At 56.2% G+C, this 272,417-nt stretch overlaps 12 protein-coding genes across 19 annotated transcripts in view; 7 read left to right on the forward strand and 5 right to left on the reverse strand.

Annotated features, from left to right (window-relative positions):
• Positions 1-5,147: 5,147 nt before the first annotated feature.
• Positions 5,148-34,403, forward strand: TET3 (tet methylcytosine dioxygenase 3). 2 transcript variants are annotated; one of them, XM_075444721.1, is made up of 10 exons: positions 5,148-5,337; positions 17,731-19,948; positions 22,456-22,546; positions 23,201-23,294; positions 23,719-23,927; positions 24,055-24,205; positions 24,694-24,783; positions 24,876-25,013; positions 26,077-26,413; positions 26,767-34,403. In XM_075444721.1, exons 2-10 carry the CDS (start codon positions 17,776-17,778, stop codon positions 28,500-28,502), a joined length of 5,019 nt encoding a protein of 1,672 aa, XP_075300836.1. In that variant the 5' UTR covers positions 5,148-5,337; positions 17,731-17,775; the 3' UTR covers positions 28,503-34,403. The 2 variants fall into 2 exon arrangements, with proteins under 2 accessions (XP_075300836.1, XP_075300837.1); XM_075444722.1 differs by lacking the exon at positions 5,148-5,337 and adding an exon at positions 5,937-6,007.
• A 1,221-nt stretch (positions 34,404-35,624) lies between these two features.
• On the forward strand, positions 35,625-39,305 carry BOLA3 (bolA family member 3). Its single transcript, XM_075444680.1, has 4 exons — positions 35,625-35,703; positions 36,112-36,235; positions 36,486-36,574; positions 39,195-39,305. Exons 1-4 carry the CDS (start codon positions 35,668-35,670, stop codon positions 39,261-39,263), a joined length of 318 nt encoding a protein of 105 aa, XP_075300795.1. The 5' UTR covers positions 35,625-35,667; the 3' UTR covers positions 39,264-39,305.
• A 159-nt stretch (positions 39,306-39,464) lies between these two features.
• Positions 39,465-47,156, reverse strand: MOB1A (MOB kinase activator 1A). The gene is made up of 6 exons (XM_075444598.1): positions 47,060-47,156; positions 44,169-44,335; positions 43,042-43,135; positions 41,073-41,206; positions 40,782-40,945; positions 39,465-40,103 (listed from the first exon to the last, which is right to left on the reverse strand). The coding sequence occupies exons 1-6, from the start codon at positions 47,071-47,073 to the stop codon at positions 40,026-40,028; spliced, it is 651 nt and encodes a 216-aa protein (XP_075300713.1). The 5' UTR covers positions 47,074-47,156; the 3' UTR covers positions 39,465-40,025.
• Positions 47,157-51,578: 4,422 nt separating this feature from the next.
• On the forward strand, positions 51,579-60,041 carry MTHFD2 (methylenetetrahydrofolate dehydrogenase (NADP+ dependent) 2, methenyltetrahydrofolate cyclohydrolase). Its single transcript, XM_075444597.1, has 8 exons — positions 51,579-51,697; positions 54,247-54,431; positions 55,831-55,953; positions 56,445-56,597; positions 56,686-56,793; positions 57,169-57,261; positions 58,207-58,332; positions 59,143-60,041. Exons 1-8 carry the CDS (start codon positions 51,612-51,614, stop codon positions 59,280-59,282), a joined length of 1,014 nt encoding a protein of 337 aa, XP_075300712.1. The 5' UTR covers positions 51,579-51,611; the 3' UTR covers positions 59,283-60,041.
• A 2,591-nt stretch (positions 60,042-62,632) lies between these two features.
• On the reverse strand, positions 62,633-89,806 carry SLC4A5 (solute carrier family 4 member 5). The gene is made up of 27 exons (XM_075444542.1): positions 89,739-89,806; positions 87,801-87,894; positions 87,380-87,571; positions 82,334-82,463; positions 79,654-79,814; positions 79,268-79,423; positions 77,576-77,671; positions 77,205-77,260; positions 75,250-75,407; positions 75,066-75,153; positions 74,735-74,889; positions 74,231-74,374; positions 73,895-74,069; positions 73,427-73,560; positions 73,040-73,311; positions 70,382-70,443; positions 69,682-69,882; positions 68,354-68,467; positions 68,006-68,119; positions 67,541-67,702; positions 65,887-66,065; positions 65,708-65,780; positions 65,467-65,535; positions 65,037-65,210; positions 64,727-64,888; positions 63,468-63,535; positions 62,633-62,914 (listed from the first exon to the last, which is right to left on the reverse strand). Exons 2-27 carry the CDS (start codon positions 87,871-87,873, stop codon positions 62,749-62,751), a joined length of 3,534 nt encoding a protein of 1,177 aa, XP_075300657.1. The 5' UTR covers positions 87,874-87,894; positions 89,739-89,806; the 3' UTR covers positions 62,633-62,748.
• Positions 89,807-93,394: 3,588 nt separating this feature from the next.
• Positions 93,395-142,202, reverse strand: LOC104338080 (tetraspanin-15-like). Its single transcript, XM_009944097.2, has 8 exons — positions 142,038-142,202; positions 133,746-133,931; positions 117,061-117,135; positions 114,099-114,194; positions 109,739-109,852; positions 103,814-103,867; positions 103,148-103,264; positions 93,395-93,864 (listed from the first exon to the last, which is right to left on the reverse strand). The coding sequence occupies exons 1-8, from the start codon at positions 142,122-142,124 to the stop codon at positions 93,628-93,630; spliced, it is 966 nt and encodes a 321-aa protein (XP_009942399.2). The 5' UTR covers positions 142,125-142,202; the 3' UTR covers positions 93,395-93,627.
• Positions 142,203-165,592: 23,390 nt separating this feature from the next.
• TACR1 (tachykinin receptor 1) lies at positions 165,593-189,245 on the forward strand. The gene is made up of 5 exons (XM_009944091.2): positions 165,593-167,243; positions 179,329-179,523; positions 183,451-183,601; positions 183,907-184,103; positions 184,502-189,245. The coding sequence occupies exons 1-5, from the start codon at positions 166,843-166,845 to the stop codon at positions 184,791-184,793; spliced, it is 1,236 nt and encodes a 411-aa protein (XP_009942393.2). The 5' UTR covers positions 165,593-166,842; the 3' UTR covers positions 184,794-189,245.
• Positions 189,246-197,760: 8,515 nt separating this feature from the next.
• NCAPH (non-SMC condensin I complex subunit H) lies at positions 197,761-207,253 on the forward strand. 2 transcript variants are annotated; one of them, XM_075444604.1, is made up of 17 exons: positions 197,761-197,955; positions 198,038-198,131; positions 198,472-198,564; positions 199,787-199,925; positions 200,463-200,581; positions 200,906-201,095; positions 201,664-201,755; positions 201,911-202,116; positions 202,580-202,728; positions 203,222-203,328; positions 203,774-203,896; positions 204,222-204,329; positions 205,001-205,168; positions 205,480-205,596; positions 205,831-205,916; positions 206,225-206,300; positions 206,769-207,253. In XM_075444604.1, exons 3-17 carry the CDS (start codon positions 198,517-198,519, stop codon positions 206,826-206,828), a joined length of 1,788 nt encoding a protein of 595 aa, XP_075300719.1. In that variant the 5' UTR covers positions 197,761-197,955; positions 198,038-198,131; positions 198,472-198,516; the 3' UTR covers positions 206,829-207,253. The 2 variants fall into 2 exon arrangements, with proteins under 2 accessions (XP_075300719.1, XP_075300720.1); XM_075444605.1 differs by lacking the exon at positions 197,761-197,955 and having other exon boundaries at positions 198,056-198,131; positions 203,225-203,328.
• A 695-nt stretch (positions 207,254-207,948) lies between these two features.
• Positions 207,949-216,210, reverse strand: LOC104338081 (STE20-like serine/threonine-protein kinase). 3 transcript variants are annotated; one of them, XM_075444522.1, is made up of 18 exons: positions 215,864-216,210; positions 214,868-215,032; positions 214,690-214,738; positions 214,333-214,482; positions 214,149-214,221; positions 213,598-213,792; positions 213,178-213,259; positions 212,981-213,091; positions 211,005-212,885; positions 210,757-210,887; positions 210,039-210,162; positions 209,695-209,874; positions 209,474-209,603; positions 209,242-209,366; positions 208,971-209,156; positions 208,723-208,848; positions 208,526-208,639; positions 207,949-208,426 (listed from the first exon to the last, which is right to left on the reverse strand). In XM_075444522.1, the coding sequence occupies exons 1-18, from the start codon at positions 216,008-216,010 to the stop codon at positions 208,319-208,321; spliced, it is 4,077 nt and encodes a 1,358-aa protein (XP_075300637.1). In that variant the 5' UTR covers positions 216,011-216,210; the 3' UTR covers positions 207,949-208,318. The 3 variants fall into 3 exon arrangements, with proteins under 3 accessions (XP_075300637.1, XP_075300634.1, XP_075300635.1); XM_075444519.1 differs by lacking the exon at positions 215,864-216,210 and having other exon boundaries at positions 214,868-215,788; XM_075444520.1 differs by lacking the exons at positions 207,949-208,426; positions 208,526-208,639; positions 208,723-208,848; ... (3 more) ...; positions 210,039-210,162; positions 215,864-216,210 and having other exon boundaries at positions 209,729-209,874; positions 214,868-215,788.
• A 2,647-nt stretch (positions 216,211-218,857) lies between these two features.
• Positions 218,858-224,621, forward strand: ARID5A (AT-rich interaction domain 5A). The gene is made up of 7 exons (XM_075444527.1): positions 218,858-218,939; positions 220,566-220,643; positions 221,473-221,638; positions 221,722-221,774; positions 222,640-222,737; positions 222,826-222,973; positions 223,170-224,621. The coding sequence occupies exons 2-7, from the start codon at positions 220,593-220,595 to the stop codon at positions 224,370-224,372; spliced, it is 1,719 nt and encodes a 572-aa protein (XP_075300642.1). The 5' UTR covers positions 218,858-218,939; positions 220,566-220,592; the 3' UTR covers positions 224,373-224,621.
• A 2,400-nt stretch (positions 224,622-227,021) lies between these two features.
• KANSL3 (KAT8 regulatory NSL complex subunit 3) lies at positions 227,022-255,921 on the reverse strand. 4 transcript variants are annotated; one of them, XM_075444523.1, is made up of 22 exons: positions 255,686-255,921; positions 253,305-253,475; positions 251,084-251,174; positions 250,590-250,775; positions 250,296-250,427; positions 249,852-249,968; positions 249,166-249,267; positions 248,965-249,036; positions 248,738-248,812; positions 247,431-247,588; positions 246,450-246,513; positions 245,744-245,944; positions 245,306-245,462; positions 243,880-243,957; positions 240,478-240,669; positions 238,447-238,531; positions 237,412-237,566; positions 236,842-236,954; positions 235,597-235,816; positions 234,870-235,003; positions 229,763-229,922; positions 227,022-227,775 (listed from the first exon to the last, which is right to left on the reverse strand). In XM_075444523.1, the coding sequence occupies exons 1-22, from the start codon at positions 255,910-255,912 to the stop codon at positions 227,198-227,200; spliced, it is 3,468 nt and encodes a 1,155-aa protein (XP_075300638.1). In that variant the 5' UTR covers positions 255,913-255,921; the 3' UTR covers positions 227,022-227,197. The 4 variants fall into 4 exon arrangements, with proteins under 4 accessions (XP_075300638.1, XP_075300639.1, XP_075300640.1 ...); XM_075444524.1 differs by lacking the exon at positions 243,880-243,957 and having other exon boundaries at positions 227,023-227,775; XM_075444526.1 differs by lacking the exon at positions 229,763-229,922 and having other exon boundaries at positions 227,693-227,775.
• A 2,022-nt stretch (positions 255,922-257,943) lies between these two features.
• Positions 257,944-272,417, forward strand: part of FER1L5 (fer-1 like family member 5) — a 19,012-nt gene continuing 4,538 nt past the window's right edge. Inside the window, exons 1-39 of the mRNA XM_075444693.1 lie at positions 257,944-258,034; positions 258,263-258,318; positions 258,408-258,499; positions 258,585-258,693; positions 258,777-258,929; positions 259,007-259,135; positions 259,213-259,407; positions 259,483-259,513; positions 259,594-259,709; positions 259,819-259,930; positions 260,030-260,127; positions 260,216-260,284; positions 260,394-260,437; positions 260,582-260,658; positions 260,750-260,838; positions 260,924-261,037; positions 261,143-261,320; positions 261,395-261,519; positions 261,601-261,692; positions 262,502-262,688; positions 262,783-262,938; positions 263,752-263,877; positions 263,941-264,104; positions 264,189-264,487; positions 264,567-264,739; positions 266,672-266,848; positions 267,718-267,832; positions 267,920-267,997; positions 268,072-268,253; positions 268,324-268,482; positions 268,562-268,660; positions 269,388-269,537; positions 269,618-269,816; positions 270,703-270,818; positions 270,927-270,968; positions 271,057-271,221; positions 271,730-271,861; positions 271,940-272,095; positions 272,185-272,276. Of these exons, the coding sequence (XP_075300808.1) occupies positions 257,944-258,034; positions 258,263-258,318; positions 258,408-258,499; positions 258,585-258,693; positions 258,777-258,929; positions 259,007-259,135; positions 259,213-259,407; positions 259,483-259,513; positions 259,594-259,709; positions 259,819-259,930; positions 260,030-260,127; positions 260,216-260,284; positions 260,394-260,437; positions 260,582-260,658; positions 260,750-260,838; positions 260,924-261,037; positions 261,143-261,320; positions 261,395-261,519; positions 261,601-261,692; positions 262,502-262,688; positions 262,783-262,938; positions 263,752-263,877; positions 263,941-264,104; positions 264,189-264,487; positions 264,567-264,739; positions 266,672-266,848; positions 267,718-267,832; positions 267,920-267,997; positions 268,072-268,253; positions 268,324-268,482; positions 268,562-268,660; positions 269,388-269,537; positions 269,618-269,816; positions 270,703-270,818; positions 270,927-270,968; positions 271,057-271,221; positions 271,730-271,861; positions 271,940-272,095; positions 272,185-272,276 (4,937 nt within the window). The remainder of the gene's footprint in view (positions 258,035-258,262; positions 258,319-258,407; positions 258,500-258,584; positions 258,694-258,776; positions 258,930-259,006; positions 259,136-259,212; positions 259,408-259,482; positions 259,514-259,593; positions 259,710-259,818; positions 259,931-260,029; positions 260,128-260,215; positions 260,285-260,393; positions 260,438-260,581; positions 260,659-260,749; positions 260,839-260,923; positions 261,038-261,142; positions 261,321-261,394; positions 261,520-261,600; positions 261,693-262,501; positions 262,689-262,782; positions 262,939-263,751; positions 263,878-263,940; positions 264,105-264,188; positions 264,488-264,566; positions 264,740-266,671; positions 266,849-267,717; positions 267,833-267,919; positions 267,998-268,071; positions 268,254-268,323; positions 268,483-268,561; positions 268,661-269,387; positions 269,538-269,617; positions 269,817-270,702; positions 270,819-270,926; positions 270,969-271,056; positions 271,222-271,729; positions 271,862-271,939; positions 272,096-272,184; positions 272,277-272,417) is intronic.

The following is a 272,417-nucleotide window of genomic DNA, read 5'->3' on the forward strand; positions in this document are numbered from 1 at the left end:
GGATGCCGGAGCTGGGGATGCTCCGTACGGTGGATTTAATGCACTGGTTAAATCCCAGCGGAAAATCATCATCATTAAGTTACCCCAACCCCTATATTTTATTATTTTATATATATATTTTTTCCCTTAAATTAAAAGCAAAGCGACGTCGAGCTCTGCTGTGTCTCCCTGCAGGCCGGGGGAGCAGGGGGGGATCCATGGAGCAGTGGGGTGACCCCATGGAGCAGGGGGGGACAGGGACGGTGCCCCAGGGCCCTCTCGGCTGTGGGTCAGGCTGAGCTGGGTTTTGGGGGAAAACCCCCCGGATCTGGCACTGCTGGGGGGTTGTTGCTGCGGAAGGGGGGGTTGGCTGGTTAGGGGGGTCCCGACGGGGGGGGGATCCCCCCCCAGTGTGGTGGGGGGGCGGGGATAGCAGCCCCCTGCGCCTTTAGGGGAGACTGAGGGGGAGTGTTCGACCCTACATAAACAAGGGCGGGGCGGGGCGGGGCTGGCAGGGGGCGGGGCCAAGCACGTGCAAGGGTCACCTGTCCCGGACGTGGTGGTGGGGGGGTACTGTGGAGCAGGGTTCGGGGCAGAGAGGGGGGGATATGGGGCTGGGGTTGGGGGGGGCTGTGGGCAGGGGGCACAGGAGCCGGGCTCCCCCCCCCCCGGGGTTTTCTCCAGCGACCCTACAATAACAACAGAGCAGGACCCCACTAACGACCCCACAATAACAGCAGAGCGGGGACGCCGGCAGGGACCCGCATCCGACGACCCTACAATAACAACCCGGCACAGCCCCACGGCCGGCGACCCTGCAATAACAACCTGGTACGGACCCACAGCTGGCGACCCTGCAATAACACCCCGGGGCACCCCCCCATCCAGCGACCCTGCAATAACACCCCGGGGTACCCCCCAATCTAGCGACCCTAGGGGCACCCCCCCATCCAGTGACCCTACAATAACACCCCGGGGCATCCCCCCATTCAGCGACCCTACAACACCCCCCCAGCCCCCCTCCCCAACTCACAGGCCCCCCAAACCCCTCCACCACCACCAGCACACCCCCCCCCACCTTCCCCCCCCCCCCATAACCCCAGAAGGTCTGGGTGCCCCCCCCCAACCTCTTGCTTGCTGCAAAGCGCTGTGGGGGGGGGGGTCGCAGGGCACTGGCCCCGAGCCCCCGGCCGGCCGTGGGTCCCCCCGAGCGGGCGCCCGCAGAACAAAGGGAGCAGCAGCATTGGGAGCAGTGGGAGCACTACAAGCAGGAGCAGCACTACAAGCAGGAGCAGCAGCACCCGCGTGCAGCTCCCCTGCAGCACCCACCGGGGTTTGGGGGGGGTGTGTGGGGGGTCTGCGTGGGGGTTTGCAATTTGCAGCCGCGTTTTGACCCCGCTTCGCCTGCCCCCCAACACCCCCCCCCACCGTGCACCCCCAAGTTTCCAAGGGGGTCCCGTACCCCTTTTTTCCGGTAACGATATTTATATCTAAATAAGGGGGGGGGTGTGGAAAGTTGCCGGTGTACGGCTGAAGTCGTGCCAAGCTGCGTGTTTTTAAGGGAAAAAAGATCAAAAAAAACCCAAAGCAAAACGGGGTTGGAAAAAATAAGGGGGTGGGATGGGGGGGGCGGGTGGCAGCACCCATGTTTTGGTGGGAGTTTTGGGGGATGGAGGGGTGGGGAGCCGACGGGGCCGCCCCCGGGGTGGAAACGGCGTGGAAATTAAAAGTTGGGGCGCCTGGCGTCAGCCCGGCTGCTTCACTCGGCTTCGTCTCTGTCCCCAGTGTCCCCACGCCGGGGGGGGGACGGTGACGGCGTGATGTCCCCCTCGCCACGCGCCCGCTTCGTCTGCCAGCCCCGTCCGGCCGCTGCTTCCCCCACGCTGGGGGAGAGCCCCGAAATCTAACGTTTGCCCCCCGGGAGCGAGACGGAGGGGTGCCCGGGGCTTCGCCGGGAGGTGAGTGCTCCCCCAGCCCCCCCCCAACCCTTCCATCCCCCCTCCTTCCCGGAGTGCCTTCGCCTTTTTGGGGTGATTTGTGGCCTCTTTGGGTCGGTTGCGACGTCACCGTGACTCGTCGGGGGTCTCGTCGGGGCGGGCAGGGAAAGCCCCTGCTCGGTTGGTTGATGGTTTGATATTTTTTTTTGAGGGTATTTCCATGGAAAATGGCACTTTCTGCTGCCTTAAAGCTGCTTTGATGCCTTAAACCCCCCCAAAACCTCAGCTCGTCGCTGGGGCGTCCCCAAAAGACCGCCGCAGGGTGGGGGGCAGCGGGACGCACGGCACAAACCCCACCTTTAAACCGAATTTCTTGGAATTTCTTGGTATAAAAGAGCGAAACGCTGGGCAAAACCCACCCGGCTGCTGTTAGGGATGGGGGGGATCCCCAAAAAGAACGGGGTGCCGAGGAAGGGGGAACGCAGGGAGGGCAGAGCCGTGCCCAGGGTGGGGGGGGGAGCATCGCCAAGCAAACAAATCGCAGCGTTTTCTCCACCAAAAAAAATTACAACGCCTTCCTTCGGCGCTTCTGGTTTTACCGGCCGGGGTGGTTGTCGCCGGGGGTTTTAATATCGCGCCCGTCGTGCCCGAGCAGGCAGGGGACGGGGAGGGGGGGGCTGCTCCGGCTGGGGGGGGGTCTCACAGCGGTGGGGAGGGGGAAACGTCTCCTCGGTGTTTATTTTTAGGACTTTGCCGCTTAAAATTTGCCGCCGCTTTGGTTTTTTGGGGGTACTGGGGGTACTGGGGGTACTGGGGGGTGGGTGAGCGGCTGCCTCGTGGCTCTGAGTTGAACCGGGTGGGTTTTGCCCTTGGGCCGGGGCGGTGGGACGATGGCCCGGGGCGGTGGGGACGCGGGGACAAGGCTTGGCGCGTGGCGGGGCGAGGACTTTGCCCTCGGCAAAGCGCCGGTGGAAACGGCTGACGGCGGCGATTTGAACCCCGGGCACTTTTCCGTGTTGGGCATACTCAAAAAAAAACCCCATAAAAAATATGATTTATGAAGATGCTGCCCGGCAGCGGAGGGGTTCCCTGCCCACCCCGGGCTGGCGGCGGCGGCGGCCGAGCGCAGGGCGTGCCGCGGTTCCCACGTCCCGGCGCCTGTCCCGGGGTGGTTTGGCAGGCGAAGCGAGCCGGGGAGCCAGCCCCGTTCCCCGGCACCCGTTCTGCCCGCTCCTCCGGCTCGGCTGGGCTGGGGGAAAGCCGGCGTCTGCCCCTCGCCGGAGCCGCGCCGGTGCCTTCTCCCTCGGGGTCTGGGCTCGGTGTTGGGCGACGCGTCCCCCATCCATGAGGGTTTGGGGAGAGGAGGAGGAGGGAAGACGCCGAAGGTCAAGGTTTCGCTCTGCTCCCCATCCCGCGGCGATGCCGGACCCTCTCCCGCCATCCCCGTGGTGGCTCTCGGTGTCTTTGCCATTTGCATAACTAATCAACGTCTTGGGAACCCGCTCGTTACCGCCCAAACCGCCCGGCGAAGAACTGGGTGGCGGAGGGGACGACGCTCCCACCCATCTCCCCCAGCTTGGGGGGGGACAAACCTGAGCTAAATCCCACGGGAAGCTCCGTCCCCGGCAGGAACGGTCACCCCGGGGAGCCCCGAACCCCTTCGCCGGGTGGCGGCGGGACGCGGCGCCGCTCGAGGGGTCCCCAGCACCCCCGCGGCGTCGGGGAGCGAAACCCTCGAGCTGGGTTCGGCGGGGTGGGTGCCGAGCGCCAGAGATGAGGGATAACCTCATTTAAAGCATTTACTAATAAATTTAAAGCATTTCTAATAAAAATTCACTAAATTTGTCCATCTCGCGGGGTGACGGGTGATGGGGTGAAGGCCCCGCCGGGGTTTGTCGCGTCTTCAGGCGCCGCATCCCGGTGTCACCTGCAGGGCTGGGGGATCCCCCCGGAGCGCTGCTCGCCGTTCCCGTGCCTCCGCTGGAAAGATTTCACGTCCGGCTGGAGGAGGAGGAGGAGGATGGGAGGAAGGAGGCGTCTGCGTTCACGAAGTTCTTTTCGCAGCATCGCATGGCGGTGCCGAGCTCAGGGCAAAGGGGTTTTGCAGCGCCGTCGCGTGAGGGTGGGAATTGGGGGGGGAAACTTGTTTTCCCCCCCAGTTTATCCTGTTTATTCCCACGGGGGGGGACGTTGCTGGGAGCAGAGGGTGGATCCCGGCGGGGTCTGGCTTGGCGTTGCCTCGTGGGGACGAGGTGGGCTCGAGCGAGGGTCAGAGGGACGGGGATGTCGCGTCCGCGGGTGGATTTTCCGCCGGGACTCAGCATCTGGTTTATCCGTCGCTCCGGGTGGGACGCGGGCCCGGGGCTCCTTGGGTCGCTCCTCCTGCTACGAATCCCTTCGGAAAAGAGTTTTCCTCAGGATGCGCCTGGGAAACCTTCGGAAACTTTGGTTTTCTGGAAGTTTTGCCGGCGATTTGGCCGGGAACAGGCTTGGAGAGCTCCGAACCTGGAGCGTCCCAGGAGCATCACCTCCAAGGCTTTGGGGGGGAGTCGCATTTCTGCTCCCCACCCCCCACTTCTTTTTTTTTGGATTTTCACCCCCAAAATAGACGTGGGTGTCGTCACCGAGCCCGACGGGGCTTGGGAAAGCGGGAGCTGATCCCGCCAGGCCTCCAGCCCTGGCTTAACCCTTCCGCCGGCCCCTTCCCACCGCTTTTCCCATGGGGAAAATTCCCCCCCCCCAGCCCCCCCATTTCCTCCCCAGGGCCTGGATTTTGGGGAGAAGGGGGCAGCCGGGTGATACGTGGGTGCTCGCGCGGGATTTGAGGCTCGCCCCGCTCCGCCGTCCCCAAATTAATGACATCCCCGAGTTAACGAGGGGTTTAATATTTAATACTGGGGGGGGGAGCAAAGCGTGGGTTTTGGGGGACCCCCCGGCTGCTGGAGGGGCTCCGGCCCCGGCGTGCTGCTCTTCCCCCTCGCTGCTGCCTCAGTTTCCCTGGGGTGGGGGACAGGCACGGGGGGGGTTTGGGGGTGTTGTTACCCCATTTTGGGGGGGGCAAGGTGCCTCCCCCCGTGTCTGTGTGTTCCCCCCCCCCCTCCCCCTGCGCGGCCCCGGCGGGGGGGGGGGGGGGCGGTGCGTGGGGGGGGGGGCGGGAGTTTGCGCGTGGGGTGCGGGGGGGGGGTGAGAGCTGCGCGGAGGGGGAAGAAGAAGGAGGAGGAGGAAGAGGAGGAGAAGGGGGGGGGGGAAAAGAAGAAGAAGCAGAAGAGATGCGCCGGTCAACCCCCCCCCCCCGGCTGCAGCAGGGCGGCGGTGAGGGAGCGCGGAGGAGAGGGAGACAAGATGGCTTCCTCCTGAGGGCCGGATCCGTGCCGGGGCCCGGCGGGGGCTGCGAGGGGGCAGCGGCGGGGGGAGCGGCGAGGTAAGTACCCCCCCCCCCCCCAAAATACCCCCCTCTGCATCCCCCCCCTGCATCCCCCTCCGTGTAACCCCGTCCATCCTGGACGTGCAGCCCTGGGGGTGGGCTGGGGGGGGGGAAGGGTAAAGCCCCCCCCCCCCCCGCCTGTTTCGTGCCCCCCCCCCCCCCCCCCCGGGTGCGGAGCAGCGGAGGGCGCGGGGGGGCGGCGGGGCCGGGAGGACAAAGCGGAGGGGCCTTGGAGGGGGGGGGGGGGGTGTGGACCCGGGCACGGCCACGACCCCCCCCTCTACCCCCCTTCCCCTTTCCCCTGCTTTTTGCCCATTTTCCCCTCTTTTATCCCTTTTCTTCCTCCCCCACTGCTTGGGGGGGGCGGGTGGGGGTTGGGATAAGCCCTAACATCACACCCCCCCCCCCCCAAATCTTTATTACCCCGTCATTTTTCAACTTTCTTTTAAAAAAATTATGATTTTTATTCATCCTCCGCCTTCCATCCACCGAAATGTGCTGAGTACGGCGGGGTGATGCTAACAAGGGCGACGAGGCTCCCCGGGCGTGACGTCACGCTGACGCAACCCGGCCGCCGGCGGCTGTCATCCCTCGCCGTGACGAGGACGTGGGGTCCGGCGAGGTCGGCCCCCCTCGCTTTCCCGTCACGCCGGGAAGAACGCGGCGGGTAGGATGGAGGTGGGGGGAAAAGGCCGGTTCGCCATCCGAGGCGGCGGTTTGGGTCACCCGCGGTGCCGCGGTTCGGCAGCGGGCAGGATCCGAGCGGCCGCGGGTGCCGGTGGTACCCAGGGGACGTCCCCCGAGGTCAGGGAGAGCTCGGCCGAAACCCGCGGCCACCCCGAAGTTTGGAGTCTGCGGTGAGCGGCGTCGGCACCACGTGTTTTTTCGAGGGATGGGGAAGGGATGCTTCGGATCTCGCACCCGACGCGTGCCGACGCCGGAGCTGGCTCCGGAGCCGCGCAAAATAAGACCCCCTCCATAGGTGATGGGTACGGCGGGGTGCCGGGATGCGGCGAGTGCCGGTGCGGTTCCCGGGGTTGCATCATGCCGGGGAGGGATGGGCAGCGCCGGAGCAGAGTCCTCGCAGGTTGTCACGGTGGCCTCGTAAACGAGTCCCCCTTGCTCGTGGCCTTTGGCACCTAATTAGGTGTGACGAGGTTTGTTTTTCGGATTACCGACCTGGACTCTTTATCGCAGGTAATTAAGGGGAGAAGTGGCTCGGAGGAGGAGCCGACGGGACCTTGGGAAAGCAGAATGTACCCCCCCTTGCTTTGGGCTTTGCTGGTGGGGCTTTGCTGGCCCGGCTGGGGACGGGGACCGTGAAGCGGTGGCACGGTGCCCCTGGGGTGCGTGGTTGTGCTGCTGGTCTGTGTCCCAAAAAGCCTTTTCTGGGGTGTCCCCAGTGCGGGCACACTGGGAGTGAGCTGTCCCCACGGCACTGGGGTCCTCGGTCGCCTGCCTGCATGTGCTGGGGTCCCCAGTCCCTGTCCCCATGGCACTGGGGTCCTTGGTCTTTGCTTGCATGTGCTGGGGTCCCCAGTCCCTGTCCCCATGGCACTGGGGTCCTCAGTCGCCTGCCTGCGTGTGCTGGGGTCTCTGGTCACTGTCCGCATGGTATCGGGGTCCCTGGTCCCCTGCCTGCATGTGCTGGGGTCCCCAGTCCCTGTGCCCATGGTATCAGGGTCCCTGGTCCCCTGCCTGCATGTGCTGGGGTCCCCGGTCCCTGTCCCTAAGGTATTGGTGTCCCTGGTCCCCATCCCTGCAGCATCAGGGTCCCTGGTCCCCTGCCTGTGTGTGCTGGGGCCTCTGGTCCCCATCCACGTGTCATCGGGATCCTCAGTGCCGTGCCTGTGTGTGCCAGGGTCCCCCGTCCCTGTGGTGTTGTGTGTCCCTGTCCCCACAGCATCAGGGTTCTCGACCCCCTGCCGAAGTGTGCCGGAGCTCCCCGGTCCCCATCCCCACTGCATCAGGGTCCTTGGTCCCCTGCCCATGCGCGCCGGTGTCCCCATCCCTGTGGCGGTGGTGTCCCTTGTCCCCTGCCTGTGCTTGCTGGGGTCTCTGCTTCTTGGGTCTGCAGTGCCGGCGTCCCCGCTCCCCTCCCTGCATGTGTGGGGGGTCCCCAGTCCCCATCCCCATGCCATCGGGGTCCCCAGTCCCCTGCCTGTGTGTGCTGGCCTCCCTTGTCCTTGTCCCTGTGACATTGGGGTCCTCGGTCCCCTGCCTGCATGTGCCGCCATCCCCGTTCCCGGTTCCTGTGGCAGTGGGGTCCCCGCTCCCTGCCCGCGTGTGCCGGGGTCCCCGCCGTGTCCCTCGCTCCGCATGCGCACCGGGACCCTTTCGAACGGGACGACAACGAAGGGGCCAGCGCCGAAGCCCCCCCGTCCCCTCGCTGTCCCCGATGGACGCGGGGCTGGGGCGAGAGCGACGCACCCCAAGCCCAGCCCTCCTGGGGACCGGTCCCCCCTCTCCCCTCCACTGCCAGCTCTTTAATCTCGCTGCTGCAAGCTCCGTGCGAGAGGGTGCCAGACCATTTTTGAGGATGAAAGAGCTTTTTTTTTTGTTTTATAATCCCACCCCCCTCCCCGGGCCGGCATCCAAGGGGAGATGAAATGAAACGGGAAGAGGCTGGAGGTGAAACAGCTGCGATCGGCTCTGTCCCCGCTCCACATCTGCCCGCCACGCCGCTGCCAGCCCCGCAAACCCAGCTCAACTCCAATTTTCTCCTCTTTCCCGGGGGGGTCAGAAACCCCCTTTTCCCCCGGGAGCGGGGGTGCTCGGCGGTGGCGGGACGGGGCCGGCAGCGTGCGGGCGGTGGGGGTTTGCAGGCAGGGCTCTGCGGGGCGGTCGGAGGGAGTCGTGTCGCGGGGACAATGCGGCGTGTTTGTTTGCTACAGCTAAAATGGCAGTTCTTAAGGGGAAGGGAAAAGAAGGCAAAAAAAAAAAAGAAAGAGAAGTGCTTCTGCACATCCAGTCGCCGCATCTTTTGATTGAATGAGATTTCGCTGTCGAATGGGGGAGCTGGGGACCGCGAGCTCCCGAGCCGGCGATTTCCACCGCAGCCAAACGAGGGGGAAAAAAAAAAACCAAACCCCAACCCCAAACGACCCCAAATCCTGAAAACACTGTAAAACAAAACAAAAAATTGGATTGGAGCAAGTTGTAATTGCTGCAGTCGTCAGCGTGGAGGCTGGGGGATGCTGCGTGGTGGCTGGAGGGTTTGTCACCGCAGAGCTGGTGGCACGGCCCCCGTCACCGCAGCCTGCTGCCTGGGTGAGAAGGATGGAGCAACATCCCGGGAGCCGTGGCCAACGCTGTGCTGGAAGGCGATGGGGTGCGGAAGGGGGGTGGGCAGCGACAGGGCGAGGGGCTTCAAAGACCCCGAGCCTCTTAGAAGCCCCAGCTGGTGCTGCAATTAAGACCGTCGCACTTAACGCCGTCGCGTCTAACGCCGTTGCGTTTAAAGCCGTCGCACGTAACGCCATTGCACCCAACGCCGTCGCATTTCAAGCCCTTGCACTGAAAGCCGCACCAATTAAAGCCGTTGCAATTAAAGCCCTTGCACGCAAAGCCGCGCCAATTAAAGCCATCGCGACGCGGGCCCTCGCAGCGGGGCCGATTTCTCCCACCCGCGCCGGGCGCCTCGCCGAGCTTTCCCCGGTCGGGTTGCGAGCGCGAAGGCGGCCGCTGCCGCTCGCCTGCCCGTCCCCGAGCTCCTCGCTGGCAGCCGGTGCTGCCGGCCGGAGCACGCTGCCTGCCCGCACATGGCTTTTTTTAGGTTTACAAACACGAGGGCCCCGTGCACGCGCCGCTTCCCCCCCCTCTTCTCCTTCCCCGTGAGTCATCAACCCCGTCACCGGGCCGGGGAAGCCGGAGGCGGCGTCGACGCGTCCCCCACGGCGTCGATGACCCCAGCGGGGGGGAAAGAAAAAAGCAAAATCAGATTTTATTTTTTTATCTCCCCCCCCCCCCCTTATTTTTTTTATCATTCCCATTCCTCTTTCGGCAAGTGTGATGGGGAGGATGCGGATGGCGACCGCGGTGGCCATCCCGGCTCAAGGGTGGTCCGCGATGGGTTGTGTTCGGAGAGGATCGCGGCACCGGTTGGAGGGCGGGAGAGCTGGAACGCTGCCGGCTTCCTCGCCCAGCCGGCGGCTGCGTTTCGGTAGCCTTGGCTTCAAGGCGACGTCGATCGGCGCGGTTTTGGGGATGGGTGAGGTTTTGGAGGAAGGGGGGGGGTGTAGAGCCAGTGAGACCCCCAAATGTAGGCAGAGGGGTTGGCAGAAGCCTCGCCGTGCGGCTCCCCAGGGCTGAGCCGTGCCGTGGGTGCCGGTGAGCGCGGAGGTGCCGAAGCCCCCGCGGCTGAGCTCATCGCCGGAGCCGGTTGGCGTCAGGGCTGAGGTGGCTGCGGTGACTCAGCAGTGCCGGCGCTGACTCAGCAACGCCGGCCCCGGCGAGGCAGCCACGATGAGGGGGGGCTTGAAATTTGGGGAGAGAAGAAGGTGGGTTTTTTTTCCTTCACACAGCGTGCTGCAAAGTGGTTTTGCCAGTGCCGAGCCGGCGGCCGTGCTGCCGGCATGCGTTTGCCACCCCGCGCGTCTTCCTCCGGCCTTCGGAAAAGGGATTTCGTTCGTCGGGGTCGCGTCTCCCACGCGCCGCGCTGCGCTTCTCCCCACGGCGGGCGGGTCGCGGCGGGGAAACCAGCTCCGGGTTTGGCAGCGCCGGCGTTTTCCCCGCTCCCAGACGGAGCAGGGCTGGGCTCCCGCTCGTCTCCCGGCTCCTGCCCGCCGGCCACTGCGCCATCGACTTGTCCGTGCTTGCCGGGCGGGAGGGCGGCGGCGCGTACGGTTCTCCTCCTCCTCCTCCTCTTCCTCCTCCTCTGCCCAAAGGTCGGGCTGCGCGGCGCGGCGGCGGCGTGAGGAGCCCCCACGTCCCGGGGAGGAGGGGGGACACGGCGGCATCCCCCAGGTACAATGGGACGGGGATGGGCTGGAGGGGAGCTGAGCACCCATGGGTGCTGGGTGGCACATCCATCCCTGGCTTGCACCTGCAGGCCAGGAGGGCACAGGGACCCCCACCCTGGCTCCAACGGGGGAGCAAAGCCGTGAAAATTGGGGTGCGGTTTGGTTAGCGCGTGGGTGCGGGGCGGCTTTCCTCCTCGCTCCCCAAAAACCGGCTTTCCCCCCCGATTTGCAAGGCAAAGCGCTTGGCAGGGTGGAAGCGTCCCCTGTGGGGTCGGTGGGGCCGGGGGGGGGACCGAGCCCCATCCCGCGGGGGCTGCGAAATGGGGCCCAGCCCCGCGGGGGCGGCTGGGCCGGGACGGCGAACGCGGCCGGGCGAGAGGCGAGGCGAGGCCCCGGGCCTTTCTCCTGCGGCCTACGTGCTTCCCCCTTCCTTCTGCCTTCCCAGGTGGGTCCTTTTTCTTCCCTGACCCTGTCCCCTTCTTCTCTGACCCTGTCCTCTTCCTCACCACCCCCTTCCCCTTGTTTCCCTTCGTCCCCGTCTTCTTCTTCCCCTCTTTCCCCATCCCCTTTCTCTCCTTCTTCCCCTTTCTCCCCATTGCTCCCTATCCCCTTCTTCCCTTTCTCTTTCCTCTTCCCTTTATCTTTCCCTTTCTCCTTCCCTTTCCCTTTCTCTTTCCTCTTCCCTTTCTCTTTCCCTTTCTCCTTCCCTTTCCCTTTCTCCTTCCCTTTCCCTTTCTCCTTCCCTTTCTCCTTCCCTTTCCCTTTCTCCTTCCCTTTCCCTTTCTTCTACTTCCCTTCTTCCTCTTCCTCTTCCCTTTCCTCTACCTTTTCTTCTTCCCCTGCTCCCCCTTCCACTTCTTCTCCCCCTTCCTCTTCCCTTTCCTCTACCTTTTCATCTTGCCCTTCTTCCTCTTCCCCTTCTTCCCCTTCTGCTTCCTCTTCCCCTTCCGCTTCCTCTTCCCCTTCCTCCCTGTCCCCTCCTTCCTTCCCCTTCCCCACGGACGGAGCAGGCACCGCTGCTCCCTGCCAGCCGGCGATTTGGCTTTGCCCGGCCGGCCCCGGCGCCAATCTGGTAGCCGAGCGCCGGCACGAGAGGAGCCAGCTGTGTTTGAGGAAAAAAACCGCTCCAAGAAACAAAAATAGCGCCGCCGGGTCTTTTTTTTTTTTCCCCTCTCCTTCTTTTTCCTTTCAAGAGCTCAGCTCCCTCCCTGCCCGGCCGGAGCCGGCAGCCTGACGCGGCTCTGCGCCGTGCCAAGCCTTTTCCCCTGCCCGCGCCAACTGGCAGCTGCCGGCTCGGCTCTGCGCCGCGGTGGGAAGGCACGGCGTAGTGGGAACACACGGCGTAGTGGGAAGGCACGCCGTGGCTTGGCTGCGGCAGCTCGCTTCCCAAAAGCTGCTCCGGTGGGAACGTCCGCTGGGGCATCGCTTGTCTGTCCCCGGCGCTGAGCATCCCTGCTCTGAGCGTCCCTGAACATCCCTGCTCCGAGTGTCCCTGGACATCCCTGCTCCGAGTGTCCCTGGACATCTCTGCTCTGAGCATCCCTGCTCCGAGCATCCCTGAACCTCCCTGCTCCGAGCATCCCTGCTCTGAGCATCCCTGGATGTCCCTGCTCCGAGTGTCCGTGAACCTCCCTGCTCTGAGCATCCCTGCTCCGAGCGTCCCTGGATGTCCTTGCTCTGAGTGTCCCTGCTCCGAGCATCCCTGGACATCCCTGCTCTGAGCGTCCCTGGACGTCCCTGCTCCAAGCGTCCCTGCTCCGAGCATCCATGAACCTCCCTGCTCCGAGCATCCCTTCCCTGAGCATCCCGACCCCGAGCATCTTCACCTCAACATCCCCACCCTGAACATCCCTGAGTATCCCTGCTCCGAGCATCCCGATCCCAAGCATCCCTACCCTGAGCATCCCTTTCCCAAGCGTTCCTGCCCCAAGCAACCGGATCCCAAGCATCCTGACCACGAGTATCCCCATTCCAAGCATCCCCACCCAGAGCATCCCTTCCCTGAGCGTTCCTGCCCGGAGCATCCCCGCTGCGGCCCCTCCAAAAGGGAAAACCCTTTTCCTGAAGGAAACGAAGAGGATGGAGATGGGAACCATTTTTTTTCCACCTGGATAAAAAATCCCGCATCTCCCTCGGAAGCTCCCGGTGCTGGCGGGATGCCGGAGCGGGCACCAGGAGTGGGACTGTACCACGTTCAGCTGGCTCGTTGTACCCTGGTGAGAAGGAAAAGGGGGTGAAATAATTCCCCCGGCGCCCGTTACGGCTCCGAGGGTCCCCGAAATTCCTCCTGGGGCTCGCGTAAAGCAGAGCCGGGCTTCCCGCGCGGCGTAAATCAGCTCAGCTCCCTCGGCACCGGCGCTCTCCTGGCTTTTCTCCGGGCTAAATGAGGACAGGAGCGAGCAGCTCAGACCCAGCGCCGGGGTCAGCTGGGGCCATGGAAACAGCTTGGAAAACAAGGCGGGAGAGGCAGCGGCAGCCGCCCACGGCGCCGGGTGGGAGCGGGGCCGTGAGCCGGTGCGGTGGGTACCCCGGCCGGGGGGCAGCCGGGGGCTATGGTGGGTCCGGCTCGGCGCTCAGGCTTCCCAGATTTCCTTTATTTTCCATTTTTGGGGACGTTGAGCGTGGATTTAGGGCATCTGTGCCGTACGGCTCGGCTCCGGCATCCTCCCTGCCGGTACCTGGGGACTGTGGCAGTGGTTTGGGAGCAGGAGGGGTTTTTTTTTTCCCATCTCTCGGGGTCCGTTGAGGCGATGCCCCCCAGGAGCGTCAATCCCCGGGGCGGTGAGGGTGTGTGGTTTCGACAGCGTCTCGTTCCCCGGCAAAGCGCTTCGGTGACACCGGCCCGGCGGTTTGTTATTGTAGGGTCTCCCACCCTCGGGGCTGCTGGGGGCTTCCCCCGGCGGTGCCCCCCAACCCGCCGTCCCGGTGGAGCATCCCCGGGGCCATTGCCAGAAGAGGAAAACCACAAGCCGAGTGCCGGGGCTGGCCGGGCTCCACCGGCGCGGCGCGGGGCCGGCAGCCAAGCTGCCTCCTGCCTCTTGGCCGGCCCGTGCCGCCGGCTGGCAGCGCAGCCCGCTGACCTCCCAAACACCCCGCCGTGCCCTCGCCGCAGCCCCGGCACGCGGCGGGGTGTCGTGTCCCCCCCCCGCCACCCAGATGCCACCGGGAAGGGCTCGGCATCCCCGCCGGCGCGGTCCAGCCTTCCTCCGGCTCCCAAATTCTGCACTTTTAATAAAACGTGAGCGTTCTTTGCGGCAGGATGACACCACGCGGCGTCTTCCGAGCTGCTTTGCCTGCACCGAGTTGCTCCGTTCTCTGCGCCTGGGCCGTTTGGCTCCTGCCAAGGGATTTAACGAGCCCCCCTGATATTTCTATGGGGGCATTTTGGGGGCCCTGGCGGGGGCGAGCGGGTGCTTTTGGAGAGCGAGGGATTGAAAACCTGTTCCCTGGTTGGCTTTGAGTGGGTTTAGTCCATTTTTCTTACAGCCCAGCGCGGAAGTTGAAAAAATGATTTGAAATATAGATATATAGGCTATAGGATGTATAGACTGCTGGCTGGATAAGATTGTTGGATATATAGGTCACTGGATATGTAGGGCTTGGGTATTTAGGATTGCTGGATATGTGGGGCTGCTGGGTATTAGGGATTGTGGAATATAGGAGTTCCTGGATATAATGAATTGCTGGATATATAGGGCTGCGGGATGTATAGGGCTGCGGGATATATGGGGCTGCTGGAGAGACAGGGCTGCTGGAAGTGTAAGGTTGCTGGATATGTAGACTGCTGGCTATATAGGGTTGTTGGATGTATAGGTCACTGGCTATATAGGGTTGCTGGATGTGTAGGTTGCTGGATATATAGGGTTGGTGGATATATAGGGTCACTGGATATATAGCACTTGGGTATTTAGGCTTGCTGAATGTTTAGGGTTGCTGGATATATAGATCTGCTGGATATATAGGACTGCAGAATATATAAGTTGCTGGATATATGGGGTTACTGGCTACGCAGGTTGCTGGTTGTGTAAGAATGCTGATTATATAGGGCTGCTGGATGTATAAGGTTGCTGATTATGTAGGGCTGCTGGATGTATAGGGCTGTGGAATATGCAAGATTGCTGGATATATAGGGTTGCTGGGTATATAGATCTGGATGTATAGGGTTGCTGCTTATATAGAGTTGCTGGGTATATAGATCTGCTGGATATATAGGGTTACTGAATATATAAGATTGCTGGATATAGAGGTTGCTGATTATAGAGAGCTGGTGGATATATAGCGTTGTTAGATGTAGGAGAGTGCTGAATATGCGGGTTGCTGGATATATGGGTCACCGTATCTATAGCTACCCATGTATAGATATTTGCCCATGCAGGGCAGTGGGATCTATAGGGCAGCGGGATCTATAGGGCCACCAGCGGAGCTGCCGCCGTCCCTCCCCGCCACTCGCCGGGCCGGGGTCTCCCCCGAGTCCCCCCGTGGGGTGTCGAGGCGCCTGGCGGGGCCCGGCCAGCGCCGGTGGGCTGCGGGGCTGGCGTGGGCCCCTCGCCGTCCGTCCGTCCGTCCCTACGTGCGCGCAGCGCCGGGGCTAATGGCTCCTCCAGCTGGTTTTGCAGGGGGGCGGGGAGGGCCGGGGCGGCTGAGGCTTGAACAACTCATTTCGCCTTTCCTCCCCGCTCGGTCCCGCCGTCGCCTCCGGCTTCGCCTCCCGCCCCGCACACGTAAGTGCTGCCCGGCCAGAGCCGTACCCGAATCCGGCACCGTGCCCCCGCCGGGGCTCCCCGTCGGCACTCGCCGGGTTATAAACGGCTCCGGACTATTCCCAGGGAGCGCAGCCCAGGCTGGAACCCCTCCAAGCCGGGCTCTGCGTGTGTGTGGTTATTTTTTTTTCCTTCCCTTCCCTCTGTTTGAGGCATTTAAAACATGGGGGGAGGGAGGAAAAAACCCAAAAAGAGGAAAAACAGATTAAAAAAATAAATGTTTTCATCCTCAGGGGGGTTTTGCCCCTTTTATAGCACCGGGAGCGTGCAGGAGGGACCATGCAGGAACCGAGCAGCCGAGCTAACCCGAACCAAAGCGCTTGCTTTTCCCTTTATTTTAATTTATTTCCCTCCCCCCTCCCCAGCTTTTATTCTTTCCGGGGGCGAATGGAAGGAGGTTTTGGGCAGGCAGCGCTTTTTCCGGGGAAAACGGGCCGAGGCACAGAGGAGTAAGTGCCCACAGCGGTGACGGAGGGATTTCTGCGGATACTGCCGGAGCGAGTCGGGGTTGGGGTTTGAGGCGGGGGGGGGGGGGGTCGATTTTTGGGGAGAAACCGCGAGGTCTTTGCGTCTCCCAGCCTGCGGGGCTGGGAACAAAAGGAGCTGGGTGAGAGAGCCAGGGGAAAAATAATTGTGTTTTATATCTGTATAGTTTTTATTTCCCCCCCTCACTGCTTTGGGGAAGGTTGTAGCTTTCGGATTAACCCTTTAGGAGCGGCGAGGGATGCGTTCGCAGGGAGAACTATTTTCCTGCCTCCCCAGCGTGGGTCGGTAACTCGGTTTATGGGATGGAGCAGCCCAAAGTGCCGCCCTGGCCTGGCGGCTGGTTTTTGGGGCTTCCCCTGCCCTTACCCAGCGGGTTTCCCACCCAGCCCCCCCCCCAAGTAAACCCTCGGGGTCGGCGTCCGCTCCCCACCCAGAGCAGAACAGGTTTGGCATCGTTTCTGCGGGCTGGTGTCACCGCTGCGATGCTGGGGATGCTTCGGGGGACGAATGTGTCCCCCCCCCGAGGACTTGGAGGGGGCTCGGGGCGTTTTTCTCCCTGCCGCTGCGCACCGCTTGGGAAAAACCCTTTTGGCTGGGGAGGAGGAAGACGACGGGCGTAGGAAGGTCGGGCGAGGCAGTTTCTTCCTTGGTTTGCAAAGGAGAGCGGAGGCGGCGTGTTGTCCCCACCCTGCCCGGGCTGCCGTTTCGCCGGCGCGCGGCACAAACCGGCGGCGAAGCGCTTTGCTCCCCAGACCTGATGGACCGGTCCCGTCGCTCGTGGCTCCGTCGCTTGGCTCCGGGGATGCTGCGAAGCGACCGAAGCCGGAGCCCCTATAAAGCTGCGGCAGCATCGGGGTGAGCCCTGTGCCGGAGCGGGGCCGCGGTGATTTGCGCCGGCATTGTGCTCCCTAGGGATTTTGGGGATATAGTTGTGCCGGGAGCGGTTCCTCCCCGGTTTCGCCGCAGTCGGCAGCGTGCTTATCTCCGGCGTAGAAACCAACCTGGCTCAAGCGCGTGCGGCTTCGCTCACCCCGAAGGATGCCCGTGCCAAAGCCGAGGGGCTGGTGGCCAAAGGGTTAAAGGCGGCTCCACCACCAACAGCCGCACACTGACAGCTTGCTCGCACACCCAGCCCTAACTCTGGGTCTCCTGGCGAGTCCGGGCTGTGGATCCGTGCCACGAGCCGGTGCCGGCCGTGGCCGGAGGCAGGAAGCTCTGCCCACAGCCTTTGCTTGCTTTGTCATGTATTTTTCCAGTGAACTTCGCTGTATTTTTAGCTTGCAGGAAGCTCCCCCCGGTTATCGGCAAACTGATAAACACGCTGCCAGCACCCAGCACCCCCGGCTGCCGGAGCACGAAAATCCCCACTGCCAAGCGGGGAGAGGGCCAGTGAGCGCAGAAAGACCCCCCCCCAATCCCTGGCAACGCCCCTTGGAGGGTCTTAACCGGGGCGCACGAGCCCAGACGCCGGGGTGACGGGCTCCCTGGGTGCCGCCACCTCGTGCCAGTGTGGACGGCTCTGCTGGTGTTTGGTCTTTTCTTGGCACGAGGCCGGTTTTCTGGACGCCAGTGCTGTAGCTCGGCGTTGCCGGGGGGCCCTGGCCAGCCGTGTTGATACAGACGCCGGGTTATTTGAGGTGAAAGCGTCCCCGCGCCGCCCCTGGCACCGGCGTAGCCAACTCGGCGGCTTCCTGCCGTGCCGCGGCCCCCGGCGAAGGACGGCTGCTCCCGGCCGGGATGTTTGCTTCAGGCACGGGTCCAAAAAAACCCCCCTTTTCTCCCCGTGCTGCTTCCTTTGCCCGTGCAAACTGTGTCGCCGGAGCCGGGGACGCCCTCCCCGTCCCACCCCAGCGCGTCTCGCCCTCGGCGGGCGATGGAAATCCCGAACCGTCCCGTGAGCAATTTCGAAAGCGGGTGGTGGGGTGGGGACGTGGGCGGCGTGGGGCCGGCGCGGTGGAAACCGGCTGCCTCGCGAGCCGAGCTGCTCCTTACGCAGCCGGGCAAAACCCGCCTGGTTTTGCCAGCGGCGATTATTTTTTCACGTGGCTCATCTTTGTCTTCATCACCCGGGTCAGAAAAAGACATGGGGGGGAAAATAAAAGAGGGAGAAAATAGGGTGGGGGCTGACAGCACGTGGGTCATGGTGGGGGATGCTCACGTCTCTCCTCCCTCCTTCCTGGCAGACAGGTTCGGCGGGCGACCCGGTTGATGGACCCAGCAGAAGCCAAATGGAAGACGGGCCAATTAATTATGTCGAAGAAAGGCGGCTGAACGAGGGCAGCGGGCTCAGCCTGGCGAATGGGGGCCGGCCGGAGGCGGGGGGCACCGCGCTGATGGAGCCGAGCGGCTGGTCGCCGGGCCAGCCGCCCGCCGCCGGTAAAGCCCACCTGGAAGACGTCAGGAACCTGGTGGCCTTTTCGGCGGTGGCCGAAGCCGTTTCGTCCTACCGGCTGCCGCCCCCGGGCTCGCCGTCGCTGCTGTACGAGAAGTTCGACTCCGAGATGAGCCAGGGTGGGCTGAGCGCGGCGGACGGCGTGCCGCAGGGGGAGGACCTGCACGCCCTCAAGGCTGCCCTGGCGTTGGCCAAGCACGGCGTGAAGCCCCCCAACTGCAACTGCGACGGCCCCGAGTGCCCCGACTACCTGGAATGGCTGGAGCAGAAGATCAAGACGGCTCTCGGCGAAGAGCCGGCGTCACCACGGCCCCGTGCCGCCGCCGCCAACCCCCCGCCACCCCCCCAGGAAGGTGCTATCGACCCCCAGCCGGTGCCTGAGACCGTCGAGCCGTGCCCGCCTGACGGCCTCCCCTTTTCCCAAAGCGCGTTGACCATCGCCAAGGAGAAGAACATCAGCCTGCAGACCGCCATAGCCATCGAAGCCCTGACGCAGCTCTCGGCCGCTCTCCCCCAGCCCGCCGGTGACAGCCAGCCCCCGCCGCCGCCGCCCCCGCCGCCCCCCGCCACCCCCTTCAGCCCCGAGCCCCTCGCCCCGCCGGGGACCGCATGGCAGCGAGAGGATGAGCCCCGGTATCCGCCGGAGCCAGGAGAAGCACCGGAGCCGTTTTTCGGTGCGGCCCCTCCCCGGGGGGACTTCGCCGCCACGGCGTGGGGGCTGGAGGCCGAGGGGGCGGCGGGGGCCGGAGACCCCATGGCGGAGCTGGAGCAGCTGCTGGGTAACGCCGACGACTACATCAAGGCGGCTTTCAAGAGACCTGAAGTGACGGCCGGCAAAGCGACCGCGCCGAAAACGGAGCCCCCCGAACGAGTGCCCGGCAAGGATGCGCCGGGCGGCCCCCGTTTGCCACCGGCACCGCCGGAGCCCGACCTGCACAAGAAGACGCAGCTGGTCCTGCAGCAACATCTCCACCACAAGCGCAGCCTCTTCCTTGAGCAAAGCCTGGCAGCGGCGGCGACCCCGGATCGGCCGAGCGGCTGGTGGGCTCCCGGCACCCCGGCCGTGCCCCCCAAGCCCTTCGAAAAGCAGGCCAAAGAGAAGAAGAAGAAAACGCCGCCTGAAAAGCCCCCCCCGGCCAAACCGCTCCGTAAGCAGGTCCAGATCAAGAAGGCGAAGCAGAAGGACTCGCAGCCGCTCTTCCTGCCCCTCTGGCAGATCAGCCTGGAGGGGTTTCGGGCGCCCGCCGAACCCCCCGCCGAAGAGATGCAAACCGAACCGCCGCCGCCTGCCTTCCCGCTCCAGCCTCTTGCACTACCCCCGCCCGCCGCTCGCCCCCCGCCGCTGAACCCCCTCGACGGCGACCCCCCGGCTCCCGACTCTCAGGAAAGGGGTGCCCCCGGGGGGGGCCCCCAAATTCACCCGGTGCCGGCGGGCTCGACCGGCTCAGAGGAAGCCCCGGCCGCCCCTCCGCCGGCTGCCGCGAACCCCATTGTGGTGGATGACAAGCTGGAAGAGCTCATCCGGCAATTTGAAGCCGAATTCGGGGAGAATTTCAACCTGCAGCCCCCCGAGACGCCCGCCCCGCTCGCCCCCGGGGCTGCCGAGATGGGGGGGGGCCCGATGCCAGCCCCACAAGTGCCCCCCACCGCCACCGCCGCCCCGGCATCGAGCAGCGCTCCCCAAGCTGGACCCAAAAGCTTCTCGTTCTCGCCGGGGAAGGGGCCACTTTCGGAGCCCCCCTTCACCGCCCGGTCCCCCAAACAGATCAAAATCGAATCTTCTGGTGCTATCACCGTGGTGTCCACCACGTGCTTTTACTCCGAGGAAAGCCAAAACCCGGACGCGGACGACGCTGACGGGACTCCCACCAAGGACGAGGTGCCGCTGACTCCGACCCTGAGCGGCTTTTTGGAATCACCGCTGAAATACCTGGACACGCCGACCAAAAGCCTCCTGGACACGCCGGCCAAGCGGGCGCAAGCCGAGTTCCCCACCTGCGACTGCGTCGGTGAGCGAGCGGCCGTGCCGGGGGAGCCCCGAGGGCGGCGTTTCGAGGAGGTGGCTTTGCAGGGTGGCAAATACCGGGGCGATGCCACGACGCCGGCAAAGCCACGCGGGGATGCGGCGGTCGCACGGCGAAACCCCGATGCTGCGCAACCCTCTTTTTGTTTTCTCTTCTCCTCTCGTATTTTTACGGTCAGGCGGCAAACGCGTGTCACGGCGGGGGTGGCACCGACCTGGCTGTGCCGGCGTGGGGTGGAAGAGCCGCGAAACCAAAGGGGCTGTTGGGATTTGCCTCCGCTGAACCGCTCGGCTAAATCCCAGAGAGCGGCCCGCGGTTGCCCCGACACCGAAACCCACCGAAAAGCCGGCTCGCCTGGTTTATTCCTCCTGTTTTAAGGCAAATTAGCTGGTTTGGGTTACTCAGAGTAACCCAAATTTTGGCTTGGTCTGCGTGCTTATGCCCGGAGCCGTATTTGCTGCGGGGATGCTGGGTTGTTCGGTGGCCGATCCCACTGGGATACATTGAAAAAGCACCAAATTCTTGGATTCGGCGTGCAGGGGGAGTTTGTAGGGGTTTTTTTTTTAGTGTGTGTTGGCATTTGTTAGACTTTGCAGCAAGTGGTAGAGATTTCCCGCCCGGTCCCTGCGGTCCAGCTCCATCCGAGCGCCGGGAGCTGGATCTTCTCTCCCCGAAGCTTAGACCGGAGCTGCGCTCTCCCCTGGGAGGAGCGGGGTGAGGATTTGGGGTATCCAGCCGGAAAAACGAACCCCCACGCTGCCGGGAGAGGTGGCCTCAGGCCAAGCACAAGGCTGCACTTTATTAGTGGGGGCTTATGATTATTTATTTATTTGCTTGTAAATGGCAGCGGTAATTAGCCCGAACGGCACCCGGCAAATGAAAGGCGTTGCTGGAGCCGCTCGAACTGATCTCGGAGTTTCGCCCCGCGGTGCCAGGAAAAGATTCGGGTTGCTTTTTCTTTTGCAGCGTGGTTTAGGGGCTGGGAGAGGGGGGGGGAATTCCCCCTCCTGCCACCTCTCTCCGTTTTCTCAAGGAAAAGCTGTGAGAGAAAGCAATTAAGCAGGAGTCCGGGCTCGGTGCTTTATTAGGTGCCTCTGCTGTTAGACGCCGTAATAAAATCAGCCTTCGCTGCGTGTCCCGTATTGATCTCTGTCTGGACAGCTGCAGCCCAGCTGAGCCGGGCTTTCTCCTCGCCCTGGCACCCAGCCAGTTAGACATGACGGGAATGAAAATCAGGGCCAGGAGAGGAGAGGGATGGGAAGACGGATCAGACCCGGCCCATCGCGCCGGATGCGTCCCACCCGGTGGCGTTCGAGCATCCCCGCACGCCGGGGATCGAGCGCTGAGCTGCTGGGGCTGCCCGGAGCATCCTTTGCTTCCCACGCTGGCACAGTCGTGCCCTGAAAGCCCCGAGGGGTTTGCTGCTTGCAGGGCTGCAGCCCCAGCATCCTCCTCCCGTAGCCCAGCATCTTCCTCCCGTAGCCCAGCATCATTCTCCCATAGCCAGAATCCTGCCGTAGCCCAGCCTCCTTCTTCCATAGCCCAGCATCCTTCTCCCATAGCCAGAATCCTTCTCCTGCAGCCCAGCATCCTCCCATAGCCCAGCATCCTTCTCCCGTAGTCCAGCATCCTCCTCCTGCAGCCCCAGCATCCTCTTCCCGTAGCCCAGCATCATTCTCCTGTAGCCCAGCATCCTCCTGTAGCCCCAGCATCCTTCTCCCGTAGCCCAGCATCCTTTTCCCGTAGCCAGCATCCTCCTGTAGCCCATCATCCTTCTCCCGTAGCCCAGCATCCTCCTGCAGCCCAGCATCCTTCTCCCATAGCCCAGCATCCTTCTCCCGTAGCGCTGGTGTCCTTCAGCCTCTCCCCCCCGCAGCAGTTCCTTGCTTGCTCAGCCGGCTCCGGGCATCCCCTGAGCATTCCCAAATCCTCCAGACAAGCCTCAAAGCAGGCAGCAGTAGTTTTCAGCCCCAAAATGTTCCCCTGGTGGTTTTGGCAGCTCCCAGCCGGGCCAGTGCCAGTGAGTGGGGCCAGACTGGGTGCCCAGGGTGGGAGCTGGCGGGGAGCAGGGGGGTCGGGGAATAAAACCACCCCCACTAAGAGTTTCTGCTCGGCAGAGCTTGGGCGGCCGCCGCAGATGCCCCGTGCCGGGACAGAGCCATGGTTGCTGCTGGGATGCTCGGGGGGGCTGTGGCCCCTCGGGGAGGTTTTTGGGTCCCTGAAGGGTGCGGGTCTGAGCACCCGTCCCCTTGCTCCCCAGTGATGTTTTAGTGCTGGGAGCAGAAAATGCAGAGGAGCCACCAGGCTGTTTAACGAACTTCTAATTGCAGCTTCCCTTCCCCAGTGCTTTCAGGGGGAAACAGCGTCAAGGAACTCTTGATTTTTGGTGCAGAAGTGTTCGGTTTGGGGGAATTTGGGGGTTTGGCATCCTTCAGGGCAGCCGGTGGAGGTGCAAACCCCCAAATCCCTGTCCCCTCCTCTTGCCTCTGCAGAGCAAATCGTGGAGAAGGACGAGGGGCCGTACTACACCCACCTGGGCTCGGGGCCCACCGTGGCGTCCATCAGGGAGCTCATGGAGGAGCGGTAAGGGCCCTGTCCCCAACCCATCCCCTCCTGGGGGGCCCGGAGGGTGAGGAGGGGGCCTGTGGGGTCCCGTGAGGGCAAGTGGAGGCCCTGTGAGGGGTCCCACGAGGGCAAGTGGTGTCCTGTGAGGGTGAGAGGGGGTTTAGGAGGGCGAGTGGGGTCCTGAGAGGGCGAGTGGGGTCCTGTGAAGGTGGACGGGGTCCCATGAGGGTGAGTGGGGCCCGTGAGGTCTTGTGAAGGCGAGTGGGGTCCTGTGAGGGCGAGTAGGGGTTTGTGAGGGTAAGTGGGGTCCTGTGAGGGTGAGTGGGGTCCTGTGAGGGTGGATGGGTTCCCATGAGGATCAGTGGGGGCCTGTGGGGTCTTGTGAAGGTGAGTGGGGTCCTGTGGAGGTGGACAGGGTCCCATGGGGGTGAGTGGGGGCCCGTGGGGTTTTGTGGAGGTGGACAGGGTCCCATGGGGGTGAGTGGGGCCCCGTGGGGTTTTGTGAAGGTGCGTGGGGTCCTATGAAGGTGCGCAGGGTCCCGTGAGGGTGAGTGGGAGCTCCGGAGGGCGAGTGGGGTCCCGTGAGATGAGCTGGGGCTCGCGAGCGTCCCACGAGGGCAAGCGAGGGTCTCGTGGTGGGGGTGAGCATGGCTGACGCCCGTCCCCCGGCAGGTACGGCGAGAAGGGCAAGGCCATCCGCATCGAGAAGGTCATCTACACGGGGAAGGAGGGGAAGAGCTCCCGGGGCTGCCCCATCGCCAAGTGGGTGAGTGCCCGCGCCCCGGTGCTCGTTCCCCCTCGGAGCCCTCCCCGGGGTACCGCTGCTGCCCGTCCCCTCCCTGCGTGGGGACGAGGAGGTCCCTCGCAGCGGTGGCCAGGGGAGGATGCTCCATACGTGGCTGGCAAGGAGGAAGCGACAGCAGCGTCCACGGCCGGGGAAACTCCCCGGGGCTTCCCAACCTCGGTGCATGCCGAGCAGCACGTCCGCGCCTGCAGCCCCTGCACCGGCACGTCGCCCTCCCCAGCGCCCCAAAGCCCACGGGGATGGATGCAACCATGGGAGCCCCCCCCGGTTCTGCCCCCCCAGATCCCCACGGAGAGCTGTGGAAGGCAGCCAGAACCCGCTTCTGGGCTCTTCCCCATCCCGGGAGGGGTTTGGAGTGGTCTGATTTGGCTCCTCCGTTTTCCAGGTGATCCGGAGACACAACCAAGAGGAGAAGCTGCTGTGCCTGGTGCGGCACCGGGCCGGCCACCATTGCCAGAACGCCGTCATCATCATCCTGATCCTGGCCTGGGAGGGCATCCCCCGCACGCTGGGCGACACGCTGTACCAGGAGCTCACCGACACCCTCACCAAGTACGGCAACCCCACCAGCCGCCGCTGCGGCTTGAACGACGAGTAAGTCCCACCGCGCCGCCGGTCCGGTTTTGGGGTGGGAAGGGGATACGGGGGGGTCCCCGCTGTTTTTGGGAGCTGCCGTCACCGTGCCGGCGGCTGACGCTCCTCCGCCGTGTCCCTCCCGCAGCCGGACCTGCGCTTGCCAAGGCAAGGACCCCAACACCTGCGGCGCTTCCTTCTCCTTCGGCTGCTCTTGGAGCATGTATTTTAACGGCTGCAAATACGCCCGGAGCAAAACTCCCCGCAAGTTCAGGCTGGTGGGGGACAATCCCAAAGAGGTGGGTGCCGCGGGCAGAGCCGGGCAGCGCCGGCGGGGCTGTGGGTTCGCACCTCCTTTTACCCCCAGCTCCCAAATTTTGCAGGGGGGAAGCCTGAACGTAGGATTCCTCGCGGGATTTGTGATGAATTAGGGAAATGGGGGAAAGAAAACCAATCTGGTGAAACCAGAGGGCAGGCTCGACTCGGTGTCCCAGAGCCAGGACTGCTGGTGTGACAGCAAGTGCCAGTGGGGGGTGGCACGAGTGGGGTCTCTCTGGAGACCCCAGGGAAGGTGCCGGTGGGCTCGTGGGTCGAGCGAGCCAAAGCACAACAGTCGCTGGGGCTGGAGGCTGAACGACTGAAACCCCGCCAGGAATTTAGGCCACGGTGCGGTGGCGGACGTCGTGGGAAGGGTCGGATGCCGCGTGGCGTGCGGGGGCTCTGCCCCCCGTTGCATCCCCGCTGCCGAAACCCCCGGGGTGACGTCCACCTCTTTTCCTTACCACAGGAAGAACTGCTCCGGAAAAGCTTTCAGGACTTGGCCACCGAGGTTGCTCCGCTCTACAAGAGGCTGGCGCCGCAAGCCTACCAAAACCAGGTACCGGCCACCCGCTCGTCTCCTTCGGAGCGCGCCGGCACGCGGCGCGTAGGAGATTTCGGATAACCGGAGCCCTCTCCTCCTTCCGCCAGGTTACCAACGAGGACGTAGCGATAGACTGCCGGCTGGGCTTGAAGGAGGGGAGGCCGTTCTCGGGAGTGACGGCGTGCATGGACTTCTGCGCTCACGCTCACAAAGATCAGCATAACCTCTACAACGGTTGCACGGTGGTAAGCAGGCAGCCGGCGGGGCTTTCACAGAATCACAGAATCACAGAATAGTAGGGGTTGGAAGGGACCTCTGTGGGTCATCTAGTCCAACCCCCCTGCTGAAGCAGGGTCACCTACAGCAGGCTGCACAGGATCTTGTCCAGGCGGGGCTTGAATATCTCCAGAGAAGGAGACTCCACAGCCTCCCTGGGCAGCCTGTTCCAGTGCTCCGTCACCCTCAGAGGGAAGAAGTTCCTCCTCATGTTCAGACGGAACTTCCTGTGCCTCAGTTTGTGCCCATTGCCCCTTGTCCTGTCACTGGGCACCACTGAAAAGAGCTTGGCCCCATCCTCCTGACCCCCACCCTTCAGATATTTGTAGGCATTTATAAGGTCCCCTCGCAGCCTTCTCTTCTTCAGGCTGAACAAGCCCAGTTCCCTCAACCTCTCCTCGTAGGGGAGATGCTCCAGTCCCCTCACCATCCTCGTAGCCCTCCGCTGGACTCTCTCAAGTAGCTCTTCATCTTTCTTGAACTGGGGAGCCCAGAACTGGACACAGTACTCCAGATGAGGCCTCACCAGGGCAGTGTAGAGGGGAAGGAGAACCTCCCTCCTCCTGCTGGCCACACTCTTCTTGATGCACCCCAGGATCCCATTGGCTTTCTTGGCAGCCAGGGCACACTGCTGGCTCATGGTTAACCTTTGTGGGATGCTCCCTCCCCGTTTTGGGATGCTCCTTTTCGAGCCGCTCGGTCCCCGCTGTCCCCAGCCGTCCGACCTGCATGACTCCAGCGGCTGGTCTTCGGGGTTTGCGCACCTCAAGTGAAACCGTTGAGGTCCGTGGGGTGCTGAAGCCACCCCAGCTAAATGAAAGCACGGTGCTAACGGGGACCGTGCGTTCGCTTTTGTCCGACCCAAACCCGGCAGGAGGTTTCCGAATGCCGGCTGGGGACCGGTGTGGGCTGGGGGGGACGCCAGGCCAGCGTGGCTTCGCATCGGTGGGGGGGGTAAGGAGGAGGTTTCACCCCTGACCTGCACGGGCTGCATCCAGCAGCGTCCGCTGACGACACCCCGCGCTCCCCCAGGTCTGCACGCTGACGAAGGAAGACAATCGCGTGGTGGGGAAGATCCCCGAAGACGAGCAACTGCACGTCCTCCCCCTCTACAAGATGTCCAGCACGGATGAGTTCGGCAGCGAGGAGAACCAAAACGCCAAGGTGGGCAGCGGGGCCATCCAGGTGCTCACGTCCTTCCCCCGCGAGGTCCGCAAGCTGCCCGAGCCCGCCAAGTCCTGCCGGCAGAGGCAGCTGGAAGCGAAGAAAGCCGCCGCTGAGAAGAAGAAGCTGCAGAAAGAGAAGCTGATGACACCGGAGAAGATCAAGCAGGAAGCGCTCGAGCTCCCTGTGCTCCAGCAAAACGCAGGTAACGGGCGCAGAGCCGAGGTCCTGCTGCCCCGAGACGTCCGGAAAGCGTGCGAGGGGACGGGGACGCGGTCGGGGGCTTTCTTGGGCTGGTGGCGTTGAGCGCTCAGCATTTGGGGGTGCAGGATGGCATTTCTGTGATGCCTGGGTTTCTCCCCGTGCCGCGGTGCAGCCCAGAGCGCGGGTGCGAATCGGTGCCAGCGCACCGGGCGACGCTGACCCCTGCGCTCGGCCGGCGAGCCCATCGCCGCGGGATTTTCCGAATCCCGGCGAGTTTTCAGGCTCCTCGCTCCCCACCGTCGGCTTCCTCGGCCGGCGGGTCACGGGGGCTGTGTGTGTGTGCTGTGCCCGCAGGTATGGCGTTGAAAAGCGGGCTGCCCCCGCAGCCGCTGAAACCTTCCATCAAGGTGGAGCCGCAGAGCCATTACAACGCCTTCAAGTACAACGGCAACGCGGTGGTGGAGAGCTACTCGGTGCTGGGCAGCTGCCGGCCCTCCGACCCGTACAGCATGAACAGTGTTTACTCTTACCATTCCTACTATGCACAGCCCAATCTGCCTTCCGTGAACGGGTTTCACTCCAAGTTCGCGCTTCCCTCCTTCGGATATTACGGCTTTTCCAGCAACCACGTGTTCCCCTCGCAGTTTCTGAATTACGGGGCGCCCGAGAGGAGCGGGAGCAGCTGGGTGAGCAACGGCTACGAGAAGAAGCCCGACATCGCGGCGTTGCAGGAGAACCTCAACCACTCCTACGGGAACGCCGATTTCCCCGAGCCCATCCCGCACAGCGTCCGGAGCAAAAACCATCACCAGCGCACGTACGAGCGGGCAAACCGCTACGCCAGCCAGCAGAAAGCAGCGGCGGCGGCGGCGGCAGCCGGGGCGCACAGGACTAGCTCGGGCTCGGAGGAGGCACAGCCGTTTGCACAGAACTGTTTCGGCAGCCGGCCCATCAAGCAGGAGCCCCCGGACCCTCCGCCTGCCATCGAGCCCCTTCCCGGCGCGGCGGCCATGCCCGTCAGCGGCTTAGCCTTGCCGGCCGTCCCGGTGCGCGGCGGGGGACCGGAGCAGCGGTGGAGCCCCTTCAAAGCGTCCCGGGGCATGTCTTCCCCCGAGAGGACTAGCACGGCGGAGGGCTCGTGGAGTGCCCTGGCGCCGGGCTCGGGTGGGCGGGAGAAGCCGAGCGCCTTCGACGCCGCCATGCGCTTGCCGACGCCGGAGAAGCAGTGGCCCAGCGTGCTGGCGGGAGAAGCGGCGGCGCGCGGCTCGGCCTTGCTGCCGAAACCGTGGAGCCCGTGCAAGCTCGGGGAGACGGCGCTGGCCGGCACGGGCACCCCGAGCTTGCTGGGGCCGTTGGGTTTCGGCTCGGCCCTGCCGAGGCTGCCGGGCTTCCCCGAGGAGCCGTGGGGCTCGGTGAAGGCGGAGGAGCGGAGGACGCCGGCGCCCAGCCCTGGGTTGCCGGAGAAGCCGTGGGAGGCGGCGGTGGGCGAGAAGGGGGCGGCGGGGCCCCGCCGGGAGAAGCCGTGGGACCCATTTGGCCTGGAGGAAGATCTGCCGGAGAAGGCGGTGAAGGAGGAGGAGGAGGAGGAGGACGAGGAGGAAGAGGAAGAGGAGGAAGAGTGGTCGGACAGCGAGCACAACTTCCTGGACGAGAACATCGGCGGGGTGGCCGTGGCGCCCGCCCACGGCTCCATCCTCATCGAGTGCGCCCGCCGCGAGCTCCACGCCACCACCCCGCTGAAGAAACCCAACCGGTGCCACCCCACCCGCATCTCCCTGGTCTTCTACCAACACAAGAACTTGAACCAGCCCAACCACGGCCTGGCGCTGTGGGAGGCCAAGATGAAGCAGCTGGCGGAGCGGGCTCGAGCCCGGCAAGAGGAGGCGGCGCGCCTGGGTCTCCCGCCGGACGCCAAAGCCTTCGCCAAGAAACGCAAGTGGGGCGGCGCGTTGGCGACCGAGGCGCCCAGCAAGGAGAGGAGGGACTCGGTCCCCACGCGACAGGCGGTGGCCATCCCCACCAACTCCGCCATCACTGTGTCCTCCTACGCCTACACCAAGGTGACGGGCCCCTACAGCCGCTGGATCTGAGACGGGAGGCGACCGCCGCGGCCCCAGCTTACCTCAACCCTCGGCAGCGCCGGAGCCCGGCGTTGCTTCGTGGTGCTTTCTCCTCGGGCGTGGGGGAGAAGAAAAAAAAAAATAAAAAATACATAGACAAAACCGAAGGAAAACGCAAGAAGAAGAACAACGAAAAAAAGAACCCAAGCCACAGAAAGCGAACCCAACACGCACGCTTGGGAAGAGCGGAGCCGGCGCGGGCGCACGCCGTCGGAGAGCGGCGCTTGGCGAGGAGTTGGCAAACAAAGCGAAACTCGATTGAAAAAAGACACAAAAAAAAAAAAAAGAGGAACGATGCTGTTTTGATGCTTTTCGGTAATCTCATATTTATATCTCCGCGTTTTTTTAATCTAGCCTCGTGCGCCGCACGGACGGAGGGAGGAGTTTCTAGCGTCCTTTCGGAAAGGAGAGGTTTTTAATTCCACTGAAAAATGCCTATTTATTGGATTTTATTTTATTTTATTTTTTACTCCGACGGCAGCGCCGAAGCCGATCTTCGAAAAAGAAGCCAACATCGGAAAAAAACCACCAACCAACCAAACCCTAAACAGAAATAAAAACCAAGGCGAACACCAAACCAGCTTAAAGGCAGGAGGTGACGCCCTCCAGCTCCGGCGTGTGGGCGCTGGCGGGATCGTCGGCTTCGCCGTCAGCCGGACGCGCTCAACAGCCGATTATATTTTTTTTCCCAAGGACCTAAAAATACCTATTTTGCAACTCGAGGAATCCTTTCTTACAGTGACGGGAGACCCGCCGGTGAGCGGGGTGTCCCAGGACGGCGCGTCTTCACTCGGCTCCTCGCCGCCGGCGGGATCGGCTCCGCCAGGACGGAGCGAGCCGGCGTCTTTCCCGGCGCCGGAGACCTCAGGACACGTCCGGGCTGGGGACTGCCGCTGCCGGGGTGCCGCGCTCGGGCTCGGACTTGGGGGCTCCTTTGCCGACGGCCCCGGGGAGCGCGGCGGCGGCAGCTAAAGGAGCCGACAGGACAAAAAAAAACAAAGAAAAAAACATAAAAAAATACGAAAAACGGGAAAACCCCCCCACAAACCAACCCCAAACTGTGAATAGCTAGTGTTGCTCTCTGTACATCACTGTTGCTAAAGTCTGGTGCTTTCCGTCTCTGGGGACTTTTCTCCGTGCGATCGGCTCTGGGAAGAGCGAATCCCAAGACTTGGCTGGCCGAAATCCCCACCGGTCTGCCTTCCCCCGTCGGCGAGCCGGCGTGGCCGCGAGCACCGCCGGGGCTCGGTGCTTTTTCTCTCCCCGGGTGCCATCCCTCCTTCCTTACGGATCGCCGTTCTTCCCACTAAAAAAACAAAAAAACCAACAAACCGCAAACCAACCCAACAAACGACGACGACGACCGCCTGGTGCTTTTCAAACGATCTCAGTCGAGACTTTCCGCCCGTCGCCGATGCCGAAGCCGTGCCGGGGCGGGCGGGCGGGCGGGCGAGCTGCCCCCGCGGCTCGCCGGGAGGGCGGCGTGGCCGAATCCCGGTGCCGGCGTCGCCGGGGTCGTTGCTTTTGCACTTTCAGGTGCCTTTCGGAGAGCCAGCGAGCCGGAGCCGACGCCGTCACCGCGCGGAAGTCACCGTGTGTTTACTGTCACCCTCCTTCCTCGCGCACTGGCACGGATCAGCAGGAGCTCGGTAAAACAGCCTGAACATTTCCGTGGTCTGATTTTAAACCTGTAAATAGGGGAAGAATTTTTTTTAAAAGCACTTTCACCTAGATTTAAAAGCGCAACTTCCAAACCGACTCCCCTCTTTCCTCCCCCGCCCCAACAACTTGAAAGCAGTATGTTTTAACCAAGGTGATTGTGGGAGAACTGTAAATACTGGCAGAATATTTAACACGCTTTGTCCGTCCTTCATAATGAATTTTTCTTTTTTTTTTTTTTTTTTTTTAAATTTTAAAACCGTAATCTGTAAAGTCGCGTAGATTTGACAAGGAAACTCAACGAGCTATTACCGCTTTTCGTATAAATACCCAATAGCATATCAGGATTGTAAGAGTCGATGGCAAGTCAGATTTTAGCGACGCCCGCAGGGCGACGCCGCTTCCAGCGCGGGGACCCGCCGTGTCGATGCTGTTCTTAGGGCGAAAAGGGGGGGACGCGGCTGATCCCCGGCAGCGGCGTCCGGCGGGGCCGGATTCGGGTGCCGGCCCCGGTCGGCGTCGCCCGGGGTCTGGTCTGACTGTCGTGGCAGGGGGTGCCTTGCGAGCTTCGCCTGGGCGGGTTTGGAGTCGGAAGGAGAAGGGGATGCGTTCGGAGAGGGCGAGGGTCCGTCTAACCTGTCTAAGTCCTGCTTCCTCGGAGGGGGTTTTTTCGGTGCAGGGAAGGGGGTTTGGTCCGGGCGCGGCGTTGGCTCCGGCGGGTTCAACCCGGGTCGGCGGGGAGATGCCAGCGCCGCGGGTCGGGGAGCGAGAACTGCTGCAGTCTCACGTTTTTACACTACATAACGTCTAACCTACCTCAAATCTCAGTCATGAAAAATTCGCACGCTTCAGACTTCTTCTACGAAAACTAGAAATCTATGCACAGCTCTTTACCCCTTGCTGCTGAGAGGCTGTTTTCCAAGCAAAATCTTTTCCTTCACCCGTCCTGGCGGCCGCGCTCGTCCCGCCCGTGCCGAAGCCGGGGGAAATCGCGGCGTTCCAGGGGGACTTGCTGGGTGTTTTTAATCGCTTCGGGGTGGGCTGGGGACCGAATTTGGCAGCAGGTCGCGGCCGCAATGGTGCTAGAACAACGCCGGAGGTGGAAACCCTGGGGAGAGCTCGGTGCGGGGAGCCCCGACGGGCTCCTGCCACCCGGCTTCGGTTTTTCCCGGCTGCGATGCTTCGCCTCGGGCGGGGAACGGGGGAGCGCGTTGCGGGGTTCCCCCCTCCCCGTCTCGACGCTCTCGGGACGAGGCACGGGAAGGAGAAGGAAACCAGAATCCCTGAGGTGCCTCAATTGCTGATTTTTCCTTTTAATACTGGAGTATGCTTTGTGGGCTCTATAAGGCATATTTTTATTAAATTAAATCTTCTAATAAAAACGGTGCTATGGTGTTTTAACAAACTGTATCACGCTTCTGCCTGATTCCATCTCGCTGAGGTGCTACTAATGTATATACGAAACTAGGGAACCAAGAAAAAAAAAACCATACAAGCAATGTCGCGGAGAGGGAAAGTTCACTTTTCCGGAGCGACAGCTCGAGGCGTGCCGGGAGCCGGTTGGGTTTACGCAATGTGAAATCGGTGCTGCGTCGGAGGCGTCCCGCCGACCGGGCTCGCGGTGGAGCCGTTCCCCTCCGGCGCGGGGCCGCGTGCGGATGCGGCGCTTGGACAGGGTGCTCAGCTGCGGCGCTCGGCCGTACAGCGTGGACGTGGCGTGCGGACGCGGGGCTCGGCCGGGGTGTGCGAACGTGGTGCTCGACCGCCGTGCGTGGACGTGGTGCTCGGGCTCGGTGCTCGGCCGCGCATCGTGGACGTGGTGCTGGGCTGTGGTGCGTGGACGCGGTGCTCATCCGGGGTGTGTGAACTTGGTACTCAGCCACGGTGCTTGATCGTGGTGCTGGGACGTGGTGCTTGGGCATGGTGCTTGATCGCGGTGCTTGGATGTGGTGTGTGGACATGGTGCTCGGGCACAGTGCTCGGCCACACATCGTGGACGTGGTGCTTAGCAGGGGTGTGTGAACATGGTGCTCGACCATGGTGCTTGATCGCGGTGCTGGGACGTGGTGCGTGGACAAGGTGCTCGGGCACGGTGCTCAGCCACACATCATGGACTTGGTGCTTTGCCACAGTGCTTGACCATGGTGCATGGACGTGGTGCTCGGGCACGGTGCTGGGTCACACATCATGGACATGGCACTCGGGCGCGGTGCTTGGACGTGGAGTGTGAACATGGTGCTTGGCCACGGTGCTTGGCCATGGTGTGTGGATCTGGTGCTCGGCGACGCATCACGGACATGGTGCTCGGACACGGTGCTCGGCCACACATCACGGACATGGTGCTCGGGCACAGTGCTTGACCGCAGTGCTTGGACGTGGTGCGTAGACATGGTGCTTGGGCGCGGTGCTTGGCCACGGGGCTCAGTCACACATCGGGGATGGACGTGGTGATCAGGCACGATGCTTGGCCAAACATCATGGACATGGCGCTGTGGCACGGCGCTCAGCCACACATCGTGGACGTGGTGCTTGGGCACAGCTCTTCGACGTGGTGTGTGGACTTGGCACTCGGGCACGGTGCTGGGTCACGCATCATGGACATGGCACTCGGGCACGGTGCACAGACACGGTGCGTGGACATGGTGCTCGGGCACGGTGCTGGGTCACGCATCATGGACGTTGTGTTTGGGCACAGTGCTTGGACTTGGAGTGTGAACATGGTGCTTGGCCACGGTGCTTGACCGCGGTGCTTGGATGTGGTGGTTGACCACAGGACTCAGTCACACATCATGGATGGACGTGGTGATCGGGCACGGCGCTCATCCACGCATCATGGACATGGTACTCAGGCACGGTGCTTGGACATGGTGTGTGGACGCGGTGCTCGGGCACAGTGCTCGGCCACACATCATGGACGTGGTGCTCAGGCACGGTGCTTGGACATGGTGTGTGGACACGGTGCTTGGGCACGGTGCTCGGCCACACATCATGGACATGGTGCTCGGGCACAGTGCTTGGACATGGTGTGTGGACATGGTGCTCCGGCATGGTGCTCAGCCACACATCATGGACATGGTGCTTAGGCACGGTGCTCGGGCACGGTGCTCGGCCATGCATCATGGACGTGGTGCTTGGGCACAGTGCTTGGACGTGGTGTGTGGACATGGTGCTCAGGCACGGTGCTCAGCCACACATCATGGACACGGTGCTCGGGCACGGTGCCTGGACATGGTGTGTGGACGTGGTGCTTGGGCATGGTGCTCAGCCACACATCATGGACGTGGTGCTCAGGCACGGTGCTCGGGCACGGCGCTCAGCCACGCGTCATGGTCATGGTGCTTGGGCACGGTACCTGGACATGGTGTGTAGACATGGTGCTCAGGCGCGGTGCTCAGCCACACATCATGGACGTGGTGCTCGGGCACGGTGCTTGGACGTGGTGTGTGGACATGGTGCACGGCCACGGCGCTCATCCACCATGCGTGGCCGCGATGCCGTGGCGCTTGAGCGCGGTGCTTCACCGGCGCCCACCGCTGCGGCAGGGTCACGCTCCCGGCACCGGACCCCGCCGCGACGCCCAGGCCGTGTGCCCACCGCGCTCAGCACCGCGCTCCCCACCGGCCCCGGCCCCTCCCCGCGTCACCGGCATCTCCCCCGCCACCCCGCGCCCCGCTTCTGCCCCTCGCTTTCTCTTCCTCTTTTATTTTTCCCCCCTCTTTTCTTTTTATCTTCCATTTTTTGGGGTTTTATTGGTGCTACTTTCCTCCCCTTCGGCTTCCCGTCGGCGCCGGGGCGGCAGCTCCCCCGCGCCCCCCAAACCAAGGCAAAATACCTCAACCCCCCCCCCCGAGCCCCCGCGGCACCGCGGCAGCGAAGGCGAGCGAAACCGGGGTGAAGCTTTCTGAAATCAGGGATCCTTCCGCAGCGGTGTTTCTTCCTTAGGTTCTATTTTTTGTTGGTTTTTTTTTTTAATTATTTTTCTTTTTTCCTCCTCCTTTACCCCTTTCCGCCCGGGGTTCCCCCCCCGCCCCCCCCATTTTTCCGCATCCTTCAGGGATTACAAACCACCGTAATTTCAGCCTCAGTTTTATTCCAGGAGCGATTTAATTAAATTTTTTGGTTGGTGTTGACCGGTGGGTTTTCGCACCGCGGCGCAAAAAAAAAAAAAACCAAACCCCAACAAACCGCGGTAAGAATTCAAAATTGAGAAATTTTGCGCCGTTTCCGCTGGGATCGGGGAGTTCGCTCGGGGGAGGGGGGAGGATTGGGGCGGTTTGGGTTCGGTTTTTGGGGGGCGGATGGAGGAGGGGAGGTGGGACGGCGGCAGGCGGAGGCGGGGGGCACCGCGGGGGTGTCCCGGCGGCTCCGAAAAATTCACACTTGAAGATTTCTTGGTCGGCTCGGGACTGCGGTTACTTGAAATGAAGTTTTTTTCCGGGGCGGATCGAGGGCCGGTAGATTTTTTTCCCCTGTCTCAAGGCAATAGGATTAATGTGTATTAAACTGTAGATACTTCTAGGACAGTAAATTTATGCTGATAATTTTATTTTGTATAATTTTTCCCTTTTTCTTCCCCCCCCTGCTTTGTGTCGCCCCCCTCCCCTTAACACCCCGTTCTTTTTCCCTTCCCCCCCAATGTTTTTTGGTAAATTTATTTTTTAGGATGCCTAAAAATCGCAAGTTTGGATTCTCCCCCCCCCCCTTCCTTCCCCGGTTTTGGTTTTGTTTCTTTTTTGGGTTTTATTTTTGTTGTTGTCGGTCGTTTGTTTTGTTGTTTCTTTTTTTTTTTTTTTAATTTGTATTTTATTCTAAGTTACGCGCGGCCGGCCGGGCCGCGAAATGTATTATTCCTGATATCTTTAAAATATTGTGGGTGTTTTAATAAATTTTATATTTATTTTTTGCACTCAACAAGGCGGCCCCTGGCTTTCTGTGTCCTGCTGGGGGGGGGGTGTCGGGATGGGGCCCTTTGGGGGGGGAGGGTGGGCAGGATGGGGCCCTGGATATGGGTTTGGGGGGGAACAGGGTGGGACCTTGGGTGGGGAGGGGCAGGATGGGGCCCTGGATATGGGTTTGGGGGAGCAGGGTGGGACCCTGCGTGGGGGAGGGACAGGATGGGGCCCTTGGGGGTGGGGGTGGAGCCCTGTCTTAGGGGGGTGGAGGGTGGGGCCCTGTGTTGGATGGGGGTGCAGGGTGGGGACGTTTCGGGGGTGCATCGAGCCCTGCCGGGGGTGGGGTCGGGTCCCCCCGGGGGTGTCAGGTTGTGGTTTCCCCGCCCCCCCACCGCCCCCGGTTCCCACCCCGGGTGAGGGCGTCAGGCCCCCGCCAGGGTCCTCCCCGCCGACAGAGGTCGCTGCGGCGGCGGGTGCCGCTCAGGCCCCGCCCCCAGCCCCGAAGCGCGCCTCCGATTGGCTGAGCGAGGGGTGACCTCGAGGCGCGGCCCCAGCGGCCGGTCAGCGGGCGCGCGCCGCCCAGTATGGCCGCCGCGGCGGGGTTGCTGGGCCGCGGGCCGGTGCGTGTCCCTGTCTGTGTGTCCGTCTGTCCGTCCCTCTGTGTGTGCCCCCCTCCCAGTCCAGGGGTAGGGGGCGGGGGCGCTTTGTCCGTTGTCCGAGACCCCCCCTCCCAATTTTTTTGGGGGGGGGGGTCCGTCTCCCCGCGTCTCCCTCTGTGTTTCCCCCCCCTCCCATAACGGTACCGGTAAGCGCGGCCTGCTCCTCCTCACGGTAAGTGCCCCGGTAGCGGTGCCCTCCGCCGCCTCACGGTAAGTGTGGGCCCCCCCCCGCCACCCGGGTGCCGCTCAAGGCAGCTCCCCCCCCCCCCCCCCCCCCAATCGTGGGGGGTTTCCTGCGTGGAGGGGGGGTCCCTGCGTGGGTACCCGCGGATTTCTGTTTCTCAGAGGTGTTTTTTGCCCTCCCCTCAGCTTTTCCTGCGCCGCGGCACCTGGCGAAGCTTCTCCTCGCAGACGGATGGGGAGGCCCGAGTGACCCGGGTCCTGCGGGAGAAGTTCCCCCGGGCTTCCGCCATCAAGGTCGTGGATATATCAGGTACGGGGCGGCCAAGAAACCCCGACCCTCTTTATTTTCGTGTGTCCCCCCCCCCCGCCCCCCCTGCCTACCCGAGGGAGGAGTCGAGTCTGTCCCCAGCCCCCCTTTCTTCTAGGGATTGTCCCCCCCCTTTCTTCTAGGCATTGCCCCCCCCTTCTTCTAGGGACCCCCCAGAAAGGCTCAGGAACGTGGGGGCATGAAGGGGCCTCGCCTCCACTCAGGCGTTTGCCCCCCCCTTTGGTTTTTCTAGGAGGCTGCGGCGCCATGTACGAGATTCACATCGAGTCGGAGGAGTTCCGAGAGAAGCGGACGGTGCAGCAGCACCAGATGGTGAACGAGGTGAGGGGGGTGCGCAGGGGGCTGCGGTGCGTGCGTGTGTGTGTGCGTGGTGCTGGCAGCTCTGCGTGTGCGAGGTGCTTCATGCCGGCGCTGCGTGTGCAGCTCTCGCAGGCGAGCGCGCTGCCTGCGGAGCTTCACAGCCCGGCACCGCCTGCGCAGCGCTTCGGTCCGGCACGCTGGCCGCGTGTGCGTGCACGGCGCCGGTTGCACACGCGGGCAGCGTGCGAGACCGAAGCGCTGCGCAGGCGGTGTCGGGCTGCGAAGCTCCGCAGGCAGCGCGCTCGGCTGCGAGTGCTGCGCAGGCAGGGCGAGCATTAAGTGCTGCGCAGGCACAGAGTGCGAGTGTCTGAGTAGCGTAGCTCTGTCTTTGTTCCCAGTAAAGAAAACCCCCCCAGCAGAGCCCTTCCTTCCCAGTAAACCCCACCAGCAGAGCCCTTCTTCCCACCTTCCCAATAAAGAAAACCCCACCAGTGTAGCCCTTCCTTCCCAATAAAGAAAACCCCACCAGTGTAGCCCTTCATTTCCTTTCAGAAAAGACCAGTGTGGCCTTTCCTTTCCAGTCAACCCCCCCCAGCACAGCCTGCCCTTCCCAGTAAAAAAAGAACAGTGTATCTCTCCTCAGTAAAAAAAGCTGCAGCAGAGCCTTTCTTTCCCAGTCAAAACCACCCCACAGCAGAGCCCATCTTTCCCAGTTAAAAAAGAAAACCAGCCCAGTGGATCCCTTCCACCCCAGTCAAAAAAGGAACATCGTAGCTCTCCTTCCCTGTCCAAAACCCCCCCTGTGTAGCCCTCCCTTCCCAGTCAAAGCCCCGTGGGCGCTGGGTGGTGCCGGGGGGTGCACACGCGCGCAGGCAGTCGGGGTGCCCCAGGGGTACGTGCCCTGCGCCCGGGCGGGCAGCGAGCTGGCTGACAGCGCTGCGCGCGCGCTCAGCGCCCGACGGCCGGGCTGCAGGCCCAGCGGCCCCTCCATTAAGTGCCAAAGGTGTCAGCATCGCCCTTCCTTCTGCCCCCCAGTAATAAACAGCGTCGCCCTTTCTCTTTCCCCAGTAATAAACAGCAAAAGCCTTCCCTTTTCCCCCAGTAATAAACAGCGTAGCCCTTCTGTTTCCCCCAATGATAAACAGTGTAGCCCTTTCATTTTTTCACCCAAAATAGACAGTGTAGCCCTTATCTTTTTCCCCAGTAATAAACAGGGTAGTCCTTCCTTTCCCCCCCCAAAATAAACAGGGTAGCCCTTCCTTCCCCCCAGTAATAAACAGGGTAACCCTTCCTTTTTGTCTCCCAATAATAAACAGCGAAGCCCTTTCTTTTCCCCAAATAAACAGGATAGCCCTTCCCCCCCAAATAAACAGGGTAGCCCTTCTTTCCCCCCCCAAAATAAACAGTGTAGCCCTTTCTCTCCCCCGCAATAATGAACGGTGTAGCCCTTCCTGTTCCCCCGACTAATAAACATTGAAGCCCTTTCTTTTCCCCAGTAATAAACAGGATAGCCCTTTTCTTCCCCCCCAATAACAAACAGCATAGCCCTTCCTGTTCCCCCCACTAATAAACAGCAAAGCCCATCTCCCCCCCCCAGTAATAAACGGATAGCCCTTTGTTTTTGGACCCAGTAGTAAACAGTGTCACCCTTCTCTTCCCCCCCCATAATAAACAACGTAGCCCTTCCTCTCCCCCCCAATAATAAACAGTGTTGCCCTTCTCTTCCCCCCCCCCCCCAATAAACAGCGTAGTGTAGCCCTTCCCTTTTGTGGATGGGTGAACAGTGAGGCTCTTTGCTTTTTCCCCAAATAAAATAGCATGGCCCTTCCCTTTTTCCCCCAGTAGTAAGCCACCCATCCTGTGTAATAAAAACCCAGTGTAGCTCTTTTTTTCTGAATAATTGGGTAGCTGTGTGTGTGTGTGTGTGTGCAGCACTTGGGCACTCTGGGTGTGTACAGCACGTGTAGCTGGGCATGGTGCAGGATGTGTGCATGCACAGTCATGCTGCACCAGTGTTGTGTGTGTGTGTGCGCGCAGCCACAGAGTGTCTTCATAGTGTAGTGTTCCTGTCCTTCCTAAACAGTGTAGCTGTGTCCCCACTGGGCACTCTGATGGTGCAAACTGAGTGCACAGGCTTAGCACAGCCTCTTCTTCCTTCTCAATATTAAGGGGAGGGAGAAAAACCAACAAAGTCTGCTAAAAAGGTGGTGTAGCTCTGTGTGTGTGCAGTGCTTAAACCTGGGTGCATGCAAAGTGTCTGAGTGCAGTGCACACTTGGGTGAGGGTCTTGATGCTACACAACTCACCATGGGTAGGGGCATGCAGCACTTACACTCTGGTGGGTGGGGTGTGAGTGTGCACACAGCGTAGTCCTTCCCTCCCCACTTTACAAAACATCCAAGCTGGTGTTCTGTGTAGCACTTCACTGTGGGGTGCTGGGTGCAGGCAGTGTTGATAGCTGGGTATTGAAGTGGTGCATGGAGGGTGTGTGACTTTGGCAACAGGTACCACTTGCCACCTACACTGGGTGGGTGTTCCTCTGAGTGTGTGGCAGTGTCCAGCCACCTTACTGTGCACAAGCACCACACAGCCCCCCCATTGTGGCCTTCAACTCCCCAGTGCTGGTGCTTGTCTGTTGCAGGCACTGAGTGAGGAGATCAAGAGCATGCATGGACTGCGCATCTTCACTTCCAGCCCCAAAAAGCCTTGATGGTGCTGGGCCAGTGTAATAAAGCTGCTGGGCTGGGCAGGAGGGTGCTGTGGCTGCTTTTTTGCCTCCCAGACTACCTGCTCCTACTAAAATTTATCCCCAAGTGCTGCGTTTTCAATTAGGCACCAATTTGGCACCTGTGCAGGTGGGGAGGGAGGGGGCTGCAAGGTGGGGGGGAGGAGGAAGAAGAGACCCCTCCTCTGAAACCAGAGCACAAAGGAGAAACTTTATTATTGCCTTGCCACAGTGTATGGGCCCCCACCACCACCCCAGGAACACCAGGGCAGGGCTCTTCAGGCAGGCAGGGGGCAGGCACTTCTCTTCCTGCTGCCAAAGGGGAGCCCAAGGCTCTAAGGGCACCTCCTCCAACAAGAAGCTGAGCCACTCGGCTCCCACCCTGGGCAGGCTGCTCACAGGCCAAGGGCTGTGTCCAGAGGAAAACTTTGCAGCACTTAAACTTCACCCCATGCCTGCAGGAAACATAACTTGCTCTGAGGCCAAGTCCCATCCTCAAGCAGGCTGTGGTTGTGCCAGACTTGAGCACACAGCCTAGAAAACCCAGCAGACTTCCCAGGACAAGGCACTCCACTGCAGCTGACCATGTCTGAAACCACACAGGCTGCGGCTGCTGCACAGGAGAAGCGATGCTTGGGCTCAGACCGATGTCGCTTGCAGCGCTGTCTGGCATCTCGGGGCTCGTGTCGCTGAAGGCAAAGCGCAGAAGTGGCTGGCGTGTAAAGCGGAAAGGAGCAGCCAACAGTTCTATCTGTCCTTGGAGCCCAGCTTCTCGATCAGTTCCTGCAGAGGAGCCAACTCCCGCCGGTCGATCAAGTTGAATTCCTGGCAGGGGAAAAAAGCAACACAAAAACTAAAGGCACCTCTCAAAGAGCTGCTGGAAAACATGTCCGGCCACCGTACACGTCCTGGGCAGTCGCGCCATGGATGCGTGCCTGGTCCCCAGAGAACCACCAAACAGGCATTAATTGCTGCTGCTGCTGCTGCAGCTGCCGCTCCTGGTCCTCTGCAGAGAATTTCCAAGCGTTTCCAGACAACGCAACCTTTTTTGCTGCCTCGAAGTCCCATGCTGCTCCACACGAGTGGCATGTGCAGCCACAGTACAGGCTGTTAAAATACTGACAAGGAAAAAAAAAAAAGTGCTGCTGCTGAGTTGATTCTTGAGCTACAAAACTCCCAAGTTCTCCTCCAAGCCCGGTTTCTTTTGCTGCAGACCGACAGCTAAAACCTGAGAGGGAAATTACAACTTTCACAGCCATCTTGGCCACTCTTCCTGTGAAAAAAACCACACAACCCAACACCACAAAGCCACAGTGCTGCAGCTGCACGGTTTGCATGGTACAGAGAGCAGGAGCCCAGCCTATCTTCCAGCGCACGCCACGGCTGTAGATCTTCAGAGAGCGAGGCGGCGCGTCAAAGCGCTTCAAATCCAACTCCCTTGAAAAGCAAACGGGGAACAAGAAACCCCAGAGGCAGGCGCCCGGCCACCGTTTTGCAACTCACCTGCACGAAGAAGATAAAGTGCTTGAAGGAGGTGTTGAGGTGGGCCTCCTCCTGCAGCCGCATGACGGAATCGAAGTGCTGGTGGTAGATGTGAGCGTACACGCGGAACAGCCGCTTCAAAATCGTCTTGGCCACCGACATGAAGTTCTTGGGAAAAGGGACACCTGAAATGCACCAACGCGCACGGATGAGTCCTTCAGTTCGGTCAGAAGTACCGAAGCGAGACGTTCCGGCAGCGTCTCGGTCCCGTAGGCGAGGCCCTTTGCATCGCGCCGCCGCCGCCGCGCTTACCGATCTTGGAGGGGAAGAGCGTTTCATCGTCCAGCTGGTCCTGCACCCACGTCATCAAGTAATCGATGTACTTTGGAGCCGAGCACTTGATCGGCTTCTTTATGTTGGTGCCGTCCGCCCAGTGGTACTCGTACCTGTGAGGAGAAGGAAGGGAAATAAAATTCTTTGCTCTCCCAGGAAAAATTGCATTTTTAGGCCCTGCAGCTTCCTCCTATCTCAGTAAGGAGTGACGCTGCAACTCTGACTCCTCAGCAGCCATGAGAGCAGAGCTTTCCCTTTCCAGAGTCAGAGTTAATGCCTGCATCCCGACTGCCACAGCGATCCCCCTCAAGGTCTGACCCTCAAAAGCGAGCTCCAGCTTTGTGCTTTCCATCACCCTTTCCTTGAAACAAGACACAAACCGGCCTAAGAGGAAGTGTCAGGGCAGGGCTCACCATCTGAATTAATTCACCTACGGCTTTCAGACACCCTCCAGGGCACTCCCTCTCCCCTCTCACGAGATGGCCAACTTCCCCGAGGCTGCACATTAGCCACAAGCTTTTGAAAGCGCCGGCTCGAATCGACACGCGTGCTTATCGCTCCCACGGCTCCTCTGAACCGCGACAGACAGGGACTGTAACATCACATGACAACACAACCCACTTTCTCTAATCTTCTACAAAATACTTGAAAAGCAGGGGAAAACCCCCCTGTGTTTCAACTGTCGCCTCCTGACCGACAACAAGCGAAAAACAAATGGTGCCATTCAAACAGGAAGTCGCTACAGGAAACGTCTGCAAAAATAGAAACGGGAACTTGCAGTCAAAATACTTCTGGTAGACAAGCGGGGCAGGATGTTACACAGCACCCTACAAACGCTGCCCACCCGCCAGACTCCACGCTGCTCCCCAGCAAACAGCCAGCCTCGAGCAACCTTACAACCAAGACACTCCGCTGCAGCTTCACCTCAACAAAACGCACAAGTGCAGAACCACCACGAAATCATCTCCCTGCAGGTATTCCTGCCTCCTAAGAACACAGCGTCCCAAATGCAGCTTCGCTATCTCTTTTCCACTTTCCACGCTTCCCTTCTCCTACAAAGCAGTTATATTATGTCAGCTAGCGAAATGTGCCTCCTGAAAACCACTGCCTGCACTTCTTACCCCCACGACAGGTGCTGGTGCGAATCGAGGGACGACAGCCCCTAAAACCGCCCTGGGACAACACACGCTTTGTACCCTTTTAGGGCCCACGCCAGGGTAAGCGTATTTCAGGCCAGGCTGATGCAACAGGGCAGGTGATAGCAGCCTCAACACAGCGTAGTGATCGGCGGGAACCAAAAGACACTTGGCCGTTCCCTACTACACGTAGCAAGTCTCTACAAGCACGAGGTTCCCTTCTGAGCTTTAACTCTCCGCAATAACGACAGCGTCGGGCTGCTCCCTTCGCCCGGTGTTGCCATCACGCACACTGCACAGTAAGACAACCCAAGCGTTCGCCTGGCTCGTGTCCCGCCCCGTGCTGGCAGCAGCGACTCTGGAATCGCTCATCCTCAGAAAAATCACGCTACGGCCTCTCAGAGTGCTGGCTGTGCGAGAGGTTACTCTAAGACCTCGACAGCAGACCTTTCCAGTCAAGTTAGCTCTCTCACTTTGCTTAAACCATTTCAACAGCACATCTTATCAGCTTCCAGCCAACACGGGGACCTGATCGACAGCGGGAAGAGAGATCCCCACGCACGCTTTCCCTGGACAGATACTCAACACGCCAGACAAACTGACAGCTACCGACACCACACAGCCTCCCTAACGGACAGCACGGCAGCGCGCGTGGATAAACGACACCAGGAGAGCACGATGCTGCGCCTCGACCCGATCCGGTCACGTCCCATCCTCTTTTTAGCTTCTTGCTATACACGCTCGAGCAACCCCGCGCACCCGCCTACTTCCCCACGTTTAAATTGCGGCTGTAGAACGTATAAACTTCTTACCTTGGTCCGGCGGACATGACGGGACAGCTTGCCTCCGTGCAGAACTCCGTAATGGTCCCGTACAGCATGTTGATTTGGTTGAAGAAATCCACCGCTGGAAAGGAAGCGCATCGAGTTTACTCAAAGTGCAAATACGAAGCGGACCGAAGCACTGGCTCGCTCTCGTTCAGCTGACGCAGCCTCCGAGGATCGCTGTCGCGGGGGTGAACGGGCTGCAAAACTCTCAGCGAAAACAAACATCCCCCTTCCATACGACGTCACGTGGCTGACGACTTCGAGGCATTGCGACCATCTAGGAATTTGAATCGCTTCATCAGCTTTTCACCGTCTGGCTGCCACCCCTAGCCGATTCGTATGGCACGAAGCTCCGCTCAGCCTTCCACACCTTGGAAGTGACTGCTTTATGTTCCTTCCACATCCTTAAAAAAATAGCAGTACCTGAAAAACCTGACTGATTTTGGTAATACAGGAGACCTTCCTCAGGTTGAACGCTTACAGCCCGACTTACTGTTTGCCGTTACTCGGAACTACTTTCTCCTCTAACCTCCAAAGAAACAAAGTTCAAGGCCAGGGAGAACAACTGCTAAATACAAAATAAATCTGTAGTATTTGGCTTTTTAAACTATGCGTGCAGCAATAATAAAATGAAAACAGAAAACAAAAAAGAAACTCCACAAGCGTACAGTTCAGCAGACAGCGCAGTTCCGATTTTTCCCTGGACTATTCGCTGCCACCATTTTCGCAGCCGACAATGCTAACTTTGTAATTCCAAATATCAATGATTGAAGCTCGCTCCCTGGTGCAAAAATAACTATTTGCAAACCTAATTGCTTTTGCAAGTCTGAACTCAAGAAACCCCACCCCGAAACCACAACGGTGCGGGTTTGTTTCTCGCTTTCTGCACGCTTCCGGAGCCCAGCGTCCCTTTGACGCAGGACCCAGCTGCTGTTGGCACATCACGCCCCTCACCTACCTTTTATCCAAACTCTGTTACCTCAACAAAGCAAGCCTGGGATGAGAATTTCATTTGGGGAAGTTCTATGTTCTTCTGAGGATAAAACCCAGAGATTTTTGGTTTTCCCACTCCACCTCCACACAAGGACGGATCCCTCTCTCGTAGGACTTACTGTTAACTGCGATCCACTCGTTAAGGTCCTCTCCCTCCGGCAGCATAACCGCTTGTCTGAGGTTACCGCTCCCCAGGGTCGCTTCCGCATGTTTCAGGAGTTCGTACTGATGGGAGCCTTCGGGAATGTTCTTCTTGGGTTTGAATGTTTTCGAAGATCGACTCCCGCTGACAAGAGAGAAAGCGCTTCCAGTTAGTCCTTCAACAACACTCCCTTGCCAGAAGCATTTCCCATATTACCCCTTGTATTCCAGCACTTTTAACTGGGGTGGCACCACCCCTTCCCCATTTCCCCCACCACCGGGGCAAAGAGATCCTGCATACAGGCCAAAGGGTTTCTGACGGCATCACACAAAAAACACACGCTTCCCTCTTTCACCAACACTTTTCAGAATAACAAGAAACATTCAGTGCGAAGGCCCAAAGACTCATCAAGCAACAGTTCCTCTCCATCACGGAAATCAACGCCCACGTAACTCCGCTCGGGAACGTAACGACCTGCCGACTGCTGCGAGGTCAGTTTGACAGCAGCAAATAGTAGACGCTCAGCCCTTAAGTGCACCGTAGGAAACACCTTGCTAAAAATAGCAACTTAATAGACTCCAGCCCTGAAATGCAAATTGTCATCGTAATCTTCCCTTGCTGTGTCGTACCGACAGCTGAGCTCAGCAGCCGAGCCACCGCACAACTCCTCGCCAGACTCTCCCAATCCCTCCAACCGGGCCGGCAGTCCCGCAGCCCCTCCCCAGACAGCCAGCGCTGCCAAAAACTGGATGAATTTTGATACCTCTCAACCACAAAACATTAACTTCCAGACCCTGCTAGCTCTCTGCTTCTGAGCAAGGGTGACGCAGACAACAGGGTGGCCGGGGCCAAAGCATGGCGCGGGGGAAACGGGCTTCTCCGGCGTGCGCTGCTTGGCATCGCCGGCATCCTGCCCCCGGTGCAGGCAACCAGATGCATTTGACCGGCACGCGTCTCGCGGCAGCTTCCTGGTGCAGCCTTACGGCTTCGCACACTCTGTGTACGAGCTGCGCTCGGTGCGGAAATGAAAGACCTACAGATCTGCCTCGCTCTTAAAGCAAGCCGCTGCCTCCAGCTGCAGCCGAACCGCAGGCCCGGCACGTCGCTGACCCTAGGCAGAGGGTCCCAAAACGCAGACCCAGCGCATCGTCAGCCCTAGGAAGATGCTCCCCAGCTCTTTCTTATGTCTCCAGTTCTCATCCAGAGCACCTACCAGGCCTTAAGAGCCAGAAGCCCTCTCACACTGTACAAACATTCAAATCTACGACACAGGTATGCAGCAGCCCATCTCCTGTAGCTTGTTAGAGATGTTTGGTTTTTTAATTTTACACCACATGCCTATAGGTCTACCAAATTAACAGTGCTCAAATGCACCTGCAGTCAGGCCTGCCCCACCTCACAGGAGGACAGCCCCTCACACAAACATCAGCCAGCACCAAAAGTCAACACCTTTTGCACTGCACCAGCCTTTGCCCACAGATAAGGCCCACCCAAAGCCCACCCAGGTGGAAGTCCCTCACCCATGGGACAACAAGCTCTTCTTTCCCACCCCACGCCCCCAAAGCCCCCTCTCAACTCCCAGGGCTTCCGACTAAGTCAGAGCATCCCTGCAGACACCCACACTCCTTTGGCACCTGCCCCAGTTCCCCTGGAAGACCAAACTCTGAAATTCTCCCCACCCAGGAGGGATTAATCCTCACAAGACAACCCCTTCCCAAAGCCTTCCCTCTAGGGCAGCCCCCCAAAGAGGCCTCCCATTCTCTATACACCCCCAAAGCCACCTCCTCCATGGCACTCACCCAACACAGGCACTCTCTAAGGCACCTGGCCTCCAGGGCCACCCTGCTCCCTCTGCCAGCCCCCCCTCCACATCCCAGCCTGGGACCCTACCCCACAAAGCACCATGTCACCCCACTGCTGACCAGCCCTTCTTCCAAGGCTTCCTCACAGAAAAACCACTGCACCCCAGAGCCTCCTGCCAAAGTGTTCCTCGACACCTCCTTATGCTTCTCCAGAGATTCTTTTCAAAGCCTTCCCCCCCTCCATACATGCCCAGGTCCCCCCTCGAGGCCTGTGCCCAAAGTCACCCAAGGCTTCCCCCTAAAACTTCCTCTGAGGGCCCTCCCGAGCCCCGCCACAAGGCCTTCCTCAACCTCCGGGGCACCGCTGGGGCCTCTGACCCCCAAAAGCCTTCCTTGACAGGACCTCCCTCAGGACCCGGACCCACGATGCCTCCCTCAGCCCCTGGAGCACCCCCCCCCCCCAAGCCTCCCCAAAAGCTTCCCTCCCCTTCAAGTCCCTCATAGCCCTCAAGGCCTCCCCAAACGCTTCCTCCCACCCCCCCCAGTTCCCCTCACAGCCCTCAAGGCCTCTCCAAATGCTTCCTCCCCCCTCAAATCCCCTCAAGGCCCTTAAGGCCTCCCCAAAGGCTTCCTCCCCGCCTCAGATCCCCTCAAGGCCTCCCCAAACGCTCCCTCAATGCCCCCCCCAATTCCCCTCACAGCCCTCAAGGCCTCTCCAAACGCTTCCTCCCCCTCAGATCCCCTCAAAGCCTCCCCAAACGGTTCCTCCCCCCCACCCAGCCCTCAAGGCCCCCCCAAACGCCTCCTCCCCCCCTCAAAGCCCTTCAAGGCCTCCCCAAACGCTTCCCCCCCCAATTCCCCTCACAGACCAAGCCCGACTGCCCCCTCCGCCCCAGACCCTCTCACAACCCTCCCCAAAGACCGAAACCCCTCACAGACCCCCACCCCAGAGGCCTTCCCTACCAAAGCCTCTCACGCAGACCCCTCCCCAGGGGCCTTCCTGCCCCCCTCAAAGCCCCTCGCAGCCACTACCCCGCTCCTTCGGGACCCCCCTCCCAACACTCACAAGAGGAAGCTCATGGCGAGCGGGGCCGAGGCGAAAGCGGCGCCGGCGGCTGCTCGCGCGCGGCCCCAGCTCCTCTGCGGGCAGCGCCCGCCCCGCCGCCAACTCTCGCGAGAACTCGGGCGGGAGGAGGAGGGGCTTCATGCTAGGGAGGCGGGGCCTCGCGGGGAGGGGGCGGGGCCTCGCGGGGCGCTGTCTCCATGGCGACAGCGCCTAGGCCGAGGTCTAAGTGGGCCTGGGGGCCTCCAGAGTCCCCTCCCCATGGGCCTGGGGACCCCCATGAGCCTGGGTAACCCCCAGAGCCTCCTGCTTGTGGACCTAGGGACGCCCCACGGATGTGGGTACCCTCAAAGGCCCCTCCTCATAGGTCTGGGACCCCCCTATGGGCCTGGGGACCCTCAAAGCCCTCTCCTCATGGGCCTGGGGAACACCATAGGGGCCTGAGCACCCTCAAAGCACCCTGGTAGTGGGCCTGGGGACACCCCTATGGACACAGGCACTGTCAAAGGCCCCTCCCCATGGACCTGGGCACCATCAAAACGCCCTCCCCATGGGCCTAGGGACACCCCTATAGGCCTAGGGACCCTCAAAGCGCCCTGCCCATGGACCTGGGGACACCCCTATGGACCTGGTCACCCTCAAAGCCCCCTCGTCGTGGGCCTAGGGACACCCCTATAGGCCTAGGGACCCTCAAAGCACCCTGCCCGTGGTCCTAGGGACACCCCTACGGACCCGGACACCCTCAAAGCACCCTGCCCGTGGCCCTGAGGACCCCCCATGAGCCTAGGGTCCCTCAAAGCCTCCTCCTCCTAGACCTAGGGACCCCTCTATGGGCCTCAGTACCCTCAAAGGCCCCTCCCCATGGGCCTGGGGACCCCCCTATGGGCCTGAGTACCATCAAAACCCCCTCCCTATGGCCCTGGGGAATGTTAAAGCACCTCCCCGTGAGCCTGGGGGACCATCAAACCTCCTCCTCATGGGCCTAGGGACACCCCTACAGACCCAGACACCCTCAAAGTGCCCTGCCTGTGGACCTGGGGACACCCCTAGGGGCTCGGGGACACTCAAAGGTCCCTCCCCATGGGCCGGGGGACACCCCTATAGGCCTGGGGACCCTCAAAGCCCCCTCTTCATAGGCTTGGTGACCACCCTATGGGCCTCGGCAACCTCAAAACCCCCTCCCCATGGCCCTGGGGACATGTAAAGCACCTCCCTGTGAGCCTGGGGACCATCAAAACCTATTCCCCATGGGCCTAGGGACACCCCTGTAGGCCTGGGGACCCTCAAAGTGCCCTGCCCATGGGCCTGGGGACACCCCTGTGGGCCCAGGGACACCCCTGTGGGCCCAGGGACACTCAAAGTCCCCTCCCAGTGGGCTGGGGGACACCCCTATGGGCCTCGGCACCCTTAAAGGCCCCTCTCCATGGGCCTAGGGACTCCGCTATGGGCCTAGGGACCCTCAAAACCCCCTCCCCATGGGCCTGGGGACATTTAAAGCTCCTCCTCATGAGCCTGGGTACCCCGCTATAGGTCTGGGGACCCTCAAAGTTCCCTGTCCATAGGTCTTGGGACCTCCCATAGATCTGGGCACCCTCAAAGCCCCCTCCTCATAGGCCTAGGTACAATCCTATAGGCCTAGGGACCCCCAGTGCGCCCTGCCAGTGGGTCTAGGGACACCCCTATGGACCCAGGCACCCTCAAAGGGCCCTCCTCATGGGCCTGGGGACACCCCTATGGACCCAGGCACCCTCAAAGGGCCCTCCTCATGGGCCTGGGGACCCCTCTATAGGCCTGAGGACTCTCAAAGCCCCTTCCTCCTAGACCTGGGGACACCCCTATAGGTGTCAGCACCCTCAAAGGCCCCTCCCCATGGGCCTGGGGACCCTCAAAGTTCCCTATCCATAGGTCTTAGGACCCCCTCATAGACCTGGACACCCTCAAAGCCCCCTCCTCGTGGGTCGGGGGACACTCCTATAGGCCTGGGGACCCTCTAAGAGCCCTGCCAGTGGGCCTATGGACACCCCTATGGACCTTGACACCCTCAAAGCACCCTGCCCATTGGGCCTGAGAACACCCCTATGGACCCAGGCACCCTCAAAGGCCCCTCCCCATGGACCTGAGGACTCCCCTATAGGCCTGGGGACTCTCAAAGTGCCCTGCCCACGGGCCTAGGGACACCCCTATGGACCTGGGCACCCTCAAAACCCCCTTATCATGGGCCTAGGGACACCCCTATAGGCCTGGGAACCCTCAAAGGCCCCTCATCATGGGCCTGGGGACAATTAAAGCTCCTCCCCATGAACCTGAGGACCCCCCTATGGGCCTGGGGACCGTCAAAACCCCCTCCCCATGGGCCTAGGGACAGTTAAATCTCTACCCCGTGAGCCAGGGACCCTCAAAGTTTCCTCTCTACAGGTCTTGGTACCTCCCATAGACCTGAGCACCTCAAAGCCCCCTCCTCATGGGCCTGGGGACCCCCGATAGACCTGGGCACTCTCAAAGCCTAGTGACCTCCCTATGGGCCTGGGGACCCTTAAAACTGCTCCCCATGGGCCTGGGGACACCTCTGTGGGCCTGAACGCCCCCTGACATGCGCCTGGGGACCCTCAAAGCCCCCTCCCCATGGGCCCAGGCAGCCCCAGAGCCTCCTCCTTATAGGCCTGGGCAGCCCCCCGCCATGGATCTTCCTCCCCCAGGGTCACCCCCAACTCACAGGCAGTTCCGCTCCTCCCCAACCACCACCATCTTATTTCAGCGCCTCGCACCAGGCCGGGCCCGTACACCCCAACCAGTCCCCCCAGACCAACTTCACAGGCTGAAATTCCCCCCAGACATCCGACAGTTTGTCAAGCCCTTTTCCCAGGGCTGATTTCTGCAGGTTTTCACCCTTTTTTGCAGCTACGCGACTCCTCCAGCCCTTGTTGTAGCAAAGAAATACTGTTACTGACCTAAAAAATTACTTTTAAAACCAGGGAGCGACGGTAGCCGCTCCAAAATAAGTTAAAAACTAAAATAAACAGTGTGAGGTTGTTTTAGCTCCCGGCCAGGCTGCCTTCCGGAGCCCTCACAAGCGGCACAGTATGGAGCCGGCTGCGTTGCGTCACGGCACGGGGACGGTGGCCGGTGATTTTTGGTATTTATTGGACACTCAGGGAGGCATAAAAACCTCCCCAGACTTTACAGAGCACCTCAGTGACCTCAGGATAAACCTCCAAGCCGCCTTTCACGGCCCAAGGGATATGTAAGGTAAAGCTAAGGAAAACAAACACACAGGAGATAGCTAAACTGGCTCAGCGCAGGTTCCCAAGGACTCACGGATGCTCCTTTTACCTCTTCTCTGCGCGAATTTGTTGTTTTCTTCTCCGTGACGCTGGGCAGCATCGCTCACACTTGTCTCAACCCGACCCGGTGCCGTAGGCTGGCAGATACCACGCTGCATCTGTTAAAAAAAAAATTAACAGTATTTAGTTTTGCACAAAAGCATTTCATTTTTTCACCTGCGGAGAACACAGCCAGAAACAGCAGAGAAATACAAATGGTGAGGAATGGTTCCCTCTCACCATCGATGGATGCTGATGGATGGCGGCCCCACGCCTGCTGGAGTCTGGGGTCCGGCTTCCCGGCCCGCTGAGCCTGGAGTGCTCGGAGCTGGGAGCACCCAGAGCTGGGATTGCTCGGAGATGGGAGCTGGGATTGTTCAGAACTGGGAGTGCCCAGAGCTGGGAGCTGGGATTGCTGGGAGCTGGGATTGCTCAGAGCTGGGAGTGCCCAGAGCTGGGAGTGCCCAGAACTAAGAGCTAAGATCGCTCAGAGCTGGGAACTGGGATTGCTTGGAGCTGGGAGCACCCGGAGCTGGGACGGCCCAGCTCACCTCGAGGTTTTGCGATGCCCAAGGAGGGCTGGGATGATGCCAGCCACCAGCAGTGAAAATCTCCCCAATTTTTTAGCAGCCGCAGCGCCTGCACCAGCCTGCGCACGCTTCGGCCCAAACCTCACCCCGGTCCAGTTCCAGATGTCCTCGCAGCCCCCAGTTTCATCTCACCCCAGTCCCAGAGGGGGCCTGGCCCCAGTCGCAGCCCTAACCCCAATCTCAGTGCCAAACTCAACCCCACGATCCCCCTCAACCCTAATCCCAGCCCTAATCCCAGCCCTACTCCTGGCCCCGCCCCCTTCCCCGCCCCGCGCCTTACGCAACCCACAGCGCCTCTTGCAGCCCCTCTTGCCCCCCACCCCGGGCCCAGCCAATGAGCGCCGCCGTGCCCAATTAGAGAAGAGAAGCCCCGCCCTTCTCCACCAATGACACTACCTTTCTCCCTCTGGCCCCGCCCACCCCCTCTCCCGAGCGCCTTGCTCCCTCTACCCCAATCGCAGCCGGGGAGCGGCCCCCCCCTCCATTCAACTCTCCCTTCCGCGCCGCTCTCCGCACCGATTGGCTGCCGCCGCCCGCGAGGAGGGGCGGGGCCGGCCCCTCCTCGCTATATAAAGCGGCGAGGGGCGCGGAGGGGTGCACTGCCGCCGCGTGTCCCTCGCCGCCTGCCGTCGCCCCGCAGCTGCCATGGCAACCGCGCTTTGCCCGCTCCGCGCCCTCGGCCGCACCGCGCTGCGGCCCCGCGCCCGCCGCCTCCACCTCAGCGCACCCAGGTACGGCCCGGGCTCCGTCCCCCCGCGCCCCAGGGCGGGGGTTTATATCGGGGGGGAGCCGGGCCCGCCCGCCTCCTCCGCCCAATCGCGGCGCAGGGCGGGCTGAGGAGGGGGAGGCCCGGCCCGCCGCCCCCGCTCACCCACCGGGCCGGGCTAGGCCCGGCTCTCCGCTACCGGTACCGGGAATGAATGAGGCGGGCCCCCAGCGGCCGGCCCGGGCGGTGCAGGCTGATGAAATCCCGCTCCCGCCTTGCATGGCGTGTGCCGGGCTCCCCCCTCTCCCCGGGCAGGGGGGCACCGGTTCCACCAGATCCCCCCCACCCCCTCTCGAGGCCCAAACCCCGCGCTCGGCCCCGGCTTGAAGCGGCGTGAGAGGGCCGGGAGACCCCCGAGCATCCCGCCCGCGCACCCACTGACTCCCCCCCCCCCCTTCCATTTCTGCGTCCCCCTCTGCGGGTTTCGCCCTGATGCCCCGCAACAGCCCTCGAGGGAGCTTCTGGGCCCTGTGCGGTGGCTTCACTGCTGCTTCCTGCTCCAGACAGGGCTCTGAGCTCTTCTTTCGGCTTCCCTTAGCTGACGGCAGAGGCTGGTGTTTCTCCCCAACCCCTGGTACCCCAGGCTGGGCACCCTGGCCTCGCGTGTACATGGGGGGAAGGGGTTCAGGTGGGCTCTTGGCGTGAAGTGGCTCGGATTTAATGAATTTGCCTTTTCCCAGCTTGCCAGGTATGTGTAATCATTCCTTTTGCATCTGAGTGGGTGTGTGGGAGTTCGGCTCCGAAGCGAAAATAAGAATTAGAGTGTCAGTGGGCTGAGCTGGTCTGGGATGGGTTTTTACTGGTGGTTGTCAAATAGGTTTGAGTGGGGCGATTGCTCTTAGGGTTGAAGTAACGCTTAATTCCCAGTAAATCGGCAAAAGTAAGTATTTGAGTAGGGCAGGGATGAAGAAAGCGCAAAAGATCGTCTGCATCCCTGAAGTGTTTAGGCAGAGGGCTTTCCTACCTGGGACGGTTCCCTGGGGCTGTCCCGTGCAGGCGTGGGTCGGGAGCGGCTCTCGCAGTGGCTGTCCCCACAGCTCGGGGATCAGCCTTGTGCCTAGAGAAGGTCAGGAAACGGCAGCGTTGGGCTTAACGTGGGATCCTGGTAGGAGAAGGTCTGCGTGCCAGGCAGCTGATGGATTTTTGAGGAGAAACTGCAGCAATCCGGCTTGCTTCTGTTGGACGGTGCGTGGGGAGGGTGGGACATTGCGCTGGGTGCTGTTGGGCTTTCTCCCAGTCGTCGCCTGGATTCCTGGGGCGAGGCGAGCAGCTTGTGGAGCTGTGAGGCGTATCACTTGGTGACAGCTTCAGAAACGGGCTGGTCCTTGCGATTTGGGAAGGCACCGTAGATGACAGTATCGCTGTGGGGAGCATCTCTGCCTGCTCCGGCGCAGGGGGAGGGATAATTTGGCATGCGAGTAAAGTGTTTGTCGTGAGACCTGGCATCAAGGCAGGACTTCAGTGCTGTAGTGAAGTCTAGAAGTGAAGCTTGTGAAGGTGAATCCTCTCACAGAGGGATTAGTGAAAGAGAATGATGTTCAAATGAGAGTAATAGTGATAACCCGAAGGAAAAAGAGAAGTGTGAGGAGTGTGACCAGCCTGTTGGGAGCGGGGCCTGGCAGCTGTGGCCTCCCAGCTCGCTGTAGATCAAGCCAGCCTTTCTATAGACTGCAGGGTGTCCAGTTGCCTGGAACGTGTTTGGCAGCAGCTGGATATTCCTGTTACCAATTTAGACCACAAATGTGTGCGAGGAGCTGTTTTGACGTGGTTCAAACGGGCAAATGTCCCTGCTAGGCGCTGGAGTCTGTCAGAGAGGGTGAAACCGCGTACCCCAGCCTGGTTTTACCAGCCTGAAGACACGACTGTAGCAGTGGCAGCAGTTACGTGAGCATGAGACTGGCTCATGCGAGGTGTGTGCTGTGCTAGAAGCTCTTGCCGAGGAATCTGTGGGGGACTGGGGTCTCTGGGAACAGCACTTGGTACAGAAGCGTGGCACGCTGTGTCTCCTGCGCTGCGTCCAACGAGCCAGAATTACTCGATAAACCTCTCTGGTGGTGGAAGCTCCATTGTAGTGGAGTGAGTTCTGCTTTGTGTAAGTCTTTGTAGTGAAGCTGCCATGCCTTTGCAAGGAATGGGTGACCGGCTCCCTCAAAAAGGGAGCTAATAATGCTGTAGCTTGAAACACGCAGCAGGTAAAGGCTACACACAGACTCTTGCTCCTGCAGCGAAGAGCAGTGTGTGCGCTTTCTCGGGCTGCACGAATAAATCGGTCGCCCTGGCAGCCTTGTTTGCTGATCCCGGCTTTGGGCAGCAGAGCTGAAACGAAGACTGAAAAATGCCGCTTAACCTGATTTAGCCTAAAGGTTCGCTAGGCTCGTACAGAGCTCGAGTGAAACGGCCATTTCCGCCCTGGCTTGCGGTTGGCATCTGTTTTTCCTGCTCTGTGTTGTGCACAGCTTGGATTTGATGGTCCTAACGATGCTGACTGCTTTGGTACCGCTTCCTCTGTTGCAGCAACGATGCGGTTGTGATATCCGGCAGGAAGCTGGCCCGGCAGATCAGACAAGAAGCCCGTCATGAGGTCGAGCAGTGGGTAGCGGCTGGAAACAAGAGGCCTCACCTCAGCGTTGTTCTCGTTGGTGAAAATCCAGCGAGTCACTCCTACGTGCTCAACAAAACCAAAGCAGCTGCTGATGTCGGTACGTCTTGTGCTCTGTTCCGAAAAAGTGGAGCAAGTGACTGTTTTATCCTGCTGTAGTTGCGAGTCCTCTGCGCTGGAGGCTGGGGGAAGCTTTCTGGGATGCATCCATCCGGCAGCTTTCAACCTCAGTCCACGTTTGCCCCAGCATTTGCTGTGACTCTTGGCTGCCTTCACTGTTGCACTGGGATGCAGTTAAACACGGCTCACGTGTTCCTTGTGCTGTTTGAATCCTTTAGGGCAACCTCAAGCTCTGTAATTCGGATTTGCAGTCTTCCTAGGGCAAAGCACAGACAAGGCTCTGATTTGCTGCCTCTTCTCAACTGCCCGAGGTGCAACCATCCTTCAGCAGCCTTGCTACCCTGTGATTCCTTCCAGTCTTGCAAGCTGAGGTCCTGCTCGGTGTTCAGCCAAGTAGGCTTGTGGAGAAAACGTGCTGAAGGGGGTCAGGGGTAATAAAGGGTTTAATTTCTCCTTGGGTTCTCTGCTGCCAGCCAGAGCTGCCTTTGGAGCTGTGATTTTTTTTTTTTTTTTGTCTATGCCCTTCTCACTGTCAAGAGGGACCACACGATGTGCAGTTGCATCTTCATCGTAGCACACATGGCTAGGTTTCTCCAAGCCCTCCCTGCGTTCGGAGGGTCTCTGCTTTCACATCATTTTTCCCAGGTTGTTACACAGGTGCTAATGGTCCTTAACCGTAACTAGCTAGACTGGTGAAGGTCTCCAGCCTGGAAGGTGCTCGTTGTTCCACAAAGCATACAAGCCTGGGTGTGTGTCTATTGGATTTACAGAATCACAGGATGTTTGGGGTTGGCAGGGCCCTCTGTGGGTCACCCAGCCCAACCCCCTGCCCAAGCAGGGTCACCCAGAGCAGGCTGCACAGCACCGCGTCCAGGCGGGGCTGGAATATCTCCAGAGAAGGAGACTCCACAGCCTCCCTGGGCAGCCTGGGCCAGGGCTCCGTCACCCTCAGAGGGAAGAAGTTCTTCCTCGGGTTCAGCTGGAGCTTCCTCTGCTTCAGTTTGTGCCCGTTGCCCCTTGTCCTGTCGCTGGGCACCACTGGAAAGAGTCTGGCCCTGTCCTCCTGACCCCCACCCTGCAGATATTTAGAGGCATTTCTAAGGTCCCCTCTCAGCCTTCTCTTCTCCAGGCTGAACAAGCCCAGCTCCCTCAGCCTCTCCTCGTAGGAGAGATGCTCCAGTCCCCTCCTCATCCTTGTAGCCCTCTGCTGGACTCTCTCCAGTAGCTCCTCATCTTTCTTGAAGTGGGGAGCCCAGAACTGGGCTCTACTTTAGTAGAGCAATGAAACAGGGCAGCCTAAATCCCTGTGGATTAAGGAAGTTGCTCTCCTGTCTGTGCACGTGTGGCTCTCTAACGAGGCTCTTCCATTGATTGCGCAGGAATCAGCAGTGAAACCATCCTCAGGCCGGCTTCTGTCACTGAAGAGGAGCTACTGGATTTGATCAGCAAACTCAATAACGATGCCAATGTGGATGGCCTGTTAGTACAGCTTCCTCTACCTGGTGAGTAGCTGGATTTCCATCTGTTTTGCTTCTATGCAAAGCTTTTAAGGGTATGTGTGTGCCAAAAGGAGCAGCAGCAGCCTGGGGGCTATCCTGCAACGTGAGAGGCGGCACCCTGCCATGGTGCAGCTTAGACAAGTTGATGCAGCTCCTCCACTGCACAGCTGCCTGTACGAGTGAAGTTGGTGGGGGTGGCAGAAATCTGCTCTCGTGTAGGGAGTATCAGCTTCCAGAGCCAGAAGCTTGAACTCAGTTGTGACACTGAGGCTGCCTAAAAATACCCTCTTGGCGTTTGCAGTGCTGTAGTCCCAAAGTGGTTCCAGTCCCCTTCTGCTGGGAGCTGTTGGCCTTGAGCTCGCTGGAAGTCTCGGGTAGCTTCAAGCTTCCAAACCCCAAAGGGGCTGGTGCAGTGGGTCAGGGCTCTGGCTGACTGCTAAGAGCAGGTTTTTGACTGATTCCTGGGGTTAAAGCTGCTTTTTGTTCTCTTCCAGAACATATTGATGAGCGCAAGATTTGCAATGCTGTGACTCCGGACAAAGACGTTGATGGCTTCCACGTGATAAACGTGGGGCGCATGTGCCTCGACCAGTACTCCATGCTGCCGGCTACCCCGTGGGGGGTCTGGGAGATCATTAAGAGAACTGGTAGGCGGCTGCTGCTGCGGTATTTGGCTGCTGTCTGGCATAACTCCAGCCTGTGTTTGTTTTAAGACTCTTATCTTGTCCTCTGCAGGCATCCCAACGCTGGGGAAGAATGTGGTGGTGGCTGGCAGGTCGAAGAACGTGGGCATGCCCATCGCCATGTTGCTGCATACGGATGGCAGGCACGAGCGCCCGGGAGGTAGGGGCTTAGTGGCCTCGGAGCCTGCGTGCCAGGCAGTGGAAGGAGGCCCTCAGCCTCCTGCCGTGTCCTCTTCAGGCTCCTAAACCAGTCCAGGAGCGCCTCGGGGACTCTGGCCCATCGTGTGGGCTGTGGTCAAGGCTGGGGAGTTAACTCTGCTCATAGTCTTGTAACATTTTGGGGCCTTCTTCAGCGAGTCCCTGTCCTCTTCCACACCAGATCCCTCCCTCTGACTCTGTAGGCTGTTCCCTGGGGTTTGTCATCGCTCTTACGCTCCCAACAAATACATGGGTGGCTTTGAAGGGGATAACTTAGGGAAGTGGCTGGATTTGGGTAGTACATGTGAACTAAAGCTCCATGTAACCGCTCTTGCAGGCGATGCCACGGTCACAATATCCCACCGCTACACTCCCAAGGAGCAGCTGAAGCAGCACACGATCCGCGCTGACATTGTGGTAGCGGCGGCAGGTGAGACCCCGACTCGAACGGCGCAGGCCAGACGCACCGAGGGTGCCGCGCCGCAGCTTGTGTGGTGTTTCTGATGGCAATGCTTGCTTCCAGGAGATGACCCTGTTGGTGCTGAGTGTCCTGGGGCCTCCCTGTCTGTAGGAGAGTCTTGTGCTCTCGTGGCTGTCAGCAGCTGCCCTAGGCCAGGGCTAGAACAGTGAGCGAGGGGCTGTTTGAGCCACCCAGCTTATCCTGTGGTTAAGCCTGGGAGCCACAGACTTCATCTTACTAGCAGGGCTGTTTGTAGCTCTGCCTTTGAAATGTGAAATAAGATCTGGCAGGAGGGCTTGGTATGCCAGCGAGCACCTGATCAGATCTAGAGAACAGCTATAGACAGGCTCTGTCACAGACACAGACAGTTTGGTATTTATGTGGGAAGAAGAAAACAACACCCAGATAGCATCTGCTTACCTAGAGGTGGTCAAAATGCTGAGGGACAGCTGCAGAGCACAAGGAATCGCTCAGAGGTGTGCTCTCCCCCAGGCTGTGCCCTTGGTGTGCGGGTAGTCTGTCAGCAGAGGAGCCGAGCTGATGTGGGGCGTCTGCGGGGAGGGAGGAGAGAAAATGAGGTGGTATCTGGCAGAACCAAACGCACCCCACCCTGAGAAGGTGCCTTAGCCCCAAGCTGCTCCTCCCCACCCTGCCACGCCAGGGGTTTTACAGCCCCTGGGTGAAGCCAGTGCCTCTGCCAAGCTGGGTCGCGGTGGTCTGGGATGCTGCTCCAGCTTGCTGGACTTGCATTTCGGAGGATCTTTTAGGTTGGGAAAGACCCTGAAGGTTGACTCCAACCGTTTTGTGAGGCAGGAAGGCTCAGGTGGGTCAAAACACAAGGTGAAGATGGGGCGAGGGGGAGCAGGGGGCTGCTGAGCACCACCGTGAGCGTGCGGTTCTGTTCTCTTCTGGCAGGCATACCCAACCTGATCACAGCTGACATGATCAAAGAAGGAGCTGCAGTGATTGACGTGGGCATAACGAGAGTGCAGGATCCCGTCACTGCCAAATCACGGCTGGTTGGGGATGTGGATTTTGAAGGTATGGAGAGGCTCTGCGTCTGGTTCCTGGAGCATTAAACATCTAGGGTGCTGAGAAGGGGAGGAGCAGGTCCTGGTTCATGCGACCGAGCAGACGCAGACCAACGCTTGTGTTAGGTGCACCAGGCAAGACAACACAGTACCGTGCGCAAGGGCGCAGCCTTCCTGTGGTGTGCCACAGGAGAGCTATACGCTGCCAGGCACAGGAGACTCATCCTGGACCTAAGTGCTTAGTTAGGTTGCTTTGCTTCTACTCCAACTCATCACTCGTACTCCTGCTTTGAAATGAAAACGTGCAGAACTTACCTTCTGGCTTGCTAGTTGCCAGCCTTGCTCACTGCATAGCTGCCACGGTGTCTGGGTGGGCTGTTGTGATGAGCCCTGCAGCTCCAGGTGCCTGGTGAAAGGTGCTGGAAGCTCCTCCTGCAAGAAAGGGAGAGGGTGAATCTTCAGACTGTCAGTATTTTATTGTGGCCGCCCTCAAGGGCACCTGTGAAGCCCCCATCTATCTTGATCTTGACACTTCTGTGCTGTAAGTCCATCTGTTGGACCTTGCTTTTAGCTTTTCCCCCACCTTGGGCTTTGCAGTTCTGCTTGCTCAGTAGCAGGGATGGCCAGACTGGGGTGTGCACCGTCCTGCCCTGGATGCCAGGGGGCAAAAGTCCACCTTGAGGAAGTACTATTCCTTAGCTGGCAATCTCGAAGGAATTTAAGCGATGTTAGACTGGTGACAGCTTCATTCTGGCCAGGCAGCTTGATAAGCGTTGCTGCTCTTGACTTGCATGCTAAGCTCCGCCTTTCCTTCCCGCAGGGGTGAAGAAGAAAGCCAGCTACATCACGCCGGTCCCCGGCGGAGTTGGGCCCATGACGGTTGCCATGCTGATGAAGAACACCATCATCGCTGCCAAGAAGCTGTGGAAACCCAAAGAGCTGGAAGCATTGACCGCTTAACGTGGGACTCTTTAGCACTGAAAACAACATTCCAAACTGACTCCCAAACAGGCCGATAGAAAAATGCAATATCTTTATTTATTGTATGGGAAGTGGAATTTCCTATGCTGAGGTCACAGATATTTATTGGAAGCTGAAGCATGTGCACGTTAGTCATGCGAAGGTGTAAGTAGCTACACTCCTGGCCTACTCAAGCGAGCAAAGGTGCTTTGTTTAAGCTAGCTCTTCCAGGAAGCGAGCCCTGCTCTTGTGGGGAGTAGGTGGCGGTGGGGATCTGGGCCGTGCAGCTCCCCGGGGAGCTCGGTCTGGCGTTAGCAATCCCGGGGGAGGGAGAGCGCTGCTCCGTGGTGCAAAAGCAGTGGCCTTCGTGGTTCTGTTCTCACCAATGCTCAGTCTGCTCGGACTGCTCGCGTTGGAGTCTTCTACTCATGTTTCGTTTGAGTTAAGCTCTTCTGTAGAAGAAGGTACTTGAAGAAAAAAAGCCTTATGTCTGTTCAGCCTGTGTGGGGCCCTGGACAGTGGCAGATCTGTTGTAACATATTCTTCTAGGGTGCAGCTAAACCTGTGTTTTGGTTTTTGTTTTTTTTTTTTCTTTTTGGATAGTGACTATTTTTAAAAGCCTTTTTTTTTCTAACCAAAGATCAAGGCAGGGGCTGTGCGTGTCCACATGGGGCATGCAGGAGCTTTCCTGGACTGGGTTGTAAAGTGTACAAGTACTTAGTGAATCATGCAGGCTAACTCTAAATAAAGTGTGAGAAGAAAAAAAGAACCCCTGCTTGTGTACTGAATTATTACCAAGCAAGCTTTAAACTTCTCCCAGAAAAGGAGAGCTCCCCCCAGCAATAGTTGATTAAAGCACTCGTGATAGGAGCTCCCTCCTGCTGAGCAGGGCTAGGTCTGGCTTTTCCCCTGAGTTCAGCTAAGGCACAGCTGCCACACGCATCCCCAGCCTCGCTTGGAATGAAGCAGGGCTCTTACTTTTAGGCATGAACAAAACCTGTTCAGCTTCTGGACTCTATTTCCTAACTAAATTGACATGACAGAGTCAACTTAATTCTCCAAGGAGTCTGTTTCCAAGCTCTAATTGTGAACATTATCCTTACCTGGGGTCGTGATGCCTCTGGCAGGGTGGAGAAACTCCCGTGCAGCATCATTTGTGGGCAGCGAGGCAAGTCTTGGACGACTCCTTCCTCTTCGGAGCAAAGCGTGGGGCTGCGTGTTCCCCGGAGAGGCTGATCCTGCCTTCCCGGGAGCAGGAGGGGGTTGCTGCGACGCTGAAGGGCTGCCGGCACCTGGTGAGCTGGCACTCACTAATCCCCCTTCCTGGCCCTCTCCTGGAGGGGAGAGCGCTCAGAAAAACATTAAACACAGGCGAAGGAAAGCTGAGGTTCAAGGACTCCGCACCAGAAACACAAGAAGAGCTGAGATTCATTAAAATGAGGTTTATTGGGTTGTATCACCAATAAATACAAAATGGCTAAAGTGGTACTGCACTGGAGGTGGCGAATGGGAGATGCTCCCCTGTTCTCATATACAAAAAGTAGAAACCACGTCTGAACCTTGCAAAAAGGAGGAATTTGGTCAAAACAAGCGGGAGACTCGAGCTTCAGCTCTGCGCTGTGAAACCTCTACCAGAGTCCACAAAGCCTTGCTGGGGGCGGTGGGTAAGGAGAGCTGACGTAGGGGATGAAGCAAATTAACCTGCTTGATTAAAATCGTCAACCTACCTGTGCCTGTTCAGCTACCGCGCGGGAGAGGGGTACGAAACGCTACGAGCAGACGTGACGCCTTCGAGTTGAAATGGTTCTTCACGTGAACGTCAAGCTACGCCGCTCTCGCTTCGGCAGGGACAGGAGCAACACTTACTTATCTCGCCGTGTTTGCCCAGGAGGTGCAATCAAACCAGAAGAAGAATTGCTAGAAACAGGAAACTGCCTGCAAGTCTTTGTTGGACTCGACTATTTACAAGGAACTGGGATCTGGCCCACGCAAATGTTCAGACCAGTTGCAATATTTAACTGGTGACCCAGAAACCCCTGTAGGGCTGGTATAAATATCAGGTGGGCTGTTTCTGCTCAGGGGAAGGGTTGGGGCTCTGTGAGGCTTGAAATAGAGGGGGAAAAAAAAAAGAATCCAGCAAGAAATGAGTAAAAGAAAGAGATTTGAGAGGGTTGCTTCAGCCCCGTGTTTCTAAACCGCAGCTGGACTTAGACCACGGAAGGAAACAAAACCCTGAAAGCCTCGTCACCGCCCCGGCGCTGCTGGAAAAAAAGGTGGTGAGAGCTGGGCAGAGCCAAACCGAGCTCGGTGCCCGCGCTGGCTCCTAACCTGCTCCCTTCCCTCCCTTTCCTGGAGGACCCGCAGGCAGCGGTGTGTGGGAAGAGCCCTTTGCGGAGCCGACACGCCGACGGAGACCAAGCGGAGAGCCCAGAAGCACGGGTGGCTACGTGGCGGGGGACACGCTCGCTCTCCCCTCGCCTTTCCGAGCCGCTTGCTGTTAAACCACGTGCGAATAACCAGGATCGAGGAGCCGAAGCGGATGCTCCCGTCCGGAGCGAGAGACGGGGCTGTTACCAAGCCGGGGGCCAGGGAGAGACGCAGGTGAGGGCACGGCGACGGGCGACCAAACGCCTCCGCTGGGGCAACCGTTCCCGTTTCCTGGTAGAAACCGTTCCCGATTCCCTGCGGAAACCATTCCCGACTCCCTGCTCTGCTCTCCCGCTGTTGCCCTTAAACCGGAGTCGCTGTTCTCATTCCCTTCCTGGGGCATCGCTCCAGGCCACCGGCTTCTTCGCAGCCCTGCCTTGCCTGGTCCCCTCCGACACCTCCACCCCGGGGCGAGCAGAGCCGGGGTCCTCCCGGGCTGGGGGGTCCCTCCAGCATCCCCGTCGCTGTGCCTGGGATGCCGTGCCGCAAGAAGAGGCTCCTGCTGCCGTGGGCTCGGGCCGGCGTCCTCCCGGCAACGCAAAGCCCGATGCGCCGTCCCCTTCACCAAACAAGACTCCCCGAGAGCCGCGGTGCCGTTTCAGGGGTTGGGGAGCAGGGATGCGCGCTTCTCCATCCTTCTCGACCAGGCAAACCTCCCCAACCCAAAAATCCCCCTCAAAAACATCACCCCAGCGCGGTCTCCTACCCCATCAGCACCCCCGCTGCTCCCGCAGCCCCGGCCACCTTCAGCTTCTCCAGCCCAGCAGCGGCTCCGGGTTGAGCGGAGGCCAAAATCACCAATTCCACCTTTTCAGCCCTGTTTTGCCACCAGCGGTGACGCCTTTTCCCGGCAGAAAAGGAGAAAATTCAACAACGCGTTTAAGTCGTGATGCTAAAGACTACCAGAGCAACGGACCCCTGGGGCCACCGGTTTCCTCCGTCTCGCATAGCAAAATAAGCCCAATTTTCTTTATATATATATATGAATACATAAATATCTATATATATATATAAATCGCTGAGGAAGCGCTGCACGAGACTATAGCGTGGTCTCACTGCCCATGTCCCGAGGTGGCTTTTCGGTGTCGGTGTCCTCGTAGTCCGACTCCATCTCTATCTTCACCTGGGGCACGGCGCAGATGGGGTTTCGGGAGTAGTTAAATGCGGGAGACGACGGGCACGAAATCTTCAGGTGAAGCGTAATACTGAGGAGGAGGAGGAGGAGAGAGGGAAGTGAGGATCCGGGCACAGGTATCCGCATCCCAAAACCACGCCAGCACCCCTAGCAAATGGCGCTGCACGATGCTACCGCCAGCAAAAAATTCATAAAGATATGATATTTTGCCTTTCATACGGACAATCTGCAGCATTCACAGCTGCAGGTTGGGAATATTCCCAAGCTTTCAGGCTTCAGATGTAGATCCCGATCCTAAAAATCCCCGTGGCTGCGACCCGGCGGCGTTTTTACTGCTGTAAACCCTCTCCTGCCGTGCTTGGGATGCGCCATCCCACCCCGCCCCGCTCCCAACAACCCTGATAGCTGGGACCAGCGAACGAAAGCACCCAAAATACCGATGGGATGCTGCGAAAATATACTCTGATATGTCAGAAAAACCCCAGGATGATGGCAACCAGCTCGAGCGAGTCATGCTCAGCCGGAAGCCTCGGCCGGTGACCCCGAAAATGTCTCCCACGGAGGGTGCTGGTGCCCTGGGGATGGGGGGGAGCGGGTGAGGGAGCCCGCTGGGCGCCGTTTACCTGCGATCCAGGTCTGAACCATTCGGGGAGGAATCAGAACGCAAAGCTCCAGGTGGAGGACCTCTTTCCTGGGGGGACACGGAGGTAAAGCACTTCCCAGGTAAGGAAGGAGCCCCCCCCCCCCTCCCCCAAACCCCCTCATCCTCCCCTTCAGCCTGCCATTGGGTCCAGCATCCTCTGGATGGTAGGAGGAGGAGAAAAGCTCCCGAGAAATGCTGATTTTTGGGGTGATTAGAGAAAGAGCGAGGCCCCACCAGCCCCTGCTAGCAGCAGCTTGATGACAGAATCAATGAATTACGGCGTTAGGACTTGCTGGCATCACGACGCAACCTGGTGCCGAGCTGGAATAAACTCACCCAGATTTATTCCGCACCCCCTGCTTTTTGAGGCTCAAAACCTTCCGAAATATCTATATTTTTTTTAAAAATCCCCACCAGCATTGGCTCGGGGGGCGGGGGGGGAAGCCAGGAGAGTCCCGGCTTCCCCGCTACCTGAAATACAAAATTATTATCTGCACTGAGCCTGCTGCGTCCTCTCAAAGCTGCTCTGAACACAGCAAACCCTCCCGCCCGCTACGGCGGGACGGATCCAGGCTGCGTCCTTCAGCGGGGTTAAAGCCATCGGCGGCCGAGCGGATCCCGCCGCGGGGGGGTTAGGAAGCAGTGGGGAAGGCGGCAGAGGCTCCCGAGCTCTTTACTCACGGCTGAGGCAATGGGGACCCCCGTTTCGGGGCTGCGATGGCAGGGGCTCCATGGGGATCTTAATGACTGAGGGAGGTGGAAACTGGGGAAGAAAGTGGGGAAATTCGGTGAAGGCAGCGCCTGGGTGGGCTCCGAGACCGCCCGGAGCACCCAGAGGGACCCAAAACCTCTGGAGGTGGGTGTGGGGGGAGGAGGAGGAGGCTTTGCCTTCCTCTTCTCAGCCTTTCGGCCCGGGGAAGTGTCTGCAGCAGGGAGTTGCGCGGTGGGTGCCGTACCCTCAGCCAGGGCATTTTGGCTCTGTTCCCTTAGGATTTTATTTTTACCACAATTCTGCAGCTTTCTGGATGCTTTGAGCATCTCCTGGAGCCCCAGCCAGCCCCTCAGCATCACTTGCAGCCCCTCAACCAGCCCGTCCTATGTATGTGGTGAAACACCTCCGTGAATCAAAGATCTTCATCCCAAACCCACCGACCTGGGGGTTTCGCTGGGACCTTCCCGTCCCCGGCCGGGCCGGGATGCTCTCGCCAGTCCAGAGGCCCCCACCCATGCCACACCCACCTCCTCGTCGCTGCTGCTATCTCCTTTGTTGCCTTTTTTCTTCTTCTTCTTGTCATCCTCCTTCTTCTTCTCCTTCTCGGGGATGATGTTGTCAATCCAGGCCAGGTCGTGTTGGGAGAAGACAAAATCCAGCAGCCGCCTCACCAGGATCAGGGCTAAAATCTGAGAGGGGGGAGACGCAAGAGCGCAATCTGCAAGAGCATCTCATCCCAAGACCTGGGGACCACCATGGGACCAAGCCAAAATTTCCTCAAATCCCGAAAAACTCTTCTAAATGAGGCTGCGATCGCAGGCCGGGGGAAGGCCTTACCATGACGGGGAAGATGATGGCGGCCACGGTGGATTTGAGGATCCAGAGGACGGCCAGGCAGACGATCTGCACCAGCGTGAAGAGGTGGATGCGACGCAACGGCACGTGCCGGAGGAAGACGTAGTCGGGTTGGTGCTTGGCCGGCATGAGGAAGAGCTTGCAGCGGTCCCAAAACTGCGGGGGGATGAAGGCTGCTGTTGGCCCTCGGCCCCACTCCCCAGGCTCCCAAATAAACCCTCTTTTAGTCCCCCAAAATGGGGAATTGGGGGCTTTTCGATGTTTCTTGAAGGGTTTTGGATATCTGCTGTCCCATGCAGCTGGAAATATTGGATGCATGCAAATTTTGGGGTCAAAATCCCCCCTTTTGCCCCAGCGTAGAACCCTTTCACGGCCATTAAGGAGGAAGAGGAGGAGGAGGAGGAGCACTCACCTGGATGCCGTTCAGCGACGCGACGCCCATGTACAGAAAGACGCCGTAGAGCACCGGCATGGGGATGTACTGGGGACATGGAAAAAACACGGCGCTCACCCCAAGGAAGGCGGCAGCTCCTTCCCAGCGATGGGGACCAGCGATGGGGGCCATGGTCGGGGCTGGAAATCCAGGTTTTTCTCTCCAGGTCCCCAAAAATCTGCAGGGAGGGAGCGGGGATGGGGGAACGGGGTTGTTTTACCTTCAAGATGGGGGCCAGGAAGACGGAAATTCCCGTCAGCACAAAGACGATGATGCCCGTCACTCTCTGCTCCCTGGAACGGCGAGAGAAGCAGGGTGAGGCCGTGCTGGCTGGACCTGCTGCTGCGCCAGGATTATCCCCCTCGACCCGGAGGAAGAGCGTGGCCGAGCCTTCCTCACCTGACGCCCAGGAACTGGGGCTGCTCCCCCGGGGCGCTGGTCTCCGTCTCCATCTTCAAGCTGTCGATGTGGGCGATGGAGATGACGGTGGCCGCCACGTACCAGGGCAGCCCCATGAAGGAGCAGACGGCCATCAGGATGCCCACCCAGAACAGGTCCAGGTGGTAGCCCGCTGCTTTCTGCAACACAGCACCCAGGAGGGTCGGGGGGTGGGGGGGCAACGCAGCGCATGGAGCTGTTCCTCTGTTCGCCCCAGAGCCCAGCAAGGTGGGGGTTCCCCTGGGAAGGACCCTGCCACCCCCTGATGCACCCCGTGAAGCATCTCACACTGCCACGGCACACCCTGCATCACCCTCATGCACCCCACGTCACCACGCTGCACCCTGCATCACCCTGGTACACCCACCATTGCTGCAGGGCACCCCACATTGCACTGCTCCCACCCCTCATTGCCACAGTGCACCCCACATATCCCCAAAGCACCCCGTATTGCTCTCCTACACCCTGCATCACCCTGGTGCTCCCTGTGTCACCCATCATTGCTGCAGGGCACCCCAGATTGTGCTGATGCACCCCGCATTGCCATAGTGCACCCCACATCCCCCTGAAGCACCCTGTATTGCTCTCGTATGCTCTGCATCACCCTGGTGCTCCCTGCATCACCCATCATTGCTGCAGGGCACCCTACATCGTGCTGATGCACCCCACATTGCCACAGTACACCCTGCATCAGCATGGTGCACCCCACATCCCCCCAAAGCACCCTGTATTGCTGCAGAGCACCCTGATGCACCCCACTTTGCCACGGCACACCCTGCATCACCCTGGTGCACCCTGCATCACCCATCATTGCTGTGGGGCACCCTACATCGTGCTGATGCACCCCACGTTGCCCCGGTACACCCTGCATCACCACGGTGCACCCCACATCCCCCCAAAGCACCCTGTATTGCTGCAGAGCACCCTGATGCACCCCATTGCCATAGTGCATCCTACACCCCGCCAAAGCACCCTGTATTGCTGCAGAGCACCCTGCATCACCCTGATGCACCCCACTTTGCCATGGCACATCCTGCACCACCCTGGTGCACCCTATATCACCCATCATTGCTGCAGGGCACCCTACATCATGCTGATGCACCCCACATTGCCACAGTACACCCTGCATCAGCATGGTGCACCCCACATCCCCCCAAAGCACCCTGTATGGCTGCAGAGCACCTTGCCTCAGCCCTATACACCCCACGTTGCCACGGTGCACCTTGCAGCACCCCACATCACCCCGAAGCACCCTGTATTGCTGCAGAGCACCTTGCATCAGCCCGATACACCCCACGTTGCCACGGTGCACCTTGCAGCAACCCCACATCACCCCAAAGCACCCTGCATCACCCTCATGCACCCCGCATCACCCCGCCGCACCACGCTACCTACAGCATCGGTGGATTTAACACCCCGGAGGCTTTGTCACCCCAAAAATACAGCTTGCAGAGGAAAGGGTGAGCCCCTGCCTTGCACAGTGTGCCGAGCCGGGGCGAACCCCCCGTGCCTTGCAGCGGCACCCGGTCTGCCCCCCAAAAGCGGGTGCTCGCAGGGACGCAGGTGGTACCCGATGCGATGCTGTGCCCCCAGCGTGGGGCGAGCCCCGGCTCACCCGCAGCTTGTGCTCCTTCCTGTTGACGATGACGGCCGTGATCTGCTGGTCCATGAAGATGAGGATGGTGACGAGGAGGGCGGGCAGGGCGCTCGCCAGGTAAACCCACCACGGGTTCTTCCCGAAGGGAAACACGAACCACCCTCGGTCCACGCGGGTGGGCTGCGGGAGAAGCCACGGGTCAGAGAGGGGGAAAAACCCAAGCGCTGACATTTCGGGAAGCCCCACGTCACCCCTGAACACCGAGCATCATCCTATCCCGCATCCATCCCTGAATCCCACCACCACGCGCTGCTACCCAAACCACCCCCAGCATCCACACGCCCCAAACCCCAGTACCCCCCAGACGCTCCCTGGGACTCCCCACGTCACCAAGAGCAATACCCTGGCGTGGGGGGAAGAGGAATTTTTGGCAACTCTTCCAGAAAGGGATTTTATTGCCTTTTTTCTTTTTTTTTTTTTTACCTTAAAATCAGTAGGCACTTGGAGCTTTGGGGTGTTGAGTCCGAAAAGCACATCCAGCCCCACAAACATTAGTATGGACATAAAGATAGAGAAATCGCTAATAAGTTTACGCAGCTGCCAAGAGCGAGAGAAAGAGAAAAGAGGGAGAAAAATAAAACAACAACAAAAAAAAAAAAAAAGGAAGGAAAAAAAAGTCACAGAATTAGAATATTCCCCCAGAAAAGACAAAGCGGCTTTTAAGAAGATGCCCGGACACCGCAGGAGCCGCGATTTTCCCCGAAAGCGGGCGAGGAGCTGGAAAGAGAGCGCGGGCAGAGAAGCGTGGGGTCCCCCCCCATGCGGCCGAACCTTGATGATGCTGGGGATATGGAGCTTCGGGGTGTCCAGTCCGAAGCAGGCATCCACGCCGCAGAAGAGGAGGATGGAGAAGACATTGGAAAAATCAGCAATGAAAGCCCTGACCTGGAGGCAAGACGGGGAAACGGGGGTGGGGGTGAATAGTAATTAATGGGATGGAGAGGTTGATTAATGAGATGGAGAGGTTGATTAACGGGGTGGAGAGGTTTGCTCCCACTTCGGCACCGGTCCCTGGGCTTTCCAGCTCAGCTCACCCATGAATAACCAGGGTATAACTCCTAAAATGCAGATTTTTTTTTCCCCTTCATATCACAAGGTGATTCAGCGAGACCTGGACAGGCTGGAGAGTTGGGCAGAGAAGAACCTGATGAAGTTCAACCAGGGCAAGGGCAGGGTCCTGCACCTGGGGAGGAACAACCCCAGGCACCAGTACAGGCTGGGGTGACCTGCTGGAGAGCAGCTCTGCGGAGAGGGACTGGGAGTGCTGGGGGACGACAGGGTGACCATGAGCCAGCAGCGTGCCCTGGGTGCCAAGAAGGCCAATGGGATCCTGGGGTGCTTCAAGAGGAGCATGGCCAGCAGGGCGAGGGAGGTTCTCCTCCCCCTCTGCTCTGCCCTGGGGAGGCCCCATCTGCAGTGCTGGGTCCAGTTCTGGGCTCCCCAGTTCAAGAAAGATGGGGAGCTACTGGAGAGAGTCCAGCGCAGGGCTGCGAGGATGAGGAGGGGACTGGAGCATCTCTCCTATGAGGAGAGGCTGAGGGAGCTGGGCTTGTTCAGCCTGGAGAAGAGAAGGCTGAGAGGGGACCTTCGAAATGCCTCTAAATATCTGCAGGGTGGGGGTCAGGAGGATGGGGCCAGACTCTTTCCAGTGGTGCCCAGCGACAGGACAAGGGGCAACGGGCACAAACTGAAGCTGAGGAAGCTCCAGCTGAACCTGAGGAAGAACTTCTTCCCTCTGAGGGTGATGGAGCCCTGGCCCAGGCTGGCCAGGGAGGTTGTGGAGTCTCCTTCTCTGGAGATATTCCAGCCCCGCCTGGCCGCGGTGCTGTGCCCCCTGCTCTGGGTGACCCTGCTTGGGCAGGGGGTTGGGCTGGGTGACCCACAGAGGGCCCTGCCAACCCCGACCATTCTGTGATTCTGTGGGTTATTCAGCATGCAAGAGCCAAAGCTCGGGGAGGATTCTCCTAAGCGCTACCAACGTCCCCTAGAAATGGAGAGTTCTTCTCCCGGAGCTCTTCACACCCAGCAAAGAGATCGACAGCTCCCATTTTTCCCTACTTTTCGGAAAAGAGGGGGGTAAAACCCGGCGCTTTCCTTACCTTGGTGGGGAAATAGCGGCTGAATTTGAATTTTTTCAAGGTCAAGGTCATGGAGTAGGTCCCGAAGAAGAGGATGAAGGACATCAGGGCCAGGTCGGGCACGAATTTACAGGATTTCCCCACCAAGCTGCCGCCGTATTTGAGACACTCCTTCTTACTCAGCTGAGTCCAGTCCAGAGCTGTCAGGTTAATAGCATTGTACTGGGGAGAAACGCCCCCCAGAAAAGCAAAATTAGCATTTTAAGGAATTGTGGTGTGCAAGGAAAGGGGTAGTTCTCAACCAAATAAAGCAAAATCAGAAATTCTAGCAGTTGGGGCATGCAGGGAAAGGGATATTCCTGGCCAAATCCCCCAAATCAGCATTTGAAGGGATTGCAGTGTGCAAGGGAGGGGGGATTTCCCCGCCAAAAAAATGCAAAATTAGCATTTTAAGGAACTGCAGCATGGAAGAAAAGGGGCATTTCACAGGGCTGCTGCCTCCGGGAGCCCCATAACCACAGAGAAAACTCCAGAGCCGGTATTAATTTGGGCAAAAAAACGGGGGTTTGGTGCCGCTGACCCCAACCGCGAACCCGAATCGATGCGAATCCCGCGTTTCCCTCGCTCCGAGCCGGCGCGCTTTGCTCCCCGGATGCGAAAGTCCCTGGGATTTACCCTCCCTGGTCCCAGATTTCCCACCAGGATGAGCAAACCCGCTTACCAGAGAAACGTTAGTGGTGTTCGGTGCCACTGGAGCTGAAGCATCGAACAAGGTCGCGTTGGCTGCGGGAAAGGAGTTTGTTATTGAGGTTTTTGGCTAATATCGAGGTTTCGGTACTAAAAGCAGCCGGGCTTCACCCGGAGAGGCACGGCTCAGCCCAGCCGGCGCAAAAGCAAACGCAGGGTCGAGCACATCCTCCGAGAGCCACGCGGGGGTCGGCATCCCGAGGGCGGAGCAGGATTTGGGGAGAAAACCCCCCATTTCTAACCCCGCAGCGGCTTCTCCCTGATTAATCCCATGCGCCGGCGGAGAACACGGCTTCTCCTTTGGCGGCTTCTCCCTCTGGGGCTGCCCAGGGCCGGCGTGGGGATGATTTTAAGAGCTTCCCAGCTCCTAAAATTCTTAGGAGCTTCCCGGGGAAGCCGCCGGCAGCAGGGTCGAGCGCCCGTGTCTTCAAACCACAGGGGTAGCAGACTGAAAAAGCAGCCTGTTGGAGAGGCGGCACCCAGTCATGCCCAATTTGGTCTTTTTTTTGGGTTTTTTGGGGGGTTTTTTTTAAATATTTTAGGGGTGTTTTGGTGTCTCACTGCAAAAAAAACAATCCATCCTTTTCTAGCCCTCGGCACCTTCTCCTCCAGCGCAAAAAGCAGCTCCGCTCGGCTCTTCGGGCGACGCAGCTCCGCAGCTTCAGGAGCGCCCACGTTCTTTAGGGGTGCCCCTAAGTGGGGTCTGGGACCGCTCTGCCCCCCCCTCTTCCCTCCGGTCCATCCTCTTCAGCTGCCCCGAGCTGCCGCCTCCATCCCCGGCGCCGAGGGTTAATGAAGGAGAAGCGATTGCTGGGTTAGAAGCAAAGACCCCCGGGCTGCCGAAACCGGGCTCCGGGAAACGGCGCTGGCAAACCCAGCATTAAATACATCATCACCATTATTATTATTTAATTTTTTTTTTTTCCTCCTTCACCTTTCATTTTTCCAGAAACCGGCCTTATTTGTGATTTCTACAACTTACAGGGCAGGATACCACTGGTGGTATCTTAAGACCAGATCCCTAAGGGCTCTACATAAACCCTTTTAGCAGAGCAGAGAGAAAAGTAAAATACATGGGGAAAAAAAATAACAACAAAACCCCCACGGGGGAAGAGTATCAAATATTAAAATAGTTTTAAAATTTAGAAGGCGATACTCACTTGAGATTGAAATCAGCCCAAATTGATGTGTGCAGCAGAGACAAATATGGTACAAATCAGTTATAATAATCAAAAATCAGAACTAATCATAAAAAAAAGATTAAAAAAAAGGATGTAGGAGGGAATAAACAGAATTTCTCAATATCTAGAGGAATGGAAAATCCAACACGGACATCGCTGCTTTGGGCGCCCAGGGCAGCGAGGGCGAGGAATGGGGCTGGGTTGCAAAGAGGCTTCAGGTTTTTGGGGTGCAAATGCCTCTTGGCCGCCTGGATTTTGCTTGGGATGAGGGCTCGGAAAAGGGGGAGACCTCCCTGGAGGCTAAAGTCTTTGCCTCCCTCCTGCGTTAAGCCACGGCGGCGGGGGCTGCTGGGCAGATGCTGGCACACGTGGGTGGGTGGAGGTGGTCACGGCCCCGTTCGGGAGATCTCAGCCCCCCCGGGGATCGTGTCGGGCATCGGACGTCGCTTTCCCACCAGTCAAATTTGGGAGGGTTTTGATTCGGAAAGGATCGCGTCATCTGCAGGTGCTCCCTGCTGCATGCAGGGCCGTCAAAACTCAACGGGATCCGGTCCCTCAGGGGGTGGTTGATAAACAGGATTCGTGAAAAAATACAAAATTAAACCCAAGAAATGTGATTTCCATTGCGGCAGGTGAGATCTCTTCTTGCAACGAGAATTCTTGAGAACACGTTGCGTGGCAGGTCTTGGATGCTTTTACTTCTGGAGAGAGCTTCACCATCACTCCTCTCTGCCTCCCCTGTCTGCAGCTGATACTCCCCAAAATTGTTAGCATCTAGACTTTTTAAATAAATTCAGCTCATCTGAGAGCAGGCAGTCACTGGCATAGCCCAAACCAAAGATCTCCACTCCCTTCCAGGAGGCCACGGGAGCATCTGAGCTGCACCATTCAGACCAGGGATCATCGGGTACGTCCATCCAAGAGCAAAACCAGAGGAGCCATCAAAAAAAAAAATCTGCACAGAGCCTGATGGCCTCTCCTTTTTGAAAAGGAGTAAGAAAGAGGAGAAAAAACAGTCCAAGGAAGTTTCCACACCCCACCGGGACATGCCGGTCTGTCCTGGACACCGGAGAGGACAAAGCCCCTTCAGCGTATTTTCTGGAGAAGAAGTTTCCATTGGCAGCAGGCTGGAATTAATACTCTAAAATGTCTTTTTTTCCCCCCCGTATTTCCTTTTTATCCATCCAGGTCTGGCTGCTCCAGGCTGAGGCCCCAGCTCGCTGGCACCGTTCACCCTGTCCCCAGCAAGCATTGAAACGGTCCTCCATGGGGGAACAAGGCTGTACTTCCATCTTGCCCAAAATCACCCTCAGAGGAGGAGGACGAGGGTCTCTCCACCCCACACTGACCAGATAGCTGCCTCCTTCCATGTCCTCAGCCAACGATCCAGCGGGATCCACCCCCATCCCCTCCATCTTTCCCATCCGGCGCTGAAAAAGACGTGTACTCACCTGGGTCGGGAGCAACGCACTCGCACTTGTACATGGTCACGTAGTCCGGCTTGAAGTCCGAATTGATGGGATAGTACTTGAAGGCTCCGATCATCTTCTTTATGGCATCGTAGATGAAGATGAAGCTGATGAGGGTGGAGAAGCCTTCCTCCGTGAAGCGGGTGATGTATTTTATAATGAAGCTGGCGTCAGTGGCCACCAGGATAAGGCACTGTACGGCAGAGTGCAAGCCGATCCAGAGGCGAAACTCCATGTAGTCGATGCCGTTGCCTCTGAAAGTGGGGACACAACGAGAGTGGCCCCGTGAGAGTCCGCCGTGGGCTGGAGGACAGCTCCCAACCTGGTACAGATGGGTCCCGGTTCCCCCCAGCATCGCCCAACACCTACTTGCTGAAGTCGAAGAGCAGCTTCTCGAAGATGAGGATGGGGCCGGTGCTGCTGAGGATGATGAGTGGCTGCCCGGCGAAGAGGCAAAACATGGAGCCTGCCATCGCCGTGCCAAGGAAGCTCTCCATGACGCCCTGGGGATAGACCAAACCCAGCATTACAGTGACGCTTTACCACGTTACATCCCCACGGACACCTTGGATGGAGATGGGAATGCAGGACCTCTGCTTGGACCCATATAGCATGGTTGGGACCATGTCCCCTTGCTCCTGTTGTTGCCATTGAGATGGGTTTTCCCATTTTGCAGCTGTTTCAGGACTGTCAGTCCCACTTGGCAATGAATTTCCATCCCCAGCACTAAAGCTTGGCCTGGCACAAGGAGGGTAAAACCCATCCCAACCTGTCCTGTCCCGTCCCATCCCTGCTTGTTGTCCCCAAGCCAAAGTGACCCCATTCCTTGGGCTCAACCTGGTAGTTGTCCGTAGCGTCGCCAAGCAAGCCCCCGAACGTGATGGCATTGGTGATGCAGCCCAGGTAGATGAACAAGATGGCAGAGATGGACTGGATATGAAAGCCTTCATAGAAGTCGCTCGGGAACCAGGGCAGCTTCCTCTTGATATCCAGATAGAGGCCACCACAAAACCTGGGGAGACACCACCAAGGACCAGATGCATGTGCCTTCCACCAGAATAGATCCAGTGCTGCACAAAAGGCTGTGCCCGAAAGGACTTCACCCCTCCATGCCCCAGCAGGCCATGCGGTGAACCAGCAGGAGATGTTGATGGGTGCTGGGGTGCTGCTCACCTGCCGGTCCACGCGAGCTCTTCTCCGATTTCGTGAACTTCGGGCATCTCCCCATCGTCGCTGCCTCCTCCACCGCCCCCGGCGCCTGCCCCACCGGCCGTGCCATTCATCTGCCCCACTTCGTTCAGTGAGAAAACCGATTTCCTGTGGGAGAGAGCCACTGGTGTCGGCCACAGCACCTACCCTACCAAGCCGGTCCTGATGCAGGGACCATGACCAAGGCCATGTTGAAGCTCTCCACCTGCACTACAGCTTGGATTTTGGGGCAAATTTGGAAAGATCAAGAGCTGGATTTGCTCAGCCCAGGGGGGTAATGCAGATTTTGCAGAGCAGTAATGGTGCTGAGCTGATCTGGGCACCAAAACCGCTGAAAAATCAGCATTTCTGGAAAATTTCTTTCTAGGGATGAAGGCAAGCAAAGCTGCTGTCCTCCTCCAGCATCTCCAAACCGGGCAAGACAGGGATGGCCACAGGGCTGGCACCAGCCCCGTGTCTCCTACCCACCTCTTCTCAGCTGAGGGCACTTTTTTGGGTGGCTCAATCCTAATGTTGGGGTCCCACTCGCCGGGCGGCAGGACGATGACTTCATCCAGAAACTCATCTATGCCAGCGATCAGGTCTTCTCTGTCCCGGGCTTTATAGGCAACATCGCTAAAGAGCTGGGGGTGGAGAGAGGAGAGGTGTCAGCCCAGAAACAGCATCCAGCACACACACGCCCCACCTTGTTACGGGATTTTAAAGCTCATTAGTTTGGGTGATAGGATAAAAATTGCTTTTTCTTCTTGGCTCTGAGTAAGAGGGTTCCCGGTGAGGGCCGGGTGTTGCATCTACTCACATCATCCACCATGAGAGTCGCAATGGCTCTGCCGATCTCGTTGTAGGATTTGGCTTTTCCCGCGGGACCAAGGAGAATAAAGAGGAACCTGGGAAGGGAAAGGCGCCGTGTTGGTAACCTCGGACCATCGACATCCGTGTCGTGAGACCACTTGGTCCTTTGGACCTGAAGGAACTGCACTCACCTGGTGGGGACGGGCACCTCCGTCACCCCTCCCAGCATCGTCGCCTGAAGGAGCCGCACAAAAGCCACGAAGGGCTTCTCCAGGAACTCCACTTCTCCCACCAGCACGTTGGAGGCCTCCGCGTCCTTGGGGATCTTCTTGATGAACTTGTTCTTCAGCTGTTGGAAAGACGAAGGTGGGGAAGGGAGCAGTTGTCAAAATTTAGCTTTCCCCCATCTTTTCCATACCCCAAACGCAAAAGCTGAAGCCGCAGGCACAAAGCTCTTGATCTCTGATGGTCCCAGGACTCCCGGAGGTTGGGATTCAAGAGTCATATCCAAGAATAAACCAGCGAGAACTCATAAAGCTGAATTTCTCTGGTCTTCAAAACCACCGCTAAGCCCGAGATGAACTTGAAACCGCATGCTTGGGGCTCCCTAACGCCACGTGCATCCGGGCGCTTTGCAAACGGCGCTTTGCTGCGCTGGGGTCCGCGCGAGGAACACCCCCGGCAATCCCCCTGCAGAAGACCTGAGCCAAAAAAGACGGCTCCTGGAGCAAGCCAGCGTACATCTTTGCCAGTCTGTTTGCAGCCCTGGGCTCCCCCACGACCCCGTGTAAAGCCAAAACCCTGCTCAGCGCCGCGTGCAGGGGCTGTTTTTGTCGCTTGTTCCTCCCCGGTCTCATCCTCAGAGCAGGAACAAATAATGGAAGTAGGAAACCTCGTTTCATGGATTTATTCCTCGGGTCTCTTCTCCCCTGCAGCTCTTTCATTATTAGTCTAAAAGGGTTCAATACCAGCCCAGGCGGGGTGTTATTATAATCTATATGCCAGCATGAGGGGAAGCATGTGAGCTGGGCAGCGAGCTCTCCCCTTTCTAATCTTTTAAACCCGAATGGAAAAAAAAAATAATAATAATAATAAAGCAACTCCTCCAGTGCAGCTTGGAATAAGCAAGAGCAGGAGTTAACAGTGACCTCTAAGCTCCATGTAACACTTAAAAAGTCCCTTTGTAGTGGGCCTAATAGGGCGATTAAACCTAAATGCTTTGCATATTTTGGGATTAACCCTCCACACCCCGCCGCTGGGAGCTGATATTCGGGGTTCGTCAGCTGGCTGTCGGCTTGCTTTATTGCGGCTCGAATTTAGGAAGGTGCCCTGGAAAGCTTCTGCCTCCCTGATGTCGCGGCGTCCCCGTCCCGTGGCTCCCAGCAACACAAATATTCCCACCCTTCGCTTCCTCCTAAACCGCCTCACCCCAGGTAAGCCCAGCAAGGACGGCCCTGGGGACAAGCAAGCTGTCGTCCCGTACTGTCCCCCACAAACCCGCGCTGCGCTGAATTTTCCCTTAGGTTTATGCTGAAATCACGCGCAAATAGAAACAGAACAAAGCCCATATAACACATCCACGGTTCCCAGGCTAAATAGCCTTGATACTGGGATGGGGATGGGACACCCAGCAGAAGGATGGCACCAACCCTGCTGATTCCAACAAACCGGGGGCAAAAAGCTCCCCATGGACTCTCAGCTGAGCTTTGCATTAAGAAACCCCCGTCCATCACGCTGCAAACTGAGAGAAAAACAGAATCTGCTTCTGTATTTACCCGTTATCTCGTGAGCTGTATTGACGTTTGCAGACCCCAAGTGCTTGGCTGGGGTTTACCCTGCCCTTACCCAGCCAAGCAAAGGCTCCTTTAGGATCCCTGAACTCTTCCAAGCACTTTTCCTTTCCTACCTCAAGATTTTACGGAATTTTTTTTCTCCAGGTGTTATTTCTGGGACGGCTTCCCCACGAGTCAGCAGGGATCAATACGTGCTTTAATTTCCCTAATTAGGAATTTGCGTGGTTATCGAGCGAGCGAAGCGGCGCAAGGCCCACGTGGACCTTAACAACCCCAGAACAGCTGCGCCGTGGCGGGTCGTGCCGGAGATGCTCCCCACAGCACTGCACTGATGTTTTTTTGGGGGTGATTACCTGGTCGGTGCTCGGCGTGTCCGAGATGTCGTTCATGCTCCGACTCTGCGCGTGCCCTGACGGAGATAAGGAAGAGAAGGTGAGAAAACCGCCCCGTAACGCGCAGGCGAATTTCAGCCCCGCGCACAAGGAGAAAACACAGCGGGAGGACTTCAGTGCAAATTAAAATAACATTATTTATTATAGCTGGGCTTGCAAACCCGGTGCAAGAAGATAAAAACCCAAGAATATGAGTTTTTCTGAGATCAGTCAACCTGTGGTGGGATCCCTTTGTAACCACAATTGCCCACTCTCCTATCGCAACGTGATTTTTCCCTTTTCCTGCTTCTTTTAGGAGCGATTCCGCCTCCCCGCCACGCTCCCCGGCTTACGCAGGCGGCCGTAGCTCGCGCTCTGCCGCATCCGCAGGTCCTCGGTGGAGCGGTGGAAGGCAGCGCCGGCGGCCGGGCTCCGGACGGGGCTGCGGGCTGGGGGAAAGGAGCTGTTAGAGGAGATGTAGGCACCATGGGGAACCATGGGGTGATGCTGAAGGCAAGAGGCTGGGCTGAAAATCAGCTGCCCGCCGCAGATGTGACCCTTCCAGAGCTGATACACCAGCAATTTGCTTTTCCCTCCCACCCTCATTTGCGCTTTTATCCCACCCAGAGCCATTTTCCCGTTAGCAAAGAACAAACCGCCTTCACCCCAGTCTTCCCAGTGCACAGGCTCTGTGCAAGGAGCCTGCACCACCCCATGCCCCACCGATGATCTCTTCAAGGCTATCAATGGGTTCAGAATTGCAGTTTCTGCTACTTAGGAAGACCCAACACTTCATTTGGCTTTTTAATCTCATAGTTCTCCAAAGAAAGCCAGACTTGAGATTTGCCATGAACTTCACGCTTCAAAGTATTTACGTTGACCGCCACTGAATTTCACGTGAACGTTTCTCCTCCCTAAACTGATGACGAGTCCCATTTTTAATCTCAGATCTTTAAACTGAATTGCTTAGCTAGAAAAACTTCCCTTTTCCTCCATACGTTTTCTGTGTTAAGCCCAGCATTTTCTCATTAATTCCCCAAACTGTGTTTTCCTCGTAATAAAACCATCTGGACCAGTTTTACAGAGTTGCTCTGCATCTCGCTGAAACGCCCTCTGCAACCACAGCACCTATCCTCTTTTTTTTGTTTGTTTGTGAAACCCACTAAAAATAATGCTGACATTTCCACTGGGCGTGACCCTATTTTCAAGGTGCCAGCGCTATTTATTCCAACGTCACGGAGTTGCCTTTGGCACAAGGAATGCGAGGGACCCCCCTTCTCCTGCCAACCACCATCTTTTCCTTCGTGTCTCTATTTTCAAACTTGAAGCGATGCCATCGTCTCAGCAAGGAACTGGAAACACGAAAGCTGCCCCTATTTTCACTATCTACAGCCACTAACCACAACATTTCCAAGTCGTGCTCTCTTTTGAGAACTTGTCGGTAAATGTTAGCTCAAATATGTAGTCCTCCAACATGGATGATGGCTGCTTTGAATCCTGGGGATGCCCGTGGGGTAGGAATATTGCTTATTGAAGGCCTTTTCCACGTGCACTTTGAGCTTGGGAGCTGCTGTTCCTCTCTGCCCAGGGAGCAGCCGAAGCCCGGCAAATCCCGGGCTCCACCAAATGACCTCTGTTTAAACCTAAGTAAATAATCTAGCGTGAACAAACAAATCCCCTTTTGTAATGGCTCAAAAATAGGCAGGTTCAACCGCGGAGCAGACTGGATTTGTCTGTACGCTGCTCTGCCAGAAAGCCCCTTGGCCAAGCAACCGCCAACGCTTTTGGCCATCACACAACACTGACGGCCATCACACAACGCCATTGTCCATCTCAGCAGACATCTCCTTGCTCCCAATGACCCCCTCAATTCTTAAAGCCACCAGTGGCAGAGCTTTTGGGGTCTTTCTCAATGTAGTAAACAGTTGGGAGCCCCAAATGTTTGGGTTTCCCCCTTTCCTTCTCCTGAGATCTTCCTCCCCCCAGGCTTGCTCACTGAAGACTCAAGGATGCAACCAGCTGCAGGTTGGACCCCAGGGACTCACTTGTGTTGGTGGAGACGGACTTTCCAATGTCGACCAAGGACCGGTGGATTGGCTTCTTGGTTTGGTGACGGTGCTTCCTGAGGAGCACGTAGCTTATCTTCTCCCGCAGCTCTGGCTTGAGCAGACCGTCCTCGATCTGCTTCTCAATGACATCGTCTGCAAGCACCAAACGAGGGAGGTGCATGGGTTATCCCACTGCAAACCCTCCCAGAAAGCTCAACACAACACTTTTTGAACCAAGCTGATGGCTCCCAACTCCTGTCTTTGCTTATTCCCACGCAAGTTGGTTTATACTTGCACGCAGCAAGTAAATGCATTTAAATCTGTTCCCAGCACCTCAGGACACGAGGAAAAATCCATCTGAAACCACCGACACCCGCTTGTACCTATGATTTGGGGCAAAGAGTAGCCATCTAAGTCCAGGAGCACCGTTCCCGTCTGCAGACACGTCCGTAGCTCAAACAGGCTGTGCAAAGACAACGTGGACACGTGGGGCTTGCTCCACCTCTCCCCGCCTTCCTCCACCTTTTCTTCAAACTTTATCCACCTGAAACGAGAGCGGCAGCTGTGGGGACGGGCACAGAGTGGGGATGGTGTACGAGAAGAGATGAAGAGGACTGCTTTTCCCGCAGCATTTCCCTTCTGCAGGCAGCTTTGCAAGCCTGAATTAATTCATTCTGCAAAGTTTTTCCTTGTTATTTAGGATGAGAATGGAGAAATGAAGTCACATTATTAGACAAAGCGCTGCTTGCATGGTCGCAGAGCGGAGCAAAACCTCTCGGCTCCACCACGGAACTCAACCCCGCGGATGTGACCTTCCTCCAACTGCTTCTGCGAGATTTGGGAGGTTTTCCCATGGAGCCGACCTTGCCTTAGCCAGGAAGGGCACCCACATGGACCAGCCGCGCACGCAGGAAAGCAAAAACCCAGGACATTGCAAACAGGTTTTTAATTCCTTGACAATGCTCAAACTTCATTCCCAAGGTGGGAGACGAGAAGGCCTGCAAGCCCCTGGAATTCAGCCCTTCCACCTCCTTAATTTTCCCTTAATCTTACAAACCAAAGACTTCAGAACAAATTCGGGAATGGTGGCTGATTTCTCCCAGCTCCTCAGGAATGGGGCTTGGGCTCTGGGGAAGGCAGGCAGCTCTCAGCGAGACGTCAATTTGGGGAAGAAAGCTGCTTTTCCTTCTGAGGAGGTTTGAAGGCTCCGTGGATTAGCCTTCCCAGGGTTTAACCTTACAACTTTTAACTGGTACAACTGGGGTTTGGGCTCCTGCCGGCACAGAGGGCGCAGATGGAAAGGATGGAGGAGGAGAAGGGTTTTTGGATAGAGCTGATGGCTCCCAAACGCTGCAGGGGAGAGCAGGGGATTGTATCGGCTGCAGGGGGTTGCATTAAAATGCTGCTGCTGCTAAAGAGAAAATGCTGCATGTCACCACTAAAAAAGCCCCAAAATCTTATCTGGGAGTGCCAGGAATGGCCCGTGCTGAGGACAAAACCCCAGAGCATTCGAAAATAGAAAACTTGGCCCTAGCATCCATCACTCCAAAGCTCCCCACCCCGATTTTTTTTGCAGAAAAGCCTTCTCCAGCCCTTTAAACAACGCTGCTTCTCTTGGGAGGAGATTCAGGCTTCCCGCCGTAGCACCCGCTGAACCCCGGCAGCGCTCGCCCAAAGCCAATCAGGTCACTTTTCGTTTCTTTTTCGCCCCGTTTTCCTGCCGAAAGTGGGTCAGCATGCACACGGGCGGCAGCTTGGGGCGGCGTGCGGGACTCGAGGCACGTTTCCAGCCGCACCTTTGCCCCGGGACCGGCACCCCGTGATGCTTTCGCCAAGGCTACAGCAAAACCCCGTCTCCCTGCTGCGCTTGGCTGCTTTATTTCCATTTATTTCCATTTATTGCGGATTTAGCTGCAGGTAGCGCTGCTCCCACCGAGGAGCTGCTCTCCTAAAGAGGCTGAAGCTCTCCTCACCAGAGAGCGGAAATCGGGACTCCAGAAATCTCCATCCTGCCGGGGGGAATCTGGAAACCTCCTTCTCAAGCCCTCCCTGGTGAAAACCCCCACGCAAGCGCCGGTTTTTTGCCTTCCAAGCTTTTTGGGGAGTGGAGAGGGATGAGTAGACACAGACCTATGCAGAATCGGGGGAGAGGGAGGGGAGAAAATTAAGGATTTTGGCAACAGCATCTCTGCGCTGCTGTGTTTTGAGCAGGGCTGGCAACCGGGAGGATGCTTAAAAGCTTTCCAAATTTTTGGTGATGCTGATAACCAGCCCAAGAGATGGGCTGAGCGTGCTCAGGGCCTGATCCTGCTCTCCTCCTCAGCTGTCAGGTGAAACTCCACGCCCAGACTCACAAATCCCGCGTGTGCTACTGAAAGGAAAGGGCTTGGGATGCCATCAGCATCCCTGACTCCCTTCCCAAAGCCCCCCCAAACCTCCTACTCCTTACACAGCTGTGGCTAGGAAGAGAAAATCCCATGTGGATTTGAGATTTTTCCCTTGGAGAAGCTCCGAATTCAACAAAGCGAATGCCACTGGCAACCCCTCTAATACTTTTATTAAAGATGCAGCAGGTGGGGTTTTATTATTATTGCTTGAGGGGTAGGAAAAGTTGAACTTTTGGCCTGGTCAGTAAAAGTGTGGGGGGAAAAAAAGACTTGGGAAAATGTTCTTTATGTCCCCGATTCCCATTTCCCATCTCTCTGCTCTAATTCTCCAGTTTCCCAGCACGTTACCCTGGATTTTTCACCCCCACAGCACTCTCATTTTGCTCTCCTGCTGCAACTGGGAATGGGAAAAACCCCGGCTCTAGGGTCGATCCAACCTGGAGAGATGTGAGAGAGGATGGGAAATCTTCCTCCCTTCCTCCTCCTCATTAGGCTGCAGCCGCCATGCAAAGCCCCCAAAACACTGTGTTTTCTGCATTTCCCTAATTCAGGCATTGCTTTTTTAACCTCATTAAAAATGATGCTCGTTCCCTGACCCCATTTCCACCCTGGGATATTTAGCAGGGGGATCTTTACCCAACCCATTTGCAATCCAAAGCACCTCCCCCCTCCTCACCTGGCCGACTCTTTCCACTCCATCTCCTCGCCGTCGTGCTGCAGCGTGTCCATCTCCGTGAAAAGCGTGGGGTTGGGAGGCTCATCGTCTTCCCCCAGGATGTAGCGGAGGCGTTCGGCAGCCGGTGACACTGCCGGGGGGTGGAAAAAAGAGATTTACCATCGGCCGGAGACGAGATGATCCCACGCCATTCCCATATGGAAGACCCCAGGGGGTAAAGAGAGATTTGTAGGGCTACTTAGGATTCTGGGGTAAAAAAAAGAGGTTTTGAGGAAAATGTTTAAGGTGAGAGACGTTGAGGAGTGAGGAAACTCTGAGTAATCCTGTCCCAAGATCCCTGTGCAAGGAGGTACGGGATGCTGGTGGAAAGGACGAGCGGAGGCTGCGTAGCAGCCAGGAGGGGAATACAGAGGTCCAAGCCAGGAACTGAGGCGCGCAGCCACCCCTGTATACAATGCAGTCAAATTCCCCTTCCAGGAGCATTATGTACCCCATTTCTGGGGGGGTATCCCACATTTTTCTCTACCACAGAGCCTGCTTTTGCTAGGTTAGAGCTGCCTGCCATCAGCAACCATATCCTTATGGTCTCCAGCACCATGCATCGGGATGCACGAGTGCTCAGCACCCGTTTTCCTGCTGGATCCCCGAGGGGAACGTGTATCGTTTAAGGGGAATAATACAAATTTATCATTTCTGCAGGAAAAATCCAGCTTCTTGCTGCAAATAACCAGCCAGGCTGGGGAGGGCACCTATTGCCTCCCGCTCCCCATGGTCTGTCTTGGGAAGGAGACCGGCGACGTGTTGCCCGTCTGCAAACCTCCTGACTGATGGGAGAAGGGATTTTCCTCTTTGGTGCATTCCCTGTGGCCACGGGAGGGTGACGGGTGACGGACCTGCCTCTCTCCTCCCGAAAAAAAAAGCCAGGCTGGTTTTTCTTTAACCCTCTCCATCTTCATGTGCTTTCCTGGCAAAGCCGCGTAATTTGGGGTGCAGGGAGGAATCAAACGCCTGTGTATGGACCTGGACGTGGCATGGATGAGACTGCTCCCCAGTTGCCCCATTATTCAAACAAGAAGTAAAGATCAGCCCTACGCCAGGCTCCATGGAAATGGTGTGTTTGGAATAAAATCTCGGGACTTCGCCCTCTCCTGACACAGCAGGAGTTCACCCAGCTTGGACAATGCCCGTTCGCAGAATCCTCCTGCTCTCAAACCTGGGAATAAGAAAGGTGGGTAATACGGTACCCAAAAAAGCAGGTAATTAAACTGCTGCGTGCGAGTGGAAATAAAACTGGGAATATTGCCCTGTCCCCCCATCAGAGCAGACGAAACCCAAGTCGTGGCGGCCGTGAAAGAATAGGATGTCCCTTGCGCTCTGGGCTGAGCCTGCTTAACCGCTTCAGCCCTTGAAGTCCCACAGCCAGGACTAAAGCCCTGTTGTCAAGTCCTCCTTCCACTTCCATAAGCTTCATTATGATGATTATTAATATTCCTGTTAATTTTAGAGCTGGGCTACATGCCCAGAAGGGCAGTTCTCCTTCCCCTCTGTTCTGCCCTGGGGAGGCCCCATCTGCAGTGCTGTGTCCAGTGCTGGGCTCCCCAGTTCAAGAAAGGTGAGGAGTTACTGGAGAGAGTGCAGCGCAGGGCTACAAGGATGAGGAGGGGACTGGAGCATCTCTCCTATGAGGAGAGGCTGAGGGAGCTGGGCTTGTTCAGCCTGGGGAAGAGAAGGCTGCGAGGGGACCTTAGAAATGCCTACAAATATCTGCAGGGTGGGGATCAGGAGGACGGGGCCAGACTCTTTCCAGTGGTGCCCAGCGACAGGACAAGGGGCAACGGGCACAAACTGGAGCAGAGGAAGCTCCAGCTGAACCCAAGGAAGAACTTCTTCCCTCTGAGGGTGACGGAGCCCTGGCCCAGGCTGCCCAGGGAGGCTGTGGAGTCTCCTTCTCTGGAGATATTCCAGCCCCGCCTGGACATGGTGCTGTGCAGCCTGCTCTGGGTGACCCTGCTTGGGCAGGGGGTTGGGCTGGGTGACCCCCAGAGGTCCCTTCCAGCCCCGACCATCTGTGATTCTGTGCTGTTCACAGAAGAGGGGATGAAGTCAGTGTGACACCGGCAATCCCCTTGGCCTCATGCTGTCTGCTTTGCTCTGCAGCTCAAACCTGAAATCTCCTGCAATCCCCCAAACTGACACGAAATGCAGTGAGCTGGGTGGTGGCAAAGGGCGTTTGCTGGAAGCACTCATCTTGGGCAGGGTCTCCGGATGCATTTGGGAAAAGGGGGAACCGCAATTCTGCAGGAATGGGGGCGGAAGGGTTAGAGCTTGGCAAATCCGCAACTTGGTGGTTGCTGCTCCCAGCTCTGCCCAAACTCCCCTCCTCCTGTGCTTAAGGACAGGTTCCTCCTGCTTCGACGTGCTGGAGGGTCCCTCCAGCAACTGGTTTTGGGGTGTCGGGGCTGCGACACACTCTAACCACTGGAAACCGCACAAGCTAAAGGAAATCTTGCACATGAAGAGCTTTTTGGGGTGTTTTTAGCTTTTTTCCCCCCCATTCTCCCCCGGTTTAAAGAATAAACCCATCTCTCGACACGCAACGTGTGCTTCCCGGTGACGGCCGCCTCCTCTCCCCGCTGCTCGCTGACCCGAGCAACGAGCCGGTTGCTAAACCAACTGCGCCGGGGCTTTGCTGCACAGCAGAAATTCACGGGGTTGATTCACGTGGAGGACCCTTTCGTGCCCGGGAAAGCACCCAGCCCAGCGTCTGGTTACAACCCGGCTCTCGGTGTTTTGGTTTTTTCTCCTGCAAATTCGATCCAGCACCTAAATTAATCCTGGGAAGCAGCAGGGAGAACACACGGAGCAGCAGCATCCAGGCACCTCCGGGGAACGCAAGAGTAAAACGGCTGCAGTGACCCTGGCCAAAACCCACAAAGCCACCCCAAAATCGTCAGCTGTTTCTTGCAATTCCATGGGTGCCCACGGCAGATCCGCACCTCTCCGATCCAGCTTTAACCACGGGAAAACGCTCACAGCGGCAATTCCTGCTGTACACCCAGCAAACCTCCGGCGTGATTTCGGCCGCACTGGATCCGAATCGAGCCCACAGCCGCAGAACGAGCTCAGCATTAACGCTGGTGATAATAATGGAGTAATTTTACGTACACCAGAGCCTACATTTCCATGGGTAATTGCACAGGACAAGCCGGTCACACTGATTTATACCTCCTTTAATTTGAGGTGCACGGAGCCCTTCACACCCCAACGTTGATCCAGCAGTGAAACCTCACCTAGCGATGCCTTTCCAGACTAAAAATCCCGCTCTGGCTTTAGGCACAATAAAAAAAAAAAGGTGATAAAAGGGGGGACAGGGGAACACGGTGCTGCCTGGGGTTTGCAATCCAGCGGGACTAAGCCTTAAGGCTCTGGCACAGTAACCATCCGCTGTCGTGGTCCTTCTGAACACGCAGCAGCCGTTCCCTGGGGTTTCGTAGCTCAGAAGGGTTCCCTCTCCCCCAAAAAAGAGCAGAGACGGGGTGCATGTCCCATGGGATTAGATGCTTCATTCCTGTTCAAGGAACCCCCCAGGTCCGGGAGACTTTTCTCCTTCCAAACATCATCTGACCTGCTTCCCTGCTGCTGGGAAGCTGGTACAGCTCCCCCTCCCATCATATTTTTGGGGTGAGCTTTGGAGCTCGGTGCCGTGAGCTCAACCCAACCCCGCGCAGGCTCCCAAGCTGCTTTGACAAGGCAAAAGCAAAACCAAAAGAAAAAAAAAGGAGTCTTTCTTCCCCTCCAACTCCCCCGACCGCAGACACCAAAGAGCAATGGAAATAACTCACCTGGAATCGTTTCCATTTTTTCCCCCATTTCTTCTTGGCTAAACCAAACCTTCACTGCACGGTACAAAAAAAAAAACCAACCCAAACCCCAAAACTTCCTCCTTTATCCACTTCGGCTTGTTAAACTCCCAAGGCTTAAGGAGCAGATTATAGGCAATATAAAGCACTTTCCTCTCCCTTCAGCTCTCATGACGGGAAGTTACCAAATCAAACGGGATGCGTGTAGGAGAGGTGAGCGCTTCGGGCGGCAGCGGGACGGAGGGAGTGAGAAAGGGGAGGGGGGAGCGCTGGGAGGGCAGAAATCAGCCCTTTAGGGTTATTTTGTAGAGGGTTTTTGTTTCCCACTTGGAGCAAGGTGAGAAAATCCCCTCCAAGCTCAAAGTAGAGATTTTTTGATTTTTTTTTTGGGGGGGGGGGAACACCCAGATGAGGGAGATTTCCTGGGTGAAAGCAGGGCTGCTGCAGAGTTGAGGCTTTTTGGGGTGCTTTTCCTCCATAAAATGACTTTTCCCCCCGCAAACCAGCCCAGTGTTACATCCCGGTGGCATTTACCGCCTGCGGGAAGGAGGGGACGTGGTCCCGCTCGCGCTGCCACCAAAGGCACGAAGGAGCCGCGAGTGAAGCCCGCCACAAAGATAAAACCTGGAAAACCTTTCCCTCCGGAGGGAAAAGCTCAGCCGAGCCCCTGGCCGCTCTGCTGAGCCGTGACGCCGTCTGCTCGACAAAAACCCAAATGCAAATTTCTGTAGAGGGGGTTGGGAAAAAAAAACCCAACCCAAGAGATCGACAGCTACTTTGCTGTGCAAAATGTTAATCTTCGCTAAGGAGATTTAACGAGACCGGGCAAAGCCCCGGGCAAAAGCCTGTCGGGAACAAGGTGTGATGCCCGGAGCACATCTGCATCCCCAGGACCCCACTGTTCCCGCATTTCTTCGTTAGCAGCATCCCAAGCACTAGGACAACCTCTTTTTAGCCCAACCATCACCTCAGCAGCCTCAAATCCCATTTCACACCCCGTGCCCAGCTCTCAGAGACATCCACGGGGCAAAACAAACCCGAGAAGCGTTGGGAAAAGCAGTGCGAAACGCTAACGCCGGACCAAGCAATGTGGCTGGGCGCACGGGGCGGGGGGCGATTCAATCCTGGATTAAACGATGCCACGAAACCCCTCCGGGCCTTCTCGGGAAGCCCGCGGGCGACTCACTGCTCCTGCTGGCGTTGTCGTTGCCGCTCTCGTAGCAGCCGTGGCCGCCGTCGTCGGTGTCGGAGCGATCCTGGCGCTCGTAGTGCCGCTCGCTCTCGCTCGTCCTGTCCCGGCTCGAGGTTGATCTTCGCCGACGCCGCTTCCTCCGGTAGCCCCGAGGCACCGGCACCCCGATGTAGATGGAGTGGTAATCTAGAGGGGAGGGGGGAAAAAAAAAAGCTTTAGAGAGAAAATCTGTGTGTTTCTCACTTGCAATGAAACAGGGGGATATTTGCCTTCTTCCCACCAGGTTTAAAACACCCACAAGAGCTTTTCCCACGTCGTGCACGGGATGCGCCGAGCCGAGCGTTGGGAGATCCGATGCACCAGCCAGCAGGGAAGACCCCGCTGCCATTCGGGGCATCCCCAGGGTTTCGCTCACCTTCCTCATCGTCGTATCTCCTCCTGGAGCCGCTGAGCCCCCTCTCGCTCATCCCATCCTCATCTTCCAGCATGGTCCTGCCGCTCGGAGAGAGCTGAGCCGCGGAGAGGAAGAAGGAGAGAGATTTTAAAGGGTGCTGGGCAGGGGAACACACCTCTTCGCACACCCGTCGGGTGCTCCCCACTACGGGAATCCTCCACGCGTGGCCCCAGTGAAACCCCAAGGTCCTTCCCGGCCGGGGCGAGGAGGCAGCAGGGAGCCGGGATCTTCCCTGCGGATGCTCCGGGGACCCTCCAGCACCTCCTGCAAAGCACCCGCCTCTCGCTCACCTCGGCGAGCTCTCAGCCCCGCATCGCTCTGCGCCAGCCCTGCCCGCGCTCCACCTCCGCTCTGCCCATATTTAAGAAAATCCGGATAAATTTCACCAGGGTTACGTCTCTGGTCTTTTATTGCTGCTGCTCAAAGGAAGGCGTCAGTGAAACGTGAGAGATTATTACAGAGATTTGCCGGTACGACTACAGACACAAGTTCAGTTAACAGGGGTTGCTTGCTGGCAAGAAGCACCCATTTAATTTTTGGGGGGGACCTGCACAGATAAAAGGGATTTTGCAGAAGCGGAGTTTGTTTTTCCCCATCTCCTAAACGCAGACTTTAAGCCATACGTATGCTGCTGCTTCCAGATGATATTCCTTCAAACCTGCCGTTTTATTCCCCATATGAGTTTCTTTGGATTTTGCCATGGATGCTAATTAATCTCCTAATTATCTGACCTCCAGTGATTGCCTTTCACACTTGACTTGGATGGGAGAACGGTTACTACTCATGGCAGCCCGGTCGATGCCTCCCAAAGTCACTTTGAGAGCGGTCAGAGCGCCAGCCTCTCCGCATGCCCCGTTCCGGCTGCTCCCATCCATGGCAAAACCATAGCATTATCCCTCTATTTCAGGGAAGGAAAATCTCAATTCAAGCCAAATAGATTAAAAATATAAAGTGAATGGGGTGTACACCTAAAGAGCTGGCAGGGTCCAGCACTGGCCAGGGCGGCTCTGCTTGGCTTGCCGAATTACTGACCCATTTTGCCCCAAGGCAAAGACCGATAACGGGCTCCAGCCTAAACCCAGTTGCTATTTGAAAACATCTCTTGATTTAACAGATTTGAGATTTTTTTGGACCATGTTAATCTAACACTTTTTGCACAGATGCGGGAACCAATTTATTTTAGGGGCAAGCACCTCCGGATGGACAACTGCGCCCAGAGCTCCATGTATTAAGGGAGAATATCGGTCCCCAGCCTTTGCTTCCTGGGAATAACATTATGGGGCTAATTCTGAGGATTTTAGGAAGTTGGTGCTGGCAGAAGCAGCAGCAAAATACCCACCCAGCTGCAGGCATAAGTATTTTTGCTCTAAAAATGAGCCGGTACCTTCTAACAGATGAAGGGAAGAAACCCCCCAAGAGATTTCCCCACGAGCTTCAGCACTAGGTCAGGGTCCCCAGCTGATGGATGGGGATACACAGCCCTTCGGCTGGGTCTATACTGGGAAGAAATATAACTATTTTTCCAATATAGCTTGGCTGGCAAGAGCTTTACCACAGCTCTGTTGGGCAGCAAAAATAACCCATCTTCTGATAAACCCACGCTTTGTTAGATCTATTGATAAAGGAGAGGTCTTGATTAATTATGGCTGATTTATGAGAGTTTTTTCTCTAATTTCTCTAATCTGAGATTTTTTCCGCCAATTTTACATATACAGCTCCCCCCCCCCCAATCCTCGCATACAAGCACGACACAGACTAGAACTGCTTGAAAACACGGCTGTAAGCGCGCTAGAAACAAGGGGACAAAAGGGAGAGCGCTGTTATCCTTGCCAATGAAACCCCACCACCCCCACCAGCTCCCAGTTCAACAAAACCAAGTTTTACCATCAAAAAACTCACCTTGAGCTCCCCTAAAATGCTCAGAAATCGGAGGACGGGGCCGCAGAGTAAAGTCACGGGTGCTGGTGGCTGTGGGAGCCCAGATTGCCTTGAGATAAAGCCGCTCTTGCAACCATCGTATCGACGCCTACTGCCAACGGCTCTGTAGCTCCCAGGTTAAAATGTATTTTGGGCGACGCTGATTGACTTTGGGAGCAGAAAGGCATCATGGGATGCAATTAGACCTCCAGAGAGGCTGGGACATTGAAGCCAGCAGAGGTCTGGTCTTGCGCATCGATGGTCTCTAGGTATCGGGCCACCGGGACGTAGGAAAAGTCGAGCTGCCCACCCCCAACTTGCAGGATCTGCGTCTTCTGAAGCTGTTGGTAGGGTTTTTTGCCTGGATCGCTAGGGATTTGGGAGAGCAATTCCTTTTATTTTTTTGCTCTGTGCAATATCACTTACATCTGACCTTAAGGAATGGAAAGAAATTCCTCGGGGAGGTGCAGAGAAGCATCACCACGAGTGAGAAAGCTCCTAAAACCCCCAGGGACGACAGGATCAGCCCCTGGGCCATCAAACAGAGTTTGGGGGTGGGGTGAGGATGATGACTGCACATCAAATTATTTTGCAGTTTCCACATTTTGCTTTTAAGGTGTTGAACACGCGTAAACTCGATTTCACGAAAAGCCAGCTCTCCGTCACACGAGTGCGCCCGCTTCGCTTCCCGAGCTGTCGGCTGCTATTTACCGCCCGGCTTGCTCGCCCCCGCTTCGCCTTTTAACGGGGGTATCAATAAATCCGCATCAAAGCGGCGCCCGGCACTTCGTCACAACCGGCCTCATCGTTAAGCAGAGAAAAATGAGGACTGGGAGATCAGACTTTGCGCGTTGAGGTCATCCGATATCGGGGCTTTTCTCTCACCTCGGGGGAGATTATTCGACGGCACGACCCGCAGTCTCGGCAGAAGCAAAGCAAAACCTGTCTGATGCTTCATCCCCGCTCCTGTTTTACTGCGTTTTCTCTTCCGTGTGTAGCAGGGTCAGGGCTGGAGCAAGGCAGCAGTGATTTCAAGATGCAAAATTTAGGGTGAACTAGGGAATATTATTGGCATCCCCTTTCTTTAGTTACGAGGCATGTCTGCAAGTGGGGAGAAAAGCTTTTGCGAAGCGCACTTAGGATTTCACGCTCCTGCTTAAATCTACTTTTCCCGTTTTCCAGGCGTTTACAGACCAACTGTCCATAGGAACAGGGCAGCCGGGTGCCCAAGCTGACGCGTGAATCCACTTCTCCCCATCTCCCATCGCTCACCGCCTGCCAAAAACCCGGCATTAATCCAGGCGTGGAACCCTGCTGGCGTCCGACCCGCTCAGTGCCGCCCGTGCTGGGGTCCGGCCTCAGCGGGCTCTGCCCAGCCGGGAAAATGGTACAAAGCTGTTGGTCTCACAGTGTAAAGACTTGTCCTGTAATAAAGAGAAAAATAAATGAACGTTCTTTCTCCAAATACATGGAAATACAAAGAGCAGGATGAATTTACAAGCCTGTATTTCTTCAGGTTTTACTAAACAGCTCCTGCAGAGCGGGGGAAGAAGGAGGGAAAGCAAAATCCCCGGAGCCTGCGAGCTGCCCGGGTAAAGGCAGCCACCCTGTTCTCCCTGAAATGATCGTGCTCACCCCATTTCCCTGGGCTGCAGGTTTTACCTTCTCCACTTGCCAAAAAACCCAAACAACCCAATTTTGGCCGTACTGTTTTAAAAAAAATTCAATAATCCCACTGCTCAGCTCTTGTGGTCCACAGCTCCATTTTCAATGTGATTTGTGGCAAAAAAACCATTTTTTTCAAGCCTGTGCTGGGGATTTGGTTATCAAATAGAGCCTGGAAACAGTCAGAAGAGGGAGACAGAGCCCGGCAGTCGCACACCAGCGCTCACCCACCTTTCCCTGCTTGGGCATTCATAAATGCAGCCAGCCTCTGGCTTCCAAAATAGCCTCATTAATAAAAAGCTCTACTAATAAAGGCAGCGTTTCCTTCGCCGAGCGGCGCTGCAGACACATTGCTCTTTCGAAAAACAGACTTTTTTCTCTTCGCATTTTGCTTTTGCGATGATTCCTCTCGCTTGGTAGATGCAGAGGCTACAGCCGCCCCGGGGTACCCGCGGGATTCGGGTTCATTCCGAGAGAAAACGGGTCCCTGCTCTATGCTCCCTCCTCTGCGTTTGGCTCGCGGCTGCCGGGGGAAGCTTTGCCATCAGCAAGGTGTTGCTGAGCCCGCACCAGAGCAGCCCAGGGAGCTTTGCAGAGGGTTTCACTGCAGTTTGGTTTTTTTTTTTATTAATACACTCGTATTTTTGCAATTTCACAGAATCACAGAATCACAGAATAGTAGGGGTTGGCAGGGCCCTCTGTGGGTCACCCAGCCCAACCCCCTGCCCAAGCAGGGTCACCCACAGCAGGCCGCACAGGACCCCGTCCAGGCGGGGCTGGAATATCTCCAGAGAAGGAGACTCCACAGCCTCCCTGGGCAGCCTGGGCCAGGGCTCCGTCACCCTCAGAGGGAAGAAGTTCCTCCTCATGTTCAGACGGAACTTCCTGTGCCTCAGTTTGTGCCCATTGCCCCTTGTCCTGTCACTGGGCACCACTGAAAAGAGCTTGTCCCCATCCTCCTGACACCCACCCTTCAGATATTTGTAGGCATTTATAAGGTCCCCTCGCAGCCTTCTCTTCTCCAGGCTGAACAAGCCCAGCTCCCTCAACCTCTCCTCGTAGGGGAGACGCTCCAGTCCCCTCACCATCCTTGTAGCCCTCCGCTGGACTCTCTCCAGTAGCTCTTCATCTTTCTTGAACTGGGGAGCCCAGAACTGGACACAGTACTCCAGATGAGGCCTCACCAGGGCAGTGTAGAGGGGAAGGAGAACCTCCCTCCTCCTGCTAGCCACATTCTTCTTGATGCAAGAAGAACTTTGTCTTGCTGGAGGTTTCCCTCTGTGAGCCCATTTCCCAACATAGCTCAACTTACCAGTCCAGGGGTGGATGCGACACCCAGCAGCTGTTTGATTCCTATATCCCGAGTGATGCCGGAGAGAATTGTCGCCTTGATCACCAAGCTGTTGCACTAGAAAAGAAATATTATAAAAGGTAATTCCTTACCTGGTCGTTCGAGGTTGGTCTCCAGCAGCACGGAGTTACCACCGTTCCCAGGGACAGCGCGCTGCTGCAGTAAAGCTGTCTCCGTTTTTAAAATTGCCGTGCTCTCCTTTTCCTTGCCCAGGGATAAAAACTGAAGCCGCAGGTCACGGGGAAGAGCTGGACACCTTCAGAAATGGGTGTTTTCCACCTGTGTGAGCCTTGACTGAACATCCATCCTGCTCCAGGAGGTGCATATTTAGTCTCCCTGGGGATGTGATTCCTGGAAAAGCCCTTTGGAAGGGCTCTGCGGGGCAAGCTGCTCCATTTTTGCCTTTAGGCTCGTCTTTGTGGGGCCAGGGCACACCTGGGGAATCTACCATAAAGCCACCATTTTTCAGGAGATCAGGCTAAATATTAGTATAAAGGTACCCCAAAATGCAATGACCATGGTGCCATGTCCCTCCCTGACAGCTGGACTGGCACGCAGCGAGCGGAAGCGACTTTGCAAAACCAAACAGAAGTCACATTTATTGTGTAAAAAAAACCCAGAAAACCCAATAAGGAGATGTACAAATGCTTCAAAAGGCCAAGGGAGCAAAAGGACCCCGGGGAGCTCACGTGCCCGCACAGTGCACTGTGTATTTTATAACCTTCCAGTGTTACTTCACAGTTTCCCCCAAAGTATCTCCTGAACCTGAGAAGATAAATTGCATTATTTCCACATTCAACATCCGCCGATTCCCTAAGAGCTTTGCTCCAAGCCGCCTTTCAGTCCTTCAGCTTCTCACACTTTGCTGTGGCAGATGGCACCTTCCTCCTCCCCGTCTTCCTCCTCCTCAGCATTGACGGGGATGTAGCCGCCTTCCTTGGGCAAGCACCAGCACCAGCCCGCGCCGCTCAGGTCCACCGCCCCAAAGCTGAAATCCCGCATCTTCAGCATCTTGAAGTCAACAGTGTCCAGCTTGGAGTAGATCTCGTTGAGCTTTTGCCAATACAGCCAAGCCATCACGAGGCCGATCACCTGCAAAATAGGAGTATTAAACCCACTACAGTCATGCCAACCCTTCCTGAAGGTCTTCTCCTGCAAGGGATGATGTCATCTGAACTTCCAAACCTGGTCATGAGACAACAGAAGATCCAGAAAAATCTTCTGGCAAAGCAAGAGGCCCATCGCTAAACTGCTAATGGCCACGTCCACGTCGCGACTTCCCACATCAGCCCTGACAGAGGGACATGGAGTAGCTGGACGTCACCGCCAGCATTGCAAAGAGAGAGGCAGAGGGCTGGGCTCTTGCTAAAATGAAGGTATGGCTGCAAGCATGGTGTCACCCAGGTGACTTCCCATTTCCCTGCTGGCTGTCAGGGAATTAAAAAATACACTTCAAATCTTTAGGAGAAGGGGGAATAAAAAGCATTTTCATCAGCACAAGATTTCAAGCCCGTTGCTCTGCTTTCACCTGATGTTTCCTTTTCAGTGCACGAGAGGGAATGGAGAAGGATGAGCCCATCTCGAGCCTCAGGGCTTTTCCTCTCGTTTTTGAGGCCAGCAGTTCACACGTTTTTCGGCATAACTATTCCTTGCAACAAAGAGTCAATAAATCGCCCGGCCGCACCCGTACCATCCTTCAGCTGGAACCTCCTGCACTGCTTTGGTTTTGGAGCTGAAAAATGTTATTCATCATTTCTTTGCGTCCTAATTGATCCATTAAATAGTCTGGAAAGTGGGAACATCAAGAGAAAGATGAATGAGGATGACACATCTTAAATTAGGGACCATTTTATCCCATTGGGGAAAGCGTTTATCTAGAGGAGGCTGCAGAAAATGGAGGCAAAAATTCCACAGGGAAAAAGCAAATCAGATAAGCGTCACCCAGTGAGCTGAAAGCAAACAGGCAAACACAAACATCACCGGGGTTTATTAATTTGCCTTTCAGAGACGGAGCAATATCCCGCCATCCGCATGAGCAGCTCATGCCTTGCACAGAAGCTGCCCTAAAACAGCTCAGTATTTACTTTTCCCTCCCAAATTCACCTGGAGGTGGATCCTGAGGGGACTCCCGGGATTGAAAGCTCTTCCTTCAACAAGTCAGAAGAAGCAGAAGACCACGTCCCTTGAGATGCTCTCCCAACACAGGGAGTCCTTCCCTGAAGTCCTCGGTTGGAACGTGCCCCTTTCCCGCTTTCCTAATTGCACTCACCAATCTCCAGAGAGCATCCTACTTATTTGACATTCCACCTAATTACTGATAATAGGATTAATCACCAAAAGACCAGATGAGGTGCCGGAGGCTGCTGCATGGTTACGGCTAGCAGGGCTTTCCTAGTCATGGGAACTGCAGAAATGCTGGATCTGTGTCATGAGGGTTCTTTGCTGGGAAAGACGACTGCAGACACTGAAAGGAAAACTGAAGTCTGGAAACATCTCAGCATCTCCTTTTGTTATCCAGATGGCCCGAAATCAGGTTATCTTACAGCCCCAGCAACTTCTGTGTGTGTATCTGCGTAGCTCCGCGCTGCCCTCAACACAGCCACCGCTGTGCTGCGGGTTACACGTCCGTCTCAGCAGGCAACTCCTTCCCAAATACGCTCCAAAATGATTTCAGCCTGCGCACGGACCCAGTGTTCATCTCCGGCTCCAGCTGTGCGAGACGCACTCACTTCCCAAGAACGTGTGCAGGACCACAACTGGGCTGTGCGACCTCACGGTCACCTGGGATGGGGCTTGCTTTCAGCAAAGAAGCAAAAATCACGAAACCAAAGACTTTGTCATGGAAATGCCTGCTCTCCTTTCCCATATCCGTCCCCTCTTTTGTCCCCATAAGCTGCAGAAACCTCCAGGCAGGGATGCAGGAGGCCAAGGCTGATTGGACGATGCTTGGAGATGGCTCCGTCTCTCCATGAACTGCAGGGAGAGCCCAGAGCAACCTCTCCCATGCGGATCCAGACAATAGGATTGTGCTAATCCATATTCAACGGCAGAGTCTTTAAGGATTTAAAAAGTTTTAAAATAATACTTATGTCAAGCTTTAGCATTATTTAGTTCTATTAGCATGTCATCACTGGGCGGATTAAAATCCCACTGCTGACACAGTGAAAGGACCAAGCAACCAAAACCCTTAGAAATGACAAATTTTAAGGCAAGCATGTAATTTCTTTTCCTCCCTAAACCAAACGGTAATTCAGAAAAGATTTGTGTTTCCAATAAATTTGATGTAAATGAATCCAATTCTGCAAAACCAGCCAGGTTTAGGGACATCAACCCTCCCGCCGGCGATGCCACGTCCCAGGTACCGCAGCCAACCCTGCTTAAACTGGGGACTTCTTAAATGGAATAAAAGTACCCCAAGTCCTCAGTCGGCAGCCTGCGTCCCACAGCCTTCGCTCTCCTCCGAGTTCTGAACCGGCTTCCATTCCAGCTCGCCTCTAAATATCCTCTTTCACTTAATGAAAGCAGAAAAAGCTGTCAGGAATACAGATGCGTTCAATATCCCCGGCACCAAGGGCATCGTGTTTTCCAGAAGCAAAGAGACTCCCAATGCGAGTGCTGATTTTATGGCACTGCAATATGAAGGAAGGCGTTCTCGTAGAGGAGCATGTTAACAAAACGTCTCAAATATGAGGCTAAAAAAATTAAAAAGCTGCTTTTCTCCCTGCCTTCCCTCCCTCATGATGGTAATCACCGAGCGAAGGGAGAGCTGCCTGGGAGCTACGGCGTGCGGGTCATTTCAGGTTGGGAATTGCCTCTTCTTTCTGGCTGGCGTTCAGCTCAGTTCAGAAGCCACCGCTGCCTCGGGAGGTCTCCAGTCTGCCACCGCCTGAGCCTTCGGCTGGGGGATTTCAACACACAGGGTTTGCACGGGGGTGCAATCATCTAGTAGCCACTCTTACAGGATGCACAAGCACAGTTACACGCATAAAATAAATCCAAAGACCTTCGCATATCAAGGGAATCAATAAAGCATGCAGACGAACTGGGAAGCCACAATATGATATAAATATAATTATTGCAATGATATTGCACTAGTAATTGCACTCTATAGATTGCAATTTGCATTAATAATGCTATTTGTAATTCGGTGGCATCCAAAGTCGGGGATCCCCTGCGGTGACAGCTCTGGAGAACCCCCCCCTGCAGACGACGTTATCGGAGAATTGCTGCCTGGCTCCCCAGCCGGCCGCGGCAGGAGGGAGCGCGCAGAGGCTCGCACAGGCTCATCCTCCCCGCGTCCACCCCTTTGCACGCACCGCTGCCCGCCTCGCCCTCTGCTCCCTGCTCACCTCCAGCACCAATCAAGAAGAAAAACTTTGCAAAACCAAAGCACAACCATTAGAAGCAACAATAATCACTATGGCCACGCAGATACCTGGATTATTATATTTTAACCCACTAAGCACACAATGTTGCACCAGCAAAGAGATATCTTGCTGCTTTGTTGTTTTGATTTTGGTTTTTTTCTTGAAGAAAAGTTAAATATCTGAATGTACCACAAACCAGAAAGGGTGACAGATGTCTGCTGCCATTTCCCACCTCTCCAGTTCCTCCCAGTAGCAGCTTGACGGCCTTGAGCCGATCCCAACTGGCATTTTGCAGCTGAAGACCTTGATCTCCACCTCTCGGCAGCACTTTGGGACTCCCCTGGAAAGCCATGTCTGAAGTCTGCCCAGACCCACCCAATTTAGGGTGAGGAACTTCTGCGTCTTCATTTTCAGCCAGAAAAAGGGTGAGCAGGACGTCTGCGGTCAACGAGGGCCAGCCATAAACTCTCCCATCCAACTCATCCAAGCAATTAAAGGAAATTTATGTCCATCAGAGAGGAAAAAAGCTCTCCAAAGCACAAATCCTCAGGGATTTTGCCTGGAATTCCCAGGGGCTGTACGATGCTGACGAGCCACCTGGGAGGACGGGGAAATAAAACCCAGTCATCACTTGCAGCTTTTCACATCCTCCCGCGCCGCTTAACCAAACCCCTCATTTGTGTTTTCTCCTGTCCTCATTGAGTCCCCGGGAGAGGGACCTCCCCGCCCCAGCAAAACTACGCAGGGACACGCAGCCAGGCAATGATGATTCTTCTGTTTTAAGCCCCAATTACAAATGCTCATTTAATCCCAGAAGGTTCCCATGGACGTCTGCAAGTCCCTGCTGCTGGAAGACCCTTGAGTTTTCTCTGTGCAAAACAGCAAAAGCTCAAAAAAGCAAATTAAATCCCCCGTTGTTTTGTTAATATTGCAGTTATTTCTAGCCGACTTCGAACAGTGACACTGATTATAACTGGGTGCTGTATCGTGGTTAAGCTATGGGTGTTGGCCTTCCCGACTGAGCAAGGACACTGTCCTGCTGCTGTTCCCAAATCATAGCTCCAGAAATTAAACAGTTATTGCCCCTGACACAGCAAACATCTCACTTCATCCCCTGGTATTACTCCAAGGCATGAAGAGTCATCTTTATATCACGAGAGATATCCAGAAGAGACTGGAAATACGCGGGCCGGTGGTTTCAGCGCCCGTTCTCCACGCTTTTTTGTGGTGGTAGCGAAGCAGCCTGGTTCTCCAGCGCGATCCGGCTCAGACAAACCCTAATATTGCACTTCTTGGGATCAAAGCTTCTCCCTCCTTCCAAGCCCAAAGCCCTCTCCTCGCTGGGAGCTGACAGCAGCCAACAGAGACTTTTCTCAACCATTTCAAACAAGGCAGCATCGATCCTAATGACCGATTTCCTACCGACATCACAAGATCAAAATTAGATTAACATGGAAGTTCAGGAAACTTTAACACAACTAATGGTTATTCCCTCTCTTCCAGCACTTGTGGAAGTTCAATATACACAAGGATTTCAGGCTACGCTCCAATTTCTGTGATTCTGGTGCAGCTCAGAGCCTTCTGCTAGACATAAGCCATGCATGTCTGTCTCCCACGTAGGTGCTGTAAGATTTATTCTGAGGATTTTGGGTGCTCAGCTCCAGGTTTGCCAAGCCCCAGCTTTGCTCTGTCCCGTAGCGGCTCCGCTTGTCCTTTCAGATTAAATAGTTTTGCATTAGGAATAGGTCTTGACGGGGCTGATATGGCCGAGATCCGATGGCAATATCCTCCTCACCGGGAAATGCTCACTGATGGATGGCTTGGCTCTTCCACATCTGGCTATAGGAAGAACCTAAGGACCTTTTTTGGAAGCAAAGAAGGAAAGGGCTCAAATGCTCTTTTTCAAATTATGATACAAGAAGAAAATGGCCTGGGAAACCACAGCTGTTTTCCTTTAGGGGTGTGTGTATACACGTGTGCATGTGCATGAGATCGGTGGCTTGATTCGGGGTGGAAAGTTTGCATTTTGGGCCCTTGCAGAGCACTCAACAGGAGCTCAGCTCCTCCAGTCGCATTTTCCTAGGCAATCAAACAAACAAAGCTTAATTTGGCTTTTGCTTAACAAGGGCAAAAATTAAGAATGGAAAATAGCAACAAAATGATGCTCAAGAGCCCTTGCAGGGCAACAGCATGACTAACCGCATCCCGCTGCATCGCGGTCCCGACAAAACCAACTCTGGCCATGCAGCAAATAACCCATCAGCCCAGCGAGGGTCTTCCACAAGCAAAACTTGCTGCAAGAAAACCTTTTTCCCGTGCAAACGTCACCAGCTGCTGTGCAGGCGCGCGCCCGGCTCCGGAGGTCCTTGCCCGTTTGGGCGGGTGTAAAGCTGGATCCTGCTAAAGGGCAGAGCTGAATCATCTCAAGCTTTCCCAGAGCTAATGAAGTAAAAGGCAAGCATTTATCTTTTATTGGCTTTTCCTGCCATAAATTGATATTTATAGGCCAGGCTGTCATAGAGGTCATGGTCTGCAGATGGAAAAATCCTTTTTATTCCCCTTTTCTGCTACATTAAGCACGCTTCAGCCACTTGAGAATATACCGCCTTCCAGCCACTGGAGCAACTAACAAATCAGAAAGCAAAGAAAATACAAACTAATCTTGCAAAGAAAAGGGGAATTTTGGCAACACAAAGCCCTTTACCCAAGGAAACATTTAACATTACTGTCACCAAGAGATGAAGATGCCAACCTGCAGAGCTCCCGTTGCAAGTCTAATGCTGCATTTTTGAGGACTGAAATCGTTAATCTTCTGGATTTATACACTTAGGAGGGCACACCTACATCTACCCTGATGCCCTGTTATTCTGTTGCTGCTCCCAGCGCAGAACTTTGGAGATTGATGAAACAACAAATCGAAACGGAGGTAGCAACAACTTACTGCGAGCTGGCTGTGCCACGGAGTCGATAAATATTAACCCTTGGCAGTGACCTTTCAGAGATTTGTTTCCTCTTTAATTGGACTTGTGCCACTTTCTGCTTCTTTAGGATGGAGAAAAAAGTGGGTGAAGGGCTTTTTTTATGCACTTGTTTCTACCTTATGACGGCGGCTACGTCTTCACCTTGCTAAGGAGGATGAAACACCGTCAGAACACATTCCCTGCCAAGACACAGGAGTGGAAGAGTTGGAGGTGCTTCTCCCGAGGTCATAAAAGCTACAGAAAGAGCAGCTGGGCATGGCAAAAGGGAAAGAGCAATGCACCAGGTTATTTGGCTTATTTTAGCTACAAACACGTTTTACACATGCTGTAAACTCCTTGGATAATCCTGCTGGAGGCAGGGAAGGTAGGGGTGCAGCCAGTACAAAACAGATTCATGTGCTTTGCCGCACCTCCAGAAAGATCTGGGGCTGCTTCATAATTAAACACGACGAGTACAAGGCCACAATGTGAATTTACCATTGACTGCCAGCGACTAAATTAAAACGTCTTTTTGAGAGTGACGTGAAATGCATCACGGTTTGGCCTCGGTCTGCAGCTTGGCTGAGAAGAAGGGCGATGAGACGGAATCATTACTGGAGAAATACAGGGAGGGAAAAAAAGAGAATTAAAGGTACTCTGCAATAGCAGAAAAATAAGTGAGTTTGTGCCTTCATGCTTCATTCTGAGTGAAGTAAGACAAATGAACACAACCACTTCCTCACTCCTAAAATGGGATTTTTTCCCCCATTGCTTGATGGCTTACTTACAAACGGCAGCAGCATTCATGATTTAAGAATGCTCGTAAAATTACAAACTCCCTCTGCCTTGCACCAGCCAGGAGAAAGGTTGGCTGCCACGCGGTGACGTACTCGGGCAGGATGTTTCCCTGTCTCCTCACACATTCAACACCCAACAGGACCCAAATTTATGGCTTTCCCTGAACCCAATGAGTCAGACGCCCGCACGTGTGAAAAAGCAAAGCCAAGCAGTCTGCCCTGTGCCCTTGGCCTCTTGCACAGATATTTAAGGAAAAGCAGAGAAAAAGAATGATGGAAAGACAAAATTTGGTGGTTTCCCACATTTGAACACGATGGAAAGACACCACTGAGAGCAATAATTGCTCACTCTCCGTGGGGGCCCTACATCAGCCAACAATTTTCTCAGGTCCTTCTTTCTGCATAAGAGTCCGTTGTTTACCCCAAATCCAAGCACAAAGCTCATGCACTCAGATGAAGAACATCAGCTGAGCTCCAGCCCCCAGCCTTCGAGCTCTTGAGCTGCTCACTGTCATGGACAAGGCTGAGGTTTGATCCTAAGGAAGAGCAATGCTTTGAGGAAAATTGGGCAAAACCCAAAGCTGGACTTGGGACGTGGATCGTAGTCCCAACCTTCTCCCTGGCATCCTGCAAGTTTTCCACCAAGGTGGTTTGCAGCTTCACAGAGAGGCACATGTCCTGTGTGGGGCATAACAAATACCCAAAAGCCAAAGATGGGAGAAGTCAATACATTCAGTCTTCCCAAAGTTCAAGGCACTGTCACCTCCCCACATAAACGGTGCCAACGCTTTCCCCCTCGGATCAGCAATTCAAGGACAATATTCTCACCCCAGCTTTCTGCTGGCAGATGCTGGGGATGGAGCTGTTTCTGGGCTGACAGCTCCTGGCAACACAGATGGCCATTTATAACTTAAATCCCTCCAAAACTTGACAGAATCAAATCCGATTTATATTTAAAACCTGGAAATCGTGAGCAGATGGGAAGGACGAGGTTCTTCATCTGAAGAGCATTTAACGGCATGCCAGAAAAATCACAACGCTTGCTCAAAAGCACTTGATATTCATCAAGGCTCAGCAATCCTTATTGCCATCTCTGGTTTTTCTCCCCATCCTTCCCAATTAAGAGCATCATGTTGGCATGTTAATGGGTAACGCAACAGGCAGCTCCTGTAATGGGCTCTTGACATCCTGCGAGGCAGATGGAAGCGGTCGCCTCTATCACGGCACTTTCTCACCCCATTTCTGTGCCTGGTACACTTCCTGGTGGTAGCACAGCAGAAGTCCATTGCTCATCTGCGTGCTTGGGAGAAAGCACTTTAGAAGCATGGAGCATCACAGCTAGGACTGGGCACAAACTGCTCCCCTGTCTTGGTTTTTCATTTGGAACATCTGAGAGCTCAAGAGGCAAGTCCATCCTTTGAAAAATTAGCTCAACACGCCACATGCTTCCCCAACAGCTTCTGCTTTTTTCAACCACTATTCTACCTTTCACTGCAAGCAGAAACACATTAAAAAATTAAACAATTTCATTCCCATCTAGATAAAACCCCCTATCTGGAAAGCATGACCAAAAATCTCCAGTGGCAAACCCACCGTTACATCCAATGAGATGAAAAGAAAGCTTGTGAGCCTCGAAAGGAATCAAAAAATAAAAAAAAAAGGATCAAATCAACACGAATTCTCAAAGTTTCGTCAAAAATAGTTCTGCAAAGATCTAAGAGAGAGATTCACCTCCTTGCTAGCACAGTGCCAACAGTGTGGCAAAGGGGCAGCCTCAGCTGCCAATTCAGAATTTCTCTCCACGTCGAGCATTTGTGATGGAGAGCTTAATTACCTGTGCCGGAAAGTTGCTTGGATCCTTGGGCTTTGTTAATGGGAATCAGATTTCATGAGGCATGGCAAATCCTGCTAAATTTACGATTATGGTTTATTTTGGTTAATATTTATGCTCTATTTGAAGAGAGCTGTAAAAACAAAAGGATTTGCTGTGCAAACATTGGCATGCCTTGCTTTTAGGTGCTCTTACTTGATCAATAATTAGATTTCAGGAGCGTGTTACAAGACAGCCAGCACAGTAGTCGTAAACTGTTAATTTTGCTAAGGATGCTCTAGAAAGCGCTACGATGTTTGCTGCCCAAGACACAACTCTCAGATGTAAACGGAGGGGAAAAAAACAACTAAAAATGAATTATTTTCCTCCTCCAGCACAGCGAAAGATGTCGAGAGGACGCCGACCGGATCCGCCACTGACCTGCGGAAGCAGCAGGGAGCAAACGATGCCGAAAGTGGCCTCGAAGTTGTCTTTGAGCCAGAGCCCGACGGCGTGGATGCAGCCTCGCACGTGGATGACGTTGAGCAGCTCCAGGCGCTAGAAGAAGAGTGAAAAGAAACATCAGGGTTTTCACTGAGATGTTGGGTTTGGGGGGAGATGTTATTCCTCACGTTTGCTCCTTCTCACAAGCCAAAGGAGTGGCATGACAAGTGTTTGGGAATTAATTTCTTGGATTGGACCTTCTCCTGCTTTTTCTTGCCAAAAAAACGTCCCTGGGAGCTACAGACCATATGCACGGAGATACTGAAGCTCTCTGCTGCGACACAGCCCTGCCGTCACCCCCCGAAGGCCTCAGAATCATCTTCTCTCCTACCACCAAGCCTCAAAACACAACTGAGGAGCAGCATTTCCTGGGGCTGATCCAGAAAGGCCACGCCAAAGCCTGCAGGGACTACCCAAGCATGTCACGAGCCTGAGCAACACTCCGAGATGCCAGGGAAAAGCAATAAAAATGAATTTATACACAGCTGCAGTAACAGCCGTCCTTGGTGGGGAAGAGCTCACCTGCAGATCACTGTTTTGTTTTAGGGTGCTTGGGTAAGGAGAAGCAAATCTCGTACATATGAAGGAAAAAGCCAATGTTACCTCTTTATCGAGTGTCCTGTATCCACACAGGGTGTTGATGACTTCTCCAGGGATCTGCAAACAGAGAATCGGTGAACAGGCTTAGCTCGGAGAAAACCAAAGGGGAAATATAAGAAATAAGAATAAAACCCAAAGAAATAGAAGAGCTCGCCCTGTTGCCTGGACCATTCAGCGTAGCAGCTGCCCTCAAACCTCACTTTGCTACTGGGGGCTTCCTTTTGTCCAAACGCAGTGCTGAAACCATTCATGTCAGCAATAAGTTGTTGGATTTTTTAAATTTTTTCTGTTTTAAACCACTTATCTCTCTGGTTTCTGCTGTTTCAGAGGACGCTCAGGTCCTCCCAGTGCTGCTCCCGTCATTTGAGCCAGGACTTCCTCCATGTCATGCGAGCATTCAGCAATGCAGCTCTTCCAAAACATTCCTTTGATTTTCTTCTTGTTTAACTCTGGCCACTTTTTCTAACACCTTCAGTCATGTCTCTCCTTCGTAACAAAAGGAATTTCACGGGGATTAAATGTATTGGGCTCTCCAGAAATCGCGGGGGAATTTTCCCCAAGTCTTCCACTGCTTTGGGGTGAAACAACAATTTCAGACAACCCCAAGGCTTAGACCTTTGCTGGCCAACAAAAATATTTCATGAGCTACAGCTAATGAGAGGAATCTCAGCCAAACACTGCTATTCAGCATCTTTATAAAATAAAATCTAATTCCTCTGCTTCTGTCAGGATGGAAAAGCGTTACATTTTGGGTTACAAAACTGATTCTTAGTCATCCTAAAAAAAGCAAAGCCAGAGAGTAGCGCCGGCACATCTTGAGCTAGTTGGGTACTTTGCACCTCACGGGATTGATCTTCTGATGCGTTTTTTTGGGTTTGTTTCACGGATCAAACAGCAGCTTCCATAACACCATGTATTTCTAAAGGGGCCTTGTGCCCATAAAATAATAACGTGCTGAAATTATTATGCTTTCAGAAAGATGGCTTTGACAACCAGTAAAGGCTCCTGGACAACAAAACAAAAACATCTCGTGCTTCGGAGGCACAGAGATGAAAAAGAGAAATGTGCACATTTAGGTGTAAATTATGTTTTCCTGCAAGACACAGCGTAAAAGAAATGGGCACCTCCGGACGGGCTCCAGCCATAAAGCTGCAGCTTCCTCCTCCTGTAATTGGGAGGGAAATTATTCCAGCACTACCCTACCAAGAGCGTCGGTACCTACCACATTACTCACAGTGCTATCACAAATCCCATCTCTCACCGCTTCAAGACGCTATTTACAAACTGGGCATAGTTAAGGAGACTAATTAGTCCCTGCGCATACGAAAGACTTGCAGGGAAATCTGGAGATCAGCAGCATAACACCCATCAGCACCGCCGAGAGGGATCTCACCCAGCGTTGGGACCATGAAATGGGAAGCCTTCAGCTTCAGCCATGGGGAATTTGCAATTAATGCCGTCGCCTACAGTGGTGTATAAGGAACCTGTATGTGACCAAGGATCCACCTACTGGGTTTACATTAAAAAATTAAACCATTTTTCTTGACAGTTTTCAGTTGTCCTTGTTTTTCAGACCGCTTTTGCGGACATCACAGGACTCTTGCCGGCGAAGCACCATTGCCTTCTATCAGGCTCATTTTGAACGCATCTGGCTACGGCACAAATTCATCACTACTTTTCTTCCTTCTTTCGTTAACAGCCAAGGGTTTCTCAATTGTCTCCAGTCCTGTCCATCTCTCTGAATAATTCCCTCAACACCTTCTATGTGGGAGAAGTGTGGAAGGCAGAAAAGTGAGGCTTTAGCCTTGATTGACTTCTGTCAAGGTCTTGCATGGAAGAGAAGGTCAGAGCTGAACTGAAATTTCTAACATAAAGCCAGGCAGAAGCCTTTCTCCTTCCAGAATGCGTTTTGATGCCTTCAGGGATCACAAAAGAGCAACACACCCAAACGTTTAAAACCCACAAAAGATTGCAATCCTTGCACTTTTTAATTCACCAATTGCTTTTCTCCCCAGAATCAGGGCCAAATGCCAGCAGTGACACTTCACAAGGAGTTTGGAGACACTGCACTTGGCAGAGGCACAGCTACACTGTGGCTTCCCAGGAGAAGGCACAAGTGCCTTGACAAACCATTTAGAAAAGCACTTAGAGACAAGGATCCAGTCTTACACCCTCAAGGAGGTGCATATTTGCCCGTTCTTCTACCTGGAAAGACTTTAAGGTCTACAACCTCGGAGGTGAGACTCTTCAAAATAGCCAGAGCATCTCTGGAGGATGTCTGCTCTCATTAATGCAACTCAGCCTGCCCTGGAAGGTGCCACAGGGGATGCAACACAAAGCTCTTGGAGGGTTTTGTAATGGAAGAAGTCTTCTGCTGGAAAACAGAATGGTTTTACGGCTGTATTTAATGACAAGTTGAAAACATATTGCAGCCAACCTCCGAATCCGTGTTTCATGCTCCTTCCTTCAGGAAAGCCCACTGGAGCACCAAGCAACCACCCAGACAAGTAAATGATTCATGTGAGCAGCGTGCCAGGCCCACCAAAAGCTCTGGAGTTGGACCTGCCAGTCAAAGTCTCTCTTGCTCAGAAGCAGCGTGCACAGGGGAACATGCCCTACGTGGGATATTGCCTTGTGTTGCCCTGGCTTGGAGGGGTGGATTGAGATGCCCCAGAGCAAGAGGAACAATGAAAACATCGCTTCACCAGTAGCCACCTAAACCCCGCACAGATGGCTTGCTCCTATCGGCATCGTTTGTTCTTTCCACAGTATTACGTTTCCAAATGACATCTTCTGGTGCCCCTCTGCTTACGTCTCAAAGGGCCTCCAAGACAAAAGGATGCTTCACTCTCCATCTTTCATTCACGAAGCCACAAACAGAGAAGGAGGACAAAAGAAGTGAAGGGTTTCTGCCCTACAAACCAGCAGATTTATAACCGGTTGCTGAAAAGGTTATTCACAGTGGAGAGACCATCGTACTCATCTCTACCCAATGCAGAAGAATTCATACACATGCCTGGGTGGTGCCTGGTTATCCCTCCAGCTGCAGGGCCAGCACAAGATCTTCTCTTCAGCCCTCAAGTTCTATATTATGGTGGAAAGGGTTTTCTGTGGGGCTTGCACGTTGCTAAGACCCAACCAGGTATGTCCAGACTATCACACACAGGTACCTTCTTCATGCAGAGGTGCTTCTCCCGCCTTCTCAGCCTGCAAGGAAACCCTCCACAACAACTTTGCCATTTCAGCAAATAGCTATGAAGAGAGACATGCTGGAGCTCAGGGTAAATGCAATTACAGGGGCTTTGACTCTGTTGTTTAAACTAATTTTTTATTAGCTTGTATGTCGCAGACAGCAGAAAACTCCCAGGGGAGCTGGCTCTCTTAACCCATTTCTTGTGCTACTGATACTGCGTCAAGCTGATTTCTTAACCAAAAGTGCCCTGCGGTGCCAAAAACCAAACCTCTGAAGAACGAGGCTACATCTATCTACCTGGTTGCTCTTCTCTCCAAGAACAGGTTTCATTTCTCATGGAGATTTAGATGCGTTTGGTGAGGTCTCGCTTCCCATAAAACCGCTCTGGTTGTCAGAACCAGATTCACGGGCTTTAATTCTTGAAGAAAATGTAGAGGATTTACTGTGGACTTTCCCTTCCAGGGGCTGGCTGCTCCAGTTCTTCGCTAGAGCATCCTCCAGACCCAGCTCATTGCAACGGGAAGCCAAAAAGTTGCCTTATTTCTTACCCTACTATATTAATCATTCTTGTATCTCCACTACTGCCTGCTGCGCTGAACATCCTCTCTCGTAGCACAAAAGGACAACACATGAATTTCTAATTCCTTCTTTAGAAGCTTGAAGATTCCCAATCAATGCCCTGATTAGAGATGACAATTATTTTTGCAGCTGATTTGCATGTCAGACTTCCACTGATAATTAAGACACCTCAGATTTCCCTCTTTCTCCATTAAAACTCCAACAACAATACTAGACTGATGATCTACTTTCCTTGTGCAATTCATAAAGCCTGGGGCGCGGCCACGTTTCAGAGGCAACGCTGATACTCCTGATGCTCTGAATCCCAAGGAGGTTTTGCTATCAGGATTATGCTTAGCAAACCCTTTTCAGCAGCGTTCATAGCATTTCTGGCCACAGCAGACAGGGATATTTGCACTCTTTTTTCCCCAGCTCCTGGCATTTTATCCGCAGCATGTGTTAGATTGATTGCAACGAGGTGGATGGTTGTGTTAAACAAGACAGTGTCAGAGCACTTAGCTTGGTCTCGGTGGAAAAGCACTGCTTGGGGGGGGTGTTTTGATTTTCAACTCTGAAAATCAGCACAGGAGACCCTAATGGCTCTGCAAATCAAGTCCCCCCCTCCTTCCACCTCCGTTCGACCCAGCTCGCAGCACGTCGGAACTGCAGCCTTGCAAGGGCTGTTGCTCTCAAGACTTCCCCTATTCCATTGCACAAGGGTGGCTCTTTATCCAAACACCTCTCCTGGCCCCATTTGCAGCAAGACCCTCAAAAACCTGCTCGTTAGGAGCAAACACAATCCCCATACACCACTAAACCCCGCAACGGCCGGCTGAGACCCGTGTCCTCTTGAACAGGATAACAGAGGACAACAGCTCATTTGGATCCATGCCGAGATGCAGCCAAGTCATTTTCAGATGCTGCCATTTCTTTGCAAAACGAACCTCCCAAGCATTTTGTATTACACATCAGGTTGAAAAAACAGGAATTTGGCATTTCTAACAACTCTTCAACATGATACAAACGCAATTAATAGCCCAGTGCTTTGGTATTTATTCTGCGTTAGAACTACTAAACCACAGTGTAGCCCATGTATCACAGAATCCCAGGATGGTCAGGGTTGGCAGGGCCCTCTGTGGGTCACCCAGCCCAACCCCCTGCCCAAGCAGGGTCACCCAGAGCAGGCTGCACAGCACCGCGGCCAGGCGGGGCTGGAATATCTCCAGAGAAGGAGACTCCACAGCCTCCCTGGGCAGCCTGGGCCAGGGCTCCGTCACCCTCAGAGGGAAGAAGTTCTTCCTCGGGTTCAGCTGGAACTTCCTGTGCTTCAGTTTGTGCCCGTTGCCCCTTGTCCTGTCGCTGGGCACCACTGGAAAGAGTCTGGCCCCGTCCTCCTGACCCCCACCCTGCAGATATTTATGGGCATTTCGAAGGTCCCCTCTCAGCCTTCTCTTCTCCAGGCTGAACAAGCCCAGCTCCCTCAGCCTTTCCTCGTAGGAGAGATGCTCCAGTCCCCTCCTCATTGCTCTGCGCTGGACTCTCTCCAGCAGCTCCTCATCTTTCTTGAACTGGGGAGCCCAGAACTGGACACAGCACTGCAGATGGGGCCTCCCCAGGGCAGAGCAGAGAGGGAGGAGAACCTCCCTCGTCCTGCTGCCCACACTCCCCTTGATGCACCCCAGGATCCCATCTGCCTTCTTGGCAGCCAGGGACGCTGCTGGCTCATGGTCTCCCTGTCGTCCCCCAGCACTCCCAGTCCCTCTCCGCAGAGCTGCTCTCCAGCAGGTCAGCCCCAGCCTGTACTGGTGCCTGGGGTTGTTCCTCCCCAGGTGCAGGACCCTGCCCTTTCCCTTGCTGAACTTCATCAGGTTCCTTTCTGCCCAACTTTCCACCCTGTCCAGGTCTCACTGGATGGCAGCACAGCCTGCTGGTGCATCCACCACTCCTCCCAGTTTTGTGTCATCAGCAAACTCGCTGAGTTTATATATAAATTTATATATTTATTAGTTTCTTTAGTGTTTCATGCTAACGCTGTCTCAAACCACTTTGCAGGATGGCAATGCAGTTTACAAGAAACCCTACAGCGCAGAACTATGCAGTAATAATCAGCTGGAAGAGGGTGTTTTGCTGAAATATTGACTGAAATAAAGGCACTTTCCGTGCCTCGGCTGCCTTACCTTCCGGATACAGCACGTGTAGGGCACCCCGCATGCCAGCGGCCCGCTGCCGTTGCAGGAGTGGTACTGGTTAACCTCCCAGTCTCGGTACTCATCGCCACCGCAGCAAGAAAACTGCAAAAAGAAGACAAAGAGAGGATGAGACGTGCAGCTGAACGGACCTCAACATCTCCAGCCACCAACCCATCTCCCCTCCAACCTTGCCCTGCATCTCCAACGCCGCTTTGCAGCGCCAGCATTGAGAGCCCCAATTATTTTCTGATTTCCTAAATACGAAGTGGAAGACAGTGCATAAAAAAAGAAAAGTGGGTGTTTAGCCCCATTTAGCCCCATTTCAGAGGCGTGCGGCAGTTACAGATGCGTACACGGATGTGTTGGAGGCATTCTTGCTTTCACAAGCCCGGGAAAGATCAGGCTCATTCATGCTTCACTGATTTAATTACAGGTGACTAATCCATCCTATTCCTGGGCACGGAGGAGAGATGGTTCTTTCAGCGCCTTGAATGAAGGTATTTCTTTCTTGAAGGCAGCAGCTCGGCTAGTTGGTGCCATTCGACAAAATGCTAATAAGGCTCCGCAGTCTAAAAGGGATTTCTTTTCCCGTCAAGTTAAATTAGAGATCAAATGCTACAGCTACAAAAGAAAAAAGCTGCTTTTTTCTTCTGTTCGCACAATGAAAAAAAAAAAAGTTTAATGAAAGTCATTTTCTGTTCTCCGCAGAATAAAAGTGGGCTTATTACATAGCGAGTCATCCCTTCTCTTGGTAAACAAGCTTGAATCTTTACATTTTTCCCCCAGAAAGAAAAGCCTGAAGTGAGCAGGAGAGGTGTCTGTGCTTGAGAAGACAGAAAAACCCCCAGGTTTTCCCCATTTTTTTAAGCACCCCGCTCTTTAAGGAGCAGTTTTGGGGAGAGGTTTAACCCTGCGAGCATCTGCTCCCCCTCCTGCGGATGGGTTGGTGGCCATACTTGGCCAAAGAGTGTAGGAAAAGCCACCATCTCCTGAGGTCCTCCTGGCCTCCTCCCATGCCAAAATTCGGTAGATACACCCAGGAGCAGCCAACCCACAGATTTACAACTATTTCCTAACTTCCTGCCGTTAATTCCTCCATTGCTTTTAATCATACCCATACCAGCGAGGGCGACCAGCTTGCAAAAGTTTCCTAGAAAGAAGGGAATAAAAACACCTAAAGGGATACTGGTGGTTGCTACCCATTTAATATCCTCATGCTGCAAAGAAGTTTTTTTCCATTTGCTTTTATAACCGTGCAAAAATTGGTACAAAATCCTTCTAACAAGGCTTACTAGCTGCTGGGAAACCTCATCGGGGTGTTTTCTTCTCTGCAAAGAGAAGTTTACGCCAAACTACTGTTGTGCCTGGATTTATTTCTCATAAGCTGAGGCAGACTTTGGTGCAGGTTTTACCTTCATGCTCCCGGAGCTCAGAGAAGCATAACAACCAGAAGAACTGAAGTGAGCCCATGGAAAGAGCCTCACAGGTTGCATCCAAGGATGCATGTCGAGGACCGCTGCCACCACCCACGAGCCGCGGGCTCGTTATATGGCTAAAACCATCGTCCTCGAAGCAATATGCTCGAACGAGCCACGCTGGTGAAAGCCGCCTTTCATCTTCCCCAAGAAGAAAGGAGGAGGTTTGCAAGCTCAACACCCTCATCCCTCCGAGCCTTACTTTGAGTTTGGAGCCGCTCGGGTTTGAGCAAGAACCGCAGCCCCGGCAGCTCTTTGAAATTCAAATCCTGCGCTCAGCAAAGCGGTTTGAACTGTCCTCTTCCACCTGTACTCAGCAAACCATCAAAAGAAAGATAAAGCGAGGAACGGCAGACAGCTGCCGTGAGTTACTTGCGGCAAACTCGGGCTTTTGAGTCATCGTTGTCTCCAGCCTCGTGTCCGAGGGCTGCAAAGGGCAGTAGTTCAGCAAAAATGAGTGATAAAAACATACAGGTATTATTTTCTTTAGGGCAATTTCTTTCAATAGCTACTCGCTCACAGGCAGCTGGACCGAGCAGGTGTCGACAGGTAAAACCGCATGAATTAGACCATGATCCTGGTAAAGTAAAATATCGATGTCTGGCACTTTGGACCATAATTACTTGTTGTTTTTGCTATAGAATACTGGCTTAAGGGTGTGAAGGCAGTCGGCTCTACTTTAGAGCATCAATGGACAGAAGATTTAAGCAAAATTTAAATCCTAAGGAGCGCAGTGTGGTTTTGCCTGATCTGAATAAGCCATATATGCCAGCTAACCTATGCTTACACAAGGTTTCAATAGGGAAAATGGCATGAATAACCACCAAATGATGATAACAGCCGGCTCCGAGCTTGTGTTTTACCAAAAAAAGCAGGTCTGGGTGCAGTCCTTCCACGCTGACTGCAGGTGTTCATCCTCCCAAAGTAAACCGGGCTGCTCCGGTCCCGTAAAACCAATTTCCCTTCCCTTTGAAGCAGTTCTTCCCCTGCATTTCTTCTCCCCGGTCCTGCCCTCAAGACGAAGCAACTCTGCGTTTCAATCGCTGACGTTGCTGCTGTTCCTGGGTTGGAAATCCTACGCTAACATAAAAGCTCACAGCAATTTGCTGCACGTTCTTGCAAAGCTCCGTCTCTAGCTACAGGATAAAATGTGCAGACGTGAAAGACTTCTCAGCAACACAATAAGTGGCCACAACTTCTTTTAGTCGAGAGAGAGACTTTGAGCTGAAGATCTCCCCCTGCAAACTTCTAATAAAAAGTCAAGTGAAGAAGTAGATGGGAGAAATGCTGTAAAAATGGGGTGAGATGACGTGATAAGTGCCTGATCCCCGCTTGTTTGGAGAGACAGAAACCTTCCCGTAAATACATCTGCTTTATCTGGAGGTTTGTGGTCTAACCTCCTTGCCAAGCCTCATTAAGGATGGCTCCAACATGGACTTTCCGACCGCTCGCGGCAGCATCCATTTATCATTCATACAGCGAGGTCTCAGCTACATCACCCTCTTAGCGAGGTCAGAGAAAAACTTGGAAAAGATTCAGATCTTTCTCAGAGTCAGTCGTGTTTTGAGACCTTCTGAGGGCTCCCAGTCTCATTAATGTGCTCAGCTCAGTAATGAGGACTCCAAGAGTCAAAAGCAGGTATTTAAGCCAAGAGAGGGGTGCATGGAGGGCACCACCGGTCTTAAATTCCAGCTACATCAAAGAAGAAGGAGCTTCACAGCCTCCTTCAAAGCGAGAGAGAAGATTCACACCTTTATGATGCTCCAACTCAGAATGAAAAGAGAGAATCAGGCCAAGGTGAGAACAGTCCACATTCATCTGAGAGCAGCTTTGCTGGCAAAGCCTGGCTCTGCTCTCCAAAATCAACCCAGGAGATGTAACATCACTATAATTTCTGTCCTAGATCTCAAGTTTTTGTTTTTTTCCCATATTTTTTTCATTCACCAAATGCTGCGAGCCAAGTACTTCCCTCCCACAATAGCACAAATAACAAACAGGTAAACCAAATATCCTCACGAGCAAACCTACATCCCCCAAATTCCCAGGAATTCCCAGCTTCTCATCAGCGCTGGAAAACCTAATGCCACGTTAGAGCCAACCAAGCTTGTCTGGACCGGCCACTTGCTTAAAGGCATGGAAAATAACTTCAAATCCTGACTTTACTCGGCTTTTCGAAGCACTTAGGGGGATGCATCATTGCTTTGCTGAACTGTGGCTACGTTGGGTCTGGAGAGACAAAAGGGAAGCACATCTAGCCAGGGCTCAATGGCAGGAATTAGGAAAGTATTTTAAGTTAATAATTTAATATTTAGTACCTCAAACAAACTGCATGGTGCATAAAATACAGGGCAACAGCAGCAGCTTATGAAGAGTTTGGTTAAAAATGAGATCTGGGGGGATGGCTTTACTGACCTGCAGGTTGGCTCAAGGAGAGGGGATGGATCCTGCCAGCTCCTGGCAGGCTCTGAGCATTAGACAGGGGACAGAATGGGCAACACACACCTGAAAAAACTAAAGCAGACTATGTCAAGCCCCAGGATTGGGAAATATAGATATCCTGCTGTGGTCCAAACCATGGTGTGGAGCAGAAGATGGGTTTTGCAGGAGACGCAGACGGCAGAAGAACTCACCAAAACCCCCTGCGGGGTGGGCTTGGAGAGCGACACAACACAAAACTGTGCAAAAAGAGCAGCGCAAACCAAGACAGATCAAGATATTCAAGACAGACCAAGCAAGGCACTCCAGGGATGGGAATAAACTCTAAAAACACAGAGAAAACGAATGCTTCTGCCTCAGTGAGGCACAGAGCTCACCACCCCTTGAAAAACTTCCCAACCAGACCTCCCCGATGCCACCCCCCTCCAAACCCGAACCTTTTCTTGTACAAAATCCAAGATGTTCTTGAAGTCGAGGTCGTCGTAATAGTGTCTGATGCCCTCTTGGATGTTGGAGTGGAAAACTGCGTTCATCTGGCGACAGAAAAGAACAAAAATGCGGCTCACGTGTGGAAAAGGCACTGGGAAAACATCGCAAAACATGACAATTTTTTCATAGCAAGCGTTGCCAGCTGTTATTGGAATAAGAATTTAACCTGCATGCTGGCACAAGCCTGTTTCTTGCGGCAAAATTCATCATTTTTGAGCTCTCAGGGTTAGCAGCATTATTTTTGAGCTGTCAGGGTTAGCAGCATCCCATAGCACCTCTGCGCTTCCCGCACATGCAAGCAGACCCACCGCACCTTCACCCACTCGATTTTTCCTCTTACATTTAATTATCAAGGCGACTTCTTCAAAAGCTCCCTCAAGCTCTCCGGTCCCATTGATTATCAGGAGTTTAACCACTGGCAGGGGGGTTTCTGCCGCATTAGGAGGGGCTGGAGGACGTGAAATAGGCTGTGACAGCGAACGCCGGTGATTTACCCGTAGGATGAGCTACGCGCAGGAGCAGAGACCTCATCAGAGCCCTCAATCACTCCTAATCCCAACAAATCATCCAGCGATTCAGCTGTGCCCTGCAAGGGAAGGGTGCAGCTGGGCTGGGGCTCTCCCCGCTGCTCCTTCGGCCGTGTCTCCGAGCACGCTTGGACACATCAGGCACTTCACATTAAATGCTAATTGAATCGAAAAATGTATTTTACAGATGCCTGGGAAGCTTATTAGCGAGCTGGGAGCGGAGGCTCGAAATGTCCTATGCAAAGCCCGGCGCAGCTTTGTCGCTTGACTCCTGACAAACCACTCGACAGAAATATTAATGAAGGGAAGAGGAACTTTTTTTCTGAGTTAGAAGCAGTGGAAAGGCAGGGGGAAGAAAATGTTGTTTTTCATAACTCACTCTGACATGAAAATTAGAGGTTGGGCAAACCGGGAACAGGGAGAAGAACGTGAAAAAAGAGAGAAATGAAGGCACGTCAGAGCGGCAAACAAAGCCTGCCGACAGCGAGGGATCAGGCAAGGGGATTGGAAAAAACCTTTAAGAAATTGCTCATCTGGAAGTTTATTAAAACGTTAATTCCCAGTTTGCTCACCGCGAAGATCAACACAATGGGCAACACCCGGGTTTTCTCCTTTTCTGCTGGTTTTCCCCCAGATAGGCTCACCCCCCGATCCTATCGCCCTCTGAGAAGATGCCAGCCCAGAGGCAGCCCCTGTAATTAAATCTTGATTTTAAGGTGGGAGATAAATTTCGCAGGGTTAAATCATTAAGTTCTGGTTATGAGACCTCTCCATTCGCCTCCCTTCAAGGACGCCAAACCCGTTATCTCCGATAATCTCCAAAACCTCATTTCCATATCAACAGAACCCACTTCTATGTTCAGTAGCTTCGAGGCCACTAAATTTGTTCCTCATCCCTGCTTATTTAATACAAAATCCAATTAAATATGTTTTTAATGAGTTTAATAAACAACCATTGTTCCAAATGCAGATATGTGCCTCCAAACAATTTTAGGTCAAGTGGATTCGTCGCTTGATGGATCTCTCTTTTCTCTCTCCCTCATTGTTTGATTTTTAATTAGGTTTTGATATTGCCCGTTAAATTTAAATTAAGGGACAATTTAGGCGCTAATGGTTTCTACTCAATCCATGAGTTTAATCACGAGGCTGCAATCCCCTCTCTCCTGATGGTACCAGTGTTTCCCCACTGCACCCCTGCAGTGCAGGATGGTGCTGAGCACCATCACTGAGGCTCAAAAGTGGAGCAAATCAGGGGATTTCATGCTGAATTTCACAAAAATACAGCATCTACGTGGCACCACGTATTGATTTTCTATACGTGGGAAGGACTCCAGCAACCTGATTCCTTGGAGAAGCACGTATCTCCACCAGTGCATCATGTTTTTTGGGGATCAGAGGGTTTCAGAGAACTCTGGGGAGCTGCTGAATGGAGTTGGCTGCAGCATCTAAAAGGCAATGTCCTCCCCCATTGCCTTCCTTCAACTTTGCGGCTCACCAAGCACACAACTCCCAACCCCAACTGCTCTTTGGGGCTCACCAAGCACACAACTCCCAACCCCAACTGCTCTTTGGGACTCACCAAGCACACAACTCCCAATCCCAGCTGCTCTTTGGGGCTCACCAAGCACACAACTCCCAATCCCAACTGCTCTTTGGGGCTCACCAAGCACACAACTCCCAACCCCAACTGCTCTTTGGGACTCACCAAGCACACAGCTCCTAATCCCAACTGCTCTTTGGGGCTCATCAAGCACACAACTCCCAACCCCGACCTGTCTTTGGGGCTCACCAAGCACTCAACTGCCAACCCCATCCTTGATGGGTTTGAAAGCATCAAGCTGTTTTTGCAAAGGGAAATAGATTTTTAGAGCCCATAAGTAGGTATTTCAGATGTTTTTCTCCTGCCTCGTGCATTCATTGAGCCAGCAGAGACTGAGATAAGCTATTTAATCGTTTGATCGATTGCAAGGGTAAGATTAAATTGAAAATGGCAGGGTTTCTTCAGCAGAAGGCAGGCAGCCAGAAAGGACATCCGTTAGAAGCATTTACCATCTCGCCGGCTCAGCTATAACTCAAATCCGTCCTTGCAAATGCAAGCCAGCAGTTAACGTAATTGAGGCGAGGAGCTTAATGAGTCCTCTAGAAAAAAAAATACCAACAGGTTTTTGGTGGAGAGTCTGCATGGGGAGCTGTGGCTGGGGCTCTGGGTGGTGCTGGAGATCCATCACAGCTCTGGAGGCATGATGGGCAGCCCCAGAAGAGCAAGAGCAATGAAAACCTTACATTTTCAGGACGGACGCTAACAGATACTTGAGGATTTTCCCCCTTGATGACACACAGTTTGTCGCCATGCAGCACCCAAAGACCCCTCAATTGCACCCACCTTGTTTTCAAAGATGATCTCGATGAATATCAGCAGCAGCTCCGTAAGGAAGATCACCAGAAGGACCCAGAAGAACTGAAAAGAGAAAGGGAAGGATTAACCCTGCTCCAAGCCAAGCTGTGTCGTCTGCCAGTGGTGAACGGCCACGAGCGAGACCTGGAAACCAAGAGCTGCTTTATCATTTTTATGAGCTCCCCAGGGAGCTGCAAATCTCTTCCAAAGATCTTGGTCCTAACAGGGAAAGCAGTTTGCTCCCTTGTAGAAACTGTGGCAGAAAGGAAGGAGGGATGGATAGATTGAACAAAGCAACCAGATGCAATTTGAATGGCCAAATTCTGCATGGGGAAACGGGTAAAATGGAGGCAACATGAGCAAAAGTTATCTCTGGGTGGATGTAGGTGTGCAGCATCCCTCTGTGATGGGATGCTGGAGCTTGGTTGAACACCAATGATTCCAAGTGGGGCATCCAATGGAGGATCATCCACCCTGCAGAGCACGGGCAAGAACTCATGTCTCTGCCAGAACTGATTGTGGCAACAAATTTAGGCTGGAAATCCACGTCCCAGTGGAGCAGATGACTTAAACTAGAAGTTCTTGCAGCACACACCCATCAGTCTGCTAAAGCTTTGGTCCCCATCCGAGAGGTCCCATTGTGCATCTGACTTTGCAGAGGATGGAGAGCAAAGCTCTGCTCAGCTCACACTTGTCTCCCCAAGGCCACCTCCATCAGCCACTTTGGAGACTCGCCAGAAACAGGAAGGTGGAAAGTTACCATAGCAACTAGCTAAAAATCCAAAAGCAAGTTAAAAAAAAAAGGTGTGGGGAGAGATAATTTATTACCACAATATTCACTTTGACCATTGGTGTATTGGAACAACCTGTTTACAGCGGCAGGTAGCGCAGGGACCTGCGTGCCCAGAAATTATTTTCCCAAGCTTGGCAAAACCAAAGCGCCATTGCAGCAAAACACAACTTCATGCCCCAAACTCTTGAGTTTTTTAATTAGCCGCTCACCAATGGGTTTTGCACCGTGCTTATCTGCTAAGAGCCAGCTAGCGTGGTCCCACTGGAGGCGCAGCATCGCTTTCATCACCAGCTAAATCAGCTTGTAACGGGCCAGGTATAATTAGGCAGGGAATCCCATAATTAAGGAATCAAATTAACCAAGCACCTGTTCTCTCGTAGGCAGAGACGATATGCAAAACGCTGCACGCATCTAAACTGATATAAACCAGGGCTGCTTCGTGAGGAAGCCCAAGGTGGAGCAGTTCATGGTTTTACCAAGCAGGGAATGTCTAGATCTTGCAATGCTGTAGCAAGAAGCAAGAACGAGAAATTCAATTTTGGAAATCTTTTTGTTCTTCAAGCTTAGTTAAAAAAAGCTAAAAAAAAAGAGAGCACTTTGTCCTCTGTTTACAGGGAAAAACTACCAACTCTTACCAGTCCTACTGGGAGCAGGGACAAAAGAGCGTGGCTTCAGAGTCCAAGGGAGCATCACGGCTGCATTCACGGTCAGACCAGCGCACCAAGAAATGCCTAAAAATCAGCAGGACGCGGCGCGCCGAGCCTTTCTTCTTGCCAAACCGAGGGGAGGCTCCTCGGAAAGCACCAACCCCGCAGCTCTTCCCAGAAACCAAGAATCTTAACCCAAGACATCCCTCGTGCAGGTTGCTAGAAGGTTTTCCTGCTCTTTTTAGTGCGTTGGCCATTGCACACCACGCACCAATTTTATCCCCCACTCTGTTTCCTTCTTTTGATCTCAATTTCTGCCATGCAGCTTGTCAAGTCAAGATATAAAAGGCAAGGGTGATGCAATACAACTCAGCTTGCTCCGTGCGTATTGAAATCAACGCTAATATTTAATATCCAGGTTTGAGATCGGATTCACAAACAAACATGGGCGTGTTGTGCTGAAGTCCTTGGGGTGCCGGCTCTACCTGGTGATTAGAAAAACGATGGCTGAATGGGGCTTTCTAAAGCTCCACCAGATTAGGTTCACAGGTGGCAAACCTCACTGTCTCCAAGAGAGCAAGCCCAAAAAAGAGCTTGGCTTACGGTCTTTATAAATGGGAGCAAAGTGGCAGCATTAACAGAGAAGAAAGTCATGGCAGATGCTGATTCCTCGCAAGAGGAAAACTGCAGACGTGGGAAGTCACACAGGCGATGCCCAGCTCCCCTTGGACACACCACAATACGTAACCTCGCCTTCAGAAAGCTCACAAATTCCCTTATCATTTATAGAAGATGTGCAAGAAAAGCAACCACAAACCCAGTCTCCAGCACAAGCCTTGCAAATGTGCACAGCCTGAGCGAAAACCAGTTCTGTTCCCCCAAATAATCACAGAATCACAGGATGGTGGGGGTTGGCAGGGCCCTCTGAGGGTCCCCCAGCCCAACCCCCTGCCCAAGCAGGGTCACCCAGAGCAGGGGGCACAGCACCGCGGCCAGGCGGGGCTGGAATATCTCCAGAGAAGGAGACTCCACAGCCTCCCTGGGCAGCCTGGGCCAGGGCTCCGTCACCCTCAGAGGGAAGAAGTTCTTCCTCGGGTTCAGCTGGAGCTTCCTCTGCTTCAGTTTGTGCCCGTTGCCCCTTGTCCTGTCGCTGGGCACCACTGGAAAGAGTCTGAACGGAGCATGCAGACCCTTGCCAGCTGCACGCACGTAGCAGAAAGTGGCACTTTTTTTGCATTCACAAGGATTTCAGCAACCACTGGTAACTGTAATGCACATTTAAGGGGCAAAACCGCTGGTTACATCCACGATCATCCATTTTAAGTAATGCATTGCAGCCCTTGCTGTCTGCCAGACTGAACAGATCGGCATTTTGTTCCTTAAAAAGACTCCAGCAGCAAAAGAAAGAGCAAAAATCTCCATTAAACAGAATTTAATCCTGCCTTGAGCTGACATAAGTTTGCAGCAAGTTCAAAAGCATCCCAAAGAGGAGGCGAACGCCGTGGAGGAGAGACCGGGAAGGTGCCCGAGGATCCCACCCATCAGAGAGCACAAAGCAAAGCCCGGCTTTCGCGGAGAGAAACTCCCCAATAAAACCTTCATCTTGCTCAGGACAGCTGGAGCGGGGAAAAGTTGCTCAGTCCTTACTAAATGAATGCTCGCCGAGGCCAGCTCTCTTTACAGAGCTCATCAATCCAAAAGCTCACAATAAATTATACTGCTTAATTCCCTCGAATACCTCGACAAAAAGATTAATCACCTCCGTTCTGATGATCAGCAGAGCTCCAAGCTGCTTCTTCCCTCCTCTAACAAGCCTCCAGTGCTGGCTTCTTCATCGTTCATCTCTCCCGAAGCCAAAACGAGCGCAGGAGGGGATCGCCCAGGGACCACGCTCTGCCTCGGGTTTGACCACAGGTCCCCTTCCAGTTTGGGGACTAACCCCCTTGGTTTGGGTCATTTTACAGAAGCGATAGGTAGGTTGCCCAGAGCAATCCCTTCCCACACGTCCTCTGTTTTCTGCCACCTCCGTGTGCCGGATAGGACGTCTCACCATCAAGTTTAATCTCCCAGAAGCTTAAAAAACACCTGAAATACTGAGCTGGTCCAGAGCAAATGCTCCCAGCCCGGGGTCTGGCTGACGGAGAGGTGCAAACCAGCCGCTGCTTCGTTTCCACACCACGAACAGCGTGCAGCCGCCTCCGACCTGTCCTCACGCAGCAGAAAGGACGAACGCGGGTCAGGGATGGGTTGAGGCACTGAGGCTGAGGGCTGAACAACCCATGCAGGGATTTATTCGGGAGTCAGCCCAGGGAAGGAGCCTTGAGCCACGGATAGAGGCTGAGCATCACTCCTGAGCTCAGACGCACTCGAGACACCTACGGCCACGGGAGGTTCAGACACGCCAAGCCCGAGCGCGAGTCCAACGGGATTTTGGATGGGAGAGGGGGGCTCTGTTTGCCAATGGCATTCTGGGGTGCATCAAGAGGAGCATGGCCAGCAGGGCGAGGGAGGTTCTCCTTCCCCTCTACTCTGCCCTGGTGAGGCCTCATCTGGAGTACTCTGTCCAGTTCTGGGCTCCCCAGTTCAAGAAAGGTGAGGAGCTGCTGGAGAAAGTCCAGCGGAGGGCTACGAGGATGAGGAGGGGACTGGAGCATCTCTCCTACGAGGAGAGGCTGAGGGAGCTGGGCTTGTTCAGCCTGGAGAAGAGAAGGCTGAGAGGGGACCTAATACATACTTACAAATATCTGCAGCGTGGGTGTCAGGAGGATGGGGCCAAGATCTTTTCAGTGGTGCCCAGCGACAGGACAAGGGGCAATGGGCACAAACTGAGGCACAGGAAGTTCCGTCTGAACATGAGGAAGAACAACTTCCCTCTGAGGGTGACGGAGCACTGGCCCAGGCTGCCCAGGGAGGTTGTGGAGTCTCCTTCTCTGGAGATATTCCAGACCCGGCTGGACAAGGTCCTCTACAGTCTACTGTAGGTGACCCTGCTTCGGCAGGAGGGTTGGACTAGATGACCCACAGAGGTCCCTTCCAACCCTGACCATCCTGTGATTCTGTGATTCTGTGGATGAGCCAGGGAGAGGACGAGAGGCAGCCGGGAGGATGGAAGAGCTCCCGGAGCAATGCGAAAGCACCAGAGAAACGTGTGATGTTTATTTAATATGAGCAACCTCCGTCTGCGAAACGCTGCTGCGATCTCACAGCACGGCCAGGGAGAGCGACCAGCTGCCTCAACTGCAGGGGGAAAAAAGTTTAAAAAAAGAAAATCTCCAAAAATCCTTCCTTTCTACCTGGCACCAGGAGTTTCCCACGAGGCACCCGGGGGCTGATAAGGGAAAATATTTGCTTCTTGGTGATCCATTTCCTACTGCAGCTCAGTCCCAGGAAAGGACGAGATAATAAGAGTGATAACGAGGATGATCACATCTAGAGAGCCCATGATACAAGCCAAAAAGCAAAGAGACAAAACTATAAATAGATTTCTGAGTACTTTGCAGCGGGACACTGCGAAAGCTGAGGCTGAAGATGCTGCTCTAGAATCCTTCTGCCCTCTTCATGAACTTCACGTTGAAGTAGTACAGACAGATCATAAACAGCTGCCTAATTTAAGAAATCGAGTGGGGTTTTTTCTGAGAAAACATTACTGGTCACGCTTAAAAGAAAAGACTCTACAAGCCCCATAGAATGAGACCCTACAGAAGCAAACAGAGGAGGAATAGAGGGGTCTGAACCCCCCCTGCGAAGGGTGGAGATAATTTTATCCCCGTTCCAGGCTCCACAGTCACCATTAAACCCCCATGGGAACAGGTACTTTCTGCATTCATGCAAATAACCCCCCCAACATTTTTCTTTTCATCCATTGCTACAGCTGCTTCTCCAGCGAAGGAGCAAACCCAGCCCCACTGAAGACACTGCAAGATAAAGGGTTTGGACCTATTAATACATAATAGCTGCAACAGATCATCAAGGGAGGGAAAGTCTGAATTTCCCCTCCCCAAGATGAAAAGAAACTTGTGCAATTTAATTTCTCTTCCTACAAAGCACGAGTCCCCCCCATTTTACGTGCACAGCAGTTTGCAGGATGGCAGTCCCCAGGTTTTGCCGTATTTTTACGCATCCAGACAGGGAACCGGTCGTTCCCGCTTGATAAAAAGGAACAGATGAAACGAGCAGCCACGTGAAACGCACCCAGCGCGGAGACGTGCGATGGATAAATCCTTCACTCTGCCCGGGAGGCCACTGCGTCATCCCCTTCGCAAGCGCCGGCCGCCTCCTCCGCCGTCCTCGAGACCAGCCACGGAGGAGCCCACGCCAGCACCGAAACATGAATCTGGTTCTTTTGTCCCCAGACTGAAACTTGAAATAATGCTTTTCAAGAAGTGTCTTTTCCTAACGACATGTTAGAGCTGTCTCCCACGCCGAGTGGCCCTTTCTAAGGGTTTGCTTTTCTCCTGCAAGACACGTGCATGCAGCCCTTCCTCCGAAACCCCAAAGAATCCTTTATTCCCACACAGAAACAGCTTTCACTGTTGCTCTGAATAAAAAAAAAAAAAAGCCCCAAAAATCTGTCAGAAACGTCTCCTACACAGATAAAGCGAGGACAACAAAGCCCAGATGAAGAGGTTTTGCAGAGCATCTTCTGGTTTAGCAATACAGCAACAACCCTCTCTTCCCAGGACACTATTTTATTCATGCAAACCACGTTATTTTATTGAGGAGGCATCAGAAATGCCCCTCCTGCCCATCCACCCAGGCTGGGGCCCAGAACTACAGAATCACAGAATCACAGGATGGTCAGGGTTGGAAGGGCCCTCTGTGGGTCACCCACCCCAGCCCCCTGCCCAAGCAGGGTCACCCAGAGCAGGCTGCACAGCACCGTGTCCAGGCGGGGCTGGAATATCTCCATAGAAGGAGACTCCACAGCCTCCCTGGGCAGCCTGGGCCAGGGCTCCGTCACCCTCAGAGGGAAGAAGTTCTTCCTCGGGTTCAGCTGGAGCTTCCTCTGCTCCAGTTTGTGCCCGCTGCCCCTTGTCCTGTCGCTGGGCACCACTGGAAAGAGTCTGGCCCCGTCCTCCTGACCCCCACCCTGCAGATATTTAGAGGCATTTCTAAGGTCCCCTCGCAGCCTTCTCTTCTCCAGGCTGAACAAGCCCAGCTCCCTCAGCCTCTCCTCGTAGCAGAGATGCTCCAGTCCCCTCCTCATCCTCGTAGCCCTGCGCTGGACTCTCTCCAGTAGCTCCTCATCTTTCTTGAGCTGGGGAGCCCAGAACTGGAACTACCCCTTATCTGAGTTTCACACAAGCATTTGCCAAGCCTTCAAGTCAAAACACACATTTCCTTTATGCTTCAGAAGCTGAATAACCAAGAAGCTTGGTTTTAATCCCCAAAGAGCCAGCAGCCTTGCAAATACTCGACCGGGACTCCCTGAGAGCCCCGGGCATGCACTGTGGTCCATCCTCCACACCCCAAGCACCAGCCCTATGTCCGCCACATCCCACAGATGCCTGCTCTGCCCCTTTGAAGACCAAATCTGCTCCCCAGACCTGCAGAAACACGCCCTTTTTTTTTTCCATTTGGGCTTTTATAGCCTGCAGCTGGGTCTATTTTTGGCTGCTGTTAACCCGTCCTTGGCTATAGCCCTGCTACCCACCACTCCCATCTCAAGACTGGGATGGATGCTGCAGCTACAACATGCTCATGTTCCCAAAAAAACAAAGAAAAGGAGGTTTTTATGAACAGGGATAGACGTCGCTTCTTAGACACCCCCCCCATCCAGTTCCATGAGCAATGGCTCCTTTCAGATCTCATTTATCTCAGAGTTTGAGGGCCAAGCAATCAAATTCCACCTCTTTCCGAAGATCTCTGTACCTGTTGCTTTCCCCCCAGTCAGGAAAAATATTTCAGCGGCGCAATCGGCTCAATCCTTTAATGAGCACCAGGCAATTCACTGGAAACTTAACGCAGATTAAACCACTTGGATGCGATTAACACCGTCTCAGCTTTGCAAAAACCTCTCCTCGGCCTTATTTGGGTGCTCACCAGCATCCTTTCATCGTCCGATGGGTACCATCGACTTTGAGGGATGCTGGGGAACCGCCAGCCGTTCTCTTTAGGGAGTAAATGAGATTTAGCTATTATTTATTAAAAATTCATATTGAGAAGGTAAGTAAATCCAGAAATATCCACCAATAAACCACACTCGGAGGATTTTTGGAAGGATTTTTTTATCATCAGCCCTTTACCAGGCTTTCCAGAAGCCGTGAAGCCCCACTAATTCACTGCGAGGATGGCTGTTCTTATTGCCAAGGCTAATTTAGTGACGAGATTCAAAAAGAAGGGTGAGCACCTGGGAAAGAAATGCAGCATGCTGGCAGTTTGCTGGTGATGCCCAGCGTCTGAGGCTTGGGAAGAATAAAGTCTGCTTTGTGCTGCTCGCAAAACCTTCCCAAACCGCTCCTAGAAAGACGGTGAATGGGGACACGGCAAGAAATTCAACGTTAAAGTGCCAATAATCAGCACGGCAAACGAATCATTAACTCCCGCAGGGCTCCAGCCCCCTCTTCTCCCTCAGAGCCAAGCCTGGGCCAAGCAAATCCCCATTTAAAGCACACTGCAGCAATTAAAAAGCCCCAGCCAAGAGGTAAGCAACGCTTTATGGACGAGATCAGCTACAATTTCTTGCGTAAAGCTCCTCCTGCTGCCCTGGGGTTTCCTATTTTGTCTCAAGCAAATGAAATAATAATAATTAAAAAGGGTTGAAACCCACAGATTTAATGGAGAACAAATTAGATGAAGAGAGCTGGGTAAAAAATCGCTGGAGGGGCCCTGCAAGGCTTTTCTCACTGTACTTTGGGGGGGATTTGGGTGTTAGAGGGTTTTTGTGGGTCTCTCCCACCCAGGAGAAGGCTGCGGATGCTCGTTAGGCAAATAGGGAGCATGAAATGCATCGCTCCCTGCCTGCTCCAAAGCCCTTTCGTACCGGACTCGGTCCCTAGCACGACGCTGGGACTCCCCTCAAAGCCTTCGCTCCCCGGTCCGGGATGTTTTCAGCTCCCCAGGCAATCCTGAATGCTCGCTGCCGTGCAAATGTCAGCCCCCTCCTCATTTATCCACCCCGCCGAGCAGATAAGCAGAAAAAAAATCCAAAAAGTGGTGTTTTTGTTCAGAGAGCCTGTAATCAGCGCGCTGTGTAATCAGCGTGCTTGGGCAGAGAAAAGGAATCTCTGCAGATCCCCAGGCAAACCTCTACAGGAAGGAGTTTCTTTTTTCCAACAGGGTCTATTTGTGTGTTAATTATCAGGAATTTTTGCTTTTTTGAAGAGTTCCAGCAGCGCCATTGAAACCTGCTGATATCAGAATATCCAGAGCAAACTCCTCATTGCGGAGCCCCCCGTTCCAGGGCAGCAGACCCCGGACCTCAAGAAGCATCAAGAGAAACGAGGTTTTTGCAGTGCTGCTGTGGGCAAAGCGTCCTCTAATTAACCTAAAATTTCCCCGCAAGCAGACCAAAGCCAGTGGAAAAACGCCTGGTGACCTCCCTCGCAGCAGCGGTTCTAACCCCGGGTGAGTCCAAACACGGAAACGCAGCTTTATTCCTCGTGCAAGCCTGTAACGAGGAGAAGCTCGTTATCGCTCGAGCTTTCCGCCGCGCTCGACGTGGGATATCCGTCACCCCACGCGGCCGGAGCCACCGCGGGCTGCAGCCCCAGCCACCGCCGCTGCCCCGGTTTGGAAGACGCCGCGCTTTGGAGGAGGTGGGATGCGCCCAACCTCCCACACCCGCACCTTTTGCAACCGAAACCCGCAACCGCTGCTCCGAAAGCTGCATCTCGCCCACGGGAAAAACCACGCGGCGGGTTCTGCTGCCGTGGCTAGAGCAGAAGGGGCAACTCTTTCCCCTTCTTCATCATCTAAGAGGGCCCAAACAGCCCAAAACCCAGCCTAAAGGAGATGCTGGCCAAATCCCATTTCATCTGGGAATTGTTTTATTATTTTTTCTGGAAGGGAGTCTCCATATTACACATAAACACCTCCTTTTTTTTACTGCCTCCTAAACCGCTCGGTTCTCCCTCATTCATTCTGCGGGGACAGAAAAACCCACCTCCAGCCATCAGCTGCAAGCTTTGCCAACCCAAGCCAGCCCAAATTCACCCCAGACTCCTCCAGCCGCCGAAGTCACCATGCCCAGGGGATCAAGCCGAGGCTTTCGGTTCATCCCAAAGCCTTTGCCAAGCCCTCTGGTCTTGTCAATTTGCCTCTTTACTGCAAATATTCCGGGGTCTGTTTCTTTTTGCTGGCCTGGAGGCGAGGACCCTGGAGTAAACGGGTGAGCTGGATACCCCGTGGAAATCCTCTGCTCTCAACCAAGAGGTTCTCCAGCACCGTGAAACCACGAGGAATTTGCCCGAGTCAAATATCCAAGTGGTTGAAGTGCAAGCAATGCACCCACAAAACATTAACTCTTTTGGAAACTATTTCACCCAATTCTTCCAAACACAGGAGGAAAATAAGGGGAAGGTGCTCCTTACTGGTATTTTCACCTCCTCTGACTTAAAACTGATTTTAAGTGGCTGCTCTAGGGTAATGAATGAGCGTGGGTGATGCGGCAGAAGGATGCTTTCTACGCCACCACTATAACAGAGCTTTTCCGCATTCATTTTTGCCCCTTTCTCCGCACAATCGGAAAAAAACCCAGCTGCTTGGACCAGCTCAGACCTCAAAGTGCTCCTTCACACGTGCGTTATTCTGATTGCTTTTATTCAGGGCCCCCAAGCTTCAAATCACTGTAGTAGCTGACTCTCTTCGAGGGGGAATTTATCTTCCCAGGAGAAGGACAATTCTCCATCCACACAATAGCTCTGTGATTGCCAACCATTTCCCCGCAGCCGTACTCGCTCCCCTCTTCAAACCTGACATATCTGCCATTTTCCAGCGTTTAATCTCTCTATTTACGCATGCAATCATGGGTTGGAGAGGAGGGGGAAGGCACATCTCAAGCCCAGCTCGAGAAGTCACATCGTGGGTCGACCTTGAGAGTAAAAATACAAAATTGCAAATAAAATATGTGGCAAAGCGGGTGGCGGTCACCAGAGTTTGCTTTTCACGTCTTGTTGTTGCTGAGATTTGGAAATCACAGCATAGATATAAATATGCACTTACATAGAAACATATAACCAACATAAATATATATATATATCTCAATAATTATAAATATATAACACCTGCAAAAGGCCAAAAGAGCTGCCGCAGCAGCTCAGCTCTCGCTGCCGCAAAGCCAAGGTCAAATCCTGCCTTGGGTGACAAATTTGGGCAAACCCAAGGCCGGAAGGGCAGAACCTGAAAAGCTCACTGAACAGATAAGAAAAATGGGAAAGCTGGATGCCTTCGCCTACCTGGATCCTCATCTCTCTCTCATTCCGCATAAAACAAACACAACTCTTATCGAAACGGCCTCTCAAAATTCAGGGCTGTACTGACTTTTTGGAAGCTAAAATACGCCCGAGATGCAAACACAGGTCCTGAGCCCCCAGGCAGGAGGTGCTGAGTAAGATATGATACATTTCTACCAAAAACAGCTCTAAAAAAGCCACCAACAGGAGCCAATTTGGGCATATTCGAGAGCAAAACCCAACTGCCAGTGCAGTTCCAGTGCAACTCCAGATCTTCAGCCACACCTCCCCAGCTCCCCTCCAGCTGTCTAACTGCACAAGAAAAATATGGATTTTTAGAGTCTATTCACTAAATCACTCTGAACTGCCTAAAAGCAAAGGCAAGCCATCTTCATCAGATAATTTGCAGTTCTTCAAGCCTTGCAAATGTTCACAGTGACAGAAAAAACTTGATTTCCAAGCACAACCTCTTAAACCATGTATTAAATACAAGTCTTCATAACACCGATTACACACGCCGGCAGCTGAAATCCCCAGGTCTTGCTTGTAATTTTTCTAATAAACTTGAGAATTACAGGCAGCAGCTTTATTGAACAGACTTTGCTTGGGTTATTAGAAAAGTCATTAAAGACTCGATAATCCGGCTTGCACGTGGGTAACAGTTGTGTGGTTGTGCACGGCAATCACAGGTAACGACCGCAGAGCAGAAGATTGATAAGGAAAAGATTAAAACAAAAATATAATTTGTGGTACCTTGCAGGGGGGGACACCAGAATGATAAATCAAGCAGCAGAATTAGGAGCGGGGTGGCTTTCGTAACTGTTTTACTTGAGAGAAATGTTGGTCGATTTTTGGCCAAGGGGAGAAGGAAAATAAAAATCTGTCTGCAGCAAGCGGCCGAGATGAATGAGGATTTAACAAGCAGGCACACACCCGTACCCACACCCGCCACACTCCGTGTAAGAAAAAAAAAAAGGTTATTAATGTCAAGTGCTAGCTGATGAATTCTTGCAGGGCACTGAAATATTTTCTCCCAAATAGAGAGGAATTTACTGCCTGCTCTTCAGATTAACAAGACATATTTTTAGATGAAAAGACAATTCAATTTTTTTTAATGATTTGAAGCTCGGGGTGGTTCTGTGCTCATTGTCAGCTTGGGTTCCCTGAAAACGCGTGTGCAGGCATCTGAGTGGCTGCAGGACATCTGCACACACGAGCTCCTGCGAGCCCAAAGGGATTCACCCATCGATTTCACATCAGCATCAACATATGCATTTTTATGGTGTCTCATGACACAACCTCCAGGTTGTGTCAAGGCAGGGCTCTGTCCTGAGTCTGGTCTTGGGGCTCACAAAACAGAGCTTCCTCCTCCGTTGGCCCTGCACCATCAGATTCCCCCTCAGGGTGAACAGATTACAAAACCCACTAACAAATAATGTCCTTTCAAGAGAAAAATTCAGTGGAAAAATGGTGTGAAACACCTTCGACAAATTAAAGCAACTCCCGGTCTCCCACGTCTCAAGGGGCTGCTGCACAAGAGAAGACGTCCCGCAGTGAAACCCCCTATGAATTCATAGAATCATAGTTTCATAGAATGGTTTGGGTTGGAAGGAATCTTGAAGATCATCTGGTTCCAACCCCCCTGCCATGAGCAGGGACATCTTCCACCAGCCCAGGGTGCTCAGAGCTCCATCCAACCTGGCCTTGAACCCTGCCAGGGAGGGGGCAGCCACAGCTTCTCTGGGCAACTTGGGCCAGTGCCTCACCACCCTCATGGGGAAGAATTTCTTCCTAATATCTAACCTAAATCTGCCCTCTTTTAGTTTAGAGCCATTCCCCCTTGTGCTATCACTACACACCCTTGTGAAAAGTCCCTCTCCATCCTTCCTGTCGGCCTCTTCAGGTACTGGCAGGTTCCTGGCACGAGCACCCACTTTTGGGGGGGTGGATGGAAATGCTAATGCATTTCACAGGCAATTCCAGCATAACCACAACAGAGAAGTCCAGGCTTGGCCGCACAGTTTTGCCAGTACGACCATGAGCAGGTAAAAGCACAAGAAAGCAGTGTGTAATTGAGCGCCATAAAACCATGCCAGCAGCAACGGTCTTTCCAGTACAGCCCAGTCTCACTGGGGAACTGTTTTAAGATAGAAGGATAAAGCACTTCTGCTGGGATAAGCTGCACCTCCACCAGGAAAACACTGATCCAAGGTTGCTCCCATACAGACCCCCAATCCCTTTGAATGGACAAGTCCTTGATGGCTCATCCAAGGTGGCAGAGCAAGCCGAAGGTGGACAAGCAAACCTATGCTCGTGGCCCAGGCCCTTAGAGATGCTCTTTCAGCACCTTTTTTGTCTGTTACGAGCTTGCAATGCTGTGTTTCCTACAAGAAGAGGCAGCATTACAATTTTCTCCTCTCTGAAGGACATAAATATCTCTCGTATTTGTGCGACTGTGCAATGCCTGCGCAAGAAACACCCCTATTTATCTCGGCATTGAGAGCATTTCCAAAATTCTTCACTGCTGTCGTGCTCTCCTCCTCGTGCTGAAGCCCATCAAGCTGAGTATATCCCTGACGAAAATGGCATTTCAGCTGCAGGTTTGCTGATGACACCTAACTGGGAGGAGTGGTGGATACACCAGCAGGCTGTGCTGCCATCCAGCGAGACCTGGACCGGCTGGAGAGTTGGGCAGAGAGGAACCGGATGGAGTTCAACAAGGACAAGGGCAGGGTCCTGCACCTGGGGAGGAACAACTCCAGGCTTGGGGCGGACCTGCTGGAGAGCAGCTCTGCGGAGAGGGACCTGGGCACGCTGCTGGACCCTGGTTGCCAAGAAAGCCAATGGGATCCTGGGGTGCATCAAGAGGAGTGTGGGCAGCAGGGCGAGGGAGGTTCTCCTCCCCCTCTGCTCTGCCCTGGGGAGGCCCCATCTGCAGTGCTGGGTCCAGTGCTGGGCTCCCCAGTTCAAGAAAGATAAGGAGCTACTGGAGAGAGTCCAGCGGAGGGCTACAAGGATGAGGAGGGGACTGGAGCATCTCTCCTACGAGGAGAGGCTGAGGGAGCTGGGCTTGTTCAGCCTGGAGAAGAGAAGGCTGAGAGGGGACCTTCGAAATGCCTCTAAATATCTGCAGGGTGGGGGTCAGGAGGATGGGGCCAGACTCTTTCCAGTGGTGCCCAGCGACAGGACAAGGGGCAACGGGCACAAACTGGAGCAGAGGAAGCTCCAGCTGAACCCGAGGAAGAACTTCTTCCCTCTGAGGGTGACGGAGCCCTGGCCCAGGCTGCCCAGGGAAGCTGTGGAGTCTCCTTCTCTGGAGATATTCCAGCCCCGCCTGGCCGCGGTGCTGTGCAGCCTGCTCTGGGTGACCCTGCTTGGGCAGTGGTTGGGCTGGGTGACCCACAGAGGGCCCTGCCAACCCCGACCATCCTGTGATTCTGTGATGTCTCTTCTCACATCCTAGCCAAGAGGGATGGAAGTGTTATTGTGTGCGATGAGTTGCACGGGTATTGCTTGCTTTATTCCACATGGCAGGCGTGAAGTTGCTCGTATCCACGGGGAGAAAAAGCCAGCCCAAACGGGCAGGATTATTTCTTTTTCTCAGCTGTGCCCATTGCAGAATTGATTCGGCAGACAACCTGTGAAATACCGTTAATGAGCTTGGGTTTCTGTCGCCCTGGGTCGCTCCAAGGATGAGATTTCCTACTCTCTGATGTGTCAGTTTTCCACTTCCAAATTCAGTCTGAGTTGTGGAAACAGAATATTAGCTGTGATTCACGAGTATTAGCACAGAAAGAAAAATATTATCAGATATTTGAAGTACTTATCCTTCTTTGGAATAAGCCTAGATAGAACGAACACAACACTGCGCAGCTTTCAAAGCAGACAAGCGAAAAAGAAGATGAAATGTTCTCCGCAAGCAACGTAACTTCAGCTTTGGCAGAAAAATGTTTTCTAGGCTTAGACTGCAAAGCAACGCAGAGCTTTCCCAGTCGCTTTGACAGACAGGGAAAAGAGGGTTTTATGTTAGAGGTATAACTGAGTCCAGGCAAATGCCCACTGTTATAACTTAGCATCTAAACAGAAAGAAATACGTCAGTTGACAGGGAATTAATGAAAAATTAATTTTTAAGCAAGCAATCTATTAATTTTTAAACACAGCAAGCATCACCTGGATGAGATGTCTCTGGGCACGCGCTCGGACACTCCCCCAGGCAGCTGGGGTCGGGGGCAGCTCTCGAGCGGAGCAGACGGCGTCTGACTGCACAGAGATCTGATGGGAAACCTCCTCTTCTCTCGCTCTCTGCCCAGCTGGGATCCCAGCAACCTTCTCAAGCGCGCTGCAAACCACCACCTATGGCAGGTGGCACAAAACCAGGCGCATCGAAAAGCAACGGTAGTTTCATCTGCTCACGCAGAAGCAAAGACAATATTGGTTTTCCAGTCTGGGCTCCCATTTGTATTAATTGGAAATGCAAATTCTGAGCAATTTTTAAAGACAATATTGCAAGCCAGTACAAGTGAGCGCTAGCTACTGAGAATGTTTGATTTTAATAAACCAATCAACCCAAACCAGTGGGAGATGGAGGTGCTACGCAGACCGTTAGCATGCAAGGCACACATGCGCCGGCACGAAGGCTCCGTGGACCAGCACGGATTATTCATCCAAAAGCAGCTTCTTCACCGAGGGAGCGTCGGACGCAGCCAAAGAGCCAACAGAGCTGTCATAGAGCTCATCAATGGACACTGGCCCTGGCCAAGCATGACGGAAGAGCTTCGCCCCCATCTGAACAGAGGGAATGGCTTATAATTCAGATTATAAACTGCTGCAGCCTCCTGCTCCTCGCTGGAGGCAGAGGCGTTACCCCAGAGCAAGGGCAGGCGATGAGCGGTGGTCGGATGCTCAACGCACCAGCAAAGGCCTGGAAAGCAGGTTAGGAGTGAACAGCTTTGCCCTAGTGTCCTGGATCTCTTCCAATTTGGACTTCACAAGTAATTTTTCCCTCTGCTAAGAACTCCCTTGCAAAAGGAAACAAAGCTCTTTTCTACTGGCATCATCACAGCTAAAATAAACTTGACGGTGGAGAATTTGCTCCACCAGAGATAGGATCTCAGCCCCAAAAATCACTCCCGTGTTACCCCAGGAGGCAAGCAGCAGCGCTTCCCACGGATGTTGGGAGGCATTCAGCCGTGGACAAGGGAAATTAGGGTGCCAGCTGGAGTACCTCTCCTACAAGGACAGGCTAAGAGAGTTGGGGCTGTTCAGCCTGGAGAAGAGAAGGCTCCAGGGATGACCTTAGAGCAGCTGCCAGTGCCTGAAGGGGTCGACAGGAAGGATGGAGAGGGGCTTTTCACAAGGGAGTGTAGTGACAGGACAAGGGGGAAAGGCTCTAAACTAAAAGAGGGGAGATTTAGATTAGATATTAGGAAGAAATTCTTCACCATGTGGGTGGCGAGGCCCCGGCCCAGGTTGCCCAGAGAAGCTGTGGCTGCCCCCTCCCTGGCAGGGTTCAAGGCCAGGTTGGATGGAGCTCTGAGCACCCTGGGCTGGTAGAAGATGTCCCTGCCCATGGCAGGGGGGTTGGACCCAGATGATCTTTAAGGTCCCTTCCAACCCAAACCATTCTATGATTCTATGATCCTTTCCCTGTTACCCCTCTGCTGGCTTCACGACAGAGCTGAAAACACTGAGCAGTCACATCATGCAAGCATTTAAATCCAGGAAGGGGCGCACAGTTGCCGTAAGTTGCAGTGGTGACTCATTAAGATACATTAATTTTCCTCCTTGTGATCACCCAGCCCATCCCAAGGGCTGCATGGAGAACGCAGCAACAGCCTTACCGTCTTCAGCAGCGTCCGGTTGTCCCTGAGGCTGCCCACCATGCCGACAAAGGAGACACCAAACATGGTGAAGCCCAGCAGGAGAAGGATGACAGCCGGAGCCAGGAAGATCCCTTCCAAGGTTTTGTGCTTTTGCCTCTCCACTTCAGCGTAAATCCCAACGCACAGGATCACGAGGCCGAGGATCTGCAAGGGAAGCACAGGATGGGATTCAGACACCAACAGGGAAAAAGGAGAGGCTTCGAGGGAGAGGTGGAAGATGGCCAAGGAGAACCCACTCATCTCGGGGACTCGACGAGCACTCCCCTTTGCTTGAGGCTGGGCTGCTCTTCCCCTGCCTGGGAACGCGACATGTGATCGCAGCGTTATCAATCTAGCCGGACAGCTTCAAGCTCGGTTTGGCTAGTTTTTTCCTCTCCCCTCCATGGCCGTATTTTTGCCATCTGTCTGGATGCTCAGCTTGGCCCTTGCCTTGGGTTTGGTAGACCCAGAGGCTGACAGTCAGCAACACCAACAGCCCACCCTCCCACACTCCACCCTTAGAGAGCATCATCCCCCAAAATTTAACTCCAGCATTTTGACGCCTGGCTCGAGCACCAGCTTGTACCCAAAGCCACGGCGAGCCGCTCGCCCTCTCCTCCCGTGCCAGCACCAACAATTAGCAGCAAAGCTCACCGCGCCGTTACAAAGCACTTCTGATCCCTGGATGAAAAGTGCCATAAAGAAAAGCAACGGTTGTATTTATGACAACTTTCCTCCCCTCTCTCCCCCTTCAATGAAACAGCTCAAATTGAAAAAGAGAGCCTAACGATGCCAGGATAAAGCAGGGCTCCAAAAAAGGGCTGTTTGCCTCCCTTCAGCTCCTTCAACATCAAAGTCAGCGACGCGATCCCAAGCGTTTCGTGCTGTCAGGAGCCGTTCGCATCGCGCCCATCAGCCCCGCAGCGCAGCCGGCGGCGAGCGGCTGCTCAGCCGGCACCGAGCTGACATCCGAAAAGGTCAGCGAGGAAACCGAGGAGCACCCGGAGCCCTTTTCACGCTGCTTTTTGCAGCCCTCCCCTCCCCAAATCACAGCGGGAGGCTCCTGGGGGAAAGCCCCCAGCCACAGACACCCGCACTCGGAAACCTACTTCTCCAAAGAGGAGAAAAAAAACCTCATTTTCCTGCTCCTTTTCCATCATTTTCACCTTTCCCAAAGATTTCATCGCTCCTAAAGAGTTTGCTCAAGCACCTCCTGCTAATTCACGCGACAATTCAATCCTTCCTTTTCAGGCACAACCTTTGCGCTTTTGGGGAGCTGATTTTTTCCTTCTCTCCTCTGCCTGGACACTATTTCTGGTGCGTTTTTGTAGCTACTTTATGTTTATCAACCGCTGCCCGCTTCCAGGCTCCATCTCATCTACACAGGAACTGAAATCTCTCGGAAAGTGAAATGTAGACTTGTGTTGTTTTACAGGCGCGTTAGTTATTTGCAACAAAACAGGCAGGCCTATTTCTGAGAACAGGCTTTTAATCACCGTTTCATCTTTACACTCTATTTTAAGCATCAGGTTGGTGCGTTGGGATTAGGTTTGATTTAATGTTTATCTATTATATCGCGTCCCAGGAAATACATTTGGATTTGAAGGCAGGGGGTAGACATTAATGCACCCCACGAATCCCCCGCTAATCCCCACCGTTCCTCCCGCGTGCCAATCAGAGCCACTTTCTCTTTATTAATTAATCCATCTGCGATGCGAGTGAGGGAAGAGATCATGGAAAGCGCACGGAGCAAACCCGGGAGGGGGTTCAAGGGCTGGATGCTCAGGGGCTGAGGAAGCAGCGTGCACAGGATGGGCTTCACCTGCTAGCGAGGGAGAGAATCCCAGAATCCCAGGATGGTGGGGGTTGGCAGGGCCCTCTGTGGTCACCCAGCCCAACCCCCTGCCCAAGCAGGGTCACCCACAGCAGGCTGCACAGCACCGCGTCCAGGCGGGGCTGGAATATCTCCAGAGAAGGAGACTCCACAGCCTCCCTGGGCAGCCTGGGCCAGGGCTCCGTCACCCTCAGAGGGAAGAAGTTCTTCCTCGGGTTCAGCTGGAGCTTCCTCGGCTTCAGTTTGTGCCCGGTGCCCCTTGTCCTGTCGCTGGGCACCACTGGAAAGAGTCTGGCCCCGTCCTCCTGACCCCCACCCTGCAGATATTTATTGGCATTTATCCTTCAGCTGAGGGACTAGCTATCCCAAAGACTTTCAGCTGAAATGTAACACAGACTGAGAAACCGAGGAGGGTTTGCAGGATGGACGCGTGCGTTGCTTAAAAATAGCTCTTCCAGGGCCGAAAGTATCCTTGCAAAGTTTAAAGCACGTGGTACTCATGAGGCTGCTGCAGAGCAGCGCTGGGCCTTCCTCCCAGCATCACCACGGCCATCCCTTTGGAAGGAAAACCCCGACCGGTCCCGTGCAGAACTCCCCTCTGTTTTGGAGGGGACGACGCAGCAATCATTTGCCATGCAAATATCACGGGGAAATACTTGTGCCATGGGGAAAAGGCGCTGCCTGGCACGGGCAGGTACCGCCGGCAGCCCGAGCCACGCCGCGCGGCTGTTTTCGAGTTTCATGGCTTAGAAAAGGCCATGAGATTTGTATGCCCAAGCGACTCAAACTAGTCCCTGGGACTAGGAAGCCAATATCGAGCGGATCCACCTGAATTTTGTGGTGCTGTCCTTGCTTAGCTCCCAGTTTAAAAGATCACCCAGCCCCTTGCAACCTGCTTTGCTAAGGATTAGTGCCACAGGCTGGACCCCAGCCCACCTCCACACCCCGCCGGCTAAAAATCATCCTCCAATTAAAAAAAATACGGAGTTGCTTCTACTCAAAGCAGCTTAAAGCACAAGAAAGCATCTCCCAAACGACGCACACCTCGAGGCAGGGAATGGGCTGACTGGCACGTCTCCCAGCAAAGGCAGATGGCAAAGGAAGGCTCGCTGGGATACAGCGAGTTTTGGAACGGCAAGCAGGGAGCGATGCTGTTCAGAGACAGGTGGCAGAGGGATTTGGATGGAAAATAGACGGGGAAAATGACCAGCATTCCCTGAAAAGCGGCGTTTCTGTGAAAAAATGGTGGATTTGGAGCAAACCGTCAACGCCAAAGTATTTATCAGGACCTATGCAGCACCCTGAAAAACTGCAAGACGAGTAACCACGTATCTCATCAAAACCCCGATCATCCCGTCCTCCTTCTGCCGGAGATGAGCATCAAAAGCAGCAGGCAAAGTTTGGTCACCCCTCGCAAAGCCTGGCTGCCCTGCTTTCCATCACTGGGTTTCTCAGGGGGGTTGGTTTTGCCCTATGAATTCAATCAGCACGGTTATTTTTGATTCCTGGCGTCACAGCCCTTTTCTACCACCCACACTTGATGACATGGGAAGGCACATAATGAAGTTTGCTGGTAAACCCTCTGCAGTTACGTATTAATTGCCCCGTGATCACCTTCACAGAATCCCATGATGGTCGGGGTTGGCAGGGCCCTCTGGGGGTCACCCAGCCCAACCCCCTGCCCAAGCAGGGTCACCCAGAGCAGGCTGCACAGCACCGCGGCCAGGCGGGGCTGGAATTTCTCCAGAGAAGGAGACTCCACAGCCTCCCTGGCCAGCCTGGGCCAGGGCTCCGTCACCCTCAGAGGGAAGAAGTTCTTCCTCGGGTTCAGCTGGAGCTTCCTCTGCTTCAGTTTGTGCCCGTTGCCCCCTATCCTGTCGCTGGGCACCACTGGAAAGAGTCTGGCCCCGTCCTCCTGACCCCCACCCTGCAGATATTTAGAGGCATTTCTAAGGTCCCCTCTCAGCCTTCTCTTCTCCAGGCTGAACAAGCCCAGCTCCCTCAGCCTCTCCTCGTAGGAGAGATGCTCCAGTCCCCTCCTCATCCTCGCAGCCCTGCGCTGGACTCTCTCCAGTAGCTCCTCACCTTTCTTGAACTGGGGAGCCCAGCACTGGACCCAGCACTGCAGATGGGGCCTCCCAAGGGCAGAGCAGAGGGGGAGGAGACCCTCCTTTGACCTACTGCCCACACTCCTCTTGAAGCACCCCAGGATCCCATTGGCCTTCTTGGCAGCCAGGGCATGCTGCTGGCTCATGGTCAACCTGTTGTCCACCAGCACTCCCGGTCCCTCTCCGCAGAGCTGCAACACCTTAACACAGTGCAAACACCAGGATAGACAGCACCGGGTAATTACAACTGCTCTGCAATGCATGGAAGAGAAAAAGCAAATCTGGACTTGTTCTCTAACGAGCAGATCATTACCCCATTTCTATATGATAATAACCACGCGATCCAACCATCACCACGGGGAAAGCCGAGGGGATGGCTGCAACTCCACCAGACCTTGCAGTGAAGGTATCAGTTCTCCTCGTATAAGCTGGGAAAAAAATCACCTTCAGGTTTTAATTTCAGCCCTGCTTGATGTTGGTGCCTCTCAGGGGTTTGTAGGAGCTGAGCGGGCAGGGGATGGAGGGCAGCGAGGAGCCGCCCCAGCATGTCCAACCTCCATTCGCACTCCAAAAAGGACCCCCGTGACGTGCTCTCCTCCCTCCCATACTCCTGGATAGACAAAATTGCAAACTTGAAAGTCTCAGCCCGATACAAATTGCTACGACCAACCTTTCCCCCAGGTCAGGACTCCAGCAGCCTCCAAACATGCAGTTAAACGCGGGGCTGTTTCCCAACGGAAAACACGTCGCACCACGCTGTGATGAGGCTTTTGTGCAGCCCCCTCAGATCAGCTCTGACATCAAGAAGCAAAACAACTCGCGAAAGCCCAAACCAGGGAAGTTCAGTCCTTGGGGAGACGCTACAAAACCCGGCAATTTAAAGAGCGCTTTTCTCTGGGTGGTGAGGAGCTGCAGCTCTGCCCGAGTCCCTGCTCCACCTTTGCAGCCCATTTCCAAAGCTGTTTTGCTCCAACCTTGTCTCTCCTTAAGTGGGATAACAGAGATGTTGGTTTTCCTCTCCAGGCATTTCTCCATCTAACGGGAAAGGAAAGAGATGTGGAGGGGGGCTGGAGACCTGGGAAGAAGAACTAAAGGTGGGAATCCCTGGCGGAAAGCACTGTCCCACTGATCGCAGAGTCATTTGGAGACCTGGAGGTCGAGAAGTGGGATGAAAGGCAATTGATGAACAGAAAATAACGTAACACGCAGCTCTGCTGACGCTGGCAGGGTTTGGGGGTTGCCAGACGGGTGGCTTGAGCTTGCCATAACCCGCAGGTGAGACGGGGAGCTTGCAAAGCTCTCTGCAAGCCATGGCCATGGGCTCTCTGGTGCTCACCATTGCTTCTCCATCCTCGCATGACTTGGCTTTGGCCAAGAGGCAGCTACCCAATGCCAACAAGAGATGTGCATGGTCCTACCAGTGCTAGCAAGAGTCACACACGGTCCTACCCTGTCCCCAGATTCCCACTCAATACCTAAGACATGCCACATTCCCCTTGTTCAAGACCCAAAAGACCCCAGTAACAGGAGTTGCTCCTGCAGAGCAACCAGGTACGAAGAATCCAAGGGGACGGATGAGTTAACGCCGTGCTAACGCGAGGCAGTAATTTCTCCTTACTCAGGAACACCAAAAAGTCACGATGACGGCGGCTTCCAGCCCACGCAGACCCCGGCAGCCAGATAACGTGAGTCAGAGCACTGGTCCGGGGAGGAGCACAGGGAAGGGGGCATCTCTTCATTCTCCACCCAAGATGACCAGAGGTGCAAAGCTAAAGGCAAAACACCAAACCGTGTTTTCCAAATCCTCAGCTCACAGCAGAATCCCAGCTTTTGAAGACCCGTCTGCTTTCAAATTAGCAGACAGGGCACTCCTGTTCCTTCTCAGAAGGTTTTATTGTAACGTACAGGCGAGAAACCGCGATATAGAAAGTGCTGAATGCTTCTAGTCATTAAAAGATAGAATCATGGGATTAATAATACCGCGATTAAATACTTCATATCATGTTTAACTGCTGACGGTATGTCGGAATGTAAAAAAAATATGCTTTTATAAGGGTCAATTAAAACAGCAGTTTTCAATTTTATGGGAAAAGTAAGAAAAGGAAAGAAGCATTTCCTTTAGAAAAGAAAACTTCAAATCTATGCTCCGCTGAGTCCTCAACAACAAGGATTAAATCTACCTGTACAAAACCAGCTGGTCCAACCCACGATGCTCGAACCTCTCTGCCCTTTGCTCCCGTGTTTGGTTTTAAAGCCACTCTCTGGCTTATCCCATGCTCCTCTGCTGATTTTCCCACCTATAAATAAAAGCCTTCATTACAGGAAAGCACCAGAAAGGATCTAGCGGCACTAGATCCAGTTTTCTGCAGGCTGGGACAACCCTACTGTAGAAAACCATGACGCATCTCATCCCAAACCTCCTTGATCCTTCATGGTGAAGAAACTCAAGCCTTATTGCACTGAATTTTTACTCAGGGGGCTTAAATTTTCAAAGAGCACAAGCGAGACGTTCCTACACAATCATTTTTTCTCGAGTGCATTTGGTCAGACAGAAACCCGGCCCCACTCGCGTCCGGTTAACGAGGCTTTGAAGGGTTCGGCAGCGCTGTTGAATTAATACGGCGGCGACATCTGCAAATGAGGCCAGAAGTAGGTCAGGCGGCTGAAAAGCTCGCAGGAGCCGTGCGATCCGTATGGATTCGATGGGGCAACCTCCCCACGTGAGGACGACCCCGGGGCTGAAGGCAGGCTAGGTGGGAGCAATTCAAAGTAGCTTTATTTTTGCAGCTATTTTCCAGTCGTCAACAAATTCTTGAGTCTCTTCTTGCTGGCGGACTCGCCAGGATGCCCCGCTGAGCCCCCCAGAATGCTCCAGCCATTAATAAGCATCTGGCATCGAGATTGTGCTGGTTCATCCCATCGTTCATCTACATTTGCAACGCACAGCCCTGACCTGGGTTCAGATTAGCCGGGAGAAAAACTCCTGCATCTCCTCCCCATCCCCACAGCTGCGTAGAGGCACGTGGGGAAACCTCAAACCGGGCAAAGCTCAGCTCTTCTGCGAAACCAAACCCACAGTGACAGGTTTTCCCGTGGATTAATTTTGCAAGCAAAACTACCACACTATCCTTACCCAAAAACTCAAACTGCAGCCACAAATGGTTTAAGAAATCTGGATTTTTTTTTTTTGGTCTTGCTGGGTGCAGCGGGAGTTTCAAGAGGGTCCCGGCCACCCCGCGGGAGATACTCGGGTCTCCTCTCTCGGGACCCTTCCTACCCAGCAGGCCACGAGGAAATCAGTGAGATATTCTACAAAAAACCCACCCTTTTTTCTTATTCATGCCCTGGCGTCGGCAGAAGTCATTCTGCACAGCGAGACAAAGGGCTGCGCCGGCCCCAGCTAGCGAGGGTGAGCGCTGGCCTCCCAATGAGCTCATTCATTTATTTAAAAAAAAAAAAAAAAGAGGAGGAAATAAAAAGCATTTTCAAACTCTGCTTGTGACCCCATTCACCACTCAGAGCCTGCCTGGGAACTCGTGCAGAGATTTCTGCAATTACACCTATAAAATTAAACACGCATACCTCTATACATGCCCAGCAGGCAGCCGTGCACCGGGCAAAGAGGATTAATTACACCTGAGGAGGAAATATCTGTAAATACAGACTTGATTATGCAAGATTAACCCTAGGAAGGTGCTAACTTCATATGTCACATGTTAACTGAGGATGCACAAACCTTCAAGGGATGGGGAATCTCTTGCTTCCCCCCTCCCCTGCTCTGACACGTGCTTGCACCTCCCAGGTGCCGGGGAAGGCTCGCCCCGCCTGTAAGCTCAATGATTCAAAATGGCTTAAAACCAAGATTTTTTACTCTAAAAATAACCAGCCTGGCTAAAATACCCGCCACTCCATGTCTGCTTTCATGCCTTGTCCCTGTTGAATTATGCAAAGGCAATGGCCGAGACGGGTGGGGGGATCCAGCTGGCAACGCCGCCCACCCGGTGCTTTTGCGATGAAAACATGAAATTCCCGTGTTTACGCTCAAAATGCGACTCTCTGCCACGAGGGATTTGCAAGAGCAGCTCTGGGGATGGGCAGTCCCAGGGAGGTGCTCTCAAACCCACCAAACCCCGCCGTTTCACCCAAGATTACCCACTTTGGACCCAGCTAGCTCCAAGCACCAGGGGCTTCGGGGCACCAGGTTTTACCGCAAGGATTGGATGCCTTGAAAGGGGAAATTTTGACACTGAAAAGTAAAATCCAACCCACGGGGGTGGTACGGTGAGGGGGGGACGCTAAGAAGGACAGAAAAGCGACCGGAGCACCTACCGAGAAGAGGGTGGCATAGGTGGACAGAGCAAATTTGATGCTGTAGTAATAGAGGTGGGAATTTCGGCACTCAGAGGCTCGAGCCATCCTCGTAGCTCCGGCGAGAGGGGTTTGCTCGCTGCCCGCCGGACCCTCCCTTCTCCGGCCGGCTCCTGCCCTCCGCCGCCGAGCCGAAAAAGCGCACACATGCACACAGGCAAGGCTTGAACTTGAACTGCTCGCTCCAACTTCCGCCTGGCAAGAGCAGAGAGCAATCAGAGGGAAGGCGGCAGCGGCACCAGCGGCCGGCGTTAACCCTTTGCTGCGCTGGTTGCTCGGTTTTGCTGCCGAGAGCAACGGCAAAGCTCTGTTGAAGTGGGGTTTACTCCAACAATTATCCCAAAAATTGGCACGTGGGTGGATCTCTAGCAAACTTTTAACAGCAAACGTGTTGTAATCGGGGCCGTCTGCCCTTGCCGGCGCGCTGAAAGAGCCCGTCGCAGTCCCGCAGCCGTCCCAGGAGCTCTCCTGCAGCAGCAAAGGGTGAAGTACCAGCCCAAAACCTAGCGAGAACAGGGACTGATGCCCCCCAGGCAGTCGCTCGGAGCCCAGGACCGGAGAGCGATGTCCAGATGTACCTGTTGTAGCTTGCTACTGCGAGGAACACCTCCCTCTCAACACCACCTTGAGCTGCCCGGCGCTTGCGTGAATAGGAAGGAGAAATTATTACATCCCAGCTCGGGGAGGTTAAACGCTTGAAAGAAAAGGTGTGGGGAGCAAGAAACCGGCACCGGGAGACAGCACGGCTCCAGGAAGGGTTTGTAAGGTCATACAAACATAATACTAGAGAGCATAAAACTCATGTTTAATCAAAAGAGCAAAAAGAGGAGCTTGGAAAAGCTGCGTCTGCAGTCAGTCTCCAGCGATAGAGAGAAGAACCCAGCAGAGGGGAGCACCCAGCAGAGGGGAGCACCCAGCAGAGGGGAGCACCCAGCAGAGGGGAGCACCCTTCGTTTCTGCAGCTTGGCTCGCTGCTGATCAGAGATGGGAAGAAAAAGGGGCATCGTCTGCGATGCGGCTCCTGGCCTGGGAAAGGTTTAAAAATCCCAGCTCTAGGGAGGAAGCTGCTGCTTCTCTCTGGGGGAGCCAAATAGAGAACTTAAAGCAAAGCTGGAAGAAATAACAGCGACGCAGGGCTGCACCCAAAGACGCGGGAGCCGTATTTACGCAGCTCTCAGCAGACGTAGAGTAATTCAGCGCAGCAGAAGAGCTCGTATCCCTTTCCTTTTATGAGTATCTAAGCTTGCAAGGGTGACAGCAGAGATGGAAGGAGAGTTACACAATTATCAACGGCCAGCAGGTCCCAGACGCTGAGGATAAAACACTTCAGGGTATGATAACGGGGTGAAACGCATCCCAAAAATGACAATTCTGGACATGATTTAGCTACAGCTGGCTGCGATCGGGCTGAATGAGCAAAGAGAGCAGTCAAGTTTTCTCCCCGTTTTTTAAAAACTTCTCTAGAATGAACTTCTAAGGTGCTGGAGCCTGGTTTACACCCGTGCTTTCCATTTTGCTAACAGCCAAGGAAGCTGGCGCTGGGAATTTCTTATTCTTGGAATAAGAGACCTCAACACCCAGCGCTGAGCAAGAGACATTCGGGGAGATGTACGATGTATTTCTTCCACTCTCTCTTTCCTTTTTGAAGGATGCTGCAGCCAGGAGCACAGTCAATTAAAAAACAAAAATACCCACTTCCCCCAGGACATTGCTCTTGGTTTCTGACCTCTTTCCAGTGGGGCTGGCTGTGCAGCGGCACAGGGATCGCAGGGTTTATTTTCAACTCATTGCACAGACAGATCTCAGCTTTCGGTGACTAACCCTCTGTTTATATAACATTCTTTCTCCACTTGAATTCTGAAGTCAACTTAGTGGGGAAAAGAACAAGCGAGAAAAAGTACGTCCCTACCAAACCAGGTTGTGGCCCAGCTAAGGGCTGTCCCACTCAGCAGATTTAAACCAGACTTCAACCATCAGGTCCACAGATAATGCTCCGCGCTGCCTACAATTTCCACGTTAATTTGAAACCACGTTTAAGACAACGATTTGCTGTAAAACTTTGGTTCGTCCCAGGTTTTAGCAGTGATTTCAGGCTCTCTCCCCTTCTCCACTGAATCGTGGGCAAATCCCAAAGCTCCAGCAGCACAAATCAGGCCAGCACACCACGAGCACACCGCACGCTCTTCCCCAGCACCGCTTCCCCATCAGCCAGTAATTAACACCCGATATTCCACAAGTGGTTAATTATGTCATACAACTTCTTCCTAAAAAAAGCAGATTTATGCCTGCAGGGATGGGAAGAGCAATAAAACTCTCCAGCTGCTTCTATATGACACGATTAATGCACTTAAGGATGGAGAGATCTGCTCTCCACGGCACTGATGTTTGCTGTCACTCGGACCTCGGGCTGGGAGGATTGCCAGTGCGGGGACATAGTCCCACATGTGAATGGGGAACGATTTTTATTCCCCTTAAATATTCCCTAATTTAAATGAAAGCACATCTTTGGAAGCAGCAGCAAGTCCTTCTCCCAGCTCCACCCTTGCGTGCGCCAGCAGGAGGTCACCATTTTCCCTAGCAAGGGAAAATCCCCTTCGCTAGGCATCCAGAGACCTTCAAATTTTACTTTTTTTTTTTTTCCCCCAAGCGAATTAAATTTTATACCATGGTTTTCTTTCTACAAAAGAGCTGATAAGGAATAAACGCTCTTCCGGCGATGCAAACGCATACGGACGCTTTGCTGCTTGCATCTGTAGAGACGCACTCAGACGAGAGCCGACCTTAAATCACCCATTTATTTAAACCAATATTCCCATAATGGACAGATAATGCACAAGCCCTGCTGGACACGAGGGAGAGGCAGGCACAGCTTTTAGAAAGCTTAACATCAAGCGGTATAAATACTGCGGTCCAAATTTAAGCAAGGCTTGAAACTTTGCTCTATGGAACATCGCTCCGGCGCGATGCTCTCGGGGCGCGGAGGGAGCGGGGCAGGGCGATGAGAACAGGGTGGGTTTTATTCCAGAATATTTTTTCCCCTCTGGCAATGCTGTGGGAAGGTCGTAGGGTGGCTTCGCACATGGGGAACGAGCAAGCCCTTATTTATGGGTCTTAATCATTAACATGACACCGCATCCTGCAGCGCCAGGGCCAGGCAATCATTAACTACAGGAAAAAATGACTCTGCCAGTCTTCAATGCTCAGGACCAACAGGGACCGTTCAAAGTGCTGGATGTCAACCAGCAGCCAAAATCTGGGGGTCTGCAGCCATTTGAGGGGGTGACGCTGCTGCTGGAGGGAGATTGTCCACTGGCAGAGCCCTGAGGATGGGGATTCCCTTCCCACACCCCAAATCACTCCAGACTTTACAGGCAGAAAGTTTCCCATAATAATCCAGCAAAAACAAAACCTGTGGCTGCAGGAAAACCCACTAAACCCTCCGAGGGGCCAAGCCATGCTATTAATGTTCCCTCGGTGGTGCTTCGGTCGGCTCTGCATGCAGCCGGCATACCAAGCGCCTTCAATAAAGCCGCTACTTCTTCCCCCGGAATATTAATTGCAAATCACTGGCACGGCCAGCTCGACGAGCCCAGGCACCCGACTGCCACTCAGCTCTGCCAGCTTTACCTTTGCAAATGAAATTTTGTGTGTCCCCCCCCCCCAAAAACGGAGAGGACCTTAAGCAGGAGTTGCTGAGGCTTTGGGATAAGGAGAGGACGCAGCTGCCCCCGTGCAAGGGGAGTCCTGTGCACAAGCAGAGACCATAGTGGGGAAAAAAAGGGGCTTGGGGGGCTTTTTGGGATAGATTTCATGGTCAAAAAAACTAGATCTGGGGCCTGGTGGAGATCTATGCAATGACTTTGCTAAGCTGCTAGCTAGCAGTAGCTCGTGCTCGCTGCCTGCTCCCCACTGAGCCCCGGCTCCAACCCTTGGCCCACGCTGGGCAGCCTGGGGTCCCTCAGCTACACGCAGGACCACGCCAGCCAAAACAACTCCTTAGCAGCTCCCAGAGTCATTTAAATGGGATAGGAATGGCCAGCTTGCAGCTGGAAGCGCTCAGGGAACAGCCAGTGTTTGCGGCTTTGGTGCTTGGGTTCACTGCTTAATGATGCCCCTTGCATAAATTAATTAGCGAGGCTTTTCACAGGAGCCTGCTGCAATTCCCCAGAGCCAAGTGAGGACTGGAAAGTGCTCATTTAAGGCTCAACCCTTCGGCCCAGGGCTGCCCCGGTGGGCACGCTGCAGGGATGGAATCCGTTCCATCCTCTCCGAGCCAGGGAAACGGCCGCACACCACAGCCTCGCTCCATCCTTCTCCAGACAGACACGAGAGCACCCACATTACAGTACCTGCCACCTAATTTAACATTTAATTGCGTGAAAAGCAGCTCTGCTGCTGCTCTCATCTGCGCTTCTTTTGCGAGCAAGCCCCGCTGGATATCCTACATGGGACAAAGTTTTGCATAAGAAGCCTAAGATGGGTTTAAACAGCAAACTCCCTCCGCGTCTGCCCTGGGCTTCGGGCTGTCAAACCACAGCACAGCCCCATTGCTGCTGCAGAGTTTGGTTTTGCTCCCTGTCAGACCAGAAGCACGGAAAGCAGAAGTTTTACTCATCCCTGCGACTTCATTTGCAAAAGTTTGTGCTAATCTCAGCCCCATGTGCAAGCTTTGATGGGGGATTTCTGAGGCTTTAGTTGTCCACTTCCACCTGTGCCTTCAAGGCTGACATTTCTGTTGTCACGCAGCTCCACACTAGAACAAATTCCTTATTTAAAAGCACGGGAGCTCATCTTCTCATGATCTTTCTCCCCAGATATACTCTCAGGGCCAGTTTTTCCATCTTCACGGGCAACAGCAAGCCCCAGCCCCTCCTTGCCCCAGGTGTCTCCAACTCCCCATCTGTCCTGCTGGAAAAAAATTCGCCGAACACTTTTTACACCCCGTGCCCGAGCCACGCGCAGGAGTCGTTTCTCTTTATTGAGCCACGAACAAAGCAAGTCGCTGGTTTCCACATGAAGTCCTCTGCGTCGCACTCCAAGGCCAAGCCACATTCAAGCACCAGATCCCACGTTACGCGCTCCCCTCGGCTTCGTTACCCGCTCCCGCAGCGGCTGAAAGCCCCAACCTGTTTCATAAACACAGCCGCAAATGAAAAGCCTGTCTGCAGTGCAATCGCATTACTTGAATGGCAACTTGGCCTCTATTTTTTTTTTTTTCCCCTGGCAGGCAGCTATTAAAGTGGAAAATGTTCATCTGCAGCACTGCAAACCACGGCGCAGCTGGTTTCCCGCAACCACGAGCACGGCAGCTATAAAGAACAAAGTGAGCAGCAGTGGGGTGGGAGGAGAAATTGCTCCGAGGAGTTAAGATAATAAGCAAGCAATGCTGGAAGATGATGAGCAGGAATAAAACCAAAGCATTAACATGCAATTTTCTGATTTGTAAAATGCTCTGATTACATGAGGAGGATAGAGAGCGGGGCTTGGAGGTGCCAAGCTTGGCATCACGCTGCAACCGCCATGCCCACGCCAGTGGGAAAAGTAATGGGGAGATGAGAGGGTGCTCACGCCTGCGGTTCGACCGCACTCAAGCATCTTCCTGGGTCAGCATCGGTCTGCAGAGCATCCCTTTTAACAGCGTGGGACAGAGCGGTCCTTCACAAACCTGCATCATTGTCCCCTTGGGAAGCGACCAACACCTCCACAGCCTCCCTGGGCAGCCTGGGCCAGGGCTCCGTCACCCTCAGAGGGAAGAAGTTCTTCCTCGGGTTCAGCTGGAGCTTCCTCGGCTTCAGTTTGTGCCCGGTGCCCCTTGTCCTGTCGCTGGGCACCACTGGAAAGAGCCTGGCCCCGTCCTGCTGACCCCCACCCTGCAGATATTTAGAGGCATTTCTAAGGTCCCCTCACAGCCTTCTCTTCTCCAGGCTGAACAAGCCCAGATGCTCCAGTCCCTTCATCTCCCAACCTTGGCAGCTCCAAGCCCTGCAATTTAATTAGAGAAGGCGGGACAGCATTACCTGCCGCCAGGTATTTGCCAGGGTTCATATGTGCCCAGAGTTCCTGCCTCCTTCCTTGCAGCTCCTGAAGGTCCCATTCTCTGGGGTCGCCTCTTTCCGTGTGTATGTGTCCCGTCCGTGTGTGTCCCCCCCCCCCCCATTTCCCCACTTTTTAACTTCGTGTCTCTTCTGGCCACTTGCTCTGCTGAGCCTCAGTGCTGGAGCCGTGCAGGTGGATGCAAACGCACAAAGCTCAGTTGGGTAAAAAAGAACAAACCATTACAGACAGGGTAGGACACCTGACCAACACTGCTTCAGGAAAGTACCGCTTGTAATTTGGGCTAGTACACACCAAAGGGTACAGAGACTGCTGGGCTTGTAGCCCCAAGAGATCAGGTTTTGCCAGCAGAGAAGTTATAACTGCAAAATAAAGATGAAGTTGTAGCTCATAGTTGGCAGCTTTGCCTTTTCCCAGCTTTTTTTTTTCCCCTTAAGGCTCACTTATTAGTTCATAAAACTCAGAAAATGGAATCAAATTCCTGTTTTCTACACACGCTACGCTCCCTGCGGCGCTGGGTAAAACCCACTGGGAAACCACAGCCCCAAAGACTTTCCAAAACACTGAGTCACCGCAGCGCTCGCCATTAAAAACCCTTGCTAACTAACCCACAGCAGATAAACTCATTACATGCATTCCCACCCCTAAAACCAACTAAAAACTAAAATTAACCCCTCTGTACCTCAACCCTGCGGGGCCCAGACCTCTGTCTCTGCCTTGGGAATGCGGATGGAGGTGCTGCAATTTTCCCGCTGTGCCCATTTCTCACTCCCGTACTAAGACATAGCCTCTGCCGTGGATATTTCATCCGTTGCCGTGAGACACCTGGCTAAATAGACTGAATAATAAAGCCATAGGGCTGCAGAAATTATCCAGCACCTTGGGCAAAAAACAACCTTCCCTTTCCATTCTCAATAGGAGTCAGATGGGTTTAATTATCCACGATTTACTCTGAGCATCCATTTACATTTTCTGTTCCCCTCCCAAGTTGTGCATATTTTCTTTTTTAAAATCAAAAGCTTCTTGGAAGTCCCCAAGCTTGTTATGATTTGCCCAGAATGAGAGCCACCACAATCACCCTGCTGTAATTTCATCCCCAGCAAGCATTCCTTGTGCTATTTGCTCGGCTTTTTCCAGCCAGAACTCTGCGACGGGATCAACCGTGCCGTCACGACGGGTAGGAGAGATCCGATGTCGACCGGCGTCGCAGAGGGAGCTGCCTCTTTCTGCAGTAAGTCACAGCAGATATCGCAGAGATATTTTGCGACCCAGATGCCTGATGCACAGTTGAACTGCTAATACATTGCCTGGGAACTGGAGAAAATTCATCGAGGCCACGGCTTGTAGGGAGAACAGGGGCTCTTTCCATGCTCCTTCCCACCAACAACCAACCAACCCCGGACCAACACTCTCCATCCTGTGGCAACAGAGAAAGCCAAAGCCCCTGATGCAATAAAACCCCTCGATTTTGAGGCTCTGGCTCAAACGCCAGAGCAGCTTCTGGTTATTCCCCCAAACCGCACAAGCCCAATTCACAGCCCTGATAATAAATTGCTCAGCCCAGCCATGCAACCCCGCTCTCATTCCCAGGCCATCAAGTAGTTAGGGACTTGAAAAATCATAGAGTGATGATTCAGAATTCTGGAAAACACCCTCCTGAGTACATCAGGGTGCAGCTAGCTCGGTGTTACTGCCCAGTGCTAGCAATAAGGACTTGCTGCCCAAAGCCACCACTGACAGCAGAGGATGCTACCTAGGGAGAGCAAGAACCTAGAGGAGAAATTTTAAAATCACTACCTGTGCACATGCAGAAAAGCTCATCCTCACTTGCCAAAGACCTTGAATAAAAAAGCGTAAAGGTCTGCTTTTTCTTCCTTGAAAAAACACTCACTGGCGCAGGAGGTTGGGCTGAGCAGAGCCCACTGATTTGCCCATTTAATGGTCTTCAGCATGTTCAGGGCTGGGTTTCCATCTACAGTGTCTCAAGGAAGCACTATGTTTCACGGAGGTGATGCACAGCCCTGTGGGCTGTAGCCACAGAATAAATTCATTTACATCCCTGTAATAACACAGCTCTGCTGTAATCGCTCCCTCTACCCAAAAGAGTCTCCCAGGCACTTCAGACCTAGAAGCAAAAACGCCACTTTGACAGCTTAAAATAAGTCTTTTTAGGCCTTTTCCACATGCTGGAGCTGAGCCTCATGTCTTGGATGCAATGGTGGTGATGTTTATACAGCCATAAGGATGGAGAACAGGGGAAAACAGACCTGAACCAGATATTAATCATTACGGAGCTCCAGGAAAAGAGTAGAACCATGCAGTGGCTGGAATAAACCCGTCAATGACTTTTCTTACACAAAAATGCGCTCCTTCGGTGTTTTTAAGAGCTTTTGTAACTCAGGCCATCACAAGACCAAAGCGTAAAAACAGCCCATCGCTTCCCACTACAGAATCCTCCCAGCTTCAGCTCCCACTCGTAGCCACACCAGACTCTCTACCACACCTTGGAGGAGCCTCTGAAGGCACCACAAGCAAATCCAACCGCTAGGGAAAAACCCTAAGTTGTCCTAAAAAGCAAAAAACCAAAATTCGGAAAGAGCAGCACAAAAAGAAACCTTAACCCTCTGCAAGCGCAGAATTTAACACCCTGTTCAACCGCACCAGGGAGAGAAAAGCTGTCATCTCGTGGTAGAAAACCATCCCGGCCACGAGTGGGACATATCTTTGGGTACAAGTTGCATAAGTAAAATGCTTATAAATCAAATAAGCCACACTTCACCCACAGACCCAAAATCTCTGCATGCCACGGACCTATCGGTGTTACTGGCCACCACCGCGACTCACAGAATCACAGCATGGTCGGGGCTGGAAGGGCCCTCTGTGGGTCACCCAGCCCAACCCCCTGCCCAAGCAGGGTCACCCACAGCAGGCTGCACAGCACCGCGGCCAGGCGGGGCTGGAATATCTCCAGAGAAGGAGACTCCACAGCCTCCCTGGGCAGCCTGGGCCAGGGCCCCGTCACCCTCAGAGGGAAGAAGTTCTTCCTCGGGTTCAGCTGGAGCTTCCTCTGCTTCAGTTTGTGCCCGGTGCCCCTTGTCCTGTCGCTGGGCACCACTGGAAAGAGTCTGGCCCCGTCCCCCTGACCCCCACCCTGCAGATATTTGTAGGCATTTCTAAGGTCCCCTCACAGCCTTCTCTTTCTTCAGGCTGAACAAGCCCAGCTAAACAAGCCAGGATCGTAATCTTGGTGTGCTGCTGTTCTGCAAAAGTTGCTGTTTCTGTCCACACACATTGGTAAGAGCCAGCACAGAGCCAGGTGACAGCAGCTCCCAACAGTTCCGCTTTGCACCAAGTAGTAGCAGGATCCACTCATTTGATATCCTGGCAAGAGAAAGGACTTGCAGCCAGAAATGTGTCCTAACATCTGTGCGTAGGAGCGGAAAGAAAAATAAATCAAGGGAGATAAGAAAATTTCTGTTGGCCACATACATCGGATAAGATTTATTCCACCTCCAAAATGTTGTTTTTGACCAAAATCTGCTCAGAGACAGCAGAGTTTTAGAAAAAAAAAAAAAGCATAATAAAGATCATCTCTCTTTTCAGTGCCTTTCAGCTCCTGTTTAGTGCTGCGCTCACGAGATTTGGAGCTCCAAAAATAAGTGGGAAGCTCTGAGGGGGCACCAAAAGGCACATTTGTGTGTACCCAAGCCCCAGACAAACAGCTACGCGGTGTTACCACCACACACGCCCTCGGGAGAGCAGAAAGCACACAAATCCAGAGACGCCCAGCACCGAGCGTAGCTTCACAGCCAACTCCAATTTCTCTACAGCAAATGCATCAAGTTTTTTTAATCCCTTGGTTGCTGCTTCCTTAGATGTGTCAGTCACGCTACAAAATATTTTCAGGCCAAGCGTGAGGAAATTCGGACTGAACAGCTTATTGCTAAAAATAGCCATGCTCCCTTCAACGCCACCTTCCTGCACCGGCTCCAAGGAGGGAAAAGCCCCCAGATTGCACTGATTTGCTATTTTAAAACCATTTTTCTGTGCAGCATCAAGCAGTTAAATTCAGCTGCTTGCTCGCAGCAGGTCTCCAAAGGTCCCTACTGCAGACTGAAGCTCAAGCAGGAGAGAAGCTCTCGGTCTCCGTTCCCCTCCTGCAGAGGTGGCTGGGTGGGCTCCGGCAGGCTGCGGAGAGTCTGGGCCGGAGGATAACGCACAAGCATTGAAGTCAGACCAAAAAGAAAAGCATTATTTGTGCTATTGACAACAGCCCTGCTGCCCCCAAACCCCACCTAAAGGGCAGGGAGCTGGTAGGACTGCAAGAGCTGGAGCCACCTTCCAGCCTTACACACTTGAATATCACCCAGACCTGAATTTCAGCCTCAAAATATTAAACCGCATTTCTTTAAGACTTTTTTTTTCCCCCCCCTCTTAGACCCCAAAACAACTGCACCAGCTGCTTTAGCTATAGCATTCCCCACTGCCACCCAGTACGGATGGGTAGCAGCCATACCAAGAGCCACCACCTCTGTTTGGGCAGAGAGGAACCTGATGGGGTTCAGCAAGGGCAGGGTCCTGCACCTGGGGAGGAACAACCCCAGGCACCAGGACAGGCTGGGGTGACCTGCTGGAGAGCAGCTCTGCTGAGAGGGACTGGGAGTGCTGGGGGACGACAGGGTGACCATGAGCCAGCAGCGTGCCCTGGGTGCCAAGAAGGCCAGTGGGATCCTGGGGTGCATCCAGAGGAGTGTGGGCAGCAGGGTGAGGGAGGTTCTCCTCCCCCTCTGCTCTGCCCTGGGGAGGCCCCATCTGCAGTGCTGGGTCCAGTGCTGGGCTCCCCAGTTCAAGAAAGATGAGGAGCTGCTGGAGAGAGTCCAGCGCAAGGCTACGAGGATGAGGAGGGGACTGGAGCATCTCTCCTACGAGGAGAGGCTGAGGGAGCTGGGCTTGTTCAGCCTGGAGAAGAGAAGGCTGAGAGGGGACCTTAGAAATGCTGATAAATATCTGCAGCGTGGGGGTCAGGAGGATGGGGCCAGACTCTTTCCAGTGGTGCCCAGCGACAGGACAAGGGGCAACAGGCACAAACTGGAGCAGAGGAAGCTCCAGCTGAACCCGAGGAAGAACTTCTTCCCTCTGAGGGTGACGGAGCCCTGGCCCAGGCTGCCCAGGGAGGCTGTGGAGTCTCCTTCTCTGGAGATATTCCAGCCCCGCCTGGCCGCGGTGCTGTGCAGCCTGCTCTGGGTGACCCTGCTTGGGCAGGGGGTTGGGCTGGGTGACCCACAGAGGGCCCTGCCAACCCCAACCATGCTGTGATTCTGAATAACAAGAACACCGAAGGCTTTATAAATCCCCAGTTCTTGCACAAGCCAAGCGACATCAAATCCTGCTGAGCCTCTGGACAAGCACACTGAGCATATGTTTAACTATGTTGCCAGAGATGAAATCCCCAATAAGCAGAAAAGTGGGTTCTAGATAGAAAAATACTGTTTAGCATTAAATAGAAGTTTATCTGTGGGGCAATGCCATCAAAGGTACCCAGGGCAAGTATTAATTGCCATTAATGAGCAGCCAGACAAGATCTCCAGCTACTAAGATAAATTAGAGCTGCAACTCATCTGTGTCAGCGCTAATCAAACCTTGCCGGATAACGCACAGCCGCCGAGCTCAGCACTGTGCAGGTGCGAGGGTCCCTCTGTGTACGAGGTGCCTGGCCATGACAAAAACCTCCTTTCCAAAAGAAAAATACAGATTGGTATTATTTCTAGCATCCCTGCTTCATCATGAGTGCTGGATCAGGTGGTCCAGCGGTCATTTCCATTTACAATGATATTTTACCCCAAATACATTTTTTCCAGCACTGGTCTCAGCTTGAACTCATCACACAAATGACTCATTTGTTGCAGGAAAGCCAGCAGGCACAGGGAAGAACCCAATTAAAAAAAAAAAAAAAAATCACAAACAAAAGAAATAAAAGGCAGTTTTGGCCAAGGACAGAGCAGCTCCGCCTGCCCAAAACCTGAGCGCGGCACCAAGGGATCCGAATATCAATGCAACATCTGCCACCTGCACTTCCTCAGAAGTCAAAATTTAAGTGGAAAACATAAAAAGATGACTCCGTCCACCCACAAATCAAGCCCTAGCCCCCCCGCTGGCCATTTCCGCCTCCCCTTCGATCCTCACCCATCCCAGCAGCCTTTCCTAGGTTCAAAGACCATGGAAATAATGAAGGTCTTTTCTATCTCTTGCCTTCAGGAGCTTTATCCGTCCTGACAGTTGTTGTAGCTGCTCATGATACAATTATCTAATCCATCTCTTCCTCCAGCAGCATGCACCGAGGAAGAGGAGGCAAAGCCTATGCCTGCAGGTCCCCTTTGCCATCATCCTGCCCAATACACAAGGGTTTGTTTTTGGTTTTGTGTTTTTTTGTTTTGGGGGTTTTGGGGGGGGGGGGGGGGTTGTTTTTGTTTGGTTTTTTGTTTGTTTGTTTTTTACACCTTTTTTCTCCCCCAGTAAAGCAAATTCAAGGCTTAAAGTCATTTTTTCTTCCATCCATGCTGGCCACGACCTTCTACCCAAGACACAATCTCATTTCTTGGACACAATACAACCCTAAAAGAAACCAGGTGGAAAATGCAAACTCACCTACGGATATCCCTGCTGTCGCCCACCCCGCAGCCAGGCTCTCCAAGGACAACATCCCAGCACCGCTTCCCTTTGGAAAAAAACCAAGCCCCTTTTCTTTGAAGAGCAAAGCACATTAAAGCGCAACCCGCCCGGAAATCACAGCGCTCGTCTGACAACACCCAGCACGTTTACAACTTGGCAATTTCTCAGATTCCCTTAGGAAAGGCTTTTAAGGAGGGAATCCCAGGCTTTAGTTGCACCAGTCAACTATTTATAACCCTAGGGGTTTTTTTTTGGCATACCCAAGAAAAACCCAATCACGCCGCAGGAAGCTGTAACTGAGGCAGGAGTTTTCTATGGGAGTTCAGGGCCGGCACGCTCCGGGAGGATGCCGGCCAGCAGCGAGCAAACCCCGGCCAGCTCAACGCCCAAAACATTTCTCCTCATCTCAAGCAGTCTCAAACCAGGCGGTGCAATTTCTGGATTTCTAGGAACTGAGCTGAAAACTGTTCAGGGAAGATGAGTGTGGAGCTGGAGATTTGTACAGAGCCCAGATGCCAAGATCTCCCTCCAAATTATCCCTAAATTTCCCCTGCAGTAAGGCCAGAAGACTCCGCATCCTCCCACCAGCTCCGTGCTGTTTCCTCTCCACCACCACCACTATAAGCCGAGGTGAAGCACATCCCCTAACGAGCTTTTAATTACTTGGAAACAAATATCATCTTAGGGCACAGGCTTGCAACCACACAACTCCATGCCCAAAAAAAGAGGAAAGAAGAGCGGCAATCCCAGCAAGATGTATTGGGGTTTAAATTGCTTGGAGCAATCATCCAATTTAGCCAGCTTCATTTCATTTGCGCCCAGCCTAGCGCGGGGCTGTTTGCGTTATGGATAATCTCCGCTCTTCATTTAGAGCGCTTTTGGCAGACGTCGCCGGGTCGAAATAAAGCCATCATTTAATAAATAAAAGGCCAACATTCAGCAACGCACGGCGCCGTAACGCAGAGTTATAGCGAGCGGAAGAGCAGCGGAGGCGGGCGGCCGTTTCTTTGCAGGCTGCAAGTCAGCCGCCGAAGGGGCTGAAGCCAAACCAGAGAGGTTTCTCCTTCCGTCAGCGCCGAAGGCAGGAGTCTGCGAGACAAAGTGACATCCCAGTAACAAAGCCATCGTTAGAGAGGATGAGCTTGCACCGCATCCTGCTTTTACAGCTGTTAAGTTTTCCTCCCTGGGTCTTGTCCAGGCCTGTTTCTCCTCCTCTGTCCCAGTAGTGGGTTAAAACAGCTGCTCAGCTACCTCAGAACAACTTTTCCTAGAAATTCAGAGCAGTTTTGCTAAAGCTGCAGCAACCCCCCAAAATTCCACAGCTGACCTTCCCCACCACACACTCTCCGGCATGCCCTGGGCATTCGGTACATGGCAAACACCAACAAACCCATCGTCAGCCCGGGATTGCATGGCCATGGTTCTCGCTGCCGAGACCACAGGACCCGAGATTTCTTTTTAAGTAGAAAAACAGAGAAATTTTCATCTTCTCTTTGGTCTCCGGTGCTGCCGCACACCGGCATGAAGGTTGTGGCCGGCAACGCTTTGAGCTTTTCTAAAGGACCTGACACCTTCCTATCAGAAGAACTCTCATGAGGGAAAAAAAAAAAGGGGATTAAAAGCTTCTCCAAAGCAGAGATTTAACAGCTGCAACCACCGCCAGTGAGAGCACCTGAACCTTCGGGCTCCTGCGTCTCGCAGCTTAGGCTGAGAGGCTGCTTCCAGGAATAAGGGCGCTTTTTATCCCCCCTCCCCAACCCTCTACAAGCTATCGAATTCATCAAGATGATACCAGCCAAGATCAGGTCCCAAAAGTTCCCATCTCAAAGATGGCCCCAGCTTGCAAGAGGGGAGCCAGGGGGGACATAAAAAGGATTTTGCAGAGATGTCTCTCCTTTACCGAGAAGCCGGAAGAGGGGCCAGCAAATAAATGAGAATTATCATGTCATCCATTTCTTCTTCTTTCCTTAATTCTACCAGCTCTTTCCTACAAGGAGGCTGGCTAACTTGCCAAAAAAAAAAAAAAACTTACCCCAGCAGTCTGACATACCCAAACGAACCCCATTTTAACTGGATTTGTTCCTTCAGGAGGCTGAGTGCCAACAGGGTCAGGTCAGCCTTGCCTTACACCCAGCCCGGGATCGCTCAGGTTAAGCGCAGCTTCACCGGATGCCAAACGCAACAAAAGCCATCGGGCTGCTTGGTATGCTTTAAATCCCCCAAACGCCACGAGTTTGGCACTCAGAGCACGCTATATTGCAACCTCCAAAAATATAAAAAGCCTTTCCTGGCAGGCAACGGCAGTAACAGCAAAGCCTGCGCGAACGTGCTAACAGCAGCGTCCCGTGCCCCGCGCCATCCTCAGCCCTTTTCACCCCAAACCCCCCACGTCCGTGATATCGTGCACTTCTTTGGCCGTCGCGTGAAACTTGGTGCTCCAAAAGCGTTTCCTCCTGGCTCTCGGCACAAAACACAGTCAGTAACCGAGGCAGGCGGCACGGAGACAGCAGCACGCTTGGCTCTCGATGCCAGAAACAAGCAGCTGGGGAGTGTCAGGAGCAGACCCACCCCCCCCAGCTACTGAGCACTGCTTCGTACCTTTAATTAAATAACTGTGAACGTCAGTATGAGCCGCATACCTTTCTCCTTAATTAATTCATTTACTACGCCAGACCCTTCTGCCTTCAGAGCATCACCTCAATTCCCTTCTGTCTTCCAAGAAGTGATTACAAGAAGAAAAAAAAAGCAGAAAGAAAAACCCCACAATTCAATTTCCAGTAGCAGAAATCCACCTGATTTTCCAACTCCAGACACATTTCTGCCCTGCAGTGGCTCCTCACCTTTTCATATTGCCAATTCAAGTGCTAATTCCTCCCTCCCCATCAGTCGCTGTCAAGAATTATTCCTTCTTCCCCTCTTTTATTGACTGTGGAGCTGTAACACAGGAGTTTTCGTACTCAAACTGATTGCTCACCTCTCATTCCATCTGGCCAACACGTCCCTAGCTGTGCTTATACAATCTCAGCCAAATTTCAGGCCGGAGTTATTCATGGCCATCAGCTCAAATTGCATTTTGGGATGGGGGAAAAAGAAAGGAACAACGGCAGCTAAAATAGATTAGCCACTTTTTTTGAAAGGAGCTAGAGAGCCAGAAGCAGTTTAGCTCATGCTAAAACACTTTGGCCAAGTTTTCTTTACGATTTATCCACTTAAGGCTCAGCTGGAGAGAAGAGCTTTCCAATCCATGTCTACCTTTTGCTACTAATCCACACCAAATTCATGATAGCACAGGGCTACACCTCCAGCCCCACTGCCTTTGCAGTTAGAGGCTCCCTAACACAAACCCACCCAAAGCTCTGGTCCTCCTCGAGCTCCGGCATCTCTTTTGATGATGTTTAGCCTTAACTTCAGGACAGTGTCCTTCCCACACACACCCCCAGATCCCCTATTGCCTCCGAACTGAGGACGTACACAGCAAACATCCCTTTCAGCATCCCCCAGCTCAGCATAAAAACCCCACTTTATCTCCTGGAAGCTTGTTTCCCAGCAGCTTCACTATTTCCACCATGAAATAACAATGAGAAATCCCAGCCAGGCAAGCGGGTTGAAGACAAAATCCACGTGGGCAATGCATCTGCCATGGAAGAAGGGGTTTTTGCAGTTATTTTTGGGATAGAACATTACCAGCCAATTAAACCACACACAAAAAAAAGCTATTAAAACAAGAGTCAGTGGCTTGCATACAAAGAGGCCACAAGAAAGAGTTGTATTCCTTAGCTAAAAGCATTTCTTGCTGCTTTTATTTGCACAGCTCGCTCTCTCCGGCCCCTGGGGTCAGAAGGTTGACATTTCATATGGAAACAGCCTTCTGTGAGGAAGCATCTCTCTCTCTAGAGTCCTCTGGCAAACGCCGATCTGAATCTCACTTAATACTGCATCTTTGCAGAGACGATGAATTAAGAGGTTCTGGGAATTGAAAACAGTTTAATTAGCTGCTGCTCGGTCTAGGGCCCAGCTCATTAATTCATTTACAGCTAAGCAAGAGCTAGCAAAGAGGATTTCACTGGAGGAGATGATCATTTGTAGACACAAAGATCGTCAAGATAGCATCACCGACGTCTTTTCTCCTTACACGGCATGCAATAACGGGAGCTGTAAGAAATGCTTGCACAACAAATCCCTCCGCAACCGTCATCGGGATCGAGTTTGCCAGGGCTCACTAGCCCCAGGCATCAAGTGTTAACAAACTTTACAACCCCTCTGCTAAATTCACCCAATTTACAAGAGTTCTCAGAGCCAAGCTACTCGTGAGCCACGAGACTCACACTGAACTATTTTCATTCAGTATTTGCGAGCGTTTGCTCTCTGCTGACCTTGTGCCAGCCCAGCTCCACGGCATTGGGCTAGGCGCTGCCGTTAGTACTTTCAGCTAGGAAAAAAAAACCTTTTTCTCCCCAGTTTTCCTCTCCCCATGCAAACTGCCAGTCTCTGGCTGAGCCCTTCACCCCTGTGACCTGCTTCAAAGCTTTGCAGGCAGGTTTCCTGCTAAGACACAGAGCTTTGGGCCGGCAATGAGCTGCTGCATGAATTTCCCGGCCCAGAAGCAGCCCTTGGGTGAGCTAGCAGGCAGCTCTGTTGCAAAGATGGGAAGTCCACCGGGATACTGTCAATTTTGCCAGCTCAAATAGCATGAGGGTGCTCAAACAGGGACTCAGAGAGGTGAGGAACTGCCACTCTCGGAGACGCTCAATGCCACCGAGACATGGACCTGAGGAAGCTCATCCAACCAGCCCAGTTTTGGGACCTCCAGAGCCTTTCCCACCCAAATGGTTTGCAATCCTCACAAGAAAAAGCTGGAAACAACATCCTTGGAGCTGGACACCATCAATTACATCATCATTCAGCCCATCCATCCAATGATGGGCATCAGAATGGGTCCTTCAAAGCCCCTTAGGCTGTTGTCCCCTGGAAAAGGCAACGCATACTTCTGGAGCAGCAAACCTGGGGGAGCTAACCCTGTGCTGCATTTGAGGTTGGCCTCAGCATGGAAACCCAGGTGAGAAAACACCAGTCTTTTAAGTCATCCAGAAAGCCTGCAGTTCTCAGCTTCTGGATGCAAAAGAGAGTAAACAGGATCCAGCACTGTGGGAAAACATCTAAGAGGAAGACAACCACAAAGAGCCCAGAGACAGCACGGTCAGAAGACACCAGGTCTGATTTCATCTACTGCATTGGTCACTCAAGGCTCCTCACCTCTCCATGTCACAGCTGCAATGGCTGGTCACTCCTGTGACATATTTTGGGGGAGAAAGAGGAGGCGATGCACCTCCCCTAGGGTTGAAACACACCTCCAGACCAGGTCTGCCCCAGGGTGCCCAGAGCCAGGCTTTGCACGCTTTGCTTTACCACCAGCCACCCCTTGCAGGGCTGGGAGTGTTGCTAGGACACCTGCACCAGACTTCAGCAATTTCAGGCTGAAAAGGTGTCAAAGAGCAGCAGGAGGCTTGGAAAAAGGAAGGAGAAATTAAGGAGCAAGCGGCCAGGGAGGAGTATGAGCTGTCGGGAGGAGCCCAGCGCTCAGAGCAATGCAAACACCGACTCCGCTTCGCCCTTCCATGGGGAATTGCTCTTTGCATTTGGGGCAAGAGACCTGGGAGGAGGCTGGCCAGTCCCTGCGTGCTTGGGCATCTGCCAAAGCAGCACCAGCTCCACTTCTTCACCCCTTCAACCTGCACACAGGCTGGTTTTGATCCCATGAACTATTTCCCCTTCACACCCTCGTTAAGCAGTGTCACCAGCTAACAGAGAGAGACAAGGGGCAACCCTTCCCCCTCCTGGTCCTTTGGATTCCTCCCTGGGGCTCACCAGTAAGAGACAAAGCTTCCGTTGCCACAGAAAATTGCCCATCCATCAGCTCTTCTTGCAAGAGGTCATGGCTGGACCCGGCTCATCCCCATCCTAGTCATGGCTGTCAGGATGTTGGGCTTAAAACATGAGCCAGGACCTTTGAGGCAGGGCAGGTAGCTGCTACCCCGGGGTAGGGGCTAAATGCTTCACGCCCCAAGTCCTGCCCGCAGTCAAACCCCTGCAGACCCCCAAACCGCTGCACTGCCAGCTCCGAAGTCCAAAGCAGAGACATTTTGCCTGAAGTAGGGGAAAAGTCTTTTGAAAAGTGAAAAAGACGGGTTACTTGCCCACACATCCAAAGTGTTTGCTTGGGGTTGGGCATGCCAAGCCTAAAATAATAGTTCAAGCTAAGCCTAGGTTTGAGCCTTCTTCCACGTGACACAGAGAATAATGAAAGGAAATGAGGGGATGGAGGGGAACCAAGGCTGCCATGAACTCCCCCGGAGGCATCTTTCAGCGAGGTGGGAAGCTGAATTGAAAAGAAATTTCAGCAGGAAACTCTTTGGGCCAAGTCAAGCATTGCTGGTGAGAACCTGCCTTTAAAGTCTACAGCAAAACTAACACAAGCGGGATTAAATCAGCACATAATTGCCTACAGCGAGGAGAGAGCTGCTCAGGAGCCCCTGCTTAGGCAGAGCATATTTCAGCATTCACAGCCAGGTGCTAAACCAAACCCATCACCAGAAGCCTGGGATGGCTCCTTCAGGACCTGCTACCAGTCCCTCCTGGATAGGATTTTCCTTCCCCTGCTTACCCTGGTGTCACAGCAGCAAAAAAACCCCTGCATTTTATTTTGCTAGTGTGGGGTTTGCTTTTTTTCTCCCCCCCCCCTATAATCCTGATTGTTTTCTCCTCTCACACTCCAAAATCGAGGACATCTCCAGCAGCACCATGTGGCTCATTGCCACTGCAGGCAGCTTCGGAGTATCAGTGGGTTGACTTCATTATAAGGCAGGATTTTAAAACCCCACCCCAAGCCACTTCACCTGGGGCAGATTTCAGGCTCCCCAGTATGCTTTCTTACCAAACCACATCTCCCCAGATTCACAACTCTCTCTGCTGGCCATTCCCCCATTACTACATCTATTAAGGCTCTAATTTCAGTGGCTATACAAATCTCTACCACAATCCATGGGCTTTTGCCCATCGCTACCTACAACCTCAGGGCTCCACAGTGACACAGAGCTGCAAGGAAACCCCAGGTTATCCTCCCTCCTGTCTTGCTTCCACAGCCCAGAGCTGCTGCAGTCACACAAGGACGCTGTTGCAGTAGGGACACTGCAACACAACAGTTTTTAGCACTTTTTAAGCTCACATATGGGCTTAAATTCATACTTAAGAGCTCCCTTGGTCTAGGAAGGCCAGCACTAGCACACAGCAAACACACAGCACTTGCTTATTCACCAGCTTAAGATTCACATTGCTGATCAGCACCCCATAACACAGCTCTTGCTGGGGCAGGAGGTGACTTACAGGGCAAACAATCAACCAAAACACCCTCAGAAACCAGCTTTCTAAGGAAAGCTTTTAACTTGCTCCTTCTACAAGGTCAGGAAGTTTTAAAATAACCACTCAGAAGGGCTTTGCAAAGATTTCATACCACCGCAGCGCTGCCCTAAGCGGAGAGCCTTCAACACCCAGGGTTCCTCCCTAGGGGAAAAAAACCTCACCTCAGGCCACTCCAGCAAGGGACCTTCACCCACGTCCTGCTAAAAAACATAAAGCAAACTTACATTTAGCAAAGACACCACAGTTTGGAGCCAGGAAACCTCCATCCACCCTGCTTTTGACTCTCCAGAGCAGAAGGACCTACAGCGCAGAGGTACCTGGGAGCAGGAAGAGCACTCCTTAATTACCAAACCACCCCAACCTGGGAAACACCAACCACCTGTGAAACACAACCCCCAAAGCAGCGCTCAGCTGCGCTCAATTTAAAGCCAAGGCAACAGGGAGGGAAGGTGGGGGGGCTTGGAGAAGCGTACATTGACACGCAGGTTTGTGCAACCTGTTTTGCAGGAGGCAGCTCGTTTCTGGAGCTTTTAGACTACATGGTTTCCAAATTAATCACGAGGAGCAGCTTGGCAAAGTGATTTATTCCTGCTGATGGATAGCTAAGCATCCAAGCGCCGCTCGGTGCCGCGGAAAACGGCTTGCGCAGCCCCTCGCTGCCTCTTCTGCGTGCTCAGGGGTGCAAGGCCAAGCTGCTTCCCTACCCCGCACCAGGGCAGATGTTCCCGTCTGGATCCAGCTGGTTTAGGCAAAGACCTCATTGCCTTGCTGAGTGCAAGCTGCTGTCCCCCGCTGATGCCACATCCCAGATTTAAAGCCCAGCTTGATCCGCCTGCACTTCTTTTGCTGAAGCAAGAAGCCACGCGAACACCTCCGCTGGCAGCTTGCAAGGGATGGTTGTTGTTGAGGACCTGCAGCCACCTTTTGGGGTGGTGGCAAATCTTGGACCTGTCCCTGGCACTGCTTTACGTGACGGGGAGACAGGGTCCAACCCCCTGGCCAGGGTGGATGGAGGAGCTGAAACCTCAGAAGCTGGCAAAACACCATTCCTGCTGGTTCCCTGAAGGATGAGGCCAGTTCTTCCCTTCCCAGACAACCAGGCTTGGTACGCGCTTGATGTTGTGCCGGCCCGGGGGGATTCTGCTGGGAAACCCACAGCGTAAGAGGTTCCTGTCCTTCTGGAAAACACAACAGGAAAAGGCAAGGTTTGCTCCAGCTGCCAGTTACAAAGCCGTTCTCCACGCTCTGAAAGGGCTGAGGATATAGTGAGGGTACACGGGCGTCCCCGGGGAAGGGAAGGAGGGGGCTTGCTGGAACAGCCCGGTGCATTCCGGCCCAGAATAGCGCTGGCATCTTCACCGGGACCCGCAAGCATTAATTAGTTGTCAAAAGCTCGCAGTAATCTATTTGTTTTTGCCGAGCAATAAATACATCTGCTCTCCCTCACGCAGGTTTCCATCCTAGGATTGGTATTTGGGTTTGTTTTTTTTTTCCTTTTAATGCAATCTCTTCCAAAAGAAAGAAAACGTATCCTTCGGGTGAAATCCCCCCTGCCGACCCGATGCTCCGTGGCCTGAACGTGCCGATACACACGTGCCCCTTCCAGAGCCTGCTCTGGTCGAGACCTCAGGCTGCGTTTCAATTCCTTGCACGGCAGCAGCACAGCAGGGAAAAAAAAAGAGCTGGTTCTTTTCAAGGGGAGCGTGCAAAGGCATCGCCGCCTTTTTCCTAACGGGGAAACTGAGGCAGGAGGCAGGGATGTGCGCGCTCTCCGCCCCGCAGCGATCCTTGGGGTGATGCTACCAGCTTGGAGCAATTCGGGGACGGAGGGAGCGGGAAAGGGGTTGCTGAGGTGGGAAAGGGGTTGCTAGGGTGGGCTGGGCTGGCGGCTAAGGCTGTCCCCAACTGCCAGGGTGTCCCCTCCTGCCCCGAAGCAGCCCTGCGAGGCAGGGGGAATTGGAAATGCCATGGCCCAGAAGCCATCCCCAGCCCCGGCAGGCGGCTCGCCCATTCCTCCTCCCGCGTTTTTAAGCAATGCTGCCATCGAGTGGTCCAGGAGCATCCAGATGCGGGAAGAAGAGCGTTGGGCCACCAGCCCGGACACCTCTGCGGTCCCCCCGGGGACCCCCTGCTCCCAGGGCTGCTGGAGATGCGGGGGTCCTGCGTGAAATAGCTCTCCTCCTTCATCCAGCCCAGCGTTAAACAGCTCAGTCTCACTTTAACAAGTGTTGGGGACCAAAGGTTTGCAGTCCCTCGGGCTGCTCCGGCGGGGGAGCCGAGCATCCTCCCTCCACGACGCTCCGCTGTGCGCTTCGAACCCGAATTTCTCCCAGTTTTCGGGGAGCCGTAGCTTTACCTGGGAGTGGTTCCTCCAGCTCAGAGCTCCTCTTCCAGCCATCTGGCAGGCTACATCCCAAGGATTAGGAGCATCCTTTAGCGAACTGGAGGGACGCGCTCAGCTTTCCGAGGCGATTCTCCTCCTCGCTGGGGCATCCCGAGGGAAAACCAGCTCTCCTGGCCGGCAGCAACACAGTTGTTATTTTTTTGCCTACGCTTGGCAATAACACAACACTGGAGGAGTGAGATAAAATCGCCCTTGTCTGGTGGATTTTATGAACCCAGACTGTAGGAAGGTGCGAATCTCTGTTTGCAGTTTAATTAGATTCCGACAGCTTCTTCACAGGAGAAAAGACTCTTTTGGCAGAGAAGGTTTCGCCAGCCTGACAGGAGCTGCGCTCGCTTCACGAGCGAAGCGGCACCAAGATGAAAACGTCCTGTTTGCAGTGGTAGGAAGCCGGTTGTGCCGGAGGGGGAAGACCTTTTCCTTCTTCCAGAAGCCAAACACTTGCTTTGTTCGTCGGGGATGCAGAGCACTCGCCGACCCCAGCGTCAAGCTGGTTGGAGAATTCCCATGGCTGTTATATCGGAAAGCTTTGTAATATATAAATATCATATATTAAATAAATACGCTTTACAATTAAGAGCGTGTTTTGAACTCCCCGTGACATTTTAGAGCACATTTTGCCCAGACGCCCGCCAGCCCCCCGGGAGGATGCAAAGCGCAGGAAGGTTTTGGGGGTGAAGGGGTTGCAGAGGGGACGAGGAGACGTGAAAACGGGGTGCGAGGGGGCACAGGGAAAGCCGGGGGCTCCTGCCTGGGGCTGGGAAGGGCAGCTCTGCGCTGCGGGGAGCGGCACGGGGAGGGGGGGGGATGCAGCTCCGGGCCCCGGCAGAGCCCCCCCTCGGCAGAGCCCCCCCGGGCAGGGTGGGGGGGACTGGGGGGGGCCGGGGGAGGGCTCTCCGTGCCGGCTCTGCCCATCGCTCGCTGGCACCGCCCGCGCCGCTTAGAAAAGCCCCGGTCGGGTCTCGCCCGCCGCAGCCGGCTCCGCGGCACCGGCTGCACCCCGAGACCCGCTGCGGGAAGGACCCGCAACTGCTCCGGTCCTGAACGGCGAGGGACACGCATCCCCCTCCGGGCCCGAGCCGGCAAGGACCCGCACCCTCCTCCGGTCCTGAACCGACAGATACCCGCATCCCGAGCCGGGAGGGACCCGCATCCCGCTCCGGTCCTGAACCGGCAGGGACCCGCATGCTGAACTGTGAGGGACCTGCATCCCGCTCCGGTCCCGAACCGGGAGGGACCCGCATCGCGAACCGGGAGGGACCTGCATCCCGCTCCGGTCCTTAACTGGGAGGCACCCGCATCCTGCTCCGGTCTCGAGCCGGCAGAGACCCGCATCCCGAACCAGGAGGGACCCGCATCCTGCTCCAGTCCTGAACCAGGAGGGACCCGCATCCCGAACCGGCAGGTACCTGCATCCCGAACCGGGAGGGATCCGCATCCTGCTCCGGTCCTGAACCAGGAGGGACCGGCATCTCGAACGGGAGGGATCCGCACCCTCCTCCGGTCCTGAACCGGGAAGGACCCGCACCCTCTGGTCCTAAACCTGGAGGTACCTGCATCCCAAACGCGGAGGCACCCACATCCTGCGCCGGTCCTGAACCAGGAGGGACCCGCACCCCAAACCGGCTGTGCCCAGACGGGGAGGGACCCGCATCCTGCTCCGGTCCTGAGTTGGGAAGGACCCGCATCCTCCTCCGGTCCTGAATGGAGAGGGACCTGCACCCTGAACCGGCTGCGCCCTGAATCAGGAAGAATCTGCGCCCTGGTGCAGCTGCAGCCAAGCCCAGAGGGACCCGTGTCCCAAACCAGCTGTGCATCCCAGTCCAGCTGTGCCCGAACCCAGAGGGACCCGCGCCCCGAACCAGCAGAGTGCCTTGACATGGCCAGGCACCCTGCTCCAGCTGCACCCAGAGACGGGAGGGACCTGCACCCTGACCCAGCAGTGCACCCCGAACCGACTGCACCCTGAACCAGAAGGGTGCAATACCCCAAACCATCTGCACCCCGAACCAGGAGAGACCCATGCCCTGAACCAGCTGTGCACCCCAAATCAGCTCTCCCCTGAACTGGGAGGCACCCACGCCCCGAACCAGCGATGCACCCCAAAATAGCCGCACTCTAAACCAGGAGGGACCTGCACCCCAAAGAACCCGTGTACCTTAAACCAGGAGGGACCTGCACCCCAAAGCCTCCGCGTGCCTGGTCCAGCTGCATCGTGGCGCGATGGATAACGCTCTGCCGCTGGAAGCGGAGCTGGAGCACCAGTGGCTGCTCAACACCTCCCTGAACGAGTCCTTTGCAAACCAGTTCGTGCAGCCCCCGTGGCAAGTGGCCCTGTGGGCTGTCGCCTACGCCCTCATCGTGGTGGTGTCGGTGGTGGGGAACGTGGTGGTGATGTGGATCATCCTGGCTCACAAGAGGATGCGCACCGTCACCAACTATTTCTTGGTCAACCTGGCTTTCGCCGAAGCCTCCATGTCCGCCTTCAACACGGTGGTGAACTTCACCTACGCCATCCACAACGAGTGGTACTACGGGCTGCTCTACTGCAAGTTTCACAACTTCTTCCCCATCGCCGCCGTCTTCGCCAGCATCTACTCCATGACAGCCATCGCCCTGGACAGGTGAGCTCTGAGCGTCCAACCCCAAACCCTCGCCAGCACCCAGGTCTGCCTCCGCCTGGGTGCTGTGCTCTGCCCTGTCTGATCTCCAGTCATGGGAGAACATCGCAACTAAAATCAAGCTCTTCTTGGTAAAAGAGAGCTAGAAATAATCCCTCTCCCTGCCCCGGTCGCAGGTGGCTTTGGGAATCCTTTGTCAGCTCTGCGGAAGGAGCTCGAGATTTGTAACCCCCCTGCATGTCGGTAGCGTTTGCAGCGTCGCTGTCCTCTCCCTTCCCAGCTCCTCCGCAGAGCCGTCCCTTCCTTCCCCAACCTCCTCACTTAAAAGCAAACTCGGTATTTAGCACAAAATGGCATCACCTCATGACATAAAATACGTGCCTGTGCCGGATGTGCCTCCGCTGCGCTGCAGGAGCTGGTTCGCGTTGCTCGATCCAGGCTGGGAACTGTTTAAGGAGCCTCGGAGAGAAGCTCGGGCTCGGGAAAGGCATCATGACTTGGCGAGCGTGGCGTCGCGTTGCGTGCCGGCGTGTCTCGGCGAGCAAACCCGCCTTATTTTCTTAGTGAGGGCCAAGGGGGAGAGGTGGGTGCCAGGGATTTCTCTCGTTTGGCTGCAGCCAGCACAGCTTCGCTGGTTTTTTCTCACTGCCTGGTCTCTGCCGGCGCTGGGGATTGCCAGCAGAGCGAGAGCCCGCTTGCGTTTCGCCACGATCAAAAGTTCCGCGAGCGCTTGGCGGGGTGCGACGGCACGGGGGACGCTGCCTTTTTCACCGCAGAGGGATGAGCCACGGGTCGAGGGACGCAAAAATGCCGTGCACCACACACCTCCAGTGCGCAGCTCCCCTCTCCTCTCCCCCCCTCCAAGAAATGTTTTATTTGATGGCATTTTCACATCAGCGCCAGAGAGAAATCTCGGCTCTGTAACAGCTTTGCTATATTCTCTCGAGTACCGGCGTTTCGAGGGTAACAGATTTTTCCAACACAACATATTTCCTGAAGACAGCTCGGCTCTGCAACGCCTCTTTTCGGTCCTTCGTCCACGGAGTAAAAGACGTTTTGGCTGGGGATACGTGCAAGGGGGGGGAAGGAGATTTGCATTGCCTTATGCCGGCACATTTTGAGCTGATGCCTAAGCGCTGCACAGACTGGCACGGGTCTTTGCCTACGAGAAATTACAGTGCTGCCACAGCTCCCGCACTGACAGCTTGGGAAACAGAGCCTGAGGTGGATGGTGCTCTCTAGGCGTTAGCAACAAGCTCAGGTTTTGCTTCACGCTGGAGCGGTTACAAGACCCTCTCCCCAAAATAAATTGGACAGAGCCAAGCTCTCAGACCGGAGATGTGAGAAGAATTAAGGCAATAATAAATAAAAAGAGGAATACTACTAGCATGGCTCTGCTCCTACCCGATGGTGTTGCTGGCTCTGTTTCAGGACCATCTGTGTTTCGAGGCTGTAGGAGATCAGCCGGCAAAGCCCCTTTCAGGTCAGGATGAATTAGAGAGATTATTTTTATTTTTTTTAAATAGTTTGGGTTTCAGCCTTTGGACCACACCCTGGAATAACCAGAAAAGCGAATCTGCCAGGGGAAGCTGGAAAAGCATGTGTAAAATGCGGAGTAAAGGCAGGTCTGGGAGCCTGGGGCTGAATTCTGGGGGGGGAATTGGCATTTCCAGCTTTCTTCTTGCATCTGCAAACCCTTTACAAAGGCTTTTCCCATGGCTGGGCTGCAAAACCCGTGCACACATGCTTGGCTCGCCCACCAAGAAGGACCCAAAAGAAGCTGCAGCCTCAGTGTGCAAACACCTCCCGCACTGAGCTGCCCGCTGCATTTCTTGCCTCCAAATTTCCAGCGAGGTGGGAAATTGGGAAGGTGAAGGCAGCAAAGCCCATTCCTGCCCCTCCAGGCAAGCACCACACAACAACATCTCCAAGCGCTGGAAAACGGCGTGTTATCCTGTGTCTGAGACCTGACGATAGTAACTTAAACGCATGAAATGCAGGAACTTGCTGCAGGAACCTAAAAGGGAAGAATTTGTCCTGGCAAGCAGCAAAAAGCTGCACGGGAACAAGGAAAGCAAGGACCTGAATTTGGAGCAGCAGAGCCAGGTAGGCTCAGCAAAATGGGTTATATTCACGGCCAGGACATCTCTGAAATCAAACGTGACTGCAGCTTTGATTTTCATCAAAAACTAAGAAAGCAGAATTGATTGTACCTCCTGTTCCCTTAAGCCAAGTACCAGAGCGGTTGGATACGGAGGCTGAAGGCTCGGAGGAGCGTCAGCCTGCAGATCGCTCCCCTAAATCATCTCCGCTTGTGCTTTCTGCAAGCAATTTCCAGAACGTCCTCGCCGGCGGACACGAAACCTCCTCGGAAATACTCGGCACAGCCGTAACAGAGTCGTTGAGAGGAGTGGGGAAGTGGGTTTGATTCGCCTGACGGCTTTTTTGCAGGATCTGCCGTGGGTTTACACAACAAAAAAAAGCATTTGCTTGAAGCTAGACCATCCGCTCCTTCGCCAGGACCTCTTTCAGCCTGGGCACAACTGCTCGGAGGGGAAAAAAAAAGCAGTTAATCCTACAGCGAGTGTTCTTCTGAACCCTGCAACAATAGCAGGAAATCCAGGAGCCAAGGCTGGCAGCTGGTAAAGTCTGCTCAGGAAAAGCCGTGATGCTGTCTCACGGCATCGTGCAGGAGCGGGGGGCAAACAGCTCACCTTGGCACTATGAAAATTGCCACCTCCTTTGTTTTCGGGCGTATCGGTGCCAGAGAACACCAAACATCCCTTTCCGGCTCCAAACTCTCCTAGTCAATGATTTCACTTGAAAGACAGAGACAGAAAATCCTGGGTTTTTTCCAATCTTCCAGGAAAAGTGAGAGCCCAGCAGTACCCACGGTGAGTCCAGGCTAATTTGCAGCCACACTTACAGAACAAAACCACCTCTGGCCATCCCCAAGGTGCAACATCTATGGCACGTGGGATGGAGCATGGTTAAGCCAACTGTTGACATTTGCTCTCTCCTTTTGGGACCTGGGCTCATTTCTGAGCACCACCGCTCACCCACATCGCAAACTTCGGACGGAGGAATGAGCTCACGACAGACAACCGGGAATGCAGCCGAAGGTGAAGATCCCGGATTGCTTGTGGAATCAGGAAAAAAAAAAAATCTCTGAGCTCAAAACTCCCAGTGAGCTAAGCCAAATCCACCGCAGACTGAACAAGTCCCAGTGAGAAGGGCCAGAGCCCTGCCACGAACTCGGGGTGAAGGCAGACTGCGCAGCACTTGGGCTATTTCATAGAAAAATGGAGGCCAGTAACTAGTGGTGTCCCCCAGGGATCAGTACTGGGCCCAGTCTTATTCAACTTCTCCATCGATGACCTGGATGAAGAGTTAGAGCGTATCCCCAGCAAGTCTGCTGATGACACCAAACTGGGAGGAGCGGTGGATACACCAGCAGGCTGTGCTGCCATCCAGCGAGACCTGGACAGGGTGGAGAGCTGGGCAGAGAGGAACCTGATGAGGTTCAACAAGGGCAAGGGCAGGGTCCTGCACCTGGGGAGGAACAACCCCAGGCACCAGGACAGGCTGGGGTGACCTGCTGGAGAGCAGCTCTGCTGAGAGGGACTGGGAGTGCTGGGGGACGACAGGGTGACCATGAGCCAGCAGCGTGCCCTGGGTGCCAAGAAGGCCAATGGGATCCTGGGGTGCATTAGGAGGAGTGTGGCCAGCAGGGCAAGGGAGGTTCTCCTCCCCCTCTGCTCTGCCCTGGGGAGGCCCCATCTGCAGTGCTGTGCCCAGTGCTGGACTCCCCACTTCAAGAAAGATGAGGAGCTACTGGAGAGAGTCCAGCAGAGGGCTACGAGGATGAGGAGGGGACTGGAGCATCTCTCCTACGAGGAGAGGCTGAGGGAGCTGGGCTTGTTCAGCCTGGAGAAGAGAAGGCTGAGAGGGGACCTTAGAAATGCCTCTAAATATCTGCAGGGTGGGGGTTAGGAGGACGGGGCCAGACTCTTTCCAGTGGTGCCCAGCGACAGGACAAGGGGCAACGGGCACAAACTGAAGCCGAGGAAGCTCCAGCTGAACCCGAGGAAGAACTTCTTCACTCTGAGGGTGACGGAGCCCTGGCCCAGGCTGCCCAGGGAGGCTGTGGAGTCTCCTTCTCTGGAGATGTTCCAGCCCCGCCTGGCCGCGGTGCTGTGCCCCCTGCTCTGGGTGACCCTGCTTGGGCAGGGGTTGGGCTGGGTGACCCACAGAGGGCCCTGCCGACCCTGACCATTCTGCGATTCTGTGAAAAACCATCTCCCTTTTTCTGCAAAGGGTCCTCCTCTCTAAAGCAGCCATAAAAATGACATATGGTGGGATTAATCTCCTGCAACTCCTACCCCAATGTGCTGCTTTCGCTCATTAAAAGAACCTCTTCCCCATCCTCCACCAGCATCAACGCTGCCAGACCAGCACGCAGGGCTGGGCAATCAAACTGGGATCTTCTCCATAGTCCCTTTTTTATTTCCAAATGGGTTAACAAATTCTATTAGGTGTCTGAAAATCCATCAATTTGCCAGCAGGAGCTGCGGAAGAAACGTCAAACCTGCGAAGCTTCATTCACCACCGCGGCTCCTCAAATTGCTAGTCTGCAGCCGAGACCTGGTAGTATCTCCCCAACCCCTCCATTATTTGCGGCAGAAAAAATAGCTCGGAAAATTATTTACTGCTTGCAAGCCTGAACTCCCAGGTTGGACAAACCAGCTGAATATCAGGAAGATATTCACCAGCTCAGCGACCCCATGCCTTCCCCAAGAGCTGATTACTGCAGAAAGAAACCCTCCGGAGAGGACAAATTACATCAGTGCACAGACAGATTAATTAGTTATTTACACCCTTATATAGCACTACTTTGGTTATTTTTTTTTTAATCTTGACTTAATGGACTTCTGGGGTTTGCAGAGCAGGACTCTGATGCGGCGCTGTCTGATCTTGCTCTGCTGGGATGTAATTTGGAAGATGGAAGAGCAAAAGGGGGAGTGAAAGGAGCCTGAATTTCGGCTCGGCAGCTCCTGCCCCAGCCTACACACCAGCTAGCGATACCCAAAGCAGCCTTTTGCATTCCTGAAGAATCAAGCGTCACTGAACACAGCAAAAACTCCAGAAAGCTGCTGGATACCCAGCAGGGAGCTGGCTCGAAGCATCGATTTCCCAGCTGTGGTTAGAAAGCAGGAGGTCAGGGATGGACGAGGGAACACCTGAGCAAGGGGTCACTCCTCAGGGCTGGGTTATGCCCCTGCTCCCAGCAGCAGTCTCTGCCCTGATGGGCATCAACTGGAATCAATCCCCCCCCAATACCCACTAGATATGAATTCAGCCTGTCAGAAAGTAAATTACATCTTTTTGCCCCCTCTTTCCTTTGGAAAGAAGAGGGGGCCTGGCACTCCTGCGGCCATAAACACAGAACTAAGACGAATTCACGACAGTTTGGTGGCCGGGAGGTGCAGGAGACTCACGTTTTAGACAAGCATTTGGGGTGACCGTGGGGCTTATCTGCGAGCTGGGCTCTGCCACAAGCCACCACAGGGGTTCAAGGGCCTCTGGGGAGATATCTGGCTTATCTGATGGCTTTCCTCATGTATTCCTTAATTTATTCTTCATTCATTTCTTAATTTATTCTTAATTGCTCAATGGCCCAGTGGGGACCACCCACGCACTAAAAGCGCCAGGTCTCATGGGTAACCAGCCCTGCATTTCATCTGGTTTTTGTTCTCCCCCTTCACTCTCCAGCTACAAACCAGTGCCAGGACCAACTGGGTTAACAAATTATATTAGGTGTCTGAAAATCCATCAGTAAGGTCGATAACGTCATAGAGTAACAGCATCTGCAGAGTCTCTCGACAAGGCTGGGTTGCGCTTCGGGTCCTCTTCTCCCATCCCACCCCGGCGCTGTTGGCAGACGCGATGGATGCAGGAGGGAGCTCTGTGCCTCCTCTACAGCCTGCTGCAACTAACTGGGGTCTGATCCTGTTTCACCCGCATTTGGCTTTTAAAACTGAGCATGCCCGTGGGGTTTGCAATGCAAGAAGCACTGTGCAGGAAGGCAGGGGAGTTTGCAAAGCTGCCAGCGTAACTCAGGTCGCTGCTTGGTGGTGGGGAACACGTCCTTTTCCATTGTGCTCAAAGGAAATGCCAGATTGCTGCCAAAAAGGAAAGGTATCGGTGCTGCGGGGAAATGCCAGTGAGAAACCCGCAGCCTGCTGCTTGACGAAGAGGCTTTGCCGAGCGCTGAGCATCGCTCGGGTCTCGGGGCAGGAGCACGCTGTGCGTCCCCTGGTTTGCACAGATGCTGGTTTATGTCAAAGCAATAAACAGGAGGAAGCAGCTGCTTGCTGGGCCTTTGTCCCCAGCGTCGTGTTTCACGCACGCAGGGCTCGGCGAGCCCACCCGGCCGTCATCCCGACACGAGGTATTTGGGGCCAGCGTGCCAAGGCCAAGCTTCACTATGCAAACCTGTTTGAGGGATGGTATTTTCACAGCAATCATAGAATCATCGAATGGTTTGGGTTGGAAGGGACCTTAAAGATCATCTGGTTCCAACCCCCCTGCTATGAGCAGGGACATCTTCCACCAGCCCAGGTTGCTCAGAGCTCCATCCAACCTGGCCTTGAACCCTGCCAGGGAGGGGGCAGCCACAGCTTCTCTGGGCAAACTGGGCCAGTGTTTCACCACCCTCATGGTAAAGAATTTCTTCCCAATATCTCATCTTAATCTCCCCTCTTTTAGTTTAGAGCTGTTCCCCCTTGTCCTATCACTACACACCCTTGTGAAAAGACACATCCTTATGAAAATCCTCACAGAAAGCAAAAGGGCAGGTGTTTCTCTACGGAGAAGCTCTTCTTTTCACGAGCAGGAAGGACCCAGAGCCATGCTGGAGGTATTTGAGCCACCCCAACCTAGAGCATCTGCTCTGGCTTGGCTGCAGACTCCCCCTGGACTGACTCCACGCTAAACCCCTCTTTGCTGAAGATGGGAAATCGCGGCGCAGTAAAACGCGCAGCACAAACTCTGCCTCCTCTTGGTTGCCCATCTCTTATCTGTCGTATCCTTATCACTTCATGAAGCAGGTAAGGAAACTCTGGAATGAAAGGCGCTTCATAAATTTTTGCTATTATTTTAATCTCCTCTCTGTGAGGGTGGGAACAATCGTGTAACGTTAGTTATCCAGACAGACTCCAGATTTCCAGATGCAATTAATAGATGGCTAGACAGCCTCAAATGCAGTATCTGTTTAATAACTGATATGCTCGGAGCTACCCTGGTACAACGTCGCACTCAAATGCTATTGTATTGTCATGGTAACACCCTCCCAAAACGCAATAAAATATTTAAGCAATAGCAAATGGCCTTACCAACGTCATCGAATGGCACCTGGCGTAAAGTTGCGTGATTCGCTGCCAAGCCCATGAAAAATGGTGGATTTAAAACGTTAAACACGGCGGGAAAGGTGCAAGGAAAGCGAGGGCATTGGGTTTCTCCTGCAAAGAGCGGAGCAACCCCGAGCTTGCAAAACTTAGCGAAGAGAAGGCTGCGAGGGGACCTAATATACACTTACAAATATCTGCAGGGTGGGTGTCAGGAGGATGGGGCCAGACTCTTTCCAGTGGTGCCCAGCGACAGGACAAGGGGCAACGGGCACAAACTGGAGCAGAGGAAGCTCCAGCTGAACCCGAGGAAGAACTTCTTCCCTCTGAGGGTGACGGAGCCCTGGCCCAGGCTGCCCGGGGAGGCTGTGGAGTCTCCTTCTCTGGAGATATTCCAGCCCCGCCTGGCCGCGGTGCTGTGCAGCCTGCTCTGGGTGACCCTGCTTGGGCAGGGGGTTGGGCTGGGTGACCCACAGAGGGCCCTGCCAACCCCTGCCATGCTGGGATTCTGTTTGCACTCGAACATAGAGCTGCCATCCAAAAGGAGAGCAGCTGCAGCACAGGTATCATTAGGTCCTCCCAACCCAACATCTTCTGCAGGCAAACGGCCCCGTTCCCAGTGCTACGCCCATGCACCGCCCGCACAGGGAACAAAACCTGTCCCTAATGCAGGAAATCTGCCCTAAAATCCTCAGCCAAGAGCAAATCCCCTATAAAAATTTGGATTTGAAGACCCTGTGGTGGTTTGTCACCTGCCACAGTGGTCAGGGAAGGACGCCCACATGGCGACACGCTCCTCTTCCTCACCTCCCACGAACAACTGTCCCCAGCGAACCAAAACACCCAGTTTTTTGATGGATGGGAAAACCACCCTCTCGAACGGCAGAGAATAAAAATAAATCTCTCTAATAGGATACAGCATCTCAGGGAGATGGGCAGAGCGGGGCCACAGAGACACTTTCCAAGGAGAAACATGAGCTAATAAACTCATTAGCCTTGCTTTCGAGAGCTCGCTTCTGGCCGGCGCGGCCGGGACCTGCGTGGCCGAGCCAAGGAGGGCAGCGGCTTCCCGGCATTTAAGCTCTGACCGTTGCCTTTGGTGCCCAGCGCTGCAAAACCACGCACGGGGCCAAACGCCCGCCAGCACCTTGCAGACACCCCAGGCATTGCAGCTCCGTCCCGTGCCTGCGCGCTACATTTCCCTTTGAATGCAAAAGTGTTGGTATTCATAAAAAATAAATAGATTGGCAAGCTTTTTTTGCTGAAAGACAAAGTCATGATTGACATAGCATTTTTCTTCCCCAGCTAAGAAGTGACTGATGGAGATTTGGCTGCAGGACCTACCGCAGCCTCGCCTGGGAGATCGGACCTACGTAGAGAGGAGAAGGCAATCTGGAGGTGCCCGTGGCACGAGGCTGCTTTTCTGCTTTGCATTTGCTCTTGTGGAAGGAAGGTTTTATTTTAGGTTACCCAAAACCCCGCCGTAGAAACACACCACGGGGGAGGGTTTGACTCAAAATGGAGCAGGACTGCAAGAAAGCAAACTGGCTTACTGGGACCTGCATTCTGAATGCAAAAAAAAACCCAGCAGTGTCCAAAAAAAACCCCAAAATGCAAAATGCAAAGACAGGAACACACACAAACCTACTGGGCAGAGAAACACGGAAAGTCCAACCAGTCTGCAAGGAAACGAGAGTTATTTAAACACGATGGACCCAGCAAAAGCAGCTCGTTTGCTCCCTGTACTGGCACTTTTCCACCCCAATACGAGCAAGACAGCCGCTGTCATCTGAGCTAAGGTGGCCACGAAACTGTATTCTCTTCCCCCCCCCCCGCTGTGGTTTGATTTTGCCTTAGATGCTCTTGCCAAGCAAAGAGAAGGAAAAAAAGGGGGGGAGGAAGGAAGCAGTTATTAAAACATTCGGACAATTTTCTGCTCAGTGATATAATTATTATATAATTATATGATATTTTAATATTAAATAACTGTCTAATTCTTTTCAGGATGTTTGTACATTTCCATCTATCATCTCCAGCACTTTTATGCTCTGTAATACCAGCTCCAAGCAGCCCAGACCCTTTTTATCTTTTTTTTTTTTTTCCCCCGTCAGAGCCTGTGTCTGGGAGACCTGTTCTTAGTCCCATTTTTAATCCTGCTGGGTGGCTGAACCCAGAGCACCCCCAAGGGAATATTTCAGTAGTCACTCGGGACCGAAGGATTGGGAATCACTGCTGAAAAACAGGATTTGCAGCCAGTTTTCCCCAAAGCGCTGTTAGCTTGCTCCCTCCTGCCTCCCTGACCCCGTCCTTGCCACGCCAGCGTGGCTGGGTGGATTTTGTCACCTCCTTTCCACCACGAGACAGCTTTGCAGTCAAGTCAATGGTGGTTGGAAAGGTCTCTAGGCAATGTGGTTGGGGTTTAGTTCATTGTTACGGTGATTATTCGGATATTTTATCGACCACGAGGGCTTCTGCAGCTGCAAAGTGCTTTAAAGCGATGAGGAAAGTCATCTGAAATGCACCGACAGAAACAAAGTCAGAGATGTAAAAGCATTTCTGGCTGGTTGCAATCAAGCGCTGCCTTTGCTTTCCAGAGGTCTTGGCCTCAGGTGTTTCCCCAAGCAAGTACTTCAGCAGAAGTGGCCCAGCTTCTATGGAAATCCCTCATTTTCCACCATTTGTTTGCTTCAGCTTGAACCATCGGGTCAAGCATCATCCGCAAACTTGGGCACATTGACTGCTTGTTGGTTGGAGCATAAACCCAGGGTAACCTGCTCTGAACTCCATGATAAAGCCCACCCAAACCTCATCCAGCTCAGCAAACCCGCTACCAAGGGGCACAGCCAACACCAGACACTGGAAGGACGAGGAAGAGGAAGGAGACGAGACCTCATGGGGTCCTGGGAATCCAATCGCAAGTACAACAAGGCGAAAATGAGAAAGGTGGATGCAGAAACCAGGAGACCTCAATGCATCGCGAGCCACCGTGCCAGAGCATCACCAACACCCACTGCCTTGGCTCCTTCTAAGCAGCTTCATTGTCAGGTACCAACCAGCCAGGGGAGATTTTCGAGGAATAATTATCAGGTGGATTTTCAGCTGCACGAAGGTGATAAGGTTTGGCACCCTGGGGCAGAGGAAGAGCTGACAGCGGTACCTCCTGTGCATTTATATATTAATCTCTACGTCTTTGCCCCTGCAAGTGGCCACTCAAAATGCAACACATGGAGTGTTTTCCATCTAGGAAAAAATTCAAAGGAAAAAAGAGTTCATTCTCTGAAAGGAGAAGAAGGGATGAAGGGAGAAACAGAGGCTGCAAATGCTTCAGGCAATGCAATGTTTCTTCCCTTCCTGAAGCCCGATGTGGAGCGAGGGGGAAATAAAATAAAAAATTTGCCATGTTCTCACTTAATCCTTCCAGCGCTGCTGACTGCTGCCAGCTTTGCGAAACCAGATTTGCAGAGGGATAAACTCAATCCGCCTCATCGCCACTGGAGCTCTCCTCGTGTATGCTGAGTGACGTTCAGGGGAAAGAGCCTACAAGCTGGGCAGATATCGGTGCCATCTCACATCACCCACCCCATGCCGGTCCAGCACTCTCATTTTTGCTTCTCCTCCTGTAACACTTGGCACGGTGACCTACCACAGAGTTCGGATTTTGTGCGGGTGCAACACTACCGGGCGCTGCCAAAGCGGCTGCGCCAGACGGCAGCATCAGAGCTTTCACAGAATGACAGAATGGTAGGGGTTGGAAGGGACCTCTGTGGGTCACCCAGCCCAACCCTCCTGCCGAAGCAGGGTCACCTACAGTAGGCTGTAGAGGACCTTGTCCAGGCGGGGCTGGAATATCTCCAGAGAAGGAGACTCCACAGCCTCCCTGGGCAGCCTGGGCCAGGGCTCCGTCACCCTCAGAGGGAAGAAGTTCTTCCTCGGGTTCAGCTGGAGCTTCCTCTGCTTCAGTTTGTGCCCGTTGCCCCTTGTCCTGTCGCTGGGCACCACTGGAAAGAGTCTGGCCCCGTCCTCCTGACACCCACCCTGCAGATATTTAGAGGCATTTCAAAGGTCCCCTCTCAGCCTTCTCTTCTCCAGGCTGAACAAGCCCAGCTCCCTCAGCCTCTCCTCGTAGGAGAGATGCTCCAGTCCCCTCCTCATCCTCGTAGCCCTGCACTGGACTCTCTCCAGTAGCTCCTCATCTTTCTTGAATTGGGGAGCCCAGAACTGGACAGAGTACTCCAGATGAGGCCTCGCTATGGCAGTGTAGAGGGGAAGGAGAACCCCCCTCGCCCTGCTGCCCACACTCCTCTTGATGCATCCCAGAATGCCATTGGCCTTCTTGGCACCCAGGGCACACTGCTGGCTCATGGTCACCCTGTCGTCCACTTGCACAAACTGGTTTTTGCAGAAGCAAGCCGCTCGCCGGTTGCGTTAGCGAAGCTGGTTTTCTGATAAAAGCCGAAGAGTGTCTCCAAGAGGACTCACATCTCGAGGGTGAGATGTTGCGAGAGAATTAGAGCATTGGCTGGGGAATCCGCTGTGAAGGCATTGTGCAGAGCGAGGGGCTGCTGGGATGCATTAAGGGGGTGCCAAAAGTACCACCCCCATGCAAGGGAGACCTAAGCCAGCCCCAAAAGTTGCACCGCTGGGGCTTTCCAGCCTTGATTTCTCCTTTTCCTACCTCGCAGGTACATGGCCATCATCCACCCGCTGCAACCCCGACTCTCAGCCACCGCCACCAAGGTGGTCATCGGCGTCATCTGGCTCCTGGCTTTCCTGCTGGCTTTCCCCCAGGGTTACTACTCGGTGATGGAGGAGCTGCCGGGCCGGCTGGTGTGTCTGGTGGAGTGGCCGGAGCACAGCACCAACGTGTACGGAAAAACGTGAGTTGAACTTTTCCGGCAGCGGGGACAAGTCACCGGTACAGAAAAAAAACAGGAAAAAAGTATAAAAAAAGGAAGCAGGGAAAGATGGGAAAGGCTCAAAGCTCCCTGAGATGGGAAAATCCTCCCCCTACCCCAGCGAGGGCCAGTGCCATGGAGCTGACAGCAGCAAAATCTCCATCCTTATCATTTTGGGGCACATAAAGGTTAATTAAGGGGAGTTTAGTGCTGCTCGTGGTCCAGACGTTGCCCCGTGCTGTGCCACGCTCCCTGCCCTTCTTGGATGCTCATCCTGGAGGGAAACTCATGTAAAACTGCTAAGACACAATATTTTGGCTGTGGGGATGGGGTCTGCATTGCCCCCGGGGGCTCATTCGGGCTATGGCTCTGGTTTTTGAAGAGCCTTTCCTGCAATCTGTATCTCTAAAGGCTTCCTGGGGTGACAGTTATTCCTGCAAGGGGTAAATAAGGTTTTACTGGGAACACCTTGGCCAGGCAATAACAGAAAAAAATCTGGTTTGGGATTTACTGAGTTCAGATGCCCCAAAATTCACTCGACTGCTTAAAAACCAAGCTACAAAAAGAGGCTCTGTGGCATCAGCTCAGGCTGGGAGGCAAACGCTGGGCTAGGAGGGCTCAGCAGCAATCTGTTTCCTTCCCGTTAAGGTACTGGCTAATTAAATCTGGCATTTCCAAAGGGTCCGGGCAACCCCGCTGCCAGCACAGCGGTGCTCCGTGGTTTGCTCTTTGAAGTCCACGAGTCATGCAGCGAGTTGAATGTCAGGTGTTAAGGAAAAAAGAGGGGGGGGGGGGGGGGTGTGGAAAAGGTATTTGTGATCTGAAGTCCCATGGAGCAATGAATTTGGGCTGTGAAATTGTGCTGGAGCCCAAGCAGGGGACACACACACACGGAGAGGTGTTTAAAGCCAGCCTGAGCTGGGTAAAGGTCTCTCTGCAAGAGAAATGAGATGAGTTTGCCAGTCAGCAGCGAGCAGCGGGCTGCAGGGAGCTGGACAACATCATTTATTATCTTGTTTATTTGCATTGCAAGGCAGGTATAGCAAGAACTAAGCTGGGGTTGGCCCAGCTGATCTCCAGAGGTGTTTTCCAACCTTAATTATTCTGGGCCACCGTGATAAATACAACCAGCACAAAGAAACCTCGCTGGCTTAGACAGCCCCCGCCGATGGGATGGGGCTGAGCCCCCCCGGACCGACGCAGCAACCGGCACGAGCTCAGGGCCTGGCGTTGACAGATCATTCGCCGTTCGGTGTACGCTGGGGCCGTCGCTTTTTCAAATAGCATAGAGAAAAATGCCACCATTAACCTATCCACGATTTGCTGCTGGAAGCCGGGCGCTGCTTCAAAGTGAGCATCCCACGTCCTTCGGCGAGCCAGGGGCTCTGCAGACAGATGACAGCAGGAAAGCAGATGCTAACCAGAAGCTTTTAAGCAGCCAAACCCCAAATATTTGGTGGGGATTGAAAATAGCTCGCAGCTCAGCGGCGTCTCTCCAAACGGCGCAAACTCCCTTGCAGGGCGCAGGGCCCGAGATGTTATTTTACTGCCCCAAAATAACTTTGCAGGAACAGGTGGTTGGGCCACTGTCAAACACCCTCCCCTGCTTGCACGGCCTTGGTGCAGTTATTTAAGGAAGGTGCCAGCGGCAGCCGGCTTGTTTGCAGTGCCGTAATGAAAAATAATGTTAGTTTTTTGGTTCATAGTGAAGATAGGGGCCTTCTGCCAGCACCGGGGACTCCTTTCTCTTGGCAAATGGAGCCTCGAAAGCACAGCATCAACATGAAGCAGGTACCAGAGACTGGGATGGACACATAAGGGGTTTTTTTTACTGAGAAAATATCCTCGTTCTCAGCCCGCTCGTATGGGGGGAAGTGGACAAAGACCTCGGCGCAGGCAAGATGCTGCTCCTGCAACAGGAGCCGGCGATTCAGCTCGGTTCGATTCAGCGGCTGCTCGCTGCCGCTTACCGCCAATTCCCTCTCCTGCTTTTGGTTTCGAAATAGATGTCTGATCTACTCCAATTTCGTTAGCTGCCATTTTGGTTTGTTAAGGGAAAGGGAAAAGCCGCTCCGCTCGATGGCTTCTCTGGGAGGTAACAGCCCGCGGCAACCATCTGGGGTTTGCAAGGCAAAAGGAGACGGCAGCCCCCGCCACCAACATCGCTGTCCCATAACTCCTACGGGCTCCTCCATCCTGTACAAGACCCTAAATCCCCACACCGAAGACCTTTAAATTACAACACCCAGGTTCCTCTAAGTGCTCTGATCCTGCAGTTCTTGTAGACAGAAGAACATACGGATGGTTTCACATGCGGTTGTCAGCACCCAGGATCCAAAAAGCAAATGTCCCAGGGCTCTTTGGCAATTCCTGTCCCGACAACGCCCAGGCGACTCTGAAAATAAGGGACTGTCTTGCTTAGGATATCTAGCAGCTCCTCTGGGGCATTTCTGCGCCCCTCTCAGCTGTTTGCAGCTGGTGTAAGACCCTGCATTTCATGGGCACCACAACGAATCTTCATCACAGAGCCACAGAGACGCCTCTTTAATTAGCAAAATAGAAAACAGCCCTGCAAAACCCAGCTCAAATGCGATTAGCGCTGGGCCAAGAGGAGGCCAAATGAGATTGCAGGTACTAAACGAGGAGGAGATGGCGTGGCAGCACGGGTCCAGGGCCAGCCCCGCTCCCTGCGGGACCTGCACCAGGCACGAGCCTGACCCATTCGTTACACTTTGGAGAGATTATTCAATCAAAGCTCCCGGGAGGACGAGCGAGTGCAAAAGCAGAGTGTGGCTACACGGCCCGAACGCCTTGAACAGACGCAGCACCTCGCGTCTGAGCCAGGCACGCACCCCGAAAATGCACGCAAAGACCCAAAAGCTGCTGGAAGAAAATCAGCTCTGGACCCGGCGGCACGCGGGATGCTTCACAAGCCAGCGGCGTTTCTGCCCCGCCATTGCTCCTCTGTCTGCAGGGGAGAGAGGTTTTTGCAAGATCTGATGGTAGGGAGGAACCTGCAAGGTCAAACTGCCCGTCCCCATCCTGTTTCTTCAAAACAGCATTTTATTTTTTCTCCTCCTTTTTTAAACCAGCTACTATTTAACACAAATCCTTCACTGAACCCACCGCAATCCCAGGGGCTATTGCAACCTGCCACGGCTCCACCGACTTCACAGCAAAGCAGTCTCAAGCCCGTGCTAACAGCTTAACCCAGACTCTCTCGTTCCATTTTAGATTTATTTAGACCTGTTATAAACAGACACAAAGATCCCGCCCTTTCCACAAGCCTGGAGAACTGACCCAGCCACCGAATTCGCAGAAAAGCTTTAGTAAACCTCCACAACAAGGGTTTAAGATGTGTTTTTGGGGGGCTGGGGTTATGCCTTGTGCCACCTGAGCCCAGCCAAACCGATGGTGGACCAGAATTTAGGCGAGCTGCATCCAAAACCCAGTGTTTGCCCCACAGGGAAAGGTTTTATTTCTTCAGCTTAATATTCCCATCTTTTATATGTCAAAAAACCCACATTTGCTCCTGCAGGACTGCCAGATAAAAGGTGTGATAAGAGCAAGCATTCACCTCTAGGATAATTTGGGGTGTAAACAGAGTAGAAGTGAGAGCAGAGCCACTTCAGCTAAAACATCCTTGCCTCATGAGGGTAACACCAGTTCTTCACCAGCCTCTACATCCCACCCCAGGAGGGTGCCAGGATGCCAAAGCCTGGCAGCAGAGGCTTGGCAAAGACTGGGGGGAGCAGGGAGTCCTTCCCAGCCCGAGCTCTGCAGGCAACGTGTCTGCAGGAATTGTGCCAAACTCTCTCTGCCCCGTGAAGCACTTTGCCTTCAAGCTCGCTTGGCAAGGAAAAGACGGAATAGGTAGAGGACGCACTCAACAGCCATCGCTTTTTCTAGGTATCACTTCTGCATGACCATCCTGATCTACTTCTTGCCGCTCCTGGTGATAGGATGTGCCTACACCGTGGTCGGCATCACCCTCTGGGCAAGCGAAATACCTGGGGACAACTCAGACCGCTACCACGAGCAAGTGTCGGCTAAGCGGAAGGTAAGGAGCTCCAAGCATGGTAGGACCCATCATTCATGGCCAATCCCTACTACCACAGCCAAAAATACTTCATTAGGGGTGGAAACAGGTCAGGACTTGTTGCATGGTTGTTGCTGATGGAGCAGAGAGTGTCCTCCAGATGGATGTCCTCCATGAACGTGCATGGTTTAACCAAGATGTCAGCCATGTGCTCCCAGTTGGAAAAGTCTCCAAGGCAAAAAGAGGTGGCCTCTTCTGGACGGTGACCTCCCACCTGTGGGGTGTCCGACATATCTTTGCTTCCTTGCCTTCTCTTTTCCTCACAGGTAGTGAAGATGATGATCATCGTGGTATGCACCTTTGCCCTGTGCTGGCTGCCCTACCACATCTACTTCACCCTGCAGTATTTCAGCCCTGAGTGGTACCTGCAGAAGTTCATCCAGCAGGTCTACCTGGCTATCATGTGGCTGGCCATGAGCTCCACCATGTACAACCCCATCATCTACTGCTGCCTCAACGACAGGTGGGTTTCGAGTGACTTTCAGCATCTTCTTGATGCAACAGGGAGGAGAGGAGGAGGAGATACGGAGGGGTCCGATGGAGGAGAGTATGGATGGAGAGTTTTTCCAGAATGGTTCTGTCCCATCCTCCACCAGGGGCTGCTTCCAGCAGATGCAGCAATGATACAACACTCACCTAAATAAGTCTTTCCAAAAGCCACTGCCGGATTTGAGGGCAGGTATTAAAACAGTTCCAACTCCTAATTGGGATTTGTCACTGTTTTTTTCCCCCTCTTGGTGAAAAGTAGCAATTTTTTGTTGTTTAGCAGTGCTTAGCTCTGTCTTTCCACTCCTAGCGAGGTCCTTTTCCCATCTCCACATCCCTCATCCCACCCTTTCCCCATTTCTTCTGTCTCCCCAGGTTTCGCGTGGGGTTCAAACACGCATTTCGGTGGTGCCCGTTCGTCAGCGCCGGTGAGTACGAGGGCCTGGAAATGAAGTCAGCCAGGTACCTGCAGACACAGAGCAGCATGTACAAGGTCAGCCGGATAGAGACCACCGTGTCCTCGGCGATTGGCGTGGCTGAGGAGGAGCTGGAGGAGAGCAGCAAGGCCAAGCGTCTCTCTGTAGACATGACCTCCAACGGCTCCTCCCGCAGCGACTCCAAAACAGTCTCTGAAAGCTTGAGCTTCTACTCCAACACGCTCAGCTAATGGGCTCTCCGGCTCTGTCGGCTGCTCACAAGGGTGCCACCATCCCCTTTCCCTCACCAGGATGCTCCAGCACTCAGTTCACCCAGCGTCATCACCCTGGTCTGTCATGTGCCGGCTTTTTTGTGTGCTCTTTTACCATCTCTTGCTGTCGCTATCGCTGGGCAAGCTCGAGAGCAAAAGCTTTGGATTAGTTTCGTGCGCTCCACCGTGGCTCATGTCTGAACACAAGGGAGCTGTGGCTGGCCTCTGCCTTGCTCGCTGCCTGTCCAACCCACCACGTGCCGGGCAGGTGGACAGGATGCAGAAATGGGATTTTCTCCTAAACCATAAGTACAACATTGCCAGGCACTTCCCTGCTCTCCGCAAGGCCACAGGGATCTCCCAGTGCATCCCACCACAATGGAAAATGAACCAGTCTTGCACCTTCCTTCTCCCACTTTTACCTTCGTTCTCCCTGCCACTCTCAATTGAATATCCAGAGGAGTATTCAATTCAAAAATCCAGAAAAAAAAAATGTTGTTTTCAACTTCAGAAGCCTGTACATCCATGGGACACCACCGGCCACTCGGCGCTTCAACTCAGATCCAGGCATTTCCACGGTCTCAACTCACCCCCAGCACCCGCATCCCTCTGCACAATGGTCTTCTGTTGCCACTCCACAACACAGCTCATCGAAACAGGGCTCTCAAAAGGATTTCTGAGCTGAGCCAGACTTTGGTTGCTGTTAATCAACCGTATGTGCCAAAAGCAGTCACTGTGATTTCCTAGAAGGCCCAAGGTGATGTTTCTCGGATAGATTTTGGAAGCCTGAGGAGGTCTGGAGCAGAGGAGACTCACCGTACCGAAATGTTTTTCACAACCTGGAAATGTCTCGAGCCGCACAGTGAGGGGCATAGTAGGCTTCTGTCAGAAAAACAAAGTTTTGCCAGCATACAAGATTTGAAGGGAGACAAGAATTTTGCAGACATTTTTTTAGACAGAGGAAGGTTGAAGTGATTCACTTCCACTTTCTGGATTTTGTTTTATTCAGGGAAACTTTTTTCCTTTCCATTCTCCTGTCTTTTACATAAAACATTAAGTCTGTGATGTGTACATAGATTCATCTAATATCTTAAGTCCTGGTGTGATGGATAATTTCCACGGGCGCTGTTCATACCAAGGGCTCCTTTGGTCAGCAAACGTATGAACATAGGGAAAAATTAAACACATCAAGAAGTGGGGAAACTTGGTTTGTTGGGAACAAACCTACAGGTTTGGGGGGCAATTTGGGGCCAGTTGTACCAACTGCTCCTTGCTGCTGGTCCAATCTCTCACTTTTGGTGTAGAAATCAGACTCCTAAAATGGATTTACTAAAAGATAGAAATGCTGGATTGACACAAAACAGATTTGCACAGGGCAAGGAAACGGCTCATTCATTATAAAGCAGCCGAACACCAGACCCTGCTGAGCGCACAGCGACGTCTGGAAGCAAAGCGGAGATGACTGCTGGAGCTTTTCAGCCTCCAAGCTTGCTACTGGAAGATGCAGATCATTAATAAATGCCCAGCCATGATGGGTCTCGGAGATAAAAATACACATATTTAAGCAATGACTCCAACAGAAATGAAATGAATGGGGAAATAGATGAATTAAAGTGCAGCAAAACGGCTGCAAAACTGGACTGACAAGAATGATCGTTTTCATTTTTACCCAGAACTCTGCCAAGTGCCATCAGTGAGGAGCAGCTCTTGCAGCCACTTCCACGCTCTTCTCGACTGCCATGACTACGCAACGTTACAAACTGCCGCGTGCTTCACGCACACACTGGAACATGCTGGGTTTTTCCTGCTTAAACATCCACTTCTCACCGTTCCTGTCGCCTTAAGAGACGTTCCCTTGCCGCTGCCTCCTGCAGCCCTGCGGTGTGGAGAAGGGGGAATGGCACGAGCCTGCCTGGGGATTTGGTTTTGTGAAAAACCACCAGCCTCAGGCAGCAGCGATCGAAAGGATGGGCGATGCCAAGGGTTTTAACAGAAGGGTTGGACTAGGAAGCTTCTCCCACCAACTCCACAGGAGCTGTGCTGCCAATACACGAGAAGGTGCTACAAACCAGAGCCAAATTCCCATTTACTCCCAGCTGCCAACCCAAATTCAAAATTAAAAAGAAACCAAATATCTCAAAATAGTCTAGAGCGCCTAATAAGGCAAGCAGAGATCTGCTCCACACACCCCACGCACAAGAGTTTGTGTCAGGTTATGAGCCTACAGAAATCAGCATTTAGGGAGAAAAAAAAAAAAAAAAGAAAGAAAATATATGTGTTTGTGTGTATATATATAAGCACGCTGCCCTTTTGTCCTCCATGTTTTATGCCCCAAGGATGCCACGATCATGCGATGTGCAGAGAAACGACAACTGTCTTCTCCCAAGCAATGCTCAGCTTGAAACGTGGGCTAACCCCAAGGGCGTGCATGGAGACTTCAATTCAAGCTGGCAGTTTACAGCCTGAAATGCTGCTTGTGCATCCTGTAAAAAACTATCTCTTGAAATAAAGTCGGAAAAATTCCCACCTGCTATAAATGGTGCCAACCATCCCAGCGGAGCCGGCCTGGGATGCCCCAGCTGATGGGAACGTGTCAAAGAGTCATTCAATAGATGGAGACCAATGCTGGAAGATCAAAATGTTCTGTGTAAATGGGTACTACACGCCCAAACCCGAGTTTTCCTTTCCCCCCTCCAAGTGCCAAGGTATTTTATCGGCGGAGGCAGGAACAGGGACGAGATTCTTTTCACAGTTAAGATCTAGGCCAACACGCAAGGTGTGGGGTGTTTGGGTCAGCTCCGCGTCCACGCACCTGACAGGCATCAGGCAACATTAGCTGGTTTCACCAACCTTGGGATGCTCCATGCATGCAAAAGCCACAGAGAAGTCTTCTTCTGAAGACTGCAAAGTCTGAAACAAGACAGCCCTGCCCAGGCTTAGGGACGGGACGTTGACTCCCATGGCGAGGCCAGTCTCTGCACTATTTCCAGCTCTCCTTTCAAACAGGTCAGCTGTAATACAGAGGCTTTTTCTGGTTTATTAAGCCTGTTTCCCTGGTTTGCTTCCAGATCTCTGATTAGAAATTCAATTGCGAAGCGAGACAGTTTCTTTGTCTCTTTCCTGGCTCTCCGAAACGCAAAATAATAGCATCTGGAGAGAATCACTCAGCAGGTCTGCACGCATCCCTTTGCCATCTCCTCGGAGGCATACAGATAGCTCCCTCCATCATTAAGGGGAGCTGCCCAAGCCCAATTACAAAGCACTCCAAGCCAAAACCATCGCAGAAGGGAGCTCTGAAACCCGAATCCCAGCCTGAAACCATCTCCTTACCTCCGAGGGATTGATATTAACTCAGGTTTGCTTCCTGGCGTTCAGAAATTGCTCTTCCCACCTAGGTCCCAGCAGGAGCAAGGAGCAGCAAATCCCTATCTCCACACATACCTTGAGGTCTGCTCAGTTGCTCCAAAATACAACTTTTACACCCCGTTTCATGCGGAAACATTTACCTCCCACCAGCTCAAAACAAAAAACAGCAAAAGCCAAGCTAGATCCTGCTGGCCAGAAAAACGAGGCAGCTTTGCAGACGTGGAAGTCAAAGCAAAGCAGCTGGTACCGACCCCCGTTGTTTGTAGTGCTTGTAACAGGGTCGCCAGCAGACATGCAAAAGGCTGCTCCCCCCACACACACACACACTTATCTGTATTATTATTTTTATCTTGCTGTCCCTCAAGTGATGCAGTCGCTGCTTGGCCCAGCCAAGCACACTGCATCTGCCCACGGGCAGTGACCCAGGATGGAAGCAGAGTATCTGCTACTTGCTGCATTTTTCCGCAGGGCTGATGGGGTTTTTTTAAGCTTGTTGTGTCTTAGCCAGAGCCCTCCTGCGAGATCACACAGCCAAAGCACCCAGCCCAAGAGCTCCTAGCCTTTGCTTACCATTGAAATAACAATAATTAACAAAAAGCCCACCTCTCAGGGTTCCGGAATCTGTTAATAATCAATACCATCCCACCCAAAAAAACCTGTCTCCAACTGAATAATTAATACAGCAGTTACAAAGTAAAGTTTAACATGCAAATAGCCCCTTTTCCTGTGGTATATCCACCCAAAATACCACCTCTGCCAGAAGCTAAATCACACTCATCAGTTAAACGTGGCAATCATGGCACCCCGGAGAAGGGACAGTGAGTCCCACGAGCAGCTGAGGATGAGAGATGACTCTCAGGTGTCTCTGCCCTGAAACTTTCCATCCCAGACAAAAAGGCTCCAGATTCTGTGCAATACGATACAGTGGGGGCCAGGAGGGGAGCGAGGGGACGGGAAGGGCTGCAGCGTACGCCTGGGGTTTGGTATTCGGTGTGTGGGGCAGCTGACAGGAGCTTTGATGAAGTTCTTCCCATTGTAGCATCTCTACAGAGAAAAAGTCCGACCCTCCTCTCCTGATTGTTGGGTTTGTCCAAATGGATTTTCATAAATAAATGTTTCTTTTGTGAGACTGTGTTGCAACTGGTTAATTAGCCTGCAATGATGAGAGGTGGCAACTGGTGGCTTGGTGGGAGCGGGAGGAGAAGGGGTGAAACAGGGCAAAGCCAAAACTAGGTGAAAAGCGGGGTGAAAGGCAGCCAGTGGGTTTGGGGGGGACCTTCGGTGCGAGGGGTGAGCTCTGAAACTTCACCACTACAGCAAGAAAAAGCATAACCCTCAAAACTCAGCCACCCGCAAAGCCAGGACCAGCCACGCGTCACCAACTCTCAAAGCTCAAACCGCTCCTCGAACACGGGCAGGACTTACCGGCCGCTCGCTTCTCCGCGCGGGGTCGAAGCAGATGTGTGACACGAGGATCGCGCGTCAGCGCTGGCATTTCCACCTATTCAGCTGGCTGCGAGGCAGAGCAATTCCCTCAACGAAGCAGCTAACGCGCTTGGCTCCGCTTTCCGGGTTGGATTTCCCAAACCCTGCTGCTCTGCTGGAGCAGTCATCGACATAGCACAGTCCTTGGCTTTCCAAGGGCTCACCACCCTGATGGGAGAGAAAACGTGAGTGCGAGGAGCAACCAGCCACACTCCACCTCCCAGAGCAAAGCCCCCAACCCAGCCAGACCTTGCAATCAGCTCCAGCCAACTATAATTTGCAGTTTTTAATTAGAGGATGTTGCCAAGGCACAGCTGATCGGCATTGCTGCCAAAGGCCCTGTCCCATGTGCCTGCTAAGCTCTTGTTATTTATTTCATGGGTTATTTTATCATGCAAAAGGGAGAGGAGGAATAAACAGTCATGCACTGCTGCCATGCCCTGCTTCGTGCGGGCACCTCCTTCCTGCCAAGCTTCCCTGCAGCGGGAATCCAAGAGCAGATCCCACTTTTCAGCAGGATTCAGCAAGTCAGATCCAAACGAGGGGTCATTTTATTTATCAGCATCAATCCACCTCCTTTCCCAGAAGGGTTCAGACCTGTTCCTAAATGCCCCTGCACACACACACTAGATAGAAGCCATGACAATGTGCTTATAGAATCATCGAATGGTTTGGGTTGGAAGGGACCTTAAAGATCATCTGGTTCCACCCCCCCTGTCATGAGCAGGGACCTCTTCCCCCAGCCCAGGTTGCTCGGAGCTCCATCCAGCCTGGCCTTGAACCCTGCCAGGGAGGGGGCAGCCACAGCTTCTCTGGGCACCCTGGGCCAGTGTTTCACCACCCTCATGGGGAAGAATTTCTTCCTAAATTGGTTACAAATTATATTGGTTACATCAGTATAAACTATATTATTGGTTATAAAAAATACTCATCAGCCACAGGAACCCGCTGCAGAAATGGTACGGGGCGATCCAAACTCCTCGTGCCCCCGGTCATCCCTGTTTGCACATTTCCTCCATCCGCTATGGAAACCCCAAAACCAAGAGCTACCCGGTGGGTCTGGGTCAGGGCTGAGGCTCTGGGGAGAATTTAAGGCAGTTGGTTTACAAAGGAGGGGAGGGACAGACGAAGGGATTATTCCCTGCCTTTGCTGCCTGCAGTTCTCTTCTCCTCGATCTATCAGCGTCCTCCCTGCCTAGCTGAGGCCTCCGCCGCTCGTTGCGTGCCACAGCACCCCCACACAGCAAGCAAGGCGCGTTCGCAGAGTCGACACCGGGCCTCGCAAAACCCACCGGTGTCACTCGCAGGGCGAAACCTGGGTCCGCAGCTGGTCAAGCACGCTGAAGGTGACACCAAGGAGCAAAGCCTTGCTGTCACCTGCGCGGCGGTGGCTTTTTACAGCTGCTCTCAGCCATGGCGGCGAGTTCTGCAGACTTCAGTGAACCCATCAATCTGATTATCTGCGATGGCAGAGACACAAGTTCAACTTAATTAACATTTATGGATTCCACAGTGTTTTGCATAAATGTTTGCTTAATACACAAGTCAAAAATATCCCCAGAAAATGAAAATTAAAGGTAGTTAATCACTCGCAGCTATGCACCAGTGTGTAAACTGGGGTTTCCATAGCACCAAGTGGTCTGCTAGATTGTTATGACAAAGTTAAAGCTTAAAGAGAAACAACCTGAGTTTAAAACATATAGAGGAAAGGGGATTCTTCATATTCTTCCTTCGACTTCATGAGCCTCCCACTTCAATTTCTCTGCAGGCTGCAGCAGACTTCGGTTTCCCCGCCACAAGCAGGGCTACTTGGTAGAGAATTACAGGCCACGGAGAAGCCGTGTCTGGTTGCTCAGATGAGCAATTAGTTTTTATTACTGAACTAAACGAATCAAGCATTAGCTAATGAAAGATTTGAGAACCCGCAGCGGCGATTCTGGAATCAACCCAATCTGGTTGCAGGCGTGAAATGAGGATTAACTGCAGTTTCCATATTCTTGGTGCCAAGTAACCACGACGAAAGGACCTGGCCTCGCATCGGCGAGATGCAGATACCTGAGAAGCTCCCGAGGAAAGGCAGGGAGTGGGTGAGAGCGATGATTGCTTAAATAGGATGCTCAAGTGTGGCGATGACTGTAAATGGGCTTGATTAAAAGTCAAATATTATTAATTAGAGCAATCTGATGGGCAGGGAAGTGCGTCGCAGAAGCATCTAGGAAATCCCGGTGTGATCCGTGCTCTGAGTCCACAAGCTCGAGGCTTTGTCCTGGGAGACATCCCAGATCCCAACCAGGACAAGCTTCAACCAACGCACCCACTCGTGTGCCGCGCTGATCCTGCTTTCCCCCTTCCCTTTTCCTATAAGGAAGTTATAAGTAAGGCAACTATAAGCCTCCCCACAAAAAATATTCTGGTGACAGAAGACCAGGGTGTCAAGAAGAAATACAAGCCCTTCCTGAGGCCGCAGTCAGTCTGAATAGCAGCATTTCAGGCTCAGAAGAACATTACCATGCAAAACACCTCCAAAACCATTATTCCTGTTATTGCAAAGCAGACTGTGCCATCCAGGTTGATTAAAAAGATTTCAGGGAGGTAACGAGAGCAATTTCCAACAGAGGTGAAAGCAGGAGGAGAGAAAAGGAGGGTTGTTCTGAGCCACGCTGCTTTCTGCAGAGGCACGCAGCCGTGATATAGCAACTATAGATAATATCTATATTGAGGGATGCGTAGCTGATTATTACAAGCTGTTCATCCTCCAAAAGCTTCTCTGATGCACAGCATAATCAAACGGCTGCAAATTTGCATTTAAATTGAGGGATTTAGGAATCCATACCCCAAAGAGCAACGGGCCTGCTTGGGTGACATGTCTGGTATCTCACAGCCTTCACAGAGGACAAAAACAGTGCGTGACTTCAAGCCACCCCCCAAAGCCTGTCCTGCTGCCCTTCACCAAGACGTGCGTCTCTGAAAGAAGGGATTGATATCCATGTCCGAACCGCGCCGGAGCACAGTCGCTATCAGATGGGTTTGGGTTTCGGTTTTTGTCTCGCAGCACTAACGTTGTCACCACCTCTCCCCCTCCAAATCCCCCGGTATTCGACACCCCGATAGCAGGGGCAGACATTACCCTCTCCAGGATTTGATCAGCAGCACCAAAAAAAGGGCCACAAAACTGGTGGCAGAGACACACTGGGCACATCTCCAGGGACTTCTGAGTCACTCGGCATGCCCAAGGGTTGGAGACAACGTCCTCCAGAGCAGCTCTGGTCCGAGATGCGCTCTCCAGATCTGTCAACTAAATCCTCCCCGAGGACGTCACCCATGCTCTGCGCAAGCAGAGGAGCGTGGTGAAGCAAGCTGTCCTGCTTCGGGAACCGTCTGCCTTCCCTCTCCGCACAGGGCACCCACAGCACCCTCAAAGGCTTTAGCACCTCTGAAAACACTGGTCCAGCTGGCAGCTCAGCGTCCCACCGGTTTCCCCTGGGACGCAGGGCATCGCTGAGGGTGCCCTCTTAGATTCAGGTCCCGTGGGCACAGCTGTCCCGCTCTCCTCTCCCCGACGGAGAGAAAGCTGCAGGAGCTTGGCTCTGCTGTAAGCCCCTCACTTGAAACCACCGGCCTAGCTTGAAATGATCGTTTCAAACTGCTAAGAGTCCTAAATTACAAAGTGAATTGAACTGAATTAACAAGCCGCTGACCCAGCCAGCCCATCTAGCATCTCTGTGGCAGGTTCCTGCGGTCAGAAACGACTGCTGGTGCGATTCGCAGGGGCTGCAGCCCGGCGGTTGCGTCCGGACCAGCTTGCCCATTTCTCTTCCCTTCGCTTGTAAGGGAAAGGTGCCAAGAACAACGCGAGACGTTGCGTGGGCACGGCCAGACTGAAACTGGGGAGAGGCACGGCCTCATCTTGCTGCTGCCGGCCCCAGCAGTTCCAGAGGATTTACAGCTCGTCACATCCCTCTTCTGCTTTCAATCCTGCAATCTTGTCTTGATTGCTCTGTCGGGACCTTGAGGACTTTTCCTCAGCTGGAAGCATGAGCCCAGGCTGTGACCGTGCTACTGATGATTTATACATCACTGCACTTGAGGAGTTATTTTTATATTTGATTTTGCAGCCACTAGTGGGTCTGTGAAATCCTGGTTTTTATAGTGCGAGTGCTTTACCTGGCAATAAAACACAAGAAATGAGAGCACAAAAGGTCAGCTCATCACCGCTCATCACAAACAAGCCAGGTGCCTGCAAAGGGAGAAGTCAGCGGGGTCACCCTGAGCTCTGAAACCCTGCGGGATGGTCCTTCGCATGCCAGCCTCCTCCAGGCCCTTCCTGCTCAGAGCCACGCTCACTAAGGGGAAAAACAAATCCAAGCTGCGTTAGTGCAAGCAGTGCTATAGCCTTATGAGATGTAGTGCCAAGCCAGGGCGCAGGAAGGCTGCTCAGGAACTAATAAGACCTCAGAGAAATCAAACCATTTACCTCTTCTGAGGTTTCAACCTCTTCCTTGCGCCCCGAGGTAGGAGCACGACCACAAGTAGCTCTGCAGCAATAACAAGCGAGGCTGAAAGCAGACAGCACGCTCTGGAAGAGAAAATCAGACATAGAGGCTGACCCTAGGGTGTCTGTCTGCAAAAAGGATCTGCACTGAAAACCAAAACCAAGCACCTCCCCAGTCACTGTCAGCCCTGAGCAGGTATTAAATCGCCTTGGATTACTGAGATGAGCTACAGCTGTCTGCATAAGAATAGTACCAGTGGGTTAATAAATGCTCCTGCAGCATCTGCTGTAGCCCACGGAAATTACCAGCTAATCTTCAGTTAACAGGTCATTTACAGAGGGGTGCGCCAGTTCAACAAGAGGAGACCCCGTGCTTGTGGCATCAGCAGTCGCAGCCACTGCAGCAGTGTCCCCGGACACTTGGGGACACAGGGGCATGCAGAAACATCCCCGGACCCACACAGAAACCAGACCTCCAGCAGCCCCATCGCCACGGGCGAGCGCCCACCGGGCCAAGGTCCGCTGCTCACGGGGGGCAGAGGTCCCAGTAACCCCAGCAGGCTGCGAGCTGGACACTCCCTGGCTCTATTTTTAAGCCTTGCAGCTGGGGAAGATCCCCGTTGCTACGCTACCGGTGTTGTGGGTCCCGAGCGGTCAGCATCCCACCCCTGGGACCCACCGAGCAGCTCAGCAGTCCCGACAAGGTTTCAAGTCCATCACGGCAGCTGCAGCAGTCACACAGGACCGCTTACCAGCTTCCTACCCTTCTCTTAAACCTCCCACCCCCCTCCAGCGCTCGCCTGCAGCTAGGAGACATCCCCCGTGTTGGGTGTCACCCCAAAGCTTCCCACAGCCCTGGCACAGTGCAGGGAGGCAGGTGGAAAAGTACTGGCAGCACAGCAGGCAGCAGTTGCTGCCTGGTGGGCGGACAGCCGGCTTTCCCTCATAAGTCATTCTCCCCAGCTCCCAAAGCAAACCTTAAAAAAGCCTCCAGCATTCCCTTCAAGAGCGGGAGCATCCCAGCACACCTCCAGCTACCAGGGGATTTTCAGGAACTCATCCTCTGACAAACACTCACCGGCAGGTCTGAGCTGTAAATCAAGTTTCCCAAAGTCCTGCCAGTGATTTCTCAGCTGGGGAGCTGATCAAAGGGGGAAGCAGGCATTCGTAAACCTTCTTGTCACCAAATGATACATTCTCTTAATTTCCAGTTAAATACAGAGCATGAATATTTCTGTCCTCGCCAGCATCACTAATGGTTGGGTCTAATCAAATGCTCCACACATTGCTATTGCCACAGCAGGAGTAATAATTTATTTGGACATTAAAAACCTCCATAGTTGCTTCAGCCTCTTTCATTTTGGATGTATAGCTGGAGATATTGATTTGTTTACAACAGCCATTAAAAGCTTCGTTACTAGGCTTTTGCTAATAGGAAGATGCACCACAAAGCATGGGTTTTACAGCCTCCCTTTTTTAGTCTGGCCCAACTGGAACAGCCAAGGGAAGGGGCCAGACCCCTTCGCTCAAACCTTGAGTTATTTGGGGACAAAAAAATAAAACCCTACTGGGTTTCCACACACACCCCCTCCCCCCCCCAACAAGTCACTTGGTCCCTTGCGGCTTTTAGAAGAGCCCTGGGCTCCGAGGGTGCTTGAGCTGTGCTTACGAGTAGACGCCAGTCTCCACAAGTTTATTCTTTTGCCATTTTTGGGGTGGCTGGGGTCAGTGCAGAAGCTAGCTGATGGCACAGCGATCCCTTGATCGCTCTGTGTGGGAAGCGGGGGGACTGCTGCCAGGATTGGCTCCACAGAGAACGCAGCGTCTTTCCCGATTGCTGCTCCCGAGGCATGTAGTTGAGATCAAACCACAGCTTTTCCTCCCGCCCCATCCAGTGGCTCAGGCTGGAAGAGCACTTTGCAGTCCGGAAGAACTCGGACGTCAAACTGCAGCAATGTCGCGGTCCCCAGTACCCAAATTCCCCAAGAATGATCCCCAAGAGGGTGACGGCTGCGAATGCTGGCCTGGCAGGGCTGGAAAAGCTTCTCGTCCGGGCAGTGGCACTGGAGAAGCAGCTGCTCTTCCCACCAGCTATGGGGCCAGGATAATGTCGGAGGCAGGCGCAGGTCCAGACCATTTAACTTTCTGCTAACACTCCTACAGCACAGGACACGATACAAAAATAAAACATGCAGCTTTATTTCCCCAATCACGTTTCCTTGCCTGAGACACACAGCTCAGCCCTCAGTCCAGACCAGTTTCCATACTACAGCCAGCAGCACGTCTCCTCTGCCCGCAGCCCGGGCACTGTGCCATAGGAAGGACTGCTGGAATCAGACGCACAAGGCTACAGCTCTGCTGGGAAAAGGAGATTTAAGGAGCAACAGCTTTCCCCAGCAAATCTTCCCTGCTAGTAAGCACAGGGAAACTAAAGCAGTACAGATCACCTGGCCTCATCTGCTGAAAACTGGGGGAAGGTAGGTAAAAAGCTGAGATGGAGACACGGGGGGAACCTTCCTGCCTTCACAGGGTCCTGCACACAAACACAGGCTGCCTTTAGTCAGACCAAAGCAGCAGGGACGGGGTTTAGGAAGAACTGTTAGCTCCTCAGCTACCAGTCTCTCTGCCGCCAGCACTGCAGTGAAAGGAGCTGCAACCTCCTGCCGCTGAGCATCCTTCCTGGGCCAGACTGGGAGAAAAAGTGCTGTGCTGGGAAAGATGGAGGGCTCCAGGGCTGGAGCTAGCGGGGATGCCCTGAGACTTCTGCTAGCCCACTGCTGGGTGCTGCCCAGCCTGAGACTGTAAAGCACAAACCTCCTCTGCCAGCCCTGCGGTGGGCACAGACACCCACAAAGTGCTTCATTAGAGGGCTTCAGGGCACACCGAGGGCTTACAGGACACAGAACAAAACACCGGGAGGGCCACGGGGTGCACGGAAGCGAACGCGGCTGGCTCTGGGGAACACCAAACAGCGCAGGGAGCGGTTCAGGGCCCGCCAGGACGTACCTGGAGCGCTCCGAGGGGCCTGCAGAGCAAACTGGGGGGTCTGGGAGGCGGCCCTGGGGGCGCTTCCACACAGACGGGGGCTCCGGGGGACAACGAGAGGCAAACGGAGGCCTCCGGGGGGGAGCTGGGACCACCGAAGGGCACACGGTGGCTGGAGAGAGGCGGGCAGTACCTAAGCAGGCCGGCTCTGGCGGTTTTTCCTCAGGCGAGGCGGGTTTTGCCGGAGGCTCCAAGAGGGGCCCGGATGCCACCGACAGCGCTCAAGGCACAACCCCGGGCCAGCGAGGCGGGATAGGCGGCCGGCGGGAAGGCGGCCGGACCCTGACAGGAGCCGCGGGCAGCGCGTCCTCCCCGACTGCCGCCCCCCGGCAGACTGAGGGCGCTCGCCCCGCCCCCGGCACAGCCGTTGCGCCCGGCGCATGCGCGCTGCGGCGCGCGCCGCGATTCAAACCCGACCGGGCGGGGGGCGGAGCGCTGCGCGTCCGATTGGCCCCCGGCCGCGCGGGCGGCTCGCCGATTGGCCCCGTAGGAGAGGAGTGGGCGGGGCGGCGGGCCTGAGGCGGCGAGGCCCGGCCCCGGCCCCACGGTGAGGATGAGCGCGGCGACTCCCCGGCGGGCCCCGGCCGCCTCCCCCGCCCCGCGGTCCCTGGGCAGCGCCGGCACCCCGGTGTTGGCCGAGTGCCCCGGCAACGACGATGAGCGGGAGAGGCGGCAGCGCCGGCGCTCCAGGGCCACCGACCTCCAGCTCGGCAGCACCGACTCGTCGCTGGGCCTCGCCTCACCCGCGCCCAGGTACGCCGGGCCCGGTCTGAGGGGGGAAGCGGGGTGCGGGGAGGAGGAGGAGGGGTCCCCCAACCCACCGCGTCTCCCCCAGGCAGGCGGAGGCATGGCAGCCGGCCCTCCCGCAGTGGACCAACGCCGAGATCTCGGATCACTACAGCACCTGCATCAAGCTCTCCACCGAGAACGTGAGTCGGCCGGCCCCGCATCCCGGCCCTGCTCCCGCCGCCTCTGCCTGGCAGCGGCTGTGAGCCCCAGAGGGGTTTTAAACTCCTTGAGCCTGGGCTACACTGTGGTTCTTCTCCCAAGCCCTCTAAGCCACGTCCCTGGCCCGAGCCCCATCCCTGGCCTGAGCCACGGCCAGCTCTAGGCTCCTGTTGCTGCCTTCCCAGCAGTAACATGGCATTACACAGCGCAGACCGTAGCCCCTTCATCCCACCATAAATACCCCCGCGGGATGAGGGTCCGGGGCAGTTTTGACAGGCATCATGCGCCAGGGGATCGGTTCCGAGCTCTGCTTTGTTGCAGAAAATCACCACGAAGAACGCCTTCGGCTTGCACCTGATCGACTACATGACCGAGATCCTGAAGCAGAAGGACTCCGAGCTGACCAACTTCAAGGTGAGAGGAATCGCTGCCTGGTCACAGCGGTGCTTTGTCCCCAACTGGCGTTTCTAGAATCACCAAATGGTTTGGATTGGAAGGGACCTTAAAGATCATCTGGTTCCAAGCCCCCTGCCATGAGCAGGGACATCTTCCACCAGCCCAGGTTGCTCAGAGCTCCATCCAACCTGGCCTTGAACCCTGCCAGGGAGGGGGCAGCCACAGCTTCTCTGGGCAACCTGTTCCAGTACCTCACCGTCCTCGTGGTGAAGAGGTTGAGCCTAAGGTTTAGTCGGTAACAAATCTCAAATAATGCTGAAGGTCACCGAGCTGGTTCCGGCCACTAAAAATATCTGGTCAGGCAGCACAGTCACTTTTTGCAGAAGGTCACGGTGTTGAATCCTTTTGTACCACAGAAATGAAAGGCTGAATTCTTTCAGTTATGGTCCTTCGAAAGTGTTTAAAAGTAAGACTTGTGAGGCTTCTAAGGTAAAAACTGGGTGTTACAACCAGTAACAAAACGAGGCTGTAAAAGAAAGGAAGTCCATGTGGCTACCTCCCAGGCTAACTTCGATCTGGGATGGACCAGAGTGAAAACTTACCAGGGCAAAGACTTACTCGCTATAATAGTTTGCTGATGCTGGGAGGGAGAACTGAATTCTTAGATGAATGAACAAATGATCGTGGCCTCGAGGAACCCGAGCTAGCTGTCTAATGGTTGATGAAACCGAGGAAGGGAGAGGAAGCAGTGCACAGGTTTTCAGTGGGTGCTCCTTCGCCTTCGGTAGGGGGGGTCTGTGATCAAAAAGGGCACCCAGCCTCTCCCGCGCTTCACCTCTTTTGCCTGCCTAATTTGGGAAAATAGAACAATACCGAGAGGATGAACCCAAAAGAAGGCAGGGAAGAGAGAGGTCTCTTGGCAGATGCAAGCCTGCACCTTTCTGCTTCTCCCCACTGTTTAATTTTGGCCACTTTTTAAAAGTTTGTCTGTGCGATCCTTTCCTAAAGGACTGATAAAGCAAACTGTGGGCTCTGCTGGGGAAGACACATCACGACCTCTGCTGTGCGCTTCGGTCTCCAGCAGGTTTCAGACTAAACCCTTTTCCAGTTGTTCACAATTTTGCTTGTAATACAGAGCATTCAGAAATTCAGGTCTGCAGCTTGTCTTCTGCGTTCACATCTGCTAGATGGGACTTCTTCCTTTCTAACTAACAATGGCACCCTTTGTTCCTCCCATCAGATGGCAGCTGGCACGCTTGATGCCAGCGCGAAGATTTACGCCGTGCGCGTCGATGCGGTCCACGCGGATACCTACAAAGTTCTGGGAGGCTTGGGCAGGGACTCGGCCCCTACGAAAAACGCGGACAGCCCAGAAGGAGGTGCGCCATTCGCTCCTTTTCTGTTAAGCTGTTCCCATTCCTCCTGCGCTAAGAGTAATTTCAGTGTACTTCATGGCATCGAAAAGCACTTTGTACTTCTGGGAGAGTACCACGAGCTTCCTTCTTCAGGGGCTGGGAAATCCCCACTTAGTTTGTCCGGGTGCTGGAGCAGGGAGGGTTGAGATGAGAACCTGAACCTGTTGCTCAATCCTGTATTCAGCAATTTGGCCCATCAGATTTGTACATAAACTAAAGTTAGCCTAATCTGAAACATGAAAAATGAAGTGCCCCACACGTTACTGTCATTTGCTTTGAAACAAAAACGTGCTGTTAAGATAAAATAGAGTCTATAAAAAGAAATGCAGCATCCAAGCAGTAAAGCATGGGTGGTTTGTGCTAATAGATGCCCAGCTGGGTAACTTCATGCTCACTGGGGTTTTGTGTACTGCTTGTAAAAGTTTGTGTAAAAGTAAAATACCCTCTGCAGGGTATTTTAGCAAATTTTCTAAGTGTAATTTGTTCTTCTTTTCCTTTTAGAAGACAGTCCAGCTCCCGAGGCTGTCAAGAGAGTTCAGACAAAGAAAAAGCACTCCTTCAAAACCATCGAGCAGAACTTGAACAACATCAACGTGTCGGAGGCTAATCGCAGATGTGAGGTGGGTGGAGGGGGGCTGCTGGAGCAGCTGCGTTCTGGTGGAGGAAGGGAGACGTGGCCTCATCTTTCTCGTTTCTATTGTTTTCCTTCTTGCTCATTCCTCTCTTGGGCTCTAACATCACATGCACGTCTGTGAAGTCTGCTGTTATAGCAAGACTCTCCCCAGTCACTTATATTCTTCCTGTGTGAGGCAGCTGTGAGAGCTCTCCTTGCTGAAAAAGATGCGCGGGTCATTCTCTCTTCGAATCGGTACCTAGAAGTCTCCTGCAGAGACCTGCTTCACCCCCTCCACACCTTGATTCTCTGCTTCATTCCGTACCTGTAGGTTGATCCCATGTTCCAGAGAACAGCCGCGTCTTTTGACGAATGCAGCACTGCTGGCATTTTCCTCCGCAGGCTGCGTACCCAAAACTGCCACAGTGAGCTCCTCTTTGACTCAAAGATCGTGCCTCTCCCTTCTTCAGAGACGCTCGCGCTGCCGAACTCTGATCCTGTGAAGGTGGTGGATTTAAAGCGTGAGTGCCAGTAACCACTAAGCAAAGGGGCCCATCCAGACTGTTGGATCTTTTTCATCTCACAGCTGCGCTCGCTGTAGTCTCAGCCGGCTCGACTTGTGCTTTTGTTCACTGCTTGGCTGCCCTGTGGCACTGTTGCTCCCGATAAAGTTGAGATGGTTGCTGGAAAAACAGGGCCTTTGCAGGTTTTAGATCACTACGTGTAGCTTAACCTCTGGCAGACCCATCACACAGCACGTACACACGGTCTGAGCTGTACAGCAGCTGAGATTAGTGTGCTCCAGGTTAAGAACTGACCTTCTTAGGGTGTTTTGAGCCTGTACACACTACCAAACCTCGCTGCTCCGATAAGATTCCCAGCGTTATGCCCACCCTTGAGGTAGGGCAGCAATCCATCTCTCCCTTTCTGCTGAGAAATGAGCCTGACTGCTTTTGCAGTGAGCCCTACGTGCAAGAAGGGCTGCCTACATAGGTGGCTTTAAGAATGATTTAATGCCTGGCACTTGTTTTAGCTGCTGGTTGCTTCATCCTATGTCTAATCTCTTCCCCTTGCTCTCTTTGTCTTTAGCCCTGTTAGCGCAGTGCATTGAAAAACGCCCCATCTGCTCTTCGCTGGCTGGTTTCCAGTTTACAAAGTGGGATGCTGAATCCCATGATGAGGTAAGTTTATTAGCGCTGTGCCAGGCGGGGTGCTCGAGCTGTGTTCTGTGCTCACCTCCAAAGGGATCTCCGAGAGGCACAGGGCAGCGGGATGTTGTGCTGCAGGGCCACTGGTACCCTGCAGTTTTTCTCCTGAGCACTTTCTTCTCCTACAGTCAGTGTCAGCCCTGTTGGATAAATTTAAGAAGAGCGATCAAGTGTTCGATATCAACGCAGAGGTAGACAGCGATGTGGAAGACTGTGTTCCTGCCCTGCCAGATGACAACTTCAGTTCTGACTCCCTCAGGAGTACAGTAGCAGACAAGATTGGGGAATTCACAGAAAAACTCAGCTCCTTTGGAACAGCCCGCCAGAGCAAGAGGTGAGCAGTCACTGAAAATCTATAACTTGGCTTTGATAGCAAGCGACAATTTCTGGCTGCTCTCGGGGGGATCTTTAATTTACTCTGTACATGGTTTCCCATCTGGGTATAGCTTGCTTTCTGCTCAAGTCTCGAGTACATCCAGGAATGCATGACAGTCATAATTCTGCCCTCCCAGAGGACCTTTTTGTAGTCGCATTTCCCCAGAGCGATCGCATGACCGCTCGCTCTGCTGCCCAGTTTCCAGCCTGCTCTTTGGCAACCCCAGCTCTGGTTTTGCAGCAGCCTCTCAGGGCAACACGGCCGGTACCGTTCACAGATTGAAGGGCAGGAGTCCTGCGCACACGCCGGCAGAGGGAGCGGGCGATGTCTGTGCAGAGCTCTTCTGGATATTAAATGCAGGCTCAGGCCCGGTGCGTGCCAAGGGAATGGTGTCGCTGAGCGGCACGTGTGCTTTTTCCAGATTTGATGCGGCTCCTTTTGGAGAGGGCGACATCGGGACCATGTGCCTTCACCTCTCCATGAAACCAGGGGAATACTCCTACTTCAGTCCCCGAACGCTGTCCATGTGGGCTGGCCCGGAGCACTGGCGTTTCAAACCTCCACACAAATGTACGTATTCAGAGACGGCTGCCAGGTCCTGCTTACCTTTGGGGATGGGTGGCATCTGAGTCGTAAGGAAGGGGATATGCCTGCTTGGCTCTTTTCCAGCCAGTAGTGAGTTCAGACACCAGGAAGGCTCTCAGTCACATGCAGATTGCTTGGTGTCTGACGTATCCTCAATCATTTGGGTTTGTTAATGATGCTCAGAGTTGAGAGGGTGTCTCTTGCTGCAGCAATAAGAGATACTAGCACTAGTACAGCTCCTGCTGTTGTTTTCCACCTTCTGCGTAAAAACTGAAGATTAAACTACACTTTCTGCTTCTGTAAAAAGATCCTGATCCCCTTAAAACATGAAGCTGAGAATGACACCTTTTGCTTTGCTGTAACAAAGGGAAAAGTCCTTGTAGGTGACCTTTCTGTGTGGAGCAGATGCTCAAGTTAGGAGTGAGCTGCTTGTCCTTACTCTGTCACAAAGCACTGACGGTTTCCTTCCTTTCTGCAGCAGATGCTGACTCTGAAAAAGAGACCAGGAAAAGGTGTGCCAAGAAAGCATTCGAAATTAACTTTGATGAGGATATTGACTTTAAAGCACATTTCCGTAAGACCAAGGTATGTGCTGGGTTTCTGCCTCTTCCTGCTTTCTCTTTTGCTGGATCAGTGTGTCTTGGAACTGTCATCTGCAAACAGCTCGCCTCATGCTCCTGTGAAACTGGCTCTGTAAACCCAACATTGCGTATGTTCCTTGGTGCGGGGTCTTCTGACTCCATGTCACATTATAAGTAGAGAGTTTTACCAACCTTGGGGTGGAGAATCAGGCTGGCTTCTTCCTGGCTCATACCCTGTCCATCAAAGGGACCCTGCAGGTCCAGCTCTGCGGCCCAGGATGCTGCGCAGAGGCTGCTGTGTGCACTGGACCAGTGTGGAACTCCTCTTTGGAGGCATCTCAGAACTTAGCCCCTTTCAGACGAAGGCCTGTGTTCAAAGCACTTACTTGTGCTTTAATCTTCCAAGAAGTGGATAACTCATGGATAACAGTACTTATTACCTTCCACAGGCATCTGTTACTCTAGCCAAATCCATTCTGGAAAGCCAGAATGTGAAGAGAACCACGCTTCCCACCGACTTCAACTATGACCCTGACAACATTCTCCAGCTCTTCCTCAAACCAGCTGTTAAGGTAAGAGTCTTCACTGAAAGCCTGTTGGCAATTATTGCGTGCACGAAACAACTTTTCACCAAGGGGCTGAAGTGCTCTGGGGGCTGGAGACGAGCCAGCAGCGTGCCTGTCACTGAACTGACCCGCTGGTGGACGCCGAAGCGGCTGTGCTTAGCTGTTGTGCTTCACAAGGGGCTTGCTAGGGAGCTGATATGCGAGGAGGAGGAGGAGGAGGAAGAGCCAGCAGGCTGGGAAGAGGGGAGGTGATGAAGGAACAAGATGCAGTCGTTGCTTTGGGAAGTATTTAGAGTTTTTCCTTTCCTGACCCCTGGTCTTGTCTCTGTAGCTCTGCAGGATGGCCGAGCGGGACAGCGCGTTGGATCACGAGGACGAGATCGGCGAGTACGATTACAACAACCCCAACGACACCTCCAATTTCTGCCCCGCGTTGCAGGTTACTGGCACAAGATTTCTTACTGTTGCTTATATTTGAAATGTGATGGGAAATATGTAGGAAGAATCTGCGTCTGGAATTAATTACTAGTGAAGAAGAATTGGAGCTGCAGATGTCTCTGGCGCACCCCTGTCCCCTCACTCCAACGAGATCAACTGAACTCTCTGCCTTTGGTGTTTGCCAGTCAGTTTGCTGCAGAAGCTCCATCCCAGCCTTTTCTGTACACCTCTGCCCTAAAGCAGGAGTAAATGCCATTGCTCACGTCCGCAGTCACCTCTGCCCAGCGAGGTTTGCTCCTAGCTGTTGCAAGCTCCCATTCCAGTAGATTTCCTCTAAAGCTTCAGCCTTCTGCCAGGCCAGCGCTGCCTCCCCAGCGTGTTTCGGACAAGTCTTGGCTGGTCCCACACTGGTCAGAGAGCCCTCATCTCCGTTATCTTTCTGTGTAGAACAGTCTTTTGATATTCTGCGCTCTGCATCTCCCCTTGGGTTTAGCCTTAGCCCGGCCTAAGCGCCATGGGGAGAAGCTTTAGAAGAGCATGTTCCATGGGGAAGGTGGGCAGGTATCTCCACCCTCCTCAGATGTGGGTGCTCTTGTTATCTCAGTGCAGGACAGCTCTGGCTACTCAAAGATGTCGGTGGGTGGCCTCACTGGTGCATCTCTTCTCGATCAGGCTGGAGACAGCGATGACGACAACGAGCCCATTCAATTCATGAGCCAGATGGGGGAGTTCAACCTTACTGCCCATCCTGAGGGTGAAGACGCTGAGCTGAACAGGGTTGTCGGCGATGTTGATGTCACAACGTACGGAGAGCTGAACCTCATTGCTGAGCCCCAGAAGGTAAGGACTTGTCACCGAGCTGTGACCTGCTCGCTGGGCAGGCCTGGAGCAAAGCTCCTCGGCACCTTCGTGGTTAGAAGTCCTGAGGCAGCAGTTTCCCTGGTGCAGGAGCTCCTGGGTTTGCTACTAGATGCTTTATTTCCAGATGAGCCCTTGTGTAAGGGAAAGGAATTAAGAAATCAAAGGTTTAGTAGTAAGATAGCATTCACCGTTGTTCCCAGAGACCTGCGTTCTGATTGTCCCTCTGGTCCTGACAGTGCTGCTGCCTCTGCTCAGTTGCTCTCAGCTAACCCTGGACTTCATTTCCCCAGGTCAATAAGATAGCAATTCAGTACGCAAAGACAGCCAAGAAAATGGACATGAAGAGGTTGAAGAACAACATGTGGGACCTCTTGACTGATGGACAGAGGAAACAAATAGTGACAGAGGTGAGTGTGGGGGGCGAACCAGATTCCCCAGCAGGCCCGAGGATAAGAGAACCCCCTGTGGGTAACTGCTTAACTCCTACAGAGACAGTCTTGGGCAGGCTTAGCAGCAAATCCTTTCTAGCAGCCTTGCTCCTATGGATGGATGCGTAGCTTGCAGTGGTTTTTGTCTGAGCGCAAGGCTGAGTAGGGGGGAGTGAAGTCCCTCTCAGCAGCGTCTGTCTTTTTGCTAAATAGATGGAAGATGCAGAGAGAGAGAAGGACACGTCAGTGGTAGCAGGAGAGAAGGTCTTCAGCAGCATCACAAAGGAACTGCTTCACAGGTAGAGGGGCCCTAAAAAAAGGTTGGACTGAAGATGGGGGACAGCCTTCAGCTGAGCTTGGGCAAACGCAGCCCCCTCTGTGGCTGTGAGGTCCTGCTACCTGAAACGCGATGGGGAAAAACCTGCTCTGGCTCCCTGGGTTTGCCTGGGGGAGCTAGGGGTTGCGTTCAGCTTGGCAAATCCTTCGCTAGTGGGGAAGGGTAGAGAGCAGCACATCCCTGGGGAGGAGCTGGTCCTCGCGGGCACGCTCCATCCATCGGGTTTCAGTAGGCTCTGGCCGTCCTCACCTCCTCCCTTCTCTTTTGTAGGCTGCCTTCCGCGATGGCTAACAACCTGTCCATCCCCTTGGCCTTCGCCTGCCTCTTGCATTTGGCAAACGAGAAGGTAAGCGCAGCGTGCCCGGAGGAGACGTGGTAGGAGCAGCGGGTGAAGCGTGCAGTGAAAAGCGCTGGGAGCAGGGCCGGTTTCTCACCGCATCCGGACTTCCCAACTTCAGTCCCCGTTTCGTGCTTAGAGTGAACAGAAATCAGCCCGATGCGCTGGGACCGACAGCCCGTGGTTACGCACTCGCAGCACGTCCAGCCCGACTGCTGTCGGTCCTCTCTTGTCCTTGGGTCTGGCCGCAGAGAGGTGAGCACGTGGTTGCTCAGTGTTGTTCTAAGCTTTGTGAGCATCTCAGAACCCGAAGCTCCAGCCGAGGGGAAGCCTTGGTCTTGTGTGCACTGATGGCGACAGAAGGGGCTGGGGTTGTTCTGAGCCTTCATCATGTGGGGGGTTTTTGTGCTGGGCCTTCAGACTCAGAGGGGAAAGAGTCTGGCTGTTTCAAATTTAGCTTTTCTTTTATATTCCCAGAATCTGAAGCTGGAGGGCACAGAGGACCTTTCTGATGTCCTGGTGAAACAAGGCAACTGAGCCCTGTGTGGAGCAGACCCGCAGGACAGAGCTTGGCTTCCCAGCTGACCGGTGCTCACCCTGGACTCTCACCAGTAGCAGATTTTTCTCCTCCCAGCGCCGTTGCAGAGAAATCCCACTGGTCTCTGCACCTCAGGAAGACTTTCAAATCAAGGATGTCCCACCTAAACATAGAACTCGTGCAGATGGACGGTTGCAGCTCAGCCTGCCTGGCTCCTGCCATCCTCAATCCATCAGCTCTTCCCTGGGTCCGGGTAGCGGAGCTCCTCCGGCTCACTGTGAGCCGCCAGTGCCTGCTAGCGAAAGGCTCCTCCGTGCGTCACTCGCTGGCTGTCTGCGATTCCCAGGACGTGGACTGACTGTTACTCATGTCTCCAGTTCCACCTGTAGTCCTGTTCATCCCCCAAAACTATTTACCTTTTATACTGAGCTTAAAGATAATAAATTGCTATAGACTTTGTAGTTAGGCCTCCAAGATGGGGAAGAGTCTCCAAAACAGGAGAGAGGTTAAACTAACACGAGTGCCGAGGAGCAGCAAGGGCAGGGCTGCTCCCTAAAGAAAGGCGAGCAGAGAGCCATGGGGGATCGCCCAGCCAGACCAGCACCAGTTCTCCAGTAACTGAATGACGCGAGCAGGACCAACCCGGAGATGGTGGCCAGGTTCAACCAAGAGCCGAAATCACCAGGCAAGTTCATGATGCTGAAGCAGGTCCAAGCTCAAGCCGGGAAGTTGCTCTGCGGGTCAGGATGGGCGATGAGGCAGGGAGACTGCCGCTCCCAGTGCGGCTCAGGCAGGGACTGAGGCCCTGGAACTGAGCTTCAGTAGAGCTCCTGGGCCATGGGTGAGGGCCAAGGCCATCAGGGCATTACTGGTGCCCTCGGGGCCCTGACGAGGTGGGTGGGCATCAGCTCTGTGGAGGTTGGTGGAGCTTAGACCTGGCTCCAGTGCTGCCAGCTCTGGCCCCATGGGCATCGTCCCTCGGGCAGAGGCTGGGCACAGGACCCCCTCCCCCAGAGCTGGCCACAGGACCCGCTGGTGGGGCGCGAGATGAGCATTATTAAGTAAAATAGTCACAAACAGGGACTTTCTTTACAAAGAAAGTATCTATTTCCTTTTACAATTCAGTGGAGGGGAGATCCGCACGGGAAGTGCCAGCAACCCCCTGGTATCCACAGCTTGGAGACCAGTGGGAGACTGGTCCCAGTGGAGACTTTCTCAAGGGGCTACTGGGGCGATTTGGGGGGGCAGCACCCGCTTCACCACAGCCCCTCCAGCACAGCAAGGGTGGGCTTGGACGAGCCCATGCCTGCCACCCCCGGGATCCGTACCACATCCTGCTCGGCCGCTCAGCCCCGTGGCTCAGCACCCCCGGGGCAGCCACCGCTCGCGTTGCCTTTGAGATCCTCCAGTCCCATGTCCCAGAAGAGCCGTGGGACCAGTCCCGGGGCAGCTGCCTGCCCCTCGCTCCCCGGTAATCCGTGGCATAGTGTCAGGAGGGGAGGTGGAAGAAGCGGCTGATCCTGTTGCTGCTGTTGGGGCCGTGCAGCCTTTCTCGCTGCCGCACCGGCAGCGAGTTCCCCAGCTCCTCCTCCAACATCTGGAGAAGATAAGCAGCACTGCCACATCCCGTGGGCTGGCAGCAGGGAGAACAGCCCTCCACAGCCCGCGAGGTGCTTCGGGCTGCGGGACCACTCACCTCCTTGCGCACAGCCAGCCGTTGCTTCCACTCGCTGAGCTCCATGGTGTGCTCCTGGTCCAACCGCCCCAGCTGCCTCCTCTCCTGCTCTGCCAAGAGGTCCATCTTCTCGCTCTGGCAGAGGAGAGGTGGAAATGGGAAGGAAGGTGCTCCAGGAGAGGTAGCAGGGGTGCGGGCAGTTTTATGGTCCCCGGTACCTGCATCTGCTCCAGCTCTGCCAGGTTCTCAGCCTGCTGCCGCTGCAGCTCCTGCAGCTGCTGCGTCTGCTGCTCCTGCTGCTGCTGCGCCTCAGCTCGCTGCCGCTTCTCCTCCTGCTGCAGGAACTGCCGCGGGGGACAGCCCCCGTCACCCTCCCCTTCCCCTCAAAGCCATCGCTTACAGCTTTTCGGGTACTTGCCCCAAACTCTGCTGGGGAACCTCGTTGGCCCCGGAGAGGTCCCTGTACCTGCTTGGCCCTCTCCCTCTGCTTGGCCCCGTCAGCCTCCTGGACCTTCAGGTTCTCCTTGAAGACGGCCAGGCGGATTTTGGCATCGCAGCGCTGGCTTTTCAGCAGCTGAGCCCGCTCCTGCACCTGCTGGCTCCTCAGATCCTCCAGCAAGAGCTGGTGGAAGCGGTTCATCCTCTCCATCTCCTGGGAGAGGGGCAGGGGGGTGAGCCAGCAGAGGGGTCGGGAGCCCGCAGGGCTGGGGGAGCGTTGCCAGCCGTTCCCACCTCACCTTCTCGTGGCGCTTGCGGAGCTGCTGCCTCTGCAGAGCATGCTGGTCCTTCACCTGCTGCCTGAAGAGCTGGTACTTCTCCTGCAGGTGCCCCTGCTCCATGCTCCACACCACCGATTCACGGGCTGCCAGGCAAGACCACAGCACCATGACCACCTCCAAAAACCCCCAGCCAGATGCCCTGCTCCCCTCCCCAGGAACCCTCTACCCTCCTCCTCCCAGCCCAGTGCACCTCTCCTGAGGCTATGGATCTTGCTGATGCACTCCCAGTTGATGGATGTCATCTTCTTCTTGTGCTCCTGGACCACCTTCTGCAGGGCTGCATTGAGTTCCTCCTGTTGCTGCTGCAGGAACCGCTGCTCCTGGGGCAAGCAACAGAGGGGCTTGGTCCCAGCACCCAGGGCAGATGATCCCCAGGCTCCCGATGGCACAGGACCTGCCCCAGACCCTCACCTCTCTCCCATCGCCCTTGAGCTCTTGCATCCTCCTCCCAGAATCCTTCTCCTGGAGGGACTTGAGGCGCTTGGCCTCATCTCGCAGCCTCACGGTGTACTCAAGCTCCTGGCGCTCCTTCAGCTGCTGGTAGCGCCGCTCCAAGCTCTCCACCTCCCGGTCATAAAACTCCTTCTTGCTCTGCCAGCAGATATGGGTTAACCAGGCTGCAGGGACCAGAAGTGGCCACCAAAGCAACCAAACCCCCCCAGACCCTGGCATCTCCCACGGCAGGACCCCAGCACCCCTTCGCACACGTCCTTCTCTGACCATAGTATGGTACCGAGGGAAGATGGCTCAGTTACCATCATCTCCTGCTCAATGTGACGAAACATTTGCTCCCGCTGCTGGTGGAGCTTCTGCTCCAGCTGGCTCTGAGCTCGCTGTTCTTCCTTCTGTAGCACTCGCAGCTCACGGAGCTCCTGGCGCCTAAAGGTTTGGGGAATCGGGGTGAGAGGGGCTCAAAGGTGGCCCTGGAGGCACCTCTCTCTCTCAAGATGGCTGACTTGTAGGTGGCTAAAGGAAGCGAGCAGCTCAGCCCTGGTGCAACGTCATGGTGAAGACTTTTCTCCAGCAAGAATCAAGATTGGATGCTTGTTAGGTCCGTGGTGGCCATGCTCCCAAGCTCAGCTGATGTTGCTGCCCCTCCATCTCCCCCTTTATCCTTTCCTACTCTCCTTGGGGGACATGAGACCTTGAGGAAAGAAGAGGGGAAGATCTTCTCCCATAAGCTGGCTGCTGGACACACCAGATACAGGGCTGAGCAACCTTTTGGCTCCTCACACGTCCCTGCTGCACAGCGCTGAGGATGCAGGGAAGGGCTTGCTCATGGTCTCCTGCCAGAGTAGACCCTGGCCAGGGAGGCAAAGGGGTTTTCCAAGCCCGGAGGTCAAGCACTTGTGTTTTGCAGAGCCCCACAGACCCATTCTCCCTCCTGCACCCTCTCTCCTTTACCCGTGGTCCTCCTCAGCCAGCAATGGGTGGAAGATGCCCAGTGGCCCCTCCACTACCAGCATCACTCACCGAGCCGAGCGTACCATCTCATCCCTTGCCGCAGCCTTGCCGACAGTCCTGGCGGTCGTCACGCTCACCTCCTCCCCATCCACCACAAACCTCCGGGTTTTCTTGACCATCCTTTGGAATGAGGCATGTTCCTGCAACCGGGAACAACAGTTCGAGCTCAGATGGCCCAAAACTACGTAAACCCAACATGGGAGCCCATGCAAGGTGGGGGCAACTTCACATGGCCACGTTACCCACAAGCTTCTCACCTGCTGGTCTTCCCTAGCAGAGGAGAAAGGCTGCGCTGCTGCAGGGAGAGCTCTCGGACCTTGTACGTCTGCAGGGTTTTCCACAGGGGATGGCTCCTCTCCTTGCTTTGACGTGATGGATGGATCAGGTGTGTTCCCTACTTCCCACACTGCCCGCGCCTGGGAAGAGGTGCGGACAAGAGCAGCGTCAAAGCTCACGGTCTTTGTGGCTTTTGGATGTCCACCAAGGACCTCCTGGGGCTCTGGCACTGCTTCATGACCCTCTAAGCCACCCATCTCCTCTCCAGGTCCATCTCTTGATGGCCCTTCAGAAGCTGGAGCAACCTGCACCCCTTCTTCTCCAAGCTCTCCATCATTTCCATCTTGTCCTTTCCAGCCGTTCCCATGAGCAGCTCCTGGCTGGTCGTCTCTGGGGCTGTTTTCCATTTTCTCTTCTGTTTCATCTTCAACAGGCCCCGGGATCTCCACAGGAGACATATCCTCTGCTGAACTTTGGGCCTCTTCACTTGCAGGTCCCTCTCCTGCACATACTGCAGAGGCTGCCTGCAGTTCTTCTCCTGCCAGCATCGGTTCCCCCAGGCTGGCTGCATCTCCCGCCAGTTGACAGTTTCCAATCAAACACTCTTTGACAGCATCCTCTTCCAATTTCATTTCTGCTGGCACCAGGGCTTCCTCAGGAGATGCTTCCACCCCAGCAGTTTCAGCCTTGTCTGTGGCTTCCTCCTCACTCCTCCCCACCTCCCGCTTGACCACGTCCAGGGGGCCAGCAATGGACTCGCACCCGGCTGAGTTTCTCTCTCTGTTGTTCCTCTCTCCGGCCTCTCCCAGACCAGCCAGAGGCACCTGCCACCCCTTGAGAACGTCTGACCCCACCACTACCTCCTCCATCACACTGGGTGTCAGCGATTCTTCAGCCTGTGGCACCCTCTCTTCCACCAGCTCAGTGTCCCCAGGCTCTCCAGCACCCTCAGGTCCCATGGGTGCCCTCCCTGCTCCACTGCCATCCTTCCCAAGGCCATCTTCAGCCTTGGTGGAGCCAACATCAACCTTCAGGTCTAGCAACGATTGAGTAACCTGGTGCTGATGCTTTGCCAGTGACTTGAAGCTCTGGGGTTTGGTCCCCGTGGTCCACAGGTCCAGGGCTGCCACCAGCTGCCCCACAGCCGAGCCTCTGAGCCAGGCCCCATCCGTGGGTAGAGGCAGGGCCAGTGAGTTCCAAGTAGGCTCTCTACTTGACTCCTTTTTTGTGTCACTTTTGAGGGTCAAAATGGGGCTTGGTTGGGCTGCAAGCTGTCCCTCCATGGGTGTTTTGGCCACCAGTGATGTGTCAGCACGTTGGCTTTCCTCCTGGGGCTCTTCCTTGGGTCCAACCCGCTCTGCCTTCAGCTCTCGCAGTTCAGCAAGGTCTCCTGCCTGCTGTGGCCCCGAGGGGAGCTCAGCCACATTGCAGGGGGTCCCCAGAGGGCTGGTCTCCTCCTCTCGACACCCGTGAGCTTCTCCTCCTGCCTCTGCTGCAACTGATGTCCTTTGAGGAGCATCCAGCACCATGATCTCCAACGCACTTGGCGCTGCCTGACGCTGCTCCTTCGCTGTTTCTTGGGACTTCATCCCTCCAAAAAACGACCTGCGCCGCATCAGCTTCAGAAACTCAGACGGCCTCTTCGCAGGGAGCCTGACGGAGCCCACGGGGTCAGGTGAGGACCTCCTCCTCATTTGCTTCAAGAAGTCAGACGCTCTCTTGGTCTTGGGCTCTGCCACTGCCTGGACATCAGATAGGGTGCCCAGCTCCTCGCGGACGCTCCCCACGGCGTCTGGGGGGTGATGCTCCAGGGGAGCCCCTGGCGTCGGGGGGCAGGGGGACTCTCCATGCTCCTGCCCAGGCTGTGGGGTGGACAACAGGAGAAGAGGTGAGGCTCAAAGAGCTCGTGGAAAGGGTTAGAGGGATCTTGCACCCCAGCCAGCTGCTACTCACGCACCAAGGGGACCGGGCCTTCCTGCTCATCCTCTTCCTCCAGCACATCAGCCCGGGCTTCGGCCACCAGCTCCCGGAGCGGCCGCTTGTCGGAGATGCCCGCCACGAAGGGGTGCTGGGGTTGGAGCATGGGAGGTAAGCGGGGCCAGCACCACCCATGGGCCCCACCACCCTGGGCGGGTGGCGATGGGTGCTACTCACCTGCAGGAGCTGGCTGGCCGACCACCGCGCCTCAGGGCTCTTCTCCAAGGATTTCCTCAGGAAGTCCTTGAAGTCTTCAGACCTGTGGGATGGTCCCCGTGAGCACAGGGCAGAAGCTCCCTGTCACCCCCACTGTGGGCCCCACAGAGCTTGGGGTGATGCTAGGGACATCTAAGCTCTGCTAGCACCTTGGCAGGAGGTCCCCACCCCACTGCTGTCACCTCCTGCGAGCAAAAGCGGTGTGATGGGAAACCCGTGGTGCCACCTCTGGAGCTGGGCTTGGAGGAATCAACCAGCATCACTTACGATCCAAGAGCCCATCCCAGCTGCCTGGACGTGGCTTCGAGCAGGAGCTGCCCCACGGGACCACCTCTCCCACTATCACCAGTGTTGGAGTGACACCTCTGCACGGAGACTCACCACCTCTTGGTGTGACGCAGGGTGGGCGGCTGGGACTTGGCGATCTTCAGCAGCACCCGGAGGGGGTTCAGCTCATGGTAGGGGGGCTCCATCTCGGCCATCTCGATCAGCGTGATGCCCAGTGACCAGATGTCAGCCTTGTAGCCATAGGGGCTCTCCTTGGACGTCTCACACTGCACCACCTCCGGGGCCATCCTGCACGTGGGAGAGAAGGGAAGAGGTCCAGCAGCTGGTATCTCCCCCTGAAACCAAACCCAGGTGCCACTCCCTCCGGAGACAACCCTACAGGCAGAAGTGAGATTCAACCCCAACTCCTCCAACGCGCTCCCAGGAGGGCTTGCACCCACCAGCACCCCACATGTCCTCTCCATACATAGCCTCATGCTGCCAAGAAGCCCACTCTGGAGCCGGCGTTGGCTGGAGGAGGAACGATCTGGTTTCTTGAGGTGCTCCTGGTGTCGAGGAGCTGGTTACAAGCACCCAGGACACCCAGCCCACCTGCCTGCGTTCCCAAATCCCACCATCCCCAAGGATTTCTGCCCCACACCCACCAGTACGGGGTGCCGATGAAGGACACTCGGCGCTGGACGGTGCTGGAGTTTTTGGCCGAGACACCAAAATCAGCTGCAGAGCAGAAAACGGCGGTTGGAGAAGATCCTTGGGGCAAAGCATCTCCCAGGGGTTCACTCCCGGCCTCCCTCCGCCCCGCAGGGCCCCGACTCCCCCGGGGCTCACCCAGCTTGACGTCCCCATCGAGGGTGAGCAGGACGTTGCCAGCCTTCACGTCCCGGTGGATGATCTTGCAGCCGTGCAGGTACTGCAGCGCCAGCAGCAGCTGCTTGCAAGCCGCTCGGATCTGCTCCTCCGTCAACCCCTTCTCCAGCTCTGCCGGCACCGCAAACGAACCCCGCCGCTAACGATGCCTCCCGCCCAGCACCCCCAAAAAGCCAGGGGGTACCCGGGGGAAGGTGTACCCCAACCCATCCTCCCTCCTGGCGATGCAGCGCAAGCCCAGAACGCCCTTCCACGACGTGAAATTTGGGGAACCCAACCCAAACCCTCTGATGGCCAGCTGGAAAAACATTTATTTACCCAAAATCACCGCATCCACGGCCCCTCCAGGACAAAACTCCACCAGGATCTGCAGGGAGACATTGCCCACCCTGGTCTGCAAACATGTCCCCTCCAGACCGAGTCCCCCAGCCCTGAGATGCCACTGGGACCCCAGTTCGTGCCCGGGGTGGGGGGACCAGCACCCTCCGCAGCTCACCCAGAGCCGCCCGTCCCAGTAGAGCGCATCCAGCAGCTTGGTGATGTTGGGGTGGTCGCAGCAAGCCAAGATCTCGATCTCCACCACGTAGTCCTCCAGCTCCTCCTCGCTCGGGGTCTCGATCACCTTGGCGGCCGCCAAAGCCCCCGTCGCCTTGTTCTGCGCCTGGGGGGGGAGAGGTTTCACGGGAGCTCGCGGGGGGACGAAAGCAGCAGCCCCGGGATTTTCAGCGAGGGGGAAGCTTGGACCTGTTGAACCACTCCCTGGGGGCTTGGTGCCACCGAGCCAAATGCCAAGGACAGATGTGGGGACATCGCTGTCCCCAGAGCTGGGAAGTAGAAGGGAACCGGGCTGAGGGGCAGGTGGCCCCGGTGTGGCCGTGCCATCCTGCTCCATCCCAGAACGCTCCAGCACGCTACATCCCCCCACGGATGCAACACAGCCCCGTGGGGGCTCAGCAAACCCCCCCCAAGGACCTTTGGGTGGTTCCACAGCAAAACCCCATCCTGCGAGTGACGCCGAGGCATTTGGCTGCCCCAAAACAGCCGGAGAGGGAATGGGTTTGGCCAGGGCAAGCCCAGCCGGGACGGGAACCATCACTGCCACGCGCCACCAGCCCCGACCCGGAAGGCGGCTGCTGCCCCGGCTCCGCTGAGCGGCGAGTTTGGGTTTCCTGTCGCGCTCGGGCTCCGCACCGCGGTTTCAGAGAAAAACATCCCCGTCTCGACCCCCTCGCTCTAACCAAGGGGGCAAAACGCCCGCCGGCAAACGGGTCAGCGCCGGGAGCCGGGGGCTCTCCCCGTGCCAAGGGCTGGGGATGGGCTGAGCCAGCACCGGGCAAGGACCCCACCATCCTCTGCCAAAAATTTGGGGCTGTTTAGAGGATTTTTGGCTTCTTGCACGCCGGAAGCTGCCCAACATGAGGCAGCAGCGGGGACAAAAGAGAGCTTTGTAGAAACCTCGGGGCACCGGCGGTGTTTTGGGGTGCTCTCCTACCTTAAAGACCTTGCTGAAGGCGCCGTCGCCCAGCTCGCCCAGCACCAGCCAGGCCTCCTCGGGGTCGACGTCGCGCCTGACGCGCTCGCACCGCCTCGGCGGCTTCTTCTTCTCCGAAAAGCCAAAAAGCCGTCGGAGAAAAGCCATGGGGCCACCTCCATGCAGAGAAAACCGGGGCAGCTGGGCTGGAGCTCCTCCACCAAGCGCCTTCGCAGCCTTCCCAGCCCTCGCTCTTCCTCCTCCGCGGGCAGGAAGGGGCTGAGCACAGCCCCGGACCACGCAGGATGTGCTGAAATGGAGATGCTGTGCTCCATGCCGGTTGCATCCTGCCTCTGAGGGCTTCTTGGGGTGGGAGAAGGGGTCGGTGCTCACCCAAAGGTGCTGCCTGCACCCCTTGCACCCCTGCCAAAGCCACATGTGGGGGCACATGGGGGTTCCCAGGCACCCCCCTGCAGATATAAGGTCCTTTGTGGATGCTCATAGACACCCCCACAAATCCCTACACAGCCCCAGTTGGGCTCAGCACCCACAGCCTCCATCCCTGGGCTGGGCTTAAATAGGTCCCGTTGGGTGCTGGGAGGCCCCAGGTGAGGTCATTAAGCCTGATTAGTGCCCCCACTAATTAACACTAATTAAACCCTCCTGGGCAGGCTGGGGTTCAGCTGTGCCACCACGCTGGCAAAGCGTTGGGGTCCCTCTCTGATGGGGGACACCTGGTGCCGGCCCCAGCACCCAGGGTGCTGCAGCAGCACCCACAAGCATCTGGCTGCTCCCCAAAATCAGGGTGGTTTTACCTCCGAAATCCTACCCCCTGTGCCGGTGTGGGTGCAGCATCTCCCCGATGCTGGGGGGCTCGGTTCACGTGTGCTCCCCCCGAGGAGGCCGTTTTCCCGGTGATGACTTGGGTTAATCATGGGGTAATTAAATCCAGGGAGCTATTTTATGGCTTTATATTCATCATTTGTCGTGTCAGGCTTCGGAACAGAGCCGCCTTTCTGTACCAGCACCCGATGGGCTTCACCCACGGGAGGAGGGGGCTGGCGGGTCCTGCACCCCCAGAGCCCCCCAGACCCCCGTGAGATCACCAACACCAAAGGGACGCGGGTGCTGCCGAACCTGCACCCCACCGCAGCCCAGCTTCGGGTTTCGGCTCTCCTTTTCCTTCTCCTTTTCCTTCTCCATTTCCTCCTTCTCCTTTTCCTTCTTCATTTCCTTCTCCATTTCCTCCTTCTCCTTTTCGTTCTCCTTTTCGTTCTCCTTTTCCTTCTCCTTTTCCTTCTCCATTTCCTTCTCCATTTCCTCCTTCTTCTCCTTTTCCTTCTCCATTTCCTCCTTCTTCTCCTTTTCCGTCTTCCACTTCTGCTTTTCCTCCTTGTCCTTTTGCTTCTTCCGCTTCTTTTGCTCTTCCTCCTTTTCCTTCTCTTTCTCCATTTCCTCCTTCTTCTTCTCATCTTCCTTCTCCTTTTCCTTTACCTCCTTCTTCTCCCTCTCCTTCTCCTTTTCCTTCTGCTGCTGCTGCTTCTGCTTTTCCTCCTTCTCCTTTTCCTTCTCCTTTTCTATTTCTTCCTTCTTCTTCATTTTCCTTCTCCTTCTCCTTTTTCTTCTCCTTTTCCTTCTTCTTCTGCTTTTCCTTCTTCTCCTTTTCCTCCTCCTTCTCCTTCCCCTTTTCCTTCTCATTCCTTCTCCTCTTCCTTCTCCTTTTCCTTCTGCTTTCCCATTTCCTTTCCCATCTCCTTCTCCATCTCATTCCCCTTTTCTTCCTTCTTCTTTTCCTTTTTGTCCTTCTCCTCCTCCTCTCCCTCCTGTTCCTCCTCCTCTCCCTCCCCTGGCAGCAGCCGGCCCCGGGCTTTGCCGGCTGGCTGAGCCCCGACACCTTTCAGCGCCCCGATGGCCGCTGTCACCCCAGCCGCGTCCTTCAGCCTCAATAATTCCCCGTTTCCTCCAGCAGCTCTTCCAGGGGGTTGAAAAATACCCCCCACCCCCCCGGGGAGCAGCTTCTCCCGGCTCTGCTGCTGGAGCGGAGCCCGTGGGGGGCGGATCCCACCCCGGGGGGCTCAGCTCCCCCCGGAGCCTGAAATCAAACATATTCCCAGCCAGGCGAGCAGAGCTGGGCCGTGGGCAAGGGGAAACTGAGGCAGGACCCAGCACCCCCCCAACCCCTCCCCCCAGCTCCAGGCCCCCCCATTCTGCTCGAACGGAGCCCGGAGCTGGGAACAGAAACCAAAGCGGGGTTTTTCTGTTGTTTTTTCACCCTTTTTCATTAAATTACGTTTTTCTGAAGCAGAGAGCGGGCGCGTTCCTGGAACGAAAGGGTTAATCTCACCCTCGGGTTCCTTCGCCCCCTTTTCTAGCCCGGGGGGGGGGGGGGGGGGGGGGGACAGGAGCCAGATGCCCCCTCTGACCCACCCCCTTCACCCCCCCCCCAGCTTCTGCTTTCGCCAGCTTTTGGCCCAAAATGAGTCACCGGGGGATTTTTCTTTCTTTTTTTTTCACAAGCTGGCAGTGGGGTTGGGGGGGGGGGGATTCTCGGGGGGGTGCTACGGGGTTGAGCACCCATGGGTGCTCTCCAGCAACCTCCCACCTCCAATCGCCCCCCACTTACAGGTGGCATCACCGTGCCCACGCTGGGGACAAGGGACGGCGTCCCGGGAAGCGGCACCCAGCGCCCGAGCGACGCCGGGCAGGATCGGTGCCCGCCGAAGCCACCCAGGGAGAGGGACTGGGACCAGACCCCCACGGCGACGGCGGTCACCGGGCCCCTGGCCATGTCCCCCGGACCCCCCCATGGCACCGCGGCCGCCTCGCCGCGCTGGGGGTTGGAAAGTCCGGCGGAGTCATTCAGCGCGACGCTGGGCGAGAACCCCCCAACAAGCCGGCTCGTTCCGGTAACGAACGAGTCAACGGCGCACGCAAAGGCGTCCACTCAGCCCCCCCCAGCCCCCCCCCGCACACGCACACGCCACTTCCCCGAGTGGGAGATGACTCACGCCCCAACGCGGCACCGGCGCGCGGCAAAACCGCAGAGCTCTTCCTCCGGCCGCGCCGATGAGCCGCTCGCCCTTCGCCTCCTGAGCCCGTGAGTACCGGGGGTCCCAGGGGGTCCCGGGATTGGCGGGGTGCAGAAAAAGGGGGTCCCCATCACCCCGCCTCGCCACCCCGCCAAGCCGAGACCGGCGCGACTCAACGCATGCCAAGGCCTGGGAAAGCGACCCCACGCCCAAAACGCCGGCGGGATGGCGAGACCCACGCCAAGGCGGCGGTGACCCTCGGCGTGCCCACCCGGCGCGGCGCGGCGCGGCGGGGGCCCTGGCGCGACGCCGGGTGATGTCAGGGGTTGTTTTCACCCGGGGAAGGGATGACTTCAGCCCGTTACTCACCCGCCGTCACGGCCTGGCGCCGTTCCCGTGCCGGCAACGCTCGGCCCGCGCTCCGCCGCCCGCCGCGCCACTTTGGGCCTAAACAGCCAAAGTTTGGGGTCGCCGGGGGGACGTCGGTGGCGAGTACGGGCGAGGGGGTCGCATGGGGGGTGCGATGAGTTTGGCCGGGCTCAGCGTTCGCCACGGTTTCTTGACGGCACCGGTAATTAATTAGCATCGCCGTAAACGAGGAATTACGGTCCGGGTGTCACCGGCGCCCCGGCGCGCAGCTCGCCCCGCGCGTGAGCGCCAACCGGAGCTGCTGACCCCCAAACCGGCCGCTTTTCACCCCAAAACCCCCCGTGCGCGTGTGTTCCCCCCCCCCCCCGCGCCCCGGTTTCCTGCGTTCTCACGGCGATGCCGGAAAGGGAGGAAATCGCGTCAGCGCCTCGGCGGTGCCGGGAACCGAACCGGAGCCGTGAAATCACGGCCGGGCACGCGTGGAGGGGCCGCACACGCACGGCCATGCGTGTGCTTTGCATGTACTGGCTGCACACACGTGTACCGGCAGGCACACGGGGTACGCATGTGTGCCCAGCAGCACCCACGTGCACTGGTGACGCGGAGGCGCGTACGCACACGCATGTTGCTGTGCACGCGTGTAGCACACACGTGTCGGCGCGTGGATGCCCACCCGTGAACACGCCCTGGCCACGCGTGACCGCCCCAACACACGCATTGACTCACGCATGTGCCCCCCCCCGCACCCACTCCCCCCCACCCCACGCAGCACGTGCACCCCCGTAGAGCTCCACGTCCACGCGTGGCAGCGCCGGCTGCCGGGGGGCGTGGCCGCGCCGCCCAATAGGCGGGGAGGGGGGCGTGGCCTCACCGGCGGTCACATGGCGCGGCGGCGGCGGGTGAGCGGGACCGGGATCGGCGTGGGGGGGGGAGGAAGGAAGGGTCTCGCGTGGGGTTGGGGGGGCACGGAAGGGAGCGGGGACCCCCCCCACCCCGTTCCTCAGTTTCCCCAGGTGGCACTCCCTCTTTTTTCCTCCACTTTTTCTGGTTTTTTCCCTTTTTTTCCAGTTTTTTCCCCAAAAAAAGTGGTGGGGGGGATTTGGGGTGCCCACGTAGGGGTGACCACTAAATTCGGGGAAGGGGGGGGGAAGCACCCAGGGAGCTTTGGGCCGCGGCGTCGCCCACCAGGCACCGAAATCGTCTGGCCGATTTCGGTGCCTGGCGGGCGACGCCGCGGCCCAAATCACCCTATTTTCCCCTTAATTTTGGGGAGAAAAGCAACAATTTAGGGTTTCTCACTCTCCCCCCCCCATTTTTCCTTGCAGCACCCCTCGACGACGACCCCCCTCCCCATGGAAGACAACCCAGCGCAGCAACAAACCCCCCAAGACCCCAAACCAGCGGTGAGTGCCGCGCTCCAGCTTTTATTCTGCGGGGGGGGGTGAGGACACTGAACACCCCCCCCCCCATATTTTTTTCTGGGGGGGACACCCACAAAGTCCTTTCGCTGCTGAGGGTGAGGAAGAGGAGGGTGAATTTCCCAGCATCGGGGGCGGGGAACGCCCCCTTTTTTTAGGGGAGAGAGATGAGCCCCCCGCTATCATGGATTTTTCTAATTATTTTAGGAAAAAACAGGGGAAAAAATAAAAATCGGGGGAAGATTTAGGAAAAAAAAAAATCAGTTTGGCCACGCTCGACCGCCCCTCCAGCGGCTTTTTATTTCAGAAAAGGTAAAAATCCCCCCCCAAAAAACCCCCACCAAGAGCTTAGAAAGAGTTCGGCCGTTAAAACACGGCCCTGGAAAGAAGAGAAAGAAGAATTCAAAAAGGAGAAAAAAAAAAAAAAGAATAAAAATAATAATACAAGGACTTGGGAGCGGAGCAGCTGCTTTGCCCAAAAATAGCAACAAGTTTTATAACTCCGGAAAATGTCGAACAAACAAACGAGAAACGTTTTTAGCTGAGAAAGGCGGCGGCGGCGGGGGGGAGGTGGGGGATGAATTTCTGCCCGTCTGTTTTCCTGGAAGCCGTTTCCTCGCCTTCTCGCCCTGTTCCAGCGCTCCGACCAACTTGGCCGGCGGCCCAGGCTTGCCGGCTAACGAACCGAGCGCTCGTTAAGTGCCGCTGGGTTGCAGAGCGGCAGCGGGGATGGTGAAGGGGAGGGGGTTTAGTGGGGTTTGCGCTGCCTCAGTTTCCCCTTCGGCTCCCTCTCACCCCGGCGTCCCCCCTGCAGGAGGCTCCCGGCCCGGAGGATGGCTCCGAGCGGGAGAAGCCGGTGGAAGAAGCCCCAGCCGGCGGTGAGAAAGAGGAGGAGGAAGCCTTCCTCGTCAGCCTCTACCAGTTCATGAAGGAGCGACGCACGCCCATCGAGAGGATCCCCCACCTCGGCTTCAAGCAGAGTACGTCCGCGCCGGGGCCGGGAGCAGCGGCCGGGGCCAGCGCCGCGGCCCCCTGAGCCTCGGCGTCTCCTCTGTCTTTCCAGTTAACCTCTGGAAGATCTACAAGGCTGTGGAGAAGCTGGGAGCCTACGAGCTGGTGAGCAGCGTCCCCAGGGTGCTGGGATGACATCCCGGGGGTGCTGGGATGTCCTGTGGGTGCCGGGATGTCCCCTGGGCATCAGGATGTCCGATGGGTGCTGGGATGACGTCCCCGGGATGCCAGGATGTCCCATGGGTGCTGGTATGTCCCCCTGAGCACCAGCATGGTGTCCCTGGGGTGCCAGGATGATGTCCTCTGAGTGCCACGATGTCCCATGGGTGCCAGGAAGATGTCCTTGGAGTGCTGGGACATCCCATGGGTGCCGGGATGACGTCCCTGGGGTGCCAGGATGTGCCCTGCTCGCCAGGATGGTGTCCCTGGGGTGCTGGGATGTCCCTAGGGTGCTGGGATGGTTTCCCTGGGGTGCTGGGATGTCCTCTGGGCGCCAGGATATACCCAGGGTGCCACGATGATGTCCTCAGAGTGCCGGCATGTCTCATGGGTGCCAGGATGACATCCCTAGGATGTCCCGTGGGTGCCAGGATGATGTTCCCGAGGTGCTGGGATGTCCCATGAGTGCAAGAATGACATCCTTGGAGTGCCAGGATGATGTTCTCGGGGTGCTGGGATGGTGCCTGGGTGCCAGGATGATGGCTCCTGGGTGCCAGGATGTGCTATGGGTGCCAGGATGATATCTCCGGGGTGCTGGGACGTCCCATGGGTGCTGGGATGATGTCCCTGAGATGTCAGAATGTCCCGTGGGCACCAGGATGGTGTCCCTGGGATGCTGGGATGATGTCCTCAGAGTAGCAGGTTGTCCCCTGGGTGCCAGGATGACGTCCCTGGGGTGCTGGGATGTCTCATGGGTGCCGGGATGACATCCCCGGGGTGCCGGGGGTCTGACCCGTCCCTCCCGCCGCAGGTGACGGGGCGCCGGCTCTGGAAGAACGTCTACGACGAGCTCGGGGGCAGCCCCGGCAGCACCAGCGCAGCCACCTGCACCCGGCGGCACTACGAGAGGTAGGGGACGAGGCCGGGGGGCGCCTGCGCCGTGCCTCAGTTTCCCTCCCCACGGCACCGGTTCTCACTGCCGCTCCCCTCCCCGCAGGCTGGTCCTCCCGTACGTGCGGCATCTCAAGGGGGAGGACGACAAGCCGCTGCCCCCCAGCAAGCCCCGCAAGCAGTACAAGGTCTCCAAGGGCGGCGAGCCGGGCGAGAAGAGCAGGAGGGCCAAGAAGGAGAAGGGCCGGGAGCAGGTACGAGACTCCCCCCGGGTGCTGTGGCTCCGGTTTGGGAGCAGCCCCGGAACCCCGCAGCGGGTGGGGGTACTGGGGGAGAGCCAGGAGGGCAGGGGGTGGCTGGGAGCAGCCGAAGATGGGGAGGGGGCTGAGACCCCAGCACGGGGCTGCAGCAGAGCTTGACCCCCCCACCCCAAATCCGCTCTGCTCGCAGATTCCTCCGGAGAAGGCGAAGCCGGAGGTGGCAGCCGGCACCGAGGAGGCGAGGGACGGCCCGGAGCAGGGCCAGGCAGTGGACAGATGCTCCAGCACGGCTGTCCCCACACCGAGCCCCTCAGGGCGGGGTCCCAGCCCCTGCCGGACCCACACCGAACCCTACAAGCGCCTTTTCTCCAGCTTCTGCCCCAAAGGCAACCACGCCATCATGTCTCCGCTGGCCAAGAAGAAGCTGCTGGCTCAGGTGAGCAAGGCCGAGTCCTTGCCCTGCCACAAACGCCCCGGCGCTGAGCCCCCACGGCCGGCCACCGGCCCCCACCCTGCTGAGCGGAGGAGCCCGGAGCTGTCAGGAACTCAGGATCCAGCTCCGAGCATCGGGAGCGAGGTGGGACCCGTGCCCAGCGCATCCCCCGGCCGGAGGGACAGCCAGCCCTGCCCGCGGGACGGGGCTCCGGTGCCCGCCGTCTTCACCGGCTACTTCCACGCCTACCGCAGCGAGGGGCTGAAGCCCTCCTGCCATCCCCTCTGGGGGTACTTCTCCAGCTTGAGGGATTTTTTGGAGCCACCTTCCACCTTCCCGTCGCGGCCCGAGGAGCCGGAGCAGCCCCAAGACCTGCGGAGCAAAGCGGGGCGGCCGTGGAGCGGGGAGAGCCGGCGAGCGGCCGTCAAAGGCTGCTGGGTGCCACCCGGCGCCGGCTTCACCCCCGCCGTGCCGAGGGGCAAGCGCAGCCAGGAGGAGGAGGAAGAGGGGGCTTTCGGCCCCAGCGCCAAGCTGCGTGCCGTCTCCCCCTTCATCACAGAGGCTGGGGGCAGGGACACGGGCACCCGCTCGCCAAGGTTGGCCAAACCCAAGGCGGTGGTGGCCAGCCCCGGCTACGCCCCGGACGTTTACAAGGGAGCGATGCTGCATTTCCCCGCCAGCTTCGGCAACCCGTTGGAGCACCTCAAAACCCACGGGGTGCCAGCGGCACCGTCCCTCGCCGTCAGCCCCTTCGTCATCCCCGCTTTCCCCAGACCCTTGGTAGCCGCCTCCACGCAGCCCTCCGACCTGTGCCGGCCGCTGGCCACCGGCCCCGGGCACTACCCGGCCTCCTACGAGAGCTCGCTGCGGCACCGGCTCTACCCGGCAGCGACGTGGCACAGCCAACCGCCCTACGCCTCCGCGCACGAGCCTGCCTTTCACCGTCACGCCAAGCTGTAGCGCTCCCAGCCTCGCCCTGCGGAGAAGGGAGCCGGCCGGGACACCGCCGGAGCCGGTCACCGCGTCCCAGCCTGCGGCGAGGGGACCGAGAGGAGACAAATGTGGACCGCGTGATTTTTACTCTTGATTTTAGAGCTGTTTGTATCTGACATCGTTACACCGGTGACTTTACTACCAATAGCACAAGGTTTTATATATATATATATATATAAAAAAATATATATTATATATATACACACATAAATAGGAGCGAAACGCGTTGCAGAGGTTTCTGTTTTGCTAGGGACGCCGTGCCCCAGCGCGGTTTCGCGTGATGCGGCGAGCAAGGCCGAGCCGGGCGATGGCTGTTGCCATCCCGCCGTGCCGGGGAGCTCGGCTGGCTCACACCCCGTGACACCATTCTGGTTTTTAATTAGGTCACCTCCGTCCGGGGCTCTGGGGGTTTTTTAGGTGGTTGGGGCTGCGGCGAGGGGCCCCGGATGCTCCGCTCGCGGCTGAGCTGGCTGCAGAGGCAGCGCCTGACATGAAACTGGCCGGACGGTCCCGACCCGGCGGCGTTTTGAGTTCTGGGATCGGGGCAGGGTTGAAGGGGATCCTCACCCGGAGCACGGAGCCCCAGCGGCATTCCGTGATGCCACGGGGGTGGGCTGACACCTACCTCCAGAGCCGCCCTGGGGAAGGACGTGCTTTTCTGCCTCAGTTTTGGGGGGAAATCGCAGCCGTTCCGTGGAGCAGCCGCGTGTCCGAGCGCCAGCCAGCCCAGCAGCGTCTCCAGGAGCTCCCGTCAAGCCGCGGCGAACGACCCGAAGGCTTCGGCGCTTCGCTCGTGGTGGCTGCTCCCCGCAGCGCACCTGCTCGCTGCCGTCCCACGCCCCTCACGGCAGAAAGGGCAGGGGGACCATGGCACCAGTGCGTCCCAGAGATGCTTACGGCTTCAGGTGGAGCAGGAGCACTAAGTCAGCTTTGAAGGACCGCTTTGGCTGGATCCACGGAAAGGAAAAGCTTTGGGATAGAAATTGGAAAAGGAGAATGAGCCCCAGGCAGCATCGGTCACTCGGTGACGCTTTTCGCATTAGACTTGTTGGGAAAAGCGGCGTCATGGACCCAGCTGCTGGCGGATCCTCCAGCCTGGGCATCGGGAAGGGATTCCACACGCTGCAGCCCGCCCCGGCTGTACCCCGAGGGCTTTGCTGCCGCAACACGCACCATGAACCGGCGGTGGTGAGCGAGGACCTGGCTACGGAGCTCGAGTCTTCCCCCGAGGAGCTGCCCCCGCCCCTGGGAGCGAGGTGCCGCATCCCTAAGGGCGTCTCGGCCTTCTTGGACTCACCGCAGCGGAGAAACTGGGACTCCAAGCCTGGAAAAGAAAGTGGAGCTGCTTAAAACCAGTGCAGGTTGACAGCAGCCCCTCGCTTCTACGAGCCAAGCTTGGGCCCGTGGGTGCCGCAGATGCTAGAGAGGAGCCTAAGTCCATCCCGGCTGTTTTCCCGACGCGGTCGGCTCGGGGAGGAGGTGCCGCGTTCAGTGGGATCCCAGCAGCAAACCCCCAAGGCCAGGGGTCAGCTCAGCCCGGGGGCTCAGGGTCACCTCGCGCCCACGACCTCCCCTACAGGAAGCCGTGCCTGGGCTGAACCCAGATTGCCAGCAAAGTAAAACCTCGCCACAATTTTCCCCAAAACCCCAGGGAAAAGGGAAAGAAAGGGGTTTGGGGTGCTGGCAAAGCTCAGCAGCCTCAAGACCGCTACTCACCATCGCGGGGGTGCAAAGGCCGGCGTGCGAGAGGCTGCGTGGGTGAAGCAGGACAGGCCCCTCCAGCATCTCCCTCCTCTCACGACGAGCAAACGCAGCCGTCGAAGGGGAAAACAGTTATTCTCCCGCTCCCTTTTCGGGCTTCTGCCGTCCCGGCCAAGCCAAAACCGGGAGCTTCTCACGAGGTGGCAGGATGAGGAAGTGAGCGGGGGTTTTGGAAACGTGCCTGCCCTCAGGGGAGCACGGGGCCACCCCAGCACCGCGGGTCCCCGTCTGCCAGGAATCGCGCTCCCCGAAAGCGCCTCAGCCGGCAGAACTTGGGTCGAGGGCTCAGCAGCGCAGCGCGGAGACACGCAGAGCGTCAGGGCGATCCCCGATGACCACAAAAAGCCCCACCAACTCACAGCCCTAAGGTCTGTCCTGGCAAAACGAGCCCCCGAGCCCAGCAGCAGCCCCAGGGCGGGCAACGCGTGCCCCGAGCCCTGGCAACCCCCCCTCGGCGGCACCGAACTCGGCATCGCCTCGCCATCTCGCTGCCCGGTTTGGGGCTCAGCACCTTTGTGGCACCCGTTCTGCTGTTTCCCTCCCCGCCGACGCAAACACAACGGGGAAGGTTAAGTCAAGGCTCAGGGCTGATTAAACCCGAGCCTTTTTTCTGCACGTATAAATACTCCCAAGAGGAGGAGGAATTGGGTGAAACTACTACCTGGAGGAGGGAGGTACAGGCAGACGGTGCAGGCAGGAGGAGCTGCCCCAGCCCCTGGCCAGCCCGCTCCCACGACCCACAGCACAGCTCCTTCCCTGCCGGCACACGGCCACCTTGACCCTCCACACCTGGAGAAACCGGCCCGCGAGGGCTGGGCTGGTCCCTTTCGGAAGGGACACATGCCACAAAGTCAGTAAAGCATAAAAAAAAAAAAAAACCCCAAAGTTTTATTAAACAGCAACAAAACCAGAAAACCATCCCCGCAGTTTGCTCCAGCCCCCCATGCCCGCTCCCCTCCCGCCCCGCAGCCGCGCTGAGTCTTCCCGCAGTGCCCCGGCTGCAGGGGAGGGGTCCCGGGGCGGGGGGGTCCCTACGGCTTCTGGCCGAGCGCGGACCCGGCCGTGGCGATGATGGAGGAGCCGGCGAGGCTGCTGCCCAGCGTTATCAGCGTGGCACCGGCCCCTCCGGGCAGCACGCCTTGGGGCAGCAAGTGTCTGTTGGGCAGAGCCTCCCGGGCGTGGATGATGGTGCTCCCATCGTCCACCACCGAGGGAACCCTCCCCAGGGTCTCCACCGTCCCCAGAGCGTGGCCGAGGGCCGCGGCGCTCTTGGTCAGGCTGACCTTCTCCCCGAGGGGTCCCAGGGGTCCGTCGCCCTTCACCGCGGCCAGCGTCGAGGTCAGGATGACGGTCTTGGAAGCCGTTTGCAGGACGGGGCACACCTTTGAGTGGACCAGGCTGCCGGGAGAGCTGGGGGTGCTGGTGAGCGGGGAGGCGGCGAAGGTGACTGCGCCAGTGGGAGAGCTGGCGGAGGAAGAGGAGGAGGAAGGCTGGATGCCCGGCAGTTTGAGGGGGACGGAGGTAGCCTCAGCCATCATGGATTTGGTAAGCGCAGACAGCTTGGCGTCCGACATGACGTAGAGCGTCTTCATGGGGCTGGTGGCGGTCACTGCGGAGCAGGGGAGAGCGTGGTCAGCGGCCGCGGGGACGCGGAGCCCACCCCGGGCTGCAGCCCCCCGCCACAGGCTGAACAGAAAGGCCCGGCCTTGTCTGCTCTCCAGAGCAAGACCCCAGACCAAACCCCCACCTGGGCAAGGGAAACACAACAGCCAAACCCGGGCACCACCAGCACCGCTCAGATCCCCCAAGGAAGCCCCTCTCATCCTCCAGTGCCTCATCATCTCCCCCAGAAAGTCCCCTCCTGTTGGGACAGAACACCATGGTTCTTCCTTTTAGCCAAACATGCTCCATCTCGCCCCATCCGACCTGCCACAGAGCACGCCGAGCCCCCCCTGCTCTCGGCAGCCCAGCTCAAGGCAAGCTCTTGGCTTATCTCTGGCATCTCCAGCTCCATCCCACCGGCAGTGCGCTGCTCGGACCCTCACCACGCTCCACCCCAGGAGGCGGCTAGCAGACGCTAGGCTTCGTGAAACGAAGCCCTCAGCTCCACGGCAACGGCAGAGGTTGCATCGCGGTGGTCTCCCTGACCGAGTCAGCTCCCCAGCTGCACCTACAGCGGCCACAGCCCAGAGAGACTTCGCTGCAATCTACTCACCGGGTTTAGACACGCTCAAGGGACAGCAAAAAGCCTGGAGACCCGCGGCCGGCTAAAGCCAGCGCTGGCCAGGAAGACCCCAACCTGGAGCAGGGCCACGGTTTTGCTCTGTGGTTGCCCCGGGCTGCGAAGGAGCCCACGCCCAGGAGGGCTGCGGGTCAGCCGGCACCGCATCTCGCCGACGCCGTGGCACCGCAGACGCACCGCGGCGTGCCGCACGCTCATCAGCGGTGACGGCGTGCCATGGACACCACCGGCGCCGCGCGCAACGCTCCAGAATGAAGTGCCTCAAGCAGGGAGGGCACGGAGTGAAGGCTGGCGACCGACCGCCTAACCGGGACCACCGAGCCCAGCACCCTGGAAGGTCGGCAGGGCAGGAGGCCAGCAGAAACAAGCGGCCCCAGCCGCGGCACAGACACAGGCCGTGACGCTGTCAAGACACCAGCAACCACCTCTCCGCGAAACAAAGTCTGGAAAGATTTCTGAGCTGACACCCCGGTGCCTCCCTGCAAACTGCTCCTCCCCGCTGGGTGCACGGCCAGCCCGAAGCTCCAAGCAGAGCAGGTAAAACTCTCCACGGAGCCGACTCATCCCCTAGCTACCACAAATAACAAAAGGAACAAGAACACACACACAGAAGATGACTTAAGCCCAGTGGTTCTGCACCTCCCCGTTGAGTCCTGGGGAGAAGAGCAGAGCTGGAGGGTCTGCAGGGGTCGGTGAGCGGGGTTTAACGCCTGCGAGCGGAGCACACGCGCCGCGGAGCTGCCTCGTTCGCCCTTTGGGAAACCTTTCCCCTTCGTCCGGCAGACCTGGCCCGGGCGCTGCCTGCCTGCTCACCCGGCCACCGGCTCGGAAACCGGCGGGCCCGAGGAAAACGCAGCCCCTGGCCCTTGGGTACAGAAACCTCTGAGGATGCCACGGACCACATCGCCGGTTTGTGTGGATTTTGCTTTTTCCTTTCAGCCTGAGGCTGCTGGCTCTGCAGTATTTGTTTAGCTGCAGCTGGACAGGTCTGCGCTCCCCAGGCAAGGTAAATCAACAGAGGGAACAGGGAGAGCGCTGCGTGCTCCGAGCGCAGGACCGGGGCCCTGAACCCAAACTGCAGATAACATCTTTGGGCTCAAGTGTAACACCCCGCTCTTCATCGACAGCATCAAGCCAAAACTCCTTGTGCAAAGAAACCACGGGGGATCCTAACTTAAAGGAGGGGGGGACAAAAAATTAAAAAAAAGAGTGAAGGGCTTAAAAATTAGCAGCATTCAGGCAGCTGTTCCCCAAAGTGACGCCGCACACGTCACCCGGCGGCATGGCTCCAACCCGGCCTCCGCTCCGGTCCCCAGGCCGGCTGCCCGCGCCCCACGACTGCCATGCGCCTCACCTACGGGTGCCGCCGCGGCGGCGGCGAGGTGTGCCGCGGGGTCGGGAGCCATCTCTGCGCCAGCCTGGGCTTTGCTGAGATCCATCTGAGACAGCAGCTTGCCAGGAGCGGCGGCGCTGGTAGCTGGGGCGGCCAGGTTCCCAACAGCACCGTCCGGAGCCTGGAAGGGTTAAAGTAACGGAGAGCTACTGGAGGGGCCCTGCTGCCGAGGACACGCCGGCTGCGGGACCTGCAAACCACTCCTCGCCGAAAAACAAAAAATATCAGAGCGCGTCGTCACCCTGCTTCTTCTAGCCTTGCCCTCACGCTGAGCAGACATTGCCACGCTCGAGGAAAAACGTTTAAGGACAGAAAAACTGCAGAGATCTGTATTTTAAAAGTGTGATGGTGTCCCTGGTGGCACCGACACCACTGTGGGTGCTTGGGCCGAGACTGGCACAAACTCGTTGCCTTTTTTCCCCAAGCAGGATGGGACCGCTCAACTCCCATCCCTGGCTGTCAGGGAAATCAGTTCTGCTCTGGCTTCCTCTGCGGCAGAAGTGATGCAACAGCCAGGAGCTCAAGAACGCTTCCTGCATCGTGCAGACCCACTGGCAACAATGATGTGCTACTACCAGCGGCACCAGTGAAAAACCAGCAAAAACTGGGAACAGCACGCACCATCCCCTGCATCAGAAGAGCTTCCTTCGCTTGACGACGACGTACAAGCCCCTCTGACAACAACCAGCTGGTTACACAGCACCAGTGTCCACCAGATGTCCAAGACCGCAACGACTGGGGAGTCCGGGTTTGTATCCTAAGGCAGACAGCAGCACGCCCTGGAGAGCACAGACCAGCTTCACCTGGAAGAACACCTGGAGATTCCCCAGTTCCAGGGGTTCCTCAAACACCTCCGAGTCAGCTTCCCTTGTCTGAACACTGTGTCCAGGCACATCTGCAACCTGGCCCTGCAGAGAGCCAGCTGCCCGTGCTCCTGCACTCTCCCCGGGAGCCAGCACAGCCCTGCGCTGCCATCAGTCAAGCTCCAGGGCAGCTTTTCCAGCTACCAAGGCAGACACCCACCTCCTCGGTCAGACCTCGCTCAGCCAACGGGCTCGCTTTCCTCCACCACCGACAAGCGCCGCTTCAACTCAAGGCTGAGCTCTTCCTACCTGACATCCACACAGGTCACAGCCTGCTTTTCCCTGCTTTGTGCAGCAATTTAGTGGTGCTCCGTCAGTTATAAGTAATATTTCAGTCCCTGGGCGTTGAAAGGGTCAGACTTCGGTTACACCAGTACAGGCTGGGGTGACCTGCTGGAGAGCAGCTCTGTGGAGAGGGACCTGGGACTGCTGGGGGACCACAAGTTGACCATGAGCCAGCAGCGTGCCCTGGGTGCCAAGAAGGCCAACAGCATCCTGGGGTGCATTAGGAGGAGTGTGGGCAGCAGGGCGAGGGAGGGTCTCCTCCCCCTCTGCTCTGCCCTGGGGAGGCCCCATCTGCAGTGCTGGGTCCAGTGCTGGGCTCCCCAGGTCAAGAAAGATGAGGAGCTACTGGAGAGAGTCCAGCGCAGGGCTACGAGGATGAGGAGGGGACTGGAGCATCTCTCCTATGAGGAGAGGCTGAGGGAGCTGGGCTTGTTCAGCCTGGAGAAGAGAAGGCTGAGAGGGGACCTTAGAAATGCCTCTAAATATCTGCAGGGTGGGGGTCAGGAGGACGGGGCCAGACTCTTTCCAGTGGTGCCCAGCGACAGGACAAGGGGCACCGGGCACAAACTGAAGCAGAGGAAGCTCCAGCTGAACCCCAGGAAGAACTTCTTCCCTCTGAGGGTGACGGAGCCCTGGCCCAGGCTGCCCAGGGAGGCTGTGGAGTCTCCTTCTCTGGAGATATTCCAGCCCCGCCTGGACGCGGTGCTGTGCAGCTGCTCTGGGTGACCCTGCTTGGGCAGGGGGTTGGACTGGGTGACCCACAGAGGGCCCTGCCAACCCCAAACATTCTGTGATTCAGGAAAAGAAAGGTGTTTACTGCCTGCTCATAGCACATCCACCAGCAGCAGCAAGGGCTGGAGTCAGGGCTCTCCTTGTGCCATCCGAGGGAAACCCTTGCGCAGCCCTCAAACCAGGACACCTCAGCTTGCAGCTCCGGTCACCGCAGCTTAAATCTTCGTGACACAGAGCAGAAAACAAGCGTGTGATCCACCATCAGGATCACTCCACACTTTATGGAGCTGCTATTGGGATACAACCACGCTGCAGGGGGAGACCCACACCAAAAGCAACATTCAAACCACCACGGAGCAGCTGCTTGGCAAGAGAAGCTGCACCCTGCTCGTATTTTCACATTAAAGCCACCCAAACACTCTTGCTTTTTCTTACTCTGCTACTCGCAGAAAGCATTTGCGCCAAACTCCCCAGGGAGATTCCTCAGTCTTCCCCTTCCCATTTCATGCCCACTCAGGAAGGAAAAGAGTTACCCCCTCAAACTGCATCTCAGCTGCTACAGGCATCGCCCCAGCCCCCAGAGTTTGAAAATCACAGCGCACAGCCGAGGCGTGGGCTTCACGCTTCCCGCGCGGGCACAGCGGAGCCGCCAGCTGGGATTTCAAAGGGAACCCAACCACGACAGCTTTGGCTAACGCTGAAAATGCAAGAGCTGAAGCTCTCAGCGTCATCCCCCTCAAAGCCCTTGGTAAATTTGCTCTTTTACAGGAAGCCCTGCTAGATCACGTAATCTGCCATGCTGAAGGTACACACGGCTGATGTCAGGGGCTATAATTAGTCACAAAAGCACACAGCTCATTCCCTTTCCTGTAAAAGCCAGCTTTCAGTTTGCTTTCGAAGCGACTCTCGCAGCCGGCCGCACAATTAAGCCCTGCCTCGAACAGCCAAGCTCCGCACTGTAGGTAAAAGCCACGGCGCACATTCCAACAGCCGGTTCAAGCATTCACCCGCGCGTGAACCCGCTAACCCCGGCGCCGATCGCTGCCAAGTTTCACTCCGCGGCGGAGTTCCTGTTCTGCTGGGCGTTCAGGGTCTCACAGAGGTAACAAAGGACCTCAAGGGAAGCACGCCAGTTCCGAGGGTTTATTGCAAGGCCTCTGAAGAGCACAAAATCGGCTCTCGCACAGCCTGGAGGAAGGGTTTCAGCCCTACGAGCGAGCTCAGGTGGGATCTGCACTGAGTGTCACCAGCTCTGCGTTCCCCAGCTCTGCCTTAGCCTGCTCTAAGCTCGGCTCTGCCAACGCTCGCAGGCTCTGTCGCGCTAGCGGAGTCACTGAAAGAAACACAGCAAAGGCAAGCGAGGAAGGACGTGGATGCTCCCAACTCTGAGCTTCAACCAGCAGCAAGCCGGGACTCTACGTGGCAACTACCAGCAACAGTGGATGCGATGGCAGCTCTAGGGCAGCGCAGGACAAACTCCGGATTTATGGCTGCCGCCATTAACACTTACCCAACATCCACCCAAAAGCTTCACCCACAGGATAACACCTCCCTAAATACATCTCAAGCAGCCTCAGACAGCCTCTGCAGACAGCAGCAAGGAGCACAAGTGCTCTCCCTGCCTCCACAGTGCTGCCCACAGCTTGAGCCACCCCAGCAACAGGGACCAGAACTACAGAGCTTTATCTACAACGCGAAGATTGCTCTGCCTCTCCTGCACCAGCTCAGGTGCCCGGGACCTGCATCAGCGCGATCAGAAGTAGGAAAATCGTGTGCAAGAGGAAAAAGAAACAACAGACCAACCCTGCCAATCTGGAGCGATCCTGGCACCCTCGGCCCACGGCGCCAGCTTGTTAATCCCTGTCGGGAACGGGAGCTTCATCCCCACCGGACACTCCGCGCTTGTCCGACTGCCCAAGCTGCAGCTCTTCTCATTGTGGGAGCTTGTCGACTTGCTCCCTGAACTACTTTCTCCCTGCAAATGCCCGTCTCAGATCACTACAGGCAGCATCTGTTGGACAGTCAGCTAAACCCTTCAGCATACAGTCAGGCAACCAGCAGCCCTCTTCCTGCAACGCCTCCTGCGGTCCCGTGAGGCAGGTCACAGGCCTGGGCTGCCCCTTTTCTTCTACGAAAAGCATCTACGGGACCCCAGTGTTGTACAGCGCCAGAGCTACGACCACGGAGAAGCCATCTGAGCTTCGGTCAGCCTGGCTGACGGCACGTCACAGCCACCGCTGACCAACCGTCCCGTGCAGGGAGTCAGAGCCGGCCTTTCCACCCTCATGTTTATGGATCCAGCTCAAAATTGATAGCGGATTAGGAGAGAGCCCAAGGATACACCTGCAGCAAACTCACCCTGCTGCCAAGACTTGGGGTTGGGAGGTCCGCGTTGCAGTACCCAACACCAGTACGATCACAACAACAAAAAAAACCCTCTCTGACTTGGCACCTTGTGCTTCCAACTCAACTGCACCAAGCCTTAACGTAGGAAGCACACAGGCAGCCAGGATCCTTGAGACAGTGCCTGGCACGTGTGGAGAGTCCAGACAGTTGGAGCTTTTCCTGCTGTCAGTGATCCACCTCCAAAAGGAGATCTGTACGGAACAGATACAACCTCGGAGCACACGCTCAGCCCTCCATGTATTGGTGTCAACAGCACGGCAGCGAGAAAGAGCGGGAGCTGGGGAGCTGCAGGAGGAAATACACCAGTAACCCCAACGCCTGCGGTGCCCAGCCTCACACCAAGGCATCCAACAGTCAGAAGCAGCATTTTCCAGAGGAATACGGCTCCAGACAGCACGGCCAAGCCATTCTCCTGCCTGACCAGGCAAGGGATAGACACTCCACAAGCAGCTTTCCTCCTCCCGCCCAAACCGGTCACTGCCAAGAGACTGGAGCTCCAGTAACAATTTCCACGCTGATGTCAGCCTTTGACACCTGGCCAGAGCTTTCCTCGGCACGGTATCCGCGTGATACTGAGCACAATCGACCCTGCCACTAACAGACAGGCAGATGACCTCTTAAACCACCACCTTGCGAGGCCACTTTCCGCGCTGCCGCAGCAAAACACAGCTCATCACACCCAAGAGATGTGACCAAGAAGACCTTCCCCAGGACAATAGCCAGACGAAGCTCAGAAGAGCAGCAGCGGGCACTTTCTCAACAGAGAAGATGCCAAAAATTACCTGAGGCGCCTGCGTCTGCATCGGCTGTTCCTCGAGCTGGGGCTGGACGGTGCCCATCGCTGCCTGGCTAAGCGTGGTGATGCGGCTGGGCTGCCCGCGCAGCGTCACAGTGATGGTCGTCGGGGTCTTCAAGCCTAGAAAACACGCGAGCGAGATGTCCCTGAGACACAGCGACCACGGAGGCCACGTTCCCCACCCAGAGGCTGCATCAGAAGCCTCACAGAATCACAGAATAGTAGGGTTTGGAAGGGACCTCTGTGGGTCATCTAGTCCAACCCTCCTGCTGAAGCAGGGTCACCTACAGCAGGCTGCACAGGACCTTGTCCAGGCGGGTCTTGAATATCTCCAGAGAAGGAGACTCCACAACCTCCCTGGGCAGCCTGGGCCAGGGCTCCGTCACCCTCAGAGGGAAGAAGTTCTTCCTCATGTTCAGACGGAACTTCCTGTGCCTCAGTTTGTGCCCACTGCCCCTTGTCCTGTCACTGGGCACCACTGTAAAGAGCTTGGCCCCATCCTCCTGACACCCACCCTTCAGATATTTATAAGCATTTCTAAGGTCCCCTCGCAGCCTTCTCTTCTTCAGGCTGAAGCCTCCTCCCATTAGAGGCGGCTGCTCAGAAATCGCCAGCGCAGACTCAGAGGCAAAGTACGCTTTGGAAACACCCTTCTCAGGGTGATGGGGTGCTCCAGGCGCCTGTACCACACATCTGTCCCCCTTCTCCCTCACCTGCTGCCTGGCTAGAGATCTGAGCCAAGCCAGGCAGACTGCTGGCCAGCTTCGCCAGCCCCCCGTTTGTCAGCAGCTGGTGAATGGCCGTGGGCTTCCCGCTCGCTGAGGCTCCCAGAGACAGAGAGGTGGCAACCGGGATGGTACGGACAATGGTGCCAGCGCCCGTGGTTATGGCACTCAGGTTCTGGATAGGTGTGGGTGTCTTCACAGCTGAGGTCTGGAAGGAGAAGCAGAAGCACTGAATACCTGGAAGGAATGGGGATACTGGGATGGCACAGCCTCTCCCTCCCACAGAAGCTAGAAGTCTTTAGAGGTCAGAGTTTCCACACTTCATTCTGGTGGCCAAAAGCAGGTCTAGATGCAAGTAGACTTGTCCCTTCCAGTCTGCACATACTCATTTCAACTTGAAAACATGAGTGGGAGAAACTGTGGCTCGGCTTCTAATGAAGCCACCCATTCTGAACCAGGCCGCCTAAGACTGCAGGGGTGGGGAGCATTGCCGTGGGGTCACGGGCGCCAGAACAAGGAGGAGAAAGGTCACTAATCCCCCCCCCCAGTCCATTCTCCAACTCCTTCTCGGCATTTTCTAGGTGGCCGCCTAGAAACAACTACCCCCAAGCCCTGTTTCCTCAGCCTCCCCCAAACCTATGGGAACCCTTAGCCCCCGGCACACAACCAAGGCTTCATAGAATGGTTTGGGTTGGAAGGGACCTTAAAGATCATCTCGTTCCAACCCCCTGGCTTGGGCAGGGACCCCTTCCATCAGCCCAGGCTGCTCGGAGCCCTGTCCAACCTGGCCTTGAGCACTGCCAGGGAGGGGGCAGGCACAGCTTCTCTGTACGACCTGGGCCAGGGCCTCACCACCCTCAGAGTGCAGATTATCTTCCTCATATCTAATATAAATCTCCCCTCTTTCAGCTTCAAGCCATCACCCCTTGTCCTGTCGCTCCATGCCCTTGTAAAAAGCCCCTCTCCAGCTTTCTTGCAGGCCCCTTCAAGTACTGGAAGGCTGCAATAAAGTCTCCCCGGAGCCTTCTCTTCTCCAGGCTCAACAACCCCAACTCTCTCAGCCTTTCGGTGATGCTTGGATGCATCATTTCAGCTGAAGTTCACACCTAGCATCCCTCATCTCTTCTGGTCCTGCAGAAAACGTGGCCTGCATATGTTCCCTCCGACTCCTAGCGCTTTAACCTCCGTTCAGCTTCCCCAGAGAGGGATCTCCGGTGTTCGCAGCCTGCGTACCTGTACAGGCTGCCCGGCAGCAGCCACGCTGGCAGGAAGGGCTGATGACTTGGTCCCGACGTCCTGCAGGCTGAAGCTCAGCCCTTGAAGCAGGCTGCTGGCAGACGCTGCTCCTAAAAAAAGTAAAGAATAAACAATTCAGGTTGGGAGAGTTCCCCACCATGAAATTCCAGGTCTGTCATATGGCAGGTGCCTGCAAGACTGTTCTGTAAAGAGCAGCACCCCACCAGCCCACCTCGGGGCCAGCGGGGATCCTCCTAGCCGCTCTACACACACAGCCCAACACATTTCATTGCTGCAGCTACAGACGAGGCCGGCTGTGAAACCCAGGAGGTGGGTTTGGCATCTCAAGGCATCGTTACATACAAGTGACACAATTCTCAGGTCACCTACTGCGCCTTCAGCCTCACTTGACCGCTACCCACTGGATCTCTGCAATAGCAAAGCACTGCAAACGCCGCTACAGCCAAACCCAAAGCAACCAGGGAACGCAAGAAAGAGGATCCACAAAGTGACTGAACGTGGTGTACCTTTCACATTCACAAGAGAGCCACGGGGAGAGGCAGGTACCTTGCAGGGTGCTGGCCGGCTGGGCCTGCAGGCAGTGGGTGCTGCTGGCCACCAGCCTGCTCTGCAGGGCATGGAAGGCGCTGGGCGCAGTGCTGCTGGGGATCACGGCGGACGGAGCGGGGCTGGCGGAGGAGGTTTCTGCTGCCACACTCAGCCTAAGAAACAAGAGAAGAGAAAGACTCCAGTTAACAATAAATGTCACAGGGCAAGGCAAGATGGTTTGGACAACAGGCTGTCACTGGCCTAACGCAACCCAGAAGGACTTCTGGAAGTGTATGGCAGGGAGCTGATGAGCTACAAAAACTCACAGCAAGAGAAGCTTCCCTGTGCCCACCGTGGCAGCTAGAACAAGGAGCACCTGGTGTTTCCAAACTGGAAGTGAGCTTGTTATCATGTGTGTGTGCCTACCGGGGCGCTGCAGGGGCTGCATCACCCTGCACAAATGCAATCTACCTTGCAGCGACATAATTCCCATTTAAAATCTACTTTCTGACTGAGAATAGCTCTTCTTCCTCTCCCCTCCCAGATCAGCCAGAGCCTGGATCTCCAGAGCTTGGTTTGAATTAAAAGGGAAAACAGTGATGCAAGATGTCAGCCCCAGGCTCATTCCCCAACAGAAATCCCTGTGGCCAGTTGATCAACTTCGTGAACCAATACCGAGGCTTCTTCATTCTATCTTCGGAAAAAAATGCTTGACTGTCAGAGGGAATGATGACAGTTCCAGGACAACACGCCGGCAAAGACACCACAGTCATTCAAAAGCCAGAGATAAACAAACTTTGGTTTGGGAAACCAGATGGAAATACGGCCCAACAGCCACAATACCTTCTACCTCTGCCCTTTTCTGCCGTTCTCGGACTCGACTGCCGGCTGACAAAGTTTTCAGGACCCTAAGAGACTCCTGCACTTCAGAAAATTCCAGTCGTAAGCAAGATATCAGAAAGCTCCCCATGCAGAAGCCACCCCGCTGCCGTGCTTCCCATCAGCAGCCTGTCAAACAGACCCACCGCTCACAAACACCAAGGTCTCTCTCACCTGGGGGTGGTGAGCAGTCCCGACAGCTCCTTTGCGCCCGACACAGACTGGCTGACAGCCATGGGGATCGGCTTCCCAGCGACAACTGCAAAAGAGAGAGAAAAAACCTCACTCACTCTCTCCTCGGCGAGACTTCAGGGGTTCCCCCTCTCTCACACGCCTGCCCACAGACACAGTGCTGCAGGCGACGGGCTCGTCCCGCTCCCAAAGCGTCTTCGCAAGGACACCTCCACTGCAGCCACCAACACACGCTCCTGCCACCGCGCTACGGGACACCGGGAGCATCAAACAGAGCAGATTTGTGAAGGAAAACCAGAAAGCTGACGTTGTGGAAGCGTTACGATCGACGGGATCGAAGGGACCAGCTTCCAACTCTGCAAGCAGCGAAACCTCAGGCCCTCACCACCAAAGGCAACTCTCTCTCCTAGACGTTATCTCCACTAATCGCCTCCTAGTCCATCACGGCACGGGGCTACCGCCTCAGCCGAGCAGTTCGGATCTGGCCGCTCGCTAGCGATCCGTTTGGTAAGCGTTCTTTAGAGTCATTTTACAAAATACACAGGGCTGCGACGAGTCTCATTATTTGTTTATTGCGGCGCTTTGGGATACAACGGCGTTTGTCTTGTGCACTCCTCCTGCTCACACGCGGTAAGAAGGAATTCTTGTTTTGGTTCATGTTTACTTCTGCAATTCATTTCCTTTCTGTGAAAAGAAGTTGGGAACATTACAAAAAAAAAAAAAAAAAGATTGTGGAAACCAGAGATTTTCAAAGCTGCCAGAAGATCAACTGGCAATGGGCACAAACTGAGGCACAGGAAGTTCCGTCTGAACATGAGGAAGAACTTCTTCCCTCTGAGGGTGACGGAGCCCTGGCCCAGGCTGCCCAGGGAGGCTGTGGAGTCTCCTTCTCTGGAGATATTCAAGACCCGCCTGGACAAGATCCTGTGCAGCCTGCTCTGGGTGACCCTGCTTCGGCAGGAGGGTTGGACTAGATGACCCACAGAGGTCCCTTCCAACCCCTACTATTCTGTGATTCTGTGAAAGGATGGGTATTTATTAGCTCATTTTCACAGCACAAGACAACTGTTAACTTAACCAAGAGATGCTTCCAAGGGAGGAGAATTATTTCTCAGCTTTGAAAACCTCTGATTTCCTATCGGAACGGAGACCCTGACCTTCAGCCCTGCACTGCATCGAGCCAACGCCAATAACAAGCTTCACATAGCTGGGGCTCTGCACTCTGACGTGAGGAAGTCGTACACACCGGCACAGCCAGGGACAAGGCAGCAAGGGCGACAGCAGCCAAAGCTTCTGGCCTTCTCGCTCAAGGGGAAGCCTCCTTGCAAAGGCTCCAGGGGAAGAAGGCCGAGCACATCACCTCTTCTTGTACTGCAGGGACCTCTGCAACACTCGCCGCAGTGGTTTTCCAGCCCCTGAGGCAGGAGAGGAGCTGCAGTTTATTTGCACGTGTATCAAGTGCATATTGCGCCAGACTGCAGGGCCAAAGGGGAAGGCAGAGCAGGGCGCTCGGCTGATTCGTGAAGTCTGACCGCATGAAGGTCTTCCAGAGGGAGGAACGTCGCCGTCATCCCTACAGCAGGAGCACGTTCCAGGCGAGAGCTTCGCGGAGGAGCGGGCAGCAGAACCGGAGACGCACACGACCGATGTGGAGCAAGGGGTCCGCGGGGACCAGCATCCTGCTTCCAGCAGCGGCTCGATGCCTCAGAGGAAGGCGTAAAATGCACCTCGCAGCTCACAGGGCTGCGGCCGAGTGTTTCACTGGAGCCTGCAATCCCAACTGCTACGGAAAACAGAGGCTCCTGCCAAGCTCCTACGTGCTGTCAGCCCCCACGCTTCCCCAAGTCACTCACACCTCGAGCCTCTGTCTGTTTTCTGCAGCTAACTCCTCCAAAACTCAAACCAAAGCCACAGCTCCCGTCCCCTCCCCACGCCGTGCCCCAGAGGAGCGGGTCTGGGCGCAGCCACAACCCCGCTTTCTGGTTAAGAAGCGGCTATGCAATCACAACTCACTTTCTGCCTGGGTGGTGAGGGGTGCTCCGGTCCCCACGCCAGCGGCATCTCCGTGGGAGACAATGGTCACCTTGATTTTGGCTCGTTTGGAGGGTTTGGCGCACTGGGTCGGGCTGGGGGTCTGATGCCTCTTCAGCTGCATACGCACATCATCTTTCTCAGCCCCTTCCGAGTGCTCTGAGGAGACTGGAACTAGGGGACACAGAAGTAGCTTTTTGAAAACTGGTGGCCGATCCCTCAAGGTCAGCGCTGCTCCACTGTGTGCACCGGGGTGCGGAGAAGGGACGCATGCCCATGCACATTTCCACAGCTCCCTCCATGCCAGCGTTGCCCATCTCCTAAGCACCAGGAACCCACTCTTCTCCTTTTCACCATCTACACTGACTTCTACATGCCCTAAGCTGCTGTCTTCGGGCCAGGATTTAGCTTTAGCTACTCGCAGGCTAAGGCAGGACAGCACATAAAGTCTGTCTTCCTCTGCAGCGAAGAAAAAGGGATATTTACAGTCATATGACATCTCCACACAAATGCTTTTCATTTCAAAGCACGGCATAATCAATCCTGGCATCAGGCCCCTCCAACACCCCTAAATTCCAGGTGAAGGGACAAGGGTGCAGAGGCTTGCAGAGCTGGTGCAGGCACGCTGCCAACGCTGGGATTAGAGCTCAGCCCGCCTGCTCCTCCACACACCAGCAGCAGTATTTGCACGCCTGCCCTTCGGCACATCCCTCCCAGCGCTCCTAACCGGCCCTCCAGGAGCGGGGCTGAAGCGTAGAGGTTGGTTAGCGGCGCTAAGCGAAGCAGCCATGAGCACAAAAGGTGCTGCAGCAAAGCCAAGCCCTCACATGCCCTACGCTGCTTGGTCCTAGGGGAGAAAAACCACGAGCTGAGAGCTCTCTTCCACACCAAGGGCTTGTTTTGCTGTCATGTCCTTGACCCTTCACATCCATTTTGTCCTGCCTAGAGCACAAGCTTGCCGGGACCAGGGTTATCCAAAAAAAGCACAGAGGACCCACGGCAAGCGCCTCTGGGCAGCCCCGGAACAGAACGCGGCCACGAGCTGCCACACACTGCCCATTCGCTCTCCACGCGTCTCCCACCGCTGGCGTACAACCGTCCGGCCTCAGCCTGCAACGCTGGGGGACTGGGTCGAAATGCTTCCTGCCGTGGTGTTCGCAGCCTGGCGGTGCTCAGCAATGCAGCCGCCGCTACGCCCGAGTGCCGCAGCAAGGGGGAAAGGCCTTCACTCCAAGATATGGAGAGCCCTCTCCAGCGAGAGCTTCTGCAGACCGCTGCGGAGCCAGCTAACTCCCTCTTCACAGATGGCCCTGGGCATCCAAGCCATGTATTCAACAGCCTGGAGACCAAGACGTACATACCTTTCTATTTAAATATATATATATAGACATGAGTATATTATATAAAATTGCTATATAGTTACAGATGTGCATATGTGTGTCTATATACATGTACGTATACGCTCCCTGCATCTCCAAACTGTGGGTGTAGGACAAGACTGCAGCCAAATCCCTAAACATCAGGCGACTCCAAGGTTTTGGGGCCACTCAGGTCCCCAAGACAAGCGCCAGCCTTGCTGCGCTGCTATCGACAGCCGGACTTGAGGCTCGAGCGTGTTAAACCGGTGACACTCGTGCAACGCTCCCATGCCTCCCACCCCCCTGCAGACATGCGTGGTCCAAATCACCGTCCAGAGGCTTCACCAGGCGTGCACAGACCGCAGGCACCACAGCCCCCTCCCCAAGTGCCACCAGCCAAGCAGGACAGTGAACCGGCACATGCACAGGCAGTGGCATTAGGTGCCCCTCAGAGCGTCGGCGAGCAGTGACCCAACGTCCCTCCGTGTCCCCACCGCATGAGAGCGGAGCCTGCTTCTGCTCGCCCGGGGGCATGCAGACCCCCACCACGAAGGGCCAGCAGCATGTTTGGGGGGAGCACCCCGCTCCCAAAACAACAGTGAACGCTCCCAACACTCACATCGTGCATGCCTCAGCGTCCTACCTCACGGCTCAGGCAGCTGAGCCAACACAGTAACGAGCCCAGAGATCTTAATCGGCTTTTGAACTCCTCGGAAGGAAGCCCAGGCTGCTGCCAGCCTCTCCATATCTCCCCACCAGCAGTGAAGCATCCACCGCGGTTTCTCTTCCCAGCAGACGCTGGGTGGGAGGACTCCAGGTAAGCTCAGGGCTTCATGGGTGCTCCCAGGCTAACCTCATCGCACGGGGGAGAGCTCAAAACAAGGCTCCAGCGAGAAAGAAACCTTTAAGCAAGGCTCCAGAAACCTTTAGAACCACCAGCTCAGGCCAATACTTGCCTCAGAATTTGTTAGCACGGTCGTACAGGTACAGTCCAAACTGCATCTCATATACGTTCAGGGCAAGCAGGGAGCCTGGATCTAAAGAGCCTCTACACACCTTGCCAAACCACCACAACCACCTCTGCACCCAGCACCTGCCTCGTCGAGTTACCAGCACCGGCATTCGGGCGTTGCAGAGGCAGGTCTCACCCACGTCAACGTTCCCAGCACCCTGGGGTCACCCGAACAGAGAACTGACACCAACAGCTCATGTAACAACACCGCAGCCTCCCGAACCCTTAGATTTCAGCCTCTCTCCTGATGCCAGATCCACAGAGTCGCTGCCACTCCAGACGTTGAAAAGCGTCTTTAGATACGGTGTGGAACTCGCCCCTCGACCCCTCACCCTCAGAGCACCGCACACACCGAGGTCCACCCCTCTGCGTGCTCCAGCACCCAACGTGAGAGACCACAAGACTAAAGACCCTCACCTCCACGTGTCTCCTGGTCTAGACAGCATCCCTCTCCCACCACACCACCATCTTCCCGAAGCCATCCCTCTCCCCGACCTCTCTGTTCTTCTCTAACTCTCCCTGGCCGAGAAACACCGCTCCACACGTCCGCCTCTGCCCCTTCCACATCACGTGGCAGTCCCTCGTGTCTGCTCCCACGGGTCTGGGACGCTCCACCACACGCAGGCTCTCAGGCTGGCGTCCCCATCCCCTTCCAGGCCCCGGCACAGGCAAGGGTTAAATTCACCGTCACCAAACGTCACTGCACCGCCCACAAAGTTTTAGTCCATCAGAGCAAACCGGCTGTCAGACTACGCAGCTCGAGGAGCAGCATCTACCCACTGGAGCAGGGCAAGGGGAAGAGCTCAGGAACAGTTAACGCTCTCAGCTAGCAAGTGGGCTTCAGCTTCAAAAACAGCAATGAGAAAGCAAAGAAGCAGGGGGACAAGGGGACACGCTGGGCCACATCCCCAAACCAATGCAAGGGAAGAGGAAGATGACGGAAGAAGGCAGCAGAGACAGAGAGGAGAAGGGAGACAGAGAGAGAGAGACAGTGAGAAGTGAGAAGATACTCACCAAAGAGACATGAAGAGGTGCCAGGAGGAAGAGCTTTCCTCACCAGCATGTTTTGTTTCAGAAAAGCAGCGAACTGAGCTGAAATGAATCAGAGAGAATTACAGTATCACAGCCCGGCTCGGGAGGGGGACGGGGAACTGCAGGGACACCGCTGCGACCCACAGAGACCTCGGAGCAGGCAGAGAGCGCTGGATGCGACCCATCCAGCCACGGGGCACAACGGAGACACACCAACCTCCTCTCCGGACAGCAGCATAACACATCTGACACTACAAGGGCCATCATCCCAGCTTTCCCAGAAACCACGTCCAGGCACGAGCCCCCTCCAGCCCCACAGCCATCGGGAAAAGATCCAGCGCCCAGGGAACAAGAGCCGGCTGGGCTGCGAGGGGCACGGCTAGGCGGACCAAGCAGTTGCACCGAGAAGCCGAGAGCCGCCGGGAGATGTCAGCCAGCACATCCCCGCCCAGCGACGGCCACAAAGCGCAGGCCAGAAGCCACGCTGCAGCCGTGTTCCTCACAAAACGCGGCGGCCGCAACAGACACCACGCCACCGACCCTCCTCCTGCCTCCCGCCTGCTAGCTGGAAACTTCCTCCCTCAACTACAAGAAAGGAATGGATTTGTTTACTCCGTGGTCTGAGGAATTAAGGGAGATCCAAGCTTCAGCTTCCCCCTGGAGCCTAGCTTCAAGTTAGAGAGAGGCTTCAGAGAACTCAAAGGGTCACACTGTCACAGGAGACAACCAGCAGCCTGTTCAGGTCAGTCTTAAGCACAGAAATGAGGAGGAAAGGGAGGATGGAGGACTATTCCCCAGGCGCCGCTGATATTTGCCAGAAGGGATCACCATCAACAAAACCATTGCCTGCATTCACAATCAGACTGAGCTGGAGCAGGTTTTTAATCAGCATATAACACGACAAAAAAAAAAAAAACCCACAGCTCAAGCCGATTTCTTATTCGGAGCAGGCTTTCCACTGCCATTTGATGCAAGATGACTCTGCAATTACCCAAGCCCCGCTGCTTCGGTCGCAACTCAACAGCCTCAATCATCTCCTGGGTGCCTTTAGTCTCCTTCCCAAGCAGCCTCCGAAGACAGGAGACACCAGACAAGGGGCTCACGCTTGAAAAAGAATTAGAGTATAGCTACACAGTGATTTGGTCAGCTAGCACAAGTGAAAATCCTTCCCACCCGGAACAGCAGCAAGGCTCTGCAGAAACACCATTTCCAACTTAATTTCAACTCTCCACAGGCTGCTGCCTTCGGATGACAGTGATGGGGGACCGAGGTGTAGAGAAAGCTGCCAAGGGGGGCTTGGAATGCAAGACAGGACTCAGAAGACAAAATCCTAAATATGTCAGGACAGATAAAGACCAAAAATCCGGATGCCAAGAGGGAAGAGAGCGGGCGAGCTGCAGGGCATTACCTTGTGCCTGCTTGTGGGTCAGGACAGCATCCGTCCTCTGCACCTGCCTCTTCAGGAGCTGCGTGGTGCCCATCTGGCTGGGCTTCTGGAGGGAGGACACAGCAGCCATTTTCGTCTTGGGGCTTGACGTGGGGCTGCTGGAGACGCTGGATAAGTCCTGCTCGAGGAGACAAACACCTCTTACCCCCACGTTTCCCTACGAGGCAGCCGTAACCCTGAGCGCAGCAGCACACAGGCAGGAACGTGCACCCCTTTGCTGCAGCAGATCCATTTCTGGAGGTTTGTTCACCCCGCCACGAGCCATGAGTCCCTCCGCATCCTCTCACCTCCCTCTTCCAACACTAACCACGTCTCTCACCACGTTTTTCAGCCATACGAAAGCATCTCTCTACACACCCTCAGCTTTCCCCAGCTCAAATTATCTCGGAGAGCCCTCACCTCCGAGCCCGAAGGCGAGGCGGGCACTTTGGCTGCCGGCGAGGCGGGCCTGCTGGTTCTTTCCGGCAAGTCAAACGACAGATCCCTCCTGGTCGAGTCGCGTGGCTTCTTCTTCTTCTCAGCATCCAGGTCACGCGGATCGGAGCCCGAGTGGCTCTCCACTCGGGTGAGGACTCCGGTCAAAAAGTCAGCTATTTCATCCTAGGAAGGATGAAACACACAGATGGACTAAGCAGCGTGCAGGTCTCTGGACAACTGATCTTCACAGCCAGAAACACGAGAAGAACGAAAGATTCCCAAAGGGACAAACCGGTAAGGCTCTCTAGGTTTAATATTTCGCAAAAAGAAACCCTGAAACCTTACAGATAGACCTTGGCTTTCCCATTAAAGCTCACACTCCACTGATTTCTGACACACGGGAGAGAAACACGACGGTTTCTCCACTGCTCCCAAAAGCACTGCTTGCTTCCCCAGGCAGACGTACTGGCGGACTCAGGAAACTGCTTTTTACGGTACACTACCAGCAAGCTCACGTCTCTGCTCCCGAAAGGGGACAGCCACTCCAAAACCCCACTCAGGAGACAGACTCCCTTCACCCACACAACCCTGGCAGTCAGGGTGTAACTTGTGGTCACATTTCAGCACAGATTTTATTTTTTTTTTTTCTAACAGATGTGAGGTGCCAAAGGAAGATTTCTGTTGTTACCTGGATGCACCTGTCCACCATACTCTGGGTCAGGCCTTCCGACTTCTTTTTGGCTTTGCTTATCCTGTTAAAAAAAACCAAACATACCAAAGTCACCACGTTTTGTGTTTCACTTTCACCCTCACAACGTCGTTCTTCACCTGAGCATAAGCTCCAAGCGGCAGCAGGCTCGCTCCCTGACCCAGCGAGACACCAAGCAAGGCAAGAGCCAGCTCCGTCAGCGCTCGACTCGAGAGCACCGTCTGTCGGAAAGACAAGACTCATCCCTCAGCAGCGCCGAGGCAAACTTCGATGACGAGGAAAACGGTCCAACGTCCCAAAGCAGTTGGCAAAGCCAACACGACATTTCCTTCCCTGCAGAGCTCCATCTCCAGACCCAGTATGGGAGTTGCAAGTTTCTTCCTTTCCCAAGTTTCTTCCTTTCCTCCCCTTTACTGATGACCCCTACTATAGATTTCTGACTTACATGATGCTCCAAAACCTCGTCTGCGCTGCTCGGCCCAGCTCCAGCACCAGGCCAACCCTATTCTCCCACAGGACTTGCTCAGGTTCTTTGCTCCAAACGCGCACAAGCATGACAGGAGAACAAGCTCCAAAGTTTACCGCAACCTTAGGAGCTCCTCGCCTCCTGCAAGGCTGTTGCAGCCTCCCTTACCCCAACTCTGCACACAGCCCCCAAAAGCTACACATTCCAGAGCCAGGGGCCACATGACAAAGCAAATACTTGCTCTAGTGTCATACCCTGCTGCTGTACCCCGGATCTTTACCTCACCCCTGGGAGAAACGATGCCGATTTAGCACAGAAAACCAACCCTCTATCCCACAGATTGGGTTTTGAGTAACAAAGCTTGTTGATGATCTTGATGGAGCGTTTTCATGCAGTTCTTATCTAGCACATTTGGGGGTCTTTTCCTGTACGCAACACGCTCAGATCTTGCCCAGTGTTCCTGGGAAGAAAGTGTCCGTCTTGCAGACCGTTACCTGAGATTGTCATCTGCTCCTCCCACCACCACCATGCTGTTATCGGCTCGTATTTTCTCCCGGAAATCTTCCATGGCTTCAACATTGCACTGCAGGGAATTCTGACCGATCACAAAGAGGACAGGGGTCTTCATCTCCAGGAGGGGGTCGTCAACATCCTGCAAGAGCAAGGGGAACTGTCATCCAGGACTGACCCAGGACACGGAGCCTTTGGAGCCAAACACCTTTCTGAATTAGACCAGGATTTCCAGAAAGGGCAGGCACGTGCAACCCCAGTACATACCAACTGCATCCGCAAAGGAGAGGAACATAAATTGCTTGGTTCATTTTAAAAATCTCGTGAAAAAGACTGACTCAAAAGCTGAATGAGTACACAGAGACTGATGCCCTCCCTCTCAGAAACCCTGTTTCACTGCGTTTTCCTCCTTCCGAGCTTTGGCCACACAAACCCAGAATAAGCCTGAAGCACCACCAACAGCAAAGCTTCCTGGGGTGAGCCCCTGATGGGATTTACACAGCCGTACCGAGCCCTGAAGAAAGCCCTGCTCGAAAGCTGCACCAGAAAACGCCTCTTATTTGGATTTCCACTAGCCTCAGAATTAGCCATTTCATTCGCACAATCTTAATCGCTCCCAGCCCTCACACCGGTCAACTAATAAGGAGCAATTTGGGCTCCATATAAATCAACCCAAGTTGTCCTCTCTGGTACCAAATGGCACGGTCAACAAGTGACCCACACAAGATCCCAGGAAGGAGCTGCAAAAACACATCACAGCGAGACAAGCAAAAGCAGGACTTCTCACACCTGCTACTGCACCACGAATCCTACTAGCAATGTAACCCTCCCATCTGCAGAGCACACCTCCAAATAAAAATCACACAGACATTCCTCAAAAAAAGTCTGCCAGTTACCACTGGATTTCCAAGCTTCATTTTGTGAAACCATCTAAGGAGATGGGACTTTTCACAAGGGTGTGTAGTGATAGGACAAGGGGGAATGGCTCTAAACTAAAAAGAGGGCAGATTTAGACGAGACATTCGGAAGAAATTCTTCCCCATGAGGGTGGTGAAACACTGGCCCAGGTTGCCCAGAGCAGCTGTGGCTGCCCCCTCCCTGGCAGGGTTCAAAGCCAGGTTGGATGGAGCTCTGAGCAACCTGGGCTGGTGGAAGATGTCCCTGCTCATAGCAGGGGGGTTGGCATCAGATGATCTTCAAGGTCCCTTCCAACCCAAACCATTCTATGATCAAAAAAGAAAAAAAACAAAGAGCAGTTCTTTAAACAGCTCCATCGGCCTTTGGTCCTTACCCCTCTGGGGCCATCAACGGTCAGCAGCGGGAATCCAAGGCACACAACTGCAGTGACATACTCCATCACCGAAACCTGGGTTGGAAAAGCAACAGTCAGGCCTTGGAAAGAGAAAAGGGACAAGAAAAACCCCAACAGAGCTTTAAACGCAACAGTAACTCAACTCTAACTCTGAGCTGAAGCTGCCAAGTGGGCTCTGAGGGGATGCAAAGGCATCGGGTACTTACGTGACAGGCCACCAAGGCACCCGTGTTCCACCCGATCAGGATGATCGGCTTGTGAGAGAAGTGGCTGTGAATCTACGGAAGAAAATAAAAGTCATGGATGGAGAAGAGGGACAGACAACGGGACGATGCACTGGGGTGGCAAGGTGAATAGCGTGAAGGGAGCAGCAAAGGCTCCCCGCTACGCTCGTCGCTCTTCCTTACCTCTGCCACTTTGCTCCTCACCGCCCCGATCATGTGTTCGAGACACTGCAGCACTCCCACCCCGCTGCCGTTGTTCAGCAGGTGGGTGGCGATGGGGATCACCTGCGGTTTGAAATGGAAGCTGGATAACCAACAGAGGCATTGCTGGGGACAACAGGTACCGACAACGATTCGCACCGACTGGGACCCGGTTTGGGCAGGACCTTGTGCTTTCTCTTTCCCCTGGGATTCACTTCTAGCTACTAAAAACAGAGAAACTAGAGAATTTCCCACTGAGGCAACCTCTGCTGCTCACCTCATTCCTACTACATCTACCACGTTAATGAGGAGGTGCGCGAGCAGCTCCGCATCCAGGCAGAGGACTAAGGTGACCTATAGTCTCTCTCCTCCAACCTCTTCCCACTAGAAGACTCGTTAATCCTTTAGCACCATCACGATACCATCTAAACTGCTGAATACGGATGGCTTTGGTTGGCAAGAGACCCCAAACACATCGGGTTTGGGAAACTTCATCGCGTGCGCAGTCTCGCAAATGGTAAACGCTGCGGGTGGCAGATGCCGGCCTCTGCTTTCAGCAGAGCCAAGCCTTCCGGTGCACTGAAGGCTTAGAAAAGCAAGCTCAGGAGCTGCAGGCTAGCACAGCTGCGAGTATGAACTTCCCTCCTTTCCAAACCAACGGTACGAACCTTTCCCAAGCAGGAAAGCTGCGACTGCCAGAACCGGTGCCGTCGAGAAGTGGGGAACATGGAGTTGGAGGGGCCAGAGGAAGCAATCAGGATGAGGGGGGAGCCAGGCAATTTGCTCTGCAGAGTTCAACAAAGAGCTGTGTCAGGGAAAGCCACTTCTCCCCCCGAGACCTTGCTGCCCACCCTGGCCCACACAACAAAGCGGGAGGTATCTTGCAAAGCTCATTAACTGATCACATTCTCCCCAGCCAAAGCTACCACAGGACAGTACAGCGGCAATGCCTCCAACAGAAGGAGTCCCCCACACTGAGCAAGCCTAAATCAGGAGGAAAACGAGCCCAGGAAGCAGGAGAGGTGGATGGAAGAGGACAGCAGAAGGATGGGAAGAAGAAAGCTGATGTGAGACCAGCTTCTCGCTGCCTGCAAGCCCCAGGAGGTCCTCACCGGTTTATTGTGCGACAAGACACCCACTGCTGGGTCCCAAGGTCTCTTCAGCAGCAGAGACAGAGCCTCGGCACCGGCTGCCCCTGTCTTGGTGGTAGAGGAGAGCAGCATCCTGTCAATCAGGGTGGGGATCTGAAACCAGAGGCCAGAAAGGACTGAGAAAACGCACGCAGCTTTAATATCACCCATGCCACTCCAAAGAACGAGGATAAAGACTCCATCAGCTTCCTTTAACGAGCTTTATAACGAGAGAACATTTTAAGTGACAGCACAGTCTTCCACTGCTTTCATCACCTTTCCTTTCAGCGTTTGCAGAGCATCCAAGTAAGCAGCCAGCACTGGCAAACTGAGGGTTTCCACCAACGTCGTGTGAAGCCACTGGATCAGTTTTGTGTCCCAGTTCACGCTAGCCAGAGCTTGGCGGACCCTCCGAGCGCATTTGTCCACAGCTATCCTCCTCAGGACCGGCTCGTTACAAGCCTAAAAACGGGAAATTTAAGATAAACACAATTACGGGAAAAATCAAGCATGCCACGCGCATCCCAAGCCACTGGCAAGTATTGGCTTGGGCATCCCAACGTCCTGCGGCAGCGGGCAAAAACCAACACCCTCGCAGCGAGGACAAAACCACGCCCCAAACAAGCCCAGGGCTGCCTGGTTTTAAGACTACGCAACCCAAAGGCCAAGACTTTCATCTCGATTCTGTCAGGCTTTTCCAGGAAGAACAGATAAAAACCACACAGACAGCGAGTCCCCCGGGAAGTGAAATCAGGAGGAAAAGGCCTTACCCCCTCGTTCGCCAAGCGAGCCAGCCTGTCCGACTGCAGCGCTTTGTGAATCTTATTGAACAGCTTGTTCTGCGCCATCGTCCAACCCGTCCTGTCGGGAAAACCCGAGAGGTAACGCAGGTCCCCGCCACGCAGGCACCCAGGTCCCGCGAGCCGCTGCCCAGTCCCAGAGGCAGCCTCAAGGACTGACTTAGTGCTACGGACAAAGCAGGTTTTGCTACTGAGGATTTATGTGCCAGGACAGTCCAGTAAAAACCACCAGGTTTTAAATGTCACTAAGGTGTGTCAGCGAACACATAAGCATCATAAAGCTCAGCATGAGCCAGCAATGTGTGCTCGCAGCCCAGAAAGCCAACTGTACCCTGGGCTACATCAAGAGAAGCGTGGCCAGCAGGGCGAGGGAGGGGATTCTGCCCCTTTGCTCCGCTCTTGTGAGACCCCACCTGGAGTCCTGCGTCCAGCTCTGGAGCCCCCTACATGACAAGGACATGGAGGTGTTGGAGTGGGTCCAGAGGAGGGCCGTGATCAGACAGTTGGAGTACCTCTCCTATGAGGACAGGCTGAGAGTGTGTAGTGATAGGACAAGGGGGAACAGCTCTAAACTAAAAGGGGGGAGATTTAGATGAGACATTCGGAAGAAATTCTTCCCCATTAGGGTGGTGAAACACTGGCCCAGGGTGCCCAGAGAAGCTGTGGCTGCCCCCTCCCTGGCAGGGTTCAAGGCCAGGTTGGACAGAGATCTGAGCAGCCTGGGCTGGGGGAAGGGGTCCCTGCTCATGGCAGGGGGTTGGAACCAGATGAGCTTCAAGGTCCCTTCCAACCCAAACCATTCTGTGATTCTATGATAAAGGTAACAGTAACAGCAAAAACAATAAATAAGATCAAAATAATCACTCCTTTTAGCATAGGTTATCACCACATTTCTCAAACAAATTGGCCAGAAAAAAAACCCTAAACCATTCCTCGTAACATCAAGACTGCAACCCAGCTCGACAACAGTTACAGGGATGATTTTGAACAGGGTAAAATTTCTGCATCACCCAGTCTTGTTCAACTTCTTCATCAATGACCTGGATGAAGAGTTAGAGCGTATCCCCAGCAAGTCTGCTGATGACACCAAACTGGGAGGAGCGGTGGATACACCGGCAGGCTGTGCTGCCATCCAGCGAGACCTGGACAGGGTGGAGAGTCGGGCAGAGAGGAACCTGATGGGGTTCCACAAGGGCAAGGGCAGGGTCCTGCACCTGGGGAGGAACAACCCCAGGCACCAGTACAGGCTGGGGCGGACCTGCTGGAGAGCAGCTCTGCTGAGAGGGACTGGGAGTGCTGGGGGACGACAGGGTGACCATGAGCCAGCAGCGTGCCCTGGCTGCCAAGAAGGCCAATGGGATCCTGGGGTGCATTAGGAGGAGTGTGGGCAGCAGGGCGAAGGAGGTTCTCCTCCCCCTCTGCTCTGCCCTGGGGAGGCCCCATCTGCAGTGCTGGGTCCAGTGCTGGGCTCCCCAGGTCAAGAAAGATGAGGAGCTACTGGAGAGAGTCCAGCGGAGGGCTACGAGGAGGGGACTGGAGCATCTCTCCTATGAGGAGAGGCTGAGGGAGCTGGGCTTGTTCAGCCTGGAGAAGAGAAGGCTGAGAGAGGACCTTAGAAATGCCCATAAATATCTGCAGGGTGGGGGTCAGGAGGACGGGGCCAGACTCTTTCCAGTGGTGCCCAGCGACAGGACAAGGGGCAACGGGCACAAACTGAAGCCGAGGAAGCTCCAGCTGAACCTGAGGAGGAACTTCTTCCCTCTGAGGGGGACGGAGCCCTGGCCCAGGCTGCCCAGGGAGGCTGTGGAGTCTCCTTCTCTGGAGATATTCAAGACCCACCTGGCCGCGGTGCTGTGCAGCCTGCTCTGGGTGACCCTGCTTGGGCAGGGGGTTGGGCTGGGTGACCACAGAGGGCCCTGCCAACCCCTGCCATTCTGTGTGATTTTTAATTTTTGACATTGGAACACGGCTGAACTGAGGATCTACGTATAACCTAACGACTCGCTGTCCCAGCCTCGTCCGAACAGAGGTGAGAGCTTCCCACGAAGCACGCGGGAGGAATCTGGATGCGAGGATTCATTTTCTTTGCACATTATTCAGCTCACAAACGTCACCGCGTAACGAGTCACGCTAATAAACCCCACACCACGCAGCGGGAGGCTGTTTCTCGTCTCCGCTACCCCCGCGCTACCTGTTGACGTGTTCCTCCCAGTCGTCCGGCGGCGGAGGGGCATCGGCGTCCGTGCGCGCGAACATGACGTGGCGCTCGCACTCGTTCATCACGCTGCGCGCCTTCTGGTTGTCGTAGAGCGGCACGGGCGTGGGCGTCACCGTCTCGACATCGATGGGGACGTCCGCTTCGCTGCCGGGAAGGATTGCGCTTTAGGGGAGGGGGTCGCTCACCCTGGGGTCCGCTGTGCTTTAACACGGGAAGCCCGCGGAGCTTCACGCCCACAGAGCTCCTTGTTCCCGAGCGGAGCCCACGAAGTCGAAGGCCGAGCCCCTGAGCGCGCTCCCACCCCTCGCCCCAAACCCACCCGTGACCCCAGCCCCCACACCCTGACCCTAAACCAACCCACTGAGGCCTGGCCACAACCCCCCTCCCCACCCCATGGCTGGGAAACTGAGGGCCCCAAGCCCGTGGCCAAGCCGCGACCCCCAGCTGGGCCCCCACACCCCACCCTGCTCCCCACAGAGCCCAAATCCTGCTCCGGTCCCCCCCCAGCCCACGCTCTTCCCCCACTGCCACACCAGCCCCACAGGACGCCCCACGCTTTCCCCTCACAGAGCCCTCAGGACCTAACCCAGCTCCCCCTGCCCCACAGTCTCCCCTCACGGGCCCCCCAGCCCCACAGGACCCCCCAGGGCCCTACAGAACCCACACTCTCCCACCACAGACCCGCCAGGACCCCCTCCAGCCCCCACACAGGCACCGCAGCCCCACAAGATCCCCATTCTCCCCTCACAGGTCCCCCAGGACCCCCCCTCAGCCCCCACATAGGCTCCTCAGTGAGGAGCCGGGGAGGTCTGTGGGGCAGGGGGGGTCCTGCCCCACAGAAGCCCCCAGCCCCATACTGTTACCTCACAGGATCCTTCCACCTGCCCCACAAGCCCCTCAGCAGCAGCCCCAGGCCCCACAGAGCCCCTCCCAGCCCCACAGGACCCCCACTCTCCCCTCACAGATCCCTCAGGACCCCCCTCAGCCAGACCCTCCCTGACCCACAGACCCCACACTCTCCCCTCACAACCCCCTGGCCCCCCAGGATCCCCACTCTCTCCTCACAGACCCTCCTACCCGACACCATCGCCCCAAAGGACCCCCCCCTCACCCCACAGGCCTCTCGGGAATCCCTCCAGACCCCACATAAGGCCCCAGCCCCACGCTCTCCCCTCATAGGCCCCCCAGCCTCACAGGACCCCACCTTGCTCTCCAGCCCCACACTCACCCCTCGCAGACCCCCCAGCCCTACACTCCACCCTCACAGACCCCCAGGACACCTCACAGACCCTCAGCCCCACACTCTCCTCTCACAGACCCTCAGGACCCCTCCTCAGCCCCACACTCTCCCCTCACAAACCCTCAGTCCCCCTCCCGAGGCCCCTCAGCTCCTCACTCTCCCCTCACAGTGCCTCAGGACCCCTCCCAGCCCCACACTGTCCCCTCACACCCCCTCAGGACCCCCTCCTTGCCCCTCAGCTCCTCACTCTCCCCTCACAGCCTCCACAGCCCCTCAAGACCCCTCCCCAGCCGCACACTCTCCCCTCCCAGCCCCTCAGGAACCCCCCTCGCCCCTCAGAACCACCCCTCCAGCCCCTCACACCCCCTCAGGACCCCTCCCAGCCCCACACTGTCCCCTCACACCCCCTCACGACCCCTCCCTCATCCCTCACAGCCCCTCAACCCCCTCCCTCACCCCTCAGCTCCTCACTCTCCCCTCGCAGCCCCTCACGACCCTCCGGTCGCTCCTCACAGCCCATCAGGACCCCTCCCAGCTCCACACTGTCCCCTCACACCCCCTCAGGAACACCCCCTCAGCCCTCAGGGCCCCTCCCAGCCCCACACTGTCCCCTCACAGCCCCTCAGGACCCCCCCTCGCCCTTCACAGCCCTCAGGACCCCTCCCTCGCCCCTCACAGCCCCTCAGGACCCCTCCCTCGCCCCTCACAGCCCCTCAGGACCCCTCCCAGCCCCACACTGTCCCCTCACACCCCCTCAGGACCCCCCCTCGCCCCTCACAGCCCCTCAGGACCCCTCCCTCGCCCCTCACAGCCCCTCACTCTCCCCTCGCAGCCCCTCACGACCCTCCGGTCGCTCCTCACAGCCCCTCAGGACCCCTCCCAGCCCCACACTGTCCCCTCACACCCCCTCAGGAACCCCCCCTCACCCCTCAGGGCCCCTCCCAGCCCCACACTCTCCCCTCCCACCCCCTCAGGACCCCTCCCAGCCCAACACTGTCCCCTCACACACCCTCAGGAACCCCCCCCTCCCCTCCCACCCCCTCAGGACCCCTCCCAGGCCCACACTCTCCCCTCCCAGGCCCTCCCGACCCCCCCTCGCCCCCCCCGGACTCACAGGGCGCTGCCGGCCTGCCGCCGCGGCGTGAGGAAGAGCATGCGGGCGGGGCGCGCGGCGCTGGCGTCGGGGTGGGCGCTCCAGGGCTTGGCGTAGCTGTGGTCGAGGCAGACCAGGTCCAGCTCCCGCTCGTGGGCCGACAGCTGCAGCAGCAGCGACGTCCCCATCCTCCGCGCCGACCACTGCAGCTCCCGGTCGCGATCCCGCTCCCCCCCGCGCTGCGACATGGCCCTACCGCCCCCTGCCGCGCATCCCGCCCTCGGCGCGCATGCGCCGGCCACGCCCCATGCGCATGCGCGCCGAGGGCGGGACGGCGGAGCTAAAGCGCGGAGGGCGGATTTGAGAGGAGCGGGGAGGGGCGGGGCCAGGGGCGGGGCCAAAGCGGGGAGGGCGGAGCGTGGGGACGGGGAGGCGGGGGCATGGGGGTACGGGGACACACGGACATGGGGATGTGGGGACATGGGGACACAGGATCGTGGGAGTGCAGGGACATGGGGACACACGGACATGGCGACATAGGGACACGGGGACATGGGGACATATGGACACACGGACATGGGGACACACGGACATGGGGACAGGGAGTTATGGGGACTCAGTGCCCTAGGGACACGGGGACATAGGGACACACACACGGACATGGGGATGTGGGGACATGGGGACACAGGGACACAGGGTGCTGGGAGTGCAGCGACATGGGGACATTGGACACACGGACGTGGGTTATGTTGACACATGGACATGGGGACGTAGGGAAACACAGACATGGGGACACAGGGACACGCGGACATGGGGACATAGGGACATATGGACACGCGGACATGGGGACATGTGGACACACGGACATGGGGACATAGGGACACGGGGACATGGGGACATAGGGACACGCGGACATGGGGTCATGTGGACACATGGACATGGGGTCATAGGGACAGAGGGACATGGGGACATATGGACATGGGGACATGGGGTCATGTGGACACACAGACATGGGGACATAGAGACACGGGGACATGGGGACATGGGGTCATGTGGACACACGGACATGGGGACATAGGGACACAGGGACATGGGGACAGGGAGTTACGGGGACTCGGTGCTCTAGGGACACAGGGACACGGGGGCATAGGGACACACAGACGTGGGGATGGGGCGATGCAGCGACATGGGGACAAACGGATGTGGGGATGCGGCGACACGGGGACATGTGGACACAGGGACACGGGGACATGGGAGTACAGTGACATGGGGACGTGTGGACACATGGACATGGGGATGTGGGGGCACAGGGACATGGGGACAGGCAGATGTGGGGACTCAGTGCTCTAGGGACACGGGGACATAGGGACACATGGACGTGGGGATGCAGTAAGATGGGGACATAAGAACACGGGGACAAGGGTATGTGGTGTTGTGGGGACATGGGGACATCAGGAAACATGTACGTAGGGACACAGGGACACACGGACATGAGGATGCAGTGACATGGGGACATAGGGACACACGGACTTGGGGATGTGGTGACGTGGGGACATTTGGACACAGGGACATGGGGATGGGGTGACACAAGGACATGGGGACACATGGACTTGAGGATGCAGCGACACGGGGACATGGGGACACACAGACATGGGGACATGGGGATGTGGGATTGCAGTGACACAGGGACGCACGGACATGCAGACATGGGGACACAGGGACACGGGAACATAGGGACGCAGTGACGTGGGGGCATGTGGACATGGGGACGTAGTGACATGGAGACACAGGGACGCACAGACATGGGGCCACAGTGACTTGGGGACATGAGGACACAGTGGCATGGGGACACAGTGACACAGGGACACACGGTCAAGGGGACGCACAGACATTGAGACAAAGGGGTACAGGTCCCCACAGACGTGGGGACATGGGGACATGGGGACATGGGGACCTACGGGCTTGGGGACAGTGACCCGGCTACACACGGGCATGGGGACACAGGGACAGCGTGACGCACGGACATGGGTGCACACAAATGTGGGTGCACATGGACACAGTGACACGGGTGCTCACAGAATGGGGACACAGGGACATGGGGACACAGGGACATGGGTACCCGGTAACAGGGGCACGCGGTGACACGGTGACACCCACCGAGCCCAGACAACAGCAATGTCCCCGCTCCCCGCCCCCCCCCCGTGCCATTCTGGAACGCGTTCCGGAACCCGTGGCAGCTCCTTGGTGAGAGCCCCTCGGTGGCACGGTGGCAAGGGGACATGGCCATGCTGCAGCTGCTGGTGGCCAGCGCCCACATCCCCGGGGCCACCGGCTCCGGGCCGGGCGTGCACGTGTCTGCCCGCTTCAGAGGTAGGGTTGGGGACAAGGGAGGGGACACAGCGGTGGGACGGGATGGCATCGGCCATCGCCGCGGGACGAGGTGGCGTCGGCCATCCGGGCGCACCAGGGTGACGGGATGGCATCCTCGTGTGACACAACGGTGCCGGCCACGCCAGGGGACACCTGGGGACAGTGCCAGCCTTCCCGTCACCCCCTTGATGTCCCCACCCTGACATGTCACCTCCTGTCCCCTGCCAGGTGTCCCCAGGAGCACCCGGGTGGTGCCAGAGGAGAACAGCCCTGCTTGGAACGAGGTGAGGTGACCCCAGGGTGGCCCGCGGTGGCACGGGGACACTCGGGTCACCCCACCGAGCCTTTGTCACCTCCGTGTGTCCCCGCCCAGACGCTGGCATGGCCGCTGGGCCCGCGTCCCCTGCACCGCACGGCCAGCCTGACCCTGCGCCTCCGGCACTGGGGCCAGCCGGCGCCCCAGGGGTGAGTAGCACCCATGGGTGGGCACCCCGAGGGGGACCGCCCCCGGCGTGGCCACCTTCACCGTGTCCCCCCCTTGTCCCCACAGGGACCTGGGTACCACCACGGTGTCACTGGACCAGTTGGTGGCCGACCCGGGGCTGCCGCTGGCCCTCAGCCAAGTCCCGCTGCTGGACCCCCAGGGAGAGCCCACCGGGGTGAGCGCCCGCCCGCGTGCCCACCCGGCAGCACCCCAGGGTGACGCCAGGCGCGGTCCAAGGTGACACCCGTCCCTTTGCAGTGCACCATCACCTTCCGCTGCTCCTACGTCCCCCGCGGCACGGCTGGGGACGCCGCGGTCCCCCCTCAAGGATGGGTGCCACTGCCGGCAGTGTCACTGGGGCCACCCCAGTGCCCCGACAAGCCCCCCGTGGGGACGAAAGAGGATTTCCAGGTATGGCACCCGTGGGCACGGTGGCACCCGGGGGTGACGTCCCATCCGGCGGCCACCGCGTCACCCCCGTCCCGTAGGTACGGGTGAGGGTCATCGAGGGCCGCCAGCTCCAGGGCAACAACATCAAGCCGGTGGTGACGGTTGTCATCGGCCAGCGCCGCTTCAGGACCAGGATCCGGGTCGGGAACAACCCCTACTACAACGAGGTGACCCCGGGGAGGGGACGTGGGGACCCGCCGGTGTCCCCTCACCCCGCCCTCACCTCGTTTGACCCCGTTTCTAGGTCTTTTGCCAAAATTTCCACCAGACGCCGGCCCAGCTGGCGATGGAGCCCATCCGCATCCAGGTCTGGGGGGGATCGGTGACACCGGTGGGGCACGGGGACGGCGGCGTGGCCGCTGACGCCGTGTCCCCCGCCCCGCCGCAGGTTCTGAACTCGCGGGCCATCCGTGCCAAAACCGTCATCGGCGTCTTCCAGGTGAGGGACCGGGCTCGGGGACCGGGGCGCGACGCCGCGGTCCGGCCGCTCTCACCACCTTCGCCATCCCCGCAGCTGGACGTCGGCACCGTCTACCGCGCGCCGGGTAGGCGAGAGGGTTGGCGTGACACCATGGGTGACACCGGGGTGACGCCGGGGTGACGCCGGGGTCTCCCACCCTGCCAGGACGCAGCTTGAGCTGGAAGTGGCTGAGCCTGGAGCATCCCCAGCGCCCCGACGCCGGCTCCCGGGGCTACCTCCGCGTCAGCATGGTCGTCCTCCGCGCCGGCGAGCCGGTGCCGGTGAGCCCTCCGCCCACCCCAGCACCCCCTCAAAAACACCCATCCCCTGGGGAGGAAGAGTTGGGGGGGGTGGGGAGGGGGGGGGTCCCCACTTTTCCACCTCCAAAAGAAGCAGGAGGAGCCGGCGAGGGACGAGGACGTGGAGGCCAACCTGCTGCGGCCACCGCCTTGCGCCGCCACGCTCCAGCTCCGCGTCTACCGCGCCGAGGACCTGCCGCAGGGTGGGTGCTGGGGTGGGGGGTTCTGGGGGGGGGGGGGGTGAGGGTTTGGGGGGACCCCCCACACACACTCATGCCCACGTCTCCCCATCGCCGGTGCAGCAGAACCGGCGTGGCAACGCCTGCCCTCGGTGCTACCGGCCGGCGGCAAGAGGGGCTTCGTGGCGGCGGCGGTGCGGGTCAGCTTCGCCGGCAGGACGGTGGGTGCCGGGGTAAAGGGGGGGGGGCTTGGGGGGGTGGGGGGCCCGATCCTGGGGGGGTGGGGGCTGATGGCTCTGCCCCTCGCAGCTCTGCACCCGGGTGATGCCCCCCGACGCCAACCCGGCATGGAACGAGGTCTTCTTCTTCCCGCTGCGGGTGAGGAGCCCCCTCAAGCAAGCATCCTGCACCCCCTCCCCAAAGTGGGGGTACCTCCAAAAGCAGGGGCACCCCCCCAACGCCCCCCACCCATTTTTTCTCTCTGTAGCTGCCCCCCATCTGCGATGAGATCCAGCTGGCCATCCTCAGCGGGTAAGTGGGGGGGACCCCCCTGTTTCGGGGGACCCTCCCGGGCTTTGGGGGACTCTCCCAGGTTTTGGGAGGACCCTCCCGGGTTTGGGGGACCCCTCGTTTTTGGGGGACCCCCCCCACACCCGTCTCACTGCCCACCCTTAGGTCCCGCAGCAGCAAGGTCGTGGGAACCGCCACCCTCCACCTCTCCCAAATCTCCTCCGCCGGTGCCGAGCTTGAGGGTGAGCAGGGTCCACCTTTGGGTGGGGGGGTCCCCAGCACCCAGACCCCCCCCCCCCGTTCCCCAAACTGAGCCCCCTCTTTCGCTCCCAGAGGGGACCCCCGGCTTCCTACCCTGCTTCGGACCCAGCTTCCTCCCCTTCTACGGCTCCCGGCCGGATTCTCCCAGGACCCCCAGCACCGTGAGTGGGTGGCGGGGTGGGGACAGCACCCATTTTGGGGCGGGGGACGGGGACACTCAGTCCCCCCCCCTGCTTTATTTGACAGGACCCCGGGGTGGCTTATCGGGGCCGGGTGCTGCTGGAGCTCAGCACCCTCATGGGGACCCCGGACAGGCGCCAGCGGGATGTCATCGACCCCGAGGACATCTCTCGGGTGCAGGTGGGGACATGGGGACACCGTGACGTGTCACCCCTGGGGTGTTTAGGGGGTTTTTTGGTGCCATTTGGGTATTTTTGGGGTATTTTAACGTTTTTTTCGCCGCAGAACCAGCTGCCCCGCCGGCAGTTCGGGCTCTGCGGGGTCTTCTATTCGGCCACCATGGTGCCAGCCGGCCCCGAGCTCCTGCGCTTCGAGCTCAGCCTCGGCAACCACGGGGACACGGGCGATGTCACCTGCAAACCGGTCGCCTCCGTCACCCCGCACGGTTGTCCCCTTTTCGATGGTGAGCCGGGTGGGGGGACCCAAGGGTGGCCCCCTCCGGTGTCCCATGGGATGCTCAGTGCCTTCCGGATACAGGCAACCGCTACCACTACCTGCCGTGGTACGGTGACAAGCCGGTGGTGGCTGTCACCTCGTCTTGGGAGGACGCCGGACACCGCTGGGACGCCCTAAACCTCCTGCGTGCCATATGCCGGAACTTGGTGAGCACCCATGGGTGCCGGCGGGGTGGGATGTGCCCCCCCCCGAGCCGGGGTGGGATGGTTTCGGGGGGTTCTTCGCAGGAGAGGAACGTGGAGGAGCTGCGGGGCGCCCGCGGTGACGCCGGAGGGAACATCGGCAGGAGGCTGCTGGGCCAGCTGGCACAGGACTGCGGGTGAGAACGGGGGGGTCCCCGGACTGGGGGGTCCTGGGGGTCCCAAAGTTGGGGGGGGGGGATGATGGGAGGGGACCCCTGGACCTGCCAGGTGGTGGCTGGGGAGGGGGAATGGGGTGTTTGGGGGGAAAATGGGACAATTGGGGGGAAAAGGGGGCATTTGGGTGGAGGGAAAAGGGGGCATTTGGGGGGACATTGGGGCATTGGGGGGGAACAGTGTAATTGGGGGGGAAAATGGGATTTTGGGGGGGAAATGGGATTTGGGGGGGAAATGGGATTTTGTGGGGGGAAATGGTGCATTTGGGGGGGAAATGGGGAATTTCAGGGGAAAAACGGGACAATTGGGGAGGAAAAGAGGAATTTTAGAGGACAGTGGGAGTTTTGGGGGGAAAAGGGGATGATTGGGGGGAAAATGGGGCGTTTGGGCAGGGAGGGACATCAGGGCATTGGGGTGGAACAGGGTAATTGGGGAGGAAATGGGATTTGGGGGGGGAAAGAGGATTTTGGGGGGGTAATGGGGCATTTGGGGGGGAAATGGGGCATTTGGGGGGGAAATGGGGCATTTCAGGTGAAAAACGGGACAATTGGGGGGGAAAATGAGGAATTTTAGAAGCTAATGGGACGTTTGGGGTGAAAAGGGGACAACTGGGGGGGAAATGGGGCAATGGGCAGAAATGGGGTCATAGGGAGGGAATGGGGCAACTGGGGGCAAAATGGGGCATTTTGTGGGGCGACAGGACATTTTTTGGGGGGAAAATGGGCATTTTGGTGGGAAAACGGGGCGTTGGGGTGGGGGGGTCTGTTTGCAGGCGGGCGCTGCCCCAGCTGGAGGAGCAGCCCACCCCCACGTCGCTGGACGCCCACCTCCGGGCCGCCCGCCTTCACGTCCTGCGGCACATGGCCACGGCGGCGGCGATGCCACCGAGAGCCGGCTGGGACACGTTGCTGCCGGTGGCCGAGGGCTGGCTGGGACGCGTGGCCGCCTTGGCAGTCGAGGTGGGCGCCCGGGACTGGGGATGTGAGGGCGGGGGTCATCGCTGTGATGAGCTGTGGCCAGTCTCAGCCCGCCGGTCGCTCGCTCTCCCCGCAGCCGCAGGTCGGCATACCCGACGCGGTGCTGTGGCTGCTGCGGGGGGACAGGCGGGTGGCCTGCGCCCGCGTCCCCGCGTCAGACCTCATGTTCTCCCGGAGCGGCCCCGGCGCCTGTGGCAGGCTCTGCGGCCAGATCCAGACCCTCTTCCTGGTGGTAGGCACGCCACGACCCCTCCGTGTCACCTCTGTGTCCCCTCTGTGCTCCCTGGGTCCCATCCGTGTCCCCTCCGTCTCCCCTGGGTCCCATCCAGGAACGCTTCACACGCCCTCTGTGTCCCCTTCATGTCCTCATGTCCCCTCCGTGTCCTCTCTATATCTCCTCTGTCCCCTCTGTGTCCTCTCTATATCTCTGCTATGTCCTCTCTGTGTCCCCTCCATGTCCCCCCCGTGTCCCATCCATGTCCCCCCATAACTCCTCCGTGTCCCCTCTGTGACCCCTCCATGTCCCCCCCCGTAACTTCTCCACATCCTCTCCATGTCCCCTCTGTGTCCCCTCCATGTCCCCTCTGTCCCTCCTATATCCTCCCCCTCATCCCCTCCACGTCCCACCCATGTCCCTTCTGTGTCCCCTCAATGTCCACTCCTCTGTATCTCCTCCATGTCCCTGCTGCATCCCCTCCATGTCCCACCCATGCCCCTTCTGTGTCCCCCCCACATCCCCTCCATGTCCCCTCCGTTTCCCATCCATGTAACCCCCATGTCCCCTCCATATCCCCTACATGTCCCCTCCATGTCCCACCCATGTCCCTTCTGTGTCCCCTGCACATCCCCTCCGTGTCCCCTCTGTTTCCCATCCGTGTCACCTCCATGTCCCCTCTATATCCACCCCACATCCCCTCCGTGTCCCCTCTATGTCCCTCCCTGACCTTCTGCCTGTCTGCTCACGGCCCCCTCTCCATCCCCTCCGTGTCCTCCCCTGTCCCCCCGCTCTGTCCCCCCGTGCGCCCACCCACGCCGCGGGGCGCAGGGCTCCGGGGACATCACTGCCCAGCTCCGGCTCCGGCTCTGGCTGGGACGGGTGGCCGACAGCGGGGACCTGTCGCGGCACCTCGAGGGCACCCTGCGCGTCTACGCCGAGACGGTGAGCTCCAGGGTGGGGGGACCACCCCAGGGTGCCCCCCAGCTCCCCCTCACCCCACGTGTCCCCCCTTCCCAGTACGAAAACCAGACCAAGCTGCTGGGCAAGTGGGGTCCCCGGGGGGTGCTGGGGCGTCCCAGCTACTCCGACAGCGCCGGCAAAGCGGGGCTCCCCCGCCACAAGATCCAACCCCCCAAGGGCTGGTGCTGGGACGGACCCTGGGCCGTGGAGCCGCAGCGGCGGTGAGTCCGGTGGGACGAGGGGGGGTGACCCCCACCCTGGGGCAGGAGCGGGGTGACCCCCAGCGCTGTCCCCTCGTCCCCAAGGCTGCTGCTGGACACGGAGACCAACGTGGGCGAGGTGTTGGAGGAGGTCTACGAGAACGAGAGCCGGCAGCTCGGCGGGGAGTGGGCACCCGCCACCGTGGCCAGCACCGACGCCGTGAGCGGGGGGCGGCGTGGGGGGCACGGGCCGTGGGGTGCCGTGAGCGCGGCGGGGCTCAGCTCGCACCCCGTTTCGCAGAGCGGCGCTACCGTGCCGCCCAAGGAGGAGGTGGAGTGTCCCCAAGGTTGGCACGTCACCGACGACTGGCACGTGGACGCCACGGGGGCCGTGGATGAGGCCGGTGAGTGGGTGTCCCCACCCGGGCACCCCGGGGTGGGCGGGTGGGTGGCAGCGGTGGCGAGAACGCTTGGGTGTCGCAGGTTGGGAGTACGGGGCGAGCGCGGACCCCGGCAGCCCCCCGGCAGCGTGGCACGGCGCCGAGAAGACGTACCACACACAGCGGCGCCGGCGCTGGCTGCGCACCCGCCACAGGGACCCCGGCGCCCCGGGACCGGAGCAGGATGTGGCCACCTTCCTCCAGCTGGTCCGGGTGGTGGGGACGGGGACGGAGCGGCGGGGAGGGGGTAGCAGGGATGGGGACAGCAAGGATGGGGATGGCAGGGATGGGGACAGCAGGAATGGGGACAGCAGGGATAGGGATTGCAGGGATGGGGATGGCAGGGATGGGGACAACGGGAATGGGGTGGCTGGGATGGGAACAGCAGGGATGGGAGGGATGGGGACACTGGGGATGGGGTGGCAGGGATAGGGTGGTGGGGATGGGGTGGCAGGGATGGGGTGACCGGGACGGGGACAGCAGGGATGGGGACGGCAGGGATGGGGATGGCAGGGATGGGGATGGCAGGGATGGGGTGGCTGGGATGGGGTGACAGGGATGGGGAAAGCAGGGACGGGGACAGCAGGAATGGGGACAGCAGGGATGGGAACAGCAGGGATGGGAGGGATGGGGACACTGGGGATGGGGTAGCAGGGATAGGGTGGTGGAGATGGGGTGGCAGGGATGGGGTGACAGGGACGGGGACAGCAGGGATGGGGATGGCAGGGATGGGGACGGCAGGGATGGGGATGGCAGGGATGGGGATGGCAGGAATTGGGTGGCTGGGATGGGATGACAGGGATGGGGATGGCAGGGATGGGGTGACAGTGACAAGGACAGCAGGGATGGGGATGGCAGGGATGGGAACAGCAGGGATGGGAGGGATGGGGACACCGGGGATGGGGTGGCAGGGATAGGGTGGTGGGGATGGGCTGGCAGGGACGGGGTGACAGGGACAGGGACAGCAGGGATGGGGACAGCAGGGATGGGAACAGCAGGGATGGGAGGGATGGGGACACCGGGGATGGGGTGGCAGGGATAGGGTGGTGGGGATGGGGATGGCAGGGACGGGGTGACAGGGACGGGGACAGCAGAGATGGGGACAGCAGGGATGGGGTGACAGGGATGGGGAAAGCAGGGATGGGGACAGCAGGGATGGGGACGGCAGGGATGGGAACAGCAGGGATGGGAGGGATGGGGACACCGGGGATGGGGTGGCAGGGATAGGGTGGTGGGGATGGGGATGGCAGGGACGGGGTGACAGGGACGGGGACAGCAGAGATGGGGACAGCAGGGATGGGGTGACAGGGATGGGGAAAGCAGGGATGGGGACAGCAGGGATGGGGACGGCAGGGATGGGAACAGCAGGGATGGGAGGGATGGGGACACTGGGGATGGGGTGGCAGAGATAGGGCGGTGGGGATGGGGTGGCAGGGACGGGGTGACAGGGATGGGGATGGCAGGGATGGGGACAGCAGGATTGGGGTGGCTGGGATGGGAACAGCAGGGATGGGAGGAATGGGGACACTGGGGATGGGGTGGCAGGGATAGGAGGGATGGGGATGGCAGGGATGGGGATGGCAGGGATGGGGACAGCAGGAATGGGGTTGCTGGGATGGGATGGCAGGGACGGGGAAAGCAGGGACGGGGACAGCAGGGATGGGGTGGCAGGGATGGGGATGGCAGGGATGGGGACAGCAGGGATGGGGACGGCAGGGATGGGGTGGCAGGGATAGGGTGGTGGGGATGGGGTGACAGGGACGGGGAAAGCAGGGACGGGGACAGCAGGGATGGGGACGGCAGGGATGGGGATGACAGGAATGGGAGGGACGAGGATGGCAGGGATGGGGTGGCAGGGATGGGGTGACAGGGACGGGGACAGAAGGGATGGGGACAGCAGGGATGGGGTGGCAGGGATGGGGATGGCAGGGATGGGGATGGCAGGGATGGGGTGACAGTGACAAGGACAGCAGGGATGGGGATGGCAGGGATGGGGATGGCAGGGATGGGGGTGGCAGGGATGGGGACACAAGGGTGGGGACGGCAGGGCCAGGGTGACAGGGACGGGGTAGCAGGGCCAGGCCCTGGCCCACCAGCCGCCCCGTCCCCACCCTCGTGCCACGCCGTGCTGTCCCCGTGTCCCCGCAGCACAGCGCCGAGGCGGAGGCAGGAGACGAGGCCTGGGAGTACGGACGCCTCTGGGGCAGCCGCTTCCACCTCCAGCGCCGCGCGGGCGACGTGTGCCGGCGGCGCCGCTGGCATCGGCGCATGGTGCCCGCGCAGCCCCCGCCCGAGGCACCCCTCTTCCTGCTGGAGGGCTCCCCGGTAGGAGAGCGCGGGGGGACGGGGGGCACCGGGGGGCACCGGGGGGGGCAAGATGGGGGGAGGGCGGCATGCGGGGAGGGAGGGATGGAGGGATGGAGGGATGCGGGCATGGATGGATGGATGGATGGATGGATGGATGGATGGATGGATGGATGGATGGATAAAGGACGGAGGGATGCGGGGATGCAGGGGCAGAGGGGTGGAGGGATGCAGGGACAGAGGGATGGAGGGATAGAGGGATGGATGGATGGAGGGAGGGACAGGGATGCAGGGATGCAGGGATGCAGGGGCAGAGATGGAGGGACAGAGGGATGGAGGGAGGCATGGATGGATGAATGGATGGATGGAGGGAGGGAGGGAGGGAGGGAGGGATGCAGTGAGAGAGGGATGGAGGGACATGAGGACAGGGATGGAGGGATGGAGGGATGCAGGGACAGAGGGACGGAGAGAGGGAGGCATGGATGGATGGATACAGGGAGGGAGGGAGGGAGGGAGGGACGCAGTGAGAGAGGGATGGAGGGACATGAGGACAGGGATGGAGGGATGCAGGGATGCAGGGACAGAGGGACAGAGAGAGGGAGGCATGGATGGATGGATACAGGGATGGACGGACATGGGGACAGGGATGGAGGGATGGCGGGATGCAGGGAAGGAGGGATGGAGGGACAGAGGGGTGGCAGAGTGGAAGGGTGGAGGGACAGAGCGCTGGATGGAGGGAGGGGTGGGTGAGAGATGGAGGGACGGGGGACGGACGGAGTGATGCAGAGCTGGAGCGGCGCAGGGGCAGCAGGACACGGGACAGCGGGATGGCGGCCCAGGGGACAGCAGGGACAAGGGGACCCCTCACCCCACGTCCCATCCCGCCACAGAGCATGGAGGACCTGTCCGAGGAGGACGAGCCGGCTGCGACCGAGCGGCAGGCGCGGGGCTCGTCCCGGCACCCCCTGCAGCAGCCCGTGCCCTTCATCGTCTGCACCTTCCAGCGTGAGCCCCGGGGGACGCTGGGGGGGTCCCTGGCCAGGCCGGGGTGGGGGACCCAGACCCCCCTGCCAACCCCTGCCTCTCCCACAGGACCCAACTTCTTCCAGCTCCGCTGCTACATCTTCCAGGTGCTGGAGCTGGCACCCCGCGGCACCAAGGCCACCGCAGGTGGGACCCCCCCGGCCCCCCGGTCCCCACGCCGGTGGGCACCCCGGGGTGCTGACGCTGCCGCTGTCGCCCAGACCCCGTCGCCCACGTCTGCTTCGTGCACGCCAGCCAGAGAACCCAGGTGCTGCGTGGCACCCTGGACCCCCTCTGGGACCAGACGCTGCTTTTTCACCGGGTGCTGCTCTACGGGGACCCCCGGGGTGTCCAGGAGGAGCCCCCCGCCGTGGTGGTGGAGGTCTTCGACCAGGAGAAAGCGGTACGGCAGCCCTGGGTGGGGGGCACCCATGGGTGGGGGGGAGCACCCACACCCACGCAACGCCTTGCAGGGTGCCCGTGGTTTCCTGGGGAGGAGCGTGTGCACCCCAAATGTTTGGCTGGACGTGGGGGGCCGGCAGCCCCCCCAGCTTCGGCGGTACCCGCTGCGGGGGCCGGGGGGGCCGGCCGGGGAGCTGCTGGCCGCCTTCGAGCTGCTGCACGACGCCGAGGTGAGGGGCTGGCGGGGGGAGCGGGGGGGGGGGACACCCAGGGATGGGGTCCCATCGTCATCATCCTCCCCCCTGGCAGGAGGGGTCCCTGGCGCAGCTCAGCACCCCGCCATGGAGGCAGGGGGTCTTCAGCATCCCCCTGGGCATCCGGCCACTCCTGCGGCTGGTGGCACTGGAGGTGAGACATGGGGACCCCGGGCGAGGACACGGGTGGGGACAGGGAGGAAGAGGGGGGTGGGATGGGGGCAAGGACAGGGAGAGGGATGGGGACAGGGGGGCTGGGGGCAAGGACGTGGATTAGGAGAGGGGTGAAGACAGGAAGGACAAGGTCTGGGTGGGGACAGGGAGGGGAACAGGCTGGGGACGGGGTGGGATGGGGAGAGGGATGGGACAGGGATGGGGACAGGGACAGGGATGGGATGGGAACAGGGATAGGGACGGGGGTGGGATGGGATGGGGATGGGGACAGGTATGGGATGGGGAAAGGGATGGGACAGGGATGGGGAGAAGGGTGGGATGGGGACAGGGATGGGGACAGGGACAGGGGTGGGATGGGGATGGGGACAGGTGTGAGATGGGGACAGGGCTAGGGACAGGGGTGGGACAGGGACGAAGGTGTGATGGGGACAAGGTCTGAGATGGAGACTGGGAGGGGAACAGGCTGGGGACAGAGCCAGCGATGACAGTCCTGGGGATGGGATGGGGACAAGGATGGAGCCGGGCCAGGGACAAGGGCAGGGACGAAGAGGGGGACAGGCACAGAGGGACGGAGGCAAGACGAGGCCAAGATGGAGACGGGGACAGGGACAAGGAGCCATCCTTGGCACCTCCATCGTCCCGCCGGGCACGAGGTGGCCCCGGGGGAACGCCGGGGTGGGGGGTGACAGCGGCTGGGTGCCCCCCAGGTGCTGGCGTGGGGGCTGCGGGGGCTGCGCGGCAGCGTGCGGGCGCCCAGCCTGGAGGTGCAGTGCGGGGGCCGGACGCTGCGGACCCCCCCCATCGCCGACCCGGCCGCCAACCCCAATTTCCCCATCAACACCTTCCTGCTGATACTGGTGAGGAGGGGGGGGGGGAGCACCCCACCCATGGGTGCTGCCGCCGGCACCCGGGGGTGACGGCGCTCCCCGGCCCCCAGCATCTGCCCGCGGAGGAGGAGTTCGTGCCCCCCATCCGGCTGCGGGTGCTGGACACGCGGGATTTCGGGTACCGGCCCCAGGTGGGGCAGGCCTGCGTGGGGGGCCTGGGGCGGTACTGCTGCCAGCCCCCCGGCCAGGGGCAGCCCCCCGGCCCCCGAGTCTCCCAGCCTGCCTCCAGTACAGCCCTGCCCAGCCCTGGTAAGCCCTGCCTGTCCCTGCCCCATCCCTGCTACCCCCTGCCTGTCCCTGCCTATCCCTGCCCCATTCCTGGTACCCCCGACCCATCCCTGCCCATCCCTGCCCCATTCCTGGTACCCCCTGCTGCATCCCTGCCCATCCCTGCCCCATCCCTGGTACCTCCTGACTCATCCCTCCCATCCCTGGTACCCCCTGCTGCATCCCTGCCCATCCCTGGTACCCCCTGCTGCATCCCTGCCCATCCCTGCCCATTCTTGCCACATGCCTGGTACCCCCTGCCCCATCCCTGGTACCCCCTGACTCATCCCTGCCCATCCCTGCCCCATCCCTGCCCCGTCCCTGGCACCCTCTGCCTGTCCCTGCCAATCCCTGGTACCCCCTGACCCATCCCTGCCCCATCCCTTGTACCCCCTGCCCCATCCCTGCCCCATCCCTGGTACCCCCTGACTCATCCCTGCCCATTCCTGCCCCATCCCTGGTACCCCCTGCCCATCCCTGCCCCATCCCTGGTACCCCCTGCCCCATCCCTGCCCATCCCTGGTACCCCCTGACCCATCGCTGGTACCCCCTGACTCATCCCTGCCCATTCCTGCCCCATCCCTGGTACCCCCTGACCCATCCCTGCCCCATCCCTGGTACCCCCTGCCCCATCGCTGGTACCCCCTGACTCATCCCTGCCCATTCCTGCCCCATCCCTGGTACCCCCTGCCCATCCCTGCCCCATCCCTGGTACCCCCTGCCCCATCCCTGCCCATCCCTGGTACCCCCTGACCCATCGCTGGTACCCCCTGACTCATCCCTGCCCATTCCTGCCCCATCCCTGGTACCCCCTGACCCATCCCTGCCCCATCCCTGGTACCCCCTGCCCCATCCCTCTCTCCTGCAGACAGGACCCCGTCCCTGCCCCACGCCTGCCCCACGCCCGCCCCACGCTGCCCACCTCTGGCTTGGTTTACGCGCCTCTGTCGCCGCAGAGCCCCTCCCCGGGGCAGGAAGACTCAGGTGAGACCCCCGGGCCCTCGGCACCCAGCACCCGGCCTCGGCACCGCTGGGCGCCGGGGTCCACAGCCCCGTGCCTCAGTTTCCCCGAGCCCCCTCTGCTCCCTGCAGACAGTGCCCAGGATCGCCGCCAAGAAGGGGGCTGCGCACAAGGTGGGCATGGGAACGGGGCCACTGGGGCCACCGGGGCCACCCGGGCCACCGGGGCCACCCACCCCCACCTCACCCTGCTCCCCACCAGGCTGCGGAGGAGAAGGAGGAGGAAGATGAGGAGGAGGATGACTGGTGGACCAAATACTACGTGGCCATGGGGGACAAGGCAAAGAGCCAGCAGGGGACCAACAAGGACAGGCTGAAGGTGGGCCAGAGCCTGGCACCTGGAGCAGGGGACAAGGACGGGGACGAGGTCAGGGATGGGGACAGGGACAGAGACAGGGACAAGAATGGAGCTGGAGGTTGGGAGAGCGGTGGTTGGGGACAAGCACACAGCTGGGGACAGGGATGAAGAGCGGGTAGGGATGAGGTCGGGGTGGGAACAGGATGAAGGCAGGGACAGTGGTGGAGATGAGGTGGGGACTGGGATGGGCCAGGGATGAAACTGGGATGGGGACAAGGTCAGGGATGGACGTCGGGAGGGGAAGAGGCTGAGGACTGGGACAGTGAGGAAGAAGGGGATGGGATGGGGACAAGGACAAGGCTGAAGGTGAGATGGGGACGAGGACAGGGACGAAGACGAGAAGGGGCCAAGGATGAAGAAGGAAACAGGGATGGGATGGGGAGAAGCACCAAGGTGGGGTTGAGGACAGGGACGGGGATGGGGAAAAGGATGAGGACAGGAAGGGGATGGGGGGCAGCACCAAATGGGGACGGGGACAGGGCCGGGGACAAGGACGAGGACAGGACCCGCTCCCCAGATCTACAGCTGCGAGCTGGAGGCGGTGCCCCAGTTCGAGGGGCTGCAGGATTTCTGCCAGACCTTCCCGCTCTACCAGCCGGGGGGGCCCCCCGCTCCGGGGGAGGACCCCGTGCCCGTGGGCGAGTTCAAGGTGGGTGAGAGCCCCCCGGGGAGAGCCCAGCGCCGGGGCGGAGGCACCCCGGGGTGCACGGCCGGGCGGCTCTCGCAGGGGCTTTTCCGTATCTACCCCCTGCCCGAGGACCCCCAGGTGCCCCCCCCACCGCGCCACTTCCAGGAGCTGCCCCCCAGCCAACCCCAAAAGTGCCTGGTGCGGGTCTACGTCGTCCGGGCCTTCGACCTGTCCCCCCGCGACAGGAACGGGCTGGTAAGGCCACCCATGGGTGCTGGGCAGGGGTCCCCTGTCCTCTACCCCCCTGCAACGTGCCACCCTGATTGTCCCCTCCCTGTCGCCAGTGTGACCCCTACATCCGCGTCTCGCTGGGGACGAAGACCCTGGGCCAGCGGGACCAGTACGTGCCCAACACCCTGGAGCCCGTTTTTGGCAGGTATGGTCAGGGCAGGTGGCCCGGTGGCACTGTCACCCCCGGGTGGCACCGGGCTGGGGGGTTCTGGCACTCAGACGAGGTGCCCAGGGGGGCTGGTGGGGCCCCGTTCCCCGTGTCGGCACATCCCTGTGCCACCAGGTT

The sequence above is a fragment of the Opisthocomus hoazin genome, chromosome 28 (assembly GCF_030867145.1).
Source record: "Opisthocomus hoazin isolate bOpiHoa1 chromosome 28, bOpiHoa1.hap1, whole genome shotgun sequence".
In the NCBI taxonomy this organism is placed as follows: domain Eukaryota; kingdom Metazoa; phylum Chordata; class Aves; order Opisthocomiformes; family Opisthocomidae; genus Opisthocomus; species Opisthocomus hoazin.

What these genes read in the sequence shown, in the direction of transcription:
- TET3 (XM_075444721.1), top strand. Translation starts at nt 17,776, where the DNA reads ATGGAAGACGGGCCAATTAATTATGTCGAAGAAAGGCGGCTGAACGAG. An exon ending in CGCAAGCCTACCAAAACCAG is followed by an intron (nt 24,784 to 24,875) that starts GTACCGGCCACC and finishes TCCTTCCGCCAG; the next exon opens with GTTACCAACGAGGACGTAGC. An exon ending in TGTGCTCCAGCAAAACGCAG is followed by an intron (nt 26,414 to 26,766) that starts GTAACGGGCGCA and finishes CTGTGCCCGCAG; the next exon opens with GTATGGCGTTGAAAAGCGGG.
- BOLA3 (XM_075444680.1), top strand. Translation starts at nt 35,668, where the DNA reads ATGGCCGCCGCGGCGGGGTTGCTGGGCCGCGGGCCG. An exon ending in CAAGGTCGTGGATATATCAG is followed by an intron (nt 36,236 to 36,485) that starts GTACGGGGCGGC and finishes TGGTTTTTCTAG; the next exon opens with GAGGCTGCGGCGCCATGTAC. An exon ending in AGCACCAGATGGTGAACGAG is followed by an intron (nt 36,575 to 39,194) that starts GTGAGGGGGGTG and finishes TGTCTGTTGCAG; the next exon opens with GCACTGAGTGAGGAGATCAA.
- MOB1A (XM_075444598.1), bottom strand. An exon ending in GTCATGTCCGCCGGACCAAG is followed by an intron (nt 41,207 to 43,041) that starts GTAAGAAGTTTA and finishes TTCTCCTCACAG; the next exon opens with GTACGAGTACCACTGGGCGG. An exon ending in ACTTTATCTTCTTCGTGCAG is followed by an intron (nt 40,104 to 40,781) that starts GTGAGTTGCAAA and finishes TTCCCCTGCCAG; the next exon opens with GAATTCAACTTGATCGACCG.
- MTHFD2 (XM_075444597.1), top strand. Translation starts at nt 51,612, where the DNA reads ATGGCAACCGCGCTTTGCCCGCTCCGCGCCCTCGGCCGCACCGCGCTG. An exon ending in CTCCACCTCAGCGCACCCAG is followed by an intron (nt 51,698 to 54,246) that starts GTACGGCCCGGG and finishes CCTCTGTTGCAG; the next exon opens with CAACGATGCGGTTGTGATAT. An exon ending in CAAAGCAGCTGCTGATGTCG is followed by an intron (nt 54,432 to 55,830) that starts GTACGTCTTGTG and finishes TTGATTGCGCAG; the next exon opens with GAATCAGCAGTGAAACCATC.
- SLC4A5 (XM_075444542.1), bottom strand. Translation starts at nt 87,873, where the DNA reads ATGCTGGAAGATGAGGATGGGATGAGCGAGAGGGGGCTCAGCGGCTCC. An exon ending in GAGTGGAAAGAGTCGGCCAG is followed by an intron (nt 79,815 to 82,333) that starts GTGAGGAGGGGG and finishes CTCTCGTTTCAG; the next exon opens with GTGGATAAAGTTTGAAGAAA. An exon ending in CCATCATCTTCCCCGTCATG is followed by an intron (nt 64,889 to 65,036) that starts GTAAGGCCTTCC and finishes CCCCCCTCTCAG; the next exon opens with ATTTTAGCCCTGATCCTGGT.
- LOC104338080 (XM_009944097.2), bottom strand. Translation starts at nt 142,124, where the DNA reads ATGGCTCGAGCCTCTGAGTGCCGAAATTCCCACCTCTATTACTACAGC. An exon ending in ACACGTGCTGTATCCGGAAG is followed by an intron (nt 103,868 to 109,738) that starts GTAAGGCAGCCG and finishes CTCTGTTTGCAG; the next exon opens with ATCCCTGGAGAAGTCATCAA. An exon ending in ACAGGACACTCGATAAAGAG is followed by an intron (nt 103,265 to 103,813) that starts GTAACATTGGCT and finishes CTCTTCTTCTAG; the next exon opens with CGCCTGGAGCTGCTCAACGT.
- TACR1 (XM_009944091.2), top strand. Translation starts at nt 166,843, where the DNA reads ATGGATAACGCTCTGCCGCTGGAAGCGGAGCTGGAGCACCAGTGGCTG. An exon ending in ACAGCCATCGCCCTGGACAG is followed by an intron (nt 167,244 to 179,328) that starts GTGAGCTCTGAG and finishes CCTACCTCGCAG; the next exon opens with GTACATGGCCATCATCCACC. An exon ending in ACCAACGTGTACGGAAAAAC is followed by an intron (nt 179,524 to 183,450) that starts GTGAGTTGAACT and finishes CGCTTTTTCTAG; the next exon opens with GTATCACTTCTGCATGACCA.
- NCAPH (XM_075444604.1), top strand. Translation starts at nt 198,517, where the DNA reads ATGACCGAGATCCTGAAGCAGAAGGACTCCGAGCTGACCAACTTCAAG. An exon ending in ACAAAGGAACTGCTTCACAG is followed by an intron (nt 205,917 to 206,224) that starts GTAGAGGGGCCC and finishes TCTCTTTTGTAG; the next exon opens with GCTGCCTTCCGCGATGGCTA. An exon ending in TGCATTTGGCAAACGAGAAG is followed by an intron (nt 206,301 to 206,768) that starts GTAAGCGCAGCG and finishes TTATATTCCCAG; the next exon opens with AATCTGAAGCTGGAGGGCAC.
- LOC104338081 (XM_075444519.1), bottom strand. Translation starts at nt 215,464, where the DNA reads ATGGTTCCCGTCCCGGCTGGGCTTGCCCTGGCCAAACCCATTCCCTCT. An exon ending in CGGCCAGCCAGCTCCTGCAG is followed by an intron (nt 213,092 to 213,177) that starts GTGAGTAGCACC and finishes CTCCAACCCCAG; the next exon opens with CACCCCTTCGTGGCGGGCAT. An exon ending in AGAGGGAGAGGGCCAAGCAG is followed by an intron (nt 208,849 to 208,970) that starts GTACAGGGACCT and finishes CCCCCGCGGCAG; the next exon opens with TTCCTGCAGCAGGAGGAGAA.
- ARID5A (XM_075444527.1), top strand. Translation starts at nt 220,593, where the DNA reads ATGGAAGACAACCCAGCGCAGCAACAAACCCCCCAAGACCCCAAACCA. An exon ending in CCCAAGACCCCAAACCAGCG is followed by an intron (nt 220,644 to 221,472) that starts GTGAGTGCCGCG and finishes TCCCCCCTGCAG; the next exon opens with GAGGCTCCCGGCCCGGAGGA. An exon ending in CCACCTCGGCTTCAAGCAGA is followed by an intron (nt 221,639 to 221,721) that starts GTACGTCCGCGC and finishes CTGTCTTTCCAG; the next exon opens with TTAACCTCTGGAAGATCTAC.
- KANSL3 (XM_075444523.1), bottom strand. Translation starts at nt 255,912, where the DNA reads ATGTCGCAGCGCGGGGGGGAGCGGGATCGCGACCGGGAGCTGCAGTGG. An exon ending in GACCCACAAGCAGGCACAAG is followed by an intron (nt 243,958 to 245,305) that starts GTAATGCCCTGC and finishes GATTCATTTCAG; the next exon opens with CTCAGTTCGCTGCTTTTCTG. An exon ending in CCTCACCACCCAGGCAGAAA is followed by an intron (nt 238,532 to 240,477) that starts GTGAGTTGTGAT and finishes TCTCTTTTGCAG; the next exon opens with TTGTCGCTGGGAAGCCGATC.